This window comes from Falco rusticolus, chromosome 3 (assembly GCF_015220075.1).
Source record: "Falco rusticolus isolate bFalRus1 chromosome 3, bFalRus1.pri, whole genome shotgun sequence".
NCBI lineage: Eukaryota > Metazoa > Chordata > Aves > Falconiformes > Falconidae > Falco > Falco rusticolus.
This window is the reverse complement of record NC_051189.1, coordinates 113,854,603-114,120,665: the sequence shown is the minus strand read 5'-3', so window position 1 is coordinate 114,120,665 and position 266,063 is coordinate 113,854,603. Positions and strand designations below refer to the sequence as shown.

The 266,063-nt window shown below is 52.4% G+C and overlaps 11 protein-coding genes and 5 non-coding genes across 61 annotated transcripts; 4 read left to right on the top strand and 12 right to left on the bottom strand.

Annotated features, from left to right (window-relative positions):
- Positions 1-8,699: 8,699 nt before the first annotated feature.
- ID3 (inhibitor of DNA binding 3, HLH protein) lies at positions 8,700-9,941 on the bottom strand. Its single transcript, XM_037381967.1, has 3 exons — positions 9,414-9,941; positions 9,180-9,251; positions 8,700-8,988 (listed from the first exon to the last, which is right to left on the bottom strand). Exons 1-2 carry the CDS (start codon positions 9,732-9,734, stop codon positions 9,195-9,197), a joined length of 378 nt encoding a protein of 125 aa, XP_037237864.1. The 5' UTR covers positions 9,735-9,941; the 3' UTR covers positions 8,700-8,988; positions 9,180-9,194.
- A 13,520-nt stretch (positions 9,942-23,461) lies between these two features.
- On the bottom strand, positions 23,462-45,528 carry YTHDF2 (YTH N6-methyladenosine RNA binding protein 2). 2 transcript variants are annotated; one of them, XM_037380641.1, is made up of 5 exons: positions 45,239-45,525; positions 44,955-44,979; positions 44,482-44,561; positions 38,693-40,273; positions 23,462-24,405 (listed from the first exon to the last, which is right to left on the bottom strand). In XM_037380641.1, exons 1-5 carry the CDS (start codon positions 45,263-45,265, stop codon positions 24,382-24,384), a joined length of 1,737 nt encoding a protein of 578 aa, XP_037236538.1. In that variant the 5' UTR covers positions 45,266-45,525; the 3' UTR covers positions 23,462-24,381. The 2 variants fall into 2 exon arrangements, with proteins under 2 accessions (XP_037236538.1, XP_037236539.1); XM_037380642.1 differs by lacking the exon at positions 23,462-24,405 and adding an exon at positions 24,414-34,304 and having other exon boundaries at positions 45,239-45,528.
- A 1,224-nt stretch (positions 45,529-46,752) lies between these two features.
- GMEB1 (glucocorticoid modulatory element binding protein 1) lies at positions 46,753-58,697 on the bottom strand. Of its 2 annotated transcripts, none has more exons than XM_037379839.1 (10): positions 58,577-58,697; positions 56,779-56,944; positions 55,631-55,713; positions 54,538-54,662; positions 53,513-53,616; positions 52,921-53,075; positions 51,556-51,684; positions 50,693-50,830; positions 49,440-49,562; positions 46,753-48,356 (listed from the first exon to the last, which is right to left on the bottom strand). In XM_037379839.1, exons 2-10 carry the CDS (start codon positions 56,904-56,906, stop codon positions 47,650-47,652), a joined length of 1,692 nt encoding a protein of 563 aa, XP_037235736.1. In that variant the 5' UTR covers positions 56,907-56,944; positions 58,577-58,697; the 3' UTR covers positions 46,753-47,649. The 2 variants fall into 2 exon arrangements, with proteins under 2 accessions (XP_037235736.1, XP_037235737.1); XM_037379840.1 differs by lacking the exon at positions 58,577-58,697 and adding an exon at positions 55,404-55,524 and having other exon boundaries at positions 56,779-56,797.
- Positions 58,698-59,135: 438 nt separating this feature from the next.
- On the top strand, positions 59,136-69,431 carry LOC119144435 (discoidin, CUB and LCCL domain-containing protein 1-like). Its single transcript, XM_037379838.1, is given in 16 exon segments — positions 59,136-59,268; positions 61,766-61,987; positions 64,509-64,646; positions 65,048-65,099; positions 65,305-65,377; positions 65,545-65,678; positions 65,808-65,845; positions 65,964-66,158; positions 66,893-67,014; positions 67,106-67,274; positions 67,373-67,465; positions 67,669-67,759; positions 67,961-67,998; positions 68,150-68,202; positions 68,204-68,273; positions 68,800-69,431. Coding segments are annotated over 16 exon segments (1,869 nt in total). The 5' UTR covers positions 59,136-59,168; the 3' UTR covers positions 69,081-69,431.
- Positions 69,117-69,245, bottom strand: LOC119145704. The gene has a single exon (XR_005103510.1). It is a non-coding gene; the product is annotated as a U11 spliceosomal RNA (small nuclear RNA).
- Positions 69,432-69,550: 119 nt separating the features above from the next.
- On the top strand, positions 69,551-77,000 carry TAF12 (TATA-box binding protein associated factor 12). Of its 3 annotated transcripts, XM_037379841.1 has the most exons (7): positions 69,551-69,677; positions 70,988-71,134; positions 72,972-73,223; positions 74,347-74,424; positions 74,730-74,844; positions 75,290-75,378; positions 76,524-77,000. In XM_037379841.1, the coding sequence occupies exons 2-7, from the start codon at positions 71,066-71,068 to the stop codon at positions 76,557-76,559; spliced, it is 639 nt and encodes a 212-aa protein (XP_037235738.1). In that variant the 5' UTR covers positions 69,551-69,677; positions 70,988-71,065; the 3' UTR covers positions 76,560-77,000. The 3 variants fall into 3 exon arrangements, with proteins under 3 accessions (XP_037235738.1, XP_037235739.1, XP_037235740.1); XM_037379842.1 differs by lacking the exon at positions 70,988-71,134; XM_037379843.1 differs by lacking the exons at positions 69,551-69,677; positions 70,988-71,134 and adding an exon at positions 71,152-72,709.
- Positions 77,001-78,051: 1,051 nt separating this feature from the next.
- On the bottom strand, positions 78,052-79,702 carry LOC119144893 (ras-related protein Rab-39B-like). The gene is made up of 2 exons (XM_037380799.1): positions 79,473-79,702; positions 78,052-78,484 (listed from the first exon to the last, which is right to left on the bottom strand). The coding sequence occupies exons 1-2, from the start codon at positions 79,685-79,687 to the stop codon at positions 78,052-78,054; spliced, it is 648 nt and encodes a 215-aa protein (XP_037236696.1). The 5' UTR covers positions 79,688-79,702.
- A 367-nt stretch (positions 79,703-80,069) lies between these two features.
- Positions 80,070-81,697, bottom strand: LOC119144566 (ras-related protein Rab-42-like). Its single transcript, XM_037380067.1, has 2 exons — positions 81,432-81,697; positions 80,070-80,680 (listed from the first exon to the last, which is right to left on the bottom strand). The coding sequence occupies exons 1-2, from the start codon at positions 81,695-81,697 to the stop codon at positions 80,266-80,268; spliced, it is 681 nt and encodes a 226-aa protein (XP_037235964.1). The 3' UTR covers positions 80,070-80,265.
- A 1,005-nt stretch (positions 81,698-82,702) lies between these two features.
- On the bottom strand, positions 82,703-105,734 carry LOC119144759 (tRNA selenocysteine 1 associated protein 1). Of its 3 annotated transcripts, XM_037380510.1 has the most exons (14): positions 105,561-105,734; positions 102,277-102,374; positions 101,375-101,474; positions 98,994-99,046; positions 98,273-98,404; positions 95,042-95,161; positions 93,448-93,610; positions 92,834-92,867; positions 86,870-91,064; positions 86,108-86,296; positions 84,728-84,798; positions 84,003-84,061; positions 83,378-83,639; positions 82,703-83,072 (listed from the first exon to the last, which is right to left on the bottom strand). In XM_037380510.1, exons 1-9 carry the CDS (start codon positions 105,585-105,587, stop codon positions 90,928-90,930), a joined length of 864 nt encoding a protein of 287 aa, XP_037236407.1. In that variant the 5' UTR covers positions 105,588-105,734; the 3' UTR covers positions 82,703-83,072; positions 83,378-83,639; positions 84,003-84,061; positions 84,728-84,798; positions 86,108-86,296; positions 86,870-90,927. The 3 variants fall into 3 exon arrangements, with proteins under 3 accessions (XP_037236407.1, XP_037236408.1, XP_037236409.1); XM_037380511.1 differs by lacking the exons at positions 82,703-83,072; positions 83,378-83,639; positions 84,003-84,061; positions 84,728-84,798; positions 86,108-86,296 and adding an exon at positions 102,489-102,565 and having other exon boundaries at positions 89,634-91,064; XM_037380512.1 differs by lacking the exons at positions 82,703-83,072; positions 83,378-83,639; positions 84,003-84,061; positions 84,728-84,798; positions 86,108-86,296 and adding an exon at positions 91,322-91,488 and having other exon boundaries at positions 90,972-91,064.
- On the bottom strand, positions 83,196-83,266 carry LOC119145706. The gene has a single exon (XR_005103512.1). It is a non-coding gene; the product is annotated as a small nucleolar RNA SNORD99 (small nucleolar RNA).
- On the bottom strand, positions 83,847-83,964 carry LOC119145698. The gene has a single exon (XR_005103504.1). It is a non-coding gene; the product is annotated as a small nucleolar RNA SNORA61 (small nucleolar RNA).
- Positions 84,166-84,296, bottom strand: LOC119145697. Its single transcript, XR_005103503.1, has one exon. It is a non-coding gene; the product is annotated as a small nucleolar RNA SNORA44 (small nucleolar RNA).
- LOC119145693 lies at positions 84,966-85,110 on the bottom strand. Its single transcript, XR_005103500.1, has one exon. It is a non-coding gene; the product is annotated as a small nucleolar RNA SNORA16B/SNORA16A family (small nucleolar RNA).
- Positions 105,735-106,971: 1,237 nt separating the features above from the next.
- LOC119144812 (CCN family member 2-like) lies at positions 106,972-149,754 on the top strand. Of its 6 annotated transcripts, none has more exons than XM_037380634.1 (16): positions 106,972-107,112; positions 107,601-107,754; positions 108,231-108,340; positions 116,517-116,855; positions 117,728-117,939; positions 128,139-128,365; positions 130,755-130,960; positions 131,083-131,145; positions 133,243-133,508; positions 133,701-133,749; positions 134,471-134,538; positions 135,190-136,605; positions 142,087-142,300; positions 146,409-146,660; positions 147,068-147,276; positions 147,476-149,754. In XM_037380634.1, exons 12-16 carry the CDS (start codon positions 136,546-136,548, stop codon positions 147,782-147,784), a joined length of 1,044 nt encoding a protein of 347 aa, XP_037236531.1. In that variant the 5' UTR covers positions 106,972-107,112; positions 107,601-107,754; positions 108,231-108,340; positions 116,517-116,855; positions 117,728-117,939; positions 128,139-128,365; positions 130,755-130,960; positions 131,083-131,145; positions 133,243-133,508; positions 133,701-133,749; positions 134,471-134,538; positions 135,190-136,545; the 3' UTR covers positions 147,785-149,754. The 6 variants fall into 6 exon arrangements, with proteins under 6 accessions (XP_037236531.1, XP_037236526.1, XP_037236527.1 ...); XM_037380629.1 differs by having other exon boundaries at positions 106,978-107,112; positions 147,473-149,754; XM_037380630.1 differs by having other exon boundaries at positions 106,978-107,112; positions 133,701-134,358; positions 147,473-149,754.
- A 1,280-nt stretch (positions 149,755-151,034) lies between these two features.
- On the top strand, positions 151,035-246,141 carry EPB41 (erythrocyte membrane protein band 4.1). 33 transcript variants are annotated; one of them, XM_037380836.1, is made up of 25 exons: positions 170,069-170,083; positions 174,561-174,564; positions 195,620-196,071; positions 198,412-198,642; positions 201,089-201,193; positions 203,989-204,031; positions 205,969-206,044; positions 206,548-206,766; positions 208,949-209,036; positions 209,578-209,730; positions 210,685-210,782; positions 211,131-211,303; positions 212,847-212,963; positions 214,289-214,417; positions 215,523-215,627; positions 217,174-217,385; positions 219,189-219,245; positions 219,359-219,403; positions 220,263-220,325; positions 223,287-223,466; positions 238,552-238,680; positions 240,326-240,427; positions 240,905-240,985; positions 241,851-241,958; positions 242,860-246,141. In XM_037380836.1, the coding sequence occupies exons 4-24, from the start codon at positions 198,589-198,591 to the stop codon at positions 241,947-241,949; spliced, it is 2,328 nt and encodes a 775-aa protein (XP_037236733.1). In that variant the 5' UTR covers positions 170,069-170,083; positions 174,561-174,564; positions 195,620-196,071; positions 198,412-198,588; the 3' UTR covers positions 241,950-241,958; positions 242,860-246,141. The 33 variants fall into 33 exon arrangements, with proteins under 33 accessions (XP_037236730.1, XP_037236733.1, XP_037236729.1 ...); XM_037380833.1 differs by lacking the exons at positions 170,069-170,083; positions 174,561-174,564 and adding an exon at positions 151,035-151,110; XM_037380804.1 differs by lacking the exons at positions 170,069-170,083; positions 174,561-174,564 and having other exon boundaries at positions 195,603-196,071; positions 217,177-217,385.
- A 9,324-nt stretch (positions 246,142-255,465) lies between these two features.
- TMEM200B (transmembrane protein 200B) lies at positions 255,466-264,637 on the bottom strand. 3 transcript variants are annotated; one of them, XM_037381965.1, is made up of 2 exons: positions 264,459-264,637; positions 255,466-257,121 (listed from the first exon to the last, which is right to left on the bottom strand). In XM_037381965.1, exon 2 carries the CDS (start codon positions 257,096-257,098, stop codon positions 255,812-255,814), a length of 1,287 nt encoding a protein of 428 aa, XP_037237862.1. In that variant the 5' UTR covers positions 257,099-257,121; positions 264,459-264,637; the 3' UTR covers positions 255,466-255,811. The 3 variants fall into 3 exon arrangements, with proteins under 3 accessions (XP_037237862.1, XP_037237863.1, XP_037237861.1); XM_037381966.1 differs by lacking the exon at positions 264,459-264,637 and adding an exon at positions 263,911-264,434; XM_037381964.1 differs by lacking the exon at positions 264,459-264,637 and adding an exon at positions 261,604-262,168.
- Positions 264,638-266,063: the final 1,426 nt, after the last annotated feature.

The window sequence follows — 266,063 nt, the reverse complement described above, 5'->3', positions numbered from 1 at the left end:
TTTCATCCTGCTGAGGCCACTGAGCCACAGCTGTTGGCTCCTCTCCATCACCTGGGTGCCCTCCATCGCCTGGTTCCTCTCCATCACCTGGGTGCCCTCCATCACCTGGGTGCCCTCCATCGCCTAGTTCCTCTCCTTCACCTGGTTCCTCTCCATCTCATGGTTCCCCTCCAACACATGGTTGCCCCCCATCCATTCTTTCCTCTCCATCCTTCTCCTCTTCAGCATAAGGCAACTTCATGATCCAGGACAGACATTTGCCTCCCACCATGCAAGGGCTTTGAGGCAGAACAAAAAGCCTGGCAGCAGTAAAGCCACCATGCGGCTGGGCAGCATCTCTTTCTGCCAGGAGCGCGGCTGAGCTTGGCAGCTCAACCCACCCAGACCTTCATCTCCCCCCCTACGGGGAGAAGGCAACTGCTGTCTCCATTTCAGCACACAAAGACAACGCCATGCCTGGCAGGGTGGATAAATCGGTGTCGCTTGGCTGCCTTGGGCTGGCTTCGGCTGGGTGACCCTTGGGACAGGGACACTGGGGTATGCAGAGGACCTGGGTTCTGGGGGCTCGGGCTGGCAGGTTGCGCCCGTAACTCCTCCAGTTTGGGTGAAGTGGAGGTGATGTCCCCACGCACCATCACTGTGGGGTAAGGGCTGTCCAAGAAGGTGGTGTAGAAAAGCTTCTGCTGAACCAGCTTGTGCTCCTGCGCCACATTGAACTCGATAGCCCTCACCTCCTTGACTACGATGAGAGCCAAGGCAGGACTTAGGAGCATCCTTCCCCCCCAGTACCTGATACCGGCTCTACAAGCCTTCTCCAGGCTTTCCATCCATCACTTTCCACCAGCAAATTGTTCTCCTGTGCCAGAAGCCACAGGCTGGTACCTCCCTGTGACACCAATGCCTCCAGATGGGTGATAGCCACCACCTTCCGCCCCACACACCCCAAAAGGGACAGCTCTTTCCAGAAAGGTTTTGCCTTGGCTGAGTACAAACAGGTGCTCCCACCACCCACCCTACAAGCAAGCCAGCAAAGAGGAAGGAGGTCTGCAGCAGGTCTCACGGGTTGAGCTCCTCACAGCTCGGTTTGTACTCTCTGATGTTCTCGCTGCCTTCCAAGAGGTGTCAGACTTCACGCAGGATCCCTCACCCAGCTTGCCCAGCCTGCTGGAGGTGAACAGGTCCTGGGAGATGTACACGGAGACCCCGTCCCCCATCACCTTTGGGTCCGTGTTGGTTTCTCTGCCATCCAGCTGAAAGAGTTAATGTGGTTTTGTCCTCCACCAGCTGCATGCAAGGACCGACCCTTGTCATCAAACAAGCCAAGCCCAGAATCCAGCTCTACTGAGATGGAAATCCTGACCTCTAAATGCTGATGGTGGGTGCAAAGTGCAGATCCCTGCTACAAGGAGCTTCAGACTGCTGGAAAATCTCCACTTCCAGCTTCCTCCCCACTTCTCAATGCTTTTTTTTTTTTTGTCAGAAACACCCATTTTATCAGGTCTCCTGGCTTTTGGCTGGAGGGGAAGAACCATGCAGCTCTTCCCCACCCAGGCCATCTCTACAGGGGACCACCAAACCATGGCCCTTTCAAGGTGGGTTTGACAGATTCCACTCATCCTTGCCCACAGAGCCCACCAGTCCTGGGTGCCTGGTCCCGGCTCTCCTCCTAGCTGGGCTCCAGCTCCCTCTGCTTCTCTTTGTTGTGGGTGAACAGGGATTCCCACAGGCTGGATGCCACCACGGCCACCAGCAGGTTGGCACAGATGAAGGTTTCACTCATAATGAAGATGACGAAGTAAATGGCCACCATCATCTGCAATTCTTCCCTGTTGGGGACAGGGACCATCTGGTTGACGGTTGGTGGTGGCCACCTCCCCAGCACCAAGGCCCAGGGGAACCTCTCAGCATCCATGGGAAAGGAGCCCCGCCATGGTGCCCCACGTCCCTTCTGGGGTGGGGGGGACACAGCCCAGCCCCGGCCACCCCCAGGACCCCGCCCCGCAGTGGGCTCACACCTTGGTGCGTGCTCACTGGAAGGACTCATAGATATCCAGCCAGCCATCCAGCGCGATGCCAGTGAAGAGCGAGTACATGGCCTTCCCCTGGTCACCAAAATGGACCAGGACAGACTTGCCAAAGAGGATGATGCCCAGCACCAAGAGGATCTGCATGGAGACAGTGATGGGGGTCCGGCACCTTCCCCCCAGTGGGAAGGATGCTCAGCATCCTCCAGCCCCCAGCACTGAGGCTCCCTGGCACAAGCAGGGTCTGGCCAAGCTCCTTAGCCTTAGTGCTGGGAGCTCAAACCCCTCCTCCAGTATCCTGAATCCTGCTGGGAAGGTGGGATGGGCCAGCGTGGTGGGAAAAGACCATCCTGCTGCTCCTCTGTGCCTGCTGTCCCCATGGTCTCCACAGTCACCGAGGTGCTGTGGCCAGCACTGGACCTTGTTGTCCAAGACGTTTGCTCAAGCTGATGCTCCCAGCCCAGGCAGGCGTTTCCCAGCCACTTACCAGCATAGAATCACGTAATGGTTTGGGTTCAAGAGACCTGAAAGATTATGTAGTTCCAACCCCCCGTGGAGATGGAGAGGATGAACATGTTGTTGCAGAGATCGGGGATGTCGTTGACCAGCTTGCAGACCTGCGGCAGCCCCATCACCCTGGGGCAAGGCGATAGGTCCCATCACTGCACTGACCATGGCAGGGGAAGGGGCCAGGAGAGCTGGGTCCCCTCCTGGCCTCTCCCCTGGGGGTCTGGGGCATGAGGGTGAAGAGCAAGCGATGGAGTTGCCTTTCCCCGACCCAGCACTTGGGATGGGGGCACCACACCTGGACCACAGCATCTCTGCTCAGAGCAGCACGGGGGCACCAGAGGCTCTGGGGTGCAGCACCCCCCGCTCTCGGTCACCTCAGGATCTCCAAAATCCTGGGGACACTCAGCATGGGGATCACCCTGAGGCAGACCAGCAGGAGGCTGAAGATGTTCCAGCTGAGGCTGCACTTGTGGACCTCCAATGTCCCTTTCGTAGGGCCCTTCCCCTAATGCTCCTCCCCCGGGGCCATGCACAGGGCGGAGGGGGCTGTCGGGGGTGCATGTGCCCCATGGCTCTGCCCGGGGGGGGCACAACTGCCCTGGTAGCAGGTGATGGGCCACTAGCTGAGCACAGGTGGCCAGCAGCCACAGCAGCCCCGAGGCCAAGCATCCCTGCGCTTGGGGTGGGGGTGCCGGTCCTTGCCGGGGGGGCACGGGGGGGTGCCGGTCCTTTGCGGGGGGCAGCGGCGGGGCCGGTGGCGAGCCGGGCTCTTCCTCCTTTCCCCTGGAGACGGCAGCAGCGAGCTGCGGCTGCGGGGCCCGCCCCGCCCCGGTCCCCACCCCCACCCCCCGGCATCCCCGCCCGCCGCAGCCGGAGTCGGTGAGGGACCGTGGGATGGAGAGATGCAGGGGTGGATGGAGGGAAGTGGAGGGACACTAGAGCACAAGGACAGAGGGGTGAAGGAGGGATGCAGGGACAGAGAGGTGGAGGGACGCAAGGATGGAGGAGTAATGGAGGGACTCAGGGACACAGACAGAGGGATACAGGGACACAGATGGAGGGATGGAGTGATGGAGGGACTTAGGGACTGAAGGATCTGGGGAACGAGGGATGCAGGGTGGGAGACAGGGGGACACAGAAATGGAGGGATGAGGGACTCCGTGATGGAGGACTGCAGGGACACAGGGACAGAGAGATGCTGAAGGTCTCCATCCTGGGTCACCACAGCTCCCACCTTCCAGTACAGCCAGAAACCCCTGAAGCAGTTGAGCAGCACCTTGGTGACCAGCACAATGTTGTCTGTGATATAGCTCAGCCAAAACTGGAACTGGAGGGAAAAGAGGAGGCAAGAGCATTGCTGGGCCCTGGGGTGGGACTGAGGGGTATGTGGCAATGGCCTACTGGGAAACCAGCTGAGGTTCTCCCATCAGACCCATGTTGGGTATAAAATACAAAACTTGTGGATTCTCCAGTGGCTAGTATGGACAAATTCACTACCCAGGTATGAGCATGGTGACCCTCTCCCCATGCACGAAGCGCTCATCTCTCTGCCATCAAACAGAACTGTGGGGTTTCATGGACCCATCCCGCAGGCAGTGAAAGTCCCGAGGAAAAGGCAAGGGAGCGGGAAGGGGCAGCAGCAAGGTGGTGGTGGGCACAGCTGGCAGGGCAGTGTCGTTGGAGGTCTGGTGGACAGGGTGAACTTGACAGGCTGGCTGAGCAAGCAGCCCATCCATTCCTGGTGGTCCCAGGAGTCCTGGAGGGGGAGGCAGGGTGGGGAGCGCAGGGGGTGTCCCTGCTGTCCCGGTGGGCTGCAGGTCCAGCACCCATCGCCCGCCCCACCTTTCCTCACTGCACACAACTCTGAAGTCGATGAGCAGCCCCTGTGGCTTCAGCACCTCTGTGTGGCCAGGAAAAGGTGAAGGGACAAGGGACACGTCCCAGTGCTCCCAGAGCCAGGCTGGGCCAGTATCAACATGGGCCTTTCCCAGGTATCCCAACAGCACCCTTCCTCTGTCCCAGTTTGCTTTCTAGTGCTGCAGCCACTTCCCTCTCTACAGATGGGAAACTGAGGCACAGAAGGAGCTCAGAGACCCAAAGACCCCAATTTTTCATGGACAGAGGACCAGTTTCCTCTGCTGATCCAGCCCCATGACCACAGTGACCTTCCCTGCATTGCAGCCATCCCCCAAATGCTCCCGCATCACCCACCCCATCCTCACCCACAGCTGGTGCTGAGCCTCACCACGGCTCAGTTTGCAGGATGAGCCCTCCCGGCCTGGCAATTAGACCTGAGAGGGGTGGAGGGTGCCAGGGGAAAGTTGGGGGCCTTTGGGAGGGTGTGGAGGAGACTGGGGTTTTGTTCACCCCTTTCCCACACTGGAAATCCTGAGCGTGCCTCAGTTTCCCCACGCAGCACTGGCGTGGGAACTGGAGCAGGGCGAGGCATGAGCAGGGTGTCAAGGGTGCTGGGCACGCCCTGTGCTGGGCAGGATGGGGCCAATGAGCTGCGTGGGGCCAGTTCGGGTGCCAACCCCAGCAGAGCCCAAGATACACCCACAGCCATGACTCATCCCTAACCACAGAGCCAGGTCAGGCTCTGGCCCTTTGGCACCATCACTGGGGCCGGGAGGAGCTGGAAGGGCCACAGGGTCCCCCCCGGAGAGGGCAGCTTCCAGGGCTGGCAGCAAACCCACAGTGCCTGGGGTGTGGGGCCAGGGTGCTGGGGGGGCTGCGTGTTTGGATTTGGGATGCTGTGCGTGTGCATGCATGTGGATGCATGTCCCTGTTGGCTGGGTCAGGGTGTGTGTGCATGTGCATGCATGTGCGTGCATGCATGTAGGTGTGTGTCCCTGTTTGCTGGGTCAGGGGGTGTGTGCATGTACGCATGTGTGTGCATGCATGTGCATGTGTGTGCCCCTGTTGAGGGGGTGCATGTGTGTGTTGCAGCCCCCTTGCAGCCCATGTGCATTAGCACGTGTCTTGGAGCAGCACATGTGCAGCTGGTGCCTTGTAGTGGGTGTGCATGCATGTGTGTCTGCCAGAGCGTGCATGTGTACACACGTGCATATCCTCATTGGGGTATGTATGTGTGCATAAGCATGTAAGCGCATGCATGCGTGTGTAAATGCATGTGTCAGCGTGCATAGGCATGTGTGTAAGTGCACACAGGCAGGTATGCGCACAGAAGCCCATGCATGCACACATGCTAAGCGCATGCCCGTGCCGCAACCCGCCAGCACAGCCGCGTGCACCGAGCCCACGCGTGAGCGCGCCCAGCCGTGCACGCCTGCCCAAGGCCACGCGTGTGCGCGTGCATCCGTCCCGGCGAGGCGGCGGCTGGCGGGGAGCCGGGGCGCGGGGCGGGGGGGCCCGGGCCTTGGCCGGGGCAGCAGCGGGAGGAGGAGGAGGGAAGTGCGGCTCAGACAGTGCGGCGCCAGCAAACACCTGCAAACAGCTCCGGGCACACAATGGCAAATACAGGTGGGGAACCGCGGCCTCCGTCAGCGCCGCGATTGCATCAGACTCTGGCTCCTGCCAAGAGGCGAGCGAGCCGGCCTGGCCGGCCACCGGCACAGCGGCTGGGGGACGCCTGGCCTTCACCCCCCCGCGTTATTTTTTGCTCTCCTCATCCTCTTTCTTGCACCCGTGCGGTGTAGCTGGGAAGAGAAAGACAAAGCCTGCTTTGCTGGGCGGTGCGGCCGGGGGCATTTCTTGCGCTACATCTGCCCCACGAGGTAAATCACAGCCCCGGCAGGGCAACAGCAGCTACTTTTAGTTGTGTTTTTTTCCCTTTTTCTTCATTTTTTTCTTCTTTTTTTTTTTTTTTTTTTTTTCCAAATCAGGATTTCCAAGGAAAGCATCAGTGTCATGCCACAGCTCAGGCTGGGAAGCTGGGGTGGGGATCCAGGCAAGGTTTGTGCCCCCCACCCCCCCCCCGGCTATCCCCGGAGCCTGGGAACAGCAGGGCGGCTGTTCCAGGCAAGGCGCCGGGATCCGTCTGCCACGGGGGAGGAGGAGATGGCCCTGGGAGGCTTCCTGGGAGCCAGCGCCAAACCCTCACTCTGCCAAACCCCAGGGCCCCTGGGGACCTGCAGCCCCCAGCCCCAGCTGAGGGAATCCCTTGCCCTGACCTCCCCTGGCAAGGGGATGGGGTCCCCCTCTGCCTCCCCGATGCTGTTTCCATGCAAAATGCTCCAGCAGGACTGGTTTCTCCCACCCCACTAGTGCCTGTCCTCACTTCTCCCAGTAATCCCAGCCCCAAATTAGACTCATTAACTGCTCCCATGGGTCCAGGATCTCCACTGCCATCACCCCAGCTGAGGAACCCGTGGCAAGCTGGGGTGTTCACACTGCAAGGAGCCCCATTTTGCAGCTACGGAGACCCATCCCTGTCCCTTGGCTCATTCCCAGGGTGCTTTTCCCACCATTCCAACTAAACCCCTTTGGCACACGACACGGGTGAGCATGGGGACACTCACCCCTAAGCTACCCCTCAGCTTTTCTTCCCAAACTAAAAACCAGTGGAGACAGAAAAAAACTGTTTTTATCCATTACTGCAACATCAGCTCGGTTCCCAGCAGCAGTGGCTTCCGATGGGCACCCTCACCTGCCTCCCACTGCACCAGGACAGCCCCGTGTCACCCCATCCACGGGTGCCACAGGGTAACCTTCCCTTGGGAAGCCTGGGGACATCAAGCTGGGAGGAGAGTGGGATGTTCCCAGGGGTTCGTGATCCCGTTGGACTGGCTGTTGCTTTCTGGCTGCCCTGTGTACTGCTTCTCCCTGTGGAAATGCCCACAGACAAAGGGTGCTTTGTGGGTGCCAGCTGCACCCCGAGCTCACCTTGGCTGCTGCGGGGTTTGCAGGCTGAAGCCAGTGCACATCGGGGAATGTCTGCATCACCCTGTGCCCCAAGACCCCTCTTCCCACTTTCCTCCTCCTCCTCCCACCCCTGACCCAGCTTACCTGGATACTGCAGTACCCCAGGGGTGCCCTGATGCCACCGGGCAAGCACCTACACCATGCCTGGTCGAGCCCATGGCAGGAAGGCTGGAGCCCGACACAAGGCATGAAGAAGATGGTGCTACAGATGGAGGGGTTTTAACTTAGCCCCCAGCAGAGGAGCCAGGCCTGACCCTGATGGCAAGCAGGCCAGCACCTTCCCCAGGGAGCAGGATCTGGCCCAGCTGCACTGCAGCCATGGGGCTCCACAGCTGAGCCGGCCGGCCGCATCTGCTCCTGGGCCAAAGGGAAACCGCAGCATTAATCCAAGGGGAGGGAAAGGCATTTCTGCTCCCAACACGCCTTCCCCGAAGTGCTGCCACCCCCCCCATAGCCCCGGGGGGGTCCAGGCCAGGCAGGGGCGTGCAGTTCGGATGGCACCTGGGGAACTGCAAGGCTCAAAGCAGCCCTAATTAGAGCCATGGCAGCTGCAGCCCAGAACTCCCCCTTCCCGTGTGGGGGGAAAGCATCACCCCCCTTCCAGCCCGAAAGCAGCTCTTACCCAGCCTCAGGGTACTGGGCAGCCCCTTTTTGCAAGGCATAGAGTGGAAACCCTTGGAAAAAAAGCATCCTTTCCCCCCCTCCCCAAGGTGCCAGCTACACCTCCAGATGGTCCCCGGGGCTCAGCAGCGTCTTCACTCCTTCCATATCAGATAAGCGGGGCAGCACCCAAAATAACAGGCAGACACCTCGGCCGGGAGACAGCAGCCTAGGGTTAATTCCTCCCATACCTGAGCTGACATTTCAAAGCTATTAAACAACTAATGAGATTCCTACCATAACCCTAGAAGTTACAGTAAGAGAAAGGGGTTTGGGGGCTCCCACCCCCAGGGTGCTGCTCTCCCACCCATGGGGTGCACCCTGGTTACCTCTGCCCCCAGAGATGGGGAAAAACATTCTGAACGACCTGTTTTTATTACGTAAAAATGTAACTTTTATAAAAAGTTTATAAAGCAAGTACAAGGCATGTTCGCAGAAAATCACCTTCCTGCACAAAAGGTACAAAACGTTATACTCTAGTATAGAGCTCCACAATACATGAGGCCGCAGCCCCAGAGAGTTTGGTTCATACGCGAGGATGTGCCCCCCCTCCCCAAAACCCCCTGAATTCCACCCCCACCCCCCCCAAAACCTTCAAAAAAAAAAAAAAGGACTCGCTGCTATAATCCAAAAATATACAGACAACCGCCTCTTCACCAGTCTATCATTAAAAGTATCTCGTTGAGGTTCGGGTCCAAAGTCTTGCCAAGTCGGGATGCTGCGCTCCGGGGGGCTGCTGGCGGCGGAGGGATGGTGGGGGTCGGGACCAGCCGCCCCCCGCCGGCGGGGCCCGGGCCCGGGGGAGGCGATGCCGGGGGCGGTAGGTCGCAGACAGCCCGGCGCCACGGAGGAAGCTGCTATTTACCTCCGGCTGATAACGAACCAGGAACCGACACTCGCTGCCTGTTTGCTAATTGGCACCGGGAGAAGAGAGAAGAAAGGCGGGGGAGAAGGGGGGAAGGAGAAAAAAAGTTATAAATATTAAGTGTTGTGGTAACTCTGGGTTTGGTGGTCGGGAGGCGGGGGACCGCCATGCATCGGGGCGGGTATCGGTCCCCTGAGGATGATGCTGGGGGGGAATCGGGGGGGACACACACTCACCTGATGGAGCAGCCGTTAGTGACACAAACTTCTCTCGTCTTTGGAGCAGAGTTCAGACGCCAGCTCGGCCGCCTGCGGAAAGCAGGGACAGCGCTGAGGACCACCCCCTTGCCACGACACCCACCCCCACCACCCCCGGCATCCGGGGCCGCGCATCACCCCCAGCCCACCATACCCTCCTCACCCCACCATACACCACCACCACCCCCCCCTCCAACGCAGCGCAACTCTTACCTTAAGGGACAGCAGGGTGGCCTCGGAGGAGGGGTCGCGGCCCTTGGCCCCCTCCTCCAGCACGATCTGGAGGTCGAAGATGTAATCGATAACATGCTGCAGGATCTCCACTTGGCTCACCTTGGTGCCTTGCGGGATGCCCGGCACCAGCTCCCGCAATTTAGAGTAACAATCGTTCATATCGTAGAGCAAGTTCATGGGCTCCTCCAAGGCCGGGCTCTTGTTGTTGCTGCCGCGGGCGATGGCCAGGCTCTGCTCCGAGAGGCAGCACACGGCCTCGTAGCAGCTCCGCACCGACCGCACCGGGCTGATGGCTTTCATGGTGGGGGGCCGGGGGTCACAGCTCGGCTGGGGGATGCAGGAGGGGAGGGGAAAGGGGGGGATGCCTGGGCGCGTCGGTGCGTGTCGCGACGGCTGGGACCTCCGAGCACCTCGACCACCAAAGCTTGGACCAGCGACCCCCACCTCGGCAACCCCGCACTCACAAACCCTCGGGCTCCGCCGGTACACTGGGAAAACGGGAGCCCCGCGCCGCCTTTTATATAGGCAGCCGGCGGGGCCCCGCCCCATGCATGCAGATAAGCCTTGGATCCCGCCCTCTTTATGTAAATGAAGTGCTAAGCCCCACCCTTGCATCTAAATGAGGCCAGCCTCACCACCCCCCCTACCCCCCCCCCATTGACCCCCGGTGGCCCCACGGCGGGGGGGGGGGGGACACGGCCACGCAGGTCGCCCCCGCAGCCAGCCCCCCACCCCACCCCTTGGGGGATCCCCCTAAACCCCTTGGACACCCCAACCCCCCAAACTGCCCCCAGCCCCCGCACTGAATCCCCCCTATTTTCAGGCAGGACACGGGGGGGGGGGGGTTTCCCGGCCCCCCGTGTTTTTACCGGGCGCTCTCCTAAGGAAATTAGTGCCGCCCTGTTCCTCAATCCGCTTCTCATCTGACCCCCAGACTTTCTGGCGTCAGGAATTATCTTGTGACCAGCAGAAAAAAATTAATTGCGGTAAAACTGAGGTTACGATGGAGAAACCAGATTTAGGTCAGCGCCTGCGAGGGGCCGGCCTGCAGGCTGGGGGGGCGGGGGGGGGGGGGAGATTTATAGGCGAGGGGGTTTGTTTCAGTCGGAGTGATGAGGAGGGGGAAAGGCAGCCCCCCCCCCCATCGCTGCCGCTCGGTGCCCACGCGTGTCGCCGCGGCGGGTGGCGGTGCCACATGGAGGGGCGCGGGGGGGCCGCAGGGCCCAGGTTGGGAATCGTTAAGCCAAGGGGAGACACACACACCCCACCCCATTGGTTTCACAGGTTTTGGTCGGGGGGGGGGGGGGGAGCGCAGGAGAGGGGGGGGCACAGCCGAGAGGGTGGGGGGCACTGCGGCAGCCCGGGGGTCCCGATGCAGGGGGGTGCGGGGGGGGCCAGGGCACTGGCCGGAGTCCCGCCGTCCCCCCCGACAGCCACCAACCACGGACGGTGCCGCTGGGGTCCGACCCCCCGCAGCTCACCGGGTCTGGGGCCGCAGGCCGGGACAGTCGCCACCCCCCCCCCCCGGCCAGGGAGCCGCTCGGTGGCCCCCAGCCCCCCCCGGGCAGCATGGCGCTGTCCGAGGGGCTGCGGTATTTTTTGTGACCCGCCCCGAATTTCCTGGGAAATCGCCTCCGTGTGAAGGGTGGCAGCTTGGGGGGAGCCGTAATTACCCTCATTAACCTGCTCTGGGGCAAGCGGCAGCAACCGCGACCCCCCTAAAAAACGGGGGGGGGGGGGGGGGGGGGGGAGTAATATTCCTTTCTATTTAAAAAATGTAAAGTTTCAAGTTAAATAAAAATTAAATAAAAATGTGGTATGTAAAAATTAGAAAGTCTAGAAATCATAAATAAAACATTTAACAATTAAAACCCGAAGAGTTAACAAATAAAAATAAGGTTTGAAAATAAAAAATTAAACGTTAAAAAGTGAAAAGTTACAACTACAAAATGAAAAGTTAAAGAATGGAAAGTTAAAAAATAAAAGTAAAAAAGGAAAAGTGAAAAAATTCAAAAGTCACAAGTTAAAAACGTGAAAATAAGAGGTTAAAAACTTTAAAAATCAAACGTGAAAAGTTAGAAAATTAATAAGGTGAAAAGCTAAAAAATTAATAAGTCAAAAGTTAAAAACCTAAATGAAAAAAAGTTAAAAACTAAAAATAAAAGGTGAAAGGTTAAAATATTAATACGTTCAAAACTTAAAGTTAAAAATTAATAAGTAAAAAATGAAAAGTTAAAAACCTGAAAATAGGAAGTCAACAGTTAAAAGAATTAAAAAGTTAAAAAACGTTAAAAATGAAAAGTGAAAAATACAAAAAAATGACAAGTCAAAAAAAATTAAAAACGCAAAGCTAAAAAGGAAAAAAGAGGGGGGGGGGGGGGGGGGAAGAAGCCCCGAGAAACACAACCCAGCTCCGAGCTGCGCAGCCGGCCCGAGCGCTCCCCCCGGCCCGGGGACCCCCCGCCCGCCCCGACCCCGCTAATTCCCATGGCCGCCCCCCCCCGTTTCCCAGGGCGGGGGGGCCGCCGGGGGCAGCTTTTGTTTGCAGGGGGGTTTTGTTGGCGGCGGTTCCCACAGGCGCTGCCTGGGCGGCGGGACCCGCTGCCTTTGCCCAGCTGTGGCGCGGGCCCTCCAGCTGTGTTGATCTAACTCCCGGCCCCAGACAGCCTGGCGCCAGCCCTGCGCGCGTCATGCATGCACGGCGCGGCGTGGCCAAGGCAACCCCCCCCCACCTCCGGGGGGGCCGCGCTGATGTGGGGGACCCCGGGGGTGCCGGCAAGGTGGGAGCACGAGATGCCACCCCCCCACCCCCCCACCGCGCGCCCCCCGCCCCGCCGGCATCCCCCCCCTCCCCCCCCCCCCCCCCGCTGCTGGGTGGCCGCCCCCGGTGCCCCCATGCTTTTGGGGTGCCAGCGCTGGGTTTGGGGGGGTCCCCACGCTGCGGCTGGGGGGGGTGCGGGTTTGTTGGCGCGGAGGAGGGAAGAGGGGGGGCGGGGGGGTGGGGGAGCGAGCGAGATGATTTCATGGTGAAAAGGGCCCACACTGGGTGTTCTATTAAAAAATGAAAAGAGGAGGAGCAGGAGCTGGGGGCTGCCCGGCTCGGCGAGCCCCCCCAAACCATGCAAAGCCTCCGCGGGGGGGCTGTGACCGTGCCCCCCACTTCCAGCTCAGCCATCGCTTCCCACAACCTTTCCCGGGAATGGATGGTTAATCCCAAGCGATTTTCCCGCACTGCAAATACCTGCGGGGGTCCCCGAGCTCGGGGGGGTCCACAAGCAGCTGCCCCCCACCCCCACCCCCAAATCCACCCCTCGGGCTTAGGTTTGGGTTGATATATTTATTTCTTTTTTCCTTAAATAAGTCAGTACAGGTGGCAGGATGTGAAGGACATAAAGCAGCGTGGAAGGGGCCGGATTCAGCAGGCTGCCGCGGGGCAGGGAGGGTGAGCGTGGGGGTCCCGGTGTTCCCAGGGGGGACACGCCAGTGTTTTTTTGGGGAATTTCTCGCGTTTTGGAAGCAGGAGGCTGCCTGGGAGCACTGGCTGCAGGGAAGGGAGCGGGAGGAACGGAGACGTGGCAGAGCGCCCAAGGCAGCTACAAAGGGAAGGGCTCTTCCCCAGGGGTCATCTGGATTTGCTTTTGGGATAGGGCTGGGGTATAAATCCCATCTCCCTGGGATCTTCGGAGACCCTCTGGATCCTTCGGGAGCGAGGGAAGCTGGGGGACACGGCAGGCCACGCTTCAGCTCAGCACAACGTGGGAGCGAGAGCTCAGAGCGAGCATTTTAATTCATCGATTTTTGGAGACCCTCAAGCCAACTGCCCAGCCCGGGCACCCGCATGGCACAGCACGGCACGGCACGGCACTGACCCAAGGGAGCTTTGGTGCTGGAGAAGGAATCCGGATGGATGCTCAAGGGGAAAAAGGGTTTCTGGCTTCTTAAACTGGCTCTGAAATCTCCTTCCCACCTCGTCCCCCGGGACACCGGGCTGCCACCCCGTGCCGTGCCAGGCTGTGCCGCGCGGTGAGCTTTGGTCACTGCACTCCTTCCCGGGTGCCGGCTGTCCCTGCGCCCCAATCCCTGCCAGGGCCGGGTGCCCCGGGTGGGCAGCGGGGCTGGGATGGGCAGGGACAGGCAGCCCGGCTCCGGCTGTTGGTGACACAAGGGACATGCCAAAGGCCCTGGCGCGGTTCGGCAAACCCAGCCTCCCTTGGGGTCCCTGTGGCCGCGGTGACAGCCCCATCCTGGGCTACCACATCCCAGATTTGGGGGTGTTTGGGGATAAATGGGGATTATAAATGGGAATGGGCAGATTGGATGGATGCACGCCTGCCACACGAGGCTGACGGCATGGGACAGAGCCCGGCCCCGGCCGCCTGCTGTGCCTCAGTTTACCCCGTCACCCACGGCAGGGACCTGCCGCAAGAGCCAGATGGTGCCAGAGGCTCCGGGCCAGGCCTTGCGCTGTGCTGGATGTGCAGGGAAATGGGGGGGGATGAGGGGGGACCAAGGAGGGGCACTGCTGGGAGTGGGCACCCAAGGAGGGGCAGCCAGCCCCCACCCTGGGCTGGGTAACTAGGAGACCGGATCTGGCCTTGGGGAATGCGCAGCTGTTTGTGCAGGGGATTAACCCCAGGGACCCCCCTCGTCCCCTGTGCCTGAGGCAGGGGCTGAGCAGCCCACCCCGCAGCCAGGCAGGGGGAGCTCAGCCCAACTGAGCCTGCACCCGAAGAGCACTGCCTGCTGGTGGTCATTAGGGGCCAGAGTGAACACAGGGAGGCATTACCTTGCTCCAGAGCACCCAGGGGAGGGAGAGGAGCACACGCATCCCTCTGGAGGGGGCCCGTGACCCCAGCCTTGGCCAGCTGCCCAGCCACCGTCTGTGCCTCAGTTTCCCCAGACTCCGTCCCTGCCAAAGCCCAGCCAGGAGCAGGGCCGTGGCTCCATCTCTGTCACCCGCAGCACCGGCAGGGCCAGGGGGATCTGTGGCTTCCCACCGGGAAGCAGAGCCACTTGTCCAGGGCAATCCCTGGGCACCCCCAGCCCCCCAGAGGGGAGAGGCCGGGAGACTGTGAGTATCCCCGGGTGGTACCCGGCCGCAGGGGGGTGGCGTGCAGCGAGGCCGGGGGTCCCGCAGGCCTGGGGGGCGGCAGGCGGGCGGCAGCGCTGTTCCCAGCGCCGGGATTCCCCGCAGCTGCTTCCTGCAGCCCTATCTCACGGGCACATCTGGGGGAGCTGGGAGCGGCTGCCCCCCCCGGCGCTTCCTGCGCTGCCCCCCACCCCCCCGGCCCTGGCTGCCGTTCTCACGGCCACCCCCAGGGCCAGCCAGACCCCCATGTCCCCCCCAACCCGATGCCCACCCCAGGCCTGACACCACAGCAGCACCCTGTGTCCCATCTGCACCCCTGGGCTGGATCTCATATTCCTGCCCCACCCCCACACCCCCACCCCTTATGGAGCATCCGCAGTGCTGTGGGGGGGCTGGAGCATCATACCTCATTACCCCAACGGGGCCAAGGCTGACCATGGGGTAAGGCCAGCTGGTGCCACGTGACCCCCCAACCCACACAGGCCGGGGGGGTACATGTGGGTGCACCCAGCAGGGTGAGGTGCTGTGCCACCACTACGGGTGCACCCACAATTTGGCACATACCCCCCCCCCTTGCTCTGTCCTCCTGCCTCTGCTCTGCATCCATCGTTTCCTCTGCAAAAGGAGGAGGAGGATGGGGCGGGGGTGTGTGAAGGCTGCAGGTGTGAGAGCATCCCTGCTTGCAGCCCCCGGCCGCTGCAGGTGTGGGGACACTGGTGACTCAGAGGAGCCTGGGCCCCGCTGCCACCACCCCGGTGGCAAGCAAAGCACCTCCTGCCTCCCACGATATCCTCCCGGGCCCGGGGTGTGGTGGCGGGGGGGCAGCGGGCACCCACAGCCGGCACCACCTTCACCGCAGCCCCCCCCTCCCCAAGGTGGGGTGCTCCAGCCCTGGAATGGTGTGGAGAGGGGAAACTGAGGCAAGGGGAAGGGGAGCCCATCCTGGGTTTCATGGAGGTGCACAGGTCCCAGGAGGGGTTTTGCTGTTCCCCGCAGCTCCCCCTGAATCCCTCCCTTCCTCAGGCCCCCACATTCCTCCCCCCAGGTCCTGCCGTGCTGCAGGATGTGGCTTTGCCAGGCTGCCTCGCTACACCCAGAGAGACTGTTACAACTCATCACACCCCCCCACCCCATGCTGCCCAGCCCCAAATCACACCACCCCCAGCAAACCCCCCCCCGAAAACTTGACACACACCCCCAAGCACCCTAAACACCCCCAGATCCCCCTCCCAAAATGACAGGACCCCCCAGCTCCAGTCACCCATCCCACTACGCCCAGCACGGCCGGAAAGCCACGTCCCGTGGAACAACCCCCCTACCACGGAAAAACATGGCGGGGGGGGGAAGGTGCTTTATCTTGGCCCCCATCAGCCCCTAATAAGGCAGCTTTATTTTTAGCGAAGGTGAAAGCCAGAGCAACCAGCTCAAGAGCTTTTTCCACTCACATCTGCATTTGTACAATTTGGGTTTCCTGTCGTGGTTTCGGCACTTTTCAAACCTGCCTGAATTGTTATTTTGTTCGCTCGTCGAAGAGCCCTACAGATACCTCCCCCGGTATAAATAACGCGTGAGCATCCCCTCCCCGACCGCCTGCTCATCCGGCCCCACGCCCCACCACCCTGCTTTCTTGGAATGGGATCCGAGCATCCCCCTGGGATTTGGATGCTGGTGGAGGTTCAGTGCTGGACCACATCTTCCCAGCCCTGGACCATGTGCTCCCAGCCCTGCATCGCAGCTTTCCAGCCCCAGTGAGGGGAAGCAGCCGCTTCGCAGACCCTGAGTGGGGAAACTGAGGCAGGGATGGGGTCAGCGCTGGGCTGTGGGGGTGGGGACCCCAGCTTGGGCCTCCCCCAGGGGCCCACAGGTTGCGCGGCCACGCTGGGTTTAAGCAGGAGGTGACATGTGTCAGGCAGCAAAGCTGGGGGACAAAGAGGGGGGTCGAGGGTTGTACCCTCCCCCTGCTGCCAACCCATCCCCACGGGGGTGGGCTGAGACCTGCCCAACTCAGCCCAGCTGTGCTGGGGTCAGCTCAGCTCCTCAGCACAGCCACTGCCGGGGGACACACACAGCTGTGTGCCCCCCCCCAGCCCTGGCCGGGAGCACGGCCCCCTCCCCGCTTCCTCTGACACAGAGTTTCCATCCGCCCGGAGCAGGTGCCAGGTGAGGGGCAGTGGGGGGGGGGGCGAGAAGGGCGCCCTCCTTCTCTCCTCAAGCTGCATCCTTGCTGGGCCCCATGCAGGAAAGGGGGGACAGAGGGCTCAGCTCCCCCCCGCCGCCCCGCCCCCCCTCCCCCCCGTACACCCCAGTGCTCCTCCAAACCCACTGGAGCTGTGGGAGCCATGCAGCCATGCTGCCCCTCAGTTCTGGGGGTACAACCCAACCCTGCCCCCCCACATACCCACCATGGTCCCTCCGACACCCCACAGTCCCCCATCGCCACCTACCCCCCTTCCCAAAATCCAGCCTGACACGAAGCATCTGTCCCGATTGCAGGGGTGGGCCTCCCTGTGCCCCCTCCAGCTCTGCTCACCCTATTCCCCTCGCCTGCCCCAGCACCCCGGGACAGATGCTGCCTCTCCACATGGGCACACACAAATACAGCTCTGACCTGGCCTAACCCCAATAGACATCAGAGAATCCAACATCACCCCATCCTCCTGGGGGGTCCAGCACTCCCGGCTCCATCCGGCAGCCTGGGGTGATGCGGGGGGGAATAAAACCGTGGGGGTGATGGAGAGGGATGTGATGGTGGAGTTGGAGGGGAGGTGAAGCAGCTATACACGCATCCTCGGTGAGCAGGGATGGGACACAGGGCCAGGATCTGTCCCCTGTGACACCACAACCCCGTCACAGCCACAGTGATAAACCCTGGGGAGATGTGGCTGTCACCTCCTGTCCCCTGGGCAGTGTGCCCAGGCAGCGAGGGGGAGACACATTACCCCAAGGGACATCTCCCTCTGTTTCCCCATCCTCTGCCTCCAGCAGCTGGGGATTTATAGAAAATAAAAAGAAAACTCACAAATCCTCAGATTTGGGCACCCCCCATCCCAGCCATCTTCCCCCATGAAACCCCACCGCTGGTGCCCAGCCTCTCCGGGAACATCCCGCGGGATGAGGAGGATGCTGGGGTGTGAGGCTGAAGGCCGGGGTCCCCTGTCCCCATCCTTCGTTCTTTAAACTCCTTCTCCGCAGCCCGGCGGGGTGGCAGCTGCGGGGCCAGGTGCCGGAAGCCGACCTGCGCTCACTTTCGCTCCGCTTTTATTTATTTTTTTCACTCTCCATTGACCCAGGGAACTTCACTTTCTAAAGAAAGTTGTCCCTGCGTGTGTGTCCCCCCGCTGCGGGGTTGGGGACATGCCCCACACCAGGCTCACCCCACGCCCAGTGCCATGGGGATGCAATGGTACCCAGCCACGCATCCATCCCTGGAGCTGGAGGGGACACCCCACCAGCATGGGGGGGCTGGCCGAGGGGGGGTCAGGAGGTCCCTGACATGTGGCACCTGTGGCACCCAGGGGCTCCCCCGGGCCCTGTCACCCTCCTCCCCCCCCCAAAAGCAGCATCTCGCTTCTCTGCATTCACTCACCCTTGACAACCTTTCGGGGGGGGTCAGCTTTATTTTCATTTTTTGTCAACCTTTTCATGGTAAACCCACCAAAGCCAGCCCCCAGATCTGCCTGCGTGAGAGAGGCGCTGGGGACACCGAGATGGGACCCCCCTGCCATGGGCGGGGACACACATCAGGACACCCCCAAAACATCCCCTGCAGGATGGTTTCCAGCCACAGACCTCGCCCAGGGGACACAGATGTGTCCCCAGCTGGACCCAGCCCAGGGTCCTGGGTGCTGGGTGGGTGCAGGAGACCCCCTGGCTGCCTGGGTCCTGGGTGGGAGTGACCTTGGGACCACCCACCTGGGGGGCACCCTGAGCCAAAGGGACCGGGACCCACCTAGCAAGCAGGGGAGGAGGAGGGGGGACAGATGAGTCTCGCAGGTGTCCTCGTCACGTGGGGAGTCTGGGCGCCTGAGCAGGCGGTCACTCCCCCAAAGTGGTGCAGAGAGTTTAGGAGTGGGCAGGGGCTGGTGTGAGCCTGGGGGGGGCTTTTGCTGGGAAAAATGGGGGGAGGCGGAGTGGGGCTTCCGGAGCCCGCATCCCTGTCCCTCTAGACCTGCAAAACCCAGTCTGCCCAGGACAGGGTGGGACATGGCCACTGGGACCCCCCCACTCGGGCCCCCCCCACCCGTGAGAACTGGGGGGATGGAGACTGCACCACTGCTGGGGGGGCGGGTGCCCCCCCCTCCAAGGATAAGGACCTTGCATCCATTGCAGGGGTGACACAACCTGCTCACTCAGCCTGCCCACTGCAGTTACCTCCATTACCACCAGTGGCCCCCCTCCACCTGCTCCCCCTCTTACCCCTCCCCCCCCCCCCCCCAGTACACGCCTAGGGCCAGTTCAGCTCTGACTGGGCTCCCGGGGGCCACTAACACTTGGGGTGCCAGCATGGGGGCTGCCTATCATCACTGCAGCGCCAGGGCAGGGGGACATGGGGGCACACGTGCCCAAATCCCTTCTGCCCAGGCCTGGGGCACAGGTCCAGGGCCTTGGGGGGCAGGAGGAATGTGGTATGGGGGGGTCCAGGACACCCCCAAAGGCAGGGACCCCTATAGAGTGTCCCCGCTGCATGATGTGTGTACCTACGTGTGCCATGATTACCTGTGTGTGCTGCACACCCCTCTGCACGCATGTAGGTGTAGGTATGTGTGTGCCGTGTGACCCTGTGCATGCATATATACGTATGTAGGTGAACTGTATGGATGTGTCTGCATGTGAGCTGCACGTCCTTATGCATGCATGTATGTGTATGTATGTGAACTGTATGGCTGTGCACGCGTGTAGGTGTATGTATGTGTGTGCTGCACACCTCTGTACATGCTCATGCATGTGCCCCCCATACCTGCGCAGGCCGCATGTGCCGTGTTTCCCGGTGCGTACGCATGTACCGTATGTACTGCACATACCGTATGTACCGAATAGGCGCGCAGCCGCCTGCGCCGCTGCTGCCCCCTGGCGGACGGGAGCGCGCGCGGGCTAACACTGCCCCCTGGCGGGAGAGCGGGGCCCACCGACCCGGCATCCCCCGCCCCGCACAGCCCCAGGACACGGCCCCCCATGCGACCGTCAGCTCCTCTTGCTCCAGCAACCCCACGGCCCCCCCAGCCCCTCTCAGACCAGCCCCCTCATTGCCCCCCCCCCCCCCCAACTCCTTCAGCCCTCGCCCTGGGGCAGAGGCAGGGGCACAGCCCCCCGCAGCAGGGCCCTGCTCTGGCAGGGGGTCAGCACCCACCCTCCCCCCGGGAAAGGCACCGGGCTGCAGCCCCGCGTTCGGCATCGCCCGAGCGGGAGTGGGGCGCTCAGACCCCTACCTGCCCCCGTCCCTCCGAGGCGCGGGGCAGGGCAGGGGGTCCGGGGTCCCTACGGGGGTTCAGTGACTCCAGGCCACGGGGGGGGAGGGCTGCAGCGGTGGCACCGGGCTGCTCCATGTGGCTCCAGCCCGGAGCCGGCACAGATGCTCATTTAACAGCCGCTCGCCCCCCGCAAGCACCGCTCCTCCCCCCCCCCCCCCCGGCCTTGCGATGCTCCGCAGCCCCAGACGGCTCGGGGAGGCCGGGGGGGCGCAGCCGGGGGCGCGGGGCAGCGCACGGGGGCGGGGAGCGGGGCACAACCATTGCCCGGCGGGGGGCAACGGCGCTGAGCCCTGCGCAGCGGGCAGGGGCGGGCAGGGCAGCGGGCAGGGGGTGGGCAGGGGGTGGGCAGGGCAGCGGGCAGGGGCGGGCAGGGCAGCGGGCAGGGGGTGGGCAGGGGCGGGCAGGGCAGCGGGCAGGGGGTGGGCAGGGCAGCGGGCAGGGGCGGGCAGGGCAGCGGGCAGGGGGTGGGCAGGGGGTGGGCAGGGGCGGGCAGGGCAGCGGGCAGGGGCGGGCAGGGCAGCGGGCAGGGGGTGGGCAGGGCAGCGGGCAGGGGCGGGCAGGGCAGCGGGCAGGCAGGGCAGCGGGCAGGCAGGGGAGCGGGCAAGGGCAGGCAGGGCAGTGGGCAGCGAGGTGTGCGAGCAGGCAGGGCAGTGGGCAGGCAGGGCAGGGGGCGGGCAGGGGAGTGGGCAGGGGCATGCAGGGGCATGCAGGGCAGCGGGCAGGGCAGTGGGCAGGCAGGGCAGCAGGCAGGGACAGGCAGGGCAGCGGGCAGGGCAGCGGGCAGGGCAGTGGGCAGGCAGGGCAGCAGGCAGGGGCAGGCAGGGCAGCGGGCAGGGCAGCGGGCAGGCCAGTGGGCAGGCAGGGCAGCGGGCAGCGAGGCGCATGAGCAGGCAGGGCAGGGGGCAGCAGTGCACGGGAGCAGGCAGGGGGCAGTGGGCCCTCACCCCCCACCCAGGTTCCGCCCCCCCAGCACCCTGCCGAGCTGTTTCCTTCCAGGGGTCGGGGTGCTGGAGCCCCCCACTCAGCCCCTGCAGGACCCCGCGGTGCCAGCGCCCAGCCCGGTTCATTTGCTCCACAACAGCCAGCACAGGGGCTTCTGTGCCCCTGGCCCCTGGGGCAGGGGGAGCCGCCTCCCCCTAAGCAGGGGAGAGGATCAGCAGGAAAAAACCTGCAGGAATCCCCTTCCCCACCTAGGGAACATGCAAATATTTTGCCTTCCCCCCCCCCCCCCCCCCCAGGAAATAGCAATAATAAATACCTTCATGCTCTTACCTGTGCCACGCTCGCAAGAGACGGCGTTGCACACTCTTGGGGTCTTCGGTTACCATCAGGGGTGGATTTTTTTGCCCATATCCTTAAATCCGCCACGCACAGACAAGCTGCGGCTGGCTGGAAGCAAAGCCTCCTCAGTGGTACTAGAAAAGCCCCATTTTCATCCCAGTTTAGACTAGACCAAGACCAGGTCCAGGCTGAACTGGCTGCCCATGAGTCCTGCCCTCCAAGCACCCTCAAAGTCACGTACCAAATCCCTGCTTTTTTCCCCCACATCCAAGCCACCCCTTTTCCCCAGGAGCATTTCAACCCTCCAAAACAAAACATTCACTTAGCCTCTTCCTTTTTTAAAAAAATCCCTCCTAATACTTAACATCAGGCCCAGTTTCGGCATTATCCCTTCTGTTCCCCTCCAGAAGCTCCGCATGTCTCCTAAACAGCCAAGGACGAGCGCAGCCAGCCAGTGATGTAAAAACTACCTGTTTTTCTCTCCCCTCTCTAGTTTGGGGTGAAACGGGGCCATTTCAGGTCCCTGAGCACACCAGACTCCTGCCCCCACAGCACAGCCCCAGAGGGGGCTGGTTTCCATGGAAGTGATGGCAAGGTTGAAGGCACTGCGGAATAAATCCTGCAGGGAAGACAGGTATCAGGAGCACGTCCCAGCGATTCACCCGCTTTGCCTTAAAAGCAGAGGGGAAAATAACATTTTGGCTCTCACGCAGCTAAACACAGAGGGACATTTCAGCAGCAGCAGATGACACCAGCGTGGGACCATCCCAGGTTAAAGGACACAGGTATGACCTGTGAATGAAGTGATTTTTTTCTTATGTGAAAATAATCGCAGGTACTACACCTGCATCCGAGGTACTGGGGGGTTTAAATCACATCTCCCTGCTCCCGTCGTGTCTCTCGTGGGTCGTTCCTTGAAGACCAGAAAGGGGAACCAACCTCTGACCAGCAATGAAACCGAGGACGCAAACACCTGCCAGGCACAGCAGAAAAACCCTCTCCGGCTTTTTCTGTTACTCACAACTCGGATTCTTTCAAAAGACAAATTGTTTAATTTGGGCCTTTAATCAAGCCAAGCTTTCTGCCCTTCCTTCCTCCAGCTCTGCAAACAACGCAGGTTTTACGCTCCCTCTGAAAATGCATGAGGACACCAGCAAGGAATTTGGGTTTTCATCCAGCTCGCAAATGGAGAGGCCAAAGCTATCAAAGAATTAAGGACAGAAATTCTTCTGGAGAAAACAAGTAAAATATCCCAGTAAAATGCAAATGGCCACACAACTGCTCTCAACACCTGCAGAAACACCAGCCCAAACACCCCCAGGAAGCAGCCCGAGGCCTTACCCGATGGGGACCAGGCTACTTGTAATTAGGTTTTGTTTGTTTGCTTCTCAGAGGCAAGAACTAGCAAAAAAAAAAAAAAAATTTAAAAAAATTAAGCACAGTTTTCAGTGAGTGCATGCAGGGTGTGCAGGTATTTGCTGTCCTGCGCGGGGTGGGAACAGGGCGCTGGGGAAGCAAGGAGCAGCAGGCTGATTTTCCACCCAAGGTGAGAAGAGCAGAGCTGGCAGCTGGCTGGTTCCAGATGTTTCTAAACTGTGATTTAATAATTGAGATATTTTCAATATAGCACAATTTTCCTTGAGGACAACCCACTGACAATTAGAGCCCTGTTACTGGCTCAGATCCGTTTGCGACTCTCTTATTCCCTGCGAACCGCCAAAACAAGAAAACCTGGATTTTTTACTTTCTTGACCACGAGCAGTTTTTTCCCAGGGGAGGTGATTGGGGAGGCAAGCGGGTGCCTGCACTTCACACACCTGGAAAGAACCAGGTAACCCCCAACATGAAACGGGAACAAATCCTGGCTGGCGAGGCTGGCGGGGCGCTTGCCCTGGGGGAGGGGGGGGGGGGGGCTGGCTCGGGACAGGCAGGGGCTCCGCTCGGTGCCAGCCCACACCACCGCATATCTTCCCACCGCAACCGATCCCAATGGGCTGGGACCGAGCTTGGGATGCCTGGAGACGGGTCACAGCACCCTGCGTCAAACCCAGGGAGAACCCACAGCTCATTATTTTAAGGTATGATAGAGCAGCACCCCCCCGAGCTGCCATGCAGAGGGGAAGCGGGAGGTACGTGCCCTCGCTGGGCCGAGGAAGGGGCAGTGCTGAAAAGGGAGCAGCAGACAACAGTGATGCTCAACAGGATCTCACGTTTATTATTGAGAAGTGATTAATGGTGAAAAGAAAGGCAACGCCCATTCCTCATTGGCTTAACAAGAAACTGAAGAAACATAGTCACTACACATTTTACAATATTTCTTCTTTTTTTTTTTTGTCCAAAATTCATTTTGCTGTAAACAAAACAGGTTTTTTACTGCTGTTCTCAGCTTTCAGAAATCAAATTAACCCAGACTTAATCTGTAAATCCGTATAATGCACAAGAACAGAACATTTCTTAGGACTCCTAGTACTTGACTTTTGAGTAACAAAGGGTCAGAGAAAAATGAACCACCTTTTAAGACACAACCTCGTGGACAATTTCTGTTCAATTCTTCTTAGGCCAAAACCCCAATTTCCTTGTAGAATTCCTCCTCTTCTAGGCCAGGAGGGGGAAATTAAAAAAAAAAAAAAAAAGTTACTCCACTTTCCATGGTGGATGTTACAACTCGGTGTTCCAAGTGCAAATGTCAAAACCAGGGGAAGGAGGCGCGAGGGGGTGGAAGGAAGGGAAGCAGCGGGGTTTAAAAATTAGAGGAGAAAAAAAAAGGCATACGGACTTTAAAATCCGAAAAAAACATAGTAAAAAGACAAAAAACAAAGCGTATGCTCTGAAATCACAACCAAAGCCAAAAGAAAGGGGACAGTTTTTACCTATACTCTACCTAGAAGGGATTTTTTTTGTTGTTTTTGTTTTTTTATGTCCTATGTCTTGTGAAATTCCAATACTTTTTTTTTTTTAAACTGCAAGTTTGTAAGAGTCTTTTTGAAGTCAATGAAATTAAGAAAAAAAAGTCCTAATTCTCTCCGGAATATTTTTGCTTGCTCTTTCTCTCTCTGAAAGATAATTGGGATGCAATCTCTGCTGCAGTCTCTGTGGGAGGAATAGCCTTTTACTTGACACGGCCTTGGCGTTCCTGCAAAAGAAAAAAAGATGTTGTTAGCAGAGAGCAATCTTATTCATCGCTGTCACACATCAGCATTTCAACAGGCGGATCTGCGACGGGGGCCTGTCCCACGTGAGCAGAGTCTGAGAAGAGTATTTTCCTTTGCAAAGGAGCTATTCCAACCGCATGGGCTAATGTGATGTATTTACACTGCCAAGGTCTACCAGCTCATTGTGCTTCTGCTTTCTAAGGGCTGTTCGTACCACAGCTCTGCTCTTCTTCCTCACAGCAGCATCCTTCAGCACAGTTCTGGACTCTCCCCAGGACAGACATCACCAGGCTGCTCCAGGCAGGAGGTTTAACAGCATAAAGAGGAATGGGAGAACAAAAGAAACCAACCCACACCAACCAAGGAAGAATTGGTGAAAAAAAAAAAAAAGTGAGTCTGTCACTACTGGAGTTTGCAGCTGCAGTCAGTGGGTGCTGGGAGTGGGGGAGGCAAAGCTCCCCACCCCATGGCACAGACCCTCTGCACCCACAAGGTACCTCGGCCGTCGCAAAGCAGAGCTCTGGGCTGGGGAAGGCTTGGGCAGCTTTGGGAGCAGGGCTTGGCAGCGCTGCGGGATCAGGCAGCGCTGCTTTAGGGAGAAGAAAGAGGAAGCAAGGAATGAATGCCAGGGCGTGTGGCACAGCTCTGCCTGCACCCAGCTGCTGCCGGAGCAGGGCAGCCCAGCTCCCCAGGCGCTGCGGGTGTTGCACAGACCTCGTGGCCTCACCTGAACTCCCATGTGCGCATCAAAGCAGACTGGAGCTCAAACCCAGGGACATCTGCCTGTCTGCAGGGACTGACATAGCCCACAGCTCCCAGCAGAACACCTCACCAGTAACTCTGAAACCTACCAATGGCGTCTCACCTGAAAACCAACAGGTTCACAGGGATCTCCCGCTGACTGCTGCTACCACCCCCTTGGCATTCAGCCACATCTCTCTTCCAGCACCGACGGAACGCACCATCCAGGCAAACATTTACACCAAGCTGAACAGGCAGCACAGCGCAAAATATACCCAGGCATCAAGGACTTACCCTCTCCTGTGCCACGTACCACAGGCCAGCCTCTTCTGGGCTTTGATTGGGTTTAACAGAGAAACTTTGCAAGGAGGAGGGTCTACGCTACCCCAAAGGGTTAAGAGATGCTGTCCAGCCCACATTCAAAACACCATTTCCAGATCATATACCAGCTCAAAAATAAAACCTGTCAACAGCTAAAGGGCTCTGGGCTGATGCTCCTCCTTGTCTCTTAACTGCATCTTCTCCGAGCACAGGTGTCTGAAGTCTCTTCACGAAGAGCACCCAAGGCATTTTGGCTCCAGCTCCCATGCTCAGAGGTGGAATGAGTTAATCCCCACCTAAGCCAGTCTCAGGAGGTCCATCCTGCCTCCAGAGCAGGGCAACACCTGCAGCAGATGCCTGCTGGCAGAGCAGGACAAGGTGGCTTTTCCCTTGTGTTAACATACGTCACTCAGAGAGAAGGGACACTGTTAGGGCTCCGAAACTGACACCCGGCTGTTTCAGTTCTGGATGCTTCCCTGTGAGTCTGCTGCTCTGCCCAGGGTTGTGTCCCCCAAATTTAGGGCAGCTGCAGCGCTGCCTGCCTGCTTCCCTCTGCCCCTCCTTAACCTGGTGATCAGGGGCACCTTCCCGGTGGGGGGAGCAGGCAGCCTCTGCCAGAAGCATGCGGGTTGCTCCAAGAAATAAGTCTTCTGCCACCACCGCTAAATCCAGGACGTCTCCGAGAAGCTTCAATCCCAGGCTAACAGCACTTATAGCCACCCATTCTTAGGAACCTTCCCAAAAAAGAAGGCCTTGCATCCAGCCCAAAACAACACCCCAGGCTGTGGCAGCCCCTCAGCCACATGCAGACCATGGCCCACGGAGACTCCAGCTCCAACTCCTCTGCACGAGCCGGATGGCAAAGCAAGCCCCACGCGACACCGCACAGACCGCCTTCTGGGCAGAGGGATTAGATCAAGGCACACGTTCTCCTCAAGAATATTTGCCTCACGTAAGTCAACGAAATTCTCCTCTTCTCCACTAAGTCGGCCCGAGCCCGTTGCTAAAAAGCCACCACTGCACAACAGTGAAATAAAACTACCATGGTAGAAAGCAAAGCCAGTCTTGAACACCAAGTAAAACAAGCGCTGCAGGGAAAGGCACAAATCAGAAGGAAGGTGCCAAGCCCTATTCCTTCTCTGCTGCCTGGCTCAGCAGCCAGCACGTTACGTTCAACAAGGACAGATGGCAACGTGACGCATTCCTTCAGGAAGAAGCCACAAGTGCCTGAGCTAATGCCTCCGTCTTCCCCAATGCAGACACGGGATAAGCCGGCTGCCAGGTTCAATCGCTCCCCTCTCCATCAGCGGCCAGGGCCAGTGTCCTGGGCTGGCTGCAGACAGAGGCTGAGGGTCCTGCTGAGAGTGTCACCCCATTAGCTGACCAGATGGGCCAACGATTAGTCACTCCTCCCTGCTGTGAAGGCGAAGCTGCTCCTGACATCAGTGTATGGTTAACAAGGAGCAGGAAACAGGACCGAGCCTTGGTGCAAAAGTGACACCCCCACCCCCACCCCAAAATCCCAATGTGCCAGAACAGAAGGTGCCACACCTTCAGAAGAGGCTAGAGCAGATATCTCCATGTCCCCAAGCTAGAGAGGGGACCAAAGCGAACATCTTCAGAATAGATTATAGCCTGGTTTTTCTCAACCCAGCCTACTGTTTAAAACCTCCTGCTATTCAACCTGGAAATACTGGTGCAGAAGTACTGCTACCCTCCAGCAGCACTGCCAACAGTACCCTAAGGAGCACGCCACAGAAAACAGCAGCCTGACATCTAACCACACCTGCCACGGGCTCGAGGGGCTGACTTCATACCTACCTCGAGCTGTCCTGCCCTGCTCTCCATGAGGAGCCCAAGCCTCCGCTCCGGGAGGTGCCGAGCCAGCCAGCCAAGAGCTCTGCCTGGTCAAGCAGGTGCTGCCAAGGGCACTGCTGCCAGGGAAGGAACGGCTCTCTGCTAATTTCAACATTGCTTTTCTCTGGGAGATTCACATCCACTCGCTTGCGGTCTCCTCCTGGAAAAGGGGGTAGCCAGGATTTTTACACTGTCCCATCCACCAGCCCAACTGCAGCACATGAACACATCTTGGTCCTTGGGGTGTTATGGAGTAACAAGTGAGCACCCAAATCGTAGCAAAGCAGCAAACAGATGTACCAGAACACATAGCAAAGGTCTGCAGTGTTACAAACGTTTGTCCTTCCTGGCTCATCCTCTTCTGAAATCACAGGCCATGGGATGGTGTAACAGACAGCCCACCCAGCTAAGGGACAGCCCAGGGGAAGGCAGAGCAGTATCTGCACGCCCTCATCCCGGGGACTACATGTCGGGGCAGAGATATTCCACCAGAACGTGTTTTATTCTCTTCAGCTGCACTTTCATTAGACCTGGGCCATGTCTTATTGAGCCACGTGGGAGCAGCAGGAAAAGACACCAGCTCAGACTCATCTCCCACCTACCAAACCCCTCAGCAACCAGAGGGGCAGGAGCACCACAGCACTGAAATGACTGAAGTGCAGAGTGATACACCAGTGGCTGGGAAGATGCAGGCCAGGGCTCAATCGAGCGCTGACACCCACACATCACGGCCAGCGTGCTTCTGGGCTGGTGGTGTTCAGAGGCACCAAGCTCACACGAGGCAAACATTTCCAAGTAGGAGCCCTCTGCAATCATCCCGCTTTAAACCACTTCAGTCACATCACCGCTGTCCCCGGAGGGGGGATGCAGCAATATCACAAGCCAGGTCCTGATAATAGCGACTGAACAAGCTGGTGGAGAAGGCTGATGAAAGATTATGTTATCTAGTCACACTGTGGGGAGCCAACAACAAAAGGCTCAAGAGTTTATGCCGTGAAATGACGGCAATAGGCGGTAACACTGCACATTTCTTCAGAGCTCTTACCCTGATTAACAACCAACATTCAACCTCAATACTGCTCTGGCAAAGGTAAGGATATTATTGCCACACTACAGATAGGGAAATAGAAGACTAAAACGAAAGGGAGGGCCTTGAGAACAACCGAGAGCATGGCTCCCAGCTGGGCAGCGTACCAACTGTGGTTTATTTGGACCCAGCTGACCTGGAGCACGGCGTAGCTGCCTGCAGACATCAGGCAGGCCAGGAAGCCGTCTCAGCCTCAAACTGAGAAAGTCTTACAAGCAAGAAGTATCACTTGCCCAGTACCTGCCCACAAAGGAACTGCAGGAGATCACTTCCTTGGAGCGTGGTCTATGCTATCAGCATCATTCCCCAAAGGGCTGAGATACCCCGCAATCAAATACCAGCCTTGAGACACGCACACGCAACTCTCACCAGACACCTCGTTTGACAGCCCACGACGTTTGCTGCGACAACGTGGCGTTTTGCTGCTCACACCACCACCTGTCGCACACTGGATGTGATCCTAGCAAAGCACACTGCTGGATTTCCATGCGTTTCTGTCTCCGAGGCAAACTTCTGACGTGCCTTAGAACCCAGGAGTTACAGCAGCCGGCTGCCTCAAATGTGCCCAGCGCTGCCCTCCCAGCAGGATCAGCTCAAGGCATGCACAAACGATGGACCATGCATCACTTTATAACGCTCTTCTGCTCCACAAACAGCCTCAAGTCCTAAATGATTTACAAACCAAATATGAGGTTTTCCTGTTGTCAGCATCAGAAAGCCATCAGAGTTACAGATAAAAGCTACATCCTAGTCTGTTTCATCTCGGAAAGGGGATAAAAATCAAATAATGATCTGGTTATAGTCAGACATCTTCACCTACTCCCCACTCACATAACAGAGCTCACCACCAAGAACGAAGACAGGAGATAGGCCAATAAAAGTAACTCTTGTTTTACAGATCAAAATCTAACGGAGCAAACTCAAACACCCATGGAATCCCAAAAGGGGTAAACTCACATCACTGCAAAAGTGTGAGCCAAGCAGGGATGCAACTGTGCCTGGTCAGCCCCTGCAATTCAGGCTTTGTCCCCAAAAATGCAGAAGGCAGTGGGAAGCACCAGAGTGTCCCCTACCACCACACTGAGTGTGCATGGCTGGGCAGGTAGGAAGTTCTGGCTCCCTCTCCAAACCCAAGTACACCACGGGGTGCTACATGCTCGTCACCTCACTGTTTAGTCAGGATATGAACTCATGGAAAATAAATATGGAACAGCAAGAGGCAATTCCTCAGGTGCAGGTGTAAGCCACAATATACCTTAACACCAGGGAACGTAAATGCCACAGCAGCCACGTACTTTATGTCAGACACTGAATTACCCTGTCAGAGCACCTAGCTTGGGGCTAGGGCTGAGGAGGACCCGAAGAGTGCCAGGACTTTCCCCCTGCAGTGGGTTTTATACAAGCAAGGTGGTCCCAGCTGTCAGATACCACCAGGCATGCCACTGTTCCCTAGCACCTTGCAAGGCACCTTTAAAACTGATGCAACCAATTGCAAAGAACGTACCTCTTCTTGCTTAAACATCACATTTGATTGCAGGAGTAAAGCAGCCCAATTTCCATAAACATTTATAATTACCCTCCCATAGGGAGCCTTGTCCCACAGGGCAAAACTTGTGCAGGAAACAAGAGTGGCGTAAAAGCTGAGAACATAGATGAATATTTAGAGCAAAGAGCAACACAGAGCAGCTGGGGAGGACTCCCAGTGGCACTCCATGCGAGGACAACTTGCTGGCTTTGGAGCAGAAGCAAAATAACATCACCACAAGCCTTTTCAAGTCATTACAAAGGCAGAAAATTCTCCTTGTCTTAAACCAGGGAGTCTTTATTCTTCCCTGTCACTACAAGGGATGAGAAGCTTGCCATCTTTCTTTTTGCAGTCTGCCAACGCTTGCCCATTGGGGCACCTCAATCTCCCACCGCAGGGCAGGGCACTGACCTATCTGCCTGCACCAAAATCCTCACAAAGTGGGAAAGAACATTAATAGCATGGACAAAAGTAACAGGAATAGTTAATGTGAAAGTTTAATCAAATAGCACTGAAATACCGACAGCATTTACCAGAGGCTCACTCTGAGCTTCACATCAGAGTCTTTACCTAAACCAGATACAGTAAAGTGCTTTTTTTTTTTTATTATTTTTAAAAAAACAGACCACCGTTCTTCTTTCTCATTTAGGCTCACATGAAATGCATTTCATTACTTTGGTTACCTTAAATCACAGCTCACACAATAAGTATTAGCACCAGAAAATGACTGCCACGTGACTCTAGAAAAAGGAAGGACTTCCACTCTGATGTTTCAAAATCGTCACTGCTGTAGAGTTAGTAAAGCCTCTGCACCACCCTCTGTCACGCCACGCAAGAGCTGCATGATCTTGTGTGGAGAAAACCTGTGGAGCTTCACTAGAATTCATGGTTCCATATATTCATATGAGATCTAGATAGAGGAGTGAATAATAAAGTGACGAAGTTTACCGATGATACTAAGCTATGCAGAGTTATAAAAACAGCGGCCAACTGAAGAAGTGGAGGACTTTGTGACAAAAAGCAGCTGAACATTACAGGGAATTTGGTCTACCTGGTTTAGATAAATCAAATGACATGTGGGAAAAATCACCATCCGACCCCAAGATGACAGGCTCTGAAATGACCATTAACCATCGGGAACACGAGGCCAGGGTTACGGTCTTTAACTCCAGGAAAACATCCCTCCAACCACCCTCAAAGTCACATACCAAATCCCTGCTTTTTTCCCCCGCATCCATGTGAAACATGGAAAACATCCACCATCAAGAAAACTAAACATCACTTGGAGCCAAACACGTCACTATGCCTTTATACAAACCCAAGCAGCACCTCTACCCCCAGCAGCATGCAGCTCCGCTCCTCTCCATCCCTACGGGCACGCAGAACACCCGACAAGGGTTAGAAGAGAACAACAGGGATGAGCAAAGGGCAGAAGGGCTTCCATCTGCACAGCCACGGTGCTCTAGCTCTCAAGCCTGGAAGAGAGACAACTGTAAAAGCAGAGCAGACACAGAGAGGACACTGAAATCAACTGCTCACCACCCCTTCCAGTGCAAAAACTAGGGAGTATCACGAGGCAGACAAAGCAAACCAAAAAGATGTGTTTCCCTACATGATGTAATTAAGCTGAAGATCCTGCTGCCACAGGATCCTGAGCATGCTCAAGAAATGCATCAAATTCCTGTGGACAACAAGGGAAATCATAAGCTACTAAAGATACATCCTCTGGGTCAAAGATATTCTTGAGCCACAAATTGTGAAGTGTAAGGAAAACCTTCAGAGATGGATAAATATGTGCTTGTACTGCCCTTTCAGACATTTGTGCTTGACCATGTTATTGTTAGCCGCACATGGAGCTTTCTACCTGGAAAAAGAGCAAAGATGCTTAAGCAGGGTCTCTATTGAGTCCTGCAGACCTTGCAGCCACAAGAGACGCAACATGACACTACACAGACTTAAGGTCTGACCCGCTGCAGTTGTTCTTGTGTTTGAGGCTAAAATACTACCTCCATCCCAAGTAACGCAGAAGAAATACTTCATGCTACAAGAAAAACACATCACAGTATTCCTTATTATAAAAGGATAAGAGGAGATCCATTTGCCTACTTCTGTCAACCATGAAGAGCTGAATTCATGAACTCCCTATAGCCATTTGTGTATACCCTCATTTTATTGCCACTTGAAAGGGAACACAAAGCAGTATTCACTGGAACACAGCTTCATATTTCAACTTTTTTTTTTTTGTTTCTTCCTTTAATATATCAAGAACATGGCACTCTAATCAGCTGAACCCCAAATCAGGCTGGCTTGCACCAGCCAGAAGGTTGATGAGCAGGACTTTACGATTTCTTAAGAGTTTGCAAGTGATGATGAGAAATTCTCTGAAGTCATTTTAGAGGAGATGGCATCACACTACAAACAACAGGGCTGAGAAAGCAGAGCCTTCCCTGTGTGTACAGATACACACAGGGAAGGAAACTAAAGTAGTGTGGTTTCTTTTCCCCTAAAGATTAGAAACAAAATACAAGGGTTTTTAGGTAGATTTTATCTAAGTCTTCTAAACTGGTATTACATTACAAGAAATAGCTCTGCAGTTAACCACAAAAAAAAAAAAAGCTCAGCATCATCCTTTTAATAAAAAAGTTCTAATGATATGGAACCAGAAACACAGTCTTCATTTCCGAGTCCTTGCTGAAGAACAGTTTACAAAAATCGAAGCACTTTATTATTAACTGCCCAAACGCAATATGACATGACTGATACACCAATTAAAAAGCCTCACACTGGGCGCTAGTCACTGGAAGGAGCTCCAATCAACTCTCTATCCCAGTAATCAGCCTGGATAATGACAATCCTTGTTAACGGAGACTTCCCTGGGTAACTTTGCTACAGTAAAAGCAGGGTGGCACTGTTCTAGCTTGGCAAGCATCCAGCATTTTGCACCACTAAGGAACTGGTTTATTAACGCAAAAGCATAAGATAGTACAATCACTACCAGGTACAAACAAGAGCATCCAAGAAAACGAGAGGACTCTAGTAATTGTGGCAAAAAGAATTGCACAGAATAGAACAAGAAGCTTCCCAACAAATACCTGTCACACAACACTTCAAAGGAGACAGAAAAGAAAGCCACTTCTTTCAGACAACAAACCCTTGCAGAATTACATTTTCATTAAGAACAAGTGAGGAACACTGTGCATGAAGCTATTCTTGACGTATTGCGTATATACAAGCTCACATACCAATGCACTTCAACAGTCTTCTTGGGATCCTAATCAGCTTTCAGCAACGTCCTGTGACCCACTGAACTTCTGCACCAGACAGAAAACCCAGGGAACTGCGCAGGACCAGTCCTGGTGCTTTCACTGAACAAAACTGCTGGCAAATACTTATCTTCTAAGGAAAACTACTTTTTCCTGGAGAAGTAGCTGTTAATAAAATAACTCTAACCACAACGCCTGGGTCATAGCTATTAACCTCAGCGCTGGCGATTTAGCCGGAACGCTTGGTGGGGGGGGATGGGGGGAAGCAGCCATTGCTGCTGACATCTTACACACTCCATTCTCACGCACCAAACCCTCCACCTCGTTTCTAGGGAATCTGCCACACACATGCAATTTCAACTTGGCTGCTGAAGGAAGTACAGTTGTGTTTTTTTTTTTTTTTTTTTTTTAAATTTAAGACATTCATTTGAAGTCATTAGTATGTTCATAATGAATGCAATTAACATATTTATAAGAACGATCAGTTTGGAGTATTCTGCAACTTAGAGCAGAAATCACCCAGCCAATGTGAAGATAACCTGGATGGAAGGGAGCACAGAGCTTTGCTCACACTAAATGCCAACAAGTGAGTTGGGAACCAGCTCCCTAGAACAGGCCATGAAATAAGCTCCTTCTGCCTAAGGCCATACCTGTACGAGGTGCAAAACCTCCTCACCATGTCTGGCTCAGTGACTAGAGAAGAACAGCTTCAAATCCCATCACCAGTCCTCAAAAAAATGATTTTAAACAGTGCATCTCAACACATCCTCGAACCAACTTCAGCAAGTCAACTTTAAACATTGTATTTTACTGTTTTATAATATTAACAAAATGTCATATTAAAATATTATTTTAAAGACTGCTAACAAGGTGTTAACAGCGAGAGGCAGGGCTCTGAGGCAAGTGCAACAGGCTTGCCCTTCCACCACTCAACTTCCACTTCAGTTGCAGTGAAATGGCTCCCAGCTGCTCCTGTTTTAGGGATGAGGAAACAAAGTCCCCTGCCTTACAGAGGAAAACACAGATTAGAGCACCAGCCAGATCTAAAAGCCTTCCCCTCCAGTTTTCTCCTGCCTTTAAACAAAGCTAGAATGCAACCAAAAATACACGAGAATGCTGTTAAGGGCTTTGTAGTGCTGGCTTAAAAATATCTAAGCACAAAGCACTCCTTACGTCAAACAGCCAGTCCCAAACTACTAGAATAAGCAGTATGGTTTCCATTTCCTCTATTACTGAGCAAATATATGAGCATGGATACAGATGTACAGGATTTAAAAGTCCTGGAAACAAACTGAGAGAAACCATGTGCACTGCTGAACAGCAGAGGGTATCTGCAGCAAGGAAGTTCTGTCCTGGTGAGTCAGTCGATTCACTTTGCTAGGGCCAGGATGTGGAGCAGAAAAGAGCAAACAGCCTCGGGACCACGGGCTGAGAGGAACTGTACGAGGTCAAGCAGTGCTCCCTTGCTGCCACAGGTAAGCTGGCTTCGCCTGGATGTGCAGTATCCAGGAATCGAATCTTGTAGTCAGCAACACTGGCCTGCTGCATACGGTAAAGCCAAAGCAAATGCAGCACTAGCCAGGATGACTGTAACAGTGGGAGAAAAGTGCTAGCTCACCCTACAGGAAATAAGTTCTCTCCTCCCCTCGGAAGTTACAAATTAGGAAGAAATAAAGAGCTTTACAAATTGCATCAGCAAGCATTCCTTTTTTTACAGCAACTGTGAAACAGTCTGCCAGTTTCAAACAGGCTCATGTAACGCCACTTAGTTTTGCCCCTTAAATCATATCTTCTAAGGGGGGCAGGGACACTTGTCACTATTAATACTCCTTTAACCACCAGATGGCGTCACCTGAGACAAAGCAGCACATTTCTGGAAATAATAGCTCCAGTATGACAAATCACACCTTTCTGTTTCAAGGCTGGTATATACCTCAGCATGAAAAAAAAACCCCACAAAAAACCACCCCATCCTGCACAGCTCATCCTGACTCAACTGGCACTGAGGTCCCTACTCGAAGTGTCTCCTACCAACTGCAAACTTGACAACTGAGCACTCTGGTCCTGGAAGGGACAGGACTGGTTTTCATGGGATAGCCTTCCTAAAATCCCTGCAACCTGCAAGTAGCCAAGTACCCAACCCTGGGCAAGGCAACGGGAGAAAGAACAATGATAAACTTCTCTGAAGAGTTTATACATTCATTGCTTTCCCACAAAACACATGCTGTTAACCTTCTGCATGCAAGCAGATCACAATCTAAGATCTTTACACTGAGGTCTGCAAGGTTCCTAGAAATACAAGTGTACTGCTATGGGCTAGAGGTGGTGGTTGTTCTTGTTTGGGGTTGGTTTTTTTTTTTTTTCCCAAAGATAAAACAGCTCTTACAGAAGTTGGTGACATGCTCTACCATAAAAGCAGCTGTTACAGGTTTCAGGAAGTCCTCAGCTACTCCAGGTAGGATCACACCGGAGTCAGCTTCATCATTTTGGGTCAGGAGAACATCCAAACCTTTTAAAAAGCTGGATTAGTAGAGCAAAGCAAGCCACTTGAGAGAAATGGAGATTAGCCTCTGAGGACAAGATGGGCACAGGCAACAGAAAAGGACAAATAAGAGCATGATTTCAAGTGTTTTCAACACTGACTTGTCTACCTTCCTACGCCGGCCAAGGAGAACAGCACAAATACCAAGCACAGCATTTTTCATATGATTTCCTGGAACTATTTTAGGGAATTCTGAAGAAGTGACTCTAACAGTGAGAAGTATAAAAGATTATTCAAGAGTTTCCAGACTTTCACAAGAGCTTGTCCATCTGCTCGGGTAGCGAGCAGGAATCAAACTGCAAATCAGACAAAGGTTTAGGCAAGTTGAAGCCAAGTGAAACAATTGCAGCTTGCTAAAAGTTCAAAACAAGCCAAACCTTGAGACATTTAAGCTTGAAGGAACAGGAATGCAGAACATTAACATATTGCTGCCATCCAAAGACTGGTAGCAGAGACAAAGAGCTGGTAGCAATGGGATTTCCCCAACACAAAAGCAGCTTGACAGACCGCAGGCAGGGTGCTGCGCCACAGCAGCATTTTAACTTTCCAGCGCCTCAGCTCTGTTTTCTGATATATTTTTTAATCCAGGTGATTACCTGACGCTTCAAGGCAGACATAGCATGGCTTGGGCTTTTTTTCCCCACCCACAGTGCCAGGGTAACCATCAGCATTCACTCCAGGAAAAAAACCAACCCAAACACAAAACCCTCCTTGAGCAAAACCAACTGCTTCTCAATGAAACCATGAAAAAGCAGTTAAGAGAAACCTCAACCATCTTCAAGGCTGCGTCAGGGAGCAATTGAGGAGGTCAAACTGTTGCTGTAAGACCAAGTCACTTCCTCCGTGCCGGATGTTACAGGGCAGGGGCCCTGAGCATGCAACAGAGTGAGTAAATGGTAAAAAGCAAACACCAACTGTTTTGTATCTACAAGACTCCCTCCTTGACTATGAATTCCAGAGAGATATGACTAAGTTCCCTTTCAAAGAACAAGTTTTCCTAATCAACCACTTCTGCGCTGGATTGCCACACCAAATCAACTCAAACATCATTTAGAAAGGAGATGCTGGCACACTTGGCATCTATCAGCTACCATTTCTGCTTCTGACCCTCAAGCACTAGCATGTCTCTCAAGAGAAACTGAAGAAAGGAGAGGAGACCTCAAAATGCAATTGGAAAGATGAATAGAGACAGTTTACAGTTTTAAGAAAACTGCTAAGCCATTTTTAGTATTGTACTGATCTTCTGACATTACAAACAACTCACAAACACAGCAGCTTTCCTGCAGAAGAGACTATCAGTTCGTCCACTTTTCCCTCAGCATTTCCCCGCTCTGTTGCTCTTCCTTCTGCTTGCTGCCTGCTTGTATTTAGCCAGTATTACCTCTCCACATCCTCCATCCATCCCTCGCCCAGCAGCAACATTCCCCCGCTCCCTTGCCTCCTCCCACTGTGCCAAGGTCTGCCCCTCTCACAGTGCAAACTGTTCCTCCTTCAAGTCAGATCTGAGGCATACGCGAAGTCCTGCACACTTCCGAAGATGTCCTGCACAGACCAGGTTTCTGATTACATTCAAAACCTCAGTTAGTAAAAGAGAAATCACCACTTCAGTACAGCTGGATACCAAATGGAACAATTTTAGGATGTGAAGTCACGCAAAATATTCAGGCTTTCACAAAAATCAAGTTTACACCTCCACACCTTGCAATGTATTCCTCCCTTACAGATTTTCTTCAAGCGCTCTAAGTGCTACAGTATCAGATGCAAAACGCGACCACCTTTGCGTATGGGTGATGCTATTTATACAGATAATGCTCCAAGTAAAAGATATTAAAAAAATTCACTGTCATTGTGAGCACTTGCAGCTCCCAATTCTGTTCTTCAACCCTTGGGTGGAAAATTCCCCATTGCCGAAGCTAAAGGGATCATCAGAAAATTGGCAAACTACCAGAAAGCTGTGCTGATGCTAATTTGTAACTACTGTTTTGGTAAAATCCCAGCAAGACCCCTATTGTGGGGAAGGTCAGCCACAGGTGACTAACACAGCTGTACCCAAGTATGATTCGAGGCCCACTGGTCACTGAATTTCGGGCAGAATTGTCAATTAGCAATCCTCCCATAACGAATCAATGATGACAGCAGGCTTCGAGCAGCCAGAGCCATGCAGCAACCCAGCGCAGCTGCGGGCAGGTGGCAAGCATGGCTCACGTGCCATGCTCCCGGGCAGCGCCCATGCAAGCAGCCCACCAGATTCACGTACAACCAAGCTCACTGTGAGGAGGAACGGAACGATCTGCCCCGTGCCCACCGGAGAGGGGACAAGCACTCATGGACTTAAATTGCAGTGAGGGAGATTTAGGTTGGGCATTAGACAAAGCCTTCTAACAGGAAGGATAATTAAGTGTAGGAATAGATTGCCTGGGGAGGGACAGGAACTGCTGTTCCTGGAGGTTTTACAAGTGGTGGGAAACATCTGTCACGCTGACCCCACTTTGGGTAGGGGGTGGATTAGGCGGCCGTTCAAAGACCCAGCTCTGTTTCCTAACAGCCCTTCAAACCCCCCACTGTTCTCCTCCTCTAAACTATTCTGATCTAGGAGCTGACAATAGCACAGAAATAAATTTTGTTTAGAACACATGCTCAGGGAAGGCTGAGATTTAGAGCAACCGAAGGGCGGTCGACTGCAGGCAGGGCCTGGACAAGCCTGCTCACACTGCTCCGCCAGGGTGCTGGCACGCATTTCCACCCCAAACAGGAGCTGCCACTTGGGTAGCGGGTTCCATGTGTGAGCACGCAGCTAGCCAAAAGGCCAACTGATGCCCACCAAGCTTGCTCAGAAGCCCATGTCTTCACACCCTGGATTTAGTACAGCGTAAGGCAGCCCTCTTCCATCTCCTGCCCCGCAGGACTTCACCAAGACAGACAAACAAGTTACCTTTTTAACATTTTCTTCCTCCTCTTGGCGTTTCTCATAGTGTGAGAAGTCATCAAAGATGGAGGTGGTGTGCTTGTAGGTGGCAATGATTTTCAACACCTGCTTAGCCTTTTCCAGAGGCACCTCCTGAGTGTCCCTGGAGTTGGTCACTGGTTTATTCTCGTTGTTCTCTAGGCGGATGTGCCGCAGCTGGCTGTTGGGAACGTCCTTCACAAAAATCCACCTGACATCAAAACGTCCCTTCCACTTGTCCTGGGACCACACACCCGCACACGTGTTATAGTCCACAGCAGATTTCATTTCTGCTACTCCGCAGAAGTGACCGCTACCGTTGACACTGAACAGTAAGTAAACAGGGCCCTTCCCATTCATGGAGCGATAGGCGGCATCCAGTCTCTTGTTGCCGTGCTCTGTACTGCACCAGATGTTATATTTAATGGAACGGTGGATATCGTCCTCAGAGTAACTCTTAATGATGAAAACCCGGCCATGTTTTGGGTTCCAGTCAAAATCCTTGGGGTTGTAGTTGTTGATGGATCTCAACTTCTCCAAGACTGGGTGCGGCTCGGAAGGAACAGAACCAGAACTGGCCTGAGACTGTCCCACTCCATTACCGTCCACTCCGTTTTGACCAAACCCGTTGCCGCGATTACGGGGGGCAACCCAGCGAGTGGGCTGGGCCGTCTGCTGCGGCACAGGCAGCTGGGCTGGCTGCGGCGGCGGCAGCGGCTGGGGCTGCTGCCCGCTTGAAGGCTGTGCCACCGGTGGGCTGTTATTGATCTGCTGACCCACAGGCTGGGGGGACCCCTGGGCTGGCTGCTGACCAATATTCTGAACTAAGGCTTGTGACGGGGCTTTTGCCACCGGCCCTTTGTTATCCCAAGTTCCAATATCCATGTTATGTTTTATTGGAGGCGGTGGAAGACTCGACCCTGCAATGCCATTCTTGGTCTTCAGCTTGGGCTGCTGCTTAGCCGGTTTGCTAGCAATGTCAGCCCAGGAGGTCGGCTTGGGAGGAGCGATAGTAGCTGGAGGCAAACTGTTAGATGCCACGATATTACTGGTAATGGATCCGCTACCGACAGCGGAACCGACGACTTTTGGGACGCTGCTCGCAACATCTGTGCTGCCCAGCTTCAGAGCTGCCATCCCTTGGTCGATGGTGTTCATGCCAGGAGCTTTGTTCAGCGTCTCGTTAGCAAAGGCAGACTGCCCATCGATCATGGCTCCACCCAGCGAGCTAGGGGCATAGGCGTAATTGCTACTATAGCCAGAGCTTTGAGTGGATTGTCCCTGAGAACTGTTATTCCCCCAAGCCGAAAAGTCAATCCCACTTGGAAAGAAGTTAAAGCCGTGCTGCCCAAGAAATGGAGTGCTGCCAAGGGCCCCCGGCTGCCCAAACATCGCGTCTGGGAGAAAGTGAGGCTCCCCGTTGCTCAGCTGTCCGTAAGAGGTTAGGTAGGGCATGGGTGGGTCACCCCCCGTAGACCAGGCAGCTTCGCCTAAGGAGTAGGAGAATCCAATGGAGGGACTGTAGTAGTTTGGTAAGTAGGAATCGGACATTGCAGTGTATGCATTATTCTGAAAAAAAAAAACAAGAAATAAGCACTGAATAGTTAGAATGAGCTGAACAAATTTCAAGGGACCAGGAATAAAAAGCCATCTTAAGACTTCCCGTGCCCCACCCCTCCCTACCTTAGGGCTGGGCAGATAAACAGGCCTGGCCTTGAAATACTGCCTTTGTTAGGAGTGCTCTAAAAACTGTTCCGTTGCCAGAACGGTGAAACACAAAGGCTTACTTAGCAAGCTTCCCATGCTGAGATGGGAACGCATTGTGATCGTGATGCGGGACTGGACAGCAGATTGCCCTAGAGCTCCTGCTCAGGCTATAAAAACAGTATCTTATCTAGCATCCAAATATTATCATCATCTTTTTGTAGCTACTACCAACGAGGGCTTTTCTTGTCTGTATAACGTACTCGTCAACCCTTATCCTGCTGCTTGAGGGAGAGTTTGCGTGAAGGATGCAGAGGGAAGTGGAATATGGAGAAAAAAAGACCCAGTGGAAGTACACTGCCAAAATCATGAGTGTTCCTAATTGCCTTCCTTAAACTTATTACCCATGAGAACAGCTTTATCCCCACAATTTAAAGTTTCAGAGCTCATAATATTCCAAGAACTTGCAATTAAACAGGGATTTAAAGCCTACTCCTCAAAACACAAACTGCTCCAGTGCTGCGGGCACATACGAAAAAAAAAATACCTGAAAACGGGGAGTAATCAATTAGGTTTCAATAGGAACCTTTCATAGCATGGTGACAGCAGCTGCACAAGGAACCAGGCTTCAGATTCAGAGAGGAGAAAAACAAAAAGCCACTCCATGCCTTCGTCTCCCTTTTAACATCCAAGCAGCCTTTAGGTTACAAAACCAAATGCCTCATTTTACAATTAGGGAACTCTCAGACATCACCAAGATTTGCTTACATGAAAAAGTCTGTCATTTTTCATTCAAACCAATGTCCCCTCCGGGGAGCAGTTAAAGCCACACTAATGGACATTATCATCCAGTAATTTGAACCTGTGTGCAGACAGCCTCACGCTACACAGCCGCTTACATGTCAGCCCGATGCAGATGAGATGAAAGTCAGGTTCAGTTCCCATTTAAAAGCTTGGCTTGCAGCAGGCTCTACTACAATGTTTTGTTGAATCATGTTTTCACGTGCCACCTGCAGCTCCCAAAGGACTTCATGCCATACTGAAATCTACGGAGGCTCTAAAGATGGCTCTGGCACCCTCCAGAAATAGTTGGGTTTGCCACTCCACCTTCCACTGACAGCAACAGTCTGGGGCTAATCCAGCCCCAACTTTACAAAAATTAATAGGAATTATTTAACATAATGTCTTCAGAGACAAGGTTTGTTTTGTTGTATAAAATACCAAAAAGCTTTCTGTGGTATTTCATGGTGTGAATGCACAAAAACGCAGAGACACTCTCTGTTTTCCCAAAGGGATCTCAAGAGCAAATTAGTAACAGAACTCTTACCCAGGATACAGTTTTGCTAACTGAGGAACTCAGACCTGCTAAACCCACACCAACGAACAGTCTTCAGGGCTCAATCTTCCAAGAGCACAAATACTGACACTAATTTGTAAGGCAAATGAAGGAACTTAAAAAATAAATTATTATTTTGAACCAGCAAAGTCTCTTCAAAAGATAACACCTTCATTTATAGGAGTGACAATGTAGACTCCTGGAAATTGCCTTTAACTGAACATAAACATGCTGACCCACCCCTAAAACCTGAGCCCAGCAGGCAGAGCAGACGTTTTCTCTCCGCAGGCTTCTCCCTCAAAGCACATGGAACACATCACTCTCAGATTAAAACCTGTCCCCTTGTCCCCTCAAAATATTTTATTACCTGCCATTACATGTTTAACTTCATGAGACATTTTAACGCAGCCTGTATTAAACTCTTACCTGTGAAGTATTCACCACCCACACTCACGTAGTAAGAGAGCACAGGAGCTGAACAACAGTTGAGCACTGCCAGCTCAAAGCAGATTCAAAACAGGCTTGCTCCTGTTCCCTACCTGAATGTCTAGAACTACACTTTGCTACCAAGCACCCCACCTCGCACTGCTACCCTGCACTCGCACAACCGACACAGTTACTGATTAGCATGCAAATAAAATGTCACCAGCTTTTAATTCTCTGCAATGGCCAAGAATTTTTGTACAGTTATTTCCTCAAATTCACAATTCCTCTTCACCTCAGACTAGAACCAGGGTTTAAGCTTACTGTTGCTGTTAAGCTTGGTTTTTAAACTGCTGAAGAATGACTTACTGTGTATCTGAGCTTTAAAATACACAGTAACCTAATTTACTAGGCTGACAAGCTACTAAAAGTTGCACCTGAAACAGCAAGCTCCTGAATGAAGAGCCATGAAACTCTACAACATGGTTACCTCATGCTTGTGTGGAGAGTTCAAAAAGCAATTTCAGAAAGCACTGGCGTTACTCATCTAATTTACTTTTCAGAGCCATATCTGTAACTCCCTTTCCCACCTTCAGAAAAAAGGTGCACGCTTCGACACCTTTGTGGTTTTGAGCCTGGCTGGTTGGCTCAGCAGAACCACAGCCCTCTCCAGACTGAACCCCAGGGTTTTGTTTTCTATTCTATCAAGTGTCAAAACACGGATGAGAGATGACATGCGACACAACATGGTGAGAAAGTGGGATACAAGTTGCCCTAAAGTTCCATTCAAAGTTAACATGGCTGTTTCACCTCACTCCTGCTGAATTTCTAGAGCAACAGCTCTGCTCTGCCTCCTGGGGCATGCTCCAATCACTTCCTTATTTTTAAAACCTATTTTTACCAGTATGACAAGCAAAAAGAAACTAAATATTCAGAAGTTCTTCATCAAACACACAAAATAGGGTAAAATATCATGTTGCTTCTAACATTACAGCAACCTTCGTTCTCTTTAGATTTAAATAAAGCTACGCTTTGCAGGAAATACATCTACATTCACAAGGAAGCTGGAATTTGGCGATGTTAATTTCTGGGATAGAAAAAACTCACCATTAGTTGATAGCTACGAGGAAAGTACCCAGTTTTATTCAAGACTTGAGAAAGTAATCACACTCTCTTGCCCTATGCAGGTGGCATTTAGGCTTGAAACTTTTTAGGGAGCTGAATGCAGCAAGTTATCTTAATGGACAGACTGAATTCTGAAGATTATGAACATCTGACAGGACCTTAAAGAATATCTAATCTCAAATCTTCAGCACAAACTAGGAAAACACCCAAAGATTTTCAACAAGAAACTGAGACAGAAACCTGTTCCTGTGTTCCAATAAAACATGCATCACCGTTCTATGAAAAAAAATAATACGTTGACTAGTAAAAATGATCAAAAAATACAGATAGGGAAAACCAGAACAGCTTATTTTTACTAATCACAACTGGAGAGGAAAGAGATGCTGAGAATGAACTAACTGCTCCAGTGCCACTACAGATGTTTATCTAGAATGCTAACTTGTACCACCTAATCAGCTGAACTCCATCTGTTACAGTGTCACTCTCCTACTGCTCATTAAGAAAAAACAAAGAAAAAAACCAGCTACCAGTGGAGCTAATCGTAAATAGAGTTAAGAGGAAAAGTAGCTGGAAGACTGGCTTTCAGCAGCTGATCGCAAGCTCTCCAGCTCAACTTCTAACTGAAGCTCTCAAGAAGTCTTAACAGCCTTTAGCACATGTGTGTTCTGTAGGTCTTTTTGACGAAAAATACAGAAAACCCCATGAGACACATTTTCAGTTCACGCGGTAGAGAGAGAAGAACACTGATGGTATCCTCCAAAAGCCCTCGGCACGTAACTGCATTGTGCGAGGCAATTTCACCACTCAACGTAGTGCATCTCCTCGGACAGTGTAAAGAACCAGAAACCAGCAAGGAAACAAGGTCATAACACTAAAAATGAAACAGCAGAAACTGCAACTTCGAGACAGTTACATTGACAAAAAGAGCTGAACATCAACTGTCAGAAGTCCTTACACCCCTGAGAAGTTTTAAAAACCTTTATACCTCCCCCCACCTCAACCTAATAGCATTCAGTGTTTTCTGCCTGGAAAAAAGCATGTATAAAATGGCAAGGAAGCTGGCAAACACCAAAACGCAAGCAGTGGAGATGGGGAAACACAAGGATGCCACAGCTGCCTTCACTAGAGAGCAGCGTGAAGCCACCGGGCTCCTGGTGCTTCCTACCCGTTAGCAGGTACGCCTACTCACCGGCCGAGCCTGGGGACTCAAGTAGGGCTCAAAGTCATCATCGTTTAACCCATCCTTTTGATGCACAGATCCGTTTTGCACTGAGGAAGAGATGCGGCACGTTAGAAAGAACCCTGCCGATAAACTCGAACATTTTGCCAGCTTATTTACGAGACAAACCTCATAACTAGCTCCCCCTCGTTCTAATACACCACACGTAGCCCAGCGGGTAGCGGAAAGCCACTCCACCGCTGCACAAACACCCTGAACACAAACTTTCCGCAGCCCCGGACACGGCGACGGGCGTCCCAGCCCAGGGTTTGTTTTCCTGGCAGCCACGCCGCTGCGGGAAGGCGCGGGGAGGCGAGGCCATGCCCCGCCGACTGCGGGGGGATCCTCCCCGTGCCTCCCCCGCGGGCACGCTCCCCAAAGGCGCAGCTTCCCGCGGGCCCCCCCGCCGCCCCCGGGCCCCCCCGCCGCCCCCGGGCTCTCACCTTTGTTGCCTTGGCCCTTGGGTCTCTGGCGCGGCGGCGCGGCGTGGAAAGAGAGAGGGAGAGCGGTGAGTCAGGGGGGCGAGGCGGCCCCCGGCGGGCTGGGGGCCCGGCCGCGCCGCAGCACAATGGAGGCGCGGCCCTGCGGGCGGGGAGGCGGGGGGGAGGCCGCCGCCGCCCGGCCCGGCCCGCGCCCCCGCCACTAGGCCCTGAGCCGCGGCCTCACCTAGCGGACCAGGCCCGGCGCGGCGAGGGGGAAGGCCGGGCGGTGGCGGCGGGGTTCCTACCTGCTCCAGGAGGCTGCTGGCCGACATGGCTCCGCGGCGGGGCTGCTGGCGGGGCGGGGTGGGGCGGGGCGGGGCGGCGGGCGGCGGCGGCTTTGTCCGGGCGCGGGCGCGGCGCGGCTGCCTGGCGGACTCCGACTCGCCCGCGGCGGCTGCCTGGCTGGGGCGACGCTCTAGCCACCCCCTCGCCTCTCCTTCCGGCCCGCGTCTATGGCCCAGGCCCGCCGCCTCGCGCCCACACGCGCTCCCCGGGCGTCACGCGGCACCGCGCGCGCGCCCCGCGCTCCCAGGCACAATGGCGGGAGGGGGGGGAGGGGGGGGGCGGAGCGCAGTGCATGCCGGGCCGGTGGAGGACCGGCGGGATCGGCGCCGCCGCTCGGCCGGGCGTGTGTGTGCGGGGCCGCTCTTAAAGGGCCAGGCGCGCCCGCCGCCCCGCCGCGCTTCTCCGGCAAAAAACGGCAAATCGAGGCCCGGCTGCTGCTCCCGCCCCCTCGTGTCTGCGCACCCCCGTCCCCCTGCTCAGCGCCACAGGGCGGGGGGCCAGGGGCCACGGCCGCGCTGGGGACCCCCAGGGCAAGGCCCCGCCCCCCACTCGGGAGGATGGGAGTGGGGGCAAGGGGGGTGCACAGCCCACGCTGAGCCTGTCCCCGAGGGACCTGCTGTAAGCACGGACTGGGGAGGGGGGCCCCGGAGGACCCCCACCTCCCCCAGCCAAGGGGGTGCCTGCGGGGGGCTCACCAGCATGGCAGGAGGGGGATCCCTGACCCCAGCTCCATGGGATTTGGCTCCCACGGCTGCACGAGGGGGGGGCGACTTGCCACGGGCCCCCACCTCCATCCCAAAGCCGGCAAAATGCTTCCCTGCCGAGGCTGGGGGTCCCAGCAGCCGCGACCCCCCCCTCCGGGCCACGGGCAGAGAGACCCCTGCCCAACTCGCAGTGCCAGAGCCGCGGCCGCGCACCTACCCGCAAATAAACCACTGAAGCGACCTTCGAGTTTTCCTTTTAATGCAAAAAATAGCCAAACACATCTTCCTTCCCCTGCCCACCCACCCGCCCCAGGTGTGTTTCCTTTGCTGTTGTTTTGCTTAATATTTCCAGCCAAGCAGCCCCCCCCAGCCCCCCCAAACCTCCGCAGCTCTAAAGGTCCCCGACGCTTCTCCCCTTCTGTCTTCCCACCGCAGGGCCCAAAGGGACCCCGGCCAGCAAAAAAACCAAAAAGCCCCCCCAAAAAACCAAAAAGAGGGAAAGAGGGGGAAAACGGCGGGGCACACGTTATTTCAGCAACGTGCCGGTTCTAATCCTGCTAAGAGGTTATAGGAAGAAAGAAAAAAAAATACAAAAATAAACCCACCGAACAAGTAGCGACAAGCACGGAGCAGCCCCAGCACACAGTGTAAACAGAAGCTGCCCCAATCCGGAGTCCAGCTCTCCTGGAAAGCAACAGCACAACATGCTTTGTACACCCCAACAGGGAGCAGCCGAGGGGGAGGTTGTGGTTTTAAGCTTGAGTTGATTCTTTTTTTGCCTTTCTGCAAAAGGCTGAAGTGATCTCGGAGTCTCCAAGCGGCGTTTGCAGCACTGAGCCTGGCCAGGCGGGAAAAGGGATGGGGGAAAAGTGCCACGGGAAGAGGTGGGATTGGGATACAGCAGCCCCCCGAGACTGGCGAGAGGAGGTCCCAGGGCTTTGCAGCTGGGAAATCTGGACAAGGGAAGGGAGAGAGCGCAAAGAAATACCAAAAAATATAAATATAAAAACAATTTGTGTGGAGGAGGAGGAGAATATAGACAGTAAAGTCAGGGTTACTGCTGTCTTCCCCAAAGCAAGAATAATAATTAAAAAAATCCCAGTTGAGGTGACAGTGAAGAGTCCAACAGAATTCCCTTCCCTGGAGGAAAATAAAAATACAAATGAGGTACCTGTTCCACCCCAAAGCCGTCACCCCTTCCCACAGTCACATCAACGCTCCAGCCACTGGTTATTGTCTCTCTGAAATAAAATATTTGGGGCCAGGGCAGGCCCGGAGCAGAAGCCCCATGCACGTGGCCACACCACAGCATGCTCCCAGTGCCAGGAGCCCTCATCCAGTTCCTCCCAGTTTGGGTTGTTCAGCAGAGATCCAGTCTCTCCTCGACCCTGCGAACAGGCGGTACTGTTCAGTGCTTCACAGAGACGGAACCTTTTCCAGGTCTCACGTGTTTCTCCAGCATTTTTGTTTTAAAAGAAAAAAAAGTTTTTATATATATATATGTACACACACACACACACACACACACATATATATATATATAAAATATACAGTACAAAGGAAATATCCATGGAAACAAATGGGGTGGCTGGAAAAGATGCTTAACAAAAAAGCCCAAAATAAAATGAATTCCCAACTCTTCCCCAAACTGACGCTTGCCTTCCCCACTAGTCCTCCAAGACCACAATCTCCACGTTATGGACCTGGTGCTGATGGTCCTCCACATCTCCCACCACTTTCTCCTCAGTCCTCAGCTCTGTCTCCAGGATCACAGCTTTCCCCTCCGACTCGTCTGTGTCCGCTTCAGGATCTGGCGCCGGGTCGATCTCTATGATGGTCTGCCCGTCGTCTGAGGTGCCCTCCACGGCTTGGATGGTGGAAGTGAGGCCGGACTCCATGGCCACCAGTTCCACAGGGTTGACGACGGCCGCCACGTTGGCCAGGGCGCCGCTGTCCTGCATGGCCGCCGAGCTCAGCAGTGCCAGGCTGGAGGACGGGTGGAGGGTGACCGTGTCGGAGGAGCTGGTCTTGGAGGAGGACACCACGGTGGCGTATCGGAAGAGCTGGGAGCCAGACGGCAAGGTATGAACAGTCACCGGGCTGGAGCCTTGGCTAATGGTCGCCACCGGGATGTTGCCCACGGAGAACTGTTGTCCAACAGGCGCGATAGTGATGGGCGAGATGACCGTGAACTGCGGCTGCTGGATGGGGGTGGAGGGGCTGAGGACGGTGGCGGAGGCTGGGCGCTGCAGGCGGGGTCTCTTGGGGGGCTTGGGAGCGCTGACGGGCATCAGCACCACGTTCTGGATGGTTTGGGACTTCGCCTTCTGGTCCTTGGCAAGTTTCTTCTGCTCTTCCAGCTGCCGCTCCAGGTCTGCAAAGAGAAGGGCTCAGCAGGGGCTGGGCTGGGGCCAGCGTGCTGTGGGAGCTGCTGGGGCTCAGGGCTCCTCCACCAGCCGGCACCCCCTGCGCCGGCCACGCCAGGCCTCCTGAACACCCAGACGAGCACGACCTCAGTGTTTCCCTCAGGATCAAGCTGCACTGAAGGGAAAGACCAGATTCTCCTGCCACCCACAGAGACCTGGTCAATGCTCCGCGCCCCTCAGCCGCTTCGGCCGGCTGCCAGCACCTGGGTAAGGAGCAGGCGGTGCTCTGTACCAGCTGGCTAGTCCTGCTGAGGAGATGATGGGCATTTCTGCTCCTCAAGCTGGACCCACCTACAAGGGAGCATGTACAACCCCCCCCCAGGCAGCTGGAACAGCTTCTGGGTCTTGGCTGGCTCACCAAGCACCTGTCCCGGGGGCAGGGAGCAGGACTGCCCGGCCAACAAACCCCCCTCAACCCCTGTCTGTGCGAACATGCGAAGTCAGAAGTAGCACAGTAATCTCATTTATCCAGGGCAGTAGGGGACTAGGACATCCCAGATAAGAACAGGTCCTACAGGACACGGCCGAGGAGGGAGATATACATCCAGCAAGTGGCTCTGGGGAATCCAGGGCAGCTTATTGGCTTCAGCTCAGGGGAAGCCATGCAAGACACCCGATAGCTCCACGCCAAGACAAGCAGACAGCTCAGCACCTCGTACACAGAGCAGCCTATCAGCTCGGGCACAGCACAGCACTGCCTGCAGCGGGGATGACGGCAGCGCAGCTCTTAGCTGGCAGCACCTATTCCCTAATGCCGATGGAATCGGACTCGCACCACCAGCACCCTGGCTGCGGCAAAGGGCACGGACTTTGGGCTGTCAGATGCCCCAGGCGACTGCTCACTGCGAGGCAAGGGAGAGGGGAAATTCCACTCAAGCCCTAGGACGGAAAGGCGATTGGGATGCATTTTTGGGGCAGCACGTATTGAACAATAACCCAAATGCGGTTCATTGGGGCTATGTCAAAGGAAAGTCACATCGGTTCCCCAGAGCAGCAGCAGGATGAGAAGCCTTACCGGGCACTGACTGTACCTGCCAGTGTGTAAAGAAACTGTTCCTCTCCTTGCTCTGTCTGGTTTTTCCTGTTGTCCAGAACCTTCTTGACCGTGTCCATTAGGCCAAATGTGTGAGCAACGTTGTTCAAGACCGCAGCATCTGCAAGGAAAGTGCATGGGGACGAGTGCCTAGTCCCACAGGCAGGACTCAGCCAGGTACTCAAAAGATGCTTGTATTACACCAAAAAATTTTCTGCTGTTTTTTGTAACACTACCTCTGCTCTTTCACAAGGGCTAGCTGAACAAGGGCAGACCCAGCTCCCTCATCCTTCTGACATCCAAGGACTAAACAAACCCATTCACATGATAGAGAAAATGAAACGGAGATGTGTCACCCAAGCATCTCAAAATTGCTGCAAATGAAAGCATAATTTGCAATCACAGAGATACAAACGAGCTCTCCACCTACAAATCATCACCCCATGCTGCTGACAGTGTCATTAACATGCCAGCTCCACTGAAAGCTGTGCAAAATTTCTATTATAATCCACTGACTTCAATCACTTACAGCTTCCAAAAGCTGCCACCTACCAGACACAAAGATCCGCCAGCCCAAAGCTAAATTAGAAACTAGAAAAAAAATAAAATAAAATATCCTGGGTAGGAGGAAGTTTGTGGCTACATGGATGTTCTTCCAGCAAAAGCATCAACAAGAGGTGCTCTCAAACCCTCTGCTCACAGGGGCATGTGCTGAGCTGGATTAGGGAACTGATCCACGTTAAAAATAACCCTAATAAGGGGAGTGGAGTTATTTTTAACCCAGATCAGTTCCCTGATCTGGTTCAGCCCCAAAACCAGGTTTTCTGGCACCAGTGAAGACAGAATGAGAAGTGAGAGGGCAGGACCTGTTCAAGCCTGCATTGTCCCAGAGAAAAGTGTTTCACTAACTCCAGTCCAAGAAGCGAATCTGGGCAGGCTTTCCCGAGGGCTGGGAGCTGCGGACAGCGACCCAATGGCCACAGCAAGCCACCAGGGCCATTCCGCTCAGGGAACAAGGTGGCATGTTGTGTCCTCGAGCCTTGAAGCGAATGAACTTTCACAGCTGGGCAGGCTGAGACCGCACCCAGGCTCAGCTCCCGCAGCCCAGCTAACGCGTGGGAACCTGCTCAGCATCCTGACTCAACAGCTGTAAATGGTGGGGATGGACCCTCGTCACTTTTTTTTGCCCACAGCTGCCCTTTGGAGCATCCTTCCCCACTGCAGAGCCAGAGCCTGTGGCTCACAACCTACCTGTCATCTGGAATGGAGACTGACCCAATCTCTGCTGGACGCCTCTTAGGACTTCTTCTATCTCCTTCTGGATGTTGCACACAACCTCTTCCATCAGCCCCACATCAGCTATGCCTTTCCAGAACATCAGCGTGTCCTCTGGCACAAGGAGAGGGGGGAAAAAAAATAAAAATAAAGAGGTCAACATGCACAAGCATTTGGCATTTTTCCCCACAAGGCTACTTTAAACCTTTCAGGCAAGTGGAACTTTGCAAGACGACTTCTAATTTGGCCATTGGGGTGGATACGATATGCAAAAACCCCCAAACCCCAAAAGAAGCAAAACGGACCCAGGCAGCAAATCAGTAACATGTTTCCAAGCAGCACCATGTCTTCCAAGGCAACATTTCACATCTTCACATGACGCAGAAAAATCTTTGTTTGAGGAAATTCTGCCTAAGCTTCCATATTAAGCCCAAGAGGGAATGCAAGACACCGCAGCCAGAGAGACACAGCCAAGAGAGCTGCCGGTACGAACAAAACATTGCTCCTTGATGGTTTCAGTTTAGCTCCAGGCTGGCAGACATTTACATCCCGAGAATGAATGAAAAAAAATAATAATAAAAGAAAAAGCAAAAAAAGCCCCTCACTGTAACTAGTAGCAACTGATGTGGGGGATCGTCCATCAGCCACAAGTCCTGCTCTGCCTGCAGCGGTGAGGAGCTCTATTTGCCTGGGAAATGCTGGGATAGCCAAGGGGCTGGGGGACAGCTCCATCATTCCCTAAACTCTCCTCAACTCTCCTTATCCTCAGGATTTCAGTCTCCAAAATGTAACAGGCGAGGAGAGGGGAAGAAGACATCTAACGAGCAGCCTGAGCTTACCCGAGATCTCATCCGTGTCCTTTTTCATGCCTTCCTCAGTGGCCATGGTGACGGCAGCCGTTAGAGCCGAGTTCCACTCGATCCCCTCCTCCATGCTCTCCTCCGACAGCGCGATCTGGGTGATGCTCCCTGCCAGAGAGGCAACGTCAGCTCCCTCTGCGGCACCTGGAGTGCCAGCCCTGAATCCCTGCTTTGCTTTCCACCCCCGTCACCCCTCCCAGGCTCTTTTTCACTCTCGTGGTCAGGTTGTTTGCGCCTGGCTTCTTTCAACCAAATTAGCTAAAAGCAAATATTGCTCCTTCTCATTGGAACCGTGATTGTGAAAGGCTCTGGGGCTTCTGGAGGGGAAACCATGTGCCCTCCAAAAAGCAAACTGGAGTCCTAGTTTCAGAGGAGCAGAAAGGGATCGGAATAAAGAAGGGAACAAACAAGCCTCAGCCCAGCCACCTTTCTCCCCTTGCATCATCAACAGGGCGCTCTGCGCCCTAGAGATGCCCTAATCTCTCAGGAAAGGACAGGGTCAGGGTCCAAGCTGATTTATAGCAGGGAAACAGATCTGACTCGATCCTAAGCTTCTGGATCAAATTTGGAAGTGTGCCAATGTGCTGCCACAGTGAGGTTTTACCGTGTGGCCATGGCGCTTTCCAGGAGATTCTCCTTAGCCGACAACAACTGCCATCTCATCCACCCAAGGCTTCAGAGAAATGTAACCTGCCCAGCTGAACGACGCGATACGGCTGGGAGTAATCTTCTTCCTTAACCTCGGCAAAGAGATCGCTTTCTGCTCTGAAGCACGGGATTTGCTGAGAATTTGCAGTTGGAATGACAATCAAATCCTGTCCAGCCATCACACCCCGCTCAGGGATGTTCAGGTGATGTGGAGCAGGCTGCTCTGGAGAAGGTCAGCATCGAGGTCAGCATCCCTAAATTAATTCCTGAGATTTAGCCCATCCTGTGCCTTTGTAATAGACCCTCAAATAGGAAAGACATCACAAAACACTGCGCGAGCTCTCTCAGGCGTTTGCTCACACGGTGATCCGAGAACAGGGACCCCTTCACAGCGAGCCTCCGCTGGCTCCCAAGGCTGCCTCAAGTCACTGCTCCACACCGGCGGCTTTCCAGCCCTCCCACCGCTGCAGAGCAGAGCTCCCAGCCAGCTGCTGCCGAGACCTCTCTGAGCAGACACGGAAAAGCATTTTCCTTCCCAGAAACCAGAGCAGTCTGCTGAACGGTGGGACTGCCCTGCTGTGCCTGGGGAGAAGGTGTAAAGTGTGTGTGCCTGGGGTCCACCTGATCTGATTAGCCCAGGGAAGGAGAGCCGTGTCAGAGGGAAACTCCCACGGTGTTTCCTAACTGGTTTCCTACCGTCGGCTGATGTAGGAGTCTGCACCACGCTCTGCTGCCCCGGCACCGGTGCTCTGGCACTGCTGATCAGGAGATCGAACTTGGTGCTTCGACAGGTGTTGGTGCAAACTTTGTCATGCTGGTAGAAGTCAATTTGTCCCGAGTCCATCATCTTCCTGTGCAGGGAGTGGGGAGAGAACCAGGCTCAGCTCAGATCTCAGCCTGGAGACAAAAGGGAGTATTCCACGTAGGAATGCTACAGCCATGGGAAGCACGGAGGAAGGGAGACCCAGGGCCACTCTGCACACAAAGCATCTCCTGCAGGGCTTTCAAACAGCAAATACAAGCCATCCCCCAGCTTCGCGTACAGGGCTCCAGTCCTGTTCCGCCCCCACCAAGTACCAGGCCCCTCAGGCAAGGCCACTTCTGTACAGGATGAAGAATCCTGCCCCTCAGACCATGGGGCCAGGTTCTCTGCAGGCTGCTGGCCAGGTAACGTGAGGCTCCAGAAGAGCTCCCAAGGGCTGCAGAGCAGACGAAACGCCTGCGTGGGATCCTGCAGCTGCAGCGATGATGCCCTGAAGCTGGACACAGCAGTAGGCAAGTGAAATACCTCAGCATGATTCCTCCGAGGCGGATGGCTCTCTTCCAGTCCTTTAGGGTAGATTTCCCAGCCAGGTGAACAAAATGCTTCGGGCTGATCAGTTGGTCATTGAACTGCCAACAAGATAAACAAAGGCTCAGCAAACAGGGTAGCATCACTTTGGGAGACTATTGGGATATCCCACACAGCCAGTCCTCAGCTCACCTAAGCCCCAGCCTCCACCCAGAAAGAGGAGCTGCTTGTCAAATCCCTCCCACCTTACATCCCCTCGGCACAGCAACGCTTGTAACCCCAGAATGGATACGTTTGCAGGGACAATCTGCCAGCCCTCGGCATTCGAACCACACAGCTCTAGCCAAGGACAGCCCTGAAGGCTTTTGTGTGAAGCATGAACCAAATCAGCTGCTCCTGCGAACACACAGAGTCATCGCGGAGATCGTCATGGGAGACTCCTCTAACATCAAATAGCTGAGCAACATCGAGCTGACACAGGTACTCCCTCGGGCATCTGTTCTGTCCTGCTCCAGTGACTAAGATAGTTGCTTGCAGAGGGTCAGTGACGGAGCACTCTCGCTGCAGCAGCGTGGGGCTCAGCCTCAGTGTGTCAGCTGTTACGTTAGCACGCTCCCAGACAGAAAAGGCAGCGGCAGGATTTCTCTTCCTGATGCAACCTGCTCACTGAGGCAGTGACAGGAGTGGAGTATCAGGACACCAAGGGAAAGAGACATGGAAGCAAGGTGCTGGCAGAGCTCAGTACACATCCCCTGCCTGCCTTCAGCTCCAAGTCCCTTGTCAAGCACCAGATACTACTCTGAAACGTAAGGGGGGTAACAGACCTTCGCTCCTTAACCCACTCTTCCTCTGCTTCTCCCTGTGCTAAAAAACAGCTTTAGCACTAACAACCCCGCATGCCACAAAGGCAGCGTCACTCAGCTCCAGGACAAGGCTCAGATGAAACACAAAAAGTAAGAAAGCCCCGCGGAAGTCAACCAACAGCCCTTGAGAGCAGGAATCTGCTACGAAAACTCCCTTACCTTTACACACTTGACATTAATTCCTGGACAGACAAACTTCTTCCAGAGCAGGATGGCTTTGCTCTCCCCACAGGTGATGGGATAGGCGATTTCAATTTCCTCGTTGGTTTCAATGGTGCTGGGGTCTGAGGGAGAAAGGGGGAAAAATGGATCTTTCCACCCAATAGGCTCAAACCCCCCCAGACGGGTGTTGAAGGCTCACAGGTTTTGAGACCTACGCTCAGGAAACCGAAAGAAGGGCTGATCCCAGTTCAGGGTCAGCCCTTTCTTAGTCTTTTCCAATTATGAGCTCTAATAGCAACTGGCATGTGCTATTTATACAGCAACACTCAAAATGAAGCTCATCTACCAGGAGAATGTGAGATCAGAAATCCAACACATCTGTAAGGGTAGGGGGGTCTATGTCAATGGGAACAATCTTTGTGGAAACTCTGAAATTTGAAGCACAGATCTCTCCCAGATTTCTTGGTGCTCTGGTATCTCTTTAGTAGTGATACCAGATATTTACCGATAATATATGCTCTTCACATGCAGTTTCTGCTAATACTGCCAAAAGACCCACACCCACACAGGAAGCAGAACACTAGTTGAGATCTAGTGACAGCACCTAACGACAGGAGCCTTTTCCCACATAATTCCTCAGGATGGCAGGGAGCGCTCAGAGCCAGCCGCCTCAGTGGTTCTGAACACCCAACCCAAACCGTCAGGCTGTTCGCTCAGCAAAGACCCAGCAATCGGAGTCCGATGCTCCAGCTGGCGCTGAGATGCAGCCACCATCCTCGCAGCCATCGTGCCTGCCTGCCAGTGTCTGCACACCAAGACTAGGGCGAAATCTTGGCTCCCCTGGACCCCCTGGGAGCCCTTACCATTCATTGCAGGAGAGCCAGGATCTCAGTTCCAGGACTTTGAGACCAAGCAGTAACAGCAGACTCTTATTCCAGAGTATGCCCAGACCCTGCACCCACATCCATGCCTGGGAAACAGCATCTGCAGGGGCAGAGCCAGAAGGAAGCCCAGCGAACTGGAGACACCAGCTCAGCGGCGACCAGCCCTGCGGAGGAGGGGATTCTGCCCGCGCCAAGCAGGAACTCACCGATCCCTTCTTCTAGCTTGTGGATGGTGTGGGTTTCGACGGCCACTACGGCGGTGCTGGCCTCGGAGCCCTCTTGGTAAATCCTGTTGTGAAAGCAGCCATCCATAAACAAACTATACAAATCACGCAAAATTAAGATTCACAGCACGGGGTTAAAAATTCTTTTGGTTTCTTCCCTGCCTGTCCTTGAGGGAGGTGGATTTTGTTTGATACAGTTTCAATCACGGGCATGTTTTTGGCACATACAAAATAGGATAATAATCCCAAGGACTGAAACGCGCAGAGGCGTTCCCAGTCCTGTCATCGCACTCTCCACGTTGCCAGTGCCACCGAAGCAGCTCTGCAGCGCGCTTCCCTGTGGCGCTTCCCTGTGCCTTTTCCTCTGGATTCTGATACCGGCAGTTACCCAGGACAACAGGAAGGAGAGCTCAGTGCCCCAGGATTTCTCTCCCAGCCCTGTGTGACACTGCAGCACAGCTGATCATGCCGGGGGACAGTCGCTGTCAGGCAAACGGCCACCCTGCTCTGCGAATATTATCCAACTGGAGCCAGCACATTTAAGTCCCGATGGATGGAGAGTTAAGATGAAGTGTCTGGTGGCAGCCGCTTATCCGCAGCAGCTGCCAGTGGTACCGCAAAATTCCCTCCATCATCCCAGCTTCATTGTATTTGAGAGGAGGATTATTTTAGGGGAAAGCTGGCACAAAGGCACAGGCGGATCCAGACTCATGGGCACGGACCAGCACGTACAGCAGCTGTGGGGTGTCAAAAACCCACCCTGGGGCCGCAGAGGGATGAGGGAGGCTGGGAGGACATGTGGCCGGGGCAGCACCACGACCACCTCGCCGCTCCCGACCACCTCGCCGCTCCCTTGCTGCCACAGCCGCTGCTGGGCTGCCATGATCCAGAGACAGCGTGGCGACACGTCCCCGCAGGACAGTTTCAGTCCTCAGAGGCGCCGTGACAGCAATGCACACAAAAGCCTTTTTGCATTGTATTTTTCTCTCTGCCGTGTGCGGCACAAAACCGATGCAGCCCTGGGAAACGCAGCGACATGCAGTCCCCACACCAGGGAAATCTCCAGGGTCACCCCCGCCTCCACAATCCCACCCCACACCTCCCCAACACACCAGTAGCACCCAACTCACCCCTGCTGCACCGGCTGGAGCTGCAGGATCACTTGGGTTTTGGTATCCTCCGGGTTCTCCCCTTCGTTTCCGTCACTTGGTACAACCACCACATCACCCACAGGGACGCTCACTTCGGCATTCGCCATCTCTCACATGAAGCCCGGAGGTGGCAGGTGCCGAGGTGCTGCGGAGGGCAAAGCAGAGGCAGGGCTGTAGTGCTGCCGGCGCAGGGAGAAGGGCAGGCAGCCGTCTGGAAGCATCATCCCATCCCACCGCAGCAGAATGGGCTAGCGGGGACCGCAGGGCCAGCAGAGCAAAGCACCGGCTCCGCAGAGGGGACCAGGCGTTTTAAATTCACCACCCGAGTGAAAGCAAGTGCCTGGCAGACCACGCGAGGGTCCCCCTCCCCTGGCACTCACGTCTCACCCAAGGACACAGAGCCCCCCGGTGCCATCCCACCCCGAACTTCCCCAGCCCCGCGGGCTGGCACCGGCCGAGCAAACCCCCACGGTGGGTTTTGGCGAGAGTTTTCCAAAACGGAGCTTCTCTCCCCGGCTGGCAGCGCTTCCAGCCGCCCCGGGGATGCTCTGGTCCCTCGGTACCAGCAGCGTGCCTGGGGCTGAGCCTTCCCGCAGAGGAGCCGGTAATTCCCAGAGGCGCCGGTAATTCCCGGCGGCGGCGGAGGCGCAGTGCCACAGGAGATGCTCGCAGGGGGCCACCGAGGTGGTTTCGTTATGGCTGTGGGGCCGGGGCTCAGCCGGGGGCCGGGCAGGATCAGCCCCCCGGGGTCCGGCAGCTCTGGGGAAGCGCTGGCGGCGGGGCAGGACCTCACGGCAGGCGGCGGTGGGCTCCGTGCCCACGGCTGGGACACAGCGGCACAGGCGGGGGAGAGCTGCCGGCGCGGGGGACGGGCCCCCGTGGGTCACCGTGGCTCCCTCCTTGGCCACGTCTTCACCCGCTCAGGGCTCATGGCACCCTGGGCAGGCCGGACCCCTGCCCGGGACCCCCCCAGGCTGGCAGAGCTGTGGGACCCCCGTGGGCCAGTGGGGTCGTGGGACCCCTAGGGGCCAGCAGGGCCATGTGGCCCCCCATGGGCCAGCAGCGCTGTGGGACCCCCGTGGGTCACTGGGGCAATGGGACCCCCGTGTGGGCCAGCAGCAGTGGGGAACCCCTGTGAGCCGGGCGGAGCGTCGGCCGGCGGGGCCGTGGGACCCCCCCCCCCCGTGGGGCCGCAGCTTCCTCAGGATTTCCGCCATGGGGGCTGCCGGGGCACGGCCAAAGCCCGTCGGTGACCGGCTCGGGCCCGCAGCGGGGGGTGCCCGGCCGGCGGGGGGGCTGCAGGCGAGGCCCCGGGCAGGGCAGCAGCGGGGCGGCTCCCCCCGCTCCGGTAACGCCAAGGTCCAGGGGACGCCTCCCCCCGCGGGGGGCACAGCGCAACCCTGAGATGGGGGAGGGAGGTCAGGGGTCAGCGCCCCCCACCCAGCCCGCAGCCACCCCTTGAGGTCAGGGGTCAAGGGCGGGGGGGCAGCGCGGGGCCCCCCCCGCGGCGCGCGGCGGCGGCGGGGCGGGGCTGCCCGGGGGAGGGGTGTGGCCTCCCCCCCCCGCGGGCGGACGCAGCGGCGCTGCCCCCCCCCGCCCCCCCCCCCCCGCGACGTCCGCCCTCGCGGCGGCGGCACGTACGGCGCCGCGCGCTGGGGCGCCCCCTCCCCTCCCCGACGGGCCGGGCCCCCTCCCGCTCCGCCCCGCCCCGCCCCGCCCCGCCGCGCCGCCGTCTGGCCCCTCCCGGCTCCCGTAGCGCGGCGCCGGCCGCCCTTACCGTCGCCGAGCGGCCGAGTCCGGGGGCTGAGAGAAGGGGGAAGGGGGGGGAACGGGCCGGGCAGGAGGGCGCATGCGCAGTAGCCGCCGCGGCCTCGGCCGCCAGCACTTCCGGCCGCCGCCTGCCTTAAAGGGGCCGAGGGCAGCGCGGCTGGCGCCCTGCTGCCCCCTGGTGGCTGCCGGCCGCACCGCGCCGTGCCTCCCCCAGGGACCGGGACACGCGTGACGGCGCGGAGTGGGGGGCACGGCCCGCGGGGTGTTCGTGGGGCGGGGGGGCGCAAAGCGGCACCGGGCACCTCCAGCCCCACCGGGGGGTCCCGCGCATCTAAGGCGCGCCCGTCCCCCGCCGCGGCCGTGGCCGTGGGCAGCCCCGCGTCTCCCTTCGCCGCCGGGGTGCCGGGGTCCCCCCAGCGCCCGCCCCGCCGAGCCCCGCCGCGGCCTCTCCCCGCACGGGGTGGTGCTGGTTGACTGACAGCCAGGAGCCCAATGGCATCGCGGAGGCGGGCGGCGGCAGCCAATGGCGGCGTGCGGGGGCGGGCGCGGGGCCGCGGGCGCGGCGGGGCCGCGGCGGCGGCGGCGGCGGCGGCGGGAGGATGCGGGCAGGCAGCGGGCGGGGGGTGCTGGCGCTGGCGCTTCTCCGCCGCTGCCTCCTGCTGGGCCCGCTGGCGCTGCGCCCGAGCGCCGGACAGGACGGTGAGTGCGGGGAAGGGGGGGCACGGGACACAGCACCCGGGACGCGGTAGCGGGGAGTCCCGCTCTTACCGGCACCCCCGGGGGCTCCCCGGCACTCGGCGGGATGGGGGGCGCGCCGCCACGCGCCCGGGACTGCGTGCTGCGCCCGGGGTGGGGACCGGGACCGGCACGGGGAGCGGACGGGCTCTCCTCTGCTCCGGTACCGGACGGGACGGGCGCCTCGCTGCGTGCGGACAGAGAACGGGCCAGGATGGGCTCCCCGGTACCGGACGGGACGGGGTCCCCGCGGTCCTTCTGCCCCGGTACCGGACGGGACGGGGTCCCCCCTGCCTCCACCACCCCCTGCATGACCCCGGTGCCAAGGTGCCGCCTGCCCGGGGGTCCCGGGGGTCTCGGCGTCGGTTCCGTCCCGCCCGCAGGGCTTTCCCTGGGAATCCCTGATCCCGAGGGGCCCAGATCTGCCCCGGGCTAAGAGGATCGCTGGAGCTTACGGTGGAGAGCTGGGAGAGGGGGGCAGGGGGCTCCGTCCCGGGGATGCTGTGGACCCCGACAGCGTCGCTTGGGAGGGATTTGCATCGGCCAGGGTCTGGGAAGGCCCCGAGGGGATGTTCAGCCGAACTTCATCCCAAACACACAATTTTCCCCGGCACTGCTCATCCCCGACTCACGGAAGAGCGAGTTGACGAGGATGGGGCTTCCAAAGCACCGTCCTCAGCGAGGGGAAACTGAGGCACGGGTCAGGGCGGGATGAGGGGGGCAGAACCCCGCTGCGTTCCCAGGTGGGGTTTGGGAGACATCCCGCAGCGCGTTTCCACCGGATCCCAACCCCGTCGGTGGACGCGGGGCAGCTCTCCCGGGGCCGGCAGCCTGCCGGAGGTGGGAGCGTGCTGGGCTTTTCCCGGAGCATCACCCGGTTGTGTCTTTCCTGCATCCTGTGAGAAAACAAACAAATCCCTGGCAGCGATGGCCCCAGCGGGGGCCCGGCCCGGCCGCAGCTTCGCCCTCATCCAGCAGAAATCCAGTTTTCCCATTTTTTTGCAATTGATTTTTTTTCGGGGAGGATGTTCTGGTGGCTGGGGACAACTTCCCCAGCCCTGTGGCTCTGCCTTTGCCATTCCCGGCGCCTTGGACGCATCTTAGGAGTCAAATCCCCAAGTGCGCCTGCAGCTCCCGGTTTATCTCTGGCATGCTGGCCCGGCATGCGCTGGCCACGCTGGGGATGCTTTTACCCAGGATTTCCTTTCCCAGGATGCGTTTTTCCCAGGATGGGTCTCCCAGCTCCTCCACACTCACCAACATGGGGCTGCAGCCAGGTGGTCCATCCAAGACCCCCAGCTTGGGCATACTCCTGACCACAGAGGGACTTCCATGCAGATCCTGGTGGCGCCGACCTTCCGTGCTGGGAACTCCCCTAAAATACCCCGAACTTCTCCCCTGTCGGCACAGCAGCCCTTCTGGGAGCCGCTTTTCTGGCAGCCTCAGTGCCCCTCCCCAGCCCCGGAGGGCCTCATCCTGCCCGGCTGGGCTGTAACAGGGGCTGCTGCCCAGCCAGGGGCAAACTGGGGATTTCACCCAGTCCCGCACCCCGGCCCAGGTCTCAGCATAACCCCCCTCCCCAGTTTGGCTGCCAGCCCTTCCTGCAGGCTGGAGAGGAGTGGGATCTGTGGGGGGGCTGGCATCTTCCATCTCCGGCCCCCCCTTTTTTTTTATCCCTGGAGGATTTTCCCCTCCGGTGCTTTGTGCCGTCTCCCAGCGACGGCGAGGGAAGCCAAGGCAGGGGCGAAGCCATGCCCGTCACTGCTTTTCTTTCTGGCTGTGCCGGGATGATGCTTGGCAGGAGCAGCAGCTTTTTGGGGATGCAGGAGGTGGAGGGTGTTGAACCCTGGACCCACACACCCCCCAGCCCATGCAGACGGGCTGAGTGGTGCTTTCGCCCTCCCTGCCCTTCTCCCTGCCCCAATCCTGCCCAGAAATCCCGGCTTTCAACTCAAGTTTCCAGGATATTCCCTCTTGCCTGCAGGCAGCAAGCACGGAGAAAAGCCCCTTTTGTGGTGGTGCTGGCATCCCCCCGGGGAGGAGGCCGTGGGGATGCAGCTGCCCAAGGTCATCCTCAAGGTCGAGGCTGCAGCCAGGAGTTCCTGGGGGCTGCTCAGTGCTGTTCAGCCCCATGTAGGGGGGGTATTTCCTGCTTGCATCGTTTTGTGTCCCCCAAAATTGGGGTCCTCCTGGCCTTGGGGATGGAGAGGAGTGGGAGGTGCAGGTCTGCACTGGGTGGGTGTGGGGGAAACTGAGGCAGCCTCATTTCCAGTTCACCCTGGGGACTGTCCCTGGTGCAGGGAGCAGCCAGAAAAGCCACACACACCGAAAAAGTTTCAGATGAGGAAAACATTTGAAGGGGCTGCAGGTGCCCGTGGGGTGTCCCCAGGGCCATGCCAAGTGGGGAAACTGAGGCAGGGAGCAGCCCAGCTGAGCCCCCCCGCCTTCGGTCTCTCTGCAGGGGACGGCTGTGGCCACACGCTGCTGACACCCCACAGTGGTACCCTCAGCTCCAAGAACTACCCGGGCACCTACCCCAACCATACCGCCTGCCGCTGGCGCCTGCGTGCCCCCCCGGGCACCTCCCTCCTCCTGGCCTTCGGGGACGTGGACCTGGAGCCCTCCGAGCGCTGCACTCGCAGCTCCTTGCTGCTCGCCGACCCCCAGGCTGGCACTGCCTATGGTAAGGGGGGGGTCCTGGGGGGAGCTGAGGCAGTGCCCGCTGAGGGGCTGTGGATGGGGTGGGTGGTGTCACATGAGGTAAAGTCCTGGATAAGGAGAATATCAGGAAGACGCGGGATTTTAGGTAGTTTCATCATGGGGACGGGGGGTACACCAAGATGGGGGTGCCCAAGGTGGGGGATATCTGGGAGGGGGGGTACCTGAGGATAGAGGTATTTGAGGAAGGGGATATCCAAGGAGGTGAGTATCTGAGGATGGGGGTACCTGAGTACAGGGGGTATCTGAGGAGGGGGCTATCCCAGGAGAGGGATATTGGAGGATGGGGATATCTGAGGAGGGGTCTACCCGAATACAGGGGGTATCCAAGGAGGGTGATATCTGAGGATGGGGGTGCCCGAGGAGGGGGCTGTTGCCAAGCTGGGGGGGGTGGGGGGGTGGGGCGGAGCATCCAGCCAGGACCAGATGCAGCCACCGATTAATTAATTCTGTCCACCCAGACACTGCCCAAACGCTTCCAGGATTTTCCTGGAGAGATTTAATGGTCTTGGAGGGATTTGACAGCACCAGGAGCGTGATGGGTGCTGGGGGAGATGTCTCGGGGGAACGGGGAGGGGGAGGCATCACTGCTGCGGGCGGGGGGGGATGGAGGAGCAGCCCCGAGGCCCGGTGAGGGGCAGGGGACTCTGCGGGAAACGTTGGGTGGAAAGGAGCCAGCCAGCCTGGATCCGCCACGGCTCTTGGGGCCGGGATGTTTCCCCGTTCTCCAGGGCTCTCACCCTTTCTGGGCTGGTACCCAGAGGGGTGAGAGCACGTGAGGTCACCAATCCCCATCCCCTCTGCTGCGGCCTTGGGGACACATTTGTCCCCATCTGGGTCCCCAAAGCCCAGAGACCACCTGGCCCAGAGCAATGCAACAAAGGGGGGGACCCCCAGAGGATGCTCACGGGGGGCTGGCAGAGGCGGTGGGGGGCGAGGGGAGGTGGCTGGGTACCCACAGCCCCTCTGGGTGCCTTCGCCAGGGGCCTGTGTGCGGGTGGGCAGGGGGTGACGCAAGGCCAGGCCGGGGTCCCACTCCCTCGCCCGCGGCTGACGCCGGCCCTTGAGAAGTCCCAGATGTTTTTCGGGAAGCAGTGGGAGCAGCCGGAGGCTGTGGGTTCCCTCCTGCTGACTCAGACCCGGTGTCTGGCACCCGGCCTGATCCTGCCCAGGGACGTGCTGGGGTCCCCATGGGGGCGGCAGCCTCCAGCCTGTGGGTGGGCTGGGGGCTTCCCAGCACTCAGGGTGCCTCTGGAGCCCCCAGCCAGGGGGGGTACCAGGCCAGATGTGGCAGCATCTGCCCAGGGCAGGGTGGCACGGGGCCACCCTGGGCATGGGACCTGGCATCTGGCAGGAAATCTGTGCCTGTGTGTCATCAGCATCTCATCGGCATCTCACTTGCATACCATGCGGAGCCCCATTCTAGCACGGCTGTGACCCTGCGATCATCCTGCACATGTGTGTCCCATGTCCCCTGCGCTCGCCCTCTTAGATATGACCCAAGCAGGGCAAAGGTGGGGAAACTGAGGCACAGCACAACCCCACGGGGCAGGGTTTCACCACTAGCACCATGGGGACACAGGGACACGGCTCCCTGTCCCCAGGGCAACGGTGGCATTTGCTCAGAGCATCTCTGGGTGCACCAAGGCCCTGGTGAGGGATGTGACACAGACCAGGAGCAATGGCGGTCCGGGGATTGGGGCCACCTCTCGTCCCCAGCTGGGACCAGAGATGTCCCTGAGGAACCTGCCTGCTTGCTAAGCCGAAGTTTTAATCAGGCAGATGGAGACGGCAAATTAATTTAGATTAAATGAGGGGTGGATTTAGGAGGCAGCTTTGGTGGCGCCTGTGAAAGGGGAGACGGGGGGGAGCGTGAGGACACAGCCCCTGTTTTGGGGTCCCATGGGGCTGTGCCATGTGTGCCAGCCCCAGCAGCAGGTGTCCACAGGGAAGCATTTGTGGGAAGTGTGTGTGGGTCCCTGCCCAGCCAGGAGCCTGTCTGTCCCTGCTGGGGGAGGTGGGGACATCTTGGGGTGCCCCCCAGGAACCTGGTCTAGCTCTGACCCCCTGTGCCTGGGGGCTGCGACCACCCTGTGCTGCTTGTGGCTGTGGGGGCACAGTGCAAGAGGAGGAGGTGGGGGACAGGGAGAGCTGTGGTGGGCTGTGCCCCAGCCCCCCCCCATAGCGTGGGTGTAACCACCCTGCTGTGGGACCACCCTGGGCATGGGGCCCAGACCACCCTACCGTGCGACCACCCTGGGGCTGGGGTCACCTTGGCCTGGGACCACCCTGGGGCTAGGACTACCCTGCATGGGACTATCCTGGGGCCAGGACCACCCTGGGGCTGGGACCACCCTGGGCACAGCCAAATGCCTGAGGACCCCTGACCCTGGCAGGGGCTGAGCCGGGGCAAGTGAAGCCCTGGGCTTGGGTGCCTGCTCCCCAGGGGGCCCCATCCCTCTCCACGGCCCCATCGCTGTCGGCAGGGCCCTACTGCAGGAACGCCGGCCCCACCACCCCGCTCCTGCTGACCAACTCCAGCACCGTGACCGTCCTCTTCAACAGCACCAGCCACCGCTCGGGACGGGGCCTCCTCCTGTCCTACGCCACCTCGCAGCACCCAGGTAGGGGGGGGACACATCCCCAGGGGTGCAAAGACCACCCCAGGCTGTGCCTTGGCCCACAGCGGCAGGGGCACGGCCCGGGATGGAGGGAGCTCCTTGCTGACCCCAGGGTGGGCACCCATTGCCCTGAACCTCGTGGTTTTGCTGGTGGGGACACAACGTGGGAGACCCCCAGGCCACCCAGCCACCTGGGACCTCCCCCCCAGCACCCCAATATCAGACAGAGCCTGGTCACTGCAGATGGTGGCAGGGGGCTGACGGCTGCAGGAATTGAGGGGTCATCCACCCCCCCACCCCTGACATGGGGACCTGGGGAGTGACACCCGAACAGAGCAGGGCTCAGTGGGGAGGGCGTGGGGTGCTGTGGGGGTCCCTCACCCTGGGGTGTCCCTGCCTTGCAGACTTAGTGTCCTGCCTGGTCCGAGGCACCCACTACACCCAGGAGCACGTCAGGTGAGTGGCCGGGGACTGCGAGGGGTCCCTGCTTTGGTGCCCCCGGCCCCGGATCACTGCCTGGCCCCGTGCCTCCCCCGGGAGCTCGGGCCGTGCTCACCCCCGGGCTCTCGGGGTGCAGCTGCGGCAGGGTGGGGAGCAAAGCAGGCAGCAGAGGGGATTCGGACGGGGGCCAGCCCTGACCCCCCCTCGCCGCGTGTTTCAGCGTGTACTGCCCTGCGGGCTGCAAGGACATCGATGGGGACATCTGGGGCAACCCCAGCCAGGGCTACCGGGATGTAAGTGCAGAGCCTGGCTCGCCCCGTGGGGCACGGGCAGCACCCATGGGTGCACCCCCCGGGGACAGTCCTCAGCACGCGTGGCTACTGCTTGCCACCCCCAGCAGGCTGGGGGGTGGGCTGGGCCGCGGGGTGCCCCATGGGTGCCCGCTCTCGCCCCCTCGCAGACCTCGGTGCTGTGCAAGGCGGCCGTGCACGCCGGGGTGATTGCGGACGAGCTGGGCGGGCAGGTCACCCTGTCCCGGGAGAAGGGGATCACGCTCTACGAGTCGGCCTTCGCCAACGGGCTCCACTCCAAAAGGTGGGCAAGGGGGGGGGGCGGGGCTGGGGACTCCGGTTGCACCCCACACCCGTGGGACCCATCCATGCTGACACTGGGGACCTGCCACCCCCCGGGGACCCCCCGCCCTGTCTGATGTTCTCCCCGCAGGGGCTCCCTCTCCGAGAAGCGGCTCATATTCCACAAAGGTATATATTTCCCCGTTTCCCCTGAAATTAAACCCCAATTTTGGCTGCCAAGCCCAGTGCCACCCCACATGCCCGGCTGGGAGCACTGGGCACCCAACCTGCTGTCTCCCGTTGCCAGCCTGCAGTGATGCGCTGGAGGTGGCCGCCTTCAACGCCTCGTCCTGGTGGCACGAGGTGGATGCGCTGGGCCAGGACCGAGCCTGGGTGGCCACCCGGGCAGCACTGGACACCACCGGCCACTCCTGGGCAGCCGAACCCAGCACCGAGGCTGCCTGGCTGGAGCTGGACCTGGGCACCCGCAGGAAAGTCACAGGTGAGTGTTGGCCATCGCAGGGGGGACAACAGCCGCCCTTGTCCCTGTGCATGCTGTCCTCCCTGGGGTGACACAGGTGCCAGCCTCACTGCACCCCCCAACTACCCAGAGCAGTTGTGCCCCCCATAACCCTCAGGAGTCACTGCAACTCCTTGTGCTGTGTTTACTGGTGCAAACTGGCATGCAACAGCACCACCACCCTCCCGCCCCGGGCTATCCCCCTGTCCCCTTTATGTCCCCGCACCCCCCCCTCATCCGCAGCCGTTTCTGGGATGAACAAGTTAATATTATGCTCTTGCATCTGGTGCCAGCGAGCGCCCTTTGTTCGGCCGGAGCCTGCCGGGAGCGGGGGCTTTGTGTGGTGGTGGCTGGCGACCGCGGGAGGAAAATGGGGACATTGTCCGGCCGGAGGCTGGAGGAGGGAGGAATGTGGGGCTGGCAGCCGGGGCCGGAGGTTATCAGCTCCCAGGGGCAGAGTGGGGGGTCCGCACTCGAATCTGCCACCTAAACCCCCTCGAAGGCTGGAAGGAACCCTGGGGGGTGATGTCCTGCCCCCCAGTCCTGTCCCAGCAGGGACCTGGGTATTCCAGAGATGGGGCTGGGAAAGCTCTGCCCTGTGCCGTGGGGCATGCTGGGGCACAGGGTGGCCCCCCAGAGCCCCCCCCAGCCCCGCACCCCCTGACTGACAGCAGCCCCCCCCCACCCCCACCCCGGGCTCACCCCTGCACCGACAGGCATCATCACAACGGGCTCCTCCAAGCAGCACAACTACTACGTCACGTCCTACCGTGTCTCCTCCAGCCGTGACGGCAAGAACTGGAGACCCTACAGAGGCAGCAGTGGCCAGGATGACAAGGTGGGCACAGGGGGAACAACGGGGGGGGACACACAGGACCCCCTGCCTGCAGCTATTCAGCCATAGGTACCTGCTTCACCCTCTCTGGCAGGTCTTTGAGGGCAACATCGACAGCCATGGGGAGGTCTCCAATGCCTTCATACCCCCCATCGTCGCCCGCTATGTCCGTGTCATGCCACAGAGCTGGCACCAGCGCGTGGCCTTGAAGGTGGCCCTGGTGGGCTGCCAGCTGGCACGGGTCCGTGCGCCCCGGCCCTACGGTGAGCCCTTCCACCACAGCCACCCCCCCCCCCCGGGACCTCCCCTGGGCACGCCGTGGTGGTCCCACCATGCTCATGGTCCCCACTCTGCCCCGCAGTGCCCAGCATCCCCAAGGAGGTCCCTGTCCCCACCAGCCACCCGGGCAGCCACACACCCATCCCCGGCATTGCCCTGGACCCGGAGAAGGCAGGTGGGTGCCTTGGGGGCTGTCCTTGGGGTACAGTGTTGTCACTTGGGTGCTCCAGGCACCAACAGACCCACGTGGGCTTTAAGCTCCCCCCGTGACAACACATCCATTTTCCTTCCCTGGTTGCACTGGGTGGGCTCCTGGCACCCATGGGTGCAGACAGGTGGGATGGGGCACCTGCGGTCTGAGCTGCCCTCCCTCCCCAGGCTCCATGCTGCTGGTGATGCTGCTCGTCGGTGGCTTCGTGCTCCTCTGCTCCAGCCTCCTGCTGCTGGCCTTCCTCTGCCGCAGGAAGAGGTGGGTCCCATCCTGCCCCTGCTGCGCCGCGGGGGACCCGGTGGTGCCTCCCCAAAGCGCGGGTGCTCTGGGTGGCTGTTTGGCTGCTTGCTGGGTATCAAAGGGCGCAGCCCCCCCCGGAAGGGGGTGCAAGGAGGTAGGGGGACGGTGGGCGCAGGGTGGCTGGGACCCCTCACCCCCATCTTGCTCTCCCCTTGGCAGAAAGCCGGCAGCAGAGCTGAACTGCGGGATCACGAAAGGTAAAGGGTCCCCAACCCCTGCCCGGGGGTCCCGCTGTGCTGCGGGGCCAAGTTCAGGAGGGGTGCAGGTGTTTTAACCGGTGCTGCAGCTGAGCCCCGAGCCGTCCTGTCCCCGAGGGACAGCAGGTGACAACCAGGGGTTTCTGCTCAGGGCACCCCAAACTGGAGTCAAGCCAGGTGTGCTCGCTGCAGAGCCTGCCGCCCCCCCAGCTCCGCGCTGGCCTCCTTCCCCACGGCAGCTGCGCCGGGGGACCTGAGCCGGACCCACTCACCAGGTAACGGGGGCAGCAGGGTGCGAACGGGTCCCTTGGCCCAGAGCTGGAGTCGTGTCTCCCCCCTTGCACTCTGGGGACACCCTGGGGTGCCAGTTGCCCCTCCCCAGCACCACTCTGGTCTGACCCCTGCCCTGCATCATGGTCCCATGCAAGAGGGAGACCCTGGCAGGGATTATTATTTATTTTCATTATTATTACCGCATGTCGGGGGAGGGCGTTGGAAGGTGGCTGGAGGGCACCCAGAGCCCCGCTCTATGCCTGTCCCCGCAGGGTGGGCGCCCTGTCTCGGGTGCGTTTTGGCACACATCTGCCCAGCTTTCCCCAGCCCTGCGTGTCCAGATGTGCCCATTCCCCCCCACCCCCCGCCCCGGAGTGTCCCCAGCCCAGCACCACCACCGTAACCCTCCCCCGGGCCGCGGGGCCAAACCTCCCCGAGCGTCCCCAGCACCAGCACCGTGACCCCTTCCCGGCCGCGGGGCCAGCCCCCCTGCCGCCCCAGCACCCAGCCCAGCACCCCCGGTTGCAGAGTACGCCGAGCCGGACCTGCTGCAGCAGAGCCCCGGCAGCCCGCCGGGCCCCTCCACCTTCAAGCCGCCGCCGGACGAGGGCTACGCGCTGCCGCTGGTGCTCAGCCACTACGCCGTGCCGGGGCAGCGGCACGAATACGCCGAGCCGCTGCCGCCGGAGCCCGAGTACGCCACCCCCTTCGGCGAGCCCGACCCGGCGGGCCCCGCCCGCTACCACGCCCCCCCACCGCGCCCCGCCTCACCGGGCGCGCTCCCGCACGTCTATCACGAAGCTTTGTGAGGCCGCGGCCCCGCTCCATCTACCATTGACGGTACCCGGGGCGCCGGAACGGGCGGTTACCGGCGACCCCCCCTGCAAAAATTGTGCTTCCGAAATCTCTTGATGTCGATTCCGCGAGGGCGGCCGTGGGCCCCCCCCGTGCCACGCACGGCAGAAGCCCTTTTTAAGGCTGCGCCTGCCGCCCGCCGCCACCGGAAAGCGCCAGGGTGCTGCTGAGGTCAGGGCGATTGCGCGCGCTGCGCACGGAGGAACGCGCTCGGATCTTGGCTTCCCCCCGCTCTTTCCCTCCACGCCGCGTCGTTTCTTTCCGCGCTCCCGCAGGTTTTTGTCACAAAAAAACGCCGTTTCCACGCCGCGCTGCCCGCCTCGAAGCGAGATGCAAATCGCGCGGGGCATGCTGGGGCGGCTTCACCCAGGAGGGGGGGGCGCCTTTGGCGGGCGCTGCGTCGCGCATGCGCAACCGCCTTCCCTCTGATTGGCGGCGCGGAGAAGCGTTTCCGGGTGGCGGCGGGCGGTGCCCCCGGAAGGGCTCGGGGTGCGCGGCGGAGGGAGCGCAGCCGGCGGCGGTGCCTCGGTCTGCCCGCGGGTCATGGGGAGGTACGGGACGGCACGGCACGGGGGGCGCGGAGGGGGCCTGGCCGCCAGCAGCGGGAGGCTCCGGCTGTTCTACACCGGCGTTTACAGCCTAAGATGCGGCGCGGCCCGGGAGGGACCGGGGGGCGGGCGCAGCAGGCCGTGCCCCGCCGCTCCCGGGGCGGCTCTCGGAAGGGCCGGGTGCGGAGCCGGTGTTCACCCTCCCGGCCCGTGCGGCGGTCAGCCGCTGCGGGGGGGTGGCGGGGCCTGCGGGGTGCCCTCTGCAGCGCTGACCGGCGGGGCCCGGCCCGGGGCGGTGTGGGCCCCTGGTAGCTGCTGGTGACCTTGGCCCTTCCCGGCGGCTTCGGCCGTGCCCGGCGGGGAGGTTCGGTGCGGCCCCGTAGCGGCGTTCCCGTGGGCAGCCGTAGGGCTGGTGGCCTCTTTAAGCTGCTGGCTGGGGAGATGCTGGAAGAAAACCTTGGTGAGCGGCGCGTGTGGAGCTGCTGCCTCCCCGGACGCCGAGTGTCCGTGCTTCGGGGGGAAACGCCAGGCTGGAAGCTCTGCGTCGAGGAGGAAGGAGGTTTGAGTTCCCCTTCAACATCTGACAAACACATCCAGGGGGAAGAACAGGACTTTTTTATTCCTTCCCTTTTAGCTACCGCACCTAATGCATAAGTGCTTGTAACAGATGCTTCCTCTAGCAGCGTAAGGGAGGACTTTGTCTCACATTTATAGTAACTAAAGCAAAACCCAAGAACTTTCCCGGTTTGTTAACAATAAAGAGACCCTTGGACTGTACAGTCCTTTGCAAGCCTATCTAAATACTTGGTGAAAATCATTATGTCTCAATGGAAGCGGGAGCCCCCCGAGTGCTCCAGGGAACGTGCTGAAGGTTGGTTTGGCTTTAACATAGACTTTAATTACAGGTGTAACCCTGCGCTGTAGCACCAGTGCTTAACGAGTTACATGGATCACTGAGAGTCAGCGGCTGTGACCGCGGCCGCCAGCCCTATTCCTGCCGCGGAGGGAAGCTGCTGTTGCAGAGGTCTGGGCACACCTCACATCGCTGCTGACGGCAGATTACCAAGACACTCTGTCTTCTGACAGAAAAGTGAATTTTGGCCAAATTTCTATTCCTGCTTCAGGATTCTGGGAGAGGCCTTGTCCCCTGCAGCAGCGTATGCTCACGTGCTGCTCGGGATTGTGTGATACCTTCTGACAGATAAACCTTCTTGCGCTGTAGTAAGGGTGACGCGTGCTGCCTTGCGTGAAACTGTCCTCTTGCGATCTTACCATAGAATGGGTGATACGAAAAATATCTGGTATTCCTGTAGGAATGGGAGTTATACAGAAGAGGAGGAGGCGAGAGTAGGTTAACGCTGACTGCTGACGTACTGGGAAGGCTTTGGAAAATGGCCTCTCCATTTGCTGGTCCCACAGCGGTTGCTGATGTAATTAAAGATCTAGACACTCAGATAGCTGTAAGTAAACTGCCGGGGCTTGCCGCGGGGCCGGCATGTGGGATTTGTCCTGGGAATCTGCGCAGCCCGTTAGTTTTGTGTTTGGTGATCTTAATGGCACCATGAAAAGGGTGCGATAAGATCTGGAAATAAACGAACAAACCGACTTTATGCTTATAAAGCGCTTTCTGCCCAAGGATTTCAGAGCTTTCTCCCCTGCATGGTGGGTAAGGATTCCTGCTTTATGGATTTGTGAAGTGAGGCGGGGGTGAAGAGCCAGAGATCAGCCTAAGCTATAAACCAAGAGTAGCACACTGATCTTGTGCTGAGCTCCTTGTCCAGAAGTGCCAGCTGAGGGGTTTTAGGGTGCGAGTGTGATGGTTTTCCGTTGTTAATTCAGCTAAAATTGAGCTAGAAACTTGCTGAGGGTGCTACAGAAGTGTGTCTTGGATATAAATTCTCCTAAAAGGGCTCCGTGTCCGTAGTGCGCAGTGCTGAGTGTGCTGTGAAAAGAAGCACTAAGCAGCCCCTTCTAAGTACTCCTGTGTGATTTCTGGTTTGTGTTTCGGTATGAATTAATCCAAACTAACAAAGCTTGCTTTGATGAGGAGGAAAATGTCTGTAGCTCGGTAGCAGATGCTTTGTTCTCACTTTGTGTGTGAATGTGCTGTAAAACTATTTAAACAAAGTCTCTTCTCTTGTAAGTTCACCCTGCGATGCCGCTTTTCGGAAGACGCAGCTGCTCTCAGTGGCTGCTTCTCACCCATCTCTGGGCCCAACAGCAGCTGCTGCGGCCCAGCTGCATGACGGGCTGTTACATCAAACTGTTCTTTCAATGCTCCTTTTACAGGACAGACCTGTCGCTGCTGCCCCAAGTGCTTGTGGGGGTGGCGGGTCCAGGGTTTGGACGAGTTTCCTTTTACAGAGCAGCAAGGACAGAGCAAAGCTTCGTCAAGCCTGGTGTCTACAGCCTTCCAGCCATGAAATACGGTAGTTGTCAGTTAGTTTGCATGTTAGCTCAGTGGCCTGAGTAACTTCAGGCACCAAAGGGTGAACCTGGAAGATCTGAGTAACCAGTGAAACTGCCACAACCCACTTCTGGTTCACTGTTAACAGCTCAGTAAATCTGACTTCGTTTACTGTGGCTGGCAGTTTCCCAGTGTGGGAAGAACAAATCGAAGGTGTGGGCACCCGCCTGTTTCTCTGTCACGTCACCTCTGAGAACCCAGACTTGCACTCTTGGAACCAAAAATGAACCCTGTGTTGTCAAGCCCGCGTCAACAGATCACTGCAGGCCAGCCTTGAAGCGCGGTGTTGCCGAAAAGGAGACCTCCACCCCGCGGCAGGCGCCCGAGGGAGCTTGAACCCTGCCACCTTCTCAGGCCCGTGGAGTGCAGAGATGAAGACCGAGCCGGTGCTCCTGCCGTTCCCCTGCGTTGCTGCCGCAGGAGCGAGCTGTGTCCTTTAGTTAAATCTCTGTGTGGTCTCTTCCTTGAAGCTGCCTGTGGTCCAAGTGGAATGTGTTCAGAAAGGCCCTGACCGGCGGGTGAGGGGTGGACGCGCGTGTGGGACTCAGCCCGGGGAGCGAGCAGCCGGGTCAGTGCCGCTGCAGAGCTGCTGCCTCTTGCCCCACTGCGTGCAGCCACGGCACTTCTCTTGGCAAACTTCGCCTTTCATGCCAAGAAAGGTTTTCTTTTCTAAACATTGTTCCTCCGCTCTTGCTGTGTCCAGAGGGACCCGGATCCTCTATAAACCCTGGGCCCTGCCGGGACGCTGCGGTTTGCTCTGGGCAAAGATGCGCTCGCCCCATTGAATTCCTTCTCTGTTTGCTAACTGTGGCTTTTGTTTCCTTTTCCAGTTGATTGGTTTGGGTCCCCACAACCCCAAGAAGAAGCAGGACCTAGATAAGCTTTATGATCTAAAAGCTAAAGCCCAACAGATTATGAACCAGTTTGGCCCTTCTACCTTGATCAACCTCTCCAACTTCTCCTCGATAAAGCCAGAGCCAGCCAGCACTCCCCCCCAGAGCTCCATGGCCAACAGCACCACCGTGGCAAAGATGCCGGGGACGCCCAGCGGAGGAGGACGGCTGAGTCCTGAAAGCAACCAGGTAATTTCATCCTTGACTTCAGGGACACTGGGGGAGATGCTCAGACCTGCCTGTGACTTAATTCCTTTCCTTAAATTACTGGCAAAAACTTCACGTCTATTAAAGTATCAGATACTGAGTGAGCAAACATCTCCATGTATTCCTTCCTGCCCAGGCACTTTCAGGCTGGATGAGGTATGAACGCTCTAAGTGTAGAGGTTTTCTCAGTCTCAGGAAAATTGAGGATGTGATTGGGAAAATCTTTTAAAATGTGGTTTAGATGGGAGAAATAAAAGTGCAGATTTGTAGCCTCCATCTTAATGGGGTGGTGCGAGTGGCAGCATCGCTGCCCGGAGCTGTGACTCGTGTGTTTGCTTGTGGTGTGGAGTCTTCGATGTGTGCGAAGTATGCTGCTGCCCAGCAAGTGCTCCGGGAATGGCCCTGGATCTCTGCGGGCTTCACTGGTGCCGGGGAGCCCTCTGGGAAGTGTACCAGTCCCCTGACACAAACATACGTCCAGCAGTTGCACCTTTGGTGTTGGGGAAGCAGGAAGGGCAGGATTCTTCACGAGTGCCTGGTTCATCTGCCCAGGCTGACAGATCAGTGGTGATAACGTCCATCTGTCTTGTAAAAGACTTAAGTGTCCCTGCAGTGTTTGGGCTGAGAGGGTGCTGCCTTCTGCCCTGGAATAACCAAGCACTTGCATATCTCTCTGTTTCCATTTGAAACGCTAAAGCTGATAAATGCTAGAGCCACGGAAGTACTTCCTTTGTGCCCTGAGCACAAATGTAGTCACTGATACGTCACTTGCACTTGCCGCCTGCCTCTTCAGGCTTCTAGTTTTGCCTTTGTCTCCTCTTGCCAGCAGCCTTGCTTCAGCCAGTGGCATTTTAGTGCCAGCTTAGCACAAGACACTTACCCTGGCCTGCTGCATTCCGCTCTCTGTTCAGAGCAACACTGATGCTTGAAAATGACTCCTTAATGCCTGATATTTCTTATCTCTGCCATTCCTGAGCTGATAACGCTGTGTCAACACACATGACTTGGGGGTAGTGAGGGAGGAGGTCTTTTCTGGCTGTGCTGCATGGGCAGCTCCTTTGCTAAAGCAGGGCAGTGAATTGTTCCTCTTCTCCCACATGCGCAGGTTTTAACCAAGAAGAAACTGCAAGATCTGGTGCGTGAGGTGGATCCAAACGAGCAGCTGGATGAAGATGTGGAGGAAGTAGGTACCAACCCACGGGAGGGGCTGCAAAAAGAGCTAATCTGGGATTTTTTTTAATGGATTGGTGGCCCTTTGTTCAAGGCAGAGAGCGCTGGTTCATTTTACGCTTCTGTATTCTCATGTTCGCTGCAGGCTTCAGCCATCCATGTCTGTTTCTGCATCCCACTGTCAAAAAGGGATTTAAAATGGCAATTGTAGCCAACGCCTTTGAAATACTAGCTTCTGAGGGTTCATTTTCATACTTTCCGCATAATTTCAGCTGCTCAGTACTAACAAGGCTGGTTGTTACCCTTGTTCTGCCACAGATGCTGTTGCAGATCGCCGATGATTTCATAGAGAGCGTGGTGACAGCTGCCTGCCAGCTTGCACGGCATCGCAAGTCGAACACCCTGGAAGTGAAAGATGTGCAATTGCATCTTGGTGAGTGATTTTGTTTCCCCCTCAACCCCTCAGTTGAGGGCTGGGCACGTGCCCTGAAGTGAGAGCATGGCTGCAGTGTTGGGGTGGAAACCTGTGAGTAGTTACAGATTGTTGCTACTTAATAATGCCTTAATAACGAGGAAATGAATGGGGTGTCTGCCCCTGACTGTCCCCTCTCCAGCTTTTGCAGTTGTGCGGTTTGTAGCTGTCCCATCAGCCTGGTGGAAGGTCCCTAGCACCGGGGGCTGCATCTTTAGCACGTCCAGTGCTGTGCACCCCTCCGCTGCTCTGCTTTTGTGAAGCTTTTATAGCTGGCGTGCGGATTGGCAGCACATCTCCCACGCTGGCTCCGGGCAGGCGCGCTGCCCATGTGTTCAGGGTGATGTGGCCGCTCTTGCAGCGGGCGGCTGGGGTAGAGCGTGCTGACCTGCGCTGTCTCTTCCAGAGCGTCAGTGGAACATGTGGATCCCAGGCTTTGGTTCGGAAGAAATCAGGCCCTACAAAAAAGCCTGCACTACAGAAGCTCACAAACAGGTGAGGAGCCCTCAGTAACACTGAGAATCCTGTAGTAGAAGCCTGATATGGGGAGGGTGGTCCACGATGTGAATTTTTAGCCTCTTCCAAGTGGTTTGGACTTGAAATAACTTCCAGAGCCTCCTCGCCTGTTTGTGCAGGGAGGATTGGAGTTGCTCTGGCTCCCCTGCAGCGGTGTGGTGCTGGCTACACCCTAAGAGAAGCAGCAGTACTTGCTGTCCAAAGGGCAGTGCAGCTTGGAAGGGTTAAAAAACAGCTGAGAGGAGCCAACTAACGTGTCAGCTGCGCCCTTGCAGATCTTGCGCAGTAGGGACTGAAAACACGCTGCCAGCTCCCCTGGTTCAGTAGGAAATCCATACCCAGGCACGGGGGGTTCAGTGATGGCATAGCCCCTCGAACCACTCCAGGAGTCTGGATGTTCCTGGTGAACCGCAGGGCTCTGACAGGCTGCGGCTCAAGTTCCTGGGGCTGTTTGATGTCTGCAGCCCAACACCGCGCTCGGGTATTCTGCGAGCAGTGTACGGCACCTGCTGCGTCTGCGTGTAAGGGTCAGGAGCCTTGGCCACTCGCCACCATAAGAATTTAAATAGCTGCAAAAAACCTGGAGGCCTGGGAAGGTGTAGCAGAGAGCACACCGTTGTCCTGGGGTTTCAGGTGCAGATTGGAGTTGAGCAGCTCTGGGGTTTTTTTTCCCCTCTAATGTTGCTGTAACTGAATTGGGCTGTCGCTTTTTAAGCATGGTCAGCGCCAGGGGAGGGGCTGCCCTGCAGGAGCCCTTGGAACTCACAGATGATATTGCATCTCCCCTCCTGAAGCTCCTTGCCACAGCTGCTGGCTGGAGAGAGGAGGCCTCGAGGAGAGTTTCACCCTGTGCGCTGTTTAACCCCGTTGCCCCTCGCTGTTGGTGTTTTACTTGCCAGCCCCAGGTGTCTGGGAGGGGAGCGCAGACTTTTCCTTTCTTTTCCTCTGGCTCCAGCTTGGGACCCCATTAAGATTCAAACAGACTTGAAAGACTTGTGTGGAAACGAGTCAGACGGTGTCCTGAGAGAACCCGAGATACCTTGTTCCTGCATGGCTGTGGGTTGTTTGGCAATAACCTTGTCTGAGGGGCTCAGCTTCCCACGTTTTTCTCTTTCTTGTTGCAGAGAATGGCACTGATTCGCAAAACTACCAAGAAATAGCCCCTGGGAAGAGCCGGGAGAAGACGCCAGTGCATTTTGGGATATCTGCCTCTCCATTGAAGCCTCCACGATGCCATCCATGGGATATTTTTTTTAATGCTTTACAGAGAAGCATATATTTTTTATTAATGGTGCAGCAATATCTTGACTTTATGAGGAGATCTGCCAAAAACATTCTACGCCCCCTTCCTCATTCCTCCTAAGAGCGCAACATATCTCAAAACAAAGACTTTTATTTGTGACTTGAAAGTGGTTTATCGTATAAGTGATTATCCAAGGGACAGAGCATTTGATCTTGTGTGGGACAGTATTAGAAGCATCTGTAGAGGTTTTTGTTTCCTCCTTCCTGCCCCTACCTGCTCCAGTACTTTGTAATGTCAGTGTTTATATAAATACTTGCATTTGTTTTACATGAATAAAGAAATTATTAATCTAAAACCACGGCACAGCCTTGTGCTCTTCAGGCAGTGTGCAGGAGGGGTGGTGAGCGGAACGGGCGGCCAGCGCATGGCCTGGTGTCTGTGTGTGGTGCTGTTCTGGTGAGAGATCTCCTGCCCCGGCCTTTATAGAGTGAGTGGCAGGATTTGGCCGGCCTCTGCCGTGCTGGTGGGGCTGCGCCGGCACTCCCCTGCCTCACGTCCAGCCTGTGGTGGGTAGTTTGTCCATCGCTTGGATGTTCGGACCGTTAGGAGTGGGATGTGGGAACTGAGGACAAGAAATGGAGGTGATCCTGGTTCTCTCCTTGCCTGGGGCATAGAGAAAGGCCACGTCCCCCTGCCTGTTCCTGCCTGCTCTGCTCAGCCTCTGTCAGAGAAGCCACGGCTGCCATTTGTGGTGGTGAAGCCGGTGCCTCTGCGAGCTGCCCCACACAACGGGGAGCTGGTGGGCAGGAGTGGGGCCCATCCTCCCAGTGCCTCCTGGGGGAAACCACCTTGGCTGAAGCAATTCAGAAACCAGTATGGGCTGTCTGCTCTCCTGTAACCACCTGAGGAGCGTGATAAAGGCACGCCGGCTCTCACGAGGCCAGTCTGATGGGTGCTCGGGGCGGGGGGAGGCTGCTCCTGCACCGCCGCCGTGCTCGGCTGCTGCTGGGGGAACACGGAGCTGCTCAGCGGCTGCTCCGGCTCGGGGTGCCCGGGGGGAGACCAGCTCTGAGCGAGGGGTGGGTAGCAAAAGGGGTTTCAGCTCAACACTGCTTGGATGTGGAACCTGAGTGTCAGGAGGGCCAGCGGTGCCTCTCTGGGAGATGAGGGACAGCCTGGGACACAGGAGATTGGGGAGAGAACAGGGGAACAGGGTGACACCCGCCTCTGCAGCCCCCTGCCCCAGCCTGCCTGGGGATTTCACCCTTCCCCAGGAAAACAGAGGCAGGTAGAGGTGAACAGCGGGTGTTTAATGCGCCCTGGCAGCCGCTCGCTCTCTGCCTCCTGCGCCCCACAGGCACAGCCGGGTGTCCCAGCCCCGCCAGGACAGGCTGCCAGTGTCCCCAGCTCTAGCACGAGCATCTCTTCTGTTTCTCGTCCTTTTCCAGTACCTGAGCCTTGGGTGGCGCCGGCAGTGGGACGCTGCTCTTCACCCCATCCCACGCCTCGGTGGGAGCCAGCCGCCCCGTCTGCAGCGCCTGGTAGATGGCCAGTGTCAGCATCTGGAAAGCCTGGGCCACGTTGCTGGCATCCTTGGCTGAGGTCTCGATGTACTGCACGCCCAGCGAGGCCGCCAGCTTCTCTGCCTCCCTCCTGCCCACCCGCCGCTGCCCGGCCAGGTCACTCTTGTGCCCCACCAGCAAGAAGACAATGCGGAACGGCTGGACTGTGTCCACCACCTCCCGGTGCCACTGCCGGACGCTCTCGAAGGACGCGCGGTTGGTGAGGTCGAAGAGCAGCATCCCCCCAGCCGAGTTGCGGTAGTAGGAGCGAGTCACGGACCTGGCGTGCCAAGAGAAAGGGGGTGAGCAGCCCCCAGGGCCCCCCTGTGCCACCTCAGCAGCATCTCCTGTGCCTGCAGAGCAGCCCCAGCCATGTCCTCTCCCCTGCAGCTGCCCTCAAATCACTGTAAGGAGGAGAATTGGTCCTTTTGCTGTATCAGCAGGTGATCCAGGCAGCTCTATCCCTGCTCGGCCACCAAAGCTCGTCTGTTCCCTGCAGCCACATCCCCGGAGCTCTCCCATGCCCTGCAGCCACGTCCCTGGTGCTCCCCGTCCCCTTCAGCCACGTCCCTGGTGCTCCCCAACCCCTGCAGCCACGTCCCTGGTGCTCCCCATCCCCTTCAGCCACACCCCGGTGCTCCCCATCCCCTTCAACCACGTCCCCGGTGCTCCCCATCCCCTTCAGCCACATCCCCGGTGCTCCCCATCCCCTTCAACCACGTCCCCGGTGCTCCCCATCCCCTTCAGCCACATCCTGGTGCTCCCCAACCCCTGCAGCCACATCCCCGGTGCTTCCCATCCCCTTCAGCCACATCCCCGGTGCTCCCCATCCCATGCAGCCCCGGTCCTGGAGCTCTCCTATCCCATGCAGCCACGTCTCCTGAGCTGCCCTGTCCCCCACAGCCAGCCCAGTGGATGGCAGGCAGCCCTGGCAGTGAGCTCCCAGCCTCTTCCCCCAGCCCTCTACAGCTGGTGGGGCAGAGGGGTGCTTTGAGGGGGCCCGCATGCCCTTTGGAGCTGGAGCAAGGACTTACAAGGCACCCCCAAGGGCTCCTTTGCCCCTCGCTTTGGCTCATCCAGGCTCCTGCAGCCTCCGTGGTGCTGGGCATCATGGCTCCTCACCCACGGGGCTCCCCCCAGCAAAGGCACTGGTGGGAACACAGCCCCCGGGCTGGGATTACAACATCCCACCAGCACCCCAGATCTGGGACACCCCCCACCCCCACCCCCAGCTCCATCACCCCACTCATGGCCGGAGCTGGACCCACCTGAACCTCTCCTGCCCGGCTGTGTCCCAGAACTGCAGCTTTACCCGCAGCCCCGGCTCCAGCTCCACAAACTGGACGTAGAAATCCACCCCCACCGTCTGGTTGACGGCATCCAGGAAGATGCCCTCCGTGTAACGCCGCAGCAGCGAGGACTTCCCCACCGTCGAGTCGCCCAGCATGATCACCCGGAACTGGTACTGCCACCGCGGCTCCATCGGCACCTCCACCGTCTGCCGGCACCCGCCACCCCCGCACCAGGTGCGTGTCCGGGCAGGCAGCGCCGGCTGCCTCCGCTCCTCCACCCAGGAGGCGTTCCTGCCTGCCCGGGGTGCCCCTTTGAAGCCCCCCCCAGTTCCCTTCGTCTTGGCTCCATCCAGCTGGATGCACTCAGGGCATGCCTCGTCCCATTTTCCCAGAAAGGTGGCCCTGGGACAGGAACCCATCAAGTGATAAAGCCATTTGCATACATGGGGGTGTGTGTGTGTTACCTCCCAGTGACCCCCCCCAGAACAGAGCATCCCCCATGTCATGAGCTGAGCAGGGCAGCGTGTCCCTGCCAGGGGTCCGGCTCTCAGCCCACCCTTTATTCAGTGCGGAAAAGACTCAGGTTTATTAAAAACACTCCTACAGGGGATCAATATTTTTTCAGAGCCCCCAAATTCAGGCTTGAAGTGAAGCTGAGCCAGAGTGGAAACGCAGCCCCAAGGCTGCCCAATGGCAGGGGGCTGCAGGGTGCCGAGCAGGGAGAGGAACATCCCCACTGGTGGAGGGTCCCCTGTCCCCCCTGTCCTCATCAGCACTGGCAGCGCTCCTGGGGCTCTCCCCATGCCGGGGGCGGGTGGCAGCGCTGGCTGGTGATGAGCCTGATGCCACCGCAGCCGCGGTGAGGGGCAAGGGGCCCCTGGCCCAGCGCCTGCTGGATGCTCCCCGCCAGCATCTGGAAGGCCATCTCCACATTGCAGTTGGTGCGGGCTGAGGTCTCCACGAAGGCCATGCCCAGGGTGGTGGCAAGGTGCCCGGCTTCCTCCGCCGACACAGCTCGCTCAGCCACCAGGTCACACTTGTGTCCCACCAGGAGGAAGGCGGGGGGCCGCTCCCCGGCGGCTTCGTGGTACCACTCCAGGACGTGCTCAAAGGATGCTCGGTTGGTGAGATCGAACACCAGCAGCACCCCCGCTGCGCTCCGGTAGAAGGACCTGGTGATGGATCTGGCCACACGGGGGGGGTTTGGGGGGCAGCCTGGGACCCCCCCAGTCCCCTCACCTACTTCCCTGGGACAGGGAATTTTGGGTCCCAGCTGGGACCTCGGGAGCAGGAAGGGGAGACCCGCCTGGACCATTTACACCCCCTTTCAGGTTCAGCACACACACCCCCACCAAGGCCTGGGGGGCTCCGGGGGAGACCTGTCGGGTTTTGCAGAGGCTCTGGGGTCCCTCCACCCCCCCCACAGCCCAGGGTGCTGTGGGGATGGGGCAGCACACACGGGTGGGTGCCAATAGGGCTGAGCACTGGACAGAAACAGGCTCCCCCCTCCCCCCGCCCGCCCAACCCTGGAGCTCCCAGAACGGCTCCCAGGGATGGGGACAGTTGGGACCCCTCCCCCCAGCCACAGCACCCAGCTCTTCAGCCCTTCACGCCCCATTTGAGCCTCTTTCAGGCTTCCAGGAGCTCCTGGCTCCAGCCTGATTCAATCAGGAAAAAACCACCCGGCCCCCACCCACCTGCAGCCCAGGACCCGCACCCAGCCCTGCCCCCTTGGCCCCCCCAGAACCAGCTCCAGCTTTGCTGGAAGCTCGGCACAAGGTTTCACCAGCCCCTAAAACATCAGCGCCCCAGCAAGCTATTGCTGCCCGTCCCCACATGCCCGGCTGGGGTCTTCACACCCACCCCAGGGTGGGGGGACAAGCCAGCTGGGTGCTGGGGTCCTGGGGGGGGGCTGTGTCCCTGTCCCCGCCTCACCTGAACCTCTCCTGGCCGGCCGTGTCCCAGAGCTGCAGCTTGGCCTTGCCGGTGGGCAGCAGCGGGACGGTGCGGCTGTAAAACTCCACGCCGACGGTGGGGCAGGGGGCTGCGGGGCAGGGGGTTGCTGGCCCCCCGGCCGGGCCCTCCGCGAAGCAGCGCAGCAGCGATGACTTCCCCACGGCCGCGTCCCCCAGCACGATGATGCGGAACTGGTAATGTCCCTCGGGGCTGGGGTCCTGGGGGGGACCCGCCACCGTCCCCATGACTCACCAGGCCCAGGCTGGCCGGATCCTGCCCAGCTGGGCTCTGCTGTGTTGGCGGGTGCGGGGACAGGTCTCCGCCCTCGTCCCCACCCCGCAGCTCCTTCCCTGGGGACAGGGACAGCTCTGGCCTCCCAGTCACTCGAGCAAACAAACTGTCCTGTGGAGGCAGGAGAAGCCACTGGGCTCAATCATCCTCTCGTCCCCAGGACATTGTGCTTGTGTTGTCACACGCCAGCTCTGTCCCACTGCCTGGTTTTGGTGACAAAGATGGGGACAGCCAGGCTGCGGCCAGATAAGCACGCTGCCACAGAGGGGCTGGTTCCCCCAGGGAAGACAAAATGCTGGGAGCTGGAAGGGATGAGCTCACCGAGGAAGGGGCTCTCAGGTCCCCACGGGGAGGGAAGAGGGGCTGGAGGCACCGACTCCGTGCCCGCCGGACCAAGGAGCGCTCCCCAGCCCGCCGGGGCCACCGGCAGCGGCGCGGGGACTTTGCATCACCCAGCCCTTCCCCTCCCGATGGCTCTGCAGGGTCGGCACAACAGGTTCCCCCCGTTTGTTCCCCCTCGAGTCACCAGGGCTCCGGCAAAGGATGCTGGCAGGCACGACGCTGCCTTCGCACCCCTGGACCCACCGCCCAGCACCGCGGGGACGGGGAAGCCCCAGCGGCAGCTGCTGCGCCGGCCCCAGTGCCTGGTGGAAGTGAGTTGGGCTCCCAGTCAACGCAGCGCTGTGTGTGAGGCCTCCACATCCCAGAACCCGGGGTTATGGGCACGGACCTGCACAGGAAAAGACAAGAGACAGGTTTTGAGAAAAATCACGTTGGAGACACCCAACAGCTGCCTGGAGATCCAGCCACCAGTGCAGCCATGGGAGAAGCACTGATAAACTCGCCTGGAAGGACGGGGAACCCCGGGTGGAAGACATTGCTCAGATTTTGTGAGCGAAGTGTCACCCCAGGACACCTGCGAGGATCCCCCAACACCAGCACAGGAGACACAGCAAGAATTTCAAGTGATCATGTTTATTTACCCTCAAAATGCTTTATACCGACACCCCCCCATGCACCCCCCCCCCCAAAAAAAAACTTTTTCCCTGAGAACGCTCCACAGAAGGGGCTGTTCTTCCACACAGTGTTCAAACAGGAGCTTGAGCAGCACCTGGAGCCAGACAAGCTCCTGCTCCCTGTGGCGCGGGTGAGCAGAGCACAGGAGCGGCTGCTCCCACCCGGGGGAGCTCACGCCTCGGGAAGGAGCCAGGATCCAGCTACAAAGAGCTCCTGCTTCGGGAGGAAAGGGCTGGAAATGCACAAAGTCTTGCACTGCAGCACCAAAATCCTCAGGGATTGGCTCACATCAGCTCCACGTTCTCTTTAGACCTGAAGAAGAGATAAAAAAAAAAAATAATCCAGCCTGAATGAAGAGCACTTTGACTCTGCATTGCTCCAGCTTTCACCCGTGTTAAGGAATTCCCTGCCACAGTGAGATTTTGGCTAGTTCAGGCCTGGCCTCAGCCCCATATCCGCAGGATTCATCCAACAGTCTCCAAAGAAAGGAGTCATCACGGACCAGGCTGCACTCACTTCAAGAGGGCTGGTGTGGTGCACCTTATCTCACCACCACTCTGCCCTGCAAATACGCTGCCCAATTAAAAAAAATTGCTAATGAAGTCAATCGTTCCCACCTGCAAAGCCCTGCACAGGCTAGATGATAGGTCCGGCCACTTCTAGCACAGGCGCAGTAAGCCCAAACTGTCCTTTGTCCTCCAGGACTGGAGACCCCAACTCGAAAGACTGAATGCTTGGCAATTACCCACAAAGGGTGCTCATGGGCTCCGTGTCACGGCCTCCCCCACGACTTGGGCCCTAAGGAGAGCAAACCAAATCCTTCCACGGGCAACTGGGACTCTTTTAAGTTCTTTGCTTTTTCTAGTAAGGGAATAATTCCTGAAAAAAAGAGCCACAGGTAAGTGTCTGCACGCCAGGAATCGGTGTGTCAGATTCAGCTAAAGTAAACCCCAGCCTGCAAATCTTCATGGCACCTCTGCTCTCCGTGCCCAACATTTACCTGTTCTCTTGCTGGGAGGGGAGGTTCCACTCCCACCCCAGCCCTCCCGAAAGAACAAGGCCAGCACAGACTGTCTTCCAACTGGCCCCTCTCAGAGCAGGGCTGTACCAGCAAAGAGGCTGAGACCAGTCTGAATGTTAATTTTCCTCCTTTTTTGACCACAAGATCGGTATTCAGATCTGATGGGAAAGGGATCTGGAGGGCCAGGCTACAGAGCTCTGCCAAAAATGCTACATTCTTACCTCGGGTCTATTCGGCAGGCAGGGCATCAGCTGAGCAAGCTCTGAAACACCAAGCAACCCTGGAAGACATTGCAAGACCCCCCCAACATCAGCAGCAGGCTGCAGACCCAGAAGTACCCATCACTGACACACCCGCCCTAAAACCACCCTAAAATTCCTGAAAATTTATAGGAAGGGCGAGTGACAGCAGCAGGCAAAAGAGGCCCAGCAGTCAAAGACCTTCCCGTTGCTCTTGCATGTTGTTGGAGACCTGTAGCTACTGCAGGGAGCCACAGCTCTTGGATCAACACGCGGTCACCACCGAGCTCACCTGGCAATGCCCGTTACAGCTGCGGGCAGCAGACGGAGCGAGCAGCCAACTGTCTGCTGGCTTTGGATCAGCCTGGATTCCCAGTTCTGCCACTAGCCAGGCCCAGCGACAGTGGAGAGACCCCATAACCCACCCGCACATGATCTCGACAGCAAGAATTAAGGGGAGTTGGCAGTTTTTAATGACTGCAGCGGTACCTGTAACAGGCCCTGCCAGAGGGTGAGCCTTGGCTGCGGGGCCCAATGCCCAGCACCAGCCTGCAGAGGGCCCAGGGCGCCTGGGCTGGGCTCCGTGCTGGCACTGCCTGCTAGCCAAGGGCCAGGAGCTGCTGGTCGGGCTCGGGCCGAGGGAGGCTGTGCAGCCAACCCAGCTCCCAGCGTGCGGGAGACACCAGAGCCCGGCTCACGCATCTCACCTTCCCGGTGCTCCCAAGCCGAGGCCGCCATCAGCCGTCCCCCGCACCGGGCTCACCGCCGTGCCAAGGTGCTGCGGGGAGAACACAGCCTTGAGCTTTGGGTGACAAAAAAAAGCATCTCACACCAACCCAACCGCCACGACACCCGCCCCCTCCCACCTCCGCAAGCACCGGCTCGGGCCCCAGCAGCAGCTACTGGGGCAGCCGCCCTCCCCCGGCCCCAGCCCCCCGCCCAGGGCCGTGTAGTTTCCTGCAATGTTGCCGGACAGTTACGGAGAATCAAACTGAGCGGCGACCGTCAAGGAAAAACTCCTCGCTCTCGGCTCCTTTTTGACTGCATCTGCCACAGCACCGAGACAGACGCAGCTTCGACAGGGCCGGCCAGGCCCGCGCCCCCCCCGCCCAGCAGCCCCCCTCCGAGGCTCACCCGCGGCGGGCCCGGCCCGGCGGAGGGAGCAAGGCCCTTCCCGGCACATCGGAGCGCCGCCCGGCGGGGCGGCCCGCGGGGGGCAACGCAGGATGCCGATGCGGGGGGGGGGGGGGGCAGTGCGGCGAGAGAGCCCCGGGGAGGGCGGATGGCGGCGGATGGGTCCCACACTCCCCGACCCTGAGGCCCCGCGGCCGCCATCGCAGTGAGAGGCGGGCGGGCCCCCGCGGCGGCGCTTTATAGGGCGGCAGCGCGGGCGCCGATTGGCTGCTGGGGCCGGGCCCTCCCGCAGAGCCTTCTGGGAGCTGTGGTTCGCGCCACCTGCCGCCACCGCGCCCCCCGCGCCGCGCCGCGCCGTGCCCTAACACGCGGTGCCCTAACAAACACGCCGTGCCATAATGCGCCATGCCATCCCGCCCTGTGCCATCACAGCTCGTGCCTTGCCATGCCATCCCACCCCATGCCATCCCATCCCATCTCACCCCATCCCATCCCGTGCCATCCCATCTCACCCCATCCCATCCCGTGCCATCCCATCCCGTGCCATCCCGTCCCATCCCATCCTGTCCCATGCCATCCCGTGCCATGCCATGCCATGCCATCCCATCCCCCTCCCCAAAGGATAATCGCTCCCACCTCATCCGACAGCAGCAGGGAGGGTGGGGAAATCCCACCCCCAAGCCACAAGACCATGATTTGCTCTGGAGCTGGGCTGCGCACCGCCCCCCCCCCCCAAAAAAAAAAAAAAAAAAGAAAAAAAAAGAATCTCTGGTCTGTGCAGCACAAAGAATTTCCCTCTCCTCCTCCTCGCCAGGTGTGTGTCAGGGGTTGCTCTTACAACAGGTGAAGGCAGCGGCCACCTTTTCCCCACTCCTTCCTCTGTTTTGGAAGGCAGGGGGAACACCCCACCCTCGGGGAATGGAAGGAAAGTTTCTTGGAAACAGAAGTCTTACCTGCCAAAACAGCACCTCTGCCTGGCTCCTGGCTTGTGATCCATAATCGGTGGAAAGGATTTGAAAGGAGAGCACCTGCCGGCTGGGTGGAAGGGGCTGCTGACATGCCTGCAGGCAACTGATGCTGAAGCCACAGCCACCCTGAGAAACCAGGCTGAAAAGCCCAAGACTGCGTCCTACCCCTGAGCCCTGAAGAAAGTGCAAAAAGGACGAGGGAGAACAATAGTTAGTTTTTAATCTCTTCTGAGCAAAATGCACAGATGAAAAAATTTACAGAGCTCGGCAATCAGCCTTTCAAGCTGGTCACCCCACCACAAACATGCCGGATTACCAATAAAATGAGCCCAGCACCCATTTAAAGCAGAGCTCTGGAAATGAGCCCCAAACCCTGCATGGCCAAGCTCTTCTGAAGACAGCTCTCTGCAAGCGGGTGGGGACAGGTTATAAGCAGCTGGTTCCGTCCTCCACCTCCTGCATGGATCTCGCAGCTGCTCAGCCAAGTCACGAGGCATTCCCTGGGCAGCCCAGATTCTCCTTGGCACAGCAACTTGTGCAAAGTGAACCTAGAAATCTCCCTGTCAAATCTTAGGGCAGGCCAGAAACTGGGAGCTCTCTGCAGCAAAAAAAACCCCACCCAAACAAACCCTCCCCCAAAATTCAAACCTTGGTAAAAATCAAGCGTTTGGGAAGAGAATCTTCCAAATGCTAAACTGGAAGAATAGCCAAAATGCTCCACTGAAAAGCAACGGATGGTCAGCAGACCTCAGCCCACCAGAAGATGAACGGAGATCCACGGAAGAGCAGAGAAAATCCCACTGTACGTCTGTGGTCAGCGAAGCCCTGATCAAACCTGCCGCTATGGCTGGGAGCTTCCCATCAGCCCCTTCCGCAGCGCGGGATGCTGAGCAAACGCTGGAAGAGGCTGCAATTCCGACCACCAGAGAGGTGGGAGCAGACAACCCACAGGGATGTGCTCTGTGGAAAACTCAGAGGAAAAGCAAGTATGAATTAGTGATCCAGGTGGGTTGCTGTGCCTGCGGTTCCTCAGGATCCCATGCATGGGATCCACATACAGCTCAATCTGTATTGCCTCAACCGCCTTATCTACCATTGCTTTGGCCCTGGAAATTTTACAGCAGAAGCAGCATGATATCATCTGAGAAAAATGGAGCGTGTGCCAAGCAGCACCCCAAAACCTTCTCACAAAACTGACTGCACTCGGTAAAACCGTTTTCTTTTTCCAAAAGTAGCAGTATACTGCATTTAAAATTCATACCCTATCCTGCCACTGAGTTAATTTCATGTCTAAGCAAATCCCAAGTTAAATCCAGAAACTGGTGTATCCGGTATGCTTTACAAGATACACTGGGAGATAGCGAGGTTGGAAGGTAAAAATTCCTCTCAGATCTTGTTTAGCAGAAGCTGGGGATTAGCAAACCAGTAATAAGAAACTGAGTACACAAAGATCAGAGGCAAACATCTCCGTTCCTTAAAAGGGATTCAGAGAAATACCTAAGGGTGTTTGGTACTCCTTGGTGTGCGGGATGTGAACCTGCCTCCTGAAACTGGTCCAAGTAACAGGAATTTTCCCTAGTCAGACACACAGAGAAAACATCATTGCCGGCCCCCGTCAGATTCCTCCACCCACACATGGGGCTGCGCTGGTACTGACCCACATTTGCTAAATAAATGGTTTCAGGCTCCTCATCCCATTGGAAGCCAGTCAGAATCTCTCACAGGCCACCCCCAATGCTTACTGTCAAGCTTTTAATTAAACAGATGTTAATGGCAACAGGCCACCCCCCAGCTTTGCAGCTTATGCTTTGGAAATCACCACTTCATGCCCAACAGGAGTAACGCCCACGTCTTTCCAGCTCTGCAGTTGGCTAAACATTTTTCAGTCTGTGTAACTCAAATGGTAATCCCGGAGTCCCTGCAACTTAGAGTAATCTAAGTTGGATCATCGCATCTTCATCAAGCAACGCAGTAAGAATGTTTGAGTCATTTTTGTAATTACTAGTAAACGTTGCGTGCTGAAAGGCGGAATACTTCATAACCTCAGTTGCAGATTTTGATGCAATTTTCAAGAATTACATAATCCCAGTGAGCGGTGATATCATCTGCCTTGGATTTCTTGCCTTTAGCACATAAAGATAAAAGCAGAATTTACCTTACTACACGGAGTCCTTGTCTTTCATCTTGTGTTACACTAAGTGGTAATTAATCAGGGCTTTTCCTGTAGCCATCCATGACAAACAAAATCCCACACTCTGTTTAACTTGGATTCCAAAACACAAACCCTACAAGATCCAGGTGACTGGCTGTTTTGTAGCTCCATACGAAAGTCTCTCTGTGCTTCAGATGCTGCAATAAAGGCCGGGAGCTGAAAATGAACATTAAGATGAATAAATAAGTGATACACAGAAAAAAGTGCGGAGAGATTAATAGCTCAACAGAACACTGGCTGGGATTCTCACAACAACCCCAAAAGGCTGGCTCACACATCACGGGAACATGGCCCAAAGCGTCATGTCAACCTCTCTCCTAAAAGGAAACGCGTGAGCTATTTTAAGCTCCACAGCACCAGTAAACAGGCTTCAGCAAGCAGTCTTTGCTGGCCTCTGCGCTCCCAAATTGTTCTCACATAAGGGCCCATGGGTCTGTGTACACACCACTCTCCTAGAAACTAGGGGGTTACGATGGATCGGGCTGATCATTACCAATTTTCTTTCCACCACAAAAACAAAACCAGAGAGCAAAATGCTTTTGCCACACAGCTGCTGTCGGTGTGGGGTGCTGCTCTGTGATACCTGCTCCACTGTCCTTTAGAGACAAGACTTGGATACGGCTGATCCATGCGGTAGGAAATATTACACAGGACAGTGATGCTGGCCAGCCTTAGCATAGCAGCGTAAATTATAGCGATAAAGTTAAGTGTGGCTTCAGGTCACCTCTCGTAGTAAATTAGCACTATAAAAAAATTTGGGGGGGGATAGGGAAGGCAGGTCCAAAAGGGGAATGAAGGGCGCACAGGGCACCACTGTTGCAGCACAGTAACAGAATGATCTAGAAAGTGTTTAACAGCAGAACATACCCCCTTCCCCTATTCTTTATGTCATCTCTGAAACACCAGTCTATTGAACAGGCACTTTCCAAGGAGAGGGGCATCATCTGCGCTGGCTGGCTACATCAGTAGAAAAAAAGCGCTCTGCTCTCTTCCACTTCTCTGCTGCCTCTGAAACATGACCAGCACACACAGGGAACACTCACTGCCTTAAATTCAGAGTAACTGAAGGTTAGGGAACTGTTAACAGCCCACAGCCCAGTCAGATGCGCAGCAGGAGGAAAAAATTCACAGCAAATGAGAATGCAGGGGTCCAGTAGTCCTCTAGTTGCACTTGTTCAGAAACATGCTAACTCCAGTATATGTCACCATTCCCCACACATTCGCAGTGCGTTTACCATTGCAGTTGAAAAGAAGACCACAGACTGACAAGTATATCATAATTATGGACACAAACAAAGGTGTAGTAGAAGTAGGTTTTATGAAAGTATTTAAATTTTGTGGCAAATCTCTGCATCAACATGGGCAGGGAGGCAACTAAATGCTTTGCAGTAGCAATTTCAGTTACCAAACTATTTCTTGGATAGACATTTATTACAGGTAGTTTATCTGTTTCTATTTCTCAAAGAGTTTAAGGCACAAAAGCCTGAAAAGGGCTTATAACATGTACATAAGTGCTATTATTTTCGCTTTCACCTCTAATGCAACATAATATTAGCTTAAATATATTGCTTGTCCATCCAGCTTATACAACATCCAGTAGAAAACTGCTTTCCACGTTAGCAACAATTTGTTGCACAATATATCAATTAGATTGCTCTGACCCGTTTTTGCTGCAAGATCTTCAGTTTCACCGTATTCACTCTGACAGGACAGTGGAAGACACTATGAAATATCAACATCTTAATGAGACCATCAAGGTGTGTCCGCAACGAAAAAAGGCATGATACACAAAATAACATTTAAACAAGGTTGCTGGTAAAAGTATTTTAAACTGCTTGACTGATGGGGAATTATTTCCTCGTACACAGGTGGAAAAGCAAGCCAAATGTGCGAGAGATCAGGTAGAAGGCATCAGTCTGTAGCAGTTTTGTAACGCTCCTTTCTGTCTTTACTGTCCAAAATGCTGTTCAGGTAGATTGCTTAAGAACACCGAGCTATAAAATTGCTAGCTCAAGATCACAGCTCAGGTTAAACTGAACTTAAGCTTTCATCTACACGGTTCTTCCCTGTACTCAAGTTACAGCAACCTTAAGCAGTCACTAGAAAGCTTTTGAGACATTTTTGTGTATTCAACAATGATTTTTTTAAAAAAAAACACATTCATGAGAGTTGGATCAAATGACTGAAGACAGTTAAATGGGCAGCAAAACAGAAAGATGGGCAGGAACCAAAATGCAAAGGGTAATTTTACTTAAAAGACCAACTGTTTTATTGTACGTTGGAGTAGAGTCTTTCCCCTGTGCCATCTCGTTGAAAGTTTATAAATTACAATTCCCAATAAGTATTAAGAGTTCATTTCAAGACAAAAGGAATAAAACTGCTGCAGTTCTAACTTTCACCATGAATAAAAGTTACCATGATGCTCCTACGATACTCATTCTGTACAGGGAAGGCCACAGTCCTCCTGTACTTCGAGTAACAGACCAGGGTGCAGAAAGGGCCACCCCTCACTACTGCAGGATCCAGGTGCAGCATAACAGTCCGGAGCGCACTGGCGGGCTTGTCACACAGACACAGCACCTCAGCAACGAGGCTATAACACGGCTGGAATCTCTGACGAGACAGTGTCCAAAGGCTGCCAATGACAGTCCATCAAGGCATCATAGAGCTCTTCACTCTGTTCCATAAACTGTTTATTTGCTTCATGGACGTCTAACTGAGGCGTTGGATCTAAAGGAGGAAAGACAGAGAAACAGGTCACATACCAAATGTTTTGGGAAAAAACCCACACCCTGTAAACATGTTAGTTCTATTAAAACAAATGGGGGAGGTCACAAAACATTCCCAGCACTTGCCCAATCATGAACCTGACTAGATCAGCCCTGCTAAATCTTTCTGCAATGGGATAAGAAATAACTACATCCAAATACGTCCCTCTTTCCAGTGGTGATTGCCCCCATAGTAGAGTCAACAGAGAGAACGCATACCTGCACCTCGCAGCCCAGTGTAGCCACTTAAACTGCCAAAGAAGGTGGGTTGGCACTAAGGCACCGGACTGCAAAGTGGAGGAGCGGAGGCGCAGGCACACGTTCCGTTCTGCTCCCTCCACTACAGGGTCAGAGTGGATGGCTGAGGACGGTAGCGTCTTACGCTGCTGCAACAAGAGTCACCAGAGCTCGTCTGCCAAAGCCTCGAACATCTCAAAGCATTTCACAGTTAGTAACCAAAGAAGTGCCAGCAACACCCAGTGAATTACGTATGAACATGTCCCCTACTTTACAGTTGAAAGAAATGTTTGTAAAGCAGTTTGGAGCTGGATAGCAACCCAGCGGGTACAATTCTGCTGCTACCAACGCACGCTTAACATTTCACAATAATTGACTCATCGTATTCCCCAAACCACTTGTAGGATGTGGTTTGGCTCAACTAACACCGCCCACAATCTAATAGCGCAGGTTATCAGAGTAGCACAATCACATAGGTTAGTTAGTAAGCAGCTATTGGAGTGCAAAGCAATTAGCTGACTGAATGGAAAAACTACAAAACACATCAGGAATAAAATGCTTGTAAACGTGTCCGGTTTTAGCTTTATCATGCTGTAATACATCACAGGAGAACAGAATTAAGAAAAAGGAATGACACACTGGCAATAAGTTATTTCAGTTTCCTATAAATTCCAACATATTAATTTAATCAATGAGAAAAAGACACCCCAGAGATACTCTAAGTATAGTACGGGTCTGTTAGTTTCAGACGAAGAAAAGCTCTCCTGTAATGCTTTTAAAAGCCATTAAGGGTTTTCTCACTGACATCATTACTGATACCTACAGATCCTGTAAAGAATCCAGCTGCTTTCTGCTGTTACCATTTTAATTTTAAAATTTTTGATGATATGAGTTTTTTTTTTTTAAAGAGAAGGACAAGATATACTGCATAGTGCATATTCCACTCCAGACAGAAATTTGGAACTGCTAGGACAAAATTAATTTTTCTTGCAGTAATAAATGAAAACTGCTTCTATGTATATCTAAAACCTCAATATGGTTTAGCAGTTCATTTCAAGCAATGGCTGCTAAAGCAAATATTGTATCAGTGTGCTAACATATTATTTATTTTTTTAAACTAAAAGCACAGTGAAATATCCTGGGCTCCAAATTCCAAGATTTTACAGAAAAACGGAATATCCACATTGGTTTTGTGGTACACCAAAAAAGTACTAAAAAAAAGGATAAAAGTTTTGCACACTATAGAAGATTAAAATCTCAATGCTAGTGAAGTCAATTAGTTTCAGTCCTCACAAGGTTCAGACTAGGGACACCAACTGCACAATAAGGATGCAATTGTGCTAGGTGATATGATAGTGACCCACAAATTTTCTCAGACCTCAGATTTACTCAAAGATAAAGGTATACTATACATGGAAATTAAGGGTCAATTTGAGAAAGAATATCTCTAATCAGAACAGACAGACAACTTAGATTAGAATTCAAGAAACGTACCTTCCAATGCATCCTCACCAACTTCTTCATATGTCTGCAAGGGAAAACAAAACCCTTAGGTGAGCAGATATTTATCTTTCCTTTTACGAACATCACTTGTTGATTACTGCTGTCATATACTGACTTTTGTATCTGACTGATTACAACAGAATTCTTCACACACAAGCCCTGTGTTCCACTCCCAACAGACTCCATGGGGGAGATCCCACACTAAACTTCTAACAGAGGCAGCATTTCTTGAAATTCCTGTGGTGAAGCTGGGTGGCTGTCTTGATCTCTTCTATTCTCCAAAACAAGGCTTACGAAGGATCCCAGCAGGCAGTCTTTCTACTGCCTGTCCAACTGCCCTTATCAGGAGAACCCTTCTACTATGACAACTATCTTAAGAGACCCCTTGTGTCCTCCAGACCTTTTCACCCCTCCAGTCCCGGCAATATCCCCACATAAGGCAACAGTATGTGCCAGGGTCCGCTGAACAGTTTTGCTTCCTCATCAAGTAGCTGTATTAAGACCCCAGAGCTTGAAGATAAAATGTGCCCATCACTGTTCTGTAAGCTATATCGTGTTTCTGTGCTAACAGATCACTGAAGAGTGAGTACATCGTGCTGTCCTACCTGCATTGTGCTCTGCGTGTATCCATACTGGGGGTAGCTGTAGCTGTAACTGCCTGTGTTCTGGTCATAGCCCCACTGGGCATAGTAGTTGTGATATTGTTGGTAATATTGGTTATAATTATAGTTGTACATCTGATTGTACTCCATTGGTTTCACACGATTACTTAAAAAAATAAAGCAGGAATAAGTTGCAAATAATGCAGAACAATTATGAAAAAAAGCACTGAAATAGCTTAAGATACAACATGGTAGATAGACAAGGCTTAGTCTAACATGCAAATTTCAGTCTTTAAAATGTATTTGCTATTTACTGCAGCAGTATTTATCATTTGCATACATTTGCAGAAAGAAAGAAGTGGTTTAAATTTAATGCCCTTTCCTGTATTCATACTCATCTTCATTAACAAACACTGCTTTCATTCTCTAGGAGTTAATTTAGTATCACTTTCTGGCTTTGGGAAGAGAAGAGTTCAGGACTATGAGCCTCAGTTTAGAACAATCCTGAACCATGATCCAGATTCTTGGGTCCCTTTTTCCTTCTGGATGAAGGTAAGTACTCTTTAGCCTCCTGAGACAAGGTACTGAGTCTTGCTTTACATGAAGAGTTAAAGACTTAGAGCCTTGCAAAATAACTGGTGTTTTCTTTAGTAAGAATGAACAAAAACCTCTCCCTTCTGCCACTATCACAGAGAAGCCTAAGCAATGACTCATTGTTCTCATTTTCATTGAATTGGGTGGTCTTCAATGCACATAGTTGGAAAAGCTCAAGAAGTAAAAAGGACTACAAGTAATTAAAAAACCATAAACTTAAATAGCCTGTGAGCCGACTAAAATTCCCAAGTGGCAGCATTCCCAAGGAACTAGGAGTCCCACCTGATTATCAAGATCTGAAATAATGAGATGACAAATATTGTTTGAAAATGAAAATGTCACACATAAAGCTATGTCTAATGATGAAATCAGTGAGAAGTAGGAAGAGGGAAACAATCTTCTCACCACAATACACCCCTTTTTCTGCTTTTCTCTTCCTTATCCCCCCAAGACTTCTGAGGTCACTGAAAATCTAAATATTATTCAAATAGGGAGCAATTACTATTATTCGTATTACCCTAGTGCTACGAGCCCCAAGTCAGACCAGGATCTCATTGTATCAGGTTCTGAACAAACACAGAAAAAAAAGTTAATCCCTGCCCCAAAAGACTTATATTTAGTAGACATTATAATAGAATTAGCAAGGTAATTGAGCTTTGCTATCCAGAAATCAATAAGCAGATTTAGACTATTTCAATTTAATGCAAAGGAATATATACTTTAAAAATAATCATATTTAAATACAGTGTGTGTACATGTGTGTGTATTTAATAATGTATATACAGTTAAAAACAATGTAAAATTCTTAGTCTTGATCTAATGTTGTAATTTTTTTGAATTTCTGTACATTCTGATACTCTAGCTACTTTAGTATATTTGTGGGTATTCACTTTGTGATGGAAACATCCAAGAAATGTACCCAAACCACTAAAAGACATTTAAAAATACATGGGATTTACATCACAGTGCTGTTACATAAATGTTCGGCTGCTCTTATACTCACGCTTTTGGTATAGCCACACTCAAGCGTACAGGTTTAGAGCCCAACCCCACAGCTCCTTGACACTCTGTCAGCGCTCTTTTCTGTTCCAGTTCATCCGTGAATTTCACGAACCCGTAACCTCTGCAGAGATACAGAATAACTCATATCAAACATAACCAAAAGAGCCATGCCACTTTTCAAAAAAACGTTTACAGTTAAGTCAGAATTGTTTTTGAAAAACACAGCAGATGAAACACTTTTGCTAGGGCTGTCCCTGCTTTTAGTAGAGATTAAATGATTCTGCCTTCCCGTTGCTTTTGCAAAATGCTTGAAACTGTATGTCTAAGCTTTGGTAGTACTTTCAAGGGCTTGATGAAATTAAAGTAATTCTTTGTGCCGGTGGATTCTGAGGAACTGGAAGTGAACTAACACAAGACACGTCAAAATGCATGAACAAACAGTAGTAAAGCCTCAAATCTATACCGGGAGGATACAGATAATCTAAACAGTTGCAAGTCAGCACAGGATTGACAAGACATAGGCGTTGTTTATATTTAAAACTGCCCCACTGTGAAGGAAAAAAAGCCATTGCTTTTCTGTAGGATTGATTGAGATACACTTTCCAATCAAGTCCCTTTTTCAACAGGAGAATATTCAAAGAGGCTTTCTGTTACTCCTAACAATGGCACGGCCCCATCAGCATTCCCAAAAGTGGACCTGAAAAGGAGCTCTTAACATCAAGTTAAAGCTTGCTCTGACAGCACACAGCCAGCAACCCCTCGACTGCAGCAATCCTGCACTGTGGTGCTAGCAGTATTGTACGGCAGCCAGACCAAAAACATTAATTCCCCTCCAAACCCAAAGGTCCTTGGCGTGGGATTCTGATGCTGTAGTGAGTCAGAAGCAATGCAACAGCATCCAAGAGGGCAGTGCCAGGATCCCAAGATGGGATGGGCCACCTCACACAGCAGAAAGATCAAAGACTTAGGTGTGGGAGGGAAAGAGGAATCCATCTAGGCGAAGGAAGGAGTTTGGGAGGGAAAGGGCTTGTCTACCTGGGGAAAAGAACGAGCTGTAAGCAAGGGTGTAAATTTACAGCATATTTTCTGTTCTGTGGGAACTCTTAAACACCATGTAACACACTATTTTGAAAGCGGCATCACCTAGTACTCACAGTGGGTCCACACTGGAAGTTATTGCAGAGCAGTCTGTGCCCCATAAAATGCTGTATCTTGCATAGCAAACTATACACACAAGTCCAAATACCTATTTTTATACATGTATGCATGTATGTACATGTACTCCTCACACACAGACCAACTGGACAATTAAGCAAGAGCCAAACTCTGCATGGGTACACATTCTATTTAACTTGCCCTCTGCAAAAGGACTGTGGCAAATTAAACCGGTGCAAGTCAACTTTTAAGTTAGTTTAAGTCAGTTTTAGGTGTTCACACACAAAAGCGTGTAAGTTTCTAAGCTGCTAAAGACTCCTGCAGCCTTTCAGATGGGACCAGAAGTGTGCAAATGAAACCGGGAAGATTGGCAGTTCCAAAACAGAAACGGACTGATAAAGAGTTGGATGGTGTGGACAGGAATAGATGCTGGGTGCACAAGGGAGACAGTGATTCTTCCAAATTTTCCACTTAAATTTTTTCCACACCAACGGCTAAACCAGATTTTATTACAGAATAAAACCCACCAAGAAATAATTTCTTTGTGGCCAGGACCTCCCTGGCAGACATTCTGTCCTGTCCTTGCAGTCAGGAGACGCCCCCCAGCCTGCACCCTCAGCAGAAAGCAAAGAAGCAGGCACAGCACTACAGCATCAGGCTCCAAGTTCCTGTCTTGCCTAGACAAGAGGTGCTGGGAGGTGGCCTTCTTGATCTAGCAGCTCTGGCTGGAAGGGCCAGGGCTTCACTAGGCACGTCCACAGGCCCTGGGTTCCTCTCTCACATCACACCAACACCTGCAGTTGCCTCAGCCTTGAGTAACAGCACAAGTCACAACAAAGCCCATGGCAGCAACACACTGGCACTGCTAGGGGAGACAGCTGTGCTCTACCCAGCAATAGGACTTTGAAGTCCCTGCTCCTTCCCCACTTCCAAAGCTACCACAGATTCTTTTTCCCCGAGGTCTGCACTTACAAGCAGTTCCCAAAGCCCAACTAATGGCCCAACAGGCGTCACTCGACACCTATTTTACAGGCAGAGATGGAAGCAGGTGCAGCAAAACAAGAACTGCTGAGTTTACACCTCTGAGGAGGAGATGGCATCAGGAGCCCACCCTGGCAGTGTGAGTCTCAGGTGAGGTGGCAGTAACAGCACGAGCACTTAAGTCAGAGAGTGAGCAGCTCTACAAGAGGTTCAGGTTGCACACGAAGAACTTCATTACTAGGGGCGTAGTGCAGCTTCAGGACAGGCTGCCCAGACAGGCTGTACTATCTCCATCCTGTGAGGTTTTCCAGGCTACACAATTCATGGCTGACCTGATCTAGGATTGGCAACAGTCCTGCTCAGAGTTGGAAGTTGGACCAGAGACCTCCAGAAGTTCCTTCAGACCAACTTGTCTAAGACTGAGAAACCTTATGTGAGAAAGAAGGGAGAGCTATAGCCATGTTCTAAGTCTTGTCAAAACATTCTCATAGGTATTACATCAGGATATTGTGTTTCATTGAAGTCGTGTTCTGTTCTGAAAACCAGGATGCTCACCAACTGGTCCCTCTTCTAGGAAAATAGTTTCATTTTCTGCTATTTAGAAAATGTTTTAATAACGTTAAGAAATCTGACTTTTTGACACCTGTTTTTGGCAAGACGTTTCCAGTAAAGATAAACAAGGTGGCTACTAAGTACCTGACAATGAATCATAGCGTTGTTTGCCCTACCCTATTTGAAACAAAAACCTGTAAAGGTTTCACAGGAATACACACTCAATAACCTAAAGACTGAAAGAGTGCAATTCCATTTGAAAGTCCAGAAGACAGTGTTTCAAGATTACTTGGGCATTTTTCAGCATTTTCAGAAATGCAATAATGTACTGCCAACACACGAAGGGCATCAAACTGACAGAGGAGTGACAATACACTGTGGAGACTATCAAAGCCTACTGTAGACTGAATGTCCAAGACATTGTATTTTAAGATTACTAAAATCTAAGCTGATGGAACTATTAATTTTTCCCCTTGCCGCATTGTATCTTTCCTGTTGCTGCATGTAAAGTGAAAGAAACGAACAAATAAAGAAGATTACTTACTTGGATACCCCTGCCTGGTCCAAAACAACTTTTCCACCTCTACACGATGGATAGACTTTAACAAAAAATTCATATAACATGCCATCATCCACATCAGGAGTCAGGTCTCCCACAAAAAGTGAATATTCTGGACTAAAGAAATCAAAATAAAATATCTTAAGCACAATCATACAAAAAAAAGGCACACTGAGTGACAGCTAACATTTGACTTCAGAGAAAAGTGACATTAAAAGACCATTTAATGGACACTTTAACATGTTGCCAGTTAAGTTGCTTAGGTGACTAAAATTTTTATTGGCACAGCTTTTTCAAGTTAATTCAACCAGCACAACCAATCTACTCAATACTGCTTTTTATCAAATATAGATAATTTAATTGCTTAGTTCTCACAGGGTATCTCTGGATTTCTAACATGGCAAGAAAACATTAATGTCTCATTTATAGATTTTCTATTTCCAATATATTGATCTTAAATTATAATAAAGAAATTAGATAACTTTGATGCTACAAAATTTAAATACCTGAAAAGAGACTCCTGACAAATCTGCTGTGCTACACCAAAGGCAAAGCATACAACTGACAGGCAGTTTACGTTATCCTGCTTCTGCTAAAGACTGGCAGTGATGTGCTTGTGGGTTTACAGATTTTGAATACTCTTTGAAAGGCAACTGATAAAGAGACATTAAGCAGGCAAAACTAATATTAAATATTGAGCATTTACCTGTTATCGGGCTGTTTTCCATATGTTGCATAATTCAATTTAAATCGCTTTGCCTGAAACAAGGCAAAAATGAATCCATACATTCAAATATTCTCATATGAATCCAAACAATTAGGAAAAAATACAATAAGCTGATTTTACACAACTTTCTTAACGTTGACAGATGTTCAATGCTGTCAAGCCAGCCAGCTAAGATATCAAGGACAACATTTTACTTGATGTCAGTACAGTTGTAACAATGAAAATCAGCAAAGAACCTGCACCAAGTGGTTTTGCCTATCTTTACTTCAACAGTTTATAAAGCTAGCTAGAGACAAGTGAACCTTATATAGCATCCAATTTTTTTGTCTTTAAGGAAAACAAAACAGAGATACTAACAACAAATATTAAAGGAATTCTAATTTTAAGGTCTTAAAAGGAAATGACCACACAGACCATTGGACATTTGTGATTTACACAAATACTGGCAGACCAGAATCTGCCGCACGGGAAAATAGAATCAATCCCTGAGTCTGGAAGTATGGCTAAACACTTTGCTCTGGATGATTTGCTCATTTACTAAGATCCAAAATTAAGGTGTTTTTGAAAGAACTACCTGTCATTGGACACTGGAGGCCTCCCTAAACTTTGCACCTCATTTTATTTTTTAAACAAACAGGAAAGGAAAATAGAATAGGCTTTTCCCAGGAAAGCAAGCCTACTGTGAGTCCACGATCTAGAGATCAGGACATTTGTTTAGTATAGTGGAGAGCCTACTGTGCTCCTGTACCTATGATGTATTTTCTTCCCTCAAAGATAGCGTAAATAATTATTGGAAAATAAAGCAAAGACTTAACTCTAGGCTATAAACATGCTCCTTGCATGCTTGCATTCACTGGTGCACAGTGGTACACAACTCTCTGCGAACCATTTACAAGCTAACACAAAATTTAGATTCCACTCTGAAGCACTTTCAACTTTTTTTGGATCCCAATCTTCACTGCAATATTTTAGATTTAAAATCAATGAGACACTTGAAAGTACTTCCACTCAAATGGGAACTGGGGACACTTAATTCTGTAAAACAGCGACAGCAACAGCACCATGGCTCTCTGTTATTCCTTTGGCTGATTTGGTATACAAAAATAAATCAAAGAGCGAGCCACACTCAGTTTTCTGTAAACAAGAGATAAAGTATCTAAATGCAAGAGATGAGCTGGACAGTTGCCTGCTGACTGCACTGATTTAGGCTGCCTACACTGGATCTCTGTCTGACATCTGCAATTCTCTCTATGAGTTCATATAAATTATCCCTCCATACAACACTGCATTTTGAATTAAACCATGGATAAAGACAGGTATTCCCGAAACTAAACTTAAATTATTATATTAGTCCTTGCAAGAGCTCCTCTATTTGTTTCTCTAGTGACTGTAGAAGGCACCTAGGAAGATGAGCTTCCCTTAATCACAGGCTCCAATTTACATGTTAAACAGGACAGGTGAAACAGACACCTCTAGGCCTCTCATCTACCCCCTTCAATGGGGAACACCATCCTCAATTCTGAAATTCCCCATTTCCTCCTCAGGGTATTAACTACACTGAAACAGGCATCAGTTTACCTTACTATATCACACCGTAACTGAGGTGATTCTAGAGCTGCTTTATGAACCAGTCATCCTAGCTACTGCAGCCAACTTCTGCGGGTACAACGGACAGCTGTGTCAGCCATCCCATTTTAATCCACTACACATTCGAGTCAACATCCTAAAATTAGCCTCTATGACTATTCCTCCTCTTCTTCCTAACCACCTAGCTTTTATGTATCTGAGACATTTGTTATGTATGGCCATTATACAATGGTCTAGCTCCTTCTGCACTGTAAATACGTTTAAATAACTTTTGTTTGCTAAAGGCCAGGAATAATGCAAGGCTTAGAAGTCATGTTTGTCTTGCAAATCAAAGTTACTCAAAACTCAGTGTGAATTTGCAAGTTCAGCTTGTACATATGTAACAACATACACACTGTAACAAATTAATATGGAACTACAAACGGAGAGAGACAGGAAGACTGTGGTAGGTACACTCAATCTATGTTTTGCTTGTTCTTCTCTGGTTTCCTATTAATCCAAATTTGGTAATAGTAGAAATGCTTAGAAATAAAAAAACACACCAAAACATTTTTATGCCTTGATTTTATCCAGACATTCACATGGAAATTAGTGGGTTTTTTCAACAATTATCTGAGCAAGAACATTAATAGTTTTATGTTCATTACTTTGAAGACAAGAAGAATCCCAGTTTGCTAACCATTGAATTTGTCTGTAATCATTCAAAATACAGGTTTAATACTATCTATTCCTTCCCAGTTTAGGTTCTCAACTGGCTGATTTCATTTACTTACCGGTGTAGCACCAGGAAGCGGTTTTCCATTGATTTTGTGTAAACATTTCTCTGCAGTAGCTAGATCTGCAAATTCTACAAAGCAATAGCCTGCTGGAATTCTGAACACAGAACACAGGAGAGGAGACAGAAAGATTTCAGATTTAAAACACATTTGAGGAGGAATATTCTATTTTTAGATGACTGGTAGGAAATTTGCTATAGTTGCAATACTTTGAACAATTTCTTTTTCAAAGTATAAACATTAGCTACCAAAAAGAAGATAGCAAAGTAATCCTGGATCTCAAGTGAAGTGATAGCCCCTACTTACCATTAAGTCATGTCAACATAAGCACATGGAAAATAGTTTTGCTCACAGTTAAGTTTACTTCCTACTTTCGTTGACTATAAATTTCCCCACCCAAGTTTAAACAATTGAAATCTCAAATTATAACATATACAAGAATATAAAATGACTTTATTCTGTATACAGTCGCTCATTTTATTCCAAATGAACTCAAAAGGTTCTCATATTGCTCTTCCTAAGTCAGACTTCCCACCTCTGCCATCATCACATAGCTGCACTAGTGCAATGAACAACACGGACTAGTCACTGAAGCCTTTAGCCCAGGAGGTGTAATTCCCAGAGGGACTATATGGCATACATATGCCACTCCGAGTAAGTGCTGAAGCACTGCAGGATGAGGGCCAAACCTTGGTTTGTTGATGGGGAGGTTGAAGAGCCAGCAATTCTGCTCTCCATTGCTAGCATCAATATACCCATATTGTTGGCAGCAATGGTGAAAAGCTCAAAGGGAAAAACCACTCCAGTATGGACAGGATCACAGCGATGCCATGCAGAGGGCAAACGGCTCAATCCAAATGCACTGGTAGAACAAACTGAGAACAAGCATAAACAGTTACCCTGTCAACCTGTTTCGAATGATTTTTACGCTCAGTACAAGCTCTCCCATGGTGGCAAAGGCTCTTGAAACAAAGTTTTCATCCATATATGGCTCCAGCTATAAAAGCAAAAAAAAAAAAAAGTTAGACCAGGGCATCTACAAAAAGGAGAATATATGTGTCAATGTCACCCTAAGCAGTTAAAACATTATTGAGAAGTATTTTACCCTTACACTTCAAAAAGAAGACTCATTTAAGAGGGTCGATGCCACTCAAAACCAGCAGGCATGCATGAACCAGGCTCAACAGTCTGCAAAGTGGAACCCAAGAGACAGCATGAATTTCAGAGAACAGGGAGCTTTCACAGAAGGACAAAAGCCACTCAGAAACATACAGCAACAAACTGAGCGTTCACTACATGGAGCAGGGGATAAGGAGATGGCAGGCTCCTTCTCTATTTGCAAATGGAGGCTGGGCCAGCGCTATCGGCATGGCATAGCCCAGGGTGCTATGACTAATGGGCAGTATGTGGCAGGTAACGCAGCCCCCACCGAGCTGGGGTAGGGGTTTGCAGAGCTGTGCCTACCTCGCATAACCACGCAGGTATGCTGGGCAGCACTGGGAGGGGAGACTTCTAATCACATCCCGCCATAGCTCTGCGTTTTGTACTGCAGGTGGGTGCACTGACCGTGTCTATGTCACAGGTGAGAGGGTCATGTCAGAGTGTGTGTGAAGTGCAGGGCAGTGGTACTGTGAGAGTGAACACGCTGGAGAGCAGGTGTCTGTATGGTGTAAGGGACTGGAAAGTATGAAATGGCACTGCAATTCGGATCAAATATATGATGAAGGGACCGAGGGAAAAGGATGCCTCTCTGCGTAAGAGAAAGTGGAGGGAACTGATTGTAATTAAGGTTTTGTGCAAAAAACCATACTGATGGGGAGCACCACATACGACAGGTAACATGGGGCCAGGGTGTGGGGGAAACATATATAGCTCCATATATGTAAGTATATATACCTGTGTAAGACAGATGACCTCATGGTAACTGACAGCCCCCAGGCATGTTTGTGTGTCTGTCAGGTACCAGGTGGCTCCATCACTTGTGTGCATGACAGAACGTGCAGTATCTGATAGTGGGTGACCATACTGCACTTGCATGTGTGAGTGTAAAGCAGAAATGACTCCGTTACATGTGCCAAAAGCAGGAGGCAGCACTACGCCGTACAGACATGCCATGCAGAGGGTGATCCTGTGGGGTGTGTGTACAGGAAAGCCAGACCCATAAAGGCAACAGGTGACTGTTTGGGTCTGTATGTGTGTGTCTCAATGAGCCGCAACCTGCATGTGAGAGAGGTGACTGAAAAAAGATGGCCTTGTGATGGAGAGGTGGTAGATAACCCTTTGTGTGGGTAAAAGAAACTCCAGGGAGTCCGCTTGTGTGAGTGGCAGGCAGTGGAAGACTCCCTAATGTGTCAGTCTTCATGCACAGTACAATGGCAAACCTGGCGTGCACGAGTGTGTGTGTGAGAGGGAAGCACCCAGCAGGATCCTCAGCGATATGCTGGGTTGTGTGTACACACGCAAATGTGAGAGACTGTGGAAGACTACAGGGCGAGCAGTACTCTACAATATGCTGGTGTGAGTCTGTAAGAACGGGTCTGGAGAAAGATGCATGTGCAAGTAACAGGCAAAGTGAAAACTCTGATACACAGAGGTAACTGTATGTGCATATCTGTACGTATACGCAGGTGTACACAAGCATGGGGCAGGCAGCAAAGACACTACAATACAGCGTGCATGAATGTGTGTGTACAACAGCAAGCGGTGAGGGACACAGGTGCATGAGTATGAGGGTGTCTGCAGTGTGTGTGAAGGGAAGACAACAAGGGACAAGTGGGGTGCGTACTGCCATGTGAATGTGCCTACAGCATGCACGTGAGCAAGCAGCAAGAGACAACCTAGGGTGAAGAAGCATCTGAGTGTGCTGCCAGGTGCACATGTAGGCAGGAATGAGGGAAATACTAGAGTGCGTCAGTGCTTATGAGTGTGTGTCCATGCAGGAGAGTGCAAATCTGTGTCAGCATGTCAGCGTACCCACAGGTGTGCGTGTGTGTGGGGCAGGCAGTGAGGGATACTCTTGGACAGGTGCACATAAGCATGCGAGTGCCTACAAGCGTGAGCACAAGCGTGTGAGCCTAGCAGCACAAGCATGAGTGCGAGCATGTGAGTGTGTAAGTGCCTTAAAGTGTGTGACCATAAGCATGTAAGTACCTACAAGCAGCATGCTACATTCAGCATATAAACGCGAGAAGCATGCAAGCGTACAGGCTTGTGAGTACATGAAGGAGCGTGTAAGTGCCTAATAGAGCCTGAGCGCAAAAGCCTGAGAACATGTCAGTGCCCACGAGCGTGGCTGCCCACCAGAGCGAGCGCAGGTGGCATGGGGCACTGGTGGGAGTGCCATGAGTGTGTCTGTGACCATGGCTGCGGGCAGGCCACCAGGGTCACTCTGGTGTGTGTGTGTCTGTACCTGTGAGTGTGCAACTGCTCACAAATGTGTCCGCCAGGCTGGGGTTAGTGTCTCTGTGTGCTTGTGTGTCAGCCTGCGTGAGCCTGCCAGCGTGCACAGGAGAGCGTGTGTGCGAGTGTCAGTTAGTTCGGGAGTTTATGTGTGTGTCAGGGTCTGTGAGGCTGTGTCAGTGCACGGGGGTGTTGGTGCGCGGGTGTCAGTCAGTGTGAGGGTGTCAGTCAGCCAGTTAGTTGGTCGGTGCGAGGGTGTCAGGCAGGCAGGCAGTCGGTTGGTGAGAGGGTGTCAGTCAGTGAGGGTGTCAGTCAGTCAGGTCGGTGTGAGGGTGTCAGTCAACTTGAGGGTTTCTGAGTGAGGGTGTCAGTCAGTGTGAGGGTATGAGGCAGTCAGCTGGTGTGAGGGTGTCAGTCGGTGGGTGTGAGGGTGTCAGGGTGAGAGAGTCAGTCAGTCAGTGGGTGTCAGGGTGAGGGTGTCAGTTAGTAGGTGTGAGGGTGTCAGTCAGTGTGAGGGAGTCAGTCAGTCAGTTGGTAGGTGTGAGGGTGTCAGTCAGTCGGACAGGGTGAGGGTGTCAGTCAGGGTGAGGGTGTCAGTCGGACGGTGCGAGGGTGCCTGGGTGAGGGTGTCAGTCGGTGCGAGGGTGACAGTCGGTCAGGACGGTCAGTGCGCCCCTGCCCGCGGTGCCCCCGGGCCCGGCCGCTGCCCTCCCGCCTCCCGCCTGCCAGGCCGCCCCGCTGCCCGCCTCACAAAGCCCCGCGCGGGTCCCGGCCGGACACTCACGTCCCCCATCCACAGGCTGGCGGCCATGCTGCTCCCGCAGGCCCCGGGGCGGGTTCAGCGGGGCCGCGACTTTCGCCTCCCGGCTCGGCCCCGCCGCTGCCGCCGCCGGCGCCGCCTCACGCCGAGCCCGCGGCCCGCTCCGTCGCCGCGCTGCCCCGCCGCCTCCTCCGCGGCGCCCGGCGGGCGGAGAGAGCGGCGCCCCCGCCGCCACGGGCGCCCCGGCCCGCGGCAGCGCCCCCTGCCGGCAGGAGGAGCGGCAGCGGCCCGGCGCCGGGGTGGGGGGTGCGCAAGATGGAGGCGGGCGTGAGGAGGGGAGGGAGGGGGCTTTGGGGCGCGGGGAGGTGCTTGGCGGGGCCGTGAGGAGGCCTGAGGTGAGGGGAAGGCCTGGGTGAAGGGGGCGGGCTGGGGGGTGCCTGGGGCCGGGAGGAGGAGGAGGAGGGGGCCGAGGGACTATGGCGGGGCAGGCCTGTGGCTGGGTGAGGCCGGCCGCGCCAGCAGGGCAGGTCAGGCCCGGGGGAGGCGTCGGCGGGGGCTGGGGGGCCGGAGAGCGGCCCTGGGGCCGGGGCCGGGGGCTGGGGTGGCGGGGCAGGGCCGGCATGGCGCCCCACGGGCTCCATCGGGCCCGGCGCTGGGGTCCCCGTTAGCGCCTCTGCTCCTGGAGCCGCAGCGTGCCCGAGGGTCTCGGCTCTTCCAGAAAACGGGCAGCGAGTTTCCAGCCCCTCTAATGGGGCAAGAAAATGGGGCTCTTGCGTTCTCCAAAGTTACATGTGCGAGAAGACAAATACAACAAACCCCACGTTCCCTAATTAAAAGATTCTTGGGTTTTCTGAGGCGGGGGTTGAATTTGTTTTAGCACTCCAAGCTGACAACCCAGGCCCCCACACATCATGGGATTGCCTTAAAAAAATCATGAGGCTTTTAAATGAAGAAAAGAACTAATTACTTCGCGTAGTAGCACAGAGGGCTGTGCCTTGCTCTGCATAAGTGCTGTGGAAACTGGTGTATCACAGATGATTTGGTGTAGTAAAGGGATAACGTTCCTGCTGGTGTAGCATTTTACAAACACTTTGGTCATCTCCTCAAGGCGGGAGGTGCTGGAATGAGCCGTGTGGAAGTTTTTCAAATTTCTGCTCTAAGCGCAGGCCGCGGAGCAGTGCCGTCGCTGCTGGCACCGGGTTTGCAGCGTCAGACACTTGTTGGCAATACCAGCATGGGTCAAAAGCTTGCTGTGGTTTACTGGGGTGAGGAGGTGTGTGGAAGGCTGTAACCCCTGCTCCCCTCCACCCAACGGGGCAGAAGCCGTGCTCCGAATCGTAGCCGAACCGGGGCTCCCCCTGCTCTGGGGTTAGCAAGCTGGAGATTCAGTCTTTGGGGTTGTCAGCCCAGCATGCAGGGTTGGATTTGGTACCGTGTAATCCCCCCTCGTCTCCTGTTTACTCCCCTAGGCCTTTGACAGCAAGGGTGGCAGTTCCCGGAGCACGTGAGAGCACTAGTTGTGATGGAGCAGGGACAAGCGGACCTGGAGCGCTGCGGGCTGCATGCTTGTGAGCAGGTTGGTATTTTGGCGTCGCCCAGCACTGCAGTTCTGGTCACGGGAGCTGTGCTTTGTGAGCCCTGTACCCTCTTTACGGAAAGCCAGGCATGGGGCAGAGCTGCTAAAGCGCTGGCTGTGGTTGTGCAGGCACTGCAGTGTGCCATAAATCCAGCCGATGGCAACAGGAACGCTGCAAACACTCCGTGCTATTTTTGCCTCTGGGTCTCGGCGAGCAGAGGTGTTGCTGCTCTGCTGTTTGCAGCCCGTGAGAGGGCAGCACAACGCCGCTGGTTGGTGGCTGGGGGTTTTCGGGTGGTGAAGTTGGGCATCGTTGTAGTGCGATGAGAGCAGCATAGGGCGATGAAGCCAATCCTCTAAAAGTAATTCTGAAGCCATGTGTGAATATTCGCTTAAATCGTGCACCAAAGCATCCTCATTCCAGTGACTAATGTGTGAAACCGACCAGGAGTAGGACGAAAAGTTATTTGCTCAGTTTTTCCCTGCAGATGAAAAGTGTAATGAACGTTGACCCTTACTACATTTCTGCAAGAGACTGAAAATTCTTCATCTTCATACTGGGCAGGATCTGTATGTCTATCATCATTCTGCACCATGGCCTGTACTGATTGCTCTAGAGTATCAACTCTTCAGCAGTCATGGGTGAGCAAGAATTATAAGATTAAAAACATATTTACAGTTTGATTTATTTGTTTTCTGATTTTTGAGTCCCTAGGGCACCCTCAGGTCATTTTTCCAAGCTCTTCCCTACAACGTTGCAAAATCTGGCATAAAATTGAGACAGCTAGCAAGACCCACGGCTGATAACTGTTGCATAAAGATGTTCTTTGGTTGTCAAGTAGAACTTCTTGTGCCTGGCCTCCTGCAAATTCACCCTCTTTGAAGTCCCTGCTGAGACTGCCTTTCGGGTGTCAGCTTTCAGGATGTTTGGTGGGGTTTTTTTGTGTGAAATGGCGATTTGTCCACTGGTTAGCACTGAGCTCTGCTTTGCAGAGCCCACAAAGCTGTTGCTCGTTCTGTGTTATTTCCTTACAACTCAGTTGTAAGTAGTTTGTTCTTTGTCATTTGATGAAGTGAGTCCAGTATCTTTAATAACTCCTTTCCATTCTTCCTTCCAGCTGAGTAATACAGAACTTGCTTTTCCTGGGATAATCCATAGAGATGGATGTTGGGCAATGAAAATGCAAAAGGAAGCCAGGATCATGTCGTTGTGTTGGACCAGGAGAAGGTAAGAATTTTATATTCAGTGTTATATCTGAAGTGACTGCTGTTTATGCACCTAACCTCGTGACAGAGCAAAAACACTGCCAGAAGAATATTACCTGAAAAACTGTTTATGCCCCCTTAAAAAATTGTGAACTGGCAAAGAGGCAGCAGCCTATAATAGGAAGACATGGGATTCCTCTGTCCTGTGCGCAGATGTCAGTAGTCCAGTAGTCAGCTGCCAAAACATCTGTATATCTTGTCACCTTTGCTGGGACAGTAGTGATTTCTTGGTCTAGGAACTTGGTCCTGAAAACTGCTGAGTAAATTCCAGTTGGCATTTACTGGAATCCACTGGAGGAGTGATCCTTGAGTGCCCCGCAGGGCTGGGTAATGCTGGTCGGTCTGTTTCTTAGCTGATCACTAGGAGCTCAGCCTGTCAAAGGGCCAAATCCTGTGAGCTTCAGAGCTCTTTCAACTCTCAGTAACTTTCACTGGAGTTAAGGGTCACGCAGTACCTCCCTGGGGGACGCCCTGAGTGGTTTTAGCTTTTGAAATTAATGGTTTTGAGCATGAGAATCTGGCCTGGGTGATTTTAATTTGAATTTGCTATTTTTAGCTTGAGCTTGAAACTGACTCAAATAGTTTTTCTGCCTTCACTATTGTATGTGAATGTGTTAGAGCCTTCCCCACTGTTGGTCTTGCAGGTGCCAAGTCCGTCCTCTGCCTTAAGACAACTGTAGCCAATGGACTGAGATCAGGGATGAATTTGGCCAGGGATAATTGAAATAATAAATAAATTTTTTTAAAAAAAGATACATAAAGCAAAACTTTGAGCTTGGAATGGCTTCTGAGATTCTGAAAGTAATTTAAGTAATCCAGGAGAAAATATGCAATGAAATCTGTTTTCCAGTATTGCATGAGATGGTATGTCTTAAAATTTGATCAAAACCATTTTTTTATATGGTGAAGATAACGCAGCTTAAAGTGGTACAGAGATCTGGGATCTTTTTTTTTCCAATGTAATATTGTAGACTTGACATTCTTATTTATTTATTGATAAGACTTGCTGTGCCTATCTTGATCTCACAGCAAGTAAAAATAATTTCTGACTGAGTTCTAGCTACCAGTGGTATTTTTAAAGGTAGTGGTAGTAAAGCTCATTATTGATACGCATGTGCTTGCTGGTTTTCTTATCCAGACCCAGTTTGTTGTATATTGGCACAGTGCAGTGGTAGAGACCCGATGTTCTCTCTTGCCTTGTATTTAAGAAAAGGTGAAGACACATGATAGTCCCATGTTCATATTTCTTTGGTACTGTGGGTTTTGTAAGATTCCCCAACAAATCCAAGTTTGGACAAGGACGCTCTGTTCCTGCTCCTTTAAAGGAATATCTTCCAAGCTCAAGTGGCTGCTGAGCTGAATGACTGTGAGCAGCAACATCTAGAGTTCAGCATGGAGAATACCTAGCTAGGCACATCAACGAGCAAGCAGGGCTAGAGGAATTTATTCCCAGGTCTGTCAGTTTTCCCCTCTATGAGCATACGTGCTCCCCTTCCTGATTTTGCATTCCTATTCCCACACACTCAGTCAATCTCTGTTCCTCTGTAGTTTTTATCCACTTCATATCTTCAGTGAGGGATGTCCTTACTCACTCCTCGGAGGGAATTTCTTTGGAGGCCTCAACTATCCCCACAGGGATCAAATAATAGACCACTGTGTCTCACCAAGCCAGGATTCAGCAGGGCCCATTGTAGACTGTGGATGTCATTTACCAGGAATAGGGTCAAAAACAGAAGTCTTTTTCTTATTTTTTTCCTTGGTACTACAGGGAATTCACCCTCAGAGAATTTATGAAAATGTCAATAGGTCAAATAAGAATGTTCCGGATGTTCACAGTAATAATTTACTAGCTGGCAGGGCTTGTTTGTTTACATCCTCCATAAGGATCCTATGGGACAGACTTAATCCCGGTTTTGGATATTGGATTGAGAGTGGCTCTTGGGGTATCTGCCAGGATGTTTGTAGTCCATACATAGTCAGTTGTGGGATCTTATGCCAATGATGTTTCAAGGTAAAATAAATAAACAGGTTTTTTCACCACATCTGTGAGCTTGCTGTGTAACTCCAAAAGCGGTTCAGCTAATGGCTCAATACAGATGCTTCTGATGTTGCTGGGATCAGAAGCCCTAGTCCATTTAAATTGTTACTGTCCAATGTCAAGGCAACAGAAAGCCCTATAGGTCCTGCAAATGCAGTGTTAAATGGATCCAGCACAGGGGAAGGCAGGCGTGGTGCCTGGCGGGGCGAAGAGGGTGGAGCTGTGCAGCATGAGGCATGGGCATCACGCACTAACGGGAGAGACAAGGGACTTGTCAGGGTGTCTGTCTTAAACGGCTGGAAGGTGGCAGTGCCAGTTGACCAGTCATCATTGCAGCAGCTTGCAGGAGTCTGCCGCTCTCCCCAGCATGCAGCTGGGTACATCTCTGTGTGTGTGGAGCGGTGCAGCACGCGTGGGAGATCCGCTCTTCACTTTAGGTTTCTAATTGAAGCACTTCCAGCAAGTGCCTGGAGTTAAGGGACTAAATCAGGGTTTGTTTCTCTTAATCCCTTCTGTAAAATGCAGATAACAGCACTTTCTATGGGTTTCAGTTTTACCAAGCTCCAAGCAGTGTGTGAAGTGTTTGGTTTAATCTTCATTGAGCATGTGTCTTTTGCACTCTGTTGCTGTAAGTTAAAATCTGGAATCGGGTGGAGCGTCCACCAGCCTCACAAAACAGCGGCAGAGCTGGGCATTGGGTGGCAGAGCAGAAGCATGTGGTGATTTGGTCCCAGTTAAGTGGCAGCTGGCTCTACTTGGTGCTGTCTGCTGCCTGCAACCTAAACTGAACGTAGCAGCGGTTGGAGATTGCTGGTAATGTCTTTTGCGCAGCCCCACAAATGGTCATTGATCAGAAAGATAACATGCCTGTAGTTGTGACGCGAGGGATGCACGGATTAATTTCTGGAGCAGTTACAGATCGTATCCTTACTCAGATGCTGCTGGAGAACCAACAAGGAGGCTTCTCAGGGAACTGTCAGGGCTCACTCATCTTTCTTTGTCTCTCCAGGAGCTTGTGCAGTTGAATTAGCATTTACTGTCAGTACATTTCTTCCTAGAAGTCCAGAAAAGGTGTATCAGGGTCTCCCACACAGCTGTTCCAGCAGCAAGGAAAGCCAGGATGGGTTTATGAATAAAAGGTGGGAAATAGCTTAGTAGTGGCATAGCAGAGAAGGGTGCAGAGGTTTTAGTAGACCACAAGCTGAATATGATTCAACAGTTGGTGCTTTGTAAAAAAAGACTCATTTTATTCTGGCATGTATTAGCAGGAAAGTCACGTGAGACACAGGGGTTAATTAATCATGCCACTCTGGTAGGCATTGGTGCTCCCAGCTATGGGCATTAAGGAATAGAAGGACACGCTGGAGACCAAAGGAGAGCAAGAAGAACAACCAGAGGTCTAAAACTCTGGACCTCGGGAGGAAGCTGAAAGAACTGGATTTATTTAATCCAGAAATCAAAGATGAAGGGTAGGGTTTGCTAAGGACAGTCTTCCAATGAGTGAAAGGTAAGAGGGCTGAATCTCTTCTCCTGTAACTCTGCTGTATGCAGGCTGGGAAGGCTGCTTAACTTGCAGCAAAACACGTTTATTTCAATGAGGTTTTGGTAGAAGTTTTCTTATTAGGCAGTAGGCTTCATATGTCATTTTTTGTGTGTTTTTTCCTAAGTGCATCAGAGAACCCCCTGAGTATGGTATATATATGCCTGATAATGCATGTGGAGGCATTTGGGGGTGAGAAAGATTGCTGTTCCTCTGTGCTTGGAACAAGATTCAGTGACATTCAGGAGCAGCAAATCTGAACGGGTGCGAGAGGTATATTTGCATCCAGGGAGCTGGCTTGCATTAAAGTCGATGCCATGTGCAAATCTTCCATTGACTCCAGTAAATTTTCGGGTTTACAATGTAGCACTGGAATGGACTATGCAAAATAAACTGGAATAAACGAAACCCTGACCATTTCTGGGAACGAGACCATCACAGTTACAATTACTGGGTAGATGATTTCAAGGGAATTTTCTAAGGATCTAAACCTTATATTTAAAATAAATAAACCAGTCCTAATGAATGAGGAAGCAGGGGAGAAATAAGATGATATTCATACCTCTTCCAGGATGGGATACCTGTGCTTTTGCATACTTTTGCAGGGTATATTATATCTGTAAGGCTGAGCTGAGGGTATCTGGGTATAGTAAATGCTATAAATGCCTGAAATTCTCTCGATTTGATGGAGCAGTACCCATTTTGGGGGGTAAGGGGGGAATGTTTTGCTTCAAAGAGGCCAACTGAACTGATTATTTCAGTCAGCAGAGAGCCTGTAGCCACTTGTATCTTTTCTTGGTTGCCAACAACCTGGTTTACCGAGACCTTCCTTTTTAGAGATGGTCGATTGCTGAAAATTTCAGAAAAAATCAGTCAAACATTTAGATTGCTTCTCTGATTCCAGCAAACATAGATCAGGGAATTAGGCTGGGAATCTTAAAGAGTTTTCTCCTAAATTTAAAGAGGATAAAGCCTTGCTATCTGAACTCTTTGCCTTAGGCTAGCATGGTTCCAGAAGTAAACTGTAGTTAACTGATTCCTGTTTGCAAGGTTTTCAGCAAGTCTTCGTACTGAGCTAGAAATGCGATGAGATTTTTTTTATTGAGCTTGCTCTTGTTTTCTTGAACGCTGACAAACTTGAAGGAAGATAGACGTTCCCTCTTGTTCAGCCTGTAAGTTCAGTAGGTGAGGGTTTTCATAGGCTTGAGTTTTGCAACAAAGGTTTTGTGTGGATTTTTGATTGTTAAATTTCAACCCAGCCAGTTTCTCCTCTTGTAGTGTTCCTCATATTGCAGATAAATTGACATAATTTAAAATCCTCTGAAGTGGTTTTCCAGGTATTCTTTGGTTTTGATGAAAAAGAGCTAGTGTCCGTATCAAAAGCATCCAGGAAAAAATGATTAATTTCCTTCTTTTGTGTGGCAGAGAGGCTAGTGGTGCCACCACTGCAGCAGCTGGCACGTGGTGAACAACTTTGATCTCCTTGCTTGCCTTTGAACCGCTTGCAAGCCCTAAAGCTCTTTGGTTCTCCATTGAATGGTATTGCTTTTGGAGCTTCTGCCTGTTAGCTCAGCACAAGGCTCTAGACCTAAGGAAATACAACCAAAAGGCCCATAAAGGTATCCTAAAGTTATCACTACCCATGGTGAAGCTCTGTTGCCTCCTGTTGTACTAGAAAATTAACTGTGGACAACCCCTCTTACGGGGTGAAGGAGAATGTGCAGGTCATGTTACTCTGTAGGGTGCTGCTGACAGAGGAATCACGGTCCTTTTTATAAAGAACTGCGAATCTTGATTGATCATTTCTACCACTTGGAGGATCACAGGTATTATTGAAAGATGCATCTGAGAAATTTGACCAGTGAGTCGATCTTTGATTTATCAGCAGATACAGTTCCACAGAGGGAGCAGAGATAAAAGGCGGATGGATTCAGTCATTTTAACCACCCTATTGTTCTATTCACAGAGTTACTGGTTCTTGGACAAGGTGGGAAGAGTCCGTGGGATTTAGTTCTTTAACAAAAGCATCCTTTCTCCGCAACGTTAATTACTCATTTGTGCCAAACGGGGAATGAGAAATGGAGTTTAAGGATCTAATTAACATTTGCTTCTCATTTCAACAGATCAGTCTTTACACTCATAAACTCTGTGATAAAACTATTTTCACTAACTTTCTACTCATCTAAGAATCTTCCAGCTTCCACAGAATCTGTATGTCTGGGTTAGGAAAACAAACAAATAAAAAAGAAAAGCTAGAAATAATATCCTGCTACTTTTAGAAAAGGACAAATGTCATTTTTTTGTGCATGTATCTTCTTTTTAGCCCAGCAGTGAATACTGTTCATACTAGGAGAAGTACCTGTTAATATTAAAGCTTCTTCATAAATCTTTTGTTTTGACATACCCAGAGTGGGCACAGTTTAAAAAAAATAATAAATTATCCTGATTTGGCTTATTCCCCTACAGGAATAGGTAACATAAGGTACCATTGTAACAATCTGACCGTGTCTAAGTAAGGCAGTATTATCTTTACCACCGTAGACTGGCATAATTAAAGTAGTGTTGAAAAGCCATAGGTTAATGTTATTGCCTTGGACATAAACCAAGGAATGTTACAATTTTTAAAAAAGTGTTTCTTCTCAGAAATAAGGACTACAGGATTTGATTCAAAGTTCTTAATTTTGGAAAGCATTTTGAGGTTTGCTAAAGGTGCCATATTTAGTCATAAAAATAACAAAATGAAAAATACAGAAGTGTATTTATAGTAAGAATAATGAAGATTTATAGGGTAACGATAGTTGCAGTGCTCCTAGCCTAGGAACTCTATATTGAACAGAGTGATTGAATGTTTGGCTTTTTAAAAGAGAAAAAAAAAAACAAAAACCAGATGAATAATGAAAAACAAATCCTTTCTCTGGTGAAAAGCCAAACCTGTGTTTTGAAAATTAAATGTTTTTTTGGGTTAAGCAGTGAAAAAATGGACTTGATCTTTGCAACAGCTTGGATTTATTATTGGAACCAGTTGGCTGTGCCATAGAGGAGAGGAATTTTCTGGTAATTAGAGCAAGAAACTGGGAGTCAGAAGCAGTAGGGTCTGTTTCTGGCTCGGGCACTAGCACGCTATGTAGCCTTGGGAAACATGCTGCCTCATTTGTACCTTGGCTTTCCTATCTATAAAATGGGGCTAAGGAAATAATTCAACCTCACAAATTGCATGCACTAATTAAAGAACATTTCTACAGCACCTTGAGGTCTTTTCTGCTAGAGGACGGATTTTTACAAGCATGTGCTTCAAATGCTTTTGAAAAATCCTGCCCTAAACATTTACAAACCTGATTGCCCAGATTCCTAAATCCATGTGTGGGCACCTAATTGAAAAGGGTCTGATTTCCAGAAGATTGTCTGCTGATGAAAAAGAACATGATGGGAAGTATTTTCTCACTGGACTATGAAAACAGAGGGATCATGGGACTCCCTCCTGCTGGGATCTTGCCATTTAGCTTGGCCAATTTCACAGGCTCCCCCCTGCTCCCCAGCAGCAACGTGTAATCCCCGCAGGCTTCCGTGCTCGGAATGCTGCGGCTCCCTTGCAGCACTCCGAGAGGCAGCTGCGAAGAGGCAGGTGGGGAACAATCAGCTTAGTACGTGCAATTGGTGGTCTCTGGGGGGTGCAGAAATGCTCCTCGCCCTGCTGGATACAGCTTCCTTAGGAAAGCAGCAGTCAGAATTAATTTGAGTAATAGCTGCACATCCTTACTGGAGTTACCACCAGTATCCCTGAGGCCCCATATCTGATTTGGCTTGGGTGTCCCAGTGGTTCAATTTCTAAATCACCATCTGTCAGCGTTAGAGCTACTTGGCCGCACCTTCCTTCGGACGATGCCCTGGTGGGTGCGTGAAAGGAATGCCATTTGCCTTGGACACCATCCCTCCCTGAAGCAGAGGAAACGTGCGCTGACAAGGCAGGAAATTCTCGTGAACCACAAGGACCTGGAGCTTGCCTCTTGCCTTCCTGTGGGCCTTACCCAAGTTTCAGCCTGGGTGTTTAAAGATTATTAATAGCAATAGTTACATTAACAGTTCTATGTTTTTCTTCTTCTGTCAACAAAGTTATTTCTTCGGTTGAGACTTTCAGGTTGTTTTTATTCAAAGTAGTCGGAAATGGACCCAAAAATGTGGTGGCAGCGCAGTACAATGATCCGTTCGAGCTAATGGGCAGCCAAGTGGGGATTTCACTTTATGGAAGCCTCTCAGTCAGAAGTGGACAGGCTTTCAAGGCTCCCGTGCAAAACAAATAGCTCCAAACTGGGGCAGGCTTAGCACAGTGAGGATTTTGTTTCACAAGTATTTCTTTTCAGCAGCAGCACACTCCCAGCATGCAGTGACTTTCCCTTAGCTATGGCTGATTGTTTCTGCGCCTGCTCTGTTCCCCTCTCTCATCCTGCTGTACCTTTTGCATGGCTGTGTGATAGCCCAGCTAGAGAATGATCTCAATTCAAAAAGAAAAAAGAACAAATCCCCCCCTTATTTTTCTTTCTGTTATTTTTATTTTTATTTCAGGTCAATTCCTGAATCCATATTTCATCCGCAGAAACAAGTTGTAGTAGACTGAGAGGGTGACAAGAGGTGGAAATATGGGAGCTGCTTAAGCCAGTGCTTCTACTGAAGTGAATGCTTGTGCAACTGGAGGCTAAGCCTAGTCCGAGAGAAGCTCTCTTTTGCCCTGCTTTGAGTCATGAGGACCTCAAAATGAGTCTTGGCTGCAGGAATGAGCAAGACATATGTGTGTGGTTGAGCGTTTGTGTCCAAGGAAACAGTTTGTGTCTTCAGTGTTTGGTCACTGCTACCTAGTTCTGCTCTTCATTGGGTGTAAAAGCTCTGCCATGGTCAACCATTCAGGTACAGGGAAGAGAGGTCCTAGTTTTTAAATGTGCTAAGCACTTCCTGCAAACTAACAATTTCATCTTCTCCTGCTTTCTGCTGAAGTTACTGGTGTTTGGCGCCTGCCAGAACAGATCTGTAGCTGGCATGTAGGCAAGCTGTTCTGCTGTCTTTGGGGAAAGGTGTATTTTGATTAACAAAGCAAGGGAAGGAGTATTTGGAAACACTAGCACAGCTGAATAGCGCATGGGATGAGGAGAAGACTGTCCTTCACAATGTCTGTGCCGATATTCACAAGGAGTTAAACAAGTCTTATGGGGTGAGCAGATGGTGGGCTGGTTCTCCGTTGAAAAGATTTTTTCACAGGAAGAGGGACAGAGAAGAGTTCAACTTTGTTTATCCCAGATTTATTCTGGAGTGTAATATGCATTGTAAACAACTTTCTTCATAGAAAAGTATGGGCATGAGGCCTGTTCTGATTTATTTTCTCTGTTGTTCAGATTTAGCCCAAAGTGGTACAAGTTCATAGTTTCCCCTAAATGTTAATGCTTTTAAAAACAAGCCCAACATGTAATTTCACTTATCATAGGCTTTGTGTTTGTCACACAGAACAATAGCTGCAGCAGAACACGAGCTTTGAACGGCCACCCTGAATATAAGCTAGCGTTGTTTCCAGTGCAGAGTGAGAACCCATAACCCTGAACAATGTGAACAAACCTGGGGTTGCTTTTTTGGTCTGGACCCACCAATTCCCTTTATTGGGTGCCTGGGCTGTGAGCTTGCGTTACTCATCCTTCCTCTCTGTTGTGTGGGGTGGCGCGTCGCTGCAGAGGAGGAGGAGATCAGAGACATTCTTTTCTTATGATCAGGATGAATCTCTCTTTTTGTAGATTTCATAATGCCTTGGAGAGCAACTGCATCTTCCTCCTGGGACTAAACTCAACCCGTAACAAGGCTTCCTTTCTCCTGACATCTCTGCTGACCTTCGTTTCACTCTTAACTGCTGTGTCAACTTGACAACCCTGACCTTGCAGCATCATTGCAGAAATCGCCAAGAGGGACTGTGTTGGTAATGAACTGGCAGCACCAAAGCCTGCGGCATGTGAGTGTTCCTTAGAGGTCAGATTTTGTATCCATCTGTTGGTTGCTTAGCCCCGGTTAATTGTTAATATCAGCTAAGGTCCCACCCAATGTGATAAGACTTAGGGCTGCAAAATACTCCTGGAATATATGTAAACGCAGCCAGCCTTCTTGTATTGAGTGCTGGACAAAGCATCACTTCCTAATTATGCATTACTGCATAAATACTGCACATGTTTGTTCAGTGACTTGGAGATGTTTGTAATTCATCTTCAGCACCTCAGGACATCCCTAGATCTCCAAAATAGGCTGTTCTAGGAGCAAATGAACTGAACCTCTGAATTAGAAGGGTTTAGTTGTGAATGTGAATGGATCCACTTTAAGGTGCAAGCAGATGAGAAGGAAACAGGTCTGTTGAGTTCCCTGAAGACCCATGAACTGACCCTTTGAGTTTTCTTTATTTGTCAGAGGAAACAAAATCTCACAGAGCTATGTTTTCTCCTCTGCCATTTAACTAAATCCTTTGCTGGTAACTGTAGCAGTAAAGTGAAGAGGTAAGAGAGCTTTGGAGCAGAGTAAAAACATTCAGAAGGAAGACAGACAGGGTGATGGTCACTTCTCGTGGGTGGATCATCTCCTTTAGCCAAACTTAGTCTTGTGTGCTCTCATTGATTTCTGTCCAAGCCTTGTCCTACACTACTGCATGTGAAAGGAGAACTGGATCCTGTAATGGACTGATCAACAGGGCTGGCAGTCCAGCACATTTGTAGCATCCTGCCTATAAGTGCCTTTAAGTGGTAATAGTGTCCACACCGTCCAGTACAGAACAGATCCTGTGCCGTGCCTGTATTGAACATCCACCTCTTAAGCAGCTCCTAGATCTGGGGCTTTTCCAACACCCTGCAACATCTTTGAATTTGGGTCTTGACCCTCTTTGGTCCATGTGGAAGCGCAAGAGCTGATTCAACTCTGAGCGCATCACCTTGGCTCTATTTGAAACCAGTATTTGTGACTTTTGGGACACAGCTGGGCAGCAGGAGCTTGGTCTTTCCTGTTCTGTTGGCTGTGTGGAAAGGAAACCTTTATCTGTGTACCACAGCAGGCTTTGTATGGCTGGCGAGATGCATCAGTGGAAAGGGAAATCGTGTTCCTCCAACGCGTCGAGGGTGGGTGGTTACTGCCAGAAGCAGGATGCTGGGTTTATCAGGCCAGTGGTCTGACTCGGGACAGCAATCCCTGTGTTCCCCAGCCCGACTGACGGGTGAAATCTTTTGTCTGATCTCAGCATTGCTTTTAGCAGCTGGCTCCAGAGAGAAGGGAGGAATGACCTCCTGCAGAGTTGGGCCTTACAAAGCAGCCTGTGTGGGATGGAAGGTCCCCTGCTCCCTGGCTCGAAAGAGCGTGTGGGGGGGGCGTATGTGTGTGCGCGGCGGGGGGGGGCAGTGCTTCTGGCAAGCAGTGAACTTGTCCAAATAAACGAAGGGCTAAAAACAGCCTGTCCTCAGCCCCTTGAGAAACCCTGCAGCAGATGTTGCCAGTGACTGTAGGTCCTTGTTGGGAATCCCATGGATAATCATTGACAGCAGGGAAACACATGGCAGCATACGACAGCTCAGAGAGGGCCCTCTTTGTTCGCTGAAATCACTAGAATATCTGTCTTGTCAGTGCCGATGAAAAAGCACTGGCTGGTTCAAGCTTGGAGTGGGGAGTGAGTGGAGCTGCCTTTTGCTCTTGGCTCGGCTGTGGACTTGCTGTGTGGCCTCAAGCAAGTTGTCTTTCCCCCCTGTAGTATAGTTCTTTCTGTTGTGCATTGGGATCAAGGATGGAAAGCTGCTTCCCAGGGGATTTGTAGGCAAACTTTTAAACTTTGCAAGGTGCTTTGTGACTGGAAAGTGCTACGTTCAGAATAGGTGAATGTTCAATATTAGTGTAATTGTTGACATATGATTCAAAAATGAGGAGGGGCTGAGAAGTTCAGCTGAAAGGTCAGCTTGTTACAAGACAGAATTTTTTGTGCCACCAGTGAAAATGAGAAATGAAGCAAAAAGAGAAAGAGGCTGGCTGGGTATGATCAGAGATGAGGCTGGAGCAGGCTTGGCCTCTCTCACATGAAATGCTTTTCTCTCTTTTTGCTTTGTGAGTTCAGCTTTTTGGCTCTGTTACTCAGGGGTTTGTATTTCAGGCACAGTGATGGCTGCATGAGGTGGCTGGGGCCACAGGGGTGGCGGACAGAAGAACTGAGAGTGGTTCTGATGTGAGTGTGACAGGAGGCAGGGGACTCGGGATTGAAGTAGAAGGAAGAGTCAGGTCAGGCCACAGTGCTTTGGCCATGCTGTGTAGGTGCCCCCTTTGTGCTCCATTCTGCACACTGCTGTTGAGTCTCATGGCATGCAGATAGGAAAGAAATACATGTGTCCTTGGATTGATGGATGACTTTGCCTTTGCAGAAGTTAAATTGAGGCAGGAGGTGGGAATAACTGAGACTTGCACATAAGGGCATGCTGTTGTTTTCTCCCACTGTAAGTATGGAAACCACTTTCAGATTTCCTCATATCCAAAGCAGCCAATTGATTGTCCTATGGGAAAAATGAAAATGCTAAGCAAAGCCTAAATCTATAAAAACCTGGGATGTGGTTCTCAGCGGGACTTTGCAAAGTAACCATATAGTTCCTGTTACACCTGAACACTACATACCAGCCTGGGAAGTGACAAGATTTTCTAGCCATGCTCTGAAATTGTGTTTTAAGGGTTAGGAACATCCAGGGGACACAGCAAAGCGTTTTGCATGCAGCTGTGAATTAGTGTGTCCATGGAAATTTCCTATGGAAGGGGCATCTACAGGGAGGGATGTCTTTTGGACAGGTGCTGATGTAAAAATATACAGATCCACATATGGGCTCCAGAAACACAACAAGCTGGCACCAGCGCTTTCTCAAAACAGACTTTTCTCTTCTGCTTAATTTTTTATTCCTTCTTGAGGCTTTTCCAGCATCCCTCATTGAAATTTATAATCCATCTACCTTATCCTTTATCATGCCTTCTAGTCTTAGACTCACCGCAACTCACATCCCTCCTAACGAAGTAGCAGCGGATTGTTCCCATCTGATCCCATTCTTGCTAACCCTGAGAAGTTACATCTGACTTAAATAAAAGTCACATAGGTAGTAACACGCCAAGAAGCACCGAGAGTGTGTGAAGTGACTGGCCTGTTTTGTGTGATTGGAAATCAAGCTGGGAATATTCAGTGGGAATTGTGAAAATGACCGTACCTGTTTTACTGTAGCATAGCTATGTTGCCTTCTGAGTCTTCTCAATTGCATCAGCATATGGGAAAGGACCTATGGAGTCTCTGTCTGCTCAGAGTGGCAGTGTGTCCCTAATAGCCTGGAATAAAGAAAGCAGTAGGATATAAAAGACTTGAGATTCAGTTTTGAAAGGAATGGCTTTAAACTGAGGTTGATTCTTCACAAGATAGTTAGCTAGCATTAAAAAAAAAATCATATATCACAAGATTGGAAAATGCCCTAGATCACCAGCTGCTAGTGAAAAATGTAAGGATGTGCGTCAAATCTTGTCTTCACAGCTTCTGCTGAATAGCTGTTTATCTCTCATCTCTAAAAAGGAGGATATTTACTTGCCTTTGAGGTTCTTGGATGTGGCCATTTCATGTTTCTGGGAAAGCCTGGCGGTTCCCTTTATTTGGATAGTGCTGGTCACACAAATCCATCATTCAGAGATGTGGTGTTAGTGCAGGAGGAACTAGGCACCTTGAGGAGTGGAATGTCAAATAGTTGCCGCTTTTCTACGGGGAAAGAAAATATGTGCTCTCAGGCACTGGAAAAGCTGCTTAAGAAACCCTGTGATACTGTAAAACTTGCCAGAAGATCTCCAAATAGATACTTATCATTTTATTTGAAATTAGTTCTCCTTTGGGCCATAAGGCTTTAATACCTAAATCTTAAAGAAGGCAAGGGAAATATAAGAAAGTGACTGATTCTGCAGAAAATCCTTTTCTTCTCGTGTCTTGTCACATAAGTTTTTATTGACGATATCTGAATGACTTTAGTGGTGCAAATCATAGAATCATAGAATCATTTAGGTTGGAAAAGACCTTTGAGATCATCAAGTCCAGCTGTTATCCCAGGCTAGGGTTAACCATTAAATAGGCTCCTGCAGCACTTAAACACTTCAGAAAGCCTCACCTGTGCCACCTTGTAAACTTTTTTCATAAAAGAGAGCATTAGCAAACAGTCCGTTCTAACTCTCCCACTGCACAAACTTTTCTCATAAAAAAGGAATGAGAAATGGTTCTTTCCTAACTTGCTTTGGCCAGGTAACACTGCAGATTTATCAATTCAAGAAGATTCTTTCTTTACCCTAACTGAAAGCAGGATTGGCCTACAAGATCTAGAATACCCTTTTCCCGCTAGGTTCCCTGCTGTCTTGGTAATCCCGGTGACTAGTTAGAAACTTCTGTGGTGGGGTATTGGGGAGGAGAGATATCACTCCAGTACAAACCGTGTTTTGAAATGTCTTGGCTCTTATTTGCCTTAGGAAGGTTATAAATACTGTTCCCAGGACAAACATTCTCTATTTCTGAAAGCTAATGAGCCAAACAGCTGCACTGAGGCTATCCACCTCTGACACCAGTAAACACTAAGCCATGTGAAAAAGATTTTAACATGCCCAGACAGTCCGATGTAAGAGTTGTACGTGTGTCTAAAATACAGTTTTCTTGCTGCATCCATTTTGTACCTTCAAAGGAAAAAGTCCTTTACTGACCATCTTTGACACCTGTGACTGTCAGAACAAGACCAGCACAGACCACAATCTCTCTGATACTGGTGCAAATCCAGCTGTTTTCAATAGAACGCACGTTGTTTATGAAAGGAAGAGAGAATAAAGTGTCACAAGTATCTCTCTTAGGGAAGTATGTGTATTTTGTAAGGATCCATCTGAAATGTGCCGCAGACAGTATTCACTGATATCCTCTGGCTGTCTGAGCAGCTTCAAGTCCAAAGCACCAGTAAATCCACTTTAACTGGCTGACTAAACTGGGCTTATGGCTGCTTCTTGCTACCAGAACAATGAAAGGTGTCCTGGCTCATGCTGACGCATCTGATCTAAAGTATAAAAGAATTTGTAAACAGGATCTGGGAACCATTTGAAGAATCAACTAACTTTGTCTGTAAATTTGTATCCACACAACACAAATGTCCACGATTTGCTTCAGAAGAGACAGAAAGAGGAAACAACTGTATGTTCTAAACTCTAAATTCATCAGAAAAAGTGTACAAGTGATCTGGCTTCGCTCTTCTCCTCTGCTTCTCAACCATCCTTTGGGAAGATCACAAGGCCTTTCTTGCAAGACTTTTTCCCATCTAGTGCTCCTCAGACCCCAGACTCTAACTGGAATTACAACTAGCCCACTGAAACTGAACTAAAATGCAGTTCTGACTAATTGTTCACAACCACAAGAGCAAAAGCAGTGTTATCAGGTGGATCTCGAAACTATGGCTGATTCTGGTTTTTGCAGAAGTTGCATAAATCTAGAAAAGCTCCTTTGACTCTGCCTGGACTTGAGGCACCACCAAGAGCAGAAGCAGTTGTATTTAAGGGCACTGATTCCTGGTCTGGGGCTGTGGGAACCATTTGTTTTTCCTGACGCCTGACTCATGTTGACTTAAACCCGAATGACTTTTAGTTCAGGCAATGTCAAGGCAAAGTTGTGAACAGGACCTTTTCATTCATGTTCCCAGTAAGCATGTATCTTCTTAAAAAGAAAGAAAAAAAAAAATAAACTAGGTCAGTTGAGCACAGTAAATGGTTATGTCTCTCTTCTTTTGGGCTTTAAAAAATGTCCCAGTTGCTTAAGTGAAAGTTGCTGTGACTTGGAGAAACGTGTCCCAGGGCCCCTCTTTTGTTTGTCTGTCATTAATCATTGTAAAAGTCTTTCTCTAAGAAATGCAATTGGTCAGTTTGCTTTTAGTAGCTCGGGGCTGGATGCTGATCTTCGTTCCTCTAGTTGCATCTGGCATTGGTCTGCTGCAGTAAGGGGAGTGACTCAGGATTTATAGCTGTGTAAATGAGACCAGAGGTGATCGTCTGAAGCCTACTCAGTTCTGTAGCATCTGGAGAACATCATATATTTATTAAAAAACCACCAACCAAACATCTAGTGATAACTGCTCTTTGACATCCCAGTCATGACATTCTTTCTAACAGGGAGACAGGACAAGGGTGGGAAGAGAACAAAAGCAGTGGGGGGTAAACGAATTAAGAAATCTGGCCTTCATATGCTCATAGAAATGGGCAGGATACACTATTCGTGCTAGATTTTCCCTGCTCCTGGCCCCTTGGATTCAGTGGTATTGCTCCTGATTTACACCCCTTCGAGTGGAACAGGATCACTCCCTTTTTCTTCAGCAAAACAAACATTTGTTACTTGGAAAGAAAAACAGAAGAATCTTAAAATGTGACCCACAGCTGAGCGGAAATTCTCAGTAACGCAAGAATTTGCGTTTCTTTAGTTTGTAAACAAAGAAGGAACCCTTGGAGGGAGCGTGTTGATTAATGCTGTGGAGGACTGCAGAGGGACAGTTCCTGCGGCAGTATAACTGGGGATTCATCCTGCTGTGCTCACAGCAGTTCCAGGTATATGAAACAGGAACGTGGAGGAGCAGGATGCTCTAACAGAAGAGGGGATTGAGCTTTGGGAATGCTGACAGCAGCTTCTCTGCTGGCTCTGAGCCCTCAGGCAGGCCAGAACCTTGATCAAAACAACCCCAACTGCCAGAAGAAATTGAGATCCATTGCTGAACTGAAGGTAGTTAGGGGTCTACAGATGCAGGCAAATGCTTAGAATTATTTCCAAAAGCACCCTAGCAGTCTGAGTGCCAAAAGCCCAAAGGGAGTTGAGGTCAGATGCTCAACTGGTGTAAACTGATGTGGGTCCTCCCAGGTCCTACCTCTAACCAATGTTTTCTCGCTCTCTGCAGATCTCAGGTTCCTGTAGCTCTCATGCAGAAGCTCCATACTCACTGACAATGGATGGCTTTGCCTGCCTTCCCCTCCTTAAATACGCCAGCACTATATATTGAAATGCCAGTTTAGCCCGCAGAGCTCCCTGGCTCAGGAGCTGGCAGGCCAGCAGGGAGAACCCAGAACAGCTTCCCTCCAGCAAGAGAGAAGGAACACACACGCACATTCACACGCACACTGCTTGCTTAGCACAGTCCATTAAACTCAGCATGAACTCCAGGCCCAGCCATAACCCGTGATATTTATGGAGTGAATATCTTCCTGTGAAGGATGTGGAAGGGTTGTACAGCCACCGTTGAGCCCCTACCCTCCCTCACATTCGCTCATATCTCATGCATATGCTTTTATGACTATTCCACTTATCTGGAACTGGAATAGCAGGCTCAGATCTTGGCTGCTTCTCCGTTCTGCGTAGGAAAGGAAAGGACAGGAGGAATACTTTTGCCCTCCCTCCCATGCCATGGGGAAAGCCCTAATCCTGCTAGGAGAATTTCAGCTTTCCCGCTAAAGCCTGGCTCACCAGAGCCATTATGGGCTGTAGCCATGCTGCTGCTGGCCTTGGGAGGTGTTCTGACACAGGTATGCTGTGTATCCACAAAGCAGGGATAAGATTTGCAGCAGGACCAGCTCCTGTCCCCAGCACTGAAGATGCTCTTTGTTTTCCAGCAGCTACGAAACAGACTGCTGTGGTGTGAGGTCTGTGGTTGTTCAATGCCTTCTACATCCATTTTCCCTAAGAAAAGGGCAAGCACGTGACACCTGGGAAGAGCTGGTACTATAGAGGAGCTCATCAGCCTGCATGACACACAGGTGCTCCCTCCAGTTTAATTTTACAGCATCCACAACATGAAAATAGACCTTCCCTTGTGCCTGGGCCCTCCTGTCACCTGAGGAGAGAGTCTGATAGAGAAGAAATGTGAGGACTGATGATTGCTGACTGTTCCTGCTATGGCTCTGCTGATACTCTCCAAAATCCGGAGGGTCACACTGCCCGTTGAGCTCTCACCTGGGTCAGAACAACCCCAGATACTCCAGAATTAGGAGCTTCTGTCTTTAAAAGCTCTACATGGAATTGTCTGAATTATCTGCCCAGGAGCCTCAGTGCAGATGTGTGTCTCTCTTGGGAGATAGAAAGGACCTGGTTCTGACCTTGTGCGTAGGGGACACTCGACGAGTGCGGCGGCTCTGAAGAGATTGGGAGCAGACCTGCTGTTGCCTCATAGCTTCACTCTGCCATGAACTGATGGGAAGTGTTGCTGAATGTGCAAACAGGAACACCTGCACTCGGGAAAGAACTCGACCACAACCAAATAAAACAACAAACCTTGTAAGAAGATGGGAAGCACCATTCCCCAGGCTCATTGCATGGCCTCACCTGAGAGATCTGAGTGACAAGATTATTTTAAAGTGCCTTTTCCTGAGCTACGCTGATCTGTCTTCCTCTGACAAGTCAGCCACCTCTTGCCAAGCATGCTGTGTGCACATCCTGCACCGCTGCCTCCCTGCCATGCCAGTCACCTTCCTCAACGGTATTCACAGGGCACAATGACTTCAGGGGGCACCTCAAGGGGAGAAGACAGAAAACTGTTTCACACTGTCACCTTCCTAACCCTGCTGTGCCCCACATCACTTTGGAGTCACTGGCGCAGATCAAGGGCTCTCCCTTTTGTCTGATAAGTCATTAGGTGGGGAGACTTGGAACAGCAACAGTCGTTCTGTAGGGAGGGGGCAGAGCTGAAGGGTCTGCTCTCTCTCCCTCCTTTGGAGTGAGCTGCAGAGAGCTTTAGATCTGTCCAATTAAAACAACCCTAGGACAAAAATAGGATGAGAGAGTGCTACTTTAAAAACAAAACAATTAAGCGAAGCCTATCCCTTCCCATCCCTGGAGGTTCCTATGGAAGTGGCAGCTTTTGAGCCAGAAATCTCTGCTGAGCTGGGTATTTCTGGCATTCGAACCCAAGGCAAGCGATGACCTCCCAGTGCTGGCTTGGGAGGAGAGGCTGTACCGAGCTCATGGCAGCAGATGAGATTGAGCTTGCAGGCACTGACATGTCTCCCCTAAAGGCTGGTTATGCTGTAGCCTGTGGAACAGCAGAAGTGAGATTCCGAGTGTGGGAAAGAGCTGAGCAGACACTGGCACAAGCTGCACCAGCAGCCAGCCAAGCCCGGTGGGCGGCCGTGCAGTAAACAGCATTTTGAGCCTTAAGACTGAGAGGGAGAATGGGTTTGGTCTTGAGCTCACAGATCTGGGTCCAACACCAGGTCACTGAAACCTGGTTCTAACATGGCTTCATGGACCGGGGTTGTGGGAACCCCTGTCCAGACAGGATTGGGCTCTCTGCCTGCTGTTTGTGTGGCTTCACTCTTAGCAGGGATCCATATGTCTCCTTTTGAAGCTGGTGCTGATGAAAAGGCAGATGGCCAGTAGCTGCACTGACCAGGCAGAATGTGTCAGCAATCTTTTTGGAACATGAAAGCCTTGTCGATCACATCAGTGCTGGTGTAGATGGTCTTCTGCATCTCGTAACACTTTGGGCTGTGGGATGAGGATCCATAAAGATAGTCTCAAAATAACCAGAGGAGGAGTGACTGCCAGCACTGTCTGTATAACCTCAGAAGTTCATCCTGCAGCACGCATATCACCCGAGCCCCAGCGCCAGCTGAAATCATTCTCTGATGAAACTATGGTCTAGCATAATCACTGTGCAGTTGCCACAGGAATGCTAGAGGTAAAGTTCTGGCTTTCATGATCCGTGCAGTGTCAAATTAACCTCATGCTTCTGTTCCTGAGGTCCCTTTGTTGCGGGTGATTTTTCTGCCACAAAATTCTTTCTTTCAACCCTAATTTTAGTTCACATGAAGAATGAAAAAGGGTCTTACATTCTTGTCGTGAGGCTGGTTCCTGGGATTCCCCTCTGACTCAGCACAGCCTGGCCTCTTCCCTGGCCTTTTCAGCTGAGATCCCCTCGAAATACACCTAGAGCTTAAAATAGCATCGCAAGCTCTTTCCCATGTACGTTCTGGTGAAGAGAATAGCCCCACTGTGAGCATGGGAATTTGTCTCATTCTTTTTGTTTCTCCAAATTCTTTTTACAGGATAGCAGTACAGACTAAGCTGACATTATTTTGAGAAGAATTTTGAGAAGCTGGAAGTAATTTTCTTTGTTTCCTTTGTTCTAGGAAAGGGATCCACACGGTCCTGCCAGCCCTCCTTGTCTGGGGCAGAATGAACAGGCTTGCAGGGCTTGCAGGCATCTGAGCTGTGTCCTGGCCCTCACTGTTTCCTCTGAAGGAAGATGAGCATAGCAGAGGGGGAACTTCACCGGTCCAGAGGACTGTGCACATGGAGAATGCAAGTCTCACTGTTTTCATGGAAAGGCAATGATGCTGGTCAGTCTCTGCAGCTGGTTAGTTATTTCCCCACATCGGGGACACACAGAGCTCTAACAGTTAATGTCGGAGTTGGGAACATTTCTGTGGTTTTTGAAGGTCTTGGGTGCCAAGTGACCAAGAGCTGCCCTGGCAGGAAAAGCCTTTTTTCCTTACCTCCTTGAAACATAGCCAGGCCCCATCGTTTTCATTTCATCTATCCCCTTTTTTTGAGGTCAGGTCACCTTGGGCTCAAAATTGTAATAATTTGAGAATCCCCAATAATGTTTTTTAACAAAGCCTTTTGACCAGAGATTGGCCTATCTCTGCCAGGCAGGTCATTCATTTCCAGTCTAATGCACAAGGGAGAACATTGTGAAATGACTGCATAAAGAGGCATTAGAGTAAAGATGATTTGGGGCTATTTGCCTGGCAAAGAAATTGAACCAGCCACAGCTTTTCTTTTACCTGACTCATGGCTGTATTGCAGGGATCAGATTGGAAAAAAACAAGTGAATATTATTCACGTAAAGTCTGCTTTCAAACCCATCTCCGTGTGCCCCTGTTGCCAGATGACATCATGCTTCTGAGGATGAAACAGTTTAAACTATAGAAATGAAAATTAGTGGTTCAGATAACTTCCTTAAAACAGCAACAACAACAACAGCAGACTTAGTCTTTGTAAAACCTGCTTGAAAAACATCTGTTGCTGCATCTCTGGGGTAAAATAGCCTAAACTATAAAAGCTTTAGCAGTCTGTCATAGTGATTGCTTTACCAGCAGCAGGGTATTTAAAAGACGGTATGGCAAAAGCCATACTGAAAGTAAAGGCTCTGAATTTAAAGTGGTTTAAGCAGGTTTGTAACAGTAATGCTGTTGTACCTGTACCTAAAGTGGTATGAAAAAATGCGGCGTTTGTAGGCAGAACTAATAACGTTCCACCACTAGCTAATAAAACTGTCACCTCTAAATATATCAAGAGTGTTTCTAACATCACACAAGTTTCTGGGGAAGACAGCTAGGGCAGTTGTTCAGGACAAGGGGCTGGGGGAGGAGAGAAGCACCAGGTGCTGAGAAGCAGCACACAGTGTCCAGCATACGCCAAGTGGGTGACCGCTGCTGGGCCCAGGAGCACAGCGCTGACTCGGCTCACGTGAAAGCCCCACTAGAGACCTCACACAGGTTGCAGCCTGCTGAAACATTCCGCCTGCCTCAGCTGGTGTGAATTTGGTCTGTCTGAAGTCAATGATGGCTGCAAATACAGACTGTTTCCTTATTAAAGTTGTGTAAAAGTATGCCATTCTTCTAACAAGGCTATTCACGGAGCTTGGGACTTGTGTATTCTTAAAACATTCGTGATGTGAAACTTCGAAAAAAACTATTAATAAGGAAACAAATAAAAAAATATGAAAGGTCAGCTTCATAAATGTGTGTTTGTAACAAAAATAAAGAATTAAGAACATGTAAGTGAAAGTCTCACACTTAAGATTTCCCAGATTATTTTTCATGGGTTTGTAACTTACAGCAGCTTGTGCAGACCTTTGAAAAAAGATCATGTTATTTAATCAGCAGTGAAGTAGCTGGTTTACAGATAATTTTAAAGGTGTCTGCATTACATTCCAAGGTTAACAATCCCTTCAGCTGAGCAAAGTCCCTGCCTCTCTGAAGGTGCAAGCCCTTCGTTAAGGCTGGCTCACAGTTACAGCCCTAGGGGCTAGAAAGCTAATCAAGGATTCATGTGCTGAGATTTGTTTGTGCTATACAGGAACAGCCTGGCAAGAGCGGTGCCTTGGTGGACTTGCAGATGCCGTTGACCTGCGCTTCTCTCTTGGTCCCTGAAGTCTACCTGTCTTCTCTATCCTCTGCATTGCAATTGGCTGCAGGAGGACCAGATGACCTAAGGGTCCTTCCAACCTAAATTATTCACTGATTCCATGTAATGAGCTGGAGTCTTTCCAAAACTTGAATGGGAAAGGTGTGGGCAGGCTCCTGTTGGATTCCCAAATCCCTAATGAGAGATACACACAAGTCCTGGTAGGCCACCCACCCCTCCAGGTCCTACCAGCCTGGCAGAGCTCAGGGGCCTGTTGCTGCCTGTTGAGTCTGTGTGAGATGTGCCGCTGGTATAAATTAGGGAAGACCTATTGACTTCAGCAAAGCTATTTTGACCGAGGGGCTGGGTCCTAGGATTTTAGGGCAGAGAATCTTTGAGCTTAGGTGATGCCAGGAGTCTTTGGGGAGATGGGATCTAGTGGGGAATTCAACCTTGCACCTTTTCAGATACGGCTGTGTAGACGCAGCAGTGCCTGGCGGTGGCAGAGCCCCGTGATTAACACGGTAGCCCGTAACTAGAGGTCTCACGTTAGTCCCTTCTCTTTCATAAGCCATGTTACCTTGAACACATCCTTCTGTGCCTCATCTCTGCAGGTGCTGTGAGGACCCAGCCCCATACAAGAGTTCAGACACATCAGAGCTGCGCACCAAAGGAATCCTGTAGATCAGGAGGCCACCTTAAATGAGCCTGCCCGAGTCCACCTTAATCATACCCTCCCTTCCTGCAGTTTTCCTTCGGGATAATTAAGCATGCAGTAAGTTAAGAAGTGGAAAAACCCGAGGAAGCATCCCTTTCACAGGTGGGTGCAGCTGACTGTTTCCTCCCAGGGCCTGTTCCTCTTGCAGTTCTGTGCAAGCCAATGCCTGGGCACAAATGCTCCTGGCTGTGATGATGACTCACATTTCTATCTAAATTTTGCAGTTGTTAAGGGTCTCAGAAGATCACCTGCTATTACACTGCCACGTGGAGACCTGTGGTCTGCAGGTAACAGGTACTTTTTTACTGCACCTTGACAAACCTTGAGGCACAGGGTGATTGCAGCTTTGTCCGCATTGCCCTTGAGGTCTGATTTTCTGCATGGACCAGTAACCAGGATGCTGAGCCCCGGGGATCCTGGGGCACCTGCCTGCACAAGCCTGGTGCAGAGTGAGCCCTCGGACAGGTCTGTGCAGCCCACGCTGCTGCCAGGCAGGGTCAGATCAGGGAACAAGCTGTGCTCACAGCTCTTTCTCGACTGCTTTGGAGGGGTTGTACCTACAGCGTGTCTGGGGTCGGGCAGGGGGTCTGCAGTAGGTCTAGCTGTTGCACCAGGCTCCCCAGAGCTCAAGTCTAGGGCTTGGTCCTGCCTCTTTGCCACATTCAGAGCTGGTTGCAGGCTGCCAGGAGGCAGAACACAGATGCTGGTCACAGAAGCCCTTGCTGTAGGATCTTGTGTGTGTGTTAGGCCAGGAGTCGGGTTGGATAATGACAGTGGTCCTAACTGGAAAGCCTCCCAGCTGGCTGGGCACTGGGCTGGGGCAAAAGGCCACATTTCTTAAGGCAGAAACAGAGCAAAAGAAAGAGAGAAGACTAGTGCTCTGCTTCCAAAACCAAGGCCTATTTCACAAAGAGCTCAACACCTGCATTCTCTGCTTTGGGAAGGCTTCTTGTTGCATGTATGACCTTAGAAGTGTTGACTTTCTTACTGTGTACCTGCTCTGAAACGAGAATCCTGTGCATTGATACATGGGTTTTAGTGTTGTGCCTGGTAGCCCCTCTGGGTGCCCTTGGTCGCACGCTCTTTGGTAAGCTGCACAACTGGCTTTTTGCATCCTGACAAGGTCAGGCTCTAGGGGGGCATTTTTTTTTTTTTTTACCAGAAGAGAATGTGTGCTTTTGCTGGCAAACTCTGTATCTAAGCACTGGCTGTTTCCAAACTCACAATGCCAAGACTGTTTTTATATATTTACTTCCTTTATGAGGACATCAACAGGCACCCCACCCATCCCAAGTTCTGCATCCCTTGATAGGCTTCGATTTCACAATAAATCCTGAAATACAATGGAGTGTTCCTCCCAGAACTAAAATAACTGTAGATTTTATTAGCAAACTCTGCAGCCAGGGATGAAATTTATTCCCTGCTTGACATCCCTTACACTATGGGCACAGCAGTGTGCCCTCAGGGCTGTAGCATCTGGCAAGCCAGGCGGAGAAGGGAATCCTAGCTCTGCTGGAGCCAGCGGGTGTTACTGCGGAGTCAGGATTTCATCCCAAGGTTGTGCTGAAGTGGGGAGGGGTGTTTTGTCCTGCCCTTTCCGTCCGTCCTTAGGGCAGGGTAGCCTTTCCCACCCAGATTGGAGTCAGATACGGGGTAGCATTTAGCCTTTGCTGAGCTCTGGTGCTGCTTTTATATGATGCTTTCTCTTGACAATTCACAGCAACTAACTTCACGATACAGCTGATGCATGTGGAGCAGCAGAGGTGGGACTGTCAGAAGGCAGCTCAGGAGCTTCGGCCCTTCTCCACTGATTATAAAGAGAGCCTAGAGAGATCAGGCTTCTAATGTAGATGCCTTAATTAAGTACCTAAGGATTAGATGGCATGAATCTGACCCTAAATGTCCCTCTAGGCAGATGCTGAATTAATGCTGAACTTGAACAGGAACATGGGTCTGGAAGAGACCTTCTCAGCTGTTAAGTCTCTGGTTTAGCCCTGTTTAGCCCAAAAGCATTCACTCACTGTCCCACCCCAAGTCACACGGACCAGCAGAACTCCTTCCCAGCCTTGCTGCAAACTTACGGCCTTGATAGACATTGATGAGATTGTTCTTTTATCAGTAATATACCACAGATGGAGAAATCAAGTGTCACTTATGTCTTGCAGCCCTGTAGCATCAGGAGAGAAGCTGGGTGAAAGTGCCCAGCCGATCTCAGGAATTGCATCTTATCCTCAAAAGTACAGAAGGTGGCAAAAAGCAAGGGACAGGACTCCTTTGTAGCTCTGAATCTGGCATTCAGTTTTGCCTGAGCATGTGAGCAGGATGCATCAAGCAGGCATCAGTAGTTGGGTAATGAACAATGAAATGAAATTCCTATGTTTCAGACCAACTAGCTGGATGAACCTCACCATCTCGGCTGGCCAAATTTATGTTTGAGATAATTTCAGCAAGGCTCATAAAGTTAAAAGAGTGCCAAATTAGAGTGAGTGCCTGTGATCCACTCCAGCAGTGACTTTTGCCAAGACTGGCCAGCTGTGAGAATGAAAATTGTTCTGTACGGAGCAGTCCTGCGAGCCACCAGCATGTCCTCTGGATGACTGAGCAGCTTAACTTTGAGGCAGGGGACAGATTTGAAGCCACTGAGGACTGGGTGAGCCCGATTCCCTTTACCAAGGTGCTTGTACTGGCTTTTTATTTTGGCTCCTGCAGGCAGGGCGCCACTGCGAGCGATCACACTGAGTCAAAAAAATGTGTGTGTGCTTGCCTTAATTTTATTCTTTAGCCTTACGTGTTTTTTAGCAATTAACTAAATGTCTTCTTTTTGTAATTACTATATATTCAGGAAAGCTGCTAGCTGGGCATGGTGAGTGAACCCAGAAGAACATAGCAAGGTGAATTAAACACCCACTATTCTTTGCTTGGGGGAGATTTTAAGCAGGGTTGACATCTTTATCCCTTCACTTGAGGCAGCTCAGGCAAAAAGAAGATATACAAATGGGTGTTAGCTTGGGTGTTTCCTCCCTTTGATCATTCTGAGTCACTCAACCTGCATGTTCTTCTCTTGCTTCTTGGCAAGTGGCGTGTCCAGTGGGGTGAACAGTTCAGCTGCTAGCACAAGGGGTAGTTTTGGTTGTCGAGTGTCCTGAGAATATCTTGGACCATGGGTGTAGGAAGCTCCCAAAATCAGGGTTCTCCAGCTGACACTTGTCCTTCGTGTCCTGCTGCTCCTCTTCTTTTTTTCAGTGTATGGTGAAGAAGTGACAGACTTAGTCTGGGCTATGAGAGACAAAGTGGGCTCCTCTGGCCCCAGCAACCCTCCTCGGGAGGGTTTGGCACCGCTCCTGGCACTTCCCAGTGAAGGGGCCGGTGCAAGATGCTGGTCCTGCTTTCCAGTAAAGGACCTAGAGTGGATCCAAACACTCGTGTCTTGGCAAAGCAGGGGAGATGGCTGGCCACGGCAGAGCTAAGGGGGCTTGTAGGATGAGCAGGATTGCAACTCAGTACGTTTTGCTTACGCTTCTGTTCTGGGAAGATGAAAGCACTCATGTGGGTGATGATGGGCAGTTTGGTAAGGATGTTTTATCATGGAATTATTCTTTATTTTTGTTGTAGGTTAAAAACTCAAGCAGCCATTGTCATGCTGGTTTAGCGCTGAATATTGCCCCCAGCACTCCTGACAGGTGAGTGAGTGTTTTGGTTGAACAGTTCACTCGAGGTCATGCAGCAGGTTTATGCTAAAAGTGGCATTTGGAAGATGATCGTTCAAGGTGCAACTGCTGCTTCTTGGACAAGGGGCGATGCATGACTCGAGCCATATATTACATGCTGTCCTTTTAAAAAGGCACAAATGTAACAACTTCAGATGCCCCGTATGGCTTGGAATTCAGCTGCAGTTTATATTCTTGCTGTGTGAGAAAATGAGGACAGAGGTGTGTAGCACTTTATCCTTGTCTTATTTACACGCCGTGGTGAAATGTGAGCAGCTAATTTTAGGCAACAACATAGTTTAAGGTGCCAAGCCTTCCAAAAGGGGAAGGAATGTATATCCAGTGAGACTGCCTTTAGCTCCGAGCTGCTCTAGGGCACTGGAAGTCTATGCCACCTCCAGTATGTTAAATCTTCTGTGTGGAGGTGTAATCCTTTCTTGTGACATTAGCAGAGGTAGCTGGTACGGAAATGATTGTGAAATCCCTTGTCTTACGGAAGAGGAGAAGGAGGCGCACCAGCATTTTGCATCTGCTGGTTTGCACTGTGCTAATGCTCTCCAGCCCCAAATCCCCAGGGGCTTTCCAAGTGCTAATTCATTAAGAGTTGGAGTTGTTTGTTTTCAGCAGTGGACAAACAGTGGTGTAGGGAGTGTGGAAGCTGATCTGGTCTTGCACAGGGACCCGAAAGGACCTGGGTAAAACGCAGGGCTTGATTCCCGGCTAAGATGCCCTACACTTGGAGGTGGGTAGGAAGGAGGCTGAATGGAAATGACCCACTACACGCTCCCTACATTTGTCTTCATCTTTTGTCCTACTTCGAGGCACGCACTGCTGGGATGTGGTAGGGACTGTATGGCACAGTGCATTCTGTATACGCTCCTGCCCCTTCTTTTATGCCGGCCTGAAGTCAGTGCACAGGTCTTGCACCACCTCTACCCTGGAAAGGTCCCTGACTCAGAGGCACGGCTCCATCTTTTTAAAGGCCACCTCTTGTACAGCACAGAGGATTCCTGTCCGGTACCCAACGTGCTCTGTCACACCCCAGGCCAGCGAGGACTAAGAGTGCCCTCTGCTGCACTCCTTCTCCTCATCTTTCCATGGCAGCATTCCGCTTGCTGTTTGGGAATAAACAAAACAACTCTTTAATACACAAGACAACTATTCATATTCTAAAGGTCTTTGTGCAGGCTTTGCAGAAGCCTGGTTCTGTATTTCATTAGTGAACGGAAAGGATCATGCCCTGAGATAAAAAGGTATGATACCCTGCATCAGTCCTGAGGTGCAAATAAAGCACTGTGAGGAACTGCTGTCCTTTATCCATAACCTTCACCCCGTAACTTTTCATTGCCTGATAAAACCAGCGGCTCCTCCTTGCAGGAGTTCAGACGGCAGTCTTTGTAGTCATAAAACTTTCATTTCTCGGAGCTGGCAGCAGCAAGCGCTGGTGATGCACGGTCAGTGATGGTACCTAATTGCGCCTAACAGCACTGAACTTTCCATCTCTCCCTCCCCTTCAAAGGAAAAACATTGAGCACCACAAAGCTCTGCTTATTCAAGTCCTCGGCTCTCGCAGCCAAAAAGGAATGGATGTAGGTAGGGAAAGGGGGGTTGTGTCAAGAAAGCTGTCCCAGGCTTCATACTTCTGGAGTTTAAAAGGGGAAAAATTAAAAAATACTAATCCTGCTTTTACCGGGATTTGATTTACCCACGTGGAAAGGAACCAAGCTGCAGGCTGCACTGGCAGCCCCGTAACCACCGGGGCCACAGGAATCTGCTCATGTTCCCTGGAATGTGGACATTTTTCCTTGCACCCACTTCGGCAGCGCTTTCCAGGGTGTCACTCAAGCGCGGGGCACGCCCCCTCCAGGAGGCTATTTAAAGAGGAGCTGGTATGCAACTTTCTCCAAAGAGAGAGGAGAAACTCCGAAGGAGGAGTGAGTCAGTCAGCAGCCTGAATCCCCTCCCTTCCCTTTACTCGGGATGGCTGGCAACTTGGGGGCAGTGACCTGGACCCTGTTCCTCCTCCTTGCACCTGGCTGGGTATGTATTGCACCGCAGCAGCTCCATTTGCTGGCTGGGCATTGCAGCTTCTTGCTTTGATGCATGCGAACGCTTTAGGCTGAATAACTCTTCCCGCCTGCCACCTGCCTCCGAAGGTTTCTGAGCAAAGTCTGGCTGTTAGCAGAGCAATGTGAATGCGCCGTGTAACTCAATCACGCCCGGAGCTGCGCCGCGCGTGACGCCTGTCACCCATGGATCTCAAAGCTCTTGGCGAACATGAATGGATTTTGTTTCACTCCACTCGTGTGAGCTAGAAGCCAGCCCGGGTTTACCAGGGGGGAGAAGAGAACAGAGAGAGGTGAAGTCACTGAGTTTGTGTCATTGCAAGGATTAAAAGTCTCATATCCCAGTTCCTTACCATCACCATCCTTCCCCAGCTGCCACTGAATCCATGTGTTCCCAAAAACCGTGATCCCGAGGGGGAAGTTAGTCTGCAGCCTCTCCAGAGCAGAATTTGTGCCTGTTTTTGTGTTAATACAAGTGCTTGACAGAGCAGCTGATCCTGCTTAGGAACATTGCTGCAGTCATTAATGTATCTAAATTGCAGTTAAGTGCCTTTTGGATCGGTGAGGAAATAAGGTTTGCAGAACCACTGTGCCTCGCACAGCTTGTTGTGCTGACAGAGGCAATAAACTGCTGGTCGGTGAGGTGTCCCTGACCGCTCCTGGCACACTCGGCATGTGCCAGCCTCTCTTCTGCCAGGAAAGGTGTCCTGTGCGCCCAGCACTGCTTGCTCTAGAGCTAACCTCTGCCGTTTGGGATGGTCGATGTGTTTCTTGCACTGACCCAGCTTTGGCAGCATAGGATCATTTAGGTGGGAAAAGGATTTAAGATCATCGTATTGGCCATGTAAATTATTGCATTGAGTCCCACCACTGTGACCCTTTATTATTACTCTGAGATGTTGTTTTTCCTAAACCTGCTGACTGTCTCGGGAATGGGACTTTTGACTTTCTTTGAGCTCTGAGAGTGACGTTTAGTGGATGGAGCAAGGAAACGAGAGCTGTTACTCCTGCATCTGCCTCCTGTGTTCAGAGGTGAGAGCAGGATTGCTGGGAGTTATGTTTAGCTCTGCCAGGCTCAGCCTGAGCAGGTCTCCGTGTCTCCCCTCTCTGTGAAATGGGGTTGGTGGTTCCTGTCTCTGCTATTAGGCTGTTGTACAGTTTGCCGCAGCAACGTCAGGAAGGTGCCTTGAGAGCCTGAGGTGGAGGGAGAGCAGGGATTATCCGTCATGATTCAGTGTCTGCAGTATGTGAGTAGCTGTGTTTTGGCTGCTTTATCTGCTGCCAGTCTTGGAGCGTGAAAGAGAACCAGTTATGTGTTTATTATATTACTTCTACCTTGCAGCATTAACCCCTGGCTCCCAAAGCACTTTGCAAACAGCTCGCTCAGCTTCAGAACGCCCCTTTCCCAGCCCTTTGAATACAGGCACGAGCCCAAACGCATTTTTAAAATCCTCTTTGGTGTGGCCCTCTCAGCTGGTTCCTGGGCTTGTGTGGACAGTGATCAGGAATGAGAAGTCCTGATGATGCCACAGAACTGCTGCAGTGGCGTGAGCTCCTGCCCCTCTACTCATGCCTTACTGAGAGTGCAGGGGGTAGAAGTTTCATGTGGATATGAAGCAGGAAGAATATTCTCACTTTTTCTTTCCCCTCAGGTAACTGGGTTTTGTGCTGGCACTTGGGAGGAAGCTTGTTCTGGCTTGTCAGCTGAGCAGATGGGACCTGGGAGTCAGTGGTGGAGAACATGCATGGAGCACAGGCAAGGGAATCCTCTGGTTGGGCTGCTGTGGCTTGGCCATCGCTCAGGGGTCCTGGGAGCAGCAGATCCACACGTGGTGGTTGTGATCAGTATGAGAACTGCCAGCAAAGCCGGGAGCGAGGAAAGATGGTATTCCAGGCTTTAGTGCTTTCTTAAATCTATAGCCTTGATCTCTAATGCTGGTTTTGTTCTGCTGCTCTCACAGTTCACAGAGATGCAGTGCCAACCTTGACAGAAGCGAGGAGTGTGTCCAGAGCCGGGCAGGGGACTGGGGAAGGGGCTGGGGCACAGGCTGGTGGGGGGTGGCTGGGTGAGACGGAGGGGTTCAGCTTGGAGAGGAGGGAGCTCAGGGGGGACCTGATCGCTCTCTGCAGCTGCCTGACAGGAGGGTGTAGGCAGGGGGGGGTCAGTGTCTTTTCCCAGATGACAAGCGACAGGACAAGAGAAAAAAGCCTTAACCTGCACCAGAGGAGGGTTAGATGGGATATTAGGAAAAATTTCCTCACTGAAGGGGTTGTTGAGCATTGGAACAGGCTGCCCAGGGACGTGGTGGGGTCACCATCCCTGGGGGTGTTTAAAAACCAGGAAGAGGTGGTGCTTAGGGACATGGGTTAGTGGTGGGCTCAGCAGTGCTGGGGTAACGGTTGGACTTGATGATCTTAAAGGTCTTTTCCAACCTAAATGATTCTGTGATTCTGTGATAAGGCCAAATGTATAATGAACTTGAAGTTAGGATCCTGCTCGGTGAAGGTAAAAGTGTAGTTTTGGGGACAGACCCTTCTGCAGAGGGAAGGAAATGTTCTCTAAGTTGAATCCAGCTGCACCCAGGTTGGTGGCACGTTATGTGGAAATGTTGGTCTTTGGGTTACGTACAGGTCTGCAGCAAAGCCCGGACTGCAGGTTCTTGCAGTTCTTTGGGACAGTTTGGGCAGTTTCCACACTGTATTGAAACAATGCCTAGAAGCCATCCTTGAAAATAAGGCAGGGTGGAGGGTGCTCCCTGCAAATGCCATATAATCCCTTATTTCACCTATTTGAAATCGCTGTGAAAGCAAATTAAGTAATGGAGAACTCTAGGGAGTTGGTTCAATGTTGACTTTCTACCAGCCGTTCCCAACTCAAAGTTCCCCTCGCCAGCCAGTTATTCAGTGCTCACTGCTGAGTGTGCGTGAGCCAGAAAAGATTTCGGCTCGTTCCCTCCTCTCCTGGGCCCGTGAGAGGGGCGGGAGAGCCCCGACACCCCCTGGGGCCAGGTGGGCTGGCTGGCGAAGAGGGGCATGTCTAAGCTGACTGGTTGGGAAATCTCAAAATACTGAAGAGAGCCCCGAAAATGCGGGTGATTTGGGCCTTTTAAGCTGTGCTTCTGCTCGCAGGTGGGGGAAGTGAAGCACGGCAGAGGTGGGGGGCAGAGTCACCCGGCAGGTCTCGGCTATGTCAGAGATCTGAATCCAGATGTTCTTGCTGGAAAGCAGCTGTAGTATAATGAGGAAGCGAAGCTGCTTGTGAACAGGAGGTAAAACCAGGTGGTCTAGTTTCTTTGGGTGAGTTATTAAAGGGAAGAAACGGCGCCAACAATGATTAATGAAGGCAAGAAAGAAAACTCGGTTGGGTTTAATTCCGTTGCATTCTCTGTTACCCTGAAAGAGGTTGTTTGGGTTTGTTTTTCAGTAGGAGAGCTATTTTGGGAGTGTTTCTTTATATGGCCTGTGGCTGACACTGCATTGGAAAATGCTTGTTGTCATTATTTTTGTTAAGTGCATGTATTGCATCTTAATATAGGACCTGCGTTGGGAATGCTTTGCCTCTTTTATGATCTCATGTAGCCCCCACCCACTCATCCAAGGTTGAATAACACGTCCTTTTGGCAGCTACAGCAGTTACATACATGAAAAACAGTAGGAAAGCATTTCTGTATTTTTAGCGTCTTTTAATGCACTTCAGCAGTCGGGAAGAGATCCCTGTGACATGCCAGCTCCCAGCGAGTGGCTCTGAGCCTGCCGTCTGGGAACAGCTGTGCTACGGGCGGAAGAGGCTTGTTTCCAAAATACTTTGCACTAGGAGTTTTCAAGAAGAATTACACTGATTCCTGCTGAGCAGGGTGAGACTCTGGGAGGATTCATGAGTTAAAGTTTAGACTGATCTCTGTCCCACACCATACTGTGCTGATTGTTACAGCAGTACAAAGCAGCTGGCATCTCCTGACCCCATGCGAGCTAAAGTCAGAGCAGCTGTTTTGAGCAACAGTCAAAACAGCTGGAAAAGTTTTACTACTGTTATTGGTGACAAACACAATATCCAAGGAAGCTGTTTCACAAGCGAGGGCTGGATGGGGTCTAACAAGTGCAAATCGAGCTGTAGCAAGATATATTTTTCGCCTCTGATCCAGGTGTCCCCCCTCCCCACCTGCCCTCAGGCTCTTCCCAGCTGCCACAGCACCTCTCTCCGGGTGGCAGCGGAGCTGTGAGGGGTCTGCCCTGGCTGGTGCTTTCCTCTTCACCCAGCTCACAGCCGTACAGGATCCCAGAATGTTTTGCTGGCATCGTCTACGTGCAAGGGTTCTATCCACCCTGCGGCAGCAGCTGCCAACAGGGTGGGAGCTGCCCCATGTCCAGCAGCCCCCAGGGTGGCAGCTGACCCTGTCCAGCAGCATGGAGCATCTGAGCGCTGCAAACTGGAGCAGTGCTCTTGCATCTCTCTCAGCTACCTGGAGAATTGAGTGGGCAGAAGCTGAGCAGAAAATCAGGCTGGAGCTGGCACGCTGATGTCTCTCAGGGGGTGTAAGCGGATCTTCAGTGACCACACACTCTGCACCTTTCACAGTTGTGGTTTTACACCTGGCCCAAATCTGGGCACATCCAGAGCTGAGGCTGATGTACCTGCTCCCAGTTGATTCAGGACAAGGATGCCACAGACTGAGTTACTGGAGCATTCAAAGCATCCCGGGTTTTTGGGAGAGGGTACCCCTCCTTCAGGCAGAGCCTGATCTCTCTTCAGCGTGGGAAGTGGTGTAAAAGCCAAGGGTGGGTTTCAAGGGGCGGCCAACACTTCCAAAATGCTGCCAAGTGGGGCAGCTGTGGCTTCATCGGGTCCCAAGGAAGGCTGGTTACTCTGTGTTCCCTGGAAAGGGGAGAGGAGAGGGCACATCTCTGGGAATAACAAAGAAAGTATGAGGTTCAGGGGACAAAATGGGACTGGGGAGTTTCTGGGTCTGTTTTCAGTGCTGCTGCAGTCCTGCTGGCTGACTTTGGGCAGGCCCCTTCGCGATGCACCTCACTTTTTCCGTCTTTGCACTGGGTCTAACGCTGCTGCTGCAGAGTGCTTTGATGTTCCCTCCTGAGCTGGGAATTGCTTGCTGTTAATAATTACTATTTTATTGCTTCCAGGGAAGCAGGGGGCTGAGCTGTGCATAGGACTCCAAGCTACTGCTTGTCCCGTTTATTTTGGCGCTGCTTCCCAGAGGCATCTTTTTTTTTTTTCCCTTGAGCTCCGCATGAGTTAAGGGTGAGAAAAAGCTTCGTCCTGCGGGTCCCTGGGTGCTGCACACACGCCCTCTGCAGCAGGGCTGCCCGGTGGAGGGTGAAGTTGGTCTTCCCCCCTCTTGACAGGGTGTCTGTGCTTGTAGCAGAAGCGTGTTTTTTGTTTCTCTGCCTGGCTGGCTTGTGGGAGACTCATTCTCTCCATGGCTTGTTTGCCCTCCAGGTAGAGCTGCAGGCCTGCACGTACCCATGCCAGTGTCCCTCCCAGCCTCTGCAGTGCCCCGCTGGCACCAGCCACGTGTTGGATGCCTGTGGCTGCTGCAAGGTGTGTGCCAGGCAGCTTGGCGAGCTCTGCTCCCTGCAGAAACCCTGTGATCATCACAAGGGACTCTACTGCGACTTCTCCAAAATCCACAGAGGCAGCGGGATCTGCTTAGGTGAGAGCTGTATGTTTGTTCTGTTGTTGTGCGCTTTTCTTATGGCCCCTTCAGCCCTCTGCCTGCAGACCTCCCAGAAAACCCAAGGCATCGTCAGAATTTCCCGAAGCGCTTGGAGCTTCATCCAGCATCACGTTGGGAGATCTGTGCCAGCCCTGTGAGCCAACAGATTCCCCGATACCGATACACACGCAACCTGCTTCCTCCTGCCCTGAAGGATGTTTCCAGAGGCACGAGTGTGGGTTTGGGACGCTCCTTTGTTCCTGTGACATTGTTAGGAGATAGCCTCTAGCCCTGTAGTGCCTGTGGGTAAATATCAGCAATCTGGATTTTTACTGGAAAGGTACTGTTGCTTGAAAAATCGCACCCAAAATCTCGCTGCTTTGCACTGGAGATGGGCAGTTTGCACTCGACTGCTCACATGCAAGAGGCATGCTGCGTTGCTGGCTGCAGCATGTGGGTGGAAATAGCTGAACAACTCGTTTGCAAAATAGTGTCTGTGCACAACGTTACTGAGCCAGGTAAATACAAATGCAGAGCTGTTTTCTCTCCTGGTACCTCTTTTCATCCAGAAAAGAAAAATCTTTTTGATTTTTTTGATTTGTGTTTTGGTTTTTTTTTTTTGTTTAGTAGCTATTTTTAAAGCATCCAAAAATTATTTTAGTGTAGAGAGGGAAAAAAAAAGTATTTCCTCAGTCTCCTTTGTTTAAAAACAAGACTCCTCTGCCCCTGTCTCTGCCAGGAGCTGACCATTTTTTTAATTCAGGCTTTTCAAAACAGTCAAGAAGATGTGTGGGCTGGAAGGCTGGTGTGAGCACTGTGGGAGGCATTCAACCAGTGCACGGGGCACCTCGGGAAATGCTCTGTACCACTTGCACCAACCCGAGACGGGGGTGTTGGGGGTCCAGACTGGAACTGCACTTTTTGCAGCACCAGCGTCACTTACAGGTTGGTTTTTTTTCACTCTAAAGAATGAGTTTAGTTTGCAGAAGGTGTTTTCTCCTTTCTTATGAGAAGTTTTGTAAGTCATTTAATCTTCTCCCCCGGTTACTGTGATCTTTAGAAATCACATGAGCTTCCTGGTGCTTCCTGTAGGCATTGCTACGCCTGAGAGCTGACGACTGAAGCTTAGGAAGGTGAACGTAGGCATAATGTGCCCAGCGGGCACAAGCTGTAGACTGCCTAAATAAGGCTGGGAATGAGGTGTGTGGTTGTAGAGTAAAGGTAGTTAAATCACTGGAACAATTTACTCAGGAGTGTGGAGGAGTCTCCGTCTCGAAGACTTCACATGAAGGCTGGACACCTTTCCAATGGAGATGCTCCGTATGGGTTTGATACAAAGATTTTGGAGTGAGGGTCCCATATCCCCGCTGTTTAGATGATCAGACTTGAAGACCACAACTGTCCTTCCTGCCTTTAAATAAGAAATTAAGATTTCCATGGCAAAATTCCCAGATTAACATAGACCAGGATACCTCCCTAAATCGGACTGAGGATTTGGGCTGAAATGTCCCTGGGTGATATTTTTGCGATCGCCACACTGATCTCTTGGAAGGTGGGGGATTTTGGAGGCAGTGAAGGAAGCTGAAGGTGGAGGAATGAATCAAATGAAGGGAAAGAGCAACGTCTGCGACAAGAGAGGGCTTACAGGTATCCAGATAAGACAGATGTGATGGGAGCAGAGAGGTGTTCAAGCGTCACGGGAAGAGCTTCTAGGCTGGGTACCAGCACGGAGGCCACATCAGAAGAGATGGGAAGGGAGCCATCAGAGTGAAAATTCCTGCGTATTTGTTTAATGTTATCACAGTACGTAGCATTTCATATGTTGCAGAGGAATTTTCCCCTTCCTGCAGAGACCCTGGCATATCAGAAAGGTAGAGACCACCCTGGAGGAGCTCTAGAGTAGGAGAGCCTGAGGGCGGTAGGGTGGCCTGGGTGGGCGCAGGGAGCTGGCAGAACTGCGGCGACCTGAGGGCTCACTTGAGCTCTGCCATGTTCCCTGCAGCGAAGGACAAAAGTCTCCTGGCTGGGCTCGGTGTTTGGGGACCGGAGCGGCAGCGGCGCCAGGTGGGGCTGGTAAATAAAGAGCTGCCTTGCCCCGCTGTGGCGCAATTCGTTTGGGTGCTTTAGTTGGATCAGGTCAACAGGAAAGCGAGGTCCGTGTAGGGTAGTGAAGGGCATGACAGAAGGATCGAGTTTTGTCATAAAGCCCCCGAGCAGGCTGCCGTTCCTGGGGGGGGGAGGAGCGCTGCTGCGGGAACAGCACGATCCGTTCGTGGGGAAGGGAGTGGGCTTGGGCTAAAAAACAGTGAAAGTGGATTTAAAAATAAGTATGAATGGTTGTGTGGAGGGAAAGTGGATGACTTCCACTTTGATGGAAAAAGTGAGGATTTCAAAACTTCTAAGTAGGAGCACAGGAGTATTTTTATACCAATGGCATTGAAAGGCGTTGCAGGTTGGGCTCCAGCTCCGGTTAGAAACAAGGCATCAGCAGCCCGGAAGGATTTGTGTCCCCTCAAGGAGTAGGTGGGATGGAAAGAGGCTCTTGCTCCTTGTTTGGTCCAAACACTTTCTGAGACAATGTTCCATGGGCGACCAGGACTAAGGGGAAAATAGATCAGGTTTCCTGGTAAGCCTCCGCAAGCAGCCAAGTATCCTTAATTTTGGTAACTTCCCAGTAGAGGTTTGCATGGATTTTTTTGTTTGTTTTTTAAGGGTCAGGATTGCAGAAAGCAGCAGCTGATGAGAACTGTCCAAAACCAGGATTTCTGTCCTGTGAACAACTCTGGGATTTCAACATCTCATTTCAGGCTGAAAGAAAAAGAATAATATAAAAAAACCTCTCAAAAGTTTCCATGAGCAATTTAGAATACTCGTTTGGCTGTATCAAAACTTTCCATTTCCATTATATCAAAATGTTTCATCTTGATCTTTATAGTATCTAAAATAATTATCTGAACAAAATACTTCCCCCTATGGATACTGTCCAACAAGTATTTTGGTTGAGCTATTGTGAGACCATAAAGGAAATCTTTGATATCAAATTGAAATGCTTCAGTTGTTTCTCATTGAAAACATTCCTGCCGTCGATCTGAGCCTGCAGAACTCTCAATCAAATGAAGACTTTTCTGCTGGAAAACTTCCACTGGAAAAAATTTGGCTAATGCAGGCATAAGAACTTGTGAGCATCGCTCGCACCCACAGATGGAAGATTGCTCCTATGTGTCAGATACTGTTGCGCCTCCTTTTTTGCTCATTTAAGTTTTATCGGGAAGGAGTGAAAGACTCGTAGGAGGGCTGCAGATGAAAGAGCTAGAGACCAGAACAGAGAGAAACAGAAAAAGTTGTGGCTGGAAGGAAGCAGAGATTCACGCATCACAGAGAAGCCACAAAGGTCATAAACCCAAAGTGTTATTTTCCTTTTCTAGGTACCTTTAGACATGTGGGGAACCTACAGCTCTTAGGAGAACGTTGCCTTTTAGCCTCCTAGGAGTAAGGAGGAGCAAAGCTGCTGGCTCGTGTGCTGTGTCAGGAATGCATCTTGCACAACATCGCTGACTGGGGCACTCTGAGCCGGCCAGGAAGACCTCGGACTGGGGAGCAGGCTGTTTACAAGCTGTAGAGACAAAGTCCCACTTAGTAGCTCATCCGAGTGGAGAAGACGTTTTTAGAGAGAACGTTGGGAGGTCTGGCCCAGCTGGAGCCAACTTCCAGCTATCAGGAATAGCTGTGGGTCCAGGGAGCCAGATACGAAATGTGCCAACATCTGCTGGGATGGCAGAGCAGGGGAGACTGTGCGTGGGCACTCGGCCCCCATCAGGAGCCCTGTGACCCCCTGAGCGGAGACCGTGCTGCCAGCCCCCTGCCATCTGCTCAGCTCCTCATGGAATAGCGGGAACGGTCGGGGCTGGAAGGGACCCCTGGGGATCACCCAGTCCCACCCCTGCTAGAGCAGGCTCTCCTCGGGCAGGCTGCACAGTCACGTCCAGGCGGGTTTGAATGTCTCCAGAGAAGAAGACCCCCAGCCCCTCTGGGCAGCCTGTGCCAGCGCTCTGCCACCCTCCAGGTAAAAAAGTCTTTCTCCTCCTCCTCTCCCCCCTTCCCACAGCTCACGAGGGTGCAACTTGTGACCTGCTGGGCAAGATCTACCACAACGGGGAGAGCTTCCAGCCCACCTGCAAGCTGCAGTGCATCTGCATGGATGGGGCCATCGGCTGCATCCCGCTCTGCTCCGACGACCTGCGGCTGCCGTCCCCCGAGTGCCCCAACCCCCGGCGGGTGAAGTTTCGCAATAAGTGCTGCGAAGAGTGGATCTGCGAGGAGGGCAGTGAGGAAAACCGCTTCGAAACAGCCATGGCGGGTGAGTGGTGGGCAGAGGGCTGTTTGGGGGGCCTAGGGGTGGACCCACACCGCCTTTGGGTAGGGGCCCTAAGTCACGCCTGGTTTGGCACTGGTGGTGACTGCTGGCTTTGTGCACCGTCATGTGGGCACCCAGTGTTGAACTCCAGACCCACTGAGGTGAGACCTCGGCGGTGCTGCGGGGGAGCGCGTGCACCCTCTGGTGCTGCAGCAGGGCTGCCCGGAGCTGGGCTGGGGTAGGAAGCGGCCCCGTGCTGGCCTGTGTCCTCCTGCTGAGAGGCTGAGTAGCTCACGGGACGGATCAGACCTTTCTGCTGTTCCTGAAGAGCTGCACCAAGTTGGGAGTAGTCATGGAGCTGCCACGCTTCATCCCAAGCCCTGACCCTTGTGTCCCTTCGCGTGGCTCAGTTTTCAGGGAGGATCCGGCACGCAAGCCGGAGCTGAACAACCTGCAGGAGAACTGCTTGGTGCAGACCACCGAGTGGAGTGCCTGCTCCAAGAGCTGCGGCATGGGCATCTCTGCCCGAGTAACCAACGACAACCCCCAGTGCCACCTGGAGAAGGAGACCCGGCTCTGCATGGTCCGACCCTGCGACTTCCCCATGGAGAAAACCAAGGTACTGGCCTCGGGGAGGGGGGACACCACACCGTCAGTGTGAGGGACGGCCTCGTTAGGTACCTGTCAGGCACGAGCCCATCTCGCAGGGTTTGCTCTGTGCTTCCACTTTTTCCATCTCCGATTGCCCAGTGCCGGAGACAGAGCACGGTCCTAGGTGGCCCGTGTCCTTGTTAACCCCTCTGCTCTCTCCCTAGAAGGGGAAGAAGTGTGTGCGGACCCCAAAGCCACGCCAGAGCCTCCATTTTGAGTTTTCGGGCTGCACCAGCACCCGTTCCTACCGGCCCAAGTTCTGCGGCAGCTGCACGGACGGCCGCTGCTGCACCCCGTACGTCACCAGCACCGTGGAGGTGGAATTCCGCTGCCCCGAGGGGGACTTCTTCCAGCGGAAAATGATGTTCATCAAGATGTGCTCCTGCCACTACGACTGTCCCCGAGACAACGACATCTTCCTGGCCACATATCACAGGAGGATGATTGGAGACCACGTCAAGACAGAGAGGCAGTAGCCCTCTCTGTGCCAGATCCATGGGCCGAGGTGTCTAGGGCCCCTCTGTGAGGGGCTGTGCTCTTCAGAACAGCACCGTTCAGCACCAGTGGTCCCCGTGGCCTTCCTAACGAGCCGAGGCACGCGGGGGAACAGCCCCATCGGCTCCAGGCTCCTGACCTTCCCCCGTGGTGGTGCGGAGGTCAGTGAAGGAACCAGAAACAGGCTGGAGCTGCAAACTTGACCCACGTTCCCACTGAGCAGGTGGGAGAGTGGATCAAGCCGCGGGGCTCCAGCCTGGCTCCAGCTGAGCGGACAGCGGGTGCCGTTCCCCATGGCCGCCCGCCTGCCCCAACCAGGCGGCGAGCCCAGAGCATCAGGCAGGAGCAGCGCAGGAGGCCTGAGCTAGGGCTGAGCTCTGCAGCCTGCTCTCCGGCACCGTGGGCTCCGCTGCACGTCGGTGCAAAGCTGCTCAGCGAGGAAAGTGGTCCTGGCCCCATGCTGGGCTCCTGCTGAGCTTTGTGATTATTTTTGGCTAATTGGATCCAGCAAGTTGGCAAAAGCTCTTCCCCATCCTTGTGCCCGCCTTGCACCCTCCCGTCAGCAGCTTTGTTCCGGATCACTTCGCACCTAGAGAGGCCGGATCGTCGGCTGGGTGACCCATCGGCTGGGCAGCTCAAGGCTGGGCTCTTTTTTCCCTGTTAAATTCCTTTTAACCTCGTGTGCCAGGGAGGGTGACAGCGAAGACAAGGGAACAGCGAGCTGTGTAGCGTCACTGCTGGAGACAGAGCATGGCTCGGCGCCTCCTGCAGGGACCTGAGCCCGGGAAGGGGTTTCTTGGTAGAAGAAAGGATGGAGCCAGGCGGGGCCGTGCTCCTGGGGCCTGTCTCGGACCCGAGGAGCTCTTCCAGCCCGGAATGGGGCTGAGCCAGGCTGCCAGGCTGAAATGTGTCCCTGGCATGTGCTCCTGCGGCAGCTTTTAGTGATGAGCATCTCCTGTCATCCCTCCTGGTAATCTCCTCAGAAATGGCTCCGGGGTGGGAGAGGGGCTGGGCTCCGCGGCTCGCACACCCACAGTGGGGCTGGGGCTGCGCTGCAGCTCCAGAGTCTCTGCTGGTGGGTCCTAAGCTGGAGGAACGCGGGTCAGTCGGGTCCGCCCGGGGAGCGTAAGGCACCAGTGAGGAAAGTGCCCGTGTTTGTCAACAGAGCTGATCCCTTCTGGAGTTACCCAGGCAGCAGCACGGAAAGCTGGTGCGGGGTCTCCGGCGGTGGGATTCCCTTCTTGCCACAGACCTGCGCAGTCTCTGTGCCGTTAGCGCCGTGCTGATTGCCAGCCTGTGGCTGCGGGAATGGCCACCAGCACCGGGACACTCCCATGACCCCCGGCACGGCACCTCAGCAGCTCTGTGCTGTCTCTGAAGCCTCATCAGTTGCAATCGGCCTCTGCTGGTTTTTAGCAGAAACATCCAAGTAAAGGGCCTGATCCTGTTCCTTACATCTTCCCTGCCTTTCACCGCTGGGAATGATGATTCCTGTCCCAGCTGGGCAGGAGCAGGGGCCGTGCTGCCGCACCGAGGCTCTGTCCCACCCCGTCTCCCACCCCAAAGCAGGACCCGGGGCCGGAGGACGATCCCTGCAGCCCGCGGCTCCGCTCCGACGCTGGCTCAGTGCCTGTGTCTCGGCTCAGTCTCTTTTCTCGCTCTCTCAGCCTGCAGAAGCTTGTCAGCCTTCAGCCTCCTGTAATCGGTTTGAACTGTAAATAATTTATCCGATATTGGTTTTGGTTTTTTGTTTTTTTTGTTTTTTTTTTTTTTTAAAGGTCTTTGTACAGTTCTCGTACCTTTTTAGCACAACCCTGCTCGGGGCCTTCTCTCCCCTTGCCCTCCAGGTCTGCTCTGAACTTTTCTCCTGCCATTTACAAGGTTTCTGAGTGTAAAACTACGCTAAGGTCGCACTTTACTCAACGCTAATAAATATCTATTTTTTACATCCCTGGCAGCATCCCTCTGTGCGAGGCTCCTGCCTGGTTTCCCCTCCAGCCTTTCCCCAGTGCCACCAGCCCACTGGGACCAGTGCTGGGACCCTCTGCCAAGCTGACGGCTGGCTGTGGGGTGGGGGTCCCCCCAGATAGTGTGGGGGGGGCAGTGTTGGTGTCTCACGGGCACCTCTGCAGCCCGCACATCGCAGCTCCTGCACGGGGGGGGGGAAGCACAAGCAGAGGCCCCCCCCTCGCCTGCTTAAGGACCCAGAAATCCTTAATGCGCCGTTAAAAATAGCGGCGGGAGCAGATGTGAGCGGGAGTCGGGATAACGGGGCCAGACCGCGAGGGGCTTTGCGGTGGCTTAACAGCTTACGGCGTCATCCCCCCCTCATCACATTAGCCGGGGCTCCCCCCTCCCCACCCCCGGCCCCGCCGCGGGGCCCAGAGGCTCTTCCCCCCCGCCCAACCATCCTCCTCCTCGGGGAAGGCTTGGGGGTCCCTGGGGAGAGGCAGGTGTTGGGGGGACAAGACCCCCCCCGGCTCCAACGGGAGCTGCGGGGGTTTGTGGCTCGGCGCTCCCACGGGGAGGGGGAGCACCGAGGGGACGCGGTGGCGGTCCGTGCCGGTGTCCCGAGGGGGCAGGTTGGCCCGGGGCAGCACCCCCTCCTCCAGCCCTGCCTCAGGCCCCACCGCGGCGGGGGGACACGGGACAGCGCGACCGTGGGTGCTGGCCAAGGGGCCGGTTCCAGCCCCGCGGCTGCCCGCGCCCCCGTTATCGCCCCCAGCCGCCGCCTGCGCGGCCCCGATAGTGCCGGCGCGGCCCCGCGCAGCCCTTATCGGCCCGGCCCGGCCCGGCCCGGGGCTCCCCGGCCGCGGCGGCCCGGGCGGCGGCGACGCTTTTCCCTACGGAAGGGTGAAGAGGGTAAGGGGGCGGGTGAACACAGGCATCAGAACTCCGCAAGGGACCCGGTTCCGCGGGGTGCGGGGCTGCGCCCACGGCGGCCGCGCCCCGAGACCCGCCCGGGGGTCCGCGGGGTGCGGGGGGATCCCGCTGCCGGCGCCTTTTTCCTTATATGGGGTGGTGACGTCAGGCGACGCTTGAGGTGACGCGCCCCCGGCGCGGAGGTGGGGCATATCTCTTGACCACGCCTCCTCGCTCACCGTGACGCCACCCGTCACCTGCCCGCCCCGCCCACTGCAGCGCGGCGCTGGCCCCGCCCCCCCGCGGCGCTGACGGGCGGGGGTGGTAGCCAGTGGGCGCGGCCGGCGGCGCGGGGGGGCGGGGCGCGCGCTGACGTCACGGGGGCGGGGCCGGCGGTGCAGGTGGAGGCAGCGCGGTGCGGAGCGGAGCGGCGGCCCCGGCCCGGGTGAGCGGTGGGGGTCCGGGGGCACAGCGGGCTCGGGGAGGGGGGAATCCAAGGGGGACTTGGGGAGCCCGTAGGGTGTCAGGGGGGGTTATGGGCTTGGGAGGGCAGTGCGGGGTCTGGGGCACTCCGGAGGAGGTGTAGTGGGGTCAGGCTGGTTATGGGGCTGGGGGGGACTATGGGGGTCCCTAGGGGGGACTCTGTGGGTCAGCCCGGTTATGGAGTGGGGGGTTACGGGAGGATCTGGGGGCACGCGGAGGGTCAGGCGGGTTATGGAGTGGGGGGTTATGAGGGGACATGGAGAGCTGTGGCATGGGGGTGGTCCGCAGCGGGGCCGGCCTGGCTGTGGGGCGCCCTGGTCTGGGGGCGCCGGGGGGACCCGCAGAGGTCATGCTGGGTGTGGGGTGCTTTAGGGTGCTCTGGGGTCGGGGGGGGCAGGCTGGGTGTGGGGGGCCCACAGCGAGCAGGGTGTGGGGCAGGGGGGTAGTGGGGACACGGGGGGTGTCCTGTAACTGGGGGAGACCGGGGAGGCCCCCGCCGCAGCGTCAGGAAGCCTGTGGGGCAGAAGGGGGCTGTGGGGTGGGGGGCGCCTCGTGGGGTCAGGCTGGGTGTGGGGGGATTGGGGTGCACTGGGGCTGTAGCAGGGACCCTGAGTGGGGCTGATGGGGAAGATATGGGGTGGGGGACAGTTGGGGGGCCACAGTGGGCTCAGGCTCAGGAGGTGACTGGGGTGCAGGGACCTTGCCCTGTGGTGGGGTGCCAGTCGTCCCCCCCCCCCCCGCAGTGGTCAGTTGTCCCCCGGGGAGGCGGCAGCTCCCGCGGTGGCACCTGGATCCTGCTCTGTTTTGCTGGAGGTGGCGGGTGCACTGCTGGGCCCAGGGCTTCGGGGCGGCTGCGCTCCTTCCCCTCTTGCCACGACGCCGTCTGCGCCCACCCAGAGGGTCCCCAAAGCCGGTCGCAGTGGCTGAGCTGTGGAGCGATGGCGGCCTCCCACTGATACCTGTCCCAGCACAACCAGGCAGTGCTAAAACCTCGCCACCGACTTCCCCGCGCCGCTCCCCCACGGGGCTGCGGGGACGGGGGGTTTCTCTCGCCACATCCCCTTTCCGACGGGGCGCTTCGCGCTGATGTTGCAACCAGAGGCGCGTGCAGCCGAACTCGGTGACCCCGGTGGTTCCTGCAATCTTGTCCCTTCCTGAATTTCACCCTCCTGCAGCTGGGGTGGGGTGAGGGGTTGATGAAGCTGCTTGCTAGCACGTGCCGTGAGCTGCACCAGAGGGCTTCTGCCTTCCCCGCTTCCCGGTGGGCTGGGCAGGTGCCACAGGGTCCGAGCCGCTGGCCGGAGTGGCAGGGGACAGTGGCTATCTTTAGGGCTGTGTTGCAATGGAGGGGTGTGCCTTGGCTCAGCACTGCCGGCAGCCGCCTCCTCGCCCAAGGATTTACTTACGCCAAGGCTCCCGCATGGGAAAAACCAACATTTGCTGTGCGGTTTGCGGGGGCTGGTGGGTCCGTGGTGGGGCTGGCCCCGGTGTGGGGCTGAAGCCTGGGGTCAGGCGGTGCTGGCAGCTGCCCGCAGTGTGGTCGCTGCCAAGGCTGCTGGCCGGCCCCACCAGCTTGGTGGGCAGGGGCTGACGTCAGGCGACGCGTGCCCTGCACGGGGTCAGGCTGCGCAGACGGGCACAGGGCCGTGGCTTGGTGTGGGTTGCACCAGTGGCTCCCCGGCACCGGTCCTGTGCCACTGCCCAGCACTGGGACCAGCTGAGCCGCAGCGGACGGCTGGGGATGGAGATGGCTGATGGTGTGAGGAAATCTGCTGCCCCACAGGAGAAGAGCCGCCTTGGGGCACGGGAGCAAGTTAGGTTCTTGCAAGGTGCCCCCCAAAACCCCCTCCATCCCGCCATAAGGCTTTAACGAAGGTACAGACGCAGCTCCAGGAGAGCCGGGGTCAGGGCTGCTGGCAGCAGCGCGCACGCTCCCCTCCGTGTCCTCGTTCTGCCGGAGTGCCCCGGTTAGTCCATGGGGGTGACCCACACCAGCGCTTCAGGTGACATGGGGCTGAGGTTTGGCTTAATCCTCCCTGCACAGCCGTTGCCCTACTCCTGCTAAATGTGCCCACAGGTGATGCGGCTACACTGTGCCTGTCCCCGAGAGGAGGCAGCTGCAACTTGTGAAGCCATTTGCGGCCCCCCCAGGTGCGCAGCTCCTCTCTGAGTGCTGGGGCATGGGTAGATACTCGCTCCCCTGGCTTGTTGTGGTGCTGGCAGCTCCTCCTGTTTTTCTGCCCGAAGTGGGGCATGTGCTGCTTCTGTGTGTCGTGATGGTAACAGCAAGTCAGCGGCAGCGCAAAGTTCATCCGTGCATCAAACTGCTTCCCCATGGCCGTGCTCAAGCTGTTTTGCGGGCTGTGGGCGCCTCCCCTGTCCCTTCGCTTGGCTTTGCCTCGTACTGAAGAGAAACTTCAGGCCTTCTTGGGAGGGTTTGAAACCCTGCCGAGGAGAGAAAGTGCCTTCTCATCCGCGGCGGTGCTGCTCTGACGAGGCTCTCCTCCCGGCGCGCAGCCTGGCAGCTGCTGGAATTGCCTGCAGCTGCATCTCCGCACCGCGTGTCCCCCCTGGGCTGACACAGTCTTTTTTGGAGCTGCCAGTGGGTGAAGGTTGCTCGGAGGGTAAGCAAAACATCAGCCGTTCTTCGAGCGGGGTGCTCTGAAGATACGTCACTAATTTAATATCTGACAAAGGTTTTTCTGAGCTCCACGCGCAGCTGTTCCTCAGGGAGGAGAGCAGGCTGCAGGCAGACCCTACCCCTGTGAGCAGATAATTGTCCTTCTGTGCCGGGCAGGGTTTTACCTTTGTCCCCAGCTGCGGGAAGAGGCTTAAGGCTGTGGTGGCTGCAAGTTTGGGGTCAAAATTGGCTCTTGGCCATGCTAGATTCTGCAGGCTGGAGGTGTGGGAGCTGTCTGGGGTGTGATTCGGGTGGGGGTAGGGGCTCACCACCATCAGCCCGGAGGTCTCTCTCTCAGTGAGCTACCTGGGGATGGGAACGTGTTTGTTGTCCCTTTTTCTGCATTTCATGCGTCTGTGCGAGGCTCCGAGTCAGGCCTCGGGGGAGGTGCTGCAGCTGGTGCTCTGTGCTTAGCCCAGGACCAGTGCTGGCTGTGGGTCCCCAGCCGGTGGGGACAGCCCCTCCGAGCGCTCTCACACGCGGGATGCTCGGCTGAGGCCGTGGCGGTTTGGCTTGTGGCTCCCAGCGTCCCTGATGCCATGAGCATCGGGGCCGTGCTGGGCTATACCCGGTCAGCCCCGGCTGAGCTGGTGGGGACCGCCAGGGTGGGCTCGCTGGGGCTGGTGGGGTCTGTGGATGCGGCCACCCCGTCTGCGCGGCTCTCCCCACTAGAGGCTGCTGACGAACTGAGCATTTTCCTTTCCCTGGCTCTGACCAAGCAGCGGGGTCTTGAATTTGCAGGGCTGAGCATCCTGGCCTGAGCTTTTCCTGCTGATTCACCCTGGAGACAGGAGCAGGCTTCCCCAGGCAGCGGCCAGGTTCAGGGGGCACATCTGCTCCCTTGCCGTGCCCACAATAGATCTCCCCGCTTCATTAAGTCTTAATTAGGCAAACGCACCAGGACCATGTGCAAGACCATTGCCGGGGGACATGGATCGTGTGGTGAGCTGGGTACCAGGGATGCTGGCTCCCATCCTGCCTGCCTTGGGGAGGGGGGGCAGGGGTGCCGACAGGGTTTTTCCAGCTGGGTGCTGAATGTGGAATGAGTTCAGCCTCTTGTATTGTCTTCCTGGAGGATGTGTGAGCAGTGATAAGTGCTTCAGCCCTCCAGCCTATCCTAACTGGCAGAAAACCCAAGGATTAGTGAAGCGATGGGATACTTCATTGCTGGGCACAGCCACGACGGCACGGTAAAGCCACCCTGTAGACACAAAGGACGCTCTTCTTCCAGGGCAGCTGGTTTAGTACCGAACACCTGGGCAGGACTGGAGTGTGGAAAACAAACCCAGACTCTGGGAAGATGATTAATCACATAACAATTAGGTGTAAAATGAAAGGCAGCTGCTGCCGCATGGTACTAGCTGCAGTAGAAGGTGCCTGGGAAGGAATTTGTGGTGTTGCACAAGACCCCTCTGCCTTTGGAGGTGCAGGCGCTGCCGGGCAGGCAGTGTGGTGCCAGCTGGCTCCAGCAACCGAGCAGCCAGCACGGCTTCCCCGACAATGGCAGAGCGGTGCTTTACATAATCTGGGACTTGCAAAACAAGCTTGAAGGTCTGGAAAATCCTCTTGCTATTGTTCGTGTTCAAAGTTTGCTAAATTTCCTGGTTTGATCTGTGGGTCTGGTTTTTGTTTTGGGACCGCAATGGGGGAAAATGCACTTTGCGCAGAGAAAAGAAAAGGACGTTTGTGGCGTTTAATCCATGCCTGCTCCTTACATGAAACTATTTTTGTGGTTCGCAAGAGGTTTGGAGCAGCTGCTTGCAGTAGGACTCTTGGTCTATCCAATTAGCATGGTTTGTCTCTCGTCCCCTCCTGATGCCCCCTGAGAAAATCCTGGACTATCAGCCGTGCGGGTGCCGCGGGCAGTGCGACGCAGGCACCATCTGGGCGCCCGGCCCGAGTGTCTGTCTGGGGACAGGGAGCGCTGGGTCACAATGGCTCCGTGTGCTCTGGGGAGGCTCTAAAACCACCTCTTGCTCGGAGATTTTAGGAGAGGAGGCTGGAAGGGAGCTTGGGTTGTCCTATTTCTGTGTGTCTCGTAGGCTGGAGGTGACCGCTGCAGCCTGGCGATGTGGAGGTGCTGGGAAGTGGCCCCGGGAGAGTGCTGAGGCCGTCAGGAGCCCCCCCAGCCCCACGCTGGCCCACGGGTTCCACGGCGGCGTGTTGCCTGGCCCCTGGGAGGTGTTTTAGGGTGCTGGGCCTGCCTTTGCTCCTCTGTTTGCTCAGCCCAAAGCCTTCTGCCAACACAAATAAAGCCACTGACGTCCTGTGCGCTGTTCAATTAAACGAGTGAATCCTGTTAAAATGTTCTCTGTACGTAGGTTCATAAACAGGTGACTAAGAAACCTGCCTTTTCCTGCCGTTCCTGGGAAAGCCAGGTTTGGTAGCAAGGAATGAGGTTAAGTTCTTGCTGGTCCATGTAAGGTGAGGCAAGGTTTGGCACCCTGGTAAGCAGCAAAAGAGGAGGAGGAGGAACCCTGGCCTGACGGCACAACTACATCCTCTTATTAGAGGTGGCTTCTAGCTCCTTTCACGTAGGTAATTACATCTGGCCATGGTTGACCTGAGCTGGATTTGAGCAAGTGGGTGTGAGGCTTGGCTTGTGCTGGGAGCCTTCGGAGTGGCTGAGATCCGACTGCGGTGGCGTTAAAGCAATCTTGTAGGTGTTGCAAACAAGCCATTGCATCGCAGCGACGGGGTGGGAGACGTGGGGAAGCCCTGAGCATGCTTACAACCTGGAGAACCCGGTGCTGGTGCTGAGCTCTGCTTGGCAGGGGTGGGAGCCGTGGTGGGGACCGATGCCTCGAAGCGTCATCGTAGCCAGGGCGTTAACGCAGCGGATGCATTACAGCTTTTATCGTGCTGTACGTGACCTCTGAGCTGATCTCTGCTTGGTTGCTGTCCCCTGATTGCAGCAGCGGTTTAGCCACCTGCCAGACGGCACCAGCCTTTAATGGCTTGTTTTTCTATATCCACTCTCCAAAAACCCTTGGAGATGGGGTAAGCAGTTCGTGGGCGCTTCAAAACTCTTTCTGTGCGTTGGGGGTCTGTGTCAGACAGAACAGCACAGTGTCACCTCCCTGCATCTGCGTGAACTCGAACGCTGAGGGTGGGAGCAACGGAGGGCAGATGCTGGCCCAGTCCTGAGCCACGTTGGGCTGTAATGTGATTTTCTCCGTCTGTGTTGATGTGCTGGAGGTGCCTGTGTCTGCCGTGGAGCTGAACCTCTCCCGTGTGGTCGGGATCGGCCTCAGCCAGGCTGTGGCTGCGAGGAGCCTCGCTGCAGGCTGGCAGATGGGGTCAGCGCTGCTCGGGGATTTCCTTGGGTGCAGAGTGTGGAGGCTTTTAATAGCAAACACGGTCATCTGTGTCATCGCATCGCTTGAAACCTGTCCCTCAAAAATACCGACTGGCAACTGTGATGCAGCTGAGCAAGAAGGCCACTCCTTTCAGAATTTTTTCCCTGGTTTTGAGTGAAAATAAAATAAGGTTTAAACCTCTTGCTGGTGATGCTAATGTGCTTGGGGGTTTGGGATGCAGCTGTCGCCTGGGAGGCAGCCTGGAGAAAGCCCTGCCCTTCTTGGGAAGGTTGTTTGGCCCCGTGCAATGGCTAGATCCTTCCCAGTGTGCTGTGCTGACAGATCCTGTGCCTCAGCCAGGTGCCAAGACTTCAGCCTTCTAGGAAAGGCAGTGGGGCCGCTGTGGGTTTCTCTCAGTGCCTGGTGCCTTGTGAGCAGCGGTTGGAGGCGTCAGGGCAGCGTCTGGAGTTGCATATGGCTCCGTTGGGGCTGCTTGCTCCATCTGAGCTGCCTTTTGGTGGGAATACACAAGACAGCCGAGCGCAGAGCTGATCTGTGCTGCTGGCTAGGCTTTTTCCTGGTGCTGATTTTCCTTCTACTGCTGTAGCAGGAGGCAAGCGTGGTTACGGCAGCTGCCTGGCTTTGGCAGTTTGCATCTTGCCTCCCCTACAAACTGCCTTCAAACTTCTCAGCTTTCTGGCCCCCTGTTCTGGTCAATACGAGGCTGTTATCAGAGCCTGGCAAACTGCGATGATCACATCCAAGCGCTGTACCTCAAACCACCTGGCAGCACTGGGCTGGATGAAGAAGCTCATTTGTACAGGGCGGTTAATTCTCTGTCTGTTTTAATCTCTGTGACCATCTGTGTTCATGCCCGGGCTGGGGAGATGCGAGCTCTTGGGATTTGTTCCAGGAGGTGGACATGGAGAGGACTGCTTATTCTGTGTCTGCTGAAAACTGCCCCGGGTCAAAGCAGGACAGCCTCATTAGCTCTGGGAACGGTTGTTCCTGCATCTTCAGGCCAGGAGGCCTTGATGGCATGTCAGCTCTATGCTGGAGGGATGTCCCGAAAAGCTGCAGGGAGGGGGCAGGCGCAAAAGGCACTTACTGAAAGCGGAGACCTCTGTGAGTGCTTTCCAGTACACAAACCCAAACACAGAGGGTCTGCGGTGGGCTTGGCTGGCACCTTGGAGGGCTGAGGTCCCTTCAAGGAAGGCTGTGTTGGTCTGGGGAAGGTGTTGTGTGCTAAAGCATCTCCTGGCCACCCTAAAAGCCCTGCCCCAGGCTGTGGCAGCCTCTGGGGTATGAGCCTGCCCTGCCAGCAGCTGCTACAGTCTCTGTCCTGATGAATGCCACAGCTGGAGCTTTGGTTTGAGCTTCAGAAACTGCTGAGGAGACTGGAGCGTTCACATGCAGCACCAAATCTGGGGGACCAGTACCTATAGATGGGCTGCAGTAGCATCTCCACAGATGCATGCAGGCTGCTGCTGACAGAGAGAAGTTTTCTTGCGAGCAACAGCTGAAGTCTTCCTTGTTTTGGGTTTTCACTTTTGCAAGCCTGAGGCTCTGCAGCTCATCACAGAGCCCCAGCCAGGATCCCACTGACTACAGGCTCTGCACGTGGCTCGGGCAAAGGTGGCATTTGCTGCGGGCTCTGTGGAGGAATGCCTGTCCTGTGGGGCAGCACGGCCCTGCCGAGGCTGCTGCTGACATCTGAACCCAGAGGGAATGATCCCTGCCCTGTAATTAAGCTCTCTTTCTGCTCCTGTTCACTCTACTAATGAGTAGTCTTGTGGATGTGCTCCTTGCAGCTGTTGTGGATCCTCTGTGTGGCTCAGAAGCTGGAGGTGGCTTTCCAAGAGAGCCACCTGCAAAGGGCAACCCCAGATCTCCCCCATCTCACTGGGGTGAAGCTCGTGGGTGGAGGACCTTTGACTGTAAAGGCTTTTCCCTGCCTGCACCTTCCTGAACTGCACCCTGCATGCTGTAAATTTGTCTGCCAACACCCCCCCCAACTCTCTTACATGAGGAAAACCCTTCCTGCTGCTTGTGCTGGCAGGGCTGGGCGAGATGGAGAGGTTTTCCCAGCCTTCGGTTGAAGGACTGAGGCTGCCTCTTGAAAGGATGGCTCTTCTTCACCTGCTTGTCAGGCTCTTGACATCAGTGGATAATAACACTTAAAAAATAACCAGCGCTCCAGCTGAATCCTCTCCTGGTTCAGCAGTTCAGGGGTTTTAGTCTCAATGGAGATGACAGCACCAGGACCATCAGCATCGTGGTGCATCCCAGAGGATGGGCGTGGGCTTGTGCCTGCCTCCTCGGTGCAGCAGGGTGGCTGTGGAGGAACCTGGCACCGCGCTGGACCTCCCCTGTGCACCACGAGCGCTCGGCTGTGCACTGGTGTGCACTGGTGTGGAGCCGGTCCCGGAGCCTCGAAGGGTTTGGATCCGGCTGGGTTTCGGCACCCTGCTCGGCCCCGGCGTGTGCCCGCGGGAGCAGGCAGCCGGCCCGGCTGCGGCTGAGAGCACCGTTGCTCTCTTGAATCTCTTCATTTAGTTAATGATCCTTTTGTTGAGAGGATTAGGGTTTAGAGGCCTCTGGCAGAGTGTTAATTAAATTAAATCTATGGGTGTTTTGTTGAATTTTTAAAGCCCACTAGAGGGCTCAGTTGGAGCCTGTGGAGCTGGGGCCGGAGGTGCTGGGCCGTGTCCGTCCCAGTTGATGTCCATCCCAGTTGAAGTTTCCATGAAAGCCAGGTGGGGCCGGAGGGATGCAGAACGCGCGGAGCCAGCCCGCAGCCCCCACACCCGGCTCTGCTTCCCCAGCCTGGCGCTGCCCGGGCTCGGCCGTGCCGTGGGCACCGAACTCGCTGGGGGCTGGCAGGCACGGGACGCCTGCGTCACAGCTCGCTGTTATCAGCGTTAAGTAACGTTGGGCTGATGGTTGGGTTTTTTTCCTTTTTTTTTTTTTTTTTTTTTTCCTTCCCCACTTGGTGTTTACATTTCTAGAGAAGTGGCTCAACGTGAACGTCCAGTTCCAGCTTCAGCTCTGGGAAGAGTCAGGCACCAAATTTTGCTTACGTGGACTCTGTCGCAGCACTTGTGTAGGATACAAGTGTGAGCACTTGGCTTTGAGGCTTGAGGGATTTTGCTGGCAGGTGCATGGGGGTTTTCGTATTTAGCTGGAACTGCTTATTAACCAGTGTCTCTTCTCCTTTCTTTTCTATACACTGCCCCGTGATGGATTTTGGTGCCTTGCCTGCGTGGTTTGCCCGGCTGTCTCATCTCTGGGTAAGTACATGCTTCATTAGCCTGGTGAGAGGAAATAGCTGAAACGAATCACTTGGACTTAAATAATAACCTGTTTATTTTGTCTTAAACTCTGGAGCATTGATTGTTATCGAACAGCAGGATTTGTCATGTGTGTGTGTGTGTGTGAAGATTTTTGATACTGAAAAGCACTTAACATAGCAATTTCCAGGCCAAGTTTATAACATGAAAAAGCCCCCAGCAGCAGTTTTTCATGCCAGCCTGGGCTGCAGATCACTGACCTGGTGATAAAAGCACACTAAGTGCCAGCAACTGAGAAAATGGAAGTAAAAATGTTTTTGGCAGTGGAAAGCAATACCCACTGTTTCTCCCCAGCCGCCTCCTGACAGGTGTTGATGGTAAACCAGTGCTGTGGTTGTGTAAGGGACTCTCTGAAGGCCAGAGCGCGGCGCTGGGCTGGCTTCCCCTCTGCAAACCTGCAGATGTGCGGAGTTTTGCAGGGTACAGAGAGGAGCCCGGGGCCCTTCTGGCAGGAGAGGAGGGGAAATGCCTGTCGAGCTTGGAGAAGTGCATCAGGCACTGATGCTTCTAGCTTGCATTTGTGGAGATCCTGCTTTGCACCCGGGGAAAATCATCCTGGTGGGGTGGATTTTTGTGGTTTCCCAGCAGAGGTTTGGTGCCTGCCCCCCAGCCTGGCTTGGAGGTGCTGTTCGTGTATTAAATCCTCTCAAAATAAGGTGTGTGCGTTCAGGGTAGAGGAAGGGAAGGAGTCTTTGCTTGGTAGAGCTGGTTCTTTGGGTGCAGTGGTGCCCCTGAATTGAGGTTCCTATCTCTGGAAACTTCAGAAGTTTTTGATTTGATTTACTTTTTTTAAAAAAATTTAAGGTATCCTGCTGCTAAGCTTTCCCCTTTCCTGTCCATTGCCCTCCCTTCCCAAGTAATGTCCTCTCCTCTCCCAGTAGCGGAAAGGATTGAGCCTATTTAGAGCTCTGCCCAAGCACTCAATGTACTGCCAGTCACTGATGGAAGACTTGCAGGGAAAGCAGAGGAAGGTGCTGGGAACAGACTGCTTTATTCTTAAGCTCAGCGTTATTGTATGATGCCTCACAGCGGAGGGCAGGAGGGTTTAATCAAACCCAAGCATAAACCTGTTGTTCTTACACAGAAGTAAGCGAAGCGCTGTATTTGGAAGCTGAGCAGCTGTCTTCTGTTATGAATGAGCTGTTCTTTGCTACCAAATCTCTAAAAGAAAGATCGTTAATTAACTAGAGGACCTGCCTTGATTTGAGTTGCTGAGCTCCAGCCCCACCAAACACCCAGCAGTCGTTTCAATGCAGAATAAAACTCCCCTGCACAGAAGGCGTAGCTTCAAGAGACGCAGGTTGGCAGTGTGCTGGCCAGGAGCTCATATTTGACGTAAAATGGAATACTCGCTGGTGTCAGTCCTGGAGCAGGTTAGTGCGAGGCATGCCTCTACCAGCGCAGCGGCTCTAACTCTGCCAGGGTGTGCTGAAGCCAGTCATCGGCCAGAGGGTCTTCCTCCTTCGTGCTTGAGCAGACCTCAGGACACAGTCACCCATCTGGTTATCACTGCGTGACAAGTCGAGTTGGTCAAGGGTGAATTTCTTCCTTGGGGAAAGCAGGTAACCTGAACAATCCCTGGTTTGCTTTCCTCTGAGCAGTCTGACTGTGGCTTCTGCCTGCATGGGTTGTCTGTTGTCTCTTGTGTACTGCACAGAGGGGAGACAACTGCATTTCAATGGTCTTGCTTATTATAGGCTTTTGGGGTTCTGATCCCGCTGTGAGATGAAATTTGCTGTTTGCTAAATACTTGGTATAAATCTTGGTCAGCACGCAAGAAAGTTAAGTGGTACCTTGTTAGTGATGGCAAAGATAAAGGTTGTGTGGCACAGTTTCACTGGATCAGGGACAGCCCTGACCTTCACCCAGCAGAGGAAACAGCAGGCTCAGGTTGCCTTTCCATCTTTAAGCCTGGCTTATCTCCTGGGTAAACATAAAATGCATAGGAACTGTAGTAAGTGAATCTCATCTCCTGGCCTGATAAAGGGTGTTGGGCATCAGTCCTAAAAGCAGCATGCCAGCAGCTTCCATGGAGGGAGGCTGCAAGAAGCTGGAGGGCAGAAACCGTGAGGAAAAATGCTGAAGACACAAGTGGCGCAAGAGGAGCCTGTAACCTTTGAGATTGTGCTCTTGACCTTCAAGCTGAGATTCACGTATGTTGCCATTATTTGAAGCCTGTAGAGAAATCTGAGGTGAGGGTATGTGCACTGGCTGAAAAAATGTTGAGAGCTGTGTTTGTGGCAAAGGAGTTGGTAAGTACAGTGTGCCCATTAGCAGGCTGCTGCTGGGCTCTGTCTTTCCATACATTGGCATTGGCGGTGCTGAAAGCCACGTGTTGTGATCTTAAAAGTTTACCTGCACATGAAATTGTTTCTTGCTGTCACTTAATTCATGGGTCACCTAGAGAAGGGCATGGCATTGTGGAGCCGTTGAACAGCTGTTGTGTTGTGAACTTGGGTCTCCCCTTAATTCTCATTTACATATAGCTCAAAGAGGAGAAACAAATAAGGTTTCCTGCTCTTCCACCTTTCAGTGAGTTTTTCTGCTTTGAATCTCTCCTGGAAATGTAGTAGCAGGGTATCTGTTTCGCTTGTGCCACCCGTTCAGAAGAGACCATCAGAATCCGATGTGGTGTCAAGTTCTAGGGCTGGCTTAGCTTCAGTGCTTTGTAAGGCCGTGAAATAGTTCTCATTGTGGTGTTTTAAATAGCAGTGCTGCCTTCTGAATTACCATCTAATTAAATGAAAGCAAAAACTCAAAAGCAAGTGAGCTTTCTGCATCTCTTGTTGCATAAGAAAAGCTGTTTTAGTTGACCTAAAAACCGACATTGAAAAACAGCCTCAACAGAGATGCTTTCCTCCTAGCTCTGTGGGCAGTTTGTAGCAGTTGCTACTGTTCTTGGAGAGCCATTCATGCAGTGGCAGCTGCAAGCCCTCTTCAAAACAGTTACTCCTTTGAGACTTGCTTCCCTTTTGCTTGATGGTTGGAGGAACCCTGCTGTGGAGACAAATAATTAGAAATAAAAGATGGCAGCTTAATGATTATTAGCTTCTTTCTGATGCAGCCTGCGGTAAATGCAGGGGTAAGATCTGGCTAGTGTGCATCTCAAAGCTGTTGCTGCATCTCTTGCTTGGAAGATTTACCGCGTACACCATGTTAACTTGCAGCCTCTGTGGACCTGCAGAATGTGCTGAGCTAACAGGGTTATGTTATTTATTTCAGTAACAAACCTTTCTCAGAGAGGATGACTTTGGGCAATTAGCTGTGACAGTGGCAACAGTTCAGATGAGGTATGCTTCCAGCCCTCTCCATCCGTACCCACAGCTTTCCTCTGCAACATCTGATTCCCCCCTCTGCCCTCCCCAGTACTTGGATTCTGCCATAAAGCTGAACTGCTTTGGGTTTTCTTTATAAAATGAGCATGGAAAGATAGGACCTTAAATAAAGCCTCAAAATGCCTTACTTCGTAAAGCTCCAGGAAAAACTGGCAGCAATGTGATGCTATCCTCTGGGATTTTGTCCTATTGATATTTCTCTTTTGGAAGCTCGTATCCATGACTGCCAGTTTCAGAGGTTAATATACCGCATTTCAACCAAGCTGAAAAGTCTTTTTTTTTTTTTTTTAAATTTGTGATATGGAAATGCGCACCAATTAATCACTGTGCACCTGCAGAAATGCCTCTCAGCAGACGTTAGTGTGCCGTATTAGGTTGTGGGATCATCTGTAGAAAGGACTCGGTCTGATCCAGTTAGCAGCTTAAGGCAAACCCTGCAAGGTCCAAGGCGATAGCAGGCAGGGGAAGGAGCCTTGAATGAAGTGGTGCAGAGCTTCAGCTCTTATTTGTGGAAGAAATAAGGTAGCCCGTGCTCTGTTTAGAAGTTGTATTTGCTCTCCATAGCTGAAGTCTTAATTAAATAAATGTTTGGTCTTGGCAGGTGTCCCTCGCTGATGTGCAGGTCTGGCCTGCAATAACAAACTGCTGCCTGTTGTCTGGTGCTGGGTTGACGGCTTGGGTGAATTTGCTGCCCAGCCGCTGGGATACAAGCAGTGTGTTAGTACAGACTAGAGGGGCACTCCCCCAAGTACTTCACTCTAACGTACTCCTAGGTACACATCGGTCCTAAATAAACCCTGGCCTTGAAACTTTCCTTCTCTGAACCAAATTGCTCTCAGTATTTTGAAGCCAAGGGATGGTCTTTGCCCAAAGGGAGAGCGTAATTGGTACGGAGTCAAATCCACGCTTGAGTAGCCCCTAGTGAAAGCTTCACCTAACTGGTTCCTTTGTGGGGAGAAGCTACAGTTCAAAGCCACCTACCTGGTGTTACTTAAACAGACCAGAGCCGCCTCTCGCTGCAGTTTGACTTCTCATCCATGCAAGGAGTAAATCAGCCGCTGACGTCCTTTGTTTGCGGTATGGCTCTTCTGCCTCCCTGCCTTAGTCCTGGTCCCTAGGTGGCACTAACTGTTATTTTTGGGTTTATTTCAACACAGGCTGCATAGCTGAGCTTGTCCCCCGCTGAAGTGACAGCTGCGTCCCTGACCAAGCTGGCTGTTCTGTTTGGTTGAGGAGGCTGGCGCAAGGGCTTGAACTTCCTCCTGCTGCCCAACCATAGAGGTTTCCAGCAGTGTCTCCTGGAATTTATTAACGAGGGGCAGGGAGCCGAGCGCTCTTTGTGAGCACGCTCCTCTGTTTTCAGTTGTGTCTCATTTTCCCCAAGACTGCTAGGGGATGGAAATCTGGTAAATGCTTGAAATGAGGGAGAGCTCGCGATGTGACGGAGGTCAGCGTGGCTGTGGGCCAGCTGTGTCTCTTTGGGTGGCTGTTCGCGTGGTTCAGCCTGTTTCTCGGGCTGTTTCTGGAGCTCAGGCTCGTGCCACGCTGGTTCTGCCGTTTCCTGAGCCTGCACTGCTTACACTCACAACATTGCCTGTAATCTTTTCTCCAGGCTTTTTAAGCACTTTCCAGATCCTTTAAGTGCAGCCACTGGTACGTTTAATACTTCCTACCCATACTTAAGGGGAAAAGTATTTCTCTCTCAATGTAGAAACATTCACTATATGAAAACTCGATCCTGCAATCTGAAGCTGGCCTCCTCTAATCTTTAAATGGTGCATCTTGGCAGAAATGCGCTTTATGCACTGTCTCTAACCCCTGGAACAAAGCGGACTTTTCAGGGAGCTGTTCTTCCCTGCACTGGCATGCAGCCTGGAGAGAGCTGGTGCTCCTCTTCATCATCTATTTTATTCCTCCTCCTTCTTGGTGTCTTGCCACACAGCAGACTAGCTCCGACTCAAGTGAACATCAACTTCACACAGACTGAATAAACCCGTGATGGGAGCTTTTTCCATGAATTAACCAGATTCTGGGTGGGATGGGAGTTCCTGGGTGTCCAGGGTGAGTTGCCCAGCCACCCCCTCTGCCTTCCCCATCTCCCCAAAAGGCACATGCATAAGCCAGCCCAGTACCAAAAAGATGTAGTGGCTCAAAAAATGGATTCTTCTGCCCACGGGAAAGAACATGCAGTTTTAGTTTGGCAACAATGGCCTTCAAAGGGCACAACTCCTGCTGTTAAAACAACCAACAAAGGAAAACTCTCCAGTAGGAAACCACACAGAGAAGGATAGGAGAAGCAGCTTGAATTTAGCAAAACTGGAGGCTAGCTGCCATGATGCCAAGGGGAATTACAGTAGCAAAATCACTTAGTCTCTTTAACTATGGAGGGTGCTGCTTGGCCCTTTAATAGCTCGCTCAACAATGAATCGATTGTTGGTTTTGGAGAGTGCTGTGACGGGCTGGACTAGATTTAATCTTTGGTTAAATTCTTGATACGGAGCCAGGTGAGTGTAGATGTTCCAGGTTGCCTTCACTGTGCACACGTGTTGTAGCAAAGCAGTGCAGCGTGTTCTAGTTCTTCATGAAAATTTCTTGACTTTGCAATTCAGCCTGTCAGAGCCTTTTTCTGGCGGTGAATTCTGCTGTGCCTGCCACTTTGTGTGCTAAATCAAGGGGTGAGCGCGGGAGAGATGCAGCGTTAGTTGAAGCACCCCTTCCTTCTAGGTAAATCATTTACCTGAAATATCTTTGTTCTAGATCACTGTTTTACAGTGAAACAAACCTTGTGAAGTCGAAAGATTTCCTTTACATCCTGTGCTTTTGGTCTTAGCCAGATCAGCACTGCTGATGGTGACAGTACATCTCGGAAGAGGAGCCAAGGGCAGAGGGCCAGTAGCTGGCAAAACTGAGCCACCTGCTCTCCTCCCACCTTGTTTGCTCTTGTGAAATGGCTGCTGCTTTGGAGACTGTCACTTGCTAGCAAAGTGTGTGAGCGAGGCACATAAACCAAATATGCCTATCGTATGTGCACATACCTATGTGTAATATCGATGCAGCTGGCCCATTTAGAGCCATAGTGGATAAAGGATTCAGTTGACCAGCTTGTTTCTTTGTTTTCCTGGAACTTGGCATAATCCTGAGTATTTGTCTTCACCTTAAATCCTGTTTGCTTTGCGGGAGGGAGCACTGATACCAGTGTGATGCACAATTCCTTTGTTTAGATTGGGAATTCCTCGAGTAGAGAAGCTCCTTGGGGTGAGGAGAGCTCTGTGCAGCCTATTGTTGTACCAGTAATGCTCTAGGCAGGGTGTTCATTGGCACTGGTGTGAGCCAGGAGCCCAGTTTTACAGCAGATTCTACCAGAAGTGCATCCTGTGGGGGCCTGCAGAGTGCTGGATCACCTTACAAATGATTGTATTTTCTTAAGAACTTACTTGAGCTGGATTTAATCTACTGTCTAGATGCTCTTAAGATGCTGGGGCACATACATCTGAGCCGCTTGCTAGCTGCACACCCATGAAACAGGCAGAGGGTAGGGTTTGGCATCATTCTCTGTTGTGACCCAGCTGATTTGCGCTGACTGAGTCCATTGGGATCTGAGCGGTTGCGAGTGGCTTTTCAGCTCGCAGGGAACAGCTTCTGCCTGAGAGACCACGAATGCATGCCTAAAATGAATATAATTCCTCTCCTTATTCCTGTATCCAGCAGCTGAATACCAAGGAATCCTGACTTATTAGAATATTTCTTAGTCTCTAATTGACTCCTATAAAGTGACTTAAACCAGCTATAGCTGGGAGAGTTCTTTAAATATTTGCAATCCGGGCTTGGCATGGGGCAAACTGTTCTTATAGTGAAGAATTTAAGAAATTTCCATTACTTCCTATGGGATTTCAGAGGTCAGTCTGGGGCTGTGTAGGAAGGAAAAGGTTAGAAGCTAAGCCAGCGATTTACAGCAGAAGTGTGGTGTTGGTGGTGGTATTTCCATATGCAGAGGAGTGTTGCTTTTGTTTTCTTTTTTCCCTTTTTCTGCTCCCCACAAAAGGATTGCTTTGGCCTAGGTTCAAATCCCCTTGCCCCAGAAGAACATTTTCAAGGCATGCCCGTGGTACAGACCACGCGCCTCTTTTCAGATCTGATGACTGTATTGCTCTTAAGTTTCTCCTGCCGTTTCTCTGGCCACTCTTGGCCATTTGTTTGGGGTCTGAAGAGCTAAAAGCGTCCTTTGCCCTTGTGCAGAGCGTGTATGGCAGCTTGCACTAGTGTTCCCTGTGGATAAATGGTTCACTTGGGAAATAATGGCTCAAAATATGGGAGCTGCTGCTCTCTATACTCAGATGCTGGCAGATGGAGTTGGGGATCATCTGGTGATCTGAGCATGGTGGATGACGTGCTGTGTGGTGTTAAATCACTGTTCTGATGTGAAGTTTTCGTTGCCCTTGTCTCTTTTCCATGTAATCTGCAATCTGCCTTTGGTCAGCATGCGTGCATGTTACAATGAAGCAGTGTGGGTTTGTTTGCTTGTTTTTCTCAATTGCAAGAAGCTGTTGCCAAGCCCTTGCATCCAGAAATTGTGGCTCCTTTGCTCTGTGGTTTTCTCCTTAAAGCCCCTTGGATTCACATTTCCCTTGTGACACAGCCTGTTTTCAGCCCATCCCTGGGTGAGCAGTAGCGAAGGTGGCATTTGTTGTGGTGGATCAGCACCAGACATCTGAGCCCTTCATTCACAGCCTGGGCAATTAACATGCATTAATTTAATGCCGTTGGGGAGTGAAGTTGGAGCTTCAGGGCTTGTTTCAGGGGAGCTGCCTGTCTCTGGTGTAGGAGCAGCGACTTAACAGCTGCCAGACCTTTCCTAGCCTGTGTCTTTGAATCAGATGTGCTCATCTGAATCCGAGGAAACCACCAGATAGTCCAGATTTAAGGCAAAAATACCTCTCTTCCGTCCCATTAAGGGGCTTGTTGCAAGCGGTCTCAGCACTGAGGCAAGGGAAGCTGCACCATCGTGTATGTCTTGGCAGAGCCATGTCGTAGACCCATAGAGGGGAAGGGGTCAATAGCTGTGAGAAGCACGTTAAGTTTTTCTAGAAAATGGGGTTTGTTTGGCTCCTATTTAGCACAAGTGTGCTTATCACTGCGTCGGTACTAGTGAAGGCTTCGGTGTGAGGATGCAGCCATCCCAACCAGGGCATGCGTCAGCCCAGGGTGTTACCTGCTGACAAAGGGCTAGGACATTTGCTCTTAATGCAAGGAGAACGAAGTGCCTGATCACTTAATTCTCTTTGGGAGACACAACGGAGATGCCACACATCTTTTGGGGTTGTGTAAATATTTGAGAGGGATTTGGTCCCCCTGAAGCCGACTGGGCTGGCACTGCCTCACTGGAGCTCCGTGGAAATGCTGACAAGAGGCTGGGGAGCATTTTGTTCCAGCGTATGTGGCGAGGGGAGCCGGACGGCTCTGTTTGACAAAAAAAAGCCTTATAATTTGGCTGTAGGTGAGGCAGAGCCACTCGGTACAGTTGGGCGCAGGGTTGTGGAGTGGCGAGCAGGTCAGTCTCCCCGGCGGGGTTTTGCACATCTTGTTGACCTCGGTCAACTCGCCATCTCGGCTGGGCCAGTACCTGGCTCCCAAAGGCCTTTATTTTTTTAAATGTAAGAAAGCCCCAGGAACGTACGCCCCCCCTGCCCCGGGTCCTCCTGTGTGAGCTGGGCCACAACTTTCTGTATTTAAAATCTAGGTCACGGAGGGAGGGGAGCGCAGCCCGCTGCCGCTCGGCGTTACCGGCAGGCCGGGCCCCTCCGGCCCCTTCCCTACCGGTTACGGGCGGCGGTGACTGATCGCGGCCCCCTTCCCCCGCCCCAACCCCCTCCCCCACACCGGCTTAGCGCCGGACCGGCAGGGAGGGCTGCCGGTAATCCCGTCACTCCAGCCCCCCCTCCCGGGGCGTTCTGCCGCCGAGCTGAGGGAGGCGGCCGGGCCGCGGCGCCTGAGGGCCGCCCGCGGGCGCGGAGCCCCGGCCGTGAGGGAGGGAAACGGGGTGGGGGGGGGTGGGGGGGGCGATGAGGGGGCGCGCGCTCCCGCTGCCCCCACCCTCCCCGCCAGCCGCCGTTTCTCCCGCGCCAATAGCGGCGCGGCGCTGGCGGCCCGCCCCCTGCTCTGGGCCAATGGGAACTTACTACAGTGTTGTGGGCGGGGCCGGGGCCGGGCGCAGCGCAGCGCGCAGCGGGGCGGGCCGGGCGCGGAGCTGAGCGCGGAGCGGAGCGGCCCCGCCGTGCGGCACCGGGGGCTCTGCGCGGCCCGGCGGCAGGGAGCGGGGGCGGCCTCGCGGGTAAGTGCGGGCCGGGAGCGCGGGTGCGCGCGCGCGGTTGTTGCGCGTGCAAGCGGCGTGTCGGCGCGTGCCCGCGGTCCCCGTGCCGTGCGCTTCGCGTGCACCGGGTGTGCGCGCCCGCGCTTGCGCGGCGTGTAGCGGTGCATGCACGCGGTGCGTGTGTTCACGTGCGTGCGACCCGCGCCTCTGCGCGGGGTGTGCGTGTGCAGGGGCTGCGCGCACCTCCCTGCGCGGAAAGGATGCGTGTGCGCGGGGTGCTTGCACACGCAGGGCGCTTTGCGCGGGCAGCGGGGGTGTGCGGCGTGTGCTCGCTGCGGTCTCTGGTGCATGTGCGTGTGCAGCCTGCGTGTGTGCACGGTGCATCCGTGTTTGCGTGGCGTGTCCGTGTTTGCACGGTGTAGCGGAGTGTGCGTGGCGCATCCGTGTTTGCAGCGTGTATCCGTGTGTGCGCGGCGCGGTGTGCAAGCTCTCTGCGGGGGTGCGTGATGTGTCATGGAGAACTGGAAGCCAAAAGGCTGAGGCTCAGCCGGAGACACATTCTGCAGGAGGTGAGAAATAGGGGGGACGCGGCAGGACGGGGGAACACAGCGTGGGGGATCTGGCACCCAGCGCCCCCCATTGCAGGGGCGGTGGGTGCCCAGGGCTGCTGGTAGCCCAGCTGGGATCCCAGTTCTGCCCGGAGTCCATTGTCCTGGAGGAGGAGGAGGAATGAGACATGGCGGGGAAGGGCACTGGGCTCTGCAAACTGGCGGGGCCCCGCTCGCCCACCGTGGGATGGATGTGGGTGCTGTGGTCTGGCACCGGCTGGGCGAAGGCTCATTGTGCATCCCAATTCCCTCAGAATTCCAGCTCAGGAAAACACCTCGGCCCACTGGGAAGCAACGCTCTTCAGCTAAAAGGATTTTCCGCCAAGGCGTATGTTTATTTTTTCTCTCTGGGAAGGCAGCGTGTACAATGGGAATGACTCCACCGGGTCCAGAACGAGTTAAAATTGTGCCCTGACCGCGTCTGCCAGTGCTGTGCCTGGAGCCTGGAGCATCTTGAGCCCCAGTGCTGGAGCATTTCTTGGGGAAAATGAACTTGCAACCCCTTTGTGCCCCGGGGGGGCTGCGTGCATTTTGGGGGGGCTGGTCCTGGGCAGAGGCCAGTGGCCCCCCTGGCTGTGGGTGTGTAAATGCTTGTTTAGGAATTGTACGTCCAGCTGCAAAGAGAACATTTTTTAAGAGACACTCCAAATTCTGGGGCAAGTGTTGTGCTGGAAATCATAGTTCAGTTATAATTCAGTACTCTGGGTTAGAATTTGATTAAGGTACTGGTGACAATACAGAGAAGCAAAGCAAAATCTTATTTTTGAGCAACAGCACAAAACTAATTTTTGCTTTACCTTGCTGTTTGTATTTAGGATTTTGAGGCTTTCCACGTACGCTAGGTTTTGTTTGCGTGAGTTAGGCAGATCTGGAGGGTTGGTCCTTTTAATTAATTGATTCTTATTTTACAATTGTGTTAGCGAATGTACAAGCAATCCTGGGAAGGTCTCAGGGGAGGAGAATAGAGCCATGTATCGATGGGAGACGCGGAGGGGCTCCGACCTGGCTGCTATCGCTGTTCGTTGAGGTGATGATGCCATGGAGTGCAGTTCCTTTCACAATTAGCTGACTGGCATGTTGCTGCCCCAGGAGCTGCTCCCTTCCCTTGAAAGGGTTGGTTGTGTTGTTTGTTTGTGTGGTGTGGGTTTTTGTTTTTTGTTTTTTTTTTTTTTGTAATGGCTGGCACAACCGTATTTTTAATTTATTGAAGGTTTTCCTGCGGTGTCGTGGTGGTGGTGAGCAGGGCTGTCCTGCTTGCAGTGTATGTCAGGTGCCAGTGCTGCTGCTGCACTTGATGTTTATTTTTTTACATCACAGTGCCAACCTCTAGCAACTTCAGTTATGTTGCTGTGACGATTTTGAGTGTTGGGTGTGATTTAAAAGCCAGCGGGGTCTTTTGCATATCTCTGCTGACATGGCCTCAATAAAGAAGGTGAGGATTTTCTGGGATTCCCATGGACAAACATAATCTGCTGCAGAAGGTAAATATCAGGATAAACAGCACTCCTTACCTTTAAAACTCAATTAGAGCCTTATGAGACAGAGAGAAGGATGATATTCCTGCCCCCCCCCCCCCCAATAGATTATTTCCTGTATTGGTCTAGGTTAGAAGCAGAGGAATTATCTGTGTTTTCATCCGATCTCATAATTGCAATTTAAAAGGAGCTGTTAGCAGAAGCAGGGGTTGATGGGCAGCAGTCTCTTGGTCGCTCCTGGCCAGGGCGAGGGGAGGAAGGACTGCTCTCAGCCTGTTCCAAAACACCGTGTGTTCCCAGATCCTACAAATGCTTTAGACATTGATCCCCCAAATCTACGGCTTCTGTCTGCGGCTGCCAAGCGCCCGCGTGCTCCGCATGAATGGACGTGGTATTTTCACTTGACAGCATTTGATTTTCAGAAAGCGGTAAAACATCTCTCTTCTGACACCCCATTTACTGCTTGTTGAGCAAATATTGGAATTGATGGGAGGTCGGCTGGTAGGTACGTGGCTTCTCTAGCATGCAGCCATGTTTACAAATTCATTCATTAGTGATCAAAGTGTTGCTGTGCCGGGGTAGCTTGCGGGCTTCCAGCCATGGGATGTTGGGATGCTCCGTGTGCTTTGATATGTTGATGGGTGGATGATGATGCTGGGGATGTGGCTGGTAACGTGCTGCTGACGGAAGGCAGTGGCTCTCTACTAGGTTTTCACCAGGAGTTATTCAGCATCTTGGAGGAGTCTTGGATTTTTGGGGTCAGCAGGCAAAACCCTGGCTCCTCATCCTCTGGGCGGTTCGGTGGAGGTGTTGGCTGTGCGTCCACAGCATCTGGCCAGGAGTTTCTCATTAAACATCTTTCCTTGTGTTCCCTAATGAGGGGTGTTTGGTGAGAGCCTCTTCATTTGGGGAAACCGTGACAGTACCCATTCTGCTGCAGAGCGGGTTTTTCTTCATCCTCTTAATGCCACATTGCATTTATTTCTTGGAAAAAGCCCGAGAAGTTGGTGCTGTGTCCGTGGTGCGTGGTGGGAGCTCTGGGCTTTCTCCAGGTGTCTGGGCCAGGGGATCTGCAACAGAGGGAAAACCCAGGGGAGTGGGTGGCGGAGTGGGTGCTTCCCACTGTGCTGCTGCTGGAGATGTGCGTGGGTCTGCAGGTGGGGAGCCCGAGCTGGGCTGTGTGTCCTGCTGCCCTGGGTGAGTGCCTGGACTTGCTCTGCTTGCTGCAGCTGCTTTTACATTCATGGTAATAAGCTGTGATGAATCAGAGATGTTGCTTTAATAAAGTAAGTCTTTGAGGGGCCTGTGGCAGCCCTTATTTCCTTTTATAAAAAACTTACTTTGTGCTTTTAAACTCTGCTGCGGATCTGCTGGTTTCTTCCTGACTGCAGTTCACCCCCATGCAACTTTTCTGGAGCAGAAGGAATGGCAGATCCTCGGATTGTTCAGACTCGGGGCTGTGTTTTGTTGCTGTCGTGTGCATCTCTCTGGGGAAGCTTGATGTGAAGCTTTGCACCTCAAGTGAAAATTGCACTCTGGGCTTGGTGATCTTTTACAATGTTTGTTCTGCTTTCTTGGTGCTTGGCTTTTGCTGTAATCTTGTGTAGATTAAGCAGGTGGCTATACGTAAAGATTTCACCCCATACTTCTCATCTGCTACGTTGTTTTGATCAGTACTGTGGTTCCTTAAGTTGCAAAGAACTGTAGGATGCGGCATAGCAGGGATTTATCTTTGTCCGTTGGATGGATTAGGTGGGAATGTTCATGGCTTGTACTTAATCCAGATTAATATTATTAGTTTCTTTACGTTCAGTCGGTTGTTTACGCTTGTTTTCTGTTTATGTGAATTTTTGCTTGTGTAATGCTGCTAACATTATGTATTAAAAGCAAATACTTTTAATTTGTCTCTGTAGATGGACTAAATCCTTCCCCCTCCCTTTTTTTTTTTTTTTTTTTTTAATGAAGCAGTTCCACAGAGAGGAAAATTGCATGGGCTTGTGGGGGGGTGTTTCAAGAAATCATACTCTTCCAGGGCATGCTCCTCCAGACCCCGCTGTGTTTCTGGTATGGGCTTTTTAAACAAATTCGCATGCCAGCTTGCTTTAGCTGCTGTGCTCAGAGCAAACGTCTGCAGCAGTGCTTTATGATTTATAATTTATTACAGCACTTGAACTCCGGTGCTTTTGGAGGGGACTGAGTGTTTTGTATCTCCCTGGTCTCAGTGCAGAGCCTGGAAGGCGTAGGAAGAGCAGCAGCTCTGGGGAGCGTTTCTGCTCACGGCGTGTTTCTGGCAACGCGGGTGTTGCGGAGAGTGGTCCTTTCCATCTCTTGGCGAGGGTGAGTGCCATGGGATGTCAGCCGGGCTTTCCAGCAGGTTCACACCACGAAGTAACATCCTCGGTGGCCACCCGAGGAAAACCCTGCGCTTGGAGAGGAGCCTTTGTTCTGCCCGAACCAAGGTCCTTCTTGCAGTGATCAGGTCAGCCCGAGTTGTAACGGCAGCAGAATGCACCGTGGATGGAGCCCTGCAGCTGGAAGCGTGGTTTGGAAGCAGCAGGAGAAGATCTGGGCTAGTTAGCTGTTTCTATGAAAAACACAATTCCTTTGAACCCGCGGGTCACCGGTTGTAGGCTGATTATTTCCTCCCCTTCCCCACCCCATGTAATGCGTGTGTGTGAGAGAGATAATTAAAAGCTTTTAGTTAAATAAATAACTAAGCCGCTCACGCGGCTTTATAGTAGAATTGCAGAGTCAAACGCTCGGAGGTAGAAGATGGCGTGTGCATCCCCTCTGCTCTTCCGAGCGAGTGCAGACCAGCACGGTCTCCGTGTGTGATCGCACTCGGGCTTTGCCCCCACAGGGCTTGCGTACCGCTAAGTATAAACGAAAGCTGCCCGCTAAGTGGGGACAGTCCCGTCCCATTGTGGACGGGGCCCCGGGCTGTATTTATTCCCTGTTATTCAAACTCTGCTCGGGAGGATTAATAATTCCTGCCCGGGTTCATCTGCCATGCCTGTGTGCAAATGAATCAAAAGATGGTCTTTGCAATTTGCGTGTGGATGCTTCGGGACAGGTAATGGTGTAAGCATTGATGGGCAGTTTGGTTTTATCCCTTAGATGTGGAGTGTGGTGGAACGTTTTATATTCAAGGGTTCTGCCTTTGTGAGCTGCCCGCAGTGCCTCCAGCCAGGCACTCGGAAAATGAGAAACACGCAGCTGGTGGCTCCATTCCTGGGGAGTTTTAAGAGTCGTTCGTCACTGGAGCAGCGGCTCGTTCATGGAAGGGTAAAAATCTGTCAGGTCCAGATTCAGCTGCCATAGCTCGGAAATGTTTCTCCTCCTGCAACCCTGCCTTCCTTGCTGCCTTCCAGTTCCTGAAACAAAGGGTAAGAGGGCCCTACCACCAAGTATTCCTGATCTCCCCTCTTGAGGAGAGGGTCGGAGGAGAGCAGGGTGCCCTGGGGCTTTACGGGAAGATGCACATTTTAGCAGGTGCAGAGGCAGCTCCGTCTGGTGTTCTGCAGCCTGACAGACCCCCCCAAACAGAAACTGCTGGTCTGTCTTTTAAACACTGGCTTCTGCATGCGGGTAGTTTCTTAGTCCTGCTTGCAAACACGCTGATCCCATCAGCATCATTTGATGTGCACATCACTGGTTAGAGACAGGAGCCGGTGGGACCCTGCGGGGACGCAGCCCCTTGGGTGGACAGGGAGAAGAGCAGTGGCGGGCCAGGGAGCCTCCTGGTCTTTGTGCAGGTGGAAACACAGCTGTTCGTTTTGGCCAAAAAGTCTTAAAATGCAGTGTTAGGCTGAAGTTTTCTGTCTTAGGTACCTGTTTTACAACCATTGGCAGCGATTGACATGTAAGATGGAAATTGTATGTTTAAATTGTGTGGGGGACTGTTGGTGTGAGGTCAGAAGAAATGCCAGCTAACCCGTGTGTCTGTTTCTCCCGCATGAGTTGCGTGTAAGCGTATAGAGGCGGTAAAAGAAGCTGTCTATAAGATAAACATGCCCTTACACAGGCAGATGGCAGAGGATGTGTTCCCAGGCTTCTTGTAGGAGGAAGGGGTCATGTCCCATGCAAGAAAACAGCATTTTTAGGATCCTCAGTAGCAAGTATTAAAATTTGAGCAGTGAGAAACCAGGTGAGGTGAGTCCTGGGCACTGCCTTGTGTCCCTCCATCCCTCCTGGGGGTGTACCCTCCCAAGGATGTCCCTCCATCCCTCCCAGGCAGTGCCAGTGCTGCCCCCATGTCCCTCCATCCCTCCTGGGGTTGGTGCCGGCGGCCGATGCTGATATCGGCCGATGCTGATATCGTTGCTTTTTTATCTCCAGCTGCCAACTTGAAAGTGAGTATGTGTGGTGAGAAGCTAGTGAAAGTCTCGGTGAATAAGCACATCGCGTAGCAGTACTGTAAAACCTGAGTGTGGGCTGCCTGGTTCAGCTGCTGGAATAACTGCCATCTAGGTACACGTTGGGAATGTTTGGGGCTTGGGGAAGGGTCTGGCTGCAGAGAAAAATGACAGTTTTCAGCTGTTTGTCCATAGTTCTAGTCAAAAGGGTTTAAGGACCCCCAAGCTTTCTTGGAGAGGGGGAAAAACTAGGGAGAGAAACTGATTTGGGAGGGGATAACACAGGCTAAAAAGATGTTGCTTTTCTGTCGGTTTTCATGTGCACCTGGGCCCCCTGGGGTGTTTAAAGGTGATGGAAAAGAGCTCTTGCAGATGCCCAGGTTAGTTGAGTTAATTACACGGATCAGCTGACTCCATTCTTCAGGAGTTTCTGAAAAATAATTCAGTAGTGCAGAGGATGGGTGCAGGATGGACCCTGGAGAAGGGGGTTTATCTGCGGTGAAGCCAGGGGGAGCATTGGGTGTGATTGCATCAACGTGGGAAGGGTGTGCTGCCGATAGCGTGGGGAAATGGCCATGTGCTGAATTCATCTGACTTCAGCAGCCTCCGATACCGTTTCCAGCGTGTTTCGTTAGAGGAAATAATTTCTTTAGACTTCTTGTTGAGTTTGTTTTTTTTTTTTGTTGCTGTTGTTGCTGTAACTGCTGCTTCTGTTATTTCCCGCCTGTCTACCTAGATGCTGTCTTCAGAAAACACTTCCTTTGTTTATAGGCGGCAGTGTCTGGTTTGTTTGCTCCCGCCTGTCTCTTTGCTTCCCTTCCCTCCCCCAGGAAACGGTGGAGAAAAGCTGGAGGTGGCTGATGAGGTTAGAGCAGCCGTCGCGCCCGTCCCAGGGCAGGGATCCCATCCCATCGTGCGTCCCTGCCCCTCTCTGCAGCGTGGTTTGGGATGCTTCGCCCCCTCGTTAGAATCGGTAATGAGAACCCAAGGGGCCAGCAGGAAAGAATGACCTTTTTCCCCTCTGCTTGCATACCGGAGCCAGTATTTTGTCAATTTTATTTTGCTTCTGAAGTGAGATGCGTTGAGTAGCCGGTGTCACCCATCCTCTCAGTTTTGGGGCACTGATGCAGAAAATGTTCCTCAGTTGCGTTCAGGTGCCCCCGACCCCCACCTGCAGATGCACCTGAACAGTGTCTTGGGTGCTGGCCGGGCAGCCAGCAGTGGCTGGGCGGCGTTACTGGCATCGTATTTTGCAGCTACTGCTCTTGGTTTATTTAAAGATGATGATTGGCTCTCTTCCTCTGACCTGATGGTGACAAACGGTGATATTCCTTTTGTAAAGATGTAGTTTATTAAAAAAAAGTTCCCACCGTATGATGAATAGAGAGGGAGAGCTCGGGGAAACTGAATCTATTAGTGTTATGTGCCTGCACGCCTCCAGAGGCAGGAACGGGACTAGATAATGAACGTGAGAGATGACTTAAGCAAAGCAAGGAGCCTTGCAAGTACACTGAGATTTGGTATTTCGCTGTGACACTTTTCTTACAGCTTTATTTCTTTCTATAATTGAACTGGACTCTGCAGCATGAGTATTGCTTGATTATTGCCCTGGCGGGGTGGTTCAGGCTGCATGATCCATGCAGTGCTCATCGCAGAAAAGGCTGGCGATCTAGTAATGCAAATACTTGATGCAAAAGCTTAAACTTTTTTCTCCTTTTGTTTTTTTGAGGTAGATGCACAGCTGCACCTCTGCCAGCGGTTAGGTTCGTTGCACACCCAGGTGAAGCGAGCGGCAGGGCTGGTCGGTGTAGGGAGGCCTGGCAGCACCTGGTGCCCGGGCATCAATCACGCACGGGTGGAGGGGGTTGTGAGGTTTGCACAGAGCTTGGCGGTGGCTTGGCGAGGTGCAAGCCTGGCTGCAGGGTTAGCTTTGTTTGCTGGGCTAGTGCTGCCGTTGGAAGTGGTTGCACATTAACTATTTCTCATGATTTCTCATCGCCAGCGGTTGTAAATCACTTGCATAGTAGGAACAGGCGCAAAAAGCCTTCAGCCTGGGTTTTGCTGTGCAGCACACCACCTCCTGCCTGGCACTCCTAAGTTGAAAACAGAATTGTAAGGAAATAAAGGACTGTGCCCTTTTGATGCACGAACTAGAAAATCAACTGAAAAACTGTCGGTAGGTCTTGCTCATCTCAGAAACATTTTAACCTTCTGAAACTTGTCACACTGGCAAAAAAACAAGTAGTGATTAGTTATACTGAAACTAAAGTTTGATCAGTTGTAACTTTTGTAGCACTTCAGCTTTACCACTAGAAAAATGCCTCCGGATAGGTGAAGAACATTTGTTGTTTTACTGAAAACACCCGTGGTAATAATCCTTATCACAATCTGCTGAGGGTGGAGAGGACATAGGCTGAAGTCGCAGCCACGCATCTCTGAAGTAGGAGATTTGTGGGCGAGTTGTTCCTGTGTACTTCAAGGATCTGCTTATTTTTCCCCCTGCGTTGAGTACCCTGCTCCGCTTCAGCAGACACACTCCCTGAGGAAATATTTTTGAGACATTTCTTTAAAACGAAAATAAAAGCAAGGGGAGAAAAGAACAAGCCTCTCCGTATTCCTTCAGTTGGAAAACATCATCAGAGCTTTTCTAATGGAGCAACAGCATTTGGGATTTATGAAAACAGTGCAGAAATGCAGCCAGCTGCACCCCGCGAGGTTGAGCATCGTCTCAACATCCCTACGTAAGCCAAGCCCAGCAGTCACTCGGTTCCTCCTCTCTGGAGGAAACAGTGACTGGGAAACATGCAGTTTTCATCTGCCTTTCTGAGTTAACCTCCTTCCCTTGCGCTTCCCGCCCCCCCCCCCTTTTTACAGTGTTTTTGCCTAGTCACAAGGTGTTTCATGGGTGCAACCAGTTTGGGTGCTGCGAGTCAGAGAGGTTTGGGAATGAGTCACCAGAGCTCAGGATGGGCCAAGTTTCTTGAAAACAACCTGGGAGCACAAGTGTAAAATTAAGGGTTGACTCCAAGACACAAAAGGATCCAGACTTGGTATTGGCAGCTATGAGCTCTTTTCATGGTGTTTTGGGAAATAATGCTTGAAATTTGTTGCTCTCTTTTAAAGAAAGATCTGTCTTTGCCTCAAGCAGTGAATTATCATTTTTTACCAATGCAAATCAGAAAAAATTCAGCTTGGAGCAGTGCAGATATTTGATTTTTAAGTCGATCGTTCGTCACACAAGTAATGAGCCACTGTGGTGCCTTGTGCGGCCCCTTATGGCTTTGTAGGATTGTAGTGATCATATATGTGATTTGCATTTATTACGAGGAAAAGTGGATTGTGGCGCTTGCGTTTTAGTAGGCAGACTGTCTTTTTGCTTGAATCACTCTAGATGAGGATGTTTGTGTTTCACCTGAGATCCACCCATCTCTTTCATTAAACAAGAACGTTTGGTATATGCCACCAGCAGTAAAAGCCTGTGCCGCCGTTGCCTCATTCCTGGTCGCAAGAGCACGTTTATGTTTGTGTAGCGTATTTTAAACCATGCTGGAAGTCAGTTTCGCTGCTTAAAATGAACTCCTTTTGGAAACTAACAGCTTACGGGGTGACCACTAATTGACTTAATTGCTCTTCTTAATATTAAATATACTGTGGATTAAAAAGGCACATTCTGCTGCCCCAAAGTGCTCGACCAAAGCGGTCCCAGATGCACGTGAGTCGGCCACGTTCCCTGTGTCCCCACGCGGGCACATCCCTGATGTGAGCAGTCTGTGCCACCGCGGTGCTCCCTGCCCCTGCTCCAGTGGGGTCCTCAAGCCCTGCTGAGCAAACCTGTGGTGAGATGGGTTTCTATCAAAAAAGCTTGTGTTTGGCAAGGGCTGGGAGCAGAAACGAAGCACGGAGAAGAACGATTTACCTCTTTATTTTCCTCTTGTATGTAGAAGAAGCCTAGCACTGACCTTCCTGCTGCTGTCAAGAGCGAGTTTTGCAGTGCCGTTCGTGAAGCACTTTGAAAGCCTGCTGCACCATGCAAAGAGAAACGCATGTTAAAAAAAAATAAAACATCTAATAATTAAAAAATTAGTAGATAATTGTGCTAAAGCGGTATTTCCTTCTGGCGTATAGCTGTTTCACATAAGTGGCACTGCATCAGTCCTTTGCACAACAGATATCTATTTTTAGAAAGGAAAAAAAGAGACCAAAGTTTACGGGATCTTTCTCAAAATCTGACAGAAGGATGTCTTGCAGCGGGGTGATTATTAAATCTGAGCAATGTGAGTTGCAAAATAACTTCTTGCGCCGCTGTCTGCAGATGTCAGTGCATTTGTGAAGGCTTTGCAAGCTGCAGAGGGTTGCTGTGGGCTGCTCCCCAAGGCTGGTGATGTGCCCCCCTGTACCCGGACCCTGCAGCGGAGAGTTGTTTTGGGTCCTACCTCCCAGATCTGCTGCTAATGCCAGAATGGGCTCAGTTTAAAGTGACCTGTGCTTGGAGGGAGGTGGTTTTCAGGCATTTCTCCTGAAATGTCTGGGGAGTTTGGGGTCTCCATCCTCCTTTTTGTGAATGGTTTGCCAAAGGCACTTGCAACTTACATGAATTTACGCGGCACTGGCTGCCGATGCTATGTGTGCCCTGCATCTCAGAGGCTGCCGGGTTCAGGTCACCAGTGCTGAACTGGTGCGGTGTTTTGTTGAATCCTAAAGAAGAAAACAGACCTTTAATGCTGTGGATGCGTGGGGGATCCAAGGGGCTGGCGGAGGCTGCTGAGATCTGGCCATTGAGGCTACAATGACCTTCTCCTCATCTGCCATTTCACACCAGACCTGTTCTTCTTGCTCAGGGCTGTTAGTCCACCACTGAGACTGGGAATCTATGTTTCTTTTCCCAGAAAAGATGCAGGCTGGTCCTGGATGCAGGCAGGTTTGAAGCAGTGCCACCAACTCCGTGTGGCGCAGCTGGCAGCAACCTCGTGCGCAGGGAACTCTGTAATTAATGTCGGCTCTTGAGCACTGAGTAATTGGGAGCAGTAATTGGATGGTAGCTTAAGAGTAGGAGCGTGGTTAAATAAAACAAACAGGCTTGCAATCGTAACGTCAGCAGGTAAAATGCCTAGGAAACAGCAAGTCCACATGGCAGTGACGTGCACCACGAGCGAGGTCTGCGCTGATCGCAGGCGTGCTGTGCAGCAAGCCCAGCGAAAATGAAAGGTGCAGGGACGGGCGCCTCCTTCCCCAGGTGCTGAAGAGGGGATGCCACCTGGTAAGGCAGATATTTTTAAAGCATTTTGCTCGCTTAGGAATAAGATGATGAAACGTTCTTGATGTGGAGTTGTAATTCACTCCTAAACAGTTTTGCAACTTGTTTAGCTTGGGGAGCTGGGCTGTGCTGGGGCTGCTGCGTGTGCGTGCACCAACGTCCTAGATGGGAGAGCAGCTCATTACATCTGCTTCTGTCTTTGCTTTGCTTTTAACTCTTAAACCACGCTTCTTGCCACTGTAAGGGCTGCAAAAACCAACCTGCTTTCTGGAGCTGGTGTGGCTTTTCTCTGCTTTCATTTTCCACACTGCCCTGCTGACAGCTTACACCAGGGAGGACGTGTCTCGGAGTGAGCTGAACCCCGGTCAGACCTCGTTTGCACATTCAGTATTTTCGTCTTATGAAGGAGCAGGCGGACGTTTACCTTCAGCTTGTGTATATATAAAGAGATCCTGAAGGAAGTGCAAAGGAGGTGGTTTAAGGGTGTATTTGTTGGAGGAGTAAAGAGCCGGTTTGGCATGAGCCTCCTGGCTGGGGGAGCCTGGGTGAGCTCACTGATGCTTTTTGCTCTCTCCACTCTTTCGCCTGGCCTCGTTTGAAGGGTCTCCTCATGGCAGTTTTAGCTCGAACAATGATATCACCAGAGCTTGCAGAAAAGAGGATTTGTGTGGCATTTTATTCCCTTGTGCTGCATGAATGTGGATTTCAGCAATATTGTTGTGTGGCTCCTGCTGTCAGCAGCACAGTGAAAAGAGTAGCTCACTTGTCTGGTATTGCGGCTGTGGGACTTGCAGCACTTTTGCAGCATAATTTTAGCTGGGGCTCTCCATTCAGTCTTCAGTACTGGGTGCCGGACAAGACCAGTAGGTTTAGAGTCCGAAATACGGAGGCTTGTAAAGTTTGTTGTAAATTTTTGCAAGGTTTTGGTACTTGCTAAATACCTGAGCCATGCTCAGTCCCCACGAGTCTGTGGAGCTTTCAGCTGGATGAAGCAGTGTTAGGCTCAATGAGGCTTCAGTTGTGCATGAGGCAATTGCACAACTGGGATTTAAATATAAAAAAGGGAAAAATAAGCAAAGCTTCTCCAAAAAAACACGTAGTTATTCATACCGCCTTTGTATTGTTGGGGGGGTGTGCGCGCACAAATGTGCGCACATTTTGAATAGCGTAAGGATTATTCTGAGACCTAACTCGTAAAATAAGTATCAATGGGATGTAAATTGTGTACACAAGGCCAGTAGCTTATCCAGAGAGCAGCGCTAACCTCAGCTACCATTTATTTTAGCAGGGAGATACTTAAACCAGCTGCTTTCTGTTTTCCGCATATGCCTTATCTCTACTAAAGGGAATATTTTGTCTTGCACGACTCTTCATTTATTTTAAAATATTGCAGTGTTTAAAAAGGTGTTTGCTGTTGTCTTCTCAGCTGGCCGGTGGCTGGCGGTGTGCTGGCTGTGCCATGGCGGTGTGTGTCAGCGCCAGTGGTGTGTATCGGCACCGGTGGGAGCGGAGAAAGCTGGGTTACAACTTCAGAGTGATGCGCCTGTGTCCCCAGCCTCGTGCTTGCCTGTCTTTGTGCCCAGCCTCTCTGGAATGCCTTCGGGATTGTTAGGCTTCTCCCAGTGCGGAATGAAAGAGAGAAGGTGGCAGGGGGGTGGGGGGAAAGGTGTGAGCAGGCTGGGGAGGGGGGGATGTGGGGAGGAAGTCGGGGGGATCGGGGGGTGGAGGGGGCAGCAGGTCTAGTGCAGCTGGATGGGAGGGTGGGAGAGATCCTTCCTGTGCATCTTGTCCATCGAGCAGCATACGGACCCCTGGGCGGAGCGATGTTTGGGTCGGCGCGATGAAGGGTGGCTGGAGAGGAAGGCGTGTTACTCAGAAATACAAGGGCCATCCAGCAGCACCAGTATGAGACTGGGTGCTAATGCTGTCCTGGCTTGCTGGATGGCAGAGGTGGGAGCTGAAGAAGTAAAAAATAACTCTCACAAACTGCTCAAATATGGCAGCGCTTGTGTGTGTTCCGTGAAATCAGAACCTACAAAACCCTTCCCTTACCGACCCATCGAGTGCAGAAAGGAAAGGCAGCAACCGAAACTAACACAGCCCCAAGTAATGTGGGTGCAACATGCGTTTCTGACCGCTCCCTGCAGGTACTGAGGGCGAACGCAGCTTCCTTTTCCTTTCTGTAGTTTGAAGAAGGCGACGCTTGTGCACGTTTCCTCCGTGCAAATGGTTGCAGCGACTGTGAGCAGGAGGGCTGATGCAGGAGCTGAGCGCCAGGTGCTGCGGGGACCAGCGAGGACACTTACTTTGGGTCTCCAGCAGTGGGAAAAAACCCCTTGCAACCCCATGTTGTCTTCCTTCTTATTTTTAAAATCAGCGCTGTCCCTTCCCCCCAAGACGATATTTAATATCCTGCTGAGGATTCCCTATGGCGGATAGGACGGGCTGCAGGCGGGAGCTCAGCTGCCGCGTCCCAGTGAGCTATTAGTGCACTGGGATGGGAGTCCGGTGCAGTAATTCAAAGCAGGAGTGAGCGCAGGCACCCCGTGGGATAACGCTATAATGGCTCCGTGGGCAGGCAGGAGGTGTCAGCGTAATTATTTTGGTTTGGCAGCAGAAGTGCTGGTAATAAAGTGCTCGCTGGGTATTTGCTCTCCCAGAGGATCAAAGGGATTCCTGACAGTGAGCAACTGAAATGAAGCACGCCGTTGTTGTCCGTCTTCAACTGAGCTACCGAAAGGCGTTACACCAAAATAACCGAGTTGGGCACTGAAATACCGTCCCTCTGTCCCGTGGGTCGATGCTGGGAGCATTGCCTGAAACGGGCACTTCTTTGTTGCAAACTTTTTGTAGCTGCGCTCCCACTCTGCTGCTTCAAGCAAACTGCTGGTTGTTTCTCAGTTCTGTAGTCACCTCGTGCTTAACTCCTGCCAAAGAAACAGGTGATTATTTAATGAAAATCGCGTTTCCGAGCTGTCCGTGACCGTGTCATGTTAAAGCATCCAGAGAGCCGTGTTGTGTCTTCTCCCCACTGGCGACGCCGTGCAGCCGGTGTGGGAAAGACGGCAATTTTGATTCAAAGCCATCTCCGGTGAAAATGGTTGTTTGTAAATGTGTTGCATCAGATGTGTCAATGGATGTAATTAAGGAATGAAGACGGCTGCACACCCCTAATTAAGGGGATTAAAAACTAAAGCCGCCTGATTTCACTGCTGGGTGGAAAAAACAAACAGACTGACTGGTGGAAATGGCTGGGAGGCCAAATGTTGTGCAGGGTGGTTCTGCTGCAGCTACGCTGGATACCGAAAGGAGCGGCTTTAGGGAGGGTGGCAGGATTGAGCCACTCTGTAATTTGTGCGTAATTGACTGCTGGGCGCAGAAGATGATATTTAATCGCGGCTTCACGCTCCCTCCTGTTTGGTTTGTGTTTCTGGTGGGGATGGGAGGATTTGCATCGGCTGCCAGCCCTGTGGGGATGCAGCCTTGGGGAGGTTGCAGTTGTGTCACACTCTTAAGACATATGGTTTAATTTTAGGCAGTCCTCTGAGGAGCAGGGAGTTGGACTTGATGATCCTTATGAGTCCCTTCCACCTTGAGATGTTTTGTGATTCTATGGTGGGTTGGTGTCCCGGTGTCTTACCCACCGTTTTGGTCCCTGTCACTAGTTGGCTGTTCGGGACGTCAGTGTGGGATCTTGTAGCACAGAAGCAAGGTGTGCATATGCGGTGCTGGACACAGGGCAGGACCTCCAGGCATCCACAAGGTGCTTTTGCATGCATGGAGCAGGTAGTATTGTGCCAAATCTGGCACAGTAATGTGGTGTAACGGAGATATTAGGAAGCTGTGCTCAACGTGGGCTTCTCCCTAGCCTTGCTAAGAGGAGAGCTGCTTTGTGGTGGGATGGGGGCTGCCAGCGAGGGTGTCTCGCTGATCCTGACGCTGATCTCCCATTGCCGGTTTGACTGCGGGCAGGTGCTGCGTGCGGTGCGGGTGCAGGATCCCTGGAGGGCTGCTGGCGGAGCACCCTCCACGTGGGAGGTGTTGCAACACCTGATGGAATTTTCCAGAAACCATCTTCTTTGCTTTCCAGCTTGGGAAGACACCCCAGGGGCAAGGGTGACTTTGGGGTCACTGAACAGCATGAGCAGGAAAGATGGGAAGAAAACCATCCTTGTGGAGGTGGTGCTAAGTGTCCGAGTGTGCCTGGGACCTGCAGTGCTCTTCTGTAACATGTGATGCTGCATTTGTCGGGGCAGCATCCTTGGGTGGCCCTGGTGGCACTTCAGTTTGTCCCAGTTGAACTGAGTCAGTATCTTGAGGCTTCACAAACAGCACCTGACTCTTGGGTATGAGTATTTGGGAAAATGCCTGAATGAGTGGTTTGCAGGGCTGGCTGAGAACATGCCCCCAGGCTCTGAATGGTGCTGGGTGTCTGCCTGGACCAGTGGGACCATCCCCATGGGGTGCTTCTCCGGGAATGATGCAGGGTTTGAATTAACTCATCACTTTCACCATTTAAACAAACAAACAAAAAAGGATGAAAAAAAAGGAGGGGGGGGGGGAGGGGAGGGAAAAAAGGGAGGGGAAAGAAAAAAAGAGGAGAGCTTTCTGGAGCAGGTGTCTCCCTGCCTCCCTTTTGTGCACGGTGCCGACAGAAGATGCTTTTCTGTTCCCAGTCTTGAGGCAAGGTCAGCAGCTGGCTGGGGGTCTGCATCCTAGTTTGCATCCCCCATTGCTGTGTGCCTTTGAGAGCTGCAGCTAGCTTGGAGAGGGCTCATGCTTCTGCAGGCTCTTCTGGTTTTGTTGGAGGACTTTAATTAGCTCTGAGTGGTTTCTAAAGCTAAGATGCATGGTCATGCAAGTTTTCAAATGGTTAAATGTTGGGTTCCTCCTGTGATACTGGGAGTATACAGCTCAAGGTTTGTGGTGGGAGGAAGTTTCTCCCCCTTCCCTGCCCTGACGTTGCTGTGTGTGATGCGAAGCCCTGGAAGGAGAAGAGGAGACTTCAGAAAAGGGAAAATGCCGAAGGGTGGCAGCTTCCTGAAACAAAGCCTTCCCCTTGCTCAGGATCAATGCCGCTGTGATGCGCTACTTGCGGTGGTATGTACCCACCTAGCGAAACTCAGCATAAGGAACCTCCCTGCTGGCTGACTCACTCCTCCCAGCCTTGCAGCAGCTCCTGCAGCTGCCCCACTCGTGTCTCCAGAGCCAGCAGCCGTGGGGGGGCTGGATCGATCCAGGCTGGTGGATGCTGGGGAGGTCTCCAGCTTCTCCATCCCCTGTCCTGCTCTGCAGGTGTAAGCCGCTGGGCCTTGGCCATCCTGTTGAGAAAAACAAGAACTGGGGAATTCAGTAGGATTAACTGCAGCTGGCCCGTGCCTTCCCGCGCTGCTGGGAGAGGGTCGTTAAACTTGAGAAGTGCAATGTTCCAGGCTTGCTGATAATTAGTGTAAAGGTCGTTATCCCCTGGCAGCCCCCATCTTCACTGCTTGTTGCGAGCGTGCTAGAGCAAAGCGTGTGGATGAACTCAGCCTGGCGTCTGGTGCTGAGGGATTGAAACAGCAACAAAACCATGTTGTGGCTGCCCAGGGGCAGACCCTTGTGGCAGTGTCCGGGGGGGGGATCCCTGCTGCTGTCTCTGGCGGGGAGAACAAGTCTCCTTCATATGGAATATTTTTGGAGTGTTGGTGCCAAGGGGAGAAGGGATGGCCAATTTACAGGAGAGAAAGCCTTGCGATCAGTTTAGGGTGGCATAGGGGCTAAGTGGTGTAACTAGCCTTCATATTCAGTGGCAATCCTCAAGCAAAGCCCAGATTAAAGCCAGGGTGGAGGATGCTTTCAGCTGGCTTTTACCTGGGCTTGGCAGAGGCTGAGCCTGGCATGACCCAGGCCGTGCCAGCCCTCCTTCCGAGCGGCTCCCTTAGATACTTTAAATGTGACGCATTTATCGTGCTGCTAATCATGTAAAAATAACTGGCACGTTAGGTTATTTTTCAATGAATTTGGGGCGTCGTACCGGGGTGTGGCAGGTGTGTCCGAGGCACTCGGATGAATGCACCTTGTGCTGCAGCTGGATCGCTGCGGATCGAGTGGTGAAGCGCGGTGTCTGGGGCACGCAGCAGCAGAGCAGCGCGGTGTGTGAGCCGGAGCCGTGGGCACCCGCTGCACAGCAGCAGCAGCAGGCGATGAAGCCTGTTAAGAGCTTTTAGCATCGAACATCCTCCTGGCTGCCGGTGCTGCAGCAGTACGTACTTGGCAGGTGCCCGTGTGTGTGCGCGCGGGTGGTATTTATCTGGCAGGCAGCTCTTTATCAAAGGAGCATGCAGGTCCCTCTTGGGTTCTAATTATAGCTTTGGTTTGGAAACAACCAAAGGGAAAATGATAAAAGCAAAAAGTGCTTTACCCCTGTGCTTGAAAAACTGTAAGGAAGGAAAATGAGCCCTGTTATGTTAAACCTTGAGTGTAAATGAGGCACAGTGTGAGTAAACACATCTGTGTTCAGGCAGGGGAAAAAAAAAACCCCACCCTTATGAATTATGCATGGCAAAAATCCTCCTGTTCGGTTGATGGAGATCTATTACTTATTTCTGTTTAACTGTTGCTTTAGAAAGTGGTGTCCTGCTGGAGGAAGAAGGCTGTTGTCACGTGCGGCACTGGTGTTGTCATCTCTGTTGCGCTGTCATCGCCACCCTCGGTGTTCCTTCGGTGCGAAGCCAGGAGAGGCTGCGATGGGGTGACCTGCTGGGACGAAGCTCACGTGTCCTTGGCTTTGCTTGCTCCTGACAAAGTGCCACTCACTCATGGTGCCCTCACGAGTGCACGGGCTGCGCCGTTCCCATTGCTTTTATTTGCACAGATTTTGGGCGCCTGTCTGGTTGCTTGCGAGTCGAGCTGCCCGCGCTCCTGCCTCCGTGGGCGGCTGGGCCAGCGGCTGGAGCAGCTCCGGGGATGCTATCTGCTGCTGGCTGCGGGGTGGGCACGGGTGCCCGGGGTCCTTCCCTTCCTCCGTGGCAGATACCGGAGGGTTTCGGTGGGGCTGCCGCCTGCGCTCGCCATCACCTCCGTGGGTCTTTGGTGCGGTTGAGTGGTTGGAGGCTGCAGAGGGAAGGGACCTGCGTTCAAGGCAAACCCGTGGTGTTTCTGCTCTGAGCTCCGTGGGAGTGGGGGAAGGGAGCCCCACCAGCAGCTTCTGCTGCTCACGGTGGAGTAGGAACCAACGCTTGTATGAAACAGACGGTTTTCTCAGTCTTTTTAGCAAACTACTGGTTTGCTCCTGCGTTGCAGCATGAGGAGGGATAGTCTCAGCAGCTTTATTTTGCTGGCAGCCTGGTGCGTGCACCTTCCCCGTGGCTCTATTCTGGGTCCAGCTGCTCCAAGTTCAAGTGAGTTTTCTTAATGGGTCCCCCATGGGCACCCTTTCCAAACCCTTTGCTGTAGACAAGGCTCCAGCAACAAGTACCTGTTTTCATTTAAATTTCAGCCCTTACCCAATGGGCAAAGCCTGTGAATTCCTGCGTAAGGAATTCTGTAGCATCCAGGAGGATTTCTGAGCATACAGGGGAGGAGCTCCCAGCTCCCTTTGGTTGTAATGCACTTACTGCTCCATTTAGTCAGGTCATTTTATAAGCCCAGTCTTCAATTTGACATAAATGACTTGCTTTCAGCAGATGGTGAGCTACTATTTTTTGCCCTCATTTAAATAGGAAAGCTGTACGATACCAGAAGATGAAAGAGGGGCATGGTGCTGCCGACATACAGTAGATTACGAGGGCTGGTCTGGTGAGAATTAAATCCGGGCAGTTGTAATGTGCCATCTGTGTTGTATTGGGTGGTTTATTTTTCCCCCGTTCAGTGGGGCTTCTGAAGTCTCCCTTTACCCTCTGGGTAAGGCAGTGTTGCCGGCTGAGCAACAGCATCCCTTTTGTTCAGGACCCAAAGTACCAGCAGAAAAAGATGGTGCACGTTAATTCTAACAGGGGTTATAAAATGCCAGCGCTAATTACTCCTCTATTAAAATATATTAAATTTTGAAAGGTTCTGGTGCTTTACACTGTTTCACAGTTGTTTGAATTTCTTGTTGAGAGGCTTATTTTTATTGCATTTTAATTTCTTAATTTGTTTAAAAAAACCTGAAGAAACAGCTCTCTACTATGTTTTTTTTCTAACTGTAGTAAAAATCACATGTAGGATACTGGCTCGAACGCACGCGTGGGGCGAGTCCTGCTGGTGGTGGTTGCAGTTTCCTCCTCTCCCACCCACAGACGCAGGTTTGTTGCACATGCACCACGTCTTGAAAAAGCTGGATTTTCAGCCTGCGCTATCTATTTCAGACCGATGTGCTGTGTAGTTTCCCTGGTGAATCGTGTGCTTTTCACACATATTATGAAATGGGAAGGAACACATTTAAAAAAAAAAAGACACTGTTGCTGAAACTGTTTGATTTTTGCCTATTTTTAGCAGAAATTTCTCTCTTTTATCTTTGCCTCCAGCTCTCAGTGGAGCAGGAGCATTCCGTGAAGCCACACATTTTTGGGTAGGACGATCAAGATAGTTTGTTCCAGCAGTGCCATTACCATTATCTGGTGTTGGGCATTGCTGCAAAACTGTGTTTCTGAGAAATGAACTTTCCTGGTGGACAGTCCTTTTTCGTCTTTCTCTGAAAGGCTAAGACACTGGGAATTAAGTAAGTTATGGCATGAGCCATGAATTGTTTTTCCAGGCTTGGAAGCAGGGATAAGTTAGATCTTACTATTACTATGCTTATCTGTGTGCCTAAATAAGAGAGGCTGGAGCATGCTGACAGGTAGGAGACAGTGACAGACGCATATCTAGATATTAGCGTTTCTTTGAGCCTCTGTAGCTCGTCATGAAAAAACCCAAACGAGCAGCATCGTTAATTCCAGAGAACTAACGCACCGTCACTTAATGACAGCCTTCCAGGAGCACAGGCGCAGTGAGTGAGTAATTTGGCACCCTCCAGGCTTGAAGGCTTTCTCGACAGGGAGCCGTTGGGATCTGTTGAGCTACTCTAAAATCTGTATTTTAGATGAATCCCCTGTGCAGGCTCAAGAGGGGAATGGTTTGACTTGGAGGGTGGTCTGCAAGAGCAGAGCCTGTGGGGTGGTGTGGGGTCGGAGCTGAGTTCTGCTGTCCTCTGCTCACCAGATATTAATTAGCGTTGGATTGCACCATGGATCATGGGAACAGGATAAGCAATGAGGCCTTGCGCTCCTTTTAAGCACTTTTAAGTCTGTTTTCTTTAATGGATTTTGATGCAGAGGGGCAGGGTGAGTGTGCAGGTGACAGGGAGCCCACAGGGATGTTGTGCCCTCCCTGCAGCTGTGCCCTTGGACAGAAACGAGTGAGCACTGAGCCTGGGGGTCTCAGGATATCTGGGCAGCTGGAGGGTCTGCCACGGGGGACAGCAGGTTCGTGAGGCACCTGTTTAGTGGTTTGCTTTGACGTTTGGTGTTCAGAGTTGCTGACACACCTTTTAAGAAGAGATGTGCGGGGCTCCCTCTTTATCACTGAAGCACTGATGATCCTAGTGATGCTGAGGGATGCCGGGAGGTCCAGGTCCTCCTCTGGGGTCCGATCTGGTGCAGGTGAAGGGGGATGCTCCCGCTGGGGAGGTCGAGCTGTGGTGCAGCTCTCCTCAGTGGGGAGAAGCCTGTTTGTCTTCTCCCCACAGGCTGCTCTGGGTGTGTTTAATTACCTTTTCTTCTGATTGCTTCCTGTTGCTAAAATGTTCTTGCCCAGAGCAGGATGTTCTTAAACTTAAAAGTGCTTAAATATAAATACGTACTTGAACACTTTTCTGATGAGATTTTTACTCTGAAATCTCTATGTGGGATCATATCTTAAGTTTTGCTGTGATTTGCTTATTTCCGTAGCGTTCCACGCCTTCTCCGCTCTAGACTTGTGAAGAGCCTGCCTTTTACAGACTGTCTGGCATCCTCTAAAAAACCCAAACCAACCCCCAAAAAACAACCCCAAATCCAGCATTTACAAGCGTGGCAGTGCAGAGCAGGAGGTGAGCAGCTTGGGTGCTCCTACAAGAGAATATCCTCCTGCATCCAGGGAGCTCCCAAGGCACCTGCATGCTCTGCAGAATTGCCTTGTGGAATAGTGCTGGAGGAAAATTTAAAATCTGCTTGTGGTTTGGCTGTGGGCATTGTTTTCTCCAAATAAAGAGTTGAAGAGCAGTGGGAGCCTCATTCTTTGTGTTGGCTCTGCTGTGGGCTGTGTTGGAAACAAAACACTACTTGGCAAACATCTCCATGCAATAAAGGTGCTTTCTTTTTGCCTTTTTTTTTTTTTTAAAGTAATATGGCCTCTTGGTTATCTTGCTTGCTTACAGTTCTTCTTGCTTTTGGTTGAGAGCTTAGGGGAAACCATTTCTGAATGTAAGACTTCAAAGGGAGGGAACCAGCTGTGAGCCCACGCATCGGAGAAGCACGCTGAGGTCTGCAGCAGGATGTTTGCCTGCACCCAGCGAGTTATTGGTGCTGGCGGCTAACTGGTGCTATGAAATGTTTACTGGGAAGGGCAGGGCTCGTACGTGCCCATCCCCGCATCCCCAGCCCTGCCGAGGGGATGTGGCTGAGCTGCGACATGGTTCCCCGGGGATGAGGAAAGACGTGGAGATGTTGCTCATCATCAACAAGACCCACCTTCCCACGCCAGGAAGGGTCTTCGCTGTGGCTTTGAAATGTAAACAAGTAAACATTCCTTGTTCCAAAATTGTTGGTATTTAGTATTTAAAGAGAGAAAACTACGTCCAGAGGAAACGTTTGTTTGTGGACTGTCTGTCTTGTTTACTGCAGCTGATAAGAGCTGATCTTCAGCTGTGCCCTCCCTGCAATCATCCTCTCAAGAGCCTTGATTCTGCCTTTTTAAGAGTAACATGCTTCCAACGTTGTGTGTTTTGATAATGATTCCTACAAATGTGTTTATTCAAAACAAACACAGTGGGAAGCAACTACAAAGCAGGCTGCCTCGGCAGCTGGTGCAGAAGGGAGCTCGCTGGTGTCCTGGGTTTGCGGTGGGACAGTCTTGCAACGCGTCCATCCCACTCAGTGCGTGCCGGGGCGTCGGGAGCTTTGCCCTGGGAGCTGGCCATGGTGAGTCCGTCCTGCATCGTGGGCTTGGGGTGACGTGTGTTTGGCTGAACACAGGTTGTTGCTCCCTGCTCTGCCTTGTAGCAGCTAGGAGATTTTGGAGAGCTGTTGAGAGCACGAATTGGCTGTGTGGTGGCTGGGGTGACTCTGCAGACAGAGCTGTGTGTTGCTGACGGAGCCAGCAGCATCCCTAGCAAGGGATCACAGGAGAAAGGGAAACAGCAGTAAGAGCTGCAGGGGCAAGTCACCTGCACTCGGCCATCCTCACAAGCCGGTTGCAGCCCCTTAACCCCCCTGGTGAGTGCGTAGCTGTCCCTCCCCCTGCTCGTGTGCTGCTAGCTGCAGCTTCCAGGTATTCACCATCCACTGTATTCACCGTGGGGTGTGTGCCCTGTGGGCTGCCGAACTTCGGTCTGCTTGCTGCATGCGGTGGGGTCTAACTTGCTTCCCCTCCTTGCTGATGTTTAGGGGAGAAGTAGGTCTGGCATCATGGATTCTGCCCCGGGGGGCGAGCAGCAGGCACACAGCTGCCCCCTCCTCAGGGGTACTGGGGGACCCAGCTGGGTGCTGCCTCAGTCTGCTGTAGCCTTTCATTTAACTTGGGTTTTCTCACGGAGCCTGTTCTGTGATGATCTTGCAAAAATAAACTCCTGCTGTTTCTGGGGAAACAGCGACAATAACGCCCAGCCCTGGAGCATTTTGGAGAATCACCCTTGCATGCTCTGGCTGCTTTGGTTGGGCTATGCCAAGCTGTCCTGTCTTCTCCCGCAACGTGCCGGAGGAGGAAAACCCACGCGGTGTGGTTTTCTGTGCATCTGCATCTCTGTTTAGCTCGGAGCCTTGTCACGTCTGGGTTTTGGCAGCATCTTTGCCTTGCAGCGTGCCTGCTGCACCGGTGGGTGCCCGTGCTGGCTGGCTGCTGGGATGCCCGTTTCCTCAGTGCAGCTGGAAAGCTGCTGATGCCGTGGCCTCCGCCTCTGCGGTGGGTTTGGAGAAACCCAGAGCAGCTCACCGAGGGGAAGATCGTGAGTCGGGTATGGTGCTGTAGCCAGAGCCCTGGCTGAAAAGAGCCCTGCAGCTTGTCCCCAGAGCTGGCTGGTGGGGCTGAGTCCTAGTGAGGAAGTTTCAGAGAGCTCAGAGAGCCTGTCCCCGGTGTGACCCAGCTCCGGGTTACCCTGATGGGAGCACAGACCCTGTGGGTTACCAGCCCTGCTTTTCCAAAAGCCCTCCCCAAAAGCAAAACCCAACCCAAACCCTGTAAACTCAGGAAATTTGCGTTGCTGGAGGAACAAATGGAGTGAGGGTCTCTAATGCTGCTTGGTTTCAACCACAGCATTAGGAATAATATTAAGCTTTTGCATTAAATGTGAGGGAAGAGAACGCTGGAAGGCTAGGAGGTCTTTTCTCTTTCAAGTACTCTGGTTATTTTGGCAATCAGGATGAGTTAAATTAAAATTGTTGAATGCAGTAATATGTAGGAGGGTGACATCTTGAGATGTTTCTTAATTTCAAGTATGTATTTTGAGCAAATGTTTGTATGCTGCAGCTTGGGCTGGGGGGATTGAAAGGCATATTGGATTATATGCTATTTGCTCTGTGTAAGCAGTGGCAATTTATTGCTGCAGATGCATGTGATGCAACGCACAAAGATTAGTTCTATCCTCTCTAAAGCATGATTATTTTGGGTCCTCTTTATACCTTAAATAGATATTCTTCTCATGCGATTGCCATCTTTTTTTGTGTCAACAGCCCGGGCTAAAGTTGAAATAAACATTGCATCAGCTTAACAGCGCAGGCTCTGAAGAAATCTGCTCTCTGTTATGGAGATTGTTTGGAAACCTTTTCGTTTTACATTTCCCCATGTGCAATGCAAAGGTCTCTCGAATCCTGATGCCTGCTCCGCTGGTCCTGCCTTGTTGCCGCTCAGCACCGATGGGTGCTGTCCCCGGCAGGGTGGCACTGTGGTTCCTTGTGTTCAGATATTCCCCTTTGTAGCCCCTGGCAAGGATCTGTGGCCTCTTTCAGGGACGTTTAGAAGTAAGCGGCCGTTAAAATTTGTGGCTGTGCACAAATTTTTGACTCTCGTTGGCTCTATGAGCTGTCTCCCAAGCAGCAGGTTGCTCCTTCCAGTGCAGTGGCGAGGAGGATGCTGGAACGCCGCGCCGTGCCATTTATGGCCCTCGGGAGCTTTGGCGTGGCGTGGTAGGCAGAAGGTTGCCTGGTCATGCGTGTGTCCTCATCTGCTCTGCTCCCACAGCCAGTGCTGCTAGAGGGGAACAGGGACTTGGAGGAAGAGAGGATGTCAGGACAGCCCTGTGGAGCAAGACTTGCTGCTGTCTCCTCCCCTTTCCCTAATTTTGTTTCCATTTTTTAATCATTTGTTCTTCTTGGGCTGCAGACCGGGTGCCAGGGCATTTAGCGGTTTGGAGTCAGTGCCATCCAGATGGTGGAAGATGCACGGGCAGACGTCGCTGGAGGTGTTTATGTCTGAGCATACCTCAGCAAAATGAGTGATTTTGCTCTTCATGACTTTGTAGGCTGGAGTTGGCCAGACAGGGGGGTGTGAGTGGCAAATGTGGTGTGTCTGTGCTTGTGGCTGGGTTCGAGTAGCTTAACGCAGACTTGAATATTGCAAAGCTCTTGACTGAGACCTTTGGCACCTCTCTTACAGCATCATCATGACAACAGAGAAGAGTCTAGCGGTGGACGCCGACAACTCAGAGCAGCAGCAAGCCAAGGAGGAGGAAGGAGCTGCTGAAACACAAAAGCAAGAGGCATCCCTAGAGGAGGGGGCTCAGCAGGTGTCGGAGGGGCAGCCTGCAGCGGGGCAAAAGCAGAAGGCCTCCAACGGCGATACACCCACGCACGAGGAGCAGAGCAAGAAGGAGCGCCGCACCCCCGAGGGCCGGGGTCTCTCCCGCCTCTTCTCATCCTTTCTCAGGAGGCCCAAGTCTCAGGTGTCCGAAGAGGACAAAGACAGTGATGCTCCTAAAGAGGCAGGTGGTGGCCAGAAAGACCCGGGATTAGGAGCCAGCCCTGATGAAGACATCCTGGTGAAAGCCCCGATTGCAGCTCCTGAGCCCGAGCTCAAAACCGATCCATCACTCGATCTCCATTCCTTAAGCAGTGCGGAAACACAGGTAAAACACCCTGCTCTGTGTGGCATGCTCTCTTCTGTTCTGGAAAACGTGTCTTCTTAGCCCAAACTATAAAAACTTCATACCCTAGGAAGTTAAGCTTGATCAAAGAATCTCAGGAGGTGCTAAAAAAGTTTTTGTCAGCTCCCTGCAGTGCATCGCATGCTTCTTGCTCTTGCATTCCTGTGTCAGACTGTCCTGCAAAGTACCTGCTCCTGAATTGGGCTCACACTTCACAGCATAATTTAAAATGCCTCATGCTGACTCTTTATCCTGCTGAGGTATGGGCAGTTGCATCAGAACTAGAGTTCAAATTGGTAATTCACCACAGAGTGGTTGCTCATCGGGATGTCCTTGGTGTGTGCAGAATAAAGGCAGGTCAGTGGTGTGAGGTGGAGGTTACAAGGAGGTGTGGATTTGGGAAAGGGTTTCTGAAACTTGAAGGAGCGCAAGCGTGGCATTTCAGAACTTGGTTGTCTGTTCAGTCCAGGCTGAGCCTTCCAAACACAAGAATTTTCTGCTTATGCATCACGTGGACAGGGATTTCTGCACAGCACGTGGGCTGAGCGCAGCTCCTAGTAGCTGTCTGATGTCTGCTCTTCACAGCCAGGGTTGTTTTTCATGCAAAAGGTAAAAGTTTTTAAAGCATGGTAGAAGCTGAGGCAGACACCCCCACAGGGAGACATTCACAAAGCCGCAGCTGGTTATGGATTTGGGGGTACTGGATGCCCTCTTTTACTACTAGTTGCATCTCTGCCGTTGCTAGTGTGAGTGCTCGGAGTTAGCAGGGTTCCCCTTCTCCTGGCATGGGGTTCTCTTACAACCCAGCCAGCCTGTGTGTATTGCCGGAGTCAAAGCACGTTTGTGGTAAAATCTGGATTACTTACCCCCGCTGCCTTAGGTTTTGAATGGACTCCGGAGAGGTGTTACATACCTGCAAAGTCTGACGTTTGGAGCAATGCTTGAGGCGTTGGAGCATTGCCAACTGTAGGCAGTCATTGTAAATCCACCTCCTTAAAATTACAAGGTAGTAGGTAACACCACGTTCTTTCTTTTCCCAAATTTCTGAGCCTGTGAAAACTGTGGGGTGATGCTCGTATTTTGTACCTCTGAGTGTTGGGATTAGTGGGATGGGGAAGAGTTGGAAATCTTCATGCAATTTCAGCTCAGAAACTGTCTTCAAGAGGAAATGCGTGATTTCTTCCTCTGGTTAACTGATTTGCTGCTTCTGGGAGCACGTGAGTGTGCACACACAGCCTTCCTTCACCATGGGCTGTTCGTTTCAGATGAAGCGTTTGTGCCTTTTTTTTTTTTTTTTTTTTTTTTTTTTCCCCTCAGTTCTTATTTTAGGTCAACGTCAGTGGTTTTTTGAACTGTGACACTCGGCAGATATTTCTGCTGTGAAAGCATTTGCGAGGTGCTGCCTGTTTGATAAGTGCTGACCGGAGGGCATTAGGAGCTTTGACTGATTCCCTGCACCCGATTGTCCTGGCCCTGCTGGAACAGAAGTCAGCAGCTTGTGGACATTATTTAGATTTTAAATACCTCTGTGCCGTTGTGCCTGGCTGTGATTTCATGGGATGCGATGGGCTGAAAGGACAGGGTTTTGCTCTTCCTCTGCCGTGGCTGCGTGCTCCTGCTGCATCCAGCCACTTCCAGCACTTGTCAGAGCCTGCAGTGAACTCGTTTAACCTGCTGCGATGGCAGCGGGGAAAAAAAAAACGGCTTCCTTCCTCCTGTCCCCAAACTGCATCTCTGTCTGCTCTTGCAGTGAATTAAACTGGCTTGCAAAGTGCTTCAGTAGGCCTAAAGGGAGAACGGTGGGGAGGCTGCCTTCCCTTCTCGGTGGCAGAGAGCTGCTGGGTCAGCTCGGATGGCTGTGAAACCTCAGCGCTGACCCCCCACCCCTTCTCATGCCCCTGCTGCCGTGCCGAGGCTCGGTGCGCTGGAGCAAAGCCCATCGCCCAGGGAGGCAGCGGGAGCCGGGGGGGTCTTGCCTAGGAGGGGAAAAACTTACTAGTCCCGAAGGTGCTGTCGTTAAGACTGTGAAGATTTGCATGATGTGACTTGCCCTGATTCCTGTAATCGACCCTTCTTTCTTTTTTGTTACATCCTTTATTAAATGAAGTCTTGAGAATGACTTGAAGGGCTTTAAAAATTAATACTATTACCTTGCTCACCCAAGCTGCTGCTCTGGGTCCCAGGTCATGCCTTTAAGTCTGGTAACTCATTCTGGAGCGAGATCCCAGCCCTGTAGTGCGCCCATGCGATACTTGTTTCGTCTGCTGGTTTTTTTTTGCTTGAGATGTCTCAATTGCAACTTGGGTGATGTGGGGCTTTCAGCCTGCGCAGGAGGAGAGGAGGGAGAACCAGGAGCCGGACAGCGGAGACCTCGGGGGCAAGGACGGAGGGGAAGCGAAGGAAGAGTGTGCCAAGCCGGAGCCGAAACAAGAGACTCCGGAGACCAAGGCGGACAAGGATTTGAAAGCTGCCCAGAAAGCAGTAAAAAGACACAGAAACATGTACTGCAAAGTCGTCTTGCTGGATGACACCATTTTTGAGTGCGCCGTGGATGTAAGTACTTCTGCGGTTTGTTTTCTGCTTCTCTTTTCCCTCTCCCTTCTCCTCCCCTTGAAAAAATCACCACAAACAATTTGATAGGGGCCTAATTTGCTGCCAGTGAATTACATGACAGGCTTTACTGCAGAACAATCTTGCTGTAAGCTATAACAACTTATTTAACATGTTGTAAAAACCTCTGGGTGCCTAGGAATCTCTCTCTCTCTCTCTTCGTTTTTTTTTTTTTTTTTTTTCTTTTTCTAAAATTGTTTTACGATTTCCAGGGTGACTTGCTTTGTAAAGGTGGGGGAAAGTTTAAAAAAAAAAAAAGAAGGAGAAAAAAGAGCGAAAGTTACCTTACTTGCTGTTCATCTTCTCTCATTGGTATCCCAGACTAGAATTTAGGTTGTGTTAGGTTGGGATTGCCTAATATCTCTTTGCCCCTTTCCTTTAAATAAATAGGGTTGTCAGATTGATTTGTGCTTTTCTATTCACCCAGGGTACCTCTGCCTATCAGGCTGCTGGCTAACATAACTCCTGGAGCTTGGATGTAAAGAAAAACATGCTGTGTTTAGCCTGCAGTTGAATATATTTGCAGTAAACAATTTAAAATTATTATGTTGACTTACAGCGCTGCAACCCCCTTCATCTGAGAGCTTTTCTTCCGCTTTATTTTGTGCGTTCTCTCACAGGGCTGTTTTGCTGTCAGGGCAATAAAAAGCTAGCAGAAATCCCCATTTCAGTATCGAAGTACTTGTGCGGAATATTAATCATCTGGTACTTGCCATTTGAGCGTAGTTCCATCAGCTTGTTTTTCCCCAGTCCCGCTGGCTAAATGGGCCAGGCGAGGGTATCTGGGCACAGGGTGCCTTGTGAAAGCGGTTACCTTGGGTGATCCTGGGCAAGTAGGTCAGCGCCGGCCGTTTGTGTAACGGCATCGCTGCTGCCGCTGCCTGGGATCAGCCGGGAGCATCACCGCCCTGCCTGCCTCCCCCCTTGCTGGGGCTGCTGGTGTGTGCAGCCCCCGAGAGGCGGCTGTTCCCCGAAACGGGGGTGGGCAGGTTGCCCCGTGGCTCTGCGCCAGCCTGCTGCAGCGGTGCCTCCAGACACCGGCAGGCTGCTGCTGGTGGTGGTGCGGTGGGTCCTGGCCTGAGCAGGACGTTAGAGGTCTCTTTCTGTAAGTCCAGAGGGTCACGGAGAGGGTTAGGGGGACTGCTGTGTCAGCGAGACCCTCTCGAGTTGACAGGTACCCTTGGGTTTAACGGCAACATACTCCTCCTCTAGCATTTTGAGGATTTATTAAGGCTTAGTTGGGATGGAATTGCAAAGGTGTAGGGCAAAGACCAGCACAAATGCCTTTATCCAGGAAGAAGTGCTTTCAGGCATCCTTTCCAGTCGACAGCCATGGAAAGTTTTGAATTTCCATGTGTCTGTAAGTGCCAATTCCTTGAGAAATACCCAGGCTGGCCATGCGCCGTGTTACCTATGGACTCACAGCGTGCGCACTGAGGACCTTACAGCTGAAGGACGGGAATAAAACAAGGCTTGGATCGGTTGCCATGCAGAGACGACTAAAAGGAGAGATGTGGGCACAAGTGATGCATTAGTAAAGCTTATCTTGCGTCACTGGAACCGCACTTTCTTTTTAGCAAAGCCTCCGATAGATGTAGCTGCTTCTGGTTACCATAGTTCTGTGCCTCAGGGGTGTTTTCCTTCATGCTTTTGGACTAAAAGGGTGTCTGTTCCTCGGGCCAGTTCACTTCTTCAGGATTTGGAGGCGGGGAGGAGGGGGAAAAGAGGAGATAGGAGTGCTCAAAAGTGTTATTTCTGGAGGCAGGGAGCTGTGTGCTAAGCAGCTTTTGGTGCGTAAGGCAAAACTGGAGATTCTGGGTTTCATCAGCAGGTCGGGCAGGTGAAAAGGCTGCGGAGACGATGGTCTTGGGTTCTGAGCTGCTGTTCCTGTCGTGAACCCGGTAAAGTCAGGTTGCCCCCAAATGGGAGACTTCAGCTGTGGGTTGGAGCAGCAGTCTCATACCCTGCATTGATCATCTTTTGACGAATGCCTGCTTGTCGGAGCGCCTGGCCCTGGGAGGTGTCAGTGCGGTGGATGTACCTTGGGGGAGGGAAAACCATACAAATCCTTGGTGTGTGTTGACCGTGTTGAGAAGCTCGGCTTTGGAGGGGGGTGGGGTGGGGGGGTGGGGGTGGTAGACACGGGGCTGGCGGTAGCAGAGAGACCCGCTGCAGTTCCCAGTGCTTCTCTGGTCTCACGTTTTATGCCCGATGCTCTTTCCTGTAAGGGGTACTTGCTCAGAAGCGTCCAGGAGATCTGCTTTGGAGCTGATCAGGACTTTTCCCCCTTCTAGACAGTGAACAGTGTGGTTTGATGCCATGCCCTTGTCCCCTCTCCCATGAACAAAAACCAGCCCGTCCTACAGAATTTCTTTCTGTCTATTTGCAGAAACACGCCAAGGGGCAGGATCTACTTAAAAAAGTCTGTGACCACCTCAATCTCCTGGAAGAAGACTACTTTGGTTTGGCCATATGGGACACACCAACCTCCAGGGTAAGTGTTGAGTGATGTTCTGCACCTTGGTGGGTTCAGCTCTTTCAAAAGATATCTTCTTAAAACTCCTTTCAGTCTCCTCCCCGAAAAAAGGAGTAAGAGGGTCATCACAGAGGCAGAAGTTGTAAATGCACGGTTACAGAGGGTGGATTTTAGTTGGAGCGCTACGTGAGTGTGGATCTTCACCTGGAGAAAATTCATTGTATTAGTTTACTGCAAAACGATGCTGTTTTGTAAAGCTGTAGCTCCCGAAGTCAGGCTGCCCTGGTGCTGGTGTCAGCGTCGGCAAGGTTTGGTCGGGGCTGTCCAGAGCAGTTTTGAGTCGAGGCTTTGACACCTTTGAGCTCTTCATACCAAAACTCTTACTCATACGGTTTCAGTTTAAGGTTTTTGTTTGCTTAGACTCAAGCAGTGTCTTATCTTTTAAACCCTTGGTTACGCTTTAACTCAAACAATTATTCGAGCTGTCTCCTGAAGCTACCCAAAAGTGTGCTAAACTGAAATCAGGGGCCGCTTTTATGTCCTTTAGACCAGTTATGTTAGTCCACACTGACTGGTCCAGTGCTTCACCTGCAGTTACTGTGGCTGACGGGTGTGTGTCACTAAGTACTTAATAACTGCAAGTGTGAATTTTTAACACACAGGCAAAATAACAGCCCATCGCTGTGTGGGGCAGGTGGAGCTGTGTCTTGGCTGTGTTTTGCTGTCTCTGGTATCTTGCTGTTCTCTTGGATGTGAAATTTGCTTCCATGAGTGTTGGCTTTTTTTACTTTAGGAGTTTGTTGCGCTTGCAGAGGGAGGGATAGGTGTGCTTTTAGATCCAATTAACAGCAAAAAGTTTAGCTGGAGCAGCTCAGCTTCTCACACTCGTGCTGTGTGTAGCTCACCGCTGCATCTCGCAGACCCCCGGGACTTGCTCTGCTCATGTCCAGGCGTGCTGGTGTCGATTCTTCTGAAAGCAAAAGCATGCACCTCCTTCCCTTCCAGCCGACAAGGGCGAAGAGGTTTTGCAGCTTTTTAACTAAGGACTGAAACCAGACAGTTTTGTCAGGTTTGTGTCCCAGAGCTGAGAGCTGAGGAAGGTAAAGCCACTGTGCTTGCGTTTAGCTCCAGTGCAGAGTGGAGGCTCTGATGGGAGAAAACACCATTTTGGTTTGTTTTTTTTTGACGGGGGAATCTTTCTGGTTGTGTTTCATTGAACTTTGAAATCTGAAGCCCCATCTCTCTCCTGCTGTAATTTTGAGCAAGACCCGACATCGAGTTCCTGATTCACAGGTAGAAATGATCTTAACAGGAGAGCAGCCGGTGAGCTTCTGCACCTCACTTGCAGCTGTGCGGAGCAGGCGGAGACGCACGTGTGTTTTCCTGGACAGGGAAGAGTTGCCTGCGGCATTTCCCACCTTGATATTTAGGAAATGCACCTTCCTGGGGACGGGCGGTTTCCCACGTGGGAATAGCAGAGGGTGACAGTGGGAGCAGGAGGTGGTGACAGTGGACGGAGCAGCTGGTCGGCGTGAGCTGCTCTGAAAGGGAGGATTGTTCCCCACCGATTCGTGATGGAGCGTGGATAAAAGTGCTGTTAATTGCTGTGCCCGTCATTGTCTGCAGGATCAGGCAGGGTGAGTGCCGAGGATGCATGACTGCACCCTGGGCTTGGCTGCCTGCAATCCAGCCGTTACCGCTGCAGTAACGAGTGGTCGTGGCACCGGCGTGGACTGCTTAAAACAGTGGCCCTAAAAAGACAGCAAGAGGCACATCTACCTTTCAAATGGCTTTTGTATCCCCAGTTTTGTAGTTAGAGGGGGCAAGCGTATAAAAAGATAAGATTAAATGTAAGTATCGCTGTCTCTCTGACACGAAGTTACGTGTCCTGGTCAAGACAGATTAGCTTGGGGGATTCAATGAGTTAATTCCTTCACCTTGGGAGAACTGGTCATCCAAATCCTGCTCAGGGCTTGTGAAAATGAAGAAGGTGATTTAATGCAGCCCCTCCAGGAGGGCTGTTAGCACCACGCTGTTGCTTTCAGTGGGGCAGACCCTGACCTGTGCAAAGGGAAAGGCTCAGACTTGATGTGCTGGGAGTTGCTCAGACCGTGCTGGCAAAAGCAGGAGTTGTTATTCGAGGCTTATGTTGCACCACCATCCCACAAACCCCAAATTACAGAGGAGGGGAAAAAAAGGATGTATTTCTAAATTTGTAGCTGAGATAATTACTAGAAACTTGAGTCATACTTAAAAGAGATGGAGTTTATGTCACACTCCTGTAAAAGAATCCAGCCTTCCCCAGCAATTGGATGCTTTCACTCGTATTTCAGTCATTAGGTTGTTAAAAACCATAACTAATAATAGCAAGTCTTGGCAATCTTTGCTCTGAATAGGGAAGGTATGGAGACAGGGTGCTTAAAATGAATGCAGACATCCCATTTGCCTATTTTTAAAGGTTCTGGAGGAAAAAAAAAAAGGTATTGCACGAAAGTCCAGCCCCTTGTAGCTGGAAGTGGTTGCAACCATACCTGCTGCTATGTGAGCCCTAATAGGCCTTTTTATTTTATTTTTTATTTTCTCCTCCTGTTCCTTGTGCCTCCCCTGTGGTACCTGGTAGGTGAAGGTTTGGCAGTGCACCCACCGAGACCACAGACTGGAGTAAAAGTTGCGAAAAAATGCACTGTCTCTCCAGTTTCCATGGCTGTGTTCATGTCAAATATTGTCTTTTTGCTGTATTTTTAGCAATTTGCGGTTTTCTGTGATGTTTCTGGAACGTCTGTTAAACTGTGAATGTTTTTATCCTCTTACAGACGTGGCTGGATCCTGCCAAAGAAATAAAAAAACAGGTTCACGGTAAGTAGATCGAATGTATCGTGTGGTGGGTGAGGGTGGTTTCTCCCCCTTCTCTAAATAAACGTGTCTCTGGGGGACCCGAGGGTGGGTGAGGGTTCAAGTGAGGGTGTCTGGCAGGGATCAGCACAAGTTCGAGCAGTCTGTGCATCCTTTCTCTTCTTCTTAAGTACTTACTGATGCTCTAGATTTAGGGAAAAAATGTCATTTCCTTGGGAAAACATAGCTTGGGGTGTGTTTGCCCTCTGCAAACCCACGCTGTCCTTGCTACCATGTGATGCTGAAACACGAGATCTGCTCCCAGTTGGAGGATGGGGAGATAGGTGTCACTAGGAACCATTTAAATCTCAGATGAGATTGGGAGAGCAGATTTTTATGCTGTAGCAAGGTTTTATGGACATTGAAGCTGTTTTGGGGTCCAAATAGGGGTACTGGAACGATAAATGGCTCGAGTAGTGTCAGGGCAAATACCAGATGCTCTCCAAAGTTCTGTTTTACAGTTTGCTAGCGCTGAATTAGTGCAAGATGAGGGCAGTAAGCAAGTTAAATAAATTTTAGAAGCTTTTGTCTTCTCTCAGGAGCAAGCTGACTGCTTTGAAAGTAAAATACTGTTTTACATATGCTTTTGTGGAGGTGCAGAGAACAAAGTGTGTCACTGAGTACAGACTGGGGGGAAATGCTGCAGGGCCAGGGAGCAGGGGAAGCTCCTGCTCTCACCAACTTCTCTTTGAATCGATAGCAGGATGTGTGTAAAAGGCATGAGCTGCTCCAGCCGTGCCGGTAAAATTCAGCTAATAAGTGTAATGAGCAACCTGCTATGGAATCTGGGCCCCTGAGATGGGTTAAATGGCAAATTGTTTGATTTTACTTGAATATAATGTACGCATGCAATGTGTGTCGGTTTAGGTAACCTCTGCTACCTCACATGTTGTCTTGGGAGTAACTTGTTTTGAACCGCGTGCAATGAAAACAACATGCCTTGTGTTTAATCCCAGTTATGGCGTTGCATAAGAAGTAAATCCATGAATGCTGCGTCCTTCCTCTTCCCTGTTTGAGATTGCGATAAACCTCTGAGCAAGTTAAGCGCAGGGGTATCTCCTCTTTCTGAGATAAATATTATTCTGAACTAGTGTTAAAGGACACAGCAGGGGGGAGTTATAACTATGAAAATTACTTTTGAGTGCTTAATGGGTCAGTCAGGACTATTTTCTGTGGGTAGATGGGATTATTTAAAAAAAAAAAAGTCACTCCTTCAGCTGTGTCACCTAGACTGTCCATACCACGTATAACACCAGTTCTGGGTGCGATTAGGTGGATTCTCGCTCCAGTTGATGCCTGTAACGGTGCTGGTACGAGGTTTGCAGCGAGCTGTGTTAAAGCATTTAGGTCTGGACTTGTAAAGCTCTTCCCGTCTCGGCGCTTGCTGGTTTCACCCAGGGGTTGGTGCTGGTGTGGTGCCGAGTTTGAGCAGCAGTCTGACCACCCGACCGATGCGTTGGGCTGCCAGGCGGCTTGGCCCATCTGCTCTGTATGAGAAACTGGAAAATTGGGTCAAGTGATAAAACAATACTGATTTATTAACTTGTAGCCTGGCCTCTCTTCGTGAATCCTATTTTTTAATCAATGAAAAAATGTGTAATTTAGCCTCTTAGCAATGAATTTAATTTTTTCCACAAGTTGTGGTTTATTCCTGTGTGTTTGCCTGCCCTGTTCTGTTTTCTCCTGCTCGTACCTTAGCTCCTGCAAATGAAATTGTACCTTACACCGTCTGTTAAGCAGCAGCTCGCTGTCTGAGCGAGTAGCATTAAAATCAGTATCGTGATCTGCCGGCTGTATTTTGAAGGTCGGATGGGACATTCCCCGCTGTTTTTGTAAGAAGTGACTCTTGCAAAGCTGCTCGGGTGTGTTTCATTTTCTCAGCCTCTTCTTTGCCATTGCAGGCGGCCCCTGGGATTTTACCTTCAATGTCAAGTTTTATCCACCGGACCCTGCGCAGCTGACGGAGGACATAACCAGGTGAATTAACCTGCTGCCAGCCAGGGAGCTCACTCAGCAAAGCAGTGGATGTTGGATCTGTAATGTTTGGGTAGTTTTCCATCCTTCAGCAAGGAGATCAGATGTCTTAGCGGTTTGCAAGGTTTTTTGTTTGGTTGGTTTTAGTGGATGTGCGGGATGTTCCCGCTCTCCACTGAAGTCCACGTGTGTAGAGCAGTGTCATTTATAATCCTGGCATGTGTGTGTTTGTGTGGAAAAGTAAATTTTTACTTAAAAACGGGATTTTCTGATGAGAAGTGTCCTCTGCTCCATTTGCGGAGTGAAGGTGACTTTAAAATCCTCCTGTCCTCCACACTGTTTACTGTGGGAATATTACCCCATCAGTAAAAATACAAGTAGGAATTAGAAACGAGCATCATTCTGCATTCATCAGTGGCATGAAAAAAGAGACACAGTTTGATCCTCAAGTTTCTTAAGTTTCTCTGTGTTCTCGGTAAATAGTATTTTGCTCCCCCCTCCCCCAGGTATTACTTGTGTCTTCAGCTTAGACAAGACATCATTACGGGGCGGCTGCCCTGTTCCTTTGCGACTTTGGCTCTGCTGGGTTCGTACACGGTCCAGTCTGAGTTGGGAGACTACGATCCTGATCTGCACAGCCCGGATTACATCAGTGAATTTAAATTGGCCCCAAACCAGACAAAAGAGCTCGAAGAGAAGGTTGTGGAGCTTCATAAGACATACAGGTGAGGTACAGCGGCTGGAGGACTTGTTCCTGCACAGCAGCCTGAAATAATGGGAATAACGGGGCTTTCTGGTATTTTCCCCATGTCTGTTGTACACTTTGAGTTTCCTGCTGCACCAATTTTTTTTTATGTTGGCAACCAAAGCTTTAGCAGTAAGGTGTGAATTTTCAGCTACAGAGAGTATCAGCTTTTTTAAAAAGATCTGATACTTTATAACAAAATCTTTCTAGAAGCTGGAATTCTTTTTTTCCTGCATGAAGAGCTGTTTTTAGAGAGCAGATGCAAAGTCTTGCGATTATTTATTAACAGGTGCTCTTTTTCAATAGTAGGGCTGTGAAAGTGGGTTTTATTTCATGTGAAAAAACAGTGTTTGCTTGTTGTAACCTTGTCCTTTGCCTTTTTTAAAATATATTTGCTTGGGGATTTATGTAATTTTTGGATTGGAGTCTGGTTGGAGCAGATCTCATCTCTTTGTACGCGCTGTAGCCTCCAGCGTGTTTGGGGTTTTCTGCTGCCACGTTTCATGAGTAACGCTTTCTAACATGGAAATGTTCCAGGTGTTGCAAGATATACACCTGCAGTTAGGCTGTCCTCCTCGGGTGACCTGGGCAGATGTGTCTTGGGTTGAAGGACTCCTGGGAGAGTCCCCCTGGCACCAGGTTGAAGGGTGACAGTAACCCAACCTCTTCCTCATCATATTTTGAGCTTATTTCATTGATGCTCTGGAGTGCTTGGGTTGCAGCAGCTGTGTGGAGCCGTGCGCCGGAGAGCAGCCCGCTGGCAGCTGCTGCGCCCTCCTGGAATTACATTTGGGTTTTAGTGGGGGTGAAAATAATAATAAAAAAAAAAGCACCCATAAACCCGCTTAGCAATATGGAGGCCTTCAGCCAGCAGCCCCTTGACCTGTGAAAAGCTGCAGGCTGATGCGCTGGCGAGAAGGGAGCGAGGAGGAGCGTGGCAGGCAGGCAGGGAAGGGTGGCCGTGTGACCAGAGCCGCAATTAACACCTCGCTCAGCCCCGCAAATCAATACTTGGAATTGATTCCCCTCCATTTGCGCCGAGAGGAGAGGAAATGAGGGAAAATAAGTACTGGGCTGCTGACAAGCTTCATGACTTGAAGTCAAAGGCCATTAGCTGCCCTAGAAGTGGCAGAGCATGTTGCTGAATTATTCATGGCTTCATTAGAAGGATACTTCAAGGTATAGGATGTAGTTATATTTAATCTGCTAGCATGTGCGAGAGGAAGCAGCATGTACTCGTTTAATTTCTGGTCTGTATTCTGTGAACATTAAACTGTCAGGGAGTTTTCAGTGGGAAAGCTCTGCTAAACCACACTCTGCCTCTCACTACTTCATTTGCAAAGGACCAGGCACGTGTCGGAGGTGGCAACTGCTCCGGGGGTCTTTCCTAGAGGATTGTCCTCACAGTTGTCTTTGTCTGCCCTGTCTCCCACCACTGACAGCTCTATTTACCTTGCACACGAGGTGCATGCAAGTGCTCAGTAAAAGGAAGACGTCAAATCAGGGAACAAAATGAAATGTATCCAGCTGAATCCTCTCCCAACAGGGCTGTTAGATGCACCTCATCCACCAGAAACTTATTAACAAGGGCACTTCAGTAACGTTGATAAATAGCCTCCATTATGAGGATGCTGCTGTTCAGTGAGGTTGTGTTGCATTGCCCCTCCCGCAGACAGGGTACCATCTGCTCCCAGAAAATGTCTCATTCATCTGGCCTGCTCCAGCAGGAATCGCTGCTGCGTGGGCTCAGCTCTCCGGGCGTTTGGTTGGGAGAACAGCTGGGTTTGGGGAGGTCTGGAGGCAGGAGGTCTGGGAGGATGGTGCATGTCATCCTTTGCCTTCGCCTGGATCAGTGTTTCTTCCTCTGGATCGAGTCTTGTGCCCCTTCTTGCACTTCCTCGCTTTCTTCCCTCGTGTCTGTACAGCTCCACAGGTGTAAAGCACGTCTGTTTTATGAGGATGTCTCAAAGCACAAATTCATGCGTTCAGAGTAATTGAATAATTCATCGTCTGGGCACAAATTTGTACTGAAAGCAAAAGAAGATCTTAGCGAGTAAATGGTTTTGTGAAGTCTGGTCTGTCTCCTCCTAAAAGCCACGTTAGGGGAATACTAAAAGCCACAGTTATTAGGGGAATACCAAACCCTTTCTCTCTTTCCCCAGATCCATGACTCCAGCCCAAGCAGACCTGGAATTTCTTGAGAATGCAAAAAAGCTGTCTATGTATGGAGTTGACCTTCACCAAGCCAAGGTGAGAATCAGCGTGTGTGCACCCGCCTGTGGATTTTGTAATTTGATTATCCTTCCCTTGCAGGAGCAAATTTACCTATTGCAGGAGGCTCCCTTTGAAAGATGTGGGAAGTATGGGAACACAGACACACAACAGAAATGCCTCGAGCATTCTTGCAAGAGAAGCGACTCTCCCTGATTGCTTATTATTTATATATATCAGGAAGCTTTACAAAGCTGCTGGTGTAGACGGGTCCTTGCTCTGAGGAAGGTGGAACATAAGGCTCTGACCCGGCAGCGTGAGCCACTGCACTTGGGGAGACGCAGGATAGATGCTAGATGAGCCCTTTGGGCAAGCAGCATCGCAGGAGAGATGGGCAGGAGGGAGGAGGTTGTAAGAGAAATGCGGGGGAGAAGCGAGCCCGCTCTTGGCTGCGCAGGGAGCTGAAGTCTGGGTGGTTGGAGATGGGCTGCGGGGGAGAGCGGAGCGGTCACTTGGAAGGCAGATGTTCACCTGGAACTCGTAACCCTGACACTGCTTAAATCCTCACCTGCTTTCCCAGGACTTGGAAGGAGTGGATATCACTCTGGGAGTCTGTTCCAGTGGCCTTCTTGTTTACAAAGATAAACTGAGAATCAACCGCTTCCCTTGGCCCAAAGTCCTGAAGATTTCTTACAAGCGCAGCAGCTTCTTTATTAAGATTCGGCCAGGAGAGGTATGTCCTGGCTTCTTTGTGCTTGTGTCGTCTTTAATTGCCTTCTGATTATCACCAGCGTGTGTGCTTCACTAAAACACGGTGAGGGGAGGGAGCAGGCTTTTCTCCTAGTGAGCATCCTGCGCTCCGTCAGGTTCCTGCTCTGCCCGGGTGTTCCGACCTCGCCGGAGCTGTAAAGCAGCAGATGAGGGTCTGAACGCGTGTCGCCCAGCACCACCAGCGGTGACGATCTGAACGCGTGTCGCCCAGCACCACCAGCGGGTGACGATCGGTCTGAACGCATGTCACCCAGCACCACCTCCTGGCACTGCTTGGGATTCCCAGCATCCAGGGGAAACCTGTGGGAAGCACACCCGTTGAAAGTGGGAGAGGACTAACTCCTTTTTTAGAAGCAGGACACAAGACAAAGGCTCTTCATCTTGCTTTTATTTTTATTTAAAAAAAAAAATAAATTAAAAACCCCAGACACATACCTTTTCAGTAAGACTGCAGCAGGCAGGGGGTGGCTGCCCCGACACTGCCTCTTGTGAACGGGGAGATCCCCAGAGCAGACTGGGCACTGGAGAGACGGTGGGGAGAGAGGCTGTACTGGGGCTCTGCCTCTTTCCTTCTCCTCTTCCTCCCCCTGCTTCAGCTGCCGTCACCCAGCCTTGCAGGAAGGTCCCTTTGCCATCCCATCCAGCAGCTGGGCAGTATGATGGGGCAAATGGTTCTGAACGGTTGCAAAACCCACAGCACGCTCCTCTGCAGAGGCCGGCGCATCCCGAGGGATGGCTTGTGGCCAAGCACCGTGTGTTCTCAGACCCGAGCTCCTCCTGCACATTGTGGAGTGAGTTGCGCTGCTCTTGGGCTAGGCCAGCAGTTTGTACTGCAGCAGAACAGGTCGATGGACTGGGCGCTGCACTCCTGCCACGTTTATTTCGTGCTATACTTAAGTCTCTGTATTTTCTGCAGCAAGAACAGTATGAAAGTACAATTGGGTTCAAGCTACCAAGTTACCGGGCAGCGAAGAAGCTGTGGAAAGTATGTGTTGAACATCACACGTTTTTCAGGTTGGTTTTCTAAACGGTAGGCTCACCTTGAATAACTAATGCTTTAGATTAGCTGCTGAAAATGAGCACTCCTTCGGTGTTCCTTAGGGTTTCACAAAAATTGGAGTGAAATGGTTGCAGAGACATCAAGTGTTTATATTGTGATAAATTTTAGGTAGCTTTTGCTTCAGAATATATGTAAGACAGGGGTCTTCCAGCTTATGTAGATGTGGGGCTTGTTGTTAGTGCCTGTTGTTTTGTTAATCAAGTGTATGCAAGAGACTTCTTTAATTTGTATTTTAATTTCTCTTTACCTGCCACTTCCTAGATCTGGAGGTATGATTTTTAAATTGTGCATGTGGTTTTCAGGCTGACTTCCACTGAGGCCATCCCGAAGAGCAGGTTCCTGGCACTGGGCTCCAAGTTCCGCTACAGCGGCCGGACGCAGGCACAGACGAGGCAGGCGAGTGCCTTAATCGACCGACCTGCTCCCCAGTTCGAGCGGACGGCAAGTAAGCGAGCCTCCAGGAGCCTCGATGGAGGTGAGTGTCTGGTGCCTCTTCCCTCTCCGTGGCTGGATTCAGGAGGATGCTGAGATATTCCTTAAATATCACTTAAATTCCCTGCTCTTTTTTTTTTTTTTTCTTAAAAAAAAAAAAAAAAAAAAGCGCATAACTTCTCACTTTAATACAAGACCCAGACATAAACCACAAACCAACAGTAGTCCCAACAAGAACTGACTGACGAAAAGGATGTAGGTGGGTGCCAAAGGCTTATGGCAAAGTTCTGGTTGTAAAGATACTTCCTTATTCAATCTCAGTGCCTTTTGCTTTTAGCACATCGGGAGTTAAGCTATTCTAGGATTTTTTTTGTTTAATGTAGCTTCTTAAATTACATCGTTTTCCTTGAGGGGGAGATTTTTTGCTACAACTTTTCAAAACTTCAACAGCTGATAAAGTGATGCTAATGTTGCAACTTGGTGGCATATCAGTCAGGTGGGTTTGTCCCTGGCATTTTTAAAAGAGCTGGCTAGGAGCAGGCTAGAAGTGGTGAGGCATGGAAGGGGGAGTGCCTAAGTTTGCTCCTTTTGATCAGGATCATGAGGTGCTTGTAAAATTAGGATCTGGGGAAAGGGCAGCATCCCTTTGCACTGAGAGGATCCAGGGAGAAGGGGGCATCCCTTTGCACCGAGAGGATCCAGGGAGAGGGGGGCATCCCTTTGCACCGAGAGGATCCAGGGAGAGGGGGGCATCCCTTTGCACCGAGAGGATCCAGGGAGAGGGGGGCATCCCTTTGCACCGAGAGGATCCAGGGAGAGGGGGGCATCCCTTTGCACCGAGAGGATCCAGGGAGAGGGGGGCATCCCTTTGCACCGAGAGGATCCAGGGAGAGGGGGGCATCCCTTTGCACCGAGAGGATCCAGGGAGAGGGGGGCATCCCTTTGCACCGAGAGGATCCAGGGAGAGGGGGGCATCCCTTTGCACCGAGAGGATCCAGGGAGAGGGGGGCATCCCTTTGCACTGAGAGGATCCAGGGAGAGGGGGGCATCCCTTTGCACCGAGAGGATCCAGGGAGAGGGGGGCATCCCTTTGCACCAAGGGTACCAGAGGGAGCAGGAGCAGCGTTGCTTTGAGCCCTGAGGTTGTGCAGCCACCTGGGAGGGAACAGCACCCGGTGGCCAGCAGCAGCCAGGCTACCCCTGCTCCTGCTGTGGGTTTACAGGGCTGAGCAACACCCCAAGCCTGGGCTTTATGCCTCGGGGCCGGGAGGGGAAGGGCTGCTTGGTTTGAGCTCGGTACTGCAGCAAAGCAAGAAGCCAGCTCGCCTGCAGTCTGGGCGTGCGATGTTACCTAGGCGCCGTACACCGAGGAGAGGGGACTCGCACTGTTGGTTGCCCCTTGGCCGTGCCCTGTAGACTCTTACGACCCCAGATGATTAGAGAAATCCCCGCTGCAATCCCACACCCAGATGCCAGAGCTTGGAAAAGAGCAGCCTGTGAATGTAACGCTTCTGTCCCCATTGAAGTCTGCAGCCTTTTTCCATCTGCTGTGTGGGCAGTTGTTAACATGTGCCCCATTTCTTCAGCTAAACGTGCGACTCAAAAAGTTCAGTTCAGAGCCGTAGAGGAAGAGAAGCAGGAGGAGGTGGTGGTGGTTGAGGTTCCTGAACCAAAACCCGCGGATCAGATCCGAGAGAAGCCAGGTATAGCTGTGGTGGTGGCTACAACTCTGCAGCACCTTTCCTATCCTTCATATGCTTGTTCCTGACAATTCAAAGTTTCACCAAATCGGGCGGCTTTTTTCTTTTCTCTGCAAGAAGAGTTTCACAGTCAGAGGACAGACAGCCCAGCAGAGCTCCAGCTCTGGGAGACTCATTAAGTTTCCACCTTGCACCTCGTTAGACTGCAATTCTTGCAGGGAGGTGGGGAAAAGTAAGGATGTGCTGGCACTTGTGAACTGTCTCCTTATTAAATTTGGGTGTTTTTGTAAATGTGGATTAGGAAACTTGAAAGTTTGATCTTGAGACTTCTTATATATCTGAAATTCTTCACCCCGGGACCAGCTTGCCATTTTTAAAGGCCGTTCTGGGGTTTTTTGGGGGGTTGAGAAATGCCACCTATTTTGCTACATGGAGCTTATATTTCTCTTAAGATAAGTACTGTTAATAAATTTTAATAGATATTGATGCCTTTAAGAGGTGTGTAGGTACAACAGCATATTTGAATAGTAATAAGCGTATCACAGCAGCAGTGTTGTCAAATATTTGCAGTCTTCATCACTTAAATAGCGAATGCCTGTGGTGCATTAGGGCTGGAGATAATTCATATGCAAATGCCTTGTGTACTGCTCCGCTTCCCTTCTTCCACCCTGAATTTTTCACAGCACATTTCTGACGCTACTGTTTTTCTGGTATGAATGTAGATCAAGCTTTCACAAAGTAGCGTGGCAGACTGTCTCCTCACCACTGCCTTGCCTTGAATTCTCGCTAGTCAGCATCACCTGGTAGGGGAAATAAAAACAGAAGGTGGAGAGTTTAAGATGCCAGGGTAGACGGCTCTCTGTCTTAATTTTTAGATTTGAAGTTGATCACTCAAGTACATTTAATTAAAGCTGCTAGTTTTTATATAGTTCTTTGTCTAGAGGAGCCTGGGAGTGTTTTCCCTGCATTTTACCAGCCAGCACCTGCATCTCTCCAGAGCTGGCAGGCAGAGCCTGTCCCAGTACCGCACTGGAGAGCCATTCATGTGCCCCACATATCCCTGCCCGGACTAGGGGCACAGCCGGCTCGTGGCAGCCTGTTCCCCCGCTCATCCAGTGCCCTGTTGGGCCTGGCAGTGCTAGACAGGCTGATACTCAATTGTATGTTGGAAAATTGCTGTTAAGCTGCCTGGTTTAAAAACCTCCTTGCTATTCTCAGCTGCTGCCCTGCAGAGGCATCTCCTCTCGCTCTTTCCTCTGCTGTGGTGCCCGTTGTGTGTCCCTGTGGTTCTCCAGCTGCTCTGTTAACACCTGCAAACCTCTTTCTAGCCAAACAAGCTCTTGAAACTTTTGAAATGAAACCCATTGCAGAGGAGGAAGAGGAGGAGGAGAAGGTAGAGATGGTTAAGGTTCCTGTTGCCAAGCCAAAGTTCCTGGAGCCGTTGCAGACGTGGTCAGGTACAGCCACAGCGGCATTTGGCATTGGTGTGGCGCCAGCGGCCGCCCGTGCTGTGACCTGCTGCTGGGTTGGAGTGATGCAGTGCTGTAGGACAGAGGTTGCATCGTTTGTGGTGGTGCTCATTGCCATTAAAATCACACCCAGCTTTGCAAGTGTGCTGTAATGCGTGAGCGCTGCTTTATCGGGGTGTGCCTCCGGGTGAGACGAGGAGGTGCCGTGCCTTGGCTGTGCGCCTGCGTGTTGAAATGAGTGTGCAGTGGCCTCTTAACACTCCTCTGTTCCTGTCCCTTCTCATAAGGTTCATTCCCCTGAGCTGTAGGAATGTGTGGTGCCTGAAAATCAGGTTGTGTGCCCCGGGACTGCTGGAGGTCACCTGTGCTCTGCTTTATTTCTTCGCTTGTGAGCCTGCTGCTTCCCTCCTTGGGGAGGGGTTTCAGAGCAACTCCACTGCTGCAGACAGATCCACCCTAATCGTAATTAAAAGCAGACTTAGTTAGTCATTGCAGGAAGAGGAGATTGAAGCCGTGGAGGGAGGTAACTGAGGGCTTCACCTGTTTTCTTGATTATTAAGAAAACCACTAAACCAGCCCCTGCACTCGGATGGACGTTGTCCCACGGGACGGGTTGCGGCAAGGTGCCAGACATCAGCTGGTGCCAGACATCAGCTGGTGCCAGACCTGAGCACAGCCGGGGGCTCCTGCTGCCACTGCCCCTTCTTCTCGTTCACCTCCTGCACTTCTTCCTCCTGTTGATGCTTTTGTTCCCAGTAGGGACTGTTTTCTTGGCCAGGGTGGTGATGATTGATGTTTTTATGTCTCATGTTTTGGAGAGGTGCTTTTTGCTGTCTTAATCATCATGTGTCAAAATAGCCAAAGGTAGTTAATTAAGGAAGACTTAATTTAACACAGTTCTGGACAGCACAGAACTCATCGTTGAATGGCAAAGGAAAAGCTTGGTATCTGCTGTTTTTCCTGCATGTCTGGATGCTCTGAAGCACTGAGGGAGAAGCAGGAGAGGTGGCCCTGCAGATTTACTGATGTGTCAGTATTTCCTTTGCTACTTCATCTTCGAGGTGGCGTTTTAACACAACCATAACTTTTTTAGCCAAACGTGCTCTTGGCAATGTTGAGATAAGCCCAGTTGAAGAGGAGGAGGAGGAAGAAAAAATGGTGGTGATGAGAGAACTAGAGCCGGTTCCGAAGGAGTCAGGTACCGCTGCGACAGCTTTGCGCACCCAGCATCCTCCTAACCCCGACTGTCCCTGCCATCTCACCGTCCCTCTGTACAACCTCCCTGGCGGCTGTCACTGCTTCCGTGGCATAAATACACCGGGACACGGCTCTGGTCGTCCTTCTGAAAGGATAATGCACTGTCTGGCTCACAGAAATGAACTGCTTGTGCTGAGGAGCAGGGGAGATAACGGAGGCGGCGGTGGTGGTGGTATGGGTCGTAGGGCGCATTTTCTTCAAGACGTGGTGTCTGGGATTTTGTCTTAAAAGTATCATTTCAGTCTCTGAGAAATCAGGCTCTTTTTTGCCCCTTCTTCCTGTATGTTTTTGACCGCAGGGATACTTTATTCTGTGCACGTTTTACACACGCAGATGAGATGCAGTTATTTTTTCAGTGAAACAGGAGTTCTTACTAAGGAGTTGCTTAAAACTACAATTTCTTTTTTAACGCCAAATTTTATTTGTGTCTTTGACTAGCTGGATGGAACTATTAACCTGCTGTTGGCTGGGGTAGGTTACATAGTGTGAGCCTTGCTGCGTAATCTGTGACTTTTAAGTATATGGGACCACGTCAAAGAAATTATTTTAGGTGACTAGGTATATTTTTAGTGGAACGACCATAAAACCCAACATCAGGAGAGCAAAATAGCTTGTCGCATCTATAGGTATGCACAGTGAATTAGTTGGGGCTTGCTTTGTTGCACAGTACTGAATATTTCGGAGGTGTTGGGCTTTTCAGGGATCGGGAGCTGCCTGGGAAATCAGGAATTGAAGGAAAGGAGTAGGCAGTTGATTTTGTGTGTACCTAGTGCTTGTATTTTAAGACTGTCATCCTCTGGAAAGATGATTTTCTGGCAGCATGCTGTTCATTTCTGCACTGTCACTGATCTGAAGGTGCTGGGTATCTTCTCGCGGTGGTGCCTTGGGCTGCAGCAGGAGATACCCATCCTGGGCACGCACCCCCAGCCTGCTTTGAAACCCACCTGGAAGTTGCTGTGAAGTTCTGTAGAGCCATGCCTGTTGGTTATTGGTTTTGTTTTGAATTGCTGGAAACACTGGGGAGATGGGGGAGAGCTTGTGTTACCCTTCCAGAAACCATCCGTTTCTGGTTGAGGGGATGCCAGTGAGTCAAGAACTCACCACAGCTGTGTTTCTATTTTAATGGTTGCACTGGAATGGACCTTCTGTGTCAGTTGTGTGTGAAGGACCCAGCAATAGGTGGCACAATGTCAAGAATAGATTTGCCTTTCTGGTGTGGCTTCTCTGCAGAGTGCAAGCTTGCTTTTTGTAAACCATTTGTTGAGGGGCTTTATTTTGTTTTACTTAAACCATAAGGAAAATAATCTCAACTTTCCCATACTAAATGCACGAGCTGCTTTGCTCAACATCTTTATTTCTTTTCCCTTTTTTTCCTCCTCCCTTTCTTTTTAAATGACAGCACTGTAATTGGGAAAGGCTTTGCCTAGCACTTTAGAAGCGTTGCCAGCTCTGAGCCTTATCCCTGTCTGTCTCTCCCCCATCCTCAGCAGTGGCTGTGATAACCCCCGAGAGGAGTCCCCGTCCCACCTCCGCCCCGGCCATCGCTCAGAGCCACACCGCAGAACCAGTCCCAGCTAAGCCTGATGCGAAGGATGCGGCCGCTGCATCCAAAGTAGAAAAAGAAACAGCAAAACCCGATGTGAGACGTGAAGAAATCCTACCGGACAAAGCCAAGCCGGAGCCAGCCGACGCCGTGAAGGTATGTCAGACCGGAGCCTCTTTGGAAGAGGCAGCGCTTGTGCCGGGCTGCAGCATTGGCTCTAGAAGCCGCAGCAGCTCTGTGCACCTTCCCCTCCCAGCTGCTGAGGGGTTTATCCCTCTCCCAGGCTTCGGGTGGGGGGTTTGGGTCCCAGAGAAATCCCAGTCCTGCCCTTCCAGGTGCTGGGAAGGAGGAGGTCGGGGCGGTGAGGTTTTGGGGGTTGCAGCCGAACTATAAGCGCAGGTTGCCGGTGCGTGGGTAAAGCCAGCCAGGTCTGCACCCGAGCTGGTGGTGCTGGAAGCCAGGGCTCACCGTGCTGGGCTGTCTCTGCTGGTTCCCGCTATGACAGTGGGAGGCAATTCCAGTGAAACTGGGGATACAGATCTGGTCCGCAGCCCAGCGTCAGAATGCAAATGTTCTGTACATCGATAGGCATTCACTGGGAGAGCTGCTGATGCCTTCCTGTAGACCGGGCGGGAGCTTTAGTTGTGAATGGCACCGCTGAGACCTTGGGGGGTTTATTGTTAAAATGAAATAATTTTTTTTTAAAAAAAAGCTTTATTTGCTCTTTCTACAAATGTCTGAGACCTTTGTTGGTGTTGATGTATGTTTATTGTTCTCCTAAGTCAAAATGATGTGCAAAATTATTGTTCGTATTATAGTGTCCTTAATATTCTGCAAATTTTATTGACTGAAACCTTCCAGCGTTGCAGTGGAGTTGTACCTGGAGATACAATTTTCACGTTACCCCAAATACTGAGCTATTCTCAGCATTACACATTTTTGCTATAACATGTCATACAGCGGGTCTTGTTCAACACATTCCAGGGGAGATCGCTGTTAATTAAGGTTGGGAGATGGAGGTGAAGAAAGGCCAGTTGCTTCAAATAATTTGGTGGCCTGTGTGACCAGTAGTTGTTAAATGAAAACGCTGAAGGGATCTTCAGGCTGGCACTTCGGAGTGTGCGTCGTGGCACATAGTCCCTGTAATGCTGTTCCCGCATGGCTGCGCACCCTCCCTAGCCTTGAACCAAGAAAAAGTGAACTTTGTTCCTCCCAGCTCACATATTACAGGGATTTTTCCTAAATGCTTAAACACTGGGGTTTGATATTTTTTTTTTGTTTGTTTCTTTAAACGTAGATGTGGGAGGAAATTGTGGATTTGAACATGCCAAATTTACCCTGTTTCTCAAACATAGCTGCATCACTTCTTACAACACCCACCCATGCTTTCTCCCTCAGAGTATCTGGCAATTCAGTTTCCCCAAAATACTTCCCTAAAAGCATTAAGACAGTCTTGGCTCTCTACTTACGGACAGTAAAGAACTTAATTTTGTGATGTTAGGCTTGAGTTTGGTAGATAGGTCTCTTCTTACTGACTGTGAACATCATACCTGTGCATAACAAATAATTTTCTGTTTTTAGAAGGGCTGTGTTCGTTTGAGCATGTTGCTTTTGGTACGGATTTCACGGGGAGATCCAGCTGCAAATGAAATTTGAAAACATTGCCTGGCAAAGCTAACTGCAAGTGGGAAGCCCTTCTTCAGAAGCACTAGAGAGCACTGGTTTCAAATGCAAATAATTCTCAAGCTAAAGGAATTATTGTAAATGTGCTGTTAACTAACAGGCTGTGGAGAGCTGCGGTGTCATTAACTCTTTCCGGAGGGCTGCATGTTGGTTTTTGCACATTCCCCCCTACCATTTCAAAACCAACTTTATGCAGCTGTGTTTTGAAACTAAATGGTCTCTTGAAACAAGTCTACTAACAAGAAATGTTTTTACCAATTTATTTCTTAAATGTAGGTGAGGAAAACACACATTGAGGTCACAGTACCCACCACGAATGGTGACCAGCGCCAGGTTTGTGCTAATAATTCAGTTAGGTTGCTCACTTTTTTTTTTTAAGGTTAAACAGTGAGGTTCAACATAGTTAAATGAACCAACAACTTTTTTTTTTTATCATTGCCCAACAGCAGCAGCCTGCAGAAAAAGAGGAAGAGCTGATAAGAATGAGGAAGGTTAGCCATTTTACACTTTCACCAAACAAATTTGCCATATCATTCATGCATCTGTAACCTGTTTAAAAAGACAGTGCTCCAGTTTCTTCATGTGCTTTGGGTTGGGTTTTTGTTGTTTTTTTTTTTTAAACTGCAACTATAGAATATTTGATTTTAAAATTAAATAGCTTTTTGTCCCATAGTCTGATTGCTAAAATTATGCATGTTGAATGTTCAAGAGAAACACAGTTGGTTTGATTTATAAAATATATCTTCTGCATAACAAATTTAGCTTGAAACCAAAGAAAATTGTATAGTCTGCATTCCAGGAAATGCAAAAAAAAAAAGTAAAGAAAAAAAAAAAAAGTATAATGCTTCTTTTTGGTATTGATTAAGTAATAGGGAACATATCCAGGATGGGAAAGGTGGTTAGGACATCATTCCTGTGCACACTGAGACCTTGTAAAAGTTACACCAGGCAGTGCAGCCCCGTACGCTGGGGTGGGCGTGCATCGCTGTCAGGAATGTGAAGTTGTGACTTTGTGCAAGGCTTCCACAGAAAACCGGTAAACTGTCCTTTTGTGGTGAGCGATAGAAACGAAGGCAAAAGCCAAGGAACCCCTGGGAGCTGTCTCTTTAAAGGACTCATTGCATTTCCCCATTCTCCATGAGCAAGACCCCCATTTCCCGGTGGTGGCCCCACGCTGGCGTCCCTGTGGCTGGGTCCCCACCCCACGCTGGCACAGCGCTGCACTCCCAACGTTGAGTTAACTTTTTTAATTTGCCAATTTGTCAATCCCGCAAGAACAACATTTTAATTTTTTGTGCTTTTCTTTTTTCTTTTTTTTTTTTGTTTCCCCCTTTTCTTTCATTTTCACAGAAAAGATCAAAGAGGCTAGATGGTGAAAACATTTATATCAGGCATAGCAATTTAATGTTGGAGGTTTGTATGAACTCGAAGCTTTTTTCAGTTTGCCTAGACCTTCTGCATCTGCGCTGAACTTTTTCTTCCTCTTCTGCTGCTGCCTTTGTTTTGCATGCTGTTGCATGAGAGACCTTTTCTTATTTTTATTTTTTTTAAATACGCTTTTGCATGGTGACAGTAAACATGACGATGTGCAGGCATTCTTCCTTCTACCTCTTCTGACTTTCATTCTCTCATACTTACCCAAAATACATGATTGGCAGAGCTGCCCGCTCAGGTCTGCTCTGAGACCCCCTGGGTGCTCACGGTGGCATCAGTCGCATCAGTCGTGGCGGGGAGGGGGTGGGGCTCATTTACAAGTTTCTCCTGGCTTGAAATGAGTTGCTTTCCTGGGGGAAAAGGCAGGCAATGAAAACGCAAAATTCAGGATGAAATCGTCACCGCCGTGGCGTTGGGGCCTCCGTGACGCCCGTGTTGCTTCAGGCAGGAGCGAGCCCTCCTTTCGGACGCTGGTGCAGCGATGCTTGCAGCGTTGCAGTCCTCCTCCCAGCGCTTGCTTGCCTCACTGCATCTTCACGCTCCCCTGGGCCCCATCCTGCACCAGCACCAGGTCCCCTTGGGGCTGACACGGGGGCTTGTGGTCACGGGGGGCTTGTGAGAGGGCAAGAAGCTGTTGCGTCCCTCCACATACAGCTCTTTGGCTGCGGGAGCGCTTTACATTTGGTTTGGCCCAAGCACGGTCTCAGAACAGACCATGCCAATCATATATTTTAATTTTTCTAATACACTGTGTTATGGAAGACGTTTTGTGGCTTCTGATACTCTGTTCCTGTGTTACGTGTTTCTACTCAAACTTACAGCACCAGCAGCTGGTAGGGTTTCCCTGGTGGTATCTCTTGAAAGTCAAGCGGACTCACTGCCTTCTCCTAATCCAAATTTTAAAAGTTTTGCAGCTTTTGGGTGGCTTTTTCTGGTTTGTTTTGTTTTGGGGTGGGTTTTTTTTTGTTTTGTTTTGGTTTGTTGTTGTTTTTTTTTTCTGACTGCTCCAACGTTGAGCTTTTGGCCACCAGCGAAGGGTCTGCAGCACGACGGGCAGGGCTCAGCTGCCGGAGCGCTGTGATGACTGTGCCTGTTGCTTGCTTTCACCCAACTCGAACGGCTCCGTCTCCCCAGCCCCAAACAGAGCTTTTTCATTGCTTCTAACCCCCTTTTTTCCTGTCAGTGCAATACTTGGCTCTGACGCCCAGTCTCTTCTCCAGCCCCTTCCCTCCCCCTGCCCTTCCCACCGGTTCTGTTGCAGGTGCTCCAGCCCTCCCCTAGAAAAGGGCTGACCCCAGCAGCTCTCACCCCCTTTGTTCCTATTTTTTTTTTTTTTTAACCTGTGCATTTGGCAGATCAGATGTTTTTCCAGCAGACCTCACACCTCCCGAAGCTGACGCTTGATTTTAGTGGAAGCTGTTTAGCGCTCCGTGCTCGATAACCCACGCTCCGTGTTCTTACAAAAAGGGCAGAACAGGAGGAGAAGCGGTACTGCTTGGCCAGCTTGTGCCTCAAGATGCTTTTGAGACCCGTTGTGGCTCCATGTTGCTCCTCGTGGCTTTAGCTTCTCTGCCAGCCCTCCCAGGACCAGCTCTGGCCCGTGGTGGACAGCCGAGGTGGTCTTCTCCTCTCCAAACCAGGAGCAACTGTTGGGCTCCTGGATCCAGGCAGGGCTTTACCTTGGCATCCTCAGCAGACTTATTTGGGCTTTTTTTTTTCCTTTTTTTTTTTTTTTTTTTTTTTTTTTTTCCTTCCCACCCCCCACAAACTAGCAGACGCTTGCCTTTTGCTTTCATCCAGGACAGATGCCAAACCTAGTTTTTTTATCTCCCAGAACCGTGCCAAAAAGAGCAAATGTTAACGAGGCGTTTGGGTGCCTAGCCCTGCGGAGGGAGGGCGGTGTGTCCTGAGTAAGCTGCAGGGATGCAGGTATTTGGGTGGACGCCCTCCTTTAGGGATCTATTTGCTCTCCCGTCTTCTAAAATTGATGGGATGAGTAACAACTAAAAGCACAAAAATAGCAAAATTCCCCCATGATGCTTTTACTGACCTTAATTTCCCCCTTTCTAACAAGTGAGGCTTGCTGCTTTTTGGCACTGTCCAGAAAAGCTGTTGTTTGGCTTATGCCTATTTTATGCAAAAGCTTTGTTATCAACAAACTCTGGTTTGCTTGCAAGGAAAAGCTATTTTTAAACAAGTTGAAGAGAGCTGACTTGCCTTGAAGTCTGTGCAGGTGTGCTGTAAACTGGCATCACAGAGTAGGAATCTCACTTTTTCCAGATGAAGAGTTTTAGCAGGAATCTTTTTTTATGATTGATCGGGCATAAAGTAAATACTCGGTTTGATTTTTAAAGGGTTGTCATCTCATCTTCATTTCAGAAGTCTTAAAACCTCCTGTGGTAGCTCCTGGAGGGGTGAGATGAGAGGGGGAGGAAAAAGGCAGTGGGGGTATTCTGGGACCAGAGATAATTCCTGGTGGGATGAAAGAGAAATAGGTATGAAGAGAATAAATAAATCTGGGAAAACATTTCTTTACCGTTAATTGCATTTGTACCCATGCATGTTCAGCCTAGCAGAGGGGAAAAGAAAGCGAATTCGCCCAGTTGAAAGGCATTGAATTAAATCACCCAAACAAACGTAGTCTTGCAACTTAAAGTAACCCATGTGGGGAAACCCCCAGAGTGTCACCTGCTTGGGGTGAACCGATGGCATGTCCCGCTCCTGGAGGAGCCCCCGCTCTGTGCCGGTGGCAGTTTATCCCAGTTAATACAAGAGGGGAGAGGAGAGAGGACGTTCCCTTTCGCAGTGTGTTTGCAGTGTGAGCACAGTTGATGGAAGTCGGCAACAACTCTGCTGAGCGCAGCTTTGCTATGCGGCAGCCTGGGCGATCGCAGGGGTCGTCTCTGCGCCTCTTCATTTGTCCTGTCCTTTTGCTGATAGGATCTAGATAAGACCCAGGAAGAAATAAAGAAGCATCACGCCAGCATCAGTGAGTTGAAGAAGAACTTTATGGAGTCCGTCCCGGAGCCTCGGCCGAGTGAATGGGACAAACGTTTGTCCACTCACTCCCCTTTCCGAACCCTCAACGTCAACGGGCAGATTCCCACGGGAGCAGATGGAGTGAGTACCTTGGTGGCGTGGGGGGGGCGTGCACTGCGCTGTTCCAAGGGACAGCGTTGCAATGTAGGGTTCAGCCTCAGCTCCCCTTAGGTTTTGGTTATATTGAATTTTCCATAGGTAATATTGACTTTTAAGATGTAGAATAGTCTCTGAGGCAATTGATGCTTTAGTCATAGCATCATAAAAATGCGATTATTTTTTTTTTGACAGAAAAGAGTGTAGGAATTCCTCATTGGTTTTGATGCTGTTTTTCCTAGTGTTGCTGTCATCTGTGATGCTAGAGAATGTACTTCTCATGCCTGTTTTGGGGACTGGCTTATTCCTGGTGCCAGGGAATGCATTTCTCCAAAACGTGGGCAAAAAAACCAATCCAAAACCCAAACACCTAAATTAAAAGGAGTTGTTACTTTAGAGATAAAGTTGCGTATAACCAAGCGGAGAAGCACTGGGATGGTATAAATTTCCAAAAGTCGCTTTATCCTCCAGTTAATCCAGTGTGTCATTGGGTTTAGTCTTGCATTAGGATCTGCAGGTGCTGATCTGCTGTGGAGGCTTCAGGAAGACTCTCAGGGGGCTACAGCAGGGCTGTTCATTCGGGATGGAAATCTTCCTACTTAGAGTAACATTGTCTGTATGTTGGTAGCCACATACATTCACAGTTGCTCTGCTAATTTCCTTAAAAAGGTAATTTTTCAAAGAAACCAAGTTGGAGTGGCAGAGATCTGTCTGCCAACTGGTTTCTTTTCGGATAACAGACAGCTTCTCTGTTTAATATCGGTGTTGCCTAGCTCAGACGTGAAGCTTCTGACTAAAACTGTAGTTAGCACCCGTGGTGATCAGTCTTTTAAATAGTAAATGCCGTTTTTCAGTACAAGTGAAAAATCGCATCCTGGCTGCAGTTGTAGGCTCTCTCCTGGTTTAAGCCACCCTCCTCCCCTTCCTGCCCGCAGCGCTGCAGATAAGCTTGTGTTTAATCTTCAACCCATTGCAAGGGAGATACTTTTTAAACAGCAAGAATCTTGCAGTGGACGGAGGGTTGTTGTAACAGGTACAAGGGGTTTTAGTGGCCACCTTCACTACAGGCTCCACAAAGCGTAGAGGAATTCCATGACAATTAGAGGTTAGAAAACCCTGCTAGAAAAACAAACGCTTCAGAACTGGTCAGGGTTGATGGTTACCCTTGGCATTACCCTGTTTAACACATGGGTGGACGAAAGTTCATCCTTCGGCTGCCGAGTCGCAGGGTGAATTCTGCGGGAATGTGGGCAGCAGAGCGGTGCGGAGCTCAGCCCGCGGTGCCGTGGGGTTCCTGGGCGTGCGGGTGGGAGAGGGCCGGGGCTCCAGCCCCACAGCTGCAGTTCAGGAGTGATATTCTTGGTTATTATGAAGAATTTCTTGCGAGGTGACTGCCTTGTGAGGTCTTGGGGGGCTGCTGTTCAGGGTAGCTGGATGGTGTGGGCTTTCCCCGTCTGAGGCTGCGGTGATCCACAGCGATGCAAGAATTGGGGTCAGCCCTGGCTTTGCATTTCTAGAAGTTCCCCCTTAATCTGATCCTCTCTGAAGTGGTCTTGGCTCTGAGGTGGACACGTTCTGCTGTGAACTTCCAGAAATGCATCTTCACCAGGCTCTTACCAGGGGAGGGTGCTTCCCTTCACCTGCGCATGTTTAAGGATGGTAAATAACGCTGCAAAGCATTCCCAATTCTGCTCATGGTGGTATATTCACCCTGTTGTAGTGGCCAAAGGGTATTCTGCCAGGGGCTGCTTTTCTGCTGTTCCGCTATGTTTTATTGCAAGACAACTGAACCTTAACACGCTTTGTGTGTCCAGGTCAAGAAAGTCACTGTCCTATCTTCTGAGAGACAGGTTGGTGGGCTTGAGGTAAAGCTGCTGTTCTGATATGTGCTTCTGAACCAGACTTCTGCTATTGCAATGGCACCAAGCAAAAACTCAACAGCAGCTGCTGGATAACATTTTTTTTTTCTTTTGGCTACATGAAGTAGTTTCATAACTCACACCGAGAGGACTTTTGCACTGCTGCAGCTTTTGCAGCTTTCGATTTTGCTTATTTTGGTGCATGGCTGGTTCGAAAAAGCTGCATGAAAGATATAACCGTGTATTCGGAGAGAAAAGCAATTATGAAAGTTTAACTGTACCCTGTTCTTTTTATGTTGTCTTTCCGTTTTTTGTTTTAATGATCATGTTACTCTTGCATTTTATATTTTCTTTTGCTGCCCAGTCTCCCAGCTATTTTCTCCCCAGTACTCATCACTTAGGGGTGTGCAAAGAACCAGTCCCAAAATACTGCACTGATCAAAGAAGGCTAGCTCAACTGAGAGAGCTTAGAGCCAAGTTTTTCCTCTCCTAGGCGCACTTGGGTTTGACCAGGTCTGGCAAACTAAAGGGATGGAGAGTTACTAAACAGCAGCGTTTCCCACAATCTTTTCTTTCTTCCACGAAAGTACTAGAGCCATTGCATGATCCCGTGTGATGATCTACTCATTCTGGTTTTTTACATTCTTCAGACTCCAGAAACACAAGTGCTGAAGTGCGGAGCAAAATTCAAGGAGTTTGCAATGCTCCTACTGCCATCCCACGTGGAACCACGCTCGGGATTTCTAAGATTAACAATTTTTTCACTCGTTCCAGTAGAATTTTCAAAACAATTGAAATTTTGATACTGTCATCAGAACTTTGAAAAAGCATTTTGTATCTGCACTGCAGTCTGGATGTTCAATGATATTTAACAAACGCTATTTTTTAAGGGCACTGTAGAATAGGAAGCTGCCAGAGACCACATTTTGTACTATGCCATTTCTATTTCTAATGCCTCGAGCGTTTTTCTCAACCATTCCAATTCCAAAACACTTCAGCAGGCTTTGAGCATACACTTTTCTGGGAGGGCAGGGATCATGATCCAGAGGTTTGTGACAAAACACACGTGATCCTGATGCAGGTGTTCACAAGCTCTGCAGAGAGGACTAGATTTTGTAGCTCTGAGACTGGTGTGACCCAAGGCACCAGCATCTCTGCTCTCCAGGGCAGTTTATTTTTACGTTCAGAAGAAAGCTGTCCTAACGCTTTGCACACCTCCAAGTATCATTTTGGGCACTTTCCATCTGTCATTTTTGTTCATCTCTCTCTGTCTTTCTTGATCTTCTACCATGAAAGCAGACACAGCAACGTCCTCTGTTAGTACAGGACGAAGACAAGCTAAAAAAGCAGGAGATACCTACTGAGACAGCCTTTCCCCGGCCAGCAAGTGAAGAAACTCTTCCAAAGGTTTCTATTCCAATTCCTGAAGAGCAGAAATCACTCAGAAAGTGTCAGCTGTACTCTAGCATTTTTCCTTCTCCACGTATTCCCTTTATGATGTCCTTTCTCCTGGTCGTAGCACTGACTGTTTGGTGGCTGCTCTTTCTCTGAGTGGCAACAGGGTCATGTTGAAACCTCAAGACCAAAGCTCCTGAATTCCCCGGCCATAGCCTCTGCTGTATCTTCCTTGTCCTGGTCTTTGATCTCCGTATCTCGCTGTCCCAGGGAGGGACGCCTGCGGCCGCCGTGTTAATCCCGCTGTCTGTTGTTGTGTAGCTGTGATCCGGGACCTGGCAGGAGTGGTCATGGATTGCCAGGTCCATCCAGAAGTTTCCTACTGTGCAAAAGCAAATTCTTTGACCTGTGTTCCCGGTTGCTGTCAGAGGGCAGACGGGGAGTGTAAATACACAGGAGGAGACGTTTGCTTCTTCAGCCCCCGTAGACTTCACGTAGGAATTGCTGGAGACTTGCTCTTAAGCTTGTCACTTTAAATATCAGGCATTCACAGGCTGAAGAACAACATTTGGTACTGGTCCAAAAGAGGCTTTGCAGCAATCTGCCGAATCTAATCCATAACCACTCCTTTTCTAGGAAACTCAGATTGGTATTTAAATAAAAAGTGCTGATTATCAATGCTGCTGTTAGTGTTAACTTAGAGACAGGGACAGGCGACTTCATTTTCCCAGTGGGGGAAGGCTTCCGCAGAGCATCGCAGCTTCCCTCTCGCACCCCTGTTCTTGTTTCCAAGAAAGTTAAGTCGTCTTGTAGGAGAAAACCCACTGCAAGGAAATGTTTATTGTAAACATAGATGAATCATTTTTCTGAATCTGGCGGTCTTGGTGCGCTTCAGATGTGTTTGATTTCATTTGTGTTGAACTAACTGACGCATGTTTGCTTAGGTCACAGGAATGGAGTAACCCGCTGTTAGGTACGTCTCCTCTGTTAGCATGTTGACTTTACCACATCAGGATACGCTTCTAATGTTAAAGCCATCAATTGTTTTGACTTCTCTTAACAAACTCGTTGCATGCATCTTGTTGTTTATTGCCTACAAATGTAACTGTCTGGATGATGCTGACGTTTATCCCAGTTACCCTGGTTGAGCTGCGCAGGCTCAGAGATGAGCTGCGGAACTGGTTTGCGAGCTGGAGGGGAGATGGGACTTTGTGTCTGAGGGCTTTCTTTTCTGTATATAGTCATTGTGGGACTGAGCTGAGCCAACCGCTTCTCCTTTCAGTAGTAATCAGCTCTCTGTTGCATTCTCTGGAGGATTGTGTAGACACAATTACTTCTGAGAACAGCCACCAGCACCATCAGTGTTGGTAGCTGTGCCAGCAGCACAGGAGAGGAAGGAGTAGACCTTTATTACAGGGACTAAAATGTGTGAATATATATAAATACTTGTATTTATAACCCTTTATAGATCTGTATCTGTGTGAACAGTGTTGTTTAGGAAGCTAGCAGATAAGCTTGCAGGAAAAAGACATAAGGCAACTATGGCATGTGCTGTCTGATCCGAAGGACCGTGGCGTATCACGGACCTCTTGAGCCACCTCTCTTGCTCTCAGTGTACAGGTTGAGGCTCTCTAAACGCCGTCTCAAAACTTAGGTTGCTGGTGAAAACCCTTCATTTGACTCTTGCAGGAATCTTTCCAATGACTCTTGTAACCCGCTCCGATTAGTTCACCGGTTTGTGCCTTTAGGACTTTGTTTTCTGAGACCGCTGATGTTCCACTGGAAGGTCTTGTCCCTTTTCGATACACTGCCTTTAATACACAGTCTTCCTCTTTCCAGCGACTGGGGGTGTGGGGGTCGCTGGGTGGCTGTAGAGGTGTGCCGTGGTGCGGAGGAGAGCTGTCGGCATGGGCAGCGGCCGGAGGGTGCTGCTGGGGGGGCAGCGTGCCCACCTCCGAGGAGCACGCCTGAGGATGCGCTTCAGCTCCCGCAAGCGCAGCGTGAAGTTTTAGGAAAGCTATCTTGAGCAGGTGGGCCCTGGCGACGAGAGGTGGGGAAGGATGCTGAGGGACCACGTGCTGTGCAGAAGATGCAGGATGGAAGAAGCCGGCGGGGGATGCTTCTGGCTGGGATTCCCTGCCTGAATCTCCTTCCCAAAACTGGAACAGACACGGTGAAAAACAGGGACTGTTCATTCTCCCCAGCCTGGCACGGAGAGGGAAGGGACAGGAGTTGTTTGGATCTCTCTGTCCATTTTGTGTCCACGTTTCCTGGAGAAGAGCAGCTCAAACACCCACCCGCTTCCTTCCAGAAGCGGTAGCCAGGGTTAGTGGCCGTGATGCTGCTCTGGGCGCTGCCGGGGTTACTGTGTATGCTCTCCTGAACCACTGACAAGTACTTCGAAGCCATACCGGTGGCTTTTGCAAAGCCATGGTTTCTGTAGCTCTATCTATCGTTTCCAAAGGATCTGAAGTCTAAAAATGTTTGCCCGGAGCAATGTTTGAACATAGTGCTCAGGGTGTCGTACCCAGAGTGATGAGAGGTGCGCTCCGTCATTCAAACTCAATTCTTCAACTTCTTAATTGAAACGGTCTCTCTCGCTTTTTCTTTTTTTAATCTTGAGATAAGGCTGGTTGTTATCAGCAAAAATAACTTTGAAACTTTATGCTCTGAGAATGCTCAGGAACATTTTTTGGATTTATATAACAATTATCACTGCAGATAAAGGAACTGAACAAATGCTTTATATTTCTCTGGCAGTTTAGAGGCCAGTTATCTATATTCATCTGGGTCGACACGATCTTTCCTGACAGGGGAAGCCCGTAGTTTGCCAGGAACAGAACCCTCATCCCTTCAACGCCACAGCGACGTGCCCGCTGCACTCCAGCCCCTTTGCCGGTCGCTCCCCTGCTTTCTATCCCGTTTGCTTGTCGGGGAGCTCCAGACGTGCCCTGTGGCAATCCATGTGAGGTTTCGCTCCGCATTATATATCCCATTCCTGCACATTATGTGTCTGGTACACGTCGGTGCTGTGCTGGTTCATTCCTGGTTTCACCCTTTTCCCTTGATGTCCGTGCAGGATGTGGTGCTGAAAGAAGGGATTTCGGGATGCTGCAGTTGTACCCATGCACAGGGAGGGTTGATTCGCTCCAGCTTGTTGAAGGGCAGAGGTCTTCGTAACGGAACCAACACATATACTTTGCTCCCTTTTTGCCTCAGGAACAAACTTGCTGCAAAGCGCCGGCAGCCCCCCGGCGGCTGCCCCAGCACCGTCACTGGCCCCACGCGATGGGGGTTAACGCAGCCCCTTTGTCCGGGGCCGGTGCGGTGCCAGGCGGCGACTGATGGAGAGCTCAGTTATCCCTTCCAGAGGGAAGCCGGGAAGGTCTGCAGGACCTAACCTCATCCCAGTTGGCATGAGAAATCCTCATTTTTCAGTGTGACCTGCTGCAGAAAATGACGTTTCCTTGATCTGGCCCGCCGGTGCTGTAGCTGCGGTAAGACTGCGGGCAGCGTTGATGGTAATTGGACTTTCCCAGTGGTTTGTGGTGTGGCCGCTCGGCTGCAGCGAAGCTCTTTGGTGCTGACCTGTGGGATCCGGTTACGGCTGCCGAGGCTTCGGCATTTTCCATCCCAAAGTTGGTGCTTGGCTCTGTGCTCACTTTCTGAATCTTCTCACCCCAATATCATCTCTTCCGAGCACCAGATAAAACGCAGAATAGTTTCTTGTGCTTTAGGAAAAAGCAGACATTAGTATTTTGAAGCAGCCAGCGTGCCAGAGCCGATTGCTTGGAACTCCGATTTTGCTCCGAGGCTGCCGCGGGCCTGGGGCTTGGTATGTGGCGGTCATTAGTGTAAAGCAACATCCCTTTTTTCTTTTCTGTTACTAAAAGTGAAGAGATAAATGACGGCGTTGTCTGCATCCCCTGCCGTGTGCGGCTTTGCCCTGCAGGTCGGTAGAAGATGAACTGAGGGTCGGGTTAGGGTACGGAGTTAAGGTGAGACCAGCTCTCCGCCCATGCGGTTTGTGCAGTAAGTGATGGGATGACCCTAAAGAGCAGGGATTCCGTGGTTGCCTCTTGTCCTGAAATGATGAGGAGGGGTGGATTTCCTCGGCGTGGCACCAAGGGAGCCGTTTGTGTTCGCAGGAGCGAGGTTGGGCTGGCCTTGCTGTGGCCGCACCGCAGGTCTGCTCGAGGAGCTTGTGGGCAAAGCGTCTTGTGCTTCACGGAAGGGCCAGTAATTTGTCGCTCTGAGAATTATTCCCCTGGTTTATTGGTTTGGGTTTTTTTTCCTGGGCATGAGTTGATGGCACCTGTTCTGATGTACAGAACGAGGTCGGATGCTTTCTGGAAGAATTTAGCCCAAAGAAGGGTTATTAGGGGTTTGTTTAGAAACTCTTTGGTCTGGACTTACTAGTGGGTGACACTGGAGAACCCGGCAGCGGTGGCTTCTCTCATGTCCCTGTTGGCATCTGTCTTGGCTTGTGAAGCTGGAAGGAAGGACTAGCCTTGCTTTGTGCCACTTTGGGATCTCCTAGCGGTGGTACGTAGTTGTGTTGGATCAGTTTGTGGGGACTAAAAACACTTTCTTTTTTACCTAAAATGCTCTCTTTTGGAACACTTTTTCGGTTTTGTATTTTTTCTCAGATTTTTCTTTGTAAATATGTACATTTATCATTAATAAATGTTATTGCAAATCAGATTCTTCTTTCCACTGCTTATTAACAAAAAAGCTGTGTACAACACACCCTCAGTGTTGCTTTTCCAAGGCATCGGACCCCAGTTCCTTCCCAGTTGCCTTCAGGGTCTGCTGGGTGCTCTGGTGTGGGTCTCGTGCTCCTGGGGAGAGGGGACACACAGGGCTGCGGTGACCAGCGCGTGCTCTCAGGCTGGCCAGGATAATTCAATTGAGGATTAAATCCGGCTTGGTTTAAGCAAGGCTTGTTCGCAGAGCGGTCAGAAGGTTCAGCGCTCGGCTGCGTACCTGACATGACACTGACACGTTCTCCTTTGCTTCTGAGACTGGGCGGTAGGAAAAATCATTTGCAGAACGCTGCTCCGCGAGCAGAAGTGCCACGCAATGCAACGGTGAGAGCCTCTGCCCCGCACGTTGAATTAATCCGAGGACAAAAATGCGCCTTTCTATTTTTGTAAGTCAAGAAACCCTGTTTCTAATTAACCAGTTCCCAATTAACCACCATTCCTCTGCTTGTCATACGATGCAAGCCTCCGGTTGGTCTGAGCTGGTTGGGGCTGCCTGAGGTTGTGTCTAGAGGCTGTATCGAGTCGGTTTTAATTTGAACTCCCAACTTTTCTTCTGTGAGGTTACGTACCTCTGGGTCAGCCGTTCGGCTCGTCCCGCGCTGTCGCGGGCGATGACAGGGAGGCAAACGTGGCTGCGCCGGAGCAGCGCGAGGCTCGTGCTGCTGCTCTCTTGGATGAGCCCAGCGCCGGAGCTGCAACTTTATTTACAAAACGAAGCAAGTGAAACGCAGCAGCGTGGGATTAGTGTCCGTCAGAAACTCCGATGGTATCATTACAAACCCCACACTTCTTACCTGCTGCTGCTACAGCAAACCCGAGGCAGTTTGTGCAACGCCACAAGCAGTTTTGTTCTCTGCAGAGGGAATTTGGGATAAGAAGCCCCTTATCCAAGGGTACCTGCCCCACAAAAAGGATGGGAAGGGGATCGGGGTGGATGGGGAGAGGAATCATACTGCTCATCAACCTGATTTTAATAATTGGAGTGTTGATCTTGAGGTTGTTTCATGTTGCCAAGTAGTTGATGCGTTGGGTCGGAGGTGGCTGCTGTGTATCTTGTGATATCCTGGGATTCCTATTCATGACAGCAATTCCATCTTTTTAAGCTTGTTGTGTATTTTCTAGCCTTACTTTTAACTCTTTTAGCTCAAAATCTCTTTTATTCTTCTGTCGTCTGACTAGGCTGGTCAGGATGTTGTGATCAGATCAATGGCAATTAAAAAAAAAACATCCAAAAATGCAGATCCATAGGTAATGGCCATAATTTTCAAATGCCAGGGTTTGTTGAACGGCTTCTAAATGTTTTTTTAACTTCTGTCCTTAAGGCAAAGCAGTTCTGTGAGGCACAGCAGGTATTGTGAAATAAGGATTTCTTGTTTTCTGCTTTTATAATACTTTTTACCCAAGTGCTCTGACAGCTGTGAGATTGAGCATCATTTGATCTGGGAGTTCTCACCGGTGAGTGCGGTTCGCTGCAAAAGCAATGTCATCTACTTGTGCATCTGTAGACGGTCACACTGAGCCTGTGAGCTTGTGCGGGTACTTGTTCGGGGATAACCTAATAACACGCGCCAGCGCTAACGACTGCAGGGCCATAGTGAAAAAGAAGGGGACCGGGAAGCCCAAACCGGCTGGAATTTATAGCGGTTCATGTGGTGGTGTAGGGAGTTAGCGTGCACTGCAATTTCATGCTTGCATCAATTTTTATCCAGTGTCTTCGGTGATGGGCAGGTTGACGTCATTTTAACAGTCCGTAAGTTTCCTGCAGGGTAGGAGTCTGGTTTGGGATGAGGATAATTGGATATTTCTGGGGGGAGAGAGGCAGCAGCAGTCCTGCAGAAAGCAGCTGAGCTGCTGGGTCATGCTGGTATATCCTGATCCAAACTGGTAGGTTCTGGAAAAAATACAGGCAAACAAATGTATACAAACCCACTTTTTAAGCCAAATAAATCTTTTTGGTCGCTGGTATCAGCCATGCAGTTAAGCCTGTTATTAATTTATCCCCAGTCTGAATTACTGTGTGTCACTACACCGTAACGCTTAAGCTGTATCCTTGGTATTTGTCAGCATCAGGTGCACAAAGATTTGTATTTAGCAGGCGGATCTTTTAGTTGCATTCATGTCTGGTTCGATTTGTTTCTTCTGGGGCGTTGCATCCTGTCCTGTATTTTCTTTACACTGTGTATGGCTTGTGCAAATAGTCCGCTTCACGCTTGATTTTAGGCGTCGCTGGTTTGGTTTTGTGTCTCTGGAGATGAGCAGTTTGCAGCCCAGGCACTCTCAGGTTTCGTGGGTCTCCAGGAGAGCTTGGAACTCTGCAAATCTGAGCCCTAAAAATAGGAATGCTCTTGCATTTGCATTAAAATAAATCTTGATAAGATCAGATGCTCAAATTCCTAGGGATTGTTTTTGTGTTTGGTTGGTTGGTTTTTTTTAATAGAATGATAATATTCTAGCCTACCTGCAAACTGCTTCTTTAACTACAGGAACAAACGTAGGTTTGGGGTATTTTTTTAAGTGTATGTAAATAGATAATTTTATATAGAAACAGATACCTTTCAGTGGTCTTATCTTCTTACCGGTGGAATAGGAAGGCAAGAAAAAAAGTGCTACTGATCAGTTGATCTTATCAGGATTTCAATCTGTCTTTACAGCTTGCATGTTTATTGCCGCACTCGCTCTGCCGACGGCCAGTATATGGTCGCCATAGGCTGCATTTAAGCTTTTCCCTTCCTTTATGCTTTTACTGTACAAGATACTTCCAAACCGTGAATTATTTTTTCTGTGTACGAAGGGGAGCTGGGAAGCTGTTTTGACTGTGTACAAATGTTTGTCTCTCAACTAGATCTGCGTTTGTGTAGCTGCTTAATCTGCCTTGGTTTATCTGTGGTTCTCCCTCGCGGCCGAGTCGTGCCCCAGCTGTTCTGCAAGGAAATCTCACTCCTAAGGCATTTTCCATTAAACCCCAGATGTGTCTTCTCAAGGTCCCGTGATTAATTTACAAGACGTAGCATATATAATTAAGGGAAGATCAGTATATTGGCAGCACATAAATTCAGGTTTTAAAGCAAGATGAAGACACGCGTGCTGAAAGCTGCTGACCTCTGTTCTGTTCTGGTTTGTGAAATACCGCAGCGTGGTTATCTTGCGTTAGGCAAAATAAAATGGGGGTGAGATCTGGATATACCTTTGGCAGAGCATGTATGAAAGTGGGTTTTGATCAGAAATAACGCTCCCCGTGTGTGCGGTCTGACCTGATCGCCACAGTGCTGATCGCTCTCCCTTCACTCCTATTAAATGCGTTTTCCTAAGCAACATCCCAAGAATTTAAGGGAAGCCCGAGGCTGGTAGTCTTAATGGATAAAAATCTTACAGGTAATCTATCTGCAGCATAAAGCAGCAGGGAACTGAAAAATACCCGGGAGGAACAGTGGAAGAGTCATTTATTGAAATGATACTAAAATTAGCATCTATTTGTTCCTACATAAAGTAGCTCCTATTCTTAGTGCACTATTGAACTGTGCCATTAGATGGGGTCAGTCTGGGTGAAAGCTTCTGATGTACAGAGAATGCATCCTACCGGATAATCCACAGGCTTCAGACCTCGCATTTTAAGCACAAATTACAGTTTTTTGGTTGCCCAGAGAGTCGTCTTAATAGAGAGTGAGGCAGCAGTTTTTGTCTTACTCTAACTCTGGTGGTGGTATTAACAGTTGACAAAATGGACTTGCTGTGCTTGTATGAAAATTTAATCGCTGGTTTTGGATGAACAGGTATGTGGCTATTTTTATACAAAGTTACCAAAAATCAACTGTGAGGTTAATTACTGAGAAGAAAGAGTAATGGCACTGATGAAGCAGCATCCCTCTGGGTCTTTTCCCTCCTTGTTCCCTGATGCTGGATGATGTGATGACTCTGATATGTGTCAAATTGGAGGTGCCCGTAACAGCTTATTCTGCCCTTCCTCGAAGGCAACTTTCCATGTTGGTGATGAGAGAAACACAGTTTCTAGCACAGGGTAGGACCGTAGCCACTGCTGGGGACTGAAACGCTGCTTCTCTGCGCATATGCGGTGCTCATCGCTCGGGCACCCAGGCAAAGAGCTGGTTTTTGCTAAGGCTTGCTGTCTTGTTCATGCTTTAACTCTTCTCTTCTGTCACTGTGGCTTCCCTCCTGGCTAGAGAGCTCCCAGAGATGTGAGAAGACCTAGTTGAGACCTTTGCTAACGAGCCGAACGGAGAGCAGAATAGCACCAGCCTTGGTTAAACCCGCTGGCTTGGCACGCTCTTCCCAAATATCTCAGGTGCTCCAGGCGTGCTCACTTGCTTCTGGGAGGGCTGCGCTGCTTCGGTACCGGTCTCCTCTCCCAGGCACCATCACAAATGCCGGTTATGTTGCACCTTCGGGAGGTTTAGCTGCTGCCAAGGTCCCGTGCACCAGCCGCTTTGGGGATAAAATACGTTACAAAGACTTCGGTGCTCCCAAATCAATGGTCGAACGGAGCTTGCAGAGCAGCGAGCGGAGCGGCGTGCTCGGTGGTGGCGGGGTCGGCGCACACCAGCACGAACAGCTTTCCAGCTTAAAGGCGCGTTTCTTTATTCCTCAGCTGAAAAGTTTTGTGCTGAGTTAATTGAACTGGTTTTTGTCTTGAAGAAACGGTACAAATTCTTTCAGATGACCAGACTGCCGTGCTAATTCCGGAGCCTCTTGGTAATCAAAGTGCTTGATTTCAATACTAACTGGTAGATATTCTTACAATAATTTTACCAAAGCCATCATCTGTGCTAGTTATCCCAGAGACCAACAGCAAGCGGGGTGCTCGGAAGCGTGAGTGTTCCCAGGGGTGAGGAAAAGAGCAAAGCACTGGCTCCGGAGATTGCCGTGCACAGTAATTCTGGCCTTATTCTTTTAACCTCCACAAGCAACTTAAAACACCGTGTAAAATATTTAAAGGAGTTAAAAGCAGAATTGGGGTACGATTTTGGTGCAGGCGGTGGGGTTTGTTAAAGCATGTGTGAATTTTGGATGTGCACAAGTCCCCATTTGCTACACTGAAATTATTCCTGTTTCCAAACTGGGCAAAAAGTGCTTAGCAGTGGCTCTTCCTTTAGGGGCAGAGAGTTGTTTTAATATTAATTCCTTGAACTTGAGGAGAGGGGGTTATTGACGTACCAGGAGGGCTGTGTCAGTACATGCACTGGACACATCGCAGAGCACAAAGGTTTTCAAGCTTTCGAGTGCCTGGTCCCACTGCTGTTGCATGTGTTACTGGAGATGTGATATATTATAAGAAATATGTTTTTGCCTTTATGCTTCATGACCTCCTGTTCTCCCTAACGCTCTCTTTCTTTCTCTCTCTCTCTCTCTCTCTCTCTGGCCTTTTTTTGTATATTCGTTTCTTTTTAGAGAATGAGTGACTTTCTCTCCAGAGAGGATGTGGCTGCAGTGCCAGAGCGGAGCAGTGTTAACACTGGCTTTGCTGGGGGGGGGCTCAAAGCAGTCGGTAGCTTTTAGTGAGACCCCCGTGCCACCCGCCTCAGAGCCTTCCCCCAGCCGTGCCTTTGGTGCTTCCTCCCTAAGCAGCCAGGAGGAGGAGGCGGCAGCTCCCAGCCTCCCCGCGAGTGAGGAGGACCTGAGATGTGGAAAGGGGGTTTGTGCAGATGTGGAGAAGGACTCGGAGCTCTCTGAGCTGGAGCCCCCCCCCAGCCCTGCCGCACCTCCCCGGCAGCCCTGGGGAGGAGAGGAGGAGGTGGCAGAGGATGGCGAAGACAGGTTTGCCTTTAGAAAGCTAAACGGCGAGTGTCACGACGCCGACGTTAATAACGGGCTGCCGGCAGTCATTCGCTGCTTCCAGGTAGTGAGCTCCCGCGCCTGCTCCCCACCCCGGCTGGCTTTGGAGCGGGAACCGAACACTGCAGCAAGCAGATGCCACAGACCCCGAGAGGAGTTGTCTTTGCTTGGCTCGGACTCATGCTTGGAGCTAATTAGCTGGTTAATCTCCCGGTCGGTGCACACAAGTCCCTCTCAATTTATCTTTGCGTTAAATACAATTTAAGCACAATGCCCTTTGCTTTTCTTTGATCAGAGCATCCTGTTGCATCCCCCAAAAGGGAAATATTTAGGCTCCAAAGGCATGTAATTTTAGTTCCTTAAGGTTTTTGCTATCTCCTGCTGTACCGGAGGCTGAGCCTTAGCGCAGCAGAGCAAATTCGAAGCGCTGTCAAACGTGCTTTTACACTGTGAACGTGAAGCTTTGACATCCCCTTTCTGCTCCCCGTCATGGGAGATATTTTTGCCTGCTTCAGTGTTGATATTAATTGCTTATGGTTAAGTAGGTGCCCACTTCCCCCGCTAACAATCACGGTGGCATCTGTCAGGTTTGGGGACGGTGAGCAGAAATCGAACCCTCTGGGAAAACCCTGTGGGTCTGAACTAACTCTTGTCTTCTTCCGGGTAATTATCAGGTGGTGGAACGACTGATTCCTCTTCCCCCCTCCCCATTTCTCACTCGAGATGTCGTGTTTCTGAGTTGTCTGACATTGATTTAATAAAAGTTAAAGACCTAGGGTCTGAGGAGGATTTTTAATAATACTGTGTTTCACTTGCAGTCAGGATAAAGCTTCTTAGCTGTGATCACGTCTATTTGCCCAGGGTTTGTGTTAATCTTGACATTGTCATCAGTAGACGGGGGTCATCTTTTACTGGCAGCTGGCAATGAGCTTCTAGTAATTAGAAAGTTAGTGATCAGTGGAGACAGTATCTTAGTGGTGTTGTGGCACACTGGTGAAGCCCTCAGTGCCTCGCTTGGGCTGACCCGAGGGCACAGTGTTGGGGCTGGTCCGGAGGATTCTTCTGTCCGTTTAATCCTCACGCATGATCCCTGCCCTCTGAGCAGTGTGTTGTCCCAGAGGCTTAAAAACAAAGATTTCCAGGCTAACCTTGGTTCCCACAGTGCTTTTATCAGATCAGTGTCAGAACATTTGCCAGCGGCTTGGTCAGATGTAGAAATGCTAACGGGGTCTTTACGGGGATGTTTTTAACCCTGTCTCATAGCCACCGCTAGTGAAGACACAGACGGTCACCATCTCCGACGTGTCCAGCGCTGTCAAAAGCGAAATTCCCACAAAAGAAGTCCCCATCGTCCACACAGAGACAAAGACCATCACCTACGAAGCTGCACAGGTAAGGTGTGTTCCGATTAATTTTCCAGGGGCTTAATTAAACTCAAGTAAACATTTTGTTTCCAGATCCTCTGGATGAGGCAGCAGCACCCGCCTTTCTCTCAGCATCCGAGTCACAGTGCAGATGTTCACTGATGCTATGGACCCTATTTCCAGGTGCATCTGCTATTTTTAGAGGAGCATAGAGAGTGTTTTCACTATGCCAGAAGAGTTAATTATTTTTTCAAGATGTGTGTGCAAACAGAATTTATCTTCAGCACTGGTGGCTTCAGGCTGTAGATTTGGTTGTACGGAGTCAACCTGAGTTGGCTGTTTCTCTGCAAGATACGCCCTGTTTCGTTTTCCCCAGCTCTCCTTGCTGTTTATGCCTCTTCAGAACTTGGTTTATAAATTATTTGATTGTCCTTTAGGTTTTGAGCCTGAAACAGGTTTAAAGTTTGGTATAAAACGCAAGCAGAGTGGGTATCTGGTGATTGGAAACTAGAAATGTTAGTGGAGGGGTACCAACACATGCAGGGATGGTTTCATTGTTGAGGTTAAAATTAATCCTCAATCTAAAGTAGGTTTTATTTATGTATTTGAGAATTTGGAGCCTGTGTTAGCTTGGGTCTGTCATAACTGTGGTTGTTGGAAGCAGCCCATGCTCTGCTGTTGGAGTGCGGTGAAGTTGGATGCAGCTTTGGGTGCGGGTATCCCATGGACCTTGCCTGTGTAATTTGGGATTCCTGAGGAATCCTGCGGCTGCTCAGCATCCTCCTGGATGAGTAGAGGGGTGTCCAGACATCACCCCGATTCTCAGCGAGTGACTAGCTGAATAGAGGAGTTTTGCTCTGGTTGCTGCTGTTACCGTGTCTAACTGGGAAATGAGGACCAGTGCGTCCCCAGGGCTGGGAGAAGGCTGGAAGTGCCGCACCAGCTTGTGATGATGGAGATTTCTTCCAGTCTGTGGGAAATAGTCCCACCTTGTGGTAACTCCAGATACGGTCCCACGTGCTGCCCAGCCTTCCTTGGTGCTGCAGGGCCAGGGAGACACGGCCGGGGGTGACTTGGTTTAGGTTTTTCAGCAGAACTTGAAAGGTCGAGTCGTGCGGGCTGGGATCCGAGTAACCAGCTAGAAAAGTTCTTGGTTCAGCAAGTACCTGGACGTCCGTTGCTCCTGCAGAGTTGAAAGCGAGTGATGTGGAAGGTGTTGGCAGGAGGAAGGACGGGTTACAAAGTCCCTTCTGAGTCAGGTTTTGTGGCTTTGTGGATGTCCCCAGACCCAGGCAGCTGGGGAGAGGTGTCTGCTTTGGGCTCCCTTTGTGGTCCAAGCACGCTGCCTGGCACGGAGGGGCATGACCAGCCGCGTGCCCACATTTGAGTGTACCCCAGCCCACCCGGGCTGAGGGGTGGCAGAGGTCCTCTGTGGGGGATGCTGTGGATCTGTGCTTCTCCAGCCTTAAAGCCCAGGGGCTTTGTGCTGCGCCGTCAGAGACCTGCACGGTCCTGGTGCAGCTCCGCTGGCTGCAGGTCAGCTCGCTCCATCCCGCGGTCCACGGTGGAGAGGAGTTTCTGCCCTGGGATTGCATCCTGCTGTGTCGATGTGGTGACCCTGCTTCTGTCCACACGGCCCACAGAGGCTGACGGCCTGTCCTTCTGTCCCACAGACAGATGGTGGTAATGGAGATTTAGACCCTGGCATCCTGCTGACTGCTCAGACCATCACTTCAGAAACCACCAGCAGCACCACCACCACGCAGATCACGAAGGTAACAGCACGGGAACACGATACATCAACAACAACAAAACCAGCAACATAATAGATGGGCAGAGTTGAATAGCAGGGGGAAAAAAAAAAAAAAGCTTTTGAACATTCCTTTCATAAAATGCGATTAATACCTGAAACAAAGCACGAGGGTCCCAGGTCTGCCTGCACTCAGGTGGGACTGTGGATTATATGTTAATTTGCAGTGCAGCCTGTGGACACGGGCTCTGACTGTCCTGTGGGATAACAGGGAAGAGCTGTACTGTGAGTGAAAGCTCTTCCCTGCCCCCGTTCTAAGAAAATGAATATTTGACAGTTTTCCTTTGAGCAGCAGCAGTTTTCCCCTGTGATTCTGATGCCGTGGTATGGCGGCAGCGTTTGGTAACGCTATTTTTGGATACCGTCTTTAGAGAGGCAGCCCCAGTGCACTCAAATTCCTTTCCACTTCTAGACTAATGGCAGTGTTTTGCTTTTGTACTAGACTGTAAAAGGTGGCATTTCAGAGACGCGGATTGAGAAGAGGATTGTCATCACAGGAGATGCAGATGTAGACCACGACCAGGTAGGAGCTTGGATGCGGTCCAAAAGAGCTTCTTAGAGCTGTCACAAATTAGACAGACTGCTTTTCCAAAGTCAGCTTCACCAGAAAATAACCTAGGGGAATTTTACTGGGGTAGAAACAAAACTTCAGAAGTGATTTCTGTAACAAATAGCCTTTTGACAGTATGCAGCTGTGTAGCTGGGCAAGAAGAGCTTAATTCTGTTCTGAAACTGGTGTTGGCAGCAAAGTTTTGATTTTGTACAAGTACAATGTTAAAAAAAAATATATCCACAAACCCCATAAAATAAGTTTTCCGTGACATCTGGATGATATGCATTTATTTTCTTATAACTCTGAAACACTATTGCTGCTGCATAGTGCCAAAAGTAATTTTATAGTGCTCAGCACCTGCATTAAATCTCATCAGCTTTATGTGAAACCTTTCTGATGAGTCAGCCTCATTGGCCTCCAGCATGTGTTGGAAGTGATGATTTTGTCATCAGAGAATTATACTTTGAATTTAATTTTAGTTGCAAGTATCATGGGGCTGGAGAATATTCGTATGACAAGAACTAGTTTAGTAATTCCAACAGAAAATGTCTTGACAAGATGTCCAAAATATGATCATCACACTCGCTGGAAGAATAAACAGGATTTGCTTAATTGCTCTCATCCATCTTCTACCATGGGGCAGTGGAGAGATGTGACATATTCTTAGAAAACAGCTTTTTCTTCCAGAAATAATCTTTAATGGCACCAAAAGTCACCAAACTGTGCAGCTGAAGCGGATTCACTTTTGGTTTTCCCTCCCCACAGTTAGGAATAGTCTCTCATCCCCCCCGCCCCAGCCCCTCGGTGGCATGCTCTGAAACGTGCCCTCTTTCAGGTTCTAGCGCAGGCGATAAAAGCAGCCAAGGAGCAGCACCCGGACATGTCGGTGACCAAAGTGGTTGTGCACCAGGAGACAGAGATTGCAGAGGAGTAGCGAGGCTGTGTAAGTAGCAAGACCACGTACAATGCGTGATGGGGGCTGCTCTCCGCCCCAGGGCGGGGGACTCGATCTCCGTGCACGGTTTGGCTAAATATGGTCAAAGTTTAAGCAAAATTATTACTGTTAGTTGATGACTCCTGCTCAGGCTGTTCTTATTAAATCATTTAAGGCTCATGAAGCAGTCACAAATACAGACAAATCCTGCTGTGGAAGTGAGCCAAAATTGTCTCAAACAAGCGGCGTGGCTCCTGCGATGCAGCTGTGCTGCCTGTGCAGGCACCTTCGATGCACCAGCAGCACACTGGGCTATAGGGGTCACGCAGACCCCTGCCTGCACCAGCGCCAGGTACCCCCTGAGCTGGATCCCAAGCTCCTGACTTGCCTGGAAAGATCCCTTTTCTGCAGTTTTGATGATTTGGGGAAAGAGCTGCTCGAGGAATCCCAGGGCTCTGCCCGCACATCAATGCTGTAAAGGTGTAAACACCCGCACTGGTGATACTGGTGTTGCCCAGGTCGGTGCTGCGCTGCCCTGCCCTGCTGTGTCCTGCCTCATCCTGACAAAGCTGGTACTTTCAGGGATTCAGGAGGTAGAACGAGAACAAATTAGGCGAGAGGAGAGACAGCAATGGTTTAACAGACACTGTGGTCGAGCTTTTTAACTCTCCAAACCTAAATCGAAACGGCACAGGTTTCCCAAGGGTTCCTGAGGTTGCAGCTCTTCAAATACGGCCCGTCAGGGATGGGAGCAGGGTGCCTGGTGGCTCTGAGCCGGAATTCACACCGGCCACTGATGGTCACTCACCTTCTGGTTTCTGCTCGCCAGCCCCTTCAGGGAAGGGGGCTCCTCTCTCTCCCAGAAAGCTGCTGCCGGGAGCTGTAACTTACCGTGCGTGTCTCTTTCTAGGAAGCGTTCCTGCCAGACACAACACCAGGAAAAAGAAACCCAGCAAAACTACCAAGAAACTACCTGGAGCACAAAGACCTCGGATTTACAAGACTTGACACTCAGAGACATTCATATCATTTATTAGGAGTTGCGCTTTTTCATTTTACTTGGGATTTTCCAGACTCCACTGGATCCTGTCAGATATAGGGTTTTGTTTGTTTTTTTTTTATATATATATTGTGACAAAAGTATGCCATATTTCTAACTGTACTGAATATTTTTTACAGGTTTTCAATTTTGCATTCCCTCTCACGCATAGCCTCTTCAGATACAGACACCCGACACACCTCACAGGGCTCAAAGGGTCGCTGTTTTAAGTCGTATTTCCTCCGCCTTGTCAGGGATAACGGAGATAAGCCACATCCACACATAATTCCAAGTGCAGGATCCCTACACGCCTTCAAAAAGCCGTGGGTCCTTCTGCCGGGAGAGTCAGTTTAGAGCAAGTCAGACTTCAGTTTTGTGCAGCATTTCCGATTGCCTCTTTATTATTATTATTAATTATTTTATTTTTTAGCTCTAGGGAGCTTGAGACTCCAGTCGCGATACCTGGGCGTGCAGGGCAGAGCTGCTGCCTTCGCTCCGACTTTCCTCCCCGTTGGGTTTCAGGCCCCCGATGTGTGAACACAGTAGGGTTGTGTGGTGTAGCCTATGCACACATCTTGATAGTTGACTAGATTTAAGGAATACTGGAAGTTGCTTCAAGTATCTTATACTGTGAATTTTAGAGCTTTAAGAGGACTGTGATAGCATCTCGCCTTCCTCCTGTGTGTCTCTACCGAGTGCTGCCTACCTGTTTGTGTTTTCTAGATGCCGTTAAATTAAAAAGCCCTTAGAAGCGTGCATTTAAGGTGTTTGGACTCTGAATGCTATTAAGGTAGGCTTATGCAGCATTCACAGTAACTGATTTTTTTTCAGTGTCATAGTTTTTCACTCGTTTGTGTTCATGATTTATAAATTAGGGGGTTTTTTTATAAGTCACGGGTTGGGTTTTTTTCCTCCTCTCACAGTGCTATTTAAAGCTAAACGCATTACCCATATACCAGGGCATCTATCGTACTATTGTTAAATTTAAAATCCTGTAGACAATCCTTCCTAGGCCTGGAAGCTGTATTTGGAGAGGCCGAACAAGAAATTTTAGGAGGTGCCAGGTGGTGCTGGAGCCAAGCTACGGGAAGGTGCTGCCACCCCTTCTTCCGCGCCGGCATCGGGGTCTGGGCTTCCTTGGGCATCGTGGCCACCTTGCTGGAATGAGATACCAGGGTTAGTGTCTGCATCTTTAGGCTGAGCTTGCAGACCACCGGCCCCATCTCCAGTGTGGTAGAGATGACCAGAAAACGACTTCTTTGCAGCTGGATGTGCTTCGCTCTGTGGCACCGCGGGCTGAGTTCCCGCTGCTGCGTTATGAGCTTTGTGGAGATGTTCTAATCATGCCCTGATTTCTCCTTCCAGCATTTAAATTTAAAAAGGAAAAAAAAAACCACCAAAAAACCAACCCACAAGCATTGTAAAGATTCTGCCCAGACACTTGTGAACACTTTAGTATACTTTGAGGTTGTGATTTCTTTTTTTTAAAATATATATATAGTGTGGCACATTGGTAGCTGAGGGCATGGAGTGCTCTGCCGCTGCTCCTCAGTTGAGGATGGGAAGAAAATGGCAATAAAGAAAAAAGCTCTCTGCTATTATGAATTTGAATAATGTGTTTCAGAAGTCACTGGATTTAGCTCAGGCTGCAACGACTTGCTGTTTAACTGCAAACAGCTTTCAAACTACACTGGGGCTAGTGTAGCTTCTCAGATTCAGGTGCAATTTTAATTAAGCTGTCAGTATTGATTGGAGACTTACGCTGAAAACGCTGGAGCTGCTGGATTTTTGCTTTCTTTGAGCCTTGCTGGCCCTGAATCCTCCTCAGCCTCCAGTATTCCCACGCCAGTAGCTGCTGCTCTGGGTGCGCGCGGTCCCTGCTGGTGATGCTCTGCCCTCCACTGGGTACCGGGCATCTGACTTGGGATTTAGGGAGTCCTGGGCTCCACAGCTGTAGCGCAGGGATTAAGTCTTCCTATTTATGTCTGAACAGCCCTTCCCTTCCTTACTCTGCAACGCGGATCCTGTAACAGGTCTGTGTCCCTGCTGTCCTCAACTTAGCTTGCCTTAAATGCCCGTCATGCTGAGCACCCCTCCAGCAATGTCCCTTTGCTGGGAACTTAGGTTTTTGCCACTCTGCTCCTTCCTTCTCACCCTGTAGCAGCTACCTGAGGAGTAAACGGGCACGCTGAGTAGTCATTTAGAGTATTTCCGAGCTTTACTAGACAAAGCCAGCGTGATGAGTTTTGTCCGTAGCACTTAAAGACTGTCACAACCTGGGTGTTCAGTTGGGGTGAGCACGATGAGCAGGACAAAACACCCTGAGCAGGGATTTCTGGGGTGAGAAACCTGCTGGCACGAGAGGTGGTTCCTTTCCAAAAGGACCGTGGCTGCGCATGTCCCTTTTTAAGGGCACATAGACTAGAATAACCCTAATTTTTTTTTTTCCTGGATTTTGGGTGGACTGTTTCCAGGCTGTTCATTCTCGTGCTTCCCCTTCTAAGTTCTTGCTTCTCCTTGAGTATTTTAAACAAGTTATTGCCTCGTCTGACCTTTGCCATCACGCTGCTATCTGACCCCACGTGGGATTTCCAGCCCTGCTGCCCCTGCGCAGCCGCCTCCGTGCAGAGCCCGAGCCCGGGAGCTGGATGGCAGCAGCAGCAGCAGCCTGGGAAGAAGATTAAGAGCAGAAGAAGCTTCTTCCATCCTCGGCCGGGGCCGTGGGGGGGCTGCCCACACCCCTTCCACCTCCGACGGGTTTTTAGCATCCTTGGCTCTTGGCGTGCTGTGTCATTTCTAGGGACAAACCAGCAAAGGAAGGTCTATTTATATGAATGTTCCCAGCTCTTCCTACTCTACAAATTCACCCAGAGACTGTCTTGATTGTATAATATACATTATATGGAAGCTATTTATATATGAATGAATGTTTTTATAGAAAGGAAGGCAAGGAGCTCATGTTCTCCTCCATTAAACTGGAATGGCAGCTCTGGTTGCCAAATAGCAATCTCTGACCAATGCAGCTGTGTTAGCAAAGGACTGACTGATTTCTGGTTTTAATAAACTGTGGTTTGCTGATTTTCCTAATTGTACAATTACTTTAAGAGGTGGTAGTGTCCCAGCCTTAGAGATGAAACTTGTAAAAAAAAAAAAGTAAAAAAAAAATTTAAATAAATAATTTAGTTGAGAATATGAAGGAGCTTTGTAAAATTTTTTTAAGGCAATTGTGAATTGTCTAGGCTAGCTGTTTACACTCTTCTTTATAAAAATAGGAACTTTTAAAATTGGCAGTTCTTTATAGATCAACTAGTGATGGGAGCTGTTATTTTGGACTTTCATAGTAAATCAAAGGGAAAGTTGCCGTAGCATTTAGACAGACATAAGTGTTTAGTATTGCTTCTTGTATTGCATTTTTCAATAAATTTTCAAACAAAACTGTCTCCCTGGCCCTGAAGCCTTTTTTCTTCTACTCACCCTCCTCCAGATCTCTCTCCCCAGCCCCACGCCGGGCTCTGCTGCCACCAGCTGCACTCTGTGTGGCTTCAGATGCTTCAGCCAGCTCCCGGCGGGGCTGCCTGTGGGACCAAAACGCCCAGAAAGGGCCAGAAGGGAGCCCCAGAGTCCCAAGTTTTTCCTAAAGCATCATCACTTGATATAAAACCCTTGGAGCTACTGGATTTGAGGTGAGCTCAGGTGAGGGTTTCTGCTCCACAGCTGCTGCCTAATGGTGAGCGAATGTGATGGAACTGGAGCAGGGGAGATGTCCAACCTAGCTTTTTTTTTGGTCCTGTCACATTTTTTCTGGCTGCAGCAGCCTTAGGAGGATCAGAAATACTGAGCAGAAAGCTGACAGGGCATCTTGGCCACCAGCCCAACAGAGAACAAAAGCCAGTTGGTCCAGCCAGAGACTGGGAAGGGGATGGGAAGAGCATCCCTGCAGGCAAGGGCAGCCCCCGGGCTGGCTGCTGTACCATCCCCCCGTGCCTCAGTTTCCCCAACAGAAGAGAAGGGTTATACAACCCTGTTGTCACTCATGCCCATGTCTATATTCATGCACGTCTATATTTGCATACTAAAAGCAACCTTAGTTTAAATTGCTCCAGAGATGAGCCATTGCATCTTGCTGACACCCTGCCTTTGGCCAGTTTGCTTTCATTCTGCTCCAAGTATTAAATCTCAACGTACCGTAAAGCAAAAATTACAAAGGGGCCTCAGCAGTCAGCCCCGGATATCTGGGAAACAGCCACTGCCGGAGCTGCTTTCTGTAAAATGTCACAGCAACTTGATTTACTTGCAGCAAGGAGGCAGAGCCGACCATCACGTTATTTCCCCAGGCCAGCATGGGCTGTTGCGCACGGCCGGGGCACCCTGGGCTCTGCGCCTTGTCCGACCCCATTAGGGTCACACCAAAATGCACCTTAAATAACCCTGTCCCGGGGGGCTGGGGCTCACGGGGGTCCCAGCTCCTTCAGATAACGCGTTGGCGTGATGAGCCACAGCTCCAAAGACATCGCGTTGGGGAGCAAACCACCCAAACACGGTTCCATTACTGTGCTCGGCTGCACTTCGGGGTGCCGGTCCCTGGCTCAGCGGCCAGTTGGCCAAGGCATCACCCATGCTGTTTGATATCACCCAGGAGCATCTCGGAGCTGGGTCCCAGCCCCTCCCCACGGCTCCCGGCTCAGCACCAGCTCTGCTCCACCAGTGGCACCGGGGAGCATCCCAACCGGGCTGTGCCGGAGTCCAGCAGCATGTCCTGGCTCAAAGACCATCAGCCTTGGGACTCCCACCCCAGGTGAGGGGACGCTGGGCTGATGACCGTCCCTGCTGCCTCTGCCCTCCCCAAGGGGCTCCCAGCCCGTCCCCCCCGGCACTGGACCAGACATGCTGCAGGGACATTGGTGGCACCAGGGACTTGGTCCTACGTGCCCCTCCACCACCGTGCTTTGCTGGGCAGGACCATCGCCATCGCAGGTGCAAGGACATCCATGGCACAGGGGACATTTAAGCCCCATCCAAAATGCCCAAGGGAAATTTGTCCCCAGCTCATTTCCCCAGGGGACAAGCGCTGGGACAGCAAACACCAACCACCGATGCTCAGCCATGACCCTTTGCTCTGCTGCCGAGCCCTGGGGCCATCAGCCAGGAGACCACCACGACTGGAAAGGCTTCTCCTTAAAGCCCCCACTGCTTACAGCCTCCCCGGGCTGGGTGTCCCAAGCACAGGGTGCCCTTACCCCCCTCCCCAGCCAGAGTGGCGCAGGGTCTGAGCCCTATTGCTCCCCTTTAGCCCCGTGCCTCAGTTTCCCCCCTCCCAAACTGCAAAGTCTGCCAAGCCTAGAGCCCTGCAGCATTTTGCCTGGTTACAAACAAGGGAAAATATTAGGTAAACAAACACCATGGCAATCTAGAGACATGAAAATAAAAAAAAACACCAAACCACCCCAACCCCCTTGTCCCAACAGCAGCAGAAGGCAGCAGCAGCAGCACACAGGCTCCCTGGGGGGCCTGAGCCCGGGCTCCTGGGTGGCCCCATGCCAGCTCCAGCCCCGAGATCCCACACCAAAGGCAACGGCTCCGTCTGAGAGATCTCACCCTTTGGGAAGGAGCCACAAAAGCCCTTTCCCTTCATCACCCATCTCCATCCCTGGTCCTTCCCCAATGTCTCCATCCCAGACCCTGACCCAGGACCCGAAGGAGTCCATCACACTGGGAGGAGAAAGTTCCCATTCAAACACCAGCTTGTTCCAGCTCGGGCTATTTTTAGGTCATTCCTCTCATTTCGGGGGCTCGGGCAGCCAGTCGTGTTCCCGGCGGGTCAGCGGTGCCCCAGGGTCAGGGCTGCTCTCAGGGCCCAGAGGGGAACCGCTGCGGGAGCCAGGCAGGCAGCGGGGTTGACTCCATCCCTTCTAGACGGGAGAGCCCAGGGTGGTTTAGGATCTGGGAAAAACAGGGTTGAAAGGGAGGAACTGCATTCGCAGTGAGCCAGGTAGGACACACTGAGCTCGACCCTGAGCTCCATAACTGGGAAAACTGAGGCGCAGGGGGGAAAGTCAAAGCCAGGGGCAGGGAGCAACCTCCTGTCCCGCAGCAGCCGGGTCAGTGGCACTGGGTTCACCTGTTTTGTCCCTGACCCCCCAGGTAAGCCCCGCTGCGGGATGCCAGCAGCTCCTCACTCCCCCCTGGCTCTAAGGGCTCAGTGCTCCCCCAGGAGCAGCCCCCCACATCGGCTGGGGCGAGCAGAGCATCCCTATTGCTCTGCCAAGCACCCTGGGACCTCGCCAGCCCCTGGGAGGCTGGAACACCGAATCAACAGGCGGGATGACACCCCAGTGCACCCCAGTTGCTCCACACTGGCCTTCTCAAAACACCACAGACCTGAAGTGGCATCCCTGCTCCATCACCACCTTGCCTACCCCTCCGAACCCCCGGAGCGGGACAGCAGCAGCTCCATGGCCAGAGTCTGGCCATCCTGTCGAGCAGGACACGCTGGCTGGATGTGTCCCACTGACCCTGGTGAGCAGGGGAACGTGCAGAGCCCTGGGGTCAGGGCAGCAGCAGGGACCAGTTGTGCCGGTGGGTGCAAACCCACGCGGTGGGTGCAGCACCGGCACCCAGGGCCATCTCGGGTGGCTGCGGCATTCAGTGCCACGGGAGCAGATCTGCTACCTCTCGTCCCCCAAAGGCAGCAGCAGGGCTCCTGCCATCCTGCCCACCGTGGGAGGCGACGGCTGGCCCAGGCTCCAGAGCAGCACGTCCCCACGGAGCCACACGCGGTGACTTTTGGATGTTCCTGCCCCACACGCTGCTCTGCCTCCGCAGCAGGAAACCTTCACGGCACAAGCTCTCCGCCACTGCCCCAACACACGCATCCTACCGAGCTTCTCTAGACGAGACAGTTTTGCAGGAGCAGGAATGGGCTCCCAAAGCCCAAATTCCCAGCCCTTAAATGCCCCAAGCCCCAGTTAACCCCTTGCATGCCAGACACAGCACTTTATCCACAGATTCTTTCCTTCCCCTGGTTTGCCCCCAGCGCTCCCTGATGGGCTCCAAGCCAAAGCCCCAGATTTGAGCTCCAGCTCTGGCCACACTCCGGCACTCGACTGTTGGGACAGCACACATTGTATGGATGCTGATAACAGTGGATGGAGGACTCTGGCTTTGGAGCTCGGCTCGCCCCATCCCACCCAGAACCAGCCCCCAGGGATCAGCCCCACACTGCTCAGCCTGTTTCTGAAGCCAGGAGAAACGTACAGAGCCTGGGGTGCCAGAGAGCCTATGCAGGACACCCCCAGACCCACAAGAGCCAAAAAATGAAGCAAAAAAAATAGATCAAGCAACCACCCCCAAACCCACACCAGCTCCAGCCCTGGCCTGGCTCTCTTATGTGCCAGGAAGCACCAAGATGGATGCCCTTGGTTTGGTGCCAGCTCATTAATGCAGAAATGCACTGTGCATCTCACTTATTTCCCTTTTTTTAAATAAAGCATCCAAAAGCAGCACCCTATATACCTCACCAAAAGGCCACAAGGCATTACAGCCCCAGAGAGCGCATCCACACCCCATCTCCCCCACTTAGGGGTCCTCATCTTTAAACTTCAGGTGCGAAGCGCCGCACTATTGCTCATCACATATTGCAACAGCCCCAGCCTGGAAAGCCCTGACACTTCATCTTCCCAGCGCCTCAGCAAAGAGATTTATAGCAGAGAACACTCACCCGAAATAATGCACCAGCATTTGCATTCCCTGGCTGTACTGCAAGTGCACGGCTGCTAGCAGAGTGCTTCCCTTCGCCTAGACTTTAAATCTTAAGGACGGACTTACTGGCCAAGCAGACTCATGGCTGTGGCTTCCCTTGCTGCGGAGAGAGGAGGAGAAGGAGGAGGAAGGGCTGCAACCGAGCCTGAGGGCTGGCAGCTTGGTGGGACCTGGAGGGCTGAGCAGCATCAGGTGTGTGGTGGGAGCGACCGTCCCCCAGCTGTGGCTGATCTGGCTGAGTGTGGCGGTAGCTGTTGTGCTCTGAGCTTGGGGTCTGGATCCTTCACAGTGGGGATCTGCTGCTTCTCCACGTGGCTGCTCCAGCCCTTCTCTCCCTGTCCCCCACTTTTTTCCCCTTTGGGGGATGTTTCTTGGGCCAGCTCCAACCCTGCCCCATTCTGCACAGTCCCTGCCTCCGGCTCCATGCAGGTGCCCTGTTAAAGAAGTGGCCAAAGGGCTGTTGTTAACGGCCTCCCTCCCCCCACACACACACCCCCACCCCCACCCTAGGCACAGAGATGTCCCAGCAGCGAACCTGGAGCCCCACCGGTACTGGCTGGGGTGGTCCTGGGCACGGGAGACCCTCTTACAGCGTTGGTGGGGTCCGCACCCTCCCCAGAGCCCCTCTCCCACACACAGCCTATGGCAGTGGTTTCCCCCAACCCATTTCCCACCTTTTGTCTATTTTTGGCCCAAACTATGGCTGTCCCATAGCTACCTGCCAGCCTAGAGGTCCCTTGGTGGGGGGTAATTGCAATTAGTGGGTCCCTTGCCTCTTCTGCCTGCATCCTCTGCCACAGTGGCCCAAGGGCCACCCCACGGTCAGCCTTGGATGTGTCAGCACTGGGGATAACCCCACTATCTTCTTTTGCTGGTGTTCTTGGTGAAATGCCCCTTCTCTCAGTAAGAATCTCCTGCAGGAGGCACCTCCTGGGGTGGGGATACGGCGGTGGGTGGTAATGGCTGGGTTTTAATCCATAGTTTATAGAGCCAGTCCCTGGGCAGGATGAGAAGACACCATCCAGCACCATCCTGCATAAACTGCACAGCGTGAGGGCTCGAGCCCTTCCAGGATGCTTTAACTTCACAGCTCTGCAGCCAAGTGGGGTCAACGGAGAGATCCAGGGTGGATTTTCCTGCTTTATTTTTAAATTTCTGCTTTGAACCCAGATCTATTCCTGCCCAGTTTTATTCCCAGCACACTGGAGGGACAGCGTAGGGGTGACAGAATCCACAGCACCCATTTGTTGAAACCGGCACTGTTAAAAAACCCACATGCACTCTTGAAACCATGTCCATAGGCAGAGCTGAAGGTGAGGGATGCACAGATGATGCTTTCCCCCAGAGAGAGCATGGGTCTTCTCACTTGCCAGGTTAATTAATCAAGCAGCTTTGCATTTTTAAATGATCCCTACATGGCTCAGAAATGCCTCCCTGGAGGATGCTGCTGAGTTGGGCAAGAGGAGGATGCTGGAGCAGGCGTGTGGTCCAGGCAGGAGACACAGAAGGCAGGTTCCCCTCTCCTCCCTCACTGTTTGCCATGTTGGGTTGCAGCCGCTTCCCATAGTCAGGCTGAGCCCCAGCCAGAAAACAAAGGGAGAAAATTAAAACAAAAGCCCCCAGCCCTGAAATAGCTTCTGTGCAGCTCTCCGCAGCATTTCAGGCTCCAGTTCCTTGCTGCCAGTTCCCAAAGCGTGGCCCAGGGCCCGGCGTTAGCTCTGGCTGCAGCTGGTTAAGCCCAAATGAAAAGTTATTTTCAGATAAAAACAACCTCCCGGCAGGTCTCCTGGGATGCTGCTTGGGGGCAGACCCTGCTGGTAACTTTGTTGTTGCTGTTTATTGCATTGAACCAGTGCTCAAAAATAATTTTGAGATTAAGCAGCCAAAAAAATAGCTGAGCTATGGGCTGGTATCGCTCCCGGTGAAACCTCGGGGGGGCTACTGACCCCCAGACTGCAGCTGCTGGCTGCATCTCGGCTCCCCTGCAATGGGAGATGCTGGTACCCAACTTCTTTGGGAGAGTTTGCACGGGAAACAGAGACAGCCTTTTCTTGTAAAGCTGGAAAAAAACCCACCACTGCAGGGTGTAGGGGTTGCTTTTTGGGAAAAGAGGGGTTCAGCAGCCCTTGGGGGGGGTTGTCTCGCATGGGACAGGGTGGGAGCTAGGCGGAGGGGCACAGGGGAAGGTGGAGATGGGGCTGGATGTGCCCCAGGCAACAGAACTTGAAGCAGGTATCGCTCCTGCTTGAAAGGCAAAATAGACATTAAAATGAAAAATAATAAAAATTAAAACAAAACATGTGAGTTTTCAAAGGTGGGGGGGATGGGATGTTGTGGGAACCCTGACTTCTCTAAACTGAATGTGTGTGGAGGGGGTTGTTTCTTGCGGGCTTTAATCTGCCTTTTCCCAGCTCCGGTGCTGAGGCTGGTGGCAACGTGGAAGGCGATGAAAGCCAGGTGAGAGCCAACAGCGGCGCCAGCACAACCCTCCCCGGCTCCCGCAGCCCCGTCCCTGGCACCAGACCCATGGAGGGACAAAACTGGGTGACAAAAGCCCTGGCCAGGGGTGACCCCCCCCCCCCCCCCCCGCCAGCCCCAGACATCAGTCTCTGAGCTGCTAGGAATGCTTATATATTTTTTATATATATAATATATATATTATATATATAAAATATATAGTGTTGGCAATATATTTTTGCCAGAAAAGGCAGTTTCCAAGCCATTCTGCAGGGATGTTTTGGTCTGGAGAAGGATCCTGTCCCCAAGGTTTGCAAGGTCCAAGGCTCCGTGCTCACTTCAGACTGGAGGGAAGGAGAAGCAGACATAGGAATAAAAAAATCCTAAAGAAATAAAACACATTTCAGCCATTTACACGCACCACAGTGGGCTCTGGTTTTGGGAAGGCAAAAGGCAGAGATCCCATCTAAGCTGCAACGTCACGTTTTGAAGCCTCCTGCATCACCAGAGAACAGAGCCATCCTTGCCTCTTCGCTCCGATCCATCTGTCGGTACCCTATGGCATCCCGGAGATGAGGAAAGCAGCATCAGGGGTGGTCCTTGGATGCCTGGCAAGATGCTGGTGCTGGATGCTTTGGCAAGGGAAAGCTGCTGCTGCTGCAAAAAAAATAATCTTTCTCTGCTTTTTAGTAGGTGACATCTCTCCAGAGATGGGGGGAAAGAAACACATAAAGAAGAAAAAAGATGGTTTGGAAAGATGTAGCTGTCTGCCCAAGTGGTACCCCACCACAGAGGGGCTGTGGGGATGCCCCCACCTCGGTGCCCTCAGCAGCCACCCGAGGCTCAGCGCAGGCCGGCAGTGGGTGCCCAACACCCACCCCGCCCCCAGCGCCTGAGCCTCCACCAGAGCCAGAGATGGACTTGGTGTTAAAAAAAAAAAAAAGTTTTTTTTCTGGAGAGAAGCACCAGGTCAAACCCCAGCATCATTCCTGCCAGGGCTGAGGGAGGACAGCCTGGTGGAAGATTTTCCTGGTGTCCGCATGAGCCGGTGGCACAGCTGGGACTCGCCAGCCCCTGCCTTAAAAATACAAAGCTGAAGGATATTCCTCCAATTTTTTAGTTTAACCAGGCCCCATCATTGCTGCCTTGTGGCCGTGCCGTGGATGGTAGGACCTGACACCTCCTCGCCCTCCCTGTCCCCCTGAGCCCTCCCTGGGGGGCTTCACCCCTGGGGGACATCGGAGGGACACCACAGCCACGCACCAGTGGGAATCAACAGGAATTGGGGCTGGGCACCAAAGGAGTGACCAGCCCACACCTTCCCAGGGGTAAATACAGCAAAGGCCCTGGGAAAGGATTGGGAAAGAAATGCTGGAGCATTGCAAATTCCTCATTTGCAAGAAAATGGGGCAGGCAATGCTTCCCTTCTCCAGGCTGCCGAGCCCGGAGCTGTCTCCGAGATGGGATGTGAGCTGCACCCCACAGCACAGCCTCACCCAGCAGAGCCAACCTCTTTCTCTACTTCACCTTTCAGTTTATCCACATTTTCCTACTGCATTTCTCTGCTATGCCGGGGGTTTTGGAGAGTTTTGGTTCTGTGCTACCTTCTCGCCAGGGATCGCACCACCCCGGTGCCGAGGCTGACCCTCTGGCCTCATCCCGTGCAGCTCCTGTTCTGCATCCAAAGGGCACCAAACAATGCGACAGCACCCAACAGGGCTTGGCAAAACCAGCATCGACACTCACGCCTGCCTCTCTGCCCCATCGCATCCTTCTTTGCAGTACTTGCATCCTTCACACCACCAGAAAACAGCTCAAAGGAACCCTGACCCACAGGCGGGCTTCGGGAACTGCCGCATCCCAGTGACTCCATCGTAATTTCGCCGCCTTGCTGCCTGAAGCTCCCCCGGACACCTTGTACATCCCTACTCTGCAAAAACCAACCCCCAAACCTTGCGTTTATCACCTTATCCTGCAAATATTCAGCAGCTGGTTATAGAGCATCCTTACTCTCTCCAGATGAGCCTGGGTGGGGGCAGCAAGGTCTTGGAGACCTTCTGGGACAGGCTGCTGCAGGCGTGCTGCCTCCTCCGAGCATCCCGCAGGCAAGATGACGAGGCAAGGCAGGACCACATGGCATCAAGGTAACATTTAATAGCCCTGCTGGGCTTACGTGCTCTGGTCAAGCAAATTTTCCGGTGGGTTGAGGCTGGGCAAGGGAACCCCACCCCCCAAAACACCCCCCCACCCCAACCCCGCTGAAATAAAGTGCTGCGGGGGCTGGTGGGACCTCACCCCCCACCATGTCCCCATCCTGCAGTTTGTGTTGGGTCTCAAAGCAAGGGCTCCTCCAGAAAAGCCACCAGGAGAAGGGCTTGTAAGGCCAAGGGCATCTACCGGGAAGCCATCGAGAGGCAGCTGGGAGAGGACATCCCACCCCAGGCGAGTCCTCCCCTGGGAGCAGTGCCTTGGGACCGCTCTCTTGGCATCTGCTTAGAAACGCTGCCCCCGAACCCCTCCTGGCCGTGGGGATTTGGGGTCGCTGGTGAGTGCTGAAGGCCAGGATGAGGGACTGCGACATCACGGTCCCCGAGGGTGCTGGGGATGTTCAGACCCGCACGCCCTGCTCCATCCCCACCGCCCAGGAGCTGGGTCGGGGCTTGCCCCGGCTCGGGGGCTCGCTGGGCTCCAGCAGCTGGTCCGAGGACTCGCCAGTACTTTCCAGTTTGGCGTAACCCACCAGGCTGATGTGGTCCAGCCGGGGCCAGCTCCGGTTCTTACGGTCCTTGATGGGGGCCACCAGCAGCACCCTGGGCTGGCCGAGGTCCAGCGACTTGGAGTGTCCCGGAGCGTGGAGCTGCACATCGGGGCTGAGCTCCGCTGCTGCCGGCTCCATGCCGGCACGGCCACCATCCACATTGATGACAACGTGGCCACCACCACCACCACCACGGTCCTGTCTGCGGGGCACAACGCTGCTACTGCTGGAGAGCGGAGCCCAGGAGAGCCACGGTGCTTCGAGGGGGGGCTCGGCAGGGCCCCCCTCTGCCCTCTTGCCAGCCCCCCGCGCCGCTGCGTCCAGCAAGCGGTTGTTGAGCTTGATGACGGGCAATGCCAAGGTGCCAACTGCCGAGGAGAGAAGGGACTCAGCTCCGGCGCGGCACGAGAGGCTGAGGTTGGCCTCGGCAGAGGCACCGGAGCGGAGGCTAAGGAGGGAGGTGGCGGGGGATGCTGCCGGGTGCTGGAGGAACTCAGCCATGGTCTGGAGCCTGTTGGGGCCGTAGCAGTCGGACCACTTGCTGCCGGGGCAGGGCTGGCAGGACAGGTCCACCTGGTAGCAGCCCTCCACACACTCGGCATTGGCCTTGGGGACGGGTGAGCAGTGCCCGGCCTCGGGGCTGGCCGCCTCTGGCAGCCCCGCCGCCATGCAGTAGAGCCCCTTCTGCATCAGCCTGCGGGTCTCCATGTCCCGGTTCTCGTACAGCATGGTGTTGGCGCAGATGAAGATGAAGAGCCCGATGCCCATGATGACGGGGCCAATCAGCTTGAGCTTCTCACTGTGGGGCACGTGGCGCCCAGTGGCCACCTCTCTCCTCATGTCCCCTGTCATACTGGCATTTCCCGCGCTGGCCCCCATGCCCCCGGGTCCCCGGTGGGGCCAGTAGCCCACCACAGCGATGGTCATGCCCACCAGGACCACTGAGATGCCCACCATAACGAAGGCTCCCGATGGTGAGCGCATGCGGAGCTGCCCTTTCACCGGGACCTCTGGCGGTGACTTGCGCCTCAGCCTGCGTCCCCGGCGCCGCGGCGGAGCTGGGGGCACCGCCGGCTTGTCCCCCCCGGCCTCTGGCTCCTGCATGGGTCCATTGGTTTTGGTGCTCTCGGCAGTCATTGTCTCTGGCTTGACCACTCCTCCTGTGGGGTGGGGAGGAGAAAAAGGTGAAGAAGCATCGCTGGAGGGTCTGCGTGCCCGGGGTGCCAGGAGCACGGGGACCACAGGGACACTGGGAGCAAGACGATGCCAGGAGCACGGGGACCACAGGGACACTGGGAGCATGGGGATGCCAGGAACATGGCAGGCACAGGGACACCAGGAGCACAGGGTTGCTGGGAGCACAGGGGACCCCAAGCCCACAGGCTGCACCATGTCAAGGACCGGCAGCTTTGCCCTCCTCCCCCACCTGCCTGCTTTCCTCTGGTTACTCCTCCCCACCCCAGAGCGGTGGAGGGCTGAGCTCGCTCCCACCGCGCTGCCAAAGCCTCCAGACGCCTGGGCTGCGCCAGGCAGTGAGGACAGCCAGAACCCCACTGTGCCACGTGCTGCTCTGGCACAGACACCGCTGCCATCGGCGGCCCAAATGACCTGTCCTGGGTCACCGAGTCCTACAACTGCAAAAGGTGCCACCAGCCAGCTCGGCTGGACCACAGCAAGGGAAGGGGCCGTGCATTTGTTGGCCAGGGAAACTGAGGCACAGCTACATGTGAAAACCCAGACTAAAGGTCTGACAAACCCACACCCGCCAGGGCCCTGCAAGCAATGCAGCTCCCCCATTTGCCCCGCTCGCTACCCAAACACAACTAAAAACCGAAACCAACATCCCATCGTCCTCAAGCTGCTTGTCAGACCGCGGGACTCACCAACCCAGCACCCAGACAGGATTTAAGCTGAAAGAGGCGTTTTTCCCGATCCGCTGCTGTCGCCTGCTTCAGGGGAAAGCTGACCTGCTCGGCGCATCCACAGGGTCCTGCCCTCACACACACCAAGATAAAGCTCCACATCCAGGGATTTACAGGGCCTTCCAGAGCGCACGGTTTCTCATTTTATCCAGTTCCTTGCTTCTCAGATGAGCAAGAAGGTGTCAAAGTTGCCTCCAAAACCAGCTGGTGACCAGCCCGATGGGGAAGCATCAGCTGGGCTGGCACTGTCACGCACAGGGTAAGAGGTGCCCCGTGACACGGGGAAGCTACAACACACTCTGAACATGTTCCAGACCAAAAACATCTTTAAAAAAAATAAATAACCTCATGTTGACAGGCATCTGTGTCAGCGCAGCCCGGCTGCTCGCTGCCGTGCGCCCAGCGATGGCCGGTCATGTGGGCTGTGGCTGTGCACCCGGGCAGGACGGCGTGTCTGTGCCCTTGCCCGCATCTCCTGGCACTGCCGGTGCTGCTGGGGGCCAGGGTGGGAGCGCTGCCCGCGCTGTTCCCAGCCCCCGGCCGGCAATGTGCCACCGGCCTGAGCGGGGAGCACGGCAGGGTGGCCCCCGGCCAAGGGATGCTGCGGGAGGGGGGTCACCATGCCGTGGCATCTTGAATTGCGAAAGGAAAGCATTCGGATAGCACAGCAGCCCGGTTGCATTGATATTCAGCAATTAAAAGCTAGAAACTAAATGCAAGGAGAAACACCCCCGTAGGAGGAGGGTGACCGCTCTGATTTTACTGGGTGAGGTGAATGAAGCACCAAGAGCCAACAGCCAGCATCACCAATGGCAGAAACATCAGATACCAAGGTTTTTTGCCTGGTCTTAATCATCTTAAGGTGTTATTAGCATCAGAGGGAAGGAATTAAAGATATGAGTTTCAGGATGACAGCGTGTTCCTGGCACAAGGCTGCCAAGCTGTGACAATTTGAATAAGGGAGATTTAAAGGAAATAAAAGTCCCAAACAAAACAACCCAAACCTACAGCCCACTGCTGACTGGGGCGTTAAAGGTGAAACAAGCCCATAAACCTGCACTGCAAAGGAGGAAACACAATAAACCCAATGCAATGTTCACCCTGGATGGAAAAATGAGGTTTTAAATATTTTGGTATTAAAGGGAAACAACCAAGGCACTCACACATGTCCCTGAGACTGTGGGGTCTTTTTCGTCTCCAAATGCCCTGACTTAGGTTATGTCCCAGCTTTCTCTAATTACCAGCTTAGATTCAGCCTCTCATAATTTTATATCAAATGCTTCAAATGCCTTCCTGGCTACTTAGGGATTAAAAAAAGTAAGACCTCCTAAACCACAAGAGCGGAGCAAAGGTGGTTTGATATTGATCCCCCTGAATGTGGACCCCGCAGGGCTCATGGCCCCAAAAGCCACACTGATCGCACACACCAGCCACCTCCTATTTTTGGCCCCGCGCCTCTTTAAACCCAGTTCTGTGGTTATCTCCTTTAACCCCCCCCGAGCCCCCATGGAGCCAAAGCCAATGCCAGTGGGGAGCAGGAGCATCCCCCCGGTCCCACCTGGAGCATTTGCCTTGGGTCCAGGTGATGCTCTCTTGTGCCACACCAGGCTGCTCTTCCCACCTTTTTGTACTGGATTCATCCCTGTGTTACGCGGTGGGAGCTGGGGTGCTTAAAAATGGGTGCAGAGGAGGAGAGGGTGCCCATCCACCCTGCACCACCCCCGGCTGGGTCTGAAGCAGCCCCATTCCCCACTCCTCTCCTTTTCCCTGGGCACAGGGATGGAGATGCAGGGCAGGAGGGACAGGCAGATGCTGCAGTCTGCCCTCAGGCAGGGGATCCCCCCTGCCCCCTCCCCAGCATCCTGCCACTATTCCTGCCCTGAGCGCCTCCCCCTTATCTCCTCGCCGCCTGCCCGATAGCTGTCTGCTTTCTGAAGTTGGAGCATTTAATTGCTCATCGCCGGGGCTGGTTGTTCCCGGAGTTCAAAACCATTATTTTTATTAATAGAATCCCCAAGGTTATATAAGCTCTTTAAAATAAAAAATAATAAAATAAAATAATAAAAAAACAACAAAAAAACCCCAGCGCTGCCATCCAATTCTGCAACTCGCAGGCATCGACACTCATGCGAATGGATTAATTCAATGTTGGAGCAGCAGCGCTAGACACAGCTCAGCCGGAGGGCAGGGCTGGGTGTCCCATGGGTGCTGCTGGGCAGGGGGACAGCCGGGTCCCTTGGCAGGGACAGGCGGTGGCTCGGGGCCCCCAGCCACCCCCCTCCAGCCTGGAGGCAGCCGTGGTTCACCCGGACCCAACGCCTCCAGTTTTGAGGTTTCGGTTCCTGGTGGGGAGGAATGACGGTATAGAAATGTCAACGCCGTCAGCGTTACAGAGCGAGATGAGGGCTGCTCCGCTGCCAGGTTAAGCTTCCAATCCCCACAATAAGCCTGGCATTAAAATAAACGCAAATATTTCTCTAATCCCCCCCATCATGAAGGCATATTGCTGGCTCCACCCTCCCACCCCAATCCTCTCCCGCCACCTTCTCAGACAGATGCTCCTAAAATTTGACACTAAAACCCAACACATCCGACACCAGCAGAGCTGGGACTGGGAGTAAAGCGGAACCTGGGAAGGATGCGGGTCCCCGCATCCCTTGGGTGCCCCGGGGATGCTCTGCCCCCGCCATGAACAGATTGCCAGCTTGAATTTGCAACACGCCACAGGCTATCAAAAAGCAGATTTGGCCTCAAAATCTCTCTCCGGCCAAGGGGTGAGGGGCTGTGCTGGTGCCTGGCAGTGTCACCCCTGTGCCACGCTGCAGGAGATGCCAGCCAGCTCAGTGATGCGTCGGAGAGCTGCAAAAACGCCGCATGGAAAAGAGCCAAGCGCAGGCAGCCCCGAGGGCAGTTGCCCTCCCCTTGCAGCTTTATCCCCCTTGCCAGTTATCTTTCCAGGAGCGCACTTGGCTCACACTTGGAAAGGGCTTCAGTGCGGGACAGATTCCACCATGCCAGCCGAGATTTAAAACCCAGCGACTCCCCAGGGAAAGCATTCCTGTTGCCGTCCTGCCCCGCTCCAGGCTGCGTTGCCCACCCTTGGGGCACGATCCCACCCTGCACCCAGGACCCCATCCCATGGGTCTGCTGCACGTCACACCCACAGAGCATCACCTGGGGAGCTGGTACAGGGAGCAGCCCAGGCTGTAACAGACGCTCCAGAAATACCTGACAGAGAGCACCTCTTTTTTCCTTTTCTTTTCCTAAAATATTGCGACTTTAAAGCCGCTCTCCTGATTTTGGGAATAAACCGATTTTGAAATCTGTGGCCAAATCAGCCAGCAAAGCCCGCAGCATGGTTAAAGGCCGCGGTGATGGGCAAGACCCTCAAAGCGCCGAGGCACAGCACAGCCCCCTCTGCCTCATCCAAGCCCCCAAGGGAGCCCGTGATGCCAGTCTGTGGTAGCTGAGCTCCCCCACATCCTCCCTCCACAGGGAAGGGGGACCCAGGCAGCCAAGACCTTATGGGCACGAGGACGTGCCGAGGCGCGCTGCGAGAGCCCTCCCTGGCTACCCCACCCCCGGGGAAGGAACGGAGCACGGTAATGACAGTCTGCGCTGAGATGCAACGCTTAAAAATAACTCCTTTCAGCCTAACCTCCAACACCGCCCCCGGCACGGAGCAGCCCCCAGGCACTGGCTCCCCGCTCCCCATCTTACCTCCCATCCCGGCGGGAGGAGAGGCGAAGCCAGCGGGGAGCAGCATCGGTCCTGCTGCGTGGTGCATCCAGCATCCTGGATGCTCAGGCTGGTTTGAGGCCCCACGTCCTCGCCTACGTGGTGTCTCCTCCTCTCCTATTTTTCTCAGTCCACATCAAATTTCCCCCCTCGGCTACACATTAAAGGTGCCCAGAGAGAAGAAACAAGATAAACAGCTGCCAGACATATTTCTGGGTCTCTCCCAGCAGAAAACCCTGTCACCATCCCAGAACCCACCGGTTCCCAGTCTGAAGCTGCAAAGCCTCCTCCGGGCTCGGTCCTGAGGCATAAAACCTCCCTGCCATGACCCCAGAACGAGCATGTCCACAACGCAGTGACAAAATCTGTCTCTCCAGCTTCAGCTTCCGCTGGGGAGACCCGTTAATCAATCATAATCATTAAGTTCCCTCACAGAAGCTTACCCATAAACCCAGTAACGCCAATTATCACGGCGTGGGAAGGATTAGAATCACAGAATCCTGTAGGATGGAAAAGACCTTTGAGACCATCGAGTCCGTTACCCCAGCACTGCTGAGCCCACCACTAACCCATGTCCCTAAGCACCACCCCGACATGGTTTCTAAACACCCCCAGGGATGGTGACCCCACCACGTCCCTGGGCAGCCTGTTCCAGTGCTTGACAACCCTTCAGGGAAGAATTTTCCCCAGTTCCAATCTAACTCTCCCCTGGCACAACTTGAGGCCGTTTCCTCTTGTCCTGTCACTTGTCACCTGGGAGAAGAGACCGACCCCCCCTTGCTACGGCCACCTTTCAGGGAGTCGTGGAGCGATCAGGTCCCCCCTGAGCCTTCTCTCCAGGCTGAGTTGGGCTTTTTTTCATTTCCCCTTATCCCCTTTCCCAGTGGGAACCACCTTCTGGTCCTGGGCTGGGGGTCCCACGCCTGGTTTTAACTGGGCTTGCCATCTATTTTCCCCTTGTTGCGGCACAGAAGACCCCAGGTGTGAGAGCCCCCTGCCCGCCCCCCCAAAGGCTGGGGGCTTCCCACCTTCAGGTCACACATCCCAGGCAGCAGCCAGGAGTCACCAGGACCACCACTGTCACTTGGAGTCTGATCCAGGACAGCAGGCTACGGGGAAAGATGGTGCCGGGGTGGTTTGGGGACACAGAGGGGTCTGTCCCCTTGCCTCCCACCCTGTGCTTGATGGACTCCCACAGGCAAGAAGGTCCCGATGGGCAAATGGGATGCAGCAACGCCCGGGAGTGAGGAGGGCCAGGCCACCAGTGCCACCAGTAGCTCCAGCTCCATTCACCTTGACTTCTCCGAAGTCCTCCCTGCACCCAAAATGGGGCCATCTGCTAAACTCCTCTCTACCCCGCAGGCAAAGAAAGTGCGTGGAAACATCCAACTGATTACTAATTACAAGAGCTTGCCTTACCCAGATTTGCTCTGCTAATTAGACTAATCTCTATGGCTGGGAAATGAGCCGCAGTCACCCATAGCGAGGAGATCATGCAAGTTGGATGGAAGCTTAACTCATGTCAGACCCCTGCGAAGGGGATCGTAATTCCTGGCTGCTTCTGATGGGCCATTGTTTAAGGAGACAATAGAAAAGCCGGCAAATTTTGTGTTTCTCCTCCAAGCTGATGCCGAAATCAGGACATCTGCATTGCTCAACTTTTTTTGATATGAACCAGATGCAAATAATTAATAAATCCAAATTCAAGATAATGCAGGCATCTAAATTTAAACAGAGAGTGGATTTCTAATGGCAGCTTTTTGCTTGGTTGGAGGAGGGAGAGGTGTGGGGAGCTCAGAGGGTTTTCCTGGGAGAATTCCTGCTTGTGGGAAGCGGTGCAGGATGGCAGGGCACCTGGAGATGCAGGCTGCGGCCAAGCACCTTGCAAATCCTCATGGCCAAGAGAAAAGGAAGGAGAGGGGAAAGAATTCTGTAGGCTGGGATTTCCAGGGAATTAGGACCAAACTCTTTCTGAATTTGGCACCTTCCCTGCTGCTCCTTTGAAAAATCCCTGCCAGCGTGGAGGGAGGGAGGGGACTCCGGGGGGGCTGCCAAGTCCTCCCTGCTCCCAGGCATGGCCCAAGTTATCCAGCGGGTACAAAGCTGTATCACCCATCCCTCCCACCCCCGGGACCCCCATCCCGCTCTGCCGGAGCAATGAAGTTCCCAGCGTGTTCCCCGCCGCCCGGATTCCTCTTGCCTCCAGCATTTTAACCCCCCCCATCTCCGGGCTCTTCACCCTGCCAGAGCCCTGTCTCCCCTGCTTCGTGAGGAGGAATCAGAACCCACCTGGAGGCGAGACGGGAGCAGGGGGGCTGCCTTCGGTCGCTCCCCTCCCTCCAAGCCGCAAAGCTGAGTCCCCTGTGTCGAAAGACCCTCTTGATCCCACTCCAGGAGCTACCGGGATAATTTCCACCCACTTCTCTCGAGCGTCCACATCAAATCCTGCGTGGGGACTTGCTGCGTGCCCCCTCCTCGCCTCGACCCTCAGCGAGGAGACTGGGGGAACCGCAAAATCGTGGGCTCCCAGATCTGGGAATCGGGTAGTCCAGCCGGCTGCTGCCCGGGTCCCGGCCGCCGGCCCCGCGTGGGTGCGTGTGCCCGTGGTGGGCTTGCACACGCGTGTGCGCGCGCCCCGTGCACGCCGCCACGCGTGTGCCCGCGGCCGGCCGGGCGTGCGGGTCCCGCTGTGCCTGCGGGGGCGGGGGGCGCGGGACCCCGCTGGGTGCCCGTGGGTGCCCGCTGCGCATCCCGCGCGGGGTCGCTGCCCCCGGGGATGCTGTGGGTGTACGGCCGTGCCCGTGTGCTCCCCCCAAGCCCGGGACCCCCGCACTCACCGCCGAGCCGTGCGCCTCCCGCCGGGGCCGCTCCCCCGGGGGTGGCGGGCGCTGGGCTCCGCCGCCGCGGCCGGGGCCATGGAGCTGCGGGGGGCGGCGGGGGCGGGGGGCGGCTCCCGGCTCCCGGCTCGCCCTCGCCGCCGCCGGGGCCGTCTGGGTGCGGGGCGGGGGGGCGGCGGGTTCCGCCCGGCCCCGGGTCTCCGCCCCGGCCCCGGCCGCGGCCCCGCGGGGGGGCGGAGCGCGGCGCTGGCGGGGAAGGGGCGGGGGACGAGGCACGGGACCCCCCATCCCCCGTCCCGCCGGGGCTGCGGGGCCGGCAACCGCTTCCCGGCCGTGGGAAAGTTGCGATCGCTTTGCGGGGATCGCTGGGGATCCCCCTGCCGCCGGCCCCAGGCCCAGCAGCGTCCCCAGCCCCCCGCGCAGGATGGGACCCGCCGGTACCCGAGGGGATGCTCGGAGCCCCGGAGTCCCTTCCCCCGGCCCCACCGCCCAGGCCCCGGCCCGCGCCCTGCGATGCACCAGCAGATCCCATTCCTCCCAGCCAGGCCAGCCTGCCGTAGTTTCCCCCTTCAGCTGGGAGAGCACGGGAGAGCTCGGCAGCTGTGGTGACAGCGTCACCCGAGTTAACTCAGGCAGCCTGGGGCGTTTGGTGCAGCCCCCCCGCACATGGGGTCCAAGCAGGTTCCAGAGGCACCTTCTCCTCGGGCAGGCACAGGGAGGAGACCCTCTGCAAGGAGCTGGCCCCCAGCACGGCGGCCCCAAGGATCGGGGTACCTATGGCACCCCCTCTTCTCCATCCCCACATGTTCAGCCCCAAAGATCGTGGTACTTATGGTATCCCCTCATCTCCATCCCCACATCTCTATCCCCGCATCCCCCTCCTCTCAGGGCAGCGGGCAGTGTCCCACCGGTAGCACATCAGAATGCACCGACACAAGTGACCTCAGCTTCGCCAAGGTGTTCACACACCACCACCACCACCACACCATGCACTGGTAAGTGCTGAGGAGGTTTGGCCTCCTTACACCCCCCAGCCACTGATGCTTTGCAAGGCAGAGAGGCTGTTTATCAGCCTTTAATTAAACATGTACCCAGCTTGCGTTCCCTCCCTTCCCCATACTTGTGGTAAATCTCAGAGCATCAAACCAGACCCCAGCTGTCCCCAGGGAGCCACAAAACACAGCTCTGTGATTCCCTGCGTGACTTGGCCACCAGCACCCTGGGGTCTGTAAGCAGATGCAGAGCCCAGCTCTGTGGCAGGGAGCACTGCCTGGGAGAGGGATTTGGGGGTGAAGCTCAAGAGTGAGGCATAGGATGTCGGGCTCCTCACCTGTCTCTGGCAGGGGACCATCATCCTGTGAGTTGATGAGAGAAATAAAATCCACATTTCTGGGTTACACTGTGGAGATGCTGCATGGGGTCACCTTCCCTGCTCCCAGCTGGGCTCAGTTAAAGCAGCGTTTGGGAAACTTTGGAGCTTCTTGAGTGATGAGCATGGGGGAAGGGTGAGGATAACAGCTCTGCACTGCTGGACCAGAGAGATGCCTCGCTCATCCCAGCCATCCAGGCGAGCTAACAAACCCAGCTGCCCAGGGAGGAATCATA

Excerpts from the sequence above, each read along its gene's own strand:
- ID3 (XM_037381967.1), bottom strand. The coding sequence starts at position 9,734 with ATGAAAGCCATCAGCCCGGTGCGGTCGGTGCGGAGCTGCTACGAGGCC. Across the intron at positions 9,252-9,413 it reads CCACCCTGCTGTCCCTTAAG|GCGGCCGAGCTGGCGTCTGA; the intron begins GTAAGAGTTGCG and ends TGCTTTCCGCAG.
- YTHDF2 (XM_037380642.1), bottom strand. The coding sequence starts at position 45,265 with ATGTCGGCCAGCAGCCTCCTGGAGCAG. Across the intron at positions 44,980-45,238 it reads CCAGCAGCCTCCTGGAGCAG|AGACCCAAGGGCCAAGGCAA; the intron begins GTAGGAACCCCG and ends CCGCCGCGCCAG. Across the intron at positions 40,274-44,481 it reads TGAGTCCCCAGGCTCGGCCG|AATAATGCATACACTGCAAT; the intron begins GTGAGTAGGCGT and ends TTTTTTTTTCAG.
- GMEB1 (XM_037379839.1), bottom strand. The coding sequence starts at position 56,906 with ATGGCGAATGCCGAAGTGAGCGTCCCTGTGGGTGATGTGGTGGTTGTA. Across the intron at positions 54,663-55,630 it reads CAAGCTAGAAGAAGGGATCG|ACCCCAGCACCATTGAAACC; the intron begins GTGAGTTCCTGC and ends TTTCTCCCTCAG. Across the intron at positions 51,685-52,920 it reads GACTCCTACATCAGCCGACG|GGAGCATCACCCAGATCGCG; the intron begins GTAGGAAACCAG and ends CCTCTCTGGCAG.
- TAF12 (XM_037379841.1), top strand. The coding sequence starts at position 71,066 with ATGGCCTCTCCATTTGCTGGTCCCACAGCGGTTGCTGATGTAATTAAA. Across the intron at positions 71,135-72,971 it reads ATCTAGACACTCAGATAGCT|TTGATTGGTTTGGGTCCCCA; the intron begins GTAAGTAAACTG and ends TTCCTTTTCCAG. Across the intron at positions 75,379-76,523 it reads CTACAGAAGCTCACAAACAG|AGAATGGCACTGATTCGCAA; the intron begins GTGAGGAGCCCT and ends TTCTTGTTGCAG.
- LOC119144893 (XM_037380799.1), bottom strand. The coding sequence starts at position 79,687 with ATGGAGCCGCGGTGGCAGTACCAGTTCCGGGTGATCATGCTGGGCGAC. Across the intron at positions 78,485-79,472 it reads GCCGGGCAGGAGAGGTTCAG|GTCCGTGACTCGCTCCTACT; the intron begins GTGGGTCCAGCT and ends TTGGCACGCCAG.
- LOC119144566 (XM_037380067.1), bottom strand. The coding sequence starts at position 81,697 with ATGGGGACGGTGGCGGGTCCCCCCCAGGACCCCAGCCCCGAGGGACAT. Across the intron at positions 80,681-81,431 it reads GCCGGCCAGGAGAGGTTCAG|ATCCATCACCAGGTCCTTCT; the intron begins GTGAGGCGGGGA and ends CCGTGTGGCCAG.
- LOC119144759 (XM_037380510.1), bottom strand. The coding sequence starts at position 105,587 with ATGGCCGCCAGCCTGTGGATGGGGGAC. Across the intron at positions 102,375-105,560 it reads CCAGCCTGTGGATGGGGGAC|CTGGAGCCATATATGGATGA; the intron begins GTGAGTGTCCGG and ends TTGCTTTTATAG. Across the intron at positions 91,065-92,833 it reads TGGTGAGGATGCATTGGAAG|ATCCAACGCCTCAGTTAGAC; the intron begins GTACGTTTCTTG and ends TTCCTCCTTTAG.
- LOC119144812 (XM_037380633.1), top strand. The coding sequence starts at position 136,546 with ATGGCTGGCAACTTGGGGGCAGTGACCTGGACCCTGTTCCTCCTCCTT. Across the intron at positions 136,606-142,086 it reads TCCTCCTTGCACCTGGCTGG|GTAGAGCTGCAGGCCTGCAC; the intron begins GTATGTATTGCA and ends TTTGCCCTCCAG. Across the intron at positions 147,277-147,472 it reads TCCCCATGGAGAAAACCAAG|AAGGGGAAGAAGTGTGTGCG; the intron begins GTACTGGCCTCG and ends CTCTCTCCCTAG.
- EPB41 (XM_037380802.1), top strand. The coding sequence starts at position 195,610 with ATGACAACAGAGAAGAGTCTAGCGGTGGACGCCGACAACTCAGAGCAG. Across the intron at positions 206,767-208,948 it reads GAGCTTCATAAGACATACAG|ATCCATGACTCCAGCCCAAG; the intron begins GTGAGGTACAGC and ends CTCTTTCCCCAG. Across the intron at positions 217,386-219,188 it reads AGCCAGCCGACGCCGTGAAG|GTGAGGAAAACACACATTGA; the intron begins GTATGTCAGACC and ends TCTTAAATGTAG.
- TMEM200B (XM_037381964.1), bottom strand. The coding sequence starts at position 261,670 with ATGCACCACGCAGCAGGACCGATGCTGCTCCCCGCTGGCTTCGCCTCT. Across the intron at positions 257,122-261,603 it reads TCCTCCCGCCGGGATGGGAG|GAGGAGTGGTCAAGCCAGAG; the intron begins GTAAGATGGGGA and ends CCCACCCCACAG.